The sequence below is a fragment of the Trifolium pratense genome, linkage group LG7, assembly GCF_020283565.1.
Source record: "Trifolium pratense cultivar HEN17-A07 linkage group LG7, ARS_RC_1.1, whole genome shotgun sequence".
Classification (NCBI taxonomy): domain Eukaryota; kingdom Viridiplantae; phylum Streptophyta; class Magnoliopsida; order Fabales; family Fabaceae; genus Trifolium; species Trifolium pratense.
This window is the reverse complement of record NC_060065.1, coordinates 54,143,617-54,398,988: the sequence shown is the minus strand read 5'-3', so window position 1 is coordinate 54,398,988 and position 255,372 is coordinate 54,143,617. Positions and strand designations below refer to the sequence as shown.

The window sequence follows — 255,372 nt, the reverse complement described above, 5'->3', positions numbered from 1 at the left end:
GCTTTGGACTTTACACAGGATAGGTATATAAGTTGTATACCGTTTTTGTTCTTGACAACATCATATTTTATTCTGCTATTGTTTCTTGCTAACGAGTTTAATCTTTTTCTAGTTGTTGATGTTGTGAGGACCGATAGTCATCTTGAATTCTATGAGGACAGGAGAAATTTTAGCTAGAATGTCAGATATTCTTGCTGTCTATGCATGGGTTGATCCTGCAACGGGGTATTGTCAAGGTTATGTTTTTTCCTGTAAATTTCTTGGTTTCTTACCGATGTTGGGTTCTTGTTACACTGATTTTGGACCAAAAACTTACCTTCTTTTACCGGCTATTGAATGTTAGGTATGAGTGATTTGCTGTCTCCCTTTGTTGTAATCTTTGAGGATAACGCAGATGCATTTTGGTGTTTTGAGATGCTTTTGAGGAGAATGGTATTTGCAAATTCGGCTAAGATTCAAGAACATAATTTTGTTTGCAGTGACTGACTAGTTTTCTTTGACACATGTCCAGAGAGAAAATTTTCAAATGGAAGGCCCAACTAGGGTGATGAAGCAGCTGCGAGCATTATGGCATATTCTCGAGCTGTCAGATAGAGAACTTTTTGCCCACATGTCAAAAATTGGTGCTGAAAGCCTTCATTTTGCATTTCGTATGTTGCTAGTTCTCTTTCGGAGAGAGTTATCTTTTAATGAGGCTCTTTCAATGTGGGAGGTTCGTGCTACATGCTTCCAGCTTTAAGATTAATAATTGCCATTGGTTAAAAAACAAACAGATCTAGTTTTGCTGTTTCTTTTTCTTTGAGGTAGAGTTGTGATTTGCTTTATTACAATAAGTCAATTCAAAGGCAGAGATTGGCCTTCCATATCTTGTGAGTGTTGATTTGATCAAGTTTATTGGCATCTCCGCAAAATATGCATATGATTTTTGAATAGTAGTAATAATGAGTTAGTGCTTTTTTGGACATATGGTTTAGAAAGTATTGTTGCAAAGAAAATTATGCCTGTAATTGTGAAATAGATGATATTTTGTGCCCTTTATTAATAACATTTTGATACATCATTGGTTTAGTCCTGTCAATACATGATGCCAGTAATCTTGTGTAATGCAGATGATGTGGGCAGCCGACTTTGATGAATCCTGGGCATTTGATTTAGAGGAGAATTGTCTGGAAGCATTAGATTTACATCTTCCCAGTGACTCAACCAATTATATAAAAGAAGCAATTGCTGATTCTGACGATGATAGTATCAGGAGTGGTTCACAGTCAAGTCATAATGAAAATGACAACACAAAAGCAAGCCTGCAGCCACATCATGGGAACACTGATCACCCTGTATCTGATGTCAAATTGAAGTTGCAAGCATCCCATGCCTTTTGTGGCTTGGCAAGGAATATCTGGTCAAGAAATGGTCAAGTTCAAACGAGAACTATTTCCTCCTTGGCAAGGAAAGGAAACGATGAGTTAGCCACATTCTGTGTTGCAGCAATTCTTGTTTTAAACCGCCAGAAGATCATTCGAGAAACCCGCTCGTTCGATGATATGATAAAGGCAGGTGCATTGATCTTTTGTTTTTACCAAGCAATTAATGCCTTGTTAAATTTATTTGTTCTGTGCATTTTATTCCTTTCGGTCATGCTCAGATTATCTTCTTTTATTCTGTACAGTTTTAAGTCCCTCTATGCTGATTGTCCTGAATTATTACCATTTACTTGATAACCAATACATATACTTAATGATGTCCCGCATATACTTATGAGACATGTTTGCAACTTTGTTTTTACAAAAAAAATTCTTCCATGTGGAGTTCTTTAATTCACTATGCAGAGAAGGAAGAAAGGAAATTAGCCAAGGGATATTGTGTATTTTCTAACTTAGTATTTCAAAATTATATATTACAGATTTTCAATGACAATATGTTGGAGATCAATGTAAAAAGATGCATAAGAACAGCAATCAAAATCCGAAAGAAATATTTTAACAAGGTAATTCCTAAATTAGTTAATTTTCTCTATTTGCTACTCATAAAAGATGATAATAATTGCTTTTACTAACTTTTTGCCTTTTTTGTTTAGCAATGTTCAATATCCTTGTTTTAATCTTTTAATGTTCAAATAACTTCATCTGATTCTGATGAACTGCAACGCTTGCATTGTTTAGCTCCAATGTTTTTATCTTCATGCGAGATAAAACTTAGATTCAAATCAGTTTCTCTCTGCTGTTCTTTATTCATATGTGACAATGCATTTAGAACGGTCTTCCCTCCAAATATACGACTTTTATCTATATTTCTAAGATTTCCCCAATGAAATTGAAGTCTAATCCTGTGACAGGTAACCAAGAAAAAGAACTGTGCTGCAGAGAAAAGAGACTAGGGCAATATCATTGTTATATGTTCTTGAGGAAAAAGCACCAAAAGGCACTGAGGAATACTTATGAGGCTATGCTTTTCCAAACTGGATCATGGTGTTAATTTTTTTTATTACTTGTCCACTTTGGATGGGAGATTTTGTAGCTTAAAGTGTTTTTGCTTTTGGAGTTTCATCCAGCTGTTGTACCTTCATAGTCACCATTACTCTTTTTTATGAGGTAATATCACTTTGTTCTGCTTTACATTTTTGTCTGGTCACTTAACTTTGGATGCTTTTACATTCCTAGATGATCTTTCCCAAGACTTTTCCAAGTATGCTGCTGCGCTCACAATTCAGTTTCTGTTTTTTGGAAATTTGATGCTAGGATTATTAATAGAAAAAAGTGTATTTTACAAGGCTCTTGTACTGAAAGCTTTGGGTAACACTGTAAGGAGTAAACAAAGATGTTAATAGGCACATTTGTGATCAAAGGAACCAAATATGTTGTTGCTTCTATTTGTTTGGTACTCAACCCTGACGCAATTAAATAACCTAATAATGTAGCTTCTTCCCTATGATAAAAATTGTCCAGCACCTTTAACCTGCTTCGCCAAGGCTGGATGTGCCTAACAGAACGAACACTCCAATCCCTGTTGAAGGGATTCTGGGACTTTATGTTTCATACTCGTTCCGTCTCATTATAAGTGTCTCATTTGGAATATTTTTGTCTCAAATTAATTGTCACTTTACAACAATATTCTTATTTAATTAAATAGTCAGCTTAACTATTATATTACTACTACCACCATGTTCAACCACTTAATTAATACGGGTATTTTACAATTTTTAACTAAAAAATTCAACATAGCTAATCATTTTCTTAAGAAGTGCGCATGACCTAAAAAGACATAAATTACAATGAGACAAAGGGCGTACCTTGCAAGGGATTCGTCTATTTTTTTTCTTATTGTAATACGGTGTCTTATTTCACACAGTTAATTGCATTAGATTGTTTTTGTAAATGAAATTTGTGTCTGGTTGATTAGCACTGCACAATATCCATTTGAAAATTCACTAGCTGTAGCAGCATCACTGATGATATTTCAGTAGTGATTTTAAACTTATTGAATGCTGAAGTCTTTCTCTAGAAATTTGATTTTTGGATTGGTTATTGAATGGCTAAGTGTTGCAATTGATTAAAAATCTTGTTGGAAAATTGATTAATTAACATTTGAAGGCAACATATCCTTTTTGAAATTTCCAGTTTATCTTTATTGTCTAATCAAGGAGATTTATTCTGTGAGGGATGATTCCTGTAGATTATGTTAAAGATTTGTTCCCTTTTGTAGTATTTGATCTTTACATTGCTATTTTTATCTTTAACATGATATTTCAGCTGTGATTTTTAATTTATTGAATGCTGGAATCTTTCTCTAGAAATTTGATATTGGATTGTTTATTGAATGGTTACATATTGTAATTGATTAGAAATCTTGTTGGAAATTGATTAAATCAGATATGAAAGCAATATTTAATCTTTTTTGACATTTCCAGTTGATCTTTATTGTTTAACCATGGAGGTTAATTCTGCGAGAGATGTTTCCCAAAGATCATGTTAATGATTTATTTCCCTTTGTAGGCATTTGATTCTTACATTGCTTATGTTTTATTTTTTTCTTCCTCTTGAAGCCAGTTAGAAGATTCACAGGGGGATTTTTTATCACTTGTTGATCCCATGTCTGACAAATTGGCAGTCTTGGATACTTCGACTGGTTATACAGATAATGTTCTTTCAATTTTTGCTCAGCTCATATTTCTGGAGAACATCATACATAAGCTATCACTACTTAAAGCATTTGGAGTTTGGAAAAAGCACATGCATACGAGAAGAAATGGAGGGTAGATACAGGGGAGGGAATTGGTGTAGTATACGCCTATGCGGTAACATAGAGTTAATCTTTGTGGTAGATTTGAGTTGGCAGAAGAAAGGATATATAATATAATATAATTGTTTATACATACTACAACAATATTTTTTTGTAACTTCTTAAATTGTTGGATCTTACAAAGGACATAAGAGAGTACAATTCTTGTCACTTATTCACGTACTATTCTTTACCTTCAGAACACAGAAAATAGTATATTTAAACTGGGCATATCTGAATCCAGACAAAATATTAAATTTCTCTGCTGCTAATTTGGGTTTCACTTATTTGTGAATCGACAATTCCGGCGTATCTCTCCTTGATTTCCTGTTAAAACTTTGATATTTCCCATTTTGAACATTGAATGAGCAAATTCTCTCCTAAAATCTTCAAATCCAGCAGCAAATTCATCGGTGATCTCTTTAGTGTCATCGCCATATAGTAATTGTTGATCTATTCCCAGGACAGCTTCATTGCGCAGGATCCTTTTGTAGTATGATTCTCTGAAGATGTAATTTGATCCAGATTCTGGGTTTAGGAATACCAGCGGGTCATGTTGTCCTTTCTTGGTTTTCGGTGGACAAAGTCCTCTCAGTTTGTCTCGAAAAGTAGCATCCAGGCTTGGGTCTGAGTTTCCAGTACCGTTGAAATTATACAGCCTATCAAGAATGAAGCTGCAATGTGTTTGACCCAGTGTGTGTGCTCCTGTGTTGATATGAAACAGACACTCATTTAGAACATATTATTAGCATGTAATTTCTACTACTGGATTGTAATGTTGCCTTACCTAAGAGTGTTGTCATATCTAGTACATCCAAGCCCCTTGATTTGAAGTATGCTAGAGATTCCTGCCATGAGATGGATGGTGATGGCAAGTCTACTGATGCAGCATCTGATTTCATGCCATCCTTTCTTCCTGTGAAAACTGGATAGCCAGGTGCACCTGCCTGTAGACATTAATTCTCAAATGAGTTACTGTTTGTTAACTCTTACCCTACCTTGAGAGAAGTTTTTCTTGCAATTACGGAAAGGAATTGTAACTTTGTAAGTAGACTAGTTGAAAGAATACCATTTTAGCAGCATCTCTGGTGGCGAGATGGAGTATATCAGCGCAGGAAACAATTCCAGGGCATCGTGATTCCAGGACTGTTTTGATATTGTCAATTAGTGCAAATCCTCCAAGCCCCCGGTTTTGTGGTGCTTTCTTTTCGGGATTTGGTCCTTCGTCAAGCAGTATCGATGCATCACAACCCTATTCAGGAAAAAGAAATAAAAGAACACAACTTATGCATTTGTAGTGTTTTGAAAGGTAAATTCTTTAAACCTCATGAACTCTAAATACTAAGAATGAAACAACTGAATCTAGATTAAACAGCAAGAGTTAGAGTTTCGACTATATATTTCTTAGTGCAGCTTGCATATATATATTCTTTAGCTTCAAGGGTCTGCTGTTTTTGTAATCCATCCTTTAGCTTTTACTACTGCCTAAAAGTTCTTATCAGCCGTTGACCTCACAGAATGTCTGTTTCTTAGCTTAAAAAGTCGAAAATAAAAGACTAACTAGTACCAAAGTATAAAAGGAAAAAAGGTGAGGACATACGGTGACGAAACAGTCGGTGTAAACCAAGCGTAGTAACTTAGCAGTAATGCTTTTGTCATTATCCCATAACAGCTTCACTTGGTGCCGGACATACACCTCTGCTAAGTGGCATGTCTGGTTATAGTAATGCCACCGCAACTTTGGCTGTGGAGTTGGCGCTGCTGCCATTCCATAATCAAAGCTCAACACTGCAAAAACTATTAATATTGGAAAAACCACATACATAAGTTTCCCCATCAGGGAAAAAACAACTCTTGCTATTTGTATAATACTAAGCTTGTTTTGTAGGGATAGCAGTGGCTAGAACATTATTGCATATTGCTGCTTATATAGAAGTGCACACTGTACTAGTGGCAATAAATAACCGACCACACTTTAGAATGGTATAAAAATTAAAAAAACTTGTTAAGTAATAAACTAATACTACTGATTTTAAAATCTATAATAATATAATCCATGCATTACGGCACCGTGTGACGGAAGAGTGAGGCATGGAGCTATTCACATGCACCAAGGAAAAGACCAATCTACGTTAAATGGAATGGGGCAACCTCTTTTCCACGGAAAATGTTACGTAAATACATTTATTTGACAAAAATACAACAAATATACTTTTTTGATTTTTTTAATATTTTTTGCATATCTCGTTTTGCGTGCTTGTGAGTGGAAAGAAAGTTGTGTTAATTTTATGTCACAAAATTTGTGTTTGAATAACACACCTCATTTTCCACAAGGTGATAATTTCAACATTTTTTCCCCCATAAATAAATAGGTGATGCCCCTTACACTTTTCTAAAAAACCAAATGTTGCTAGAAATAATCTTTTCCAGAGATTTTTTAATATCAATCAAGCAATAACTTAACTAAATTTATTCTTGTAAATACAACTCAATTGATATGCAATAGTCTGAATTTAAATTCAAAATTCTATATTTTTTTCACATTTAAAATGTATGAGTCTTAAATCACTAACCTACTAGAGTTAAAAAGAAAAATACTCGGTCTCAAATATCACTTTGGATCTTTTTTTTTACCATATTATACAAAAGTTTCATCGTCACTAGCGATGACTAATCTTCATTGGTAACATGTGAGACACACAAAGTGAATTCTCTTTTCCTAACCGAATTTTTTCAATACGCAAATCAGAAATTAAACCTCTCTAACACACTTATTTAAGAGATCTAAAACTCTTACTACTTGAATCAATTCATTCATAGTATCACTTTGGATCTTTACTTTTATGGAAAACAAATAGTATATTTCATACAAATTTTCAGGATCTGACCCTTGCACCAAGGCACTTTCAACATCCTTCTAAGACGTGGGTGGTAAGCAACGTGCTATCATGTGATCTCTACTTGGATTTGGGGTCTCATTAAATTCTAATGCTTTCTCTAGCCACGAGAATGGTTCTTTTTAAAGATCCAATGTTTACTATAGCATTAATCTACTATGTATGTATGTATGTATGTATGTATGTATGTATGTATGTATGTATGTATGTATGTATGTATGTATGTATGTATGTATGTATGTATGTATGTATGTATGTATGTATGTATGTATGTATGTATGTATGTATGTATGTATGTATGTATGTATGTATGTATGTATGTATGTATGTATGTATGTATGTATGTATGTATGTATGTATGTATGTATGTATGTATGTATGTATGTATGTATGTATGTATGTATGTATGTATGTATGTATGTATGTATGTATGTATGTATGTATGTATGTATGTATGTATGTATGTATGTATGTATGTATGTATGTATGTATGTATGTATGTATGTATGTATGTATGTATGTATGTATGTATGTATGTATGTATGTATGTATGTATAATTTTGGTATTGTGGATAAAGGGTACTCAGTAACCGACTGTATTATATCATCTATATGTCATTCTGTGGTTATTAATAAATCATTCTGAGTGTCTCACTTGTTGATCATAGGTATATATTATAACATCTATATGTCATTCTCTTTTAATGTTTGCTTAAAATTTAGAAGTCAATTAGCTCATTTCAAATCCTAGAAAATCTTGTGAAATAAATCAATTGAGTTGGAAATGTAGTTAAATGGAGAATTATACGGTTAAAAAGTCCCACATATTATATGAGTGGGCATGGATAAAAGTTTACAAGTAAGAGACAATTATCAGTTACACGTCGGTTTTTTAGGGTTGAGTTAAACCTAATTCCCAATTCTAAGATGATACAAGAGTCTCTTCAAGATCAGTTGGATCACCTGCTATCGGACCACCCACTATTTATATTCCTCATCTTACAAGCCGTTGGGTCACCCGCTATGGGAACCCAATTCCCAATATACTACAGGATTAAAGTTTAAACGCGCGCTGCAAAGTATCAAATATCTCAACGGTCTTTTATCATCTATGTTCTACTTGCGGTACAAGGGTTATGTATTGATACTTAGAGCATAATTCTTAAATTATTAAGTAAAAAATATAAGACTTTCATGAATTAAATTGAAAGAAAAATGCAGAGTTGCTTAAATATATTTTTGATGGCTAAATGTTGCTTAAATATTTGACGAAGAATAGTAAAATGATTATAACTTGTTTAAACATACTTTATCATGTCTGCTTTGAAGCTACTTAGTTTTAAAGCTTTTGACTGATTAATATGAAAAATGGTTCCAGTTGGATTACAGAGTGTATCACTCATTTTCGTTCTCTTATTTGGCTTGTAGATTGGAAAAGTGTTGTCTAAACACGTTGTCACAAAAACCAACAAAAAACGTGTAAACAAAGTTAGGCATATGTAATCCTCGTCTATGCAATTAAACTGAGCTAACAAGTTGAAGCTAATTTCTCGGTATGGAAAGGAAAAAGGTGTTTCTCACAAGTAAAGGATCCATAGTTTTTTTTTCCGCGTCTCTCGATCGTTTCTCATGCGCTTCCCGATCAAAATACTCCTTTTATTATCTAGGTAGCGAACTCAGTTCGCACCTTATGTAGCGAATGACAATGTTTTTTTTACTCAACTCCAACGTCTGCAACCTTGACTTCCCCAATGAATGAAAATATTCTAAAAAATACAATTTGTTACTCATAGTACAAACTCAAACACAGTCGCTACTTATAGTGCAAACTCAATTTGTACTTTAACTAGTGAACCTTATAAAAATTAAAATACAACAGAAAGAAAGACTAGGAGTCATGAAATAGAGTTAATCATGTTAATTTTTCATTCTTTTCAATTAGACATTTTATGCATGTACCCTAGGACTCTTTTTCCATCCTCCACAATTCTTAAAAACCATTATGGATTTATCCATCCAAATGCAAGAAAAATATATATTTTTCCCATTTGAATCGACAAATCCATATGATTTTTAAGAAATCAATAAAAGGTAAAAGGAGCTTTCCAACAAAAGTAGTGTATAGTTTTATCAGGTTATAACTGGTTCAAGTTCTTTCTTCAACGAGGAAAGTGGTTTATCAATTGATTTGCCCGCCCTTTTAAATATATTCGATGAAGGATTGTCTTCTTCATCTTCGTTGTAATCATCATTTGGCGACACTTTTGATTTCTTAACAAAAATGTGGCTATTGTTATCTTCAAATAACCTTTTAATTGGATGTGTAGTAGCATCCCCCTTTTTAACAGAAGCATCACATTTACGATTAAATGTTTCCAAACTCAAAATCCGAAAAGACTTTCGTATCAAAGGAACATAATCCTCCTCCTCCTCCTCTTCGTCGTCGTCATCATAACAAAATACAAATCCTAATGTATTTTGTGCATATGAAGCAGTGCATTTAAGATCTACGGGTTTATTATCACCATCACCACAAAATTTTGACTTATTAGAAGCCTCAACATCCATCATTCAACTGTAGAAATTAGAAATTCTCTTCAATTACACTAATATCACATGAAAAAAAATATATTTTTTTCAAATTTTTTGACAATTGATAAAATTTCACCACTTTATCAGGACAATGAAATTTGAAAATAAAAGGAATTCAATTGAATTAATTAAATTGCCTATTATTTAAAATCTCTTGAATTTCTAGAATCCCCATCCAAACACAATCTAAGAAAAAAGTTGTAAGTATTGATCTTTATCTAAAAATTGGTTTTTTGAATGGTGAGTGAATTACATGTAAAGAAAATATTAAAATCATACATTGTTGGTTGGAAATAGCTGTCTAAAGCTATAGTAGACGAAGAGGACTTATGTGTGCTTTAATTGGTATTCTTAAAATCTCTTTGATACCAGCTATTATTTTAATTTATATAAAAAAAATCTGTCTAAAATTATACAGTAATTGATTATGTAAAATCATAATTTTATTCACTGTTTCAAAATAAAGTTGAGTTCATGCATGAAGTTGTGAGTTCATCCATAAAAAAGAAAATAAAATACAATGAACTCTATGTTTAGTGTTATGGTGAATTTGTCAGAATCACGATTTTAATTATCTTAATTCTGACTAACTCACCCTCATATTAAAGATGCACAACTACAAATTAAAGTAGTAAAAATGATCAAAGTAATAGCAGTAACATTGACATATTCTACCACTACAAAAATAAAAAATAGAAATATAGAGAGTAAAAGTAGCATACCAATTAAGTTTATGAATAAAGTGCTCTTTCACAAAAGAAAACTCTTTTATTTCTCACTGTTTCTTCTAAGCAAGGTCTATTTTCTCATCGTCTATTTTTATAGTTAAGGAAAAGGGTTTCTGATTAAAGAAACAAAATAACAAATTAGAGAGAATCAAGTTAGATTTATATCTTTTAAAACTAATTTTCCGTTAAATAAAAAACGAATCTTTACGTTTTTAAAACAACTAATCTTAATGAAGCAATATATACTTTATTAGAACTTTTTAGCATGAAAATGTAGAGTTAAAAATTAAATTTTGAGCTCATATTTTATGAAAAAATGTTTTATAATGAAACAAATTTGAAAATTTAACATGAATTAAAACTACGTGGCTGTTTTTTTTTTTTTTTTTATAAAGACAAATCGGAAAATCTATTTTTTTATAGGAACACAGAACTTATTTAACTTTTTTTTTTGTTAGTTAAGTAGTCTATTATTAGAAATTCACCCCCTTAATTTAGATGAATAAGTGGAGATTCGAACTCCAAACCCTACACATATATATATATATATATATATATATATATATATATATATATATATATATATATATATATATATATAGGGGACACTTCAAGTGAGAGCAAAGTCTTATGATGAGAGATGAAAGGAGTAAATATAAATCATTAGATGTAAAAGAATGGTCTTGATTAAATTCCACTCTTTAAGTGCCCCTTACTCTATGATACACTCTACCCCTTTCTGCGATGCCACTTGCTCTCGGATTCTGCCTTCGTCACTGCTACTTCTCCAATTAAAAAATCTGGAATCTAAGATTTCTAATGACGAGCCCAAAATCAGTTTCCTGACCTAGAAAATTCTAGATTTTTCTTGAAATTGTTAATTGCATAGCTTTCATGTTTTAAGGCCATTAAGCATAAGAGAATCTCGTTGATTGCAACAGATGCATACAGGATCAAGCAAAACAAAATCAATCATGTTTTTAATAATAACAAATTAAAAAACAAAATCAATCCTCCATTGAATTATGATTGGCACAAAATTTTTTAGGGTAAAACTTGGCACAACACCTGAATCACTATGGATATTGAAACAAAACATTTTAGCTAGTTATTCGATTAAAAAAGCTGTGCAAAATAATTGAAAGGTTATGAATGGATACAATGAATTAGGTGTGTGGGAAACTGGGAATTGAAACATGGAAGGCCGTTGGGGAAGACGGAGAGAACTATTATAGCGTGCATTGAATCTTAATTATTAATCAAAGTTTAGATTTAATCAGAATCGTCCTTTTACATCTAATGGTTTATATTTATTCCTCTCATCTCTCACTATAAGACCTTGCTCTCATTTGAAGTGCCGCCTATATATATATATATATATATATATATACTAGTTCTAGTGCCCGTGCTAACGCACGGGAAACACCGCATTTTAGTAATTTCGTACACAATTATCAATTTGCAAATGCTATATAAATTTGTGATAAATAAAATGGCAAAATATTGTTTCTTAGTTTCACCCCTCAATTTAGATAAAATATTTCTTGGTTACCATTAAGAATTACGGGAAGCATATAGTACAAATTACTAACTAAATTCAATCAAATGGCAAAATATTGTGTTTTAGTTTCACCCCTCAATTTAGTTGGCATACTTGTTAGTTACTCTTATCATTTAACAGGAAGTATGAAGTACAAATTACTATATTCAATCAAATCAAATATTAATTATCATAACCCTTCTGGGATGCCCCCCGTGTTTTTTCTAGATATAAAACTTGAAACTTAATTATCATAAAGTTACATAACATCATCCCTCTATAATATTTAACAAAGTTGATATATGCATAAACATAACCCTTTCGGGACGTCGCCCATGTTTTTTCTAAATATAAATTTGGAACTTAATTATACTAAAGTTACATAATACCCCTCTCTTTGCTTACTATGTTAAAGACTCTTACAAAGCAAACTATCAAACCAAAACTCAATAAGAAATAAAATAATGAACAATATGTATTTTGAACTTTTATTCTATCAGGTGAAGTTAACAATAATATTAGAATAATGCTAGCAACACACTCTTTAACAAACACACCACAACACACTCTCTTTTATTGGTTGAAATTCATATGGGTCCCATAAAAAAATGTGGACCCATATAATTTTTATGGGACCCATGTGAATTTCAACCAATAAAAAGAGAGTGTGTTGGAGTGTGTTTGTTAAAGAGTGTGTTGCTAGCACTCCTCATAATATTATCTACTAAGACTACTATAACCAAAGTGGTTTTTTTTGCTTGGTGTTTCAATGCCAAGTATATTCAATTGGCTTATAACAGCCAGCAATCTAATTGCTGATATATGAAGTTAAAAATTCGGTATATCGTTTCTACTTTTGCACCATGGTGATCTTTGCTATCTTAATAAAATTATTTTTATGTTGCATTCTACTCCCTTCGTACCACAATATATGTCGTTTTGACACTTTTACGCATATTAAGAAATGTAATGATTGTTGTATGGAAAAAAGAAATTATGAGTTAGTTTACAAAATTACCCTTCATTAATTGTATGAGGAAGATAAATTGAAGAATTGAAAGAAGAGAAAGTAATAAATAATTAAGAGTATAGGAGGAAAAATAACATTAAAGTTTTGAACAGTCACTTGAAACAAACAAAAAATGAAAAACATAAATAAATAAAGCTGCAGAAAGCTTAAAACTTACTTGAGAACAACTCTATTCATGGCCACTCACAGGTTCCTTTTTTCTAAAACACCAAGAAAAAGAAAAAGAAGATCTATTTTGTAAATCTAAATGAACAAATAAAACTCAAAATCTTTTCAGTAAGTCCTTATCAACCGATCTCATATATACTCGTTCCATTCATTTTTAAATGTCTTTTGACTGTTGATTTAACGTTCTTATTTAACTGTCGTTCTTATTTATTCTGGTAAACAAATAATACTCTTCGATCATTTCTTTACCAGAATTTGTTTTGTAAAATAAAGAGTAGTACTTCACTGTTAAAAAACAATTTCTTTTTGTTGTAAAAAATGTTGTAAGAAAACAAAATCATTATTATTTTAAATAGAAAACATTTTAGAGTAGATATTTGGTAAAAATAAGGCTTAATTATTCTTTTGGTCCCTTAAAGATATTTTAAGTTTCATAATGGTCCCTTAAAGAACATATGGTCTAGATTGGTCCCTTATTAATATTATCATTTGTCACATTGGTCCCAACCGTTAATTTATTAACACCAAATATATTAGGTGTACCAACATTATAGGTGGTCCACCATATACCTCAATACATTTTTTAATCTTAACCATCAGATATTTTTGAAGAAAAATAAACCATTAGATTTTGAATGTCCACCGAATATAACAGTGCACCATCGTGTTCTTCATCCTTCATCATTCCTTCATCTTCTTCCTCCATTCCTTCTTCATGTTCTTCATAACTTTATCATTAATTCAACCCTAAAATTTCAAAACAAACCCAGAAAAAATAAATCTTAAAATCAACACCCAATTTCATATTCTTCAACACTCAATCTCAAAATCAACACTCAATTTCATATTCTTCAATACCCAATCTCAAAATTAATACCCAATTTCATATTCTTCAACACCACCACCACAGATCCCAGATTCGCCATCCCCACAACACAAAAACGCGAAATATTAGTGTTAATTAGCAAAGATTGACAACGAGAACTTGATATGATGAAGAACAAAGAAAAAAGAAAGATGCAAGATCTGGGTTTGAGGAAGAAGATGAATAAAAGGAAAAAATATCATACGTTGGTGGTTCACTATTAGATATAATAGACCAATAAGATTTAATGGTTTTAGTTTTGTCAAAAATATCAAACGGATAAAACTAAAATATTATTAAGGTTTATGGTGTACCACTAAGTATATTGACTCATCATACACAGCAATAGTGCCACCTGTACACAATTTAACGGTTTATGGTAAAAATGGACAGAAATGATCAAAATGTTTAATGGAGAAGTCTTTAAGGGACAAATTCAGACTTTTTTTTCTTTAAGAGAACAATATGAAATCAAAAATATCTTTAAGGGACCATTTTACTAATTAAGCCTAAAAATAAATAAAATAGGTTGAGATTTGTATATATCCGACACAATAAATATGAGATTTTCTTTATGACGGAGAGTTAATGAAATACAGTATTATTTATGAAAAAATATTATAATATTAATTATTACAATAATAAAAAACATATATATTGTTGATTTTCGAATTTCAACAAACACTTGTTTTTTTTTTTTTTTGACGCGTTCAACAAACACTTGTTAGAAGTGATTTTATTTCTATATTATAGGTACAAAAGTCACACAATCCCAATCAAGTTTGTTTCGCACGTAATAAATGCAAACAAAAATTATACCTTTTCTTTTTAAAGTTTATTATTGAATTTGATATTTTTGCTTTCACTGATTAACTGATTTAACTTAAATAGAAAATAATTTTAAAGTTTATTCATTGAATTTGATATTTTTGCCTTGACTGATTAAGTGATTTAGCTTTTTTTGGTTACAATTAAGTGATTTAGCTTAAATAGAAAATAATTTTTAAAAATAAATAATTGTGCAAAAACAGAAAAATAAAATAGTATTAATCAAGAACAAACTTCCATTTTAAAAAATAACAATAAAAGAATTATAAAATGTATGTCAATAAAAAAAATTATCGAAAGAATATAGAAAAAATAAGAAAAAATTGCATAAAAATAAAAATATAGAAATAAAAAAAACAATACTCTATAAAAAAAACATAATTTTTATTTATTTTATAAACGAAACATAAACAATATTACTACAAAGTTTATTAAATTATCCTAAATATTCCTAATAAAATTTCTAATTTTTGTTTAAAAATATACACGGGATCATTATTTATCGCGTAAACATAAAAATCGAATAAATAAGTTTATAAGAAATAATTAACACAATAATTCCACTTTTTTTTACTGCAAAAAAAAATAGAAATATATCTACCATGAGAATCAAACCCAGAAATTCCACCTATATTTTAACAATATTATATAACAATTTTTTAAATATTTAATTTTAAATAAATTTTTTACATTAATATACCGACAAACTCAAATATTGAATAAAATTATAGTATATCATCTTTCTATATTTTGTTCTTATCTATAATTTGTTCTTAACTAGTAAGTAAAAGGTATATATTTTGTTCTTATCTATAATTTTTTTTCCCTATATTTAAGTATATCATCTTTCTATATTTTTTAAAATATCTTTTTAAAAAAAATATAAAAATCTCTTAGTAATAGATTTAAGAAATATAGTGTTTAAAAGTAATACCATGAGTCTTTAAACTAGTAAGTAAAAGGTATATATTTTGTTCTTATCTATAATTTGTTTTGTTCCTATATTTAAGTATATCATATCTTTCTATATTTTTTTTAAAATATATTTTTTAAAAAAATATAAAAATCTCTTAGTAATAGATTTAAGAAATATAGTGGTTATATATTAGTAATAGATTTAAGAAATCTCTTACTATAATTTGAGCATAGAAACAAAAAATTCTCTTCTCTGTTGCTTATCTCTCACGTTTCCCTTTCAACCTCACTCCTTCATCACTCACTCTTTCCGTTTTGCGCCGGCGGGAACTAACCGTCATTCCGGTAACCCTTTTACCTGAATTTCATCATTCAACGATCAATTTCCAATCTTTAATTTTTTTGGGGATAATAACAATTTTCAATAAAATAGGGTTAGGTTAATTCCATGGCGATTTCATCTGGGACTGGTAACCATCAAGAACAACATGCTCATGGCAATTTGGATCCTGCTATATATTGGACCCCCGAAGAACAAGCTACTCTTGAAGATTTACTCACAGAGTATGTTAATTTTCTATTTTCCTATCATATTACATTGAATTATGAATATGTAATTACTATATCTTATCTTTGTGTTTTGAGTTTGATGTTTAGTTTGAGAGTTGAATTTGTTAATTACTTAAACCCTATCAATTTAATTTTGGTGTTTGTCTTCTATTTTTGTAGTTCAAGTCATGAATTAGGGTTTATAGTAATAAATAAGCTATTTGCAAGTAATCATAGGCTCTGTTTGGATAAACAACTTAGCGTTTGTTATGGAATAAAAAAAAGTTAAATGGCTTGTCATATAAGTGCATATGCATTAGCTATTTTTATAACCAAAAGATAAATTACAGCTTAAAAAAGGTATTGTTTTTGTATAAGTGCTTATCATGCATGATAAGTGTGTATATGTATTATTAGCAATTTTTATAACCAAATGATAAAATAATGTTAAATTGTTTTCGTACGACCTATACGATGTTTTTGTAAGCTATCTTGGAGAGTTTATGGAAATAAGCTGAGAAAAGCTTATCAACGTTTGTCATAAGCCGTATTCGTAAATTCTCCCAAACAGTCTCACATGTGAGTTTTATATCGTCTTATGTATTTATTTGTGAATTTTGATTAGTGTATCCTTAGACTGGCTTATTCCTTAAATAAGCCAATCCAAACATGTCCATAGTACTCAATAGCGGTCTCTAAAACTTATACCTGTTTCATCTGTTTTTATTTTTGGACATTTTGGTCATTTCAGTCTAAACTCTAAAGCTTATTTGCTTTATATTGGGTTTGAATATTTTACACATGCGTGCGTGTATTGTACTTTCTGTTCACACTGAGCTTTATGAGAAACCAGGGGATCCGAAAACTAATTATATGCAAATGAGGATAAATGGCAGTTTGAAATGGAATGTAAATGAAATTTCCAGTACTAGTATTTACTTAATTCCTTAAATACAGTACTTTTTGTTCCTGTACTTTGATTGAACAGTAAGTTCATTGTGTTGTCATAATGTTCAACACATGTATTTTGATTAGCAATGCATATATGTGAATTCTATATACGTAGTAACGTAGTCACATAAATTAATGAAAATTTTAAATTTTGCTTTGCAGGTATGCCTCAATATCGAACATAACATTACGTTATGCAGAGATAGTTCCAGCGCTAAATGATAAGAGCGTTAGGGATGTGGCACTGCGAGTCAGGTGGATGAACGTAAACGTAAGCTACATACTCGTTATTTTCTGCATTAAGGCATTTATACCATGCACAAATTTGTTTTCCCCCATTATATCAATAAGTCACATCGCTTCTCATTTGATCCTATGGTGGAAACAAATTTGAGTATGATACAACATTTATCTCACTTGTGCACCATATAACTAGTCTTTATTTCATTGCATTGTTGTTACATTAGAATTTAGATGCAAGTTTACGACCATTGGTTAACGAACTGTTTGGATCATGTATCCGCAAGGCATCAGGGTTTATCTTATTATGATCCTTTTCTAGAAGTTCGTCGTAACAATGCTCAAGGGTTTAATGTATTTTCAAATAGTGGTGCTATAGCTCTACTGCACAACGGATTTTGATGAGTCCACTATGAAAACCGTGATACCATCCCATACCATCCCATTTCCTCTATAAGAGCGATGGCTGATAGTATCCGCCATCGTATTTTTGTTCATAGCAGATGTAGTGGACAACAGACAATTTTAGGAATTTTCTTTCTTTTTAAAAATAAAACTGAAGAGTCTGCATGTTGGTTGCATAGTGGCCCCTTTTTATTTGTTTACAACATTCCTTTTTATTTTATATAATTGATTTATTTCAACTGCAATTCGGCTTCTGCTATTTGTCCACAATGCTATTAGCTATTTCACATAGCAGTTTTTAGTTTTTTTGGCATTCCCACTATCGATAACACTGCATGTCATGGTTGTGACTTATGAGAACTTTTCTTGTTTGTTGGGACATGACTCATGAGAATCTTATCTTTGATATGTCGCTGCATGGTGAATATAGTCACCTAATAATGGAATTATGTATTATAATTATTTTTCGTAAGCTTTCAGCCACTTTTACCCAACTTCTGGTGGATTTGTCATAAAAAAGTTTCGTGTTAGGATTTACTCAATTGCACAAGTTATTAGACATTTAGACAAAGATATTTAAGAGTAACCGTCTTGTTCCTTCATGAGACAAAAGGGTCATTGATGATATATTCATCCATTAAATTGCGCACGACACTTCGGTTCCATTTGCAACCTTCCCCATCCTTAATTTAAACTATGAAATAAAGAAGCTGGGTGTTATTGAGATTGTATAAACTCAGTTTCTGCATGTTATGATGGTGCGTTTGTTTTTCATTTCTTACAGAAGAAAGAAGATATCAGGAGAAGGAAGGATGGTCACAATTTGGCACGAAAAAGTAAAGGCAAAAAGGTAAAGCTTCCATTTATTTCATTTTAAGTAGTAAATGTTACCTGAAACTTTTGTGCAGAATTCAAGTTTTCTGTACATATTATTTCTCAGATGCTTACCAAAAGTCAGGAAAGGGTGTCTGACCCTGCAGCAAAATCATCTCAATTTTCTGCTGCTCGACCCAATGTCCCTCCATATGCGCAACCAATGATTCGAATTGACAATGATAATGCCATCCCATATGCAGGTCAAGCTCTATACCTTGTATTTTTTTTTCTCCGTAGCTTTGGATGTTGTGGTTCGAGAACATTACAATTTAGTCTTATATCTCTAATGGACATTTCTTTCCGCTTTGAAATGTCTCACCTACTTGTCTTTTTATAAATGATGTAACTTCACTTGCCTCTTTGTTATACAACTTCTCTTCTCATATTTGGTTGCTGTTATCATCATCGTTTTGCAGCAATTGGAGGTCCTACTGCTGAGCTATTAGAGCAACATACACGAGCCTTGAGCCAAATCTCTGCAAATCTTTCCTCTCGCCAGGTGTGTTGACAATATCATTAATCTATTTTTCCTTTTGTGTGGACTAGACTGCTGATCGAACTTCTAAGTCAGACTTGTTATATATACATTTGTATTAATTGTCGAATCTTGGTTTTAGCCCTTTCTTCTAAGTTTACTTTTGTTCGATTTTTTATATTTATGGTTTTGTTTGGACGAGTGAAGAGGTTAAACCAATGTTCAGATTATAGAAACTGTCTAGAATGAGATTCCTCTAATATAACCTGTATCAAAGCAACAAATATGTATATGTTTGAAAAAAATTTCCCTTTATGCTTTTGTTGTTCCATCTCTTATAGCAGTTTAGTTCCTGACATCATGATATCGAAACTACTTGACATTCTGAAAATGGTGTTCTACTTTATCAATATGATTTCCATTCATAGGTCATTATCGTCTATTGCTGTAAGACTGACCAATAGTTTTTTGTGCTCTCTATCTTTGTTTCCAGATATATGAGAACCTCTATCTTTTGTGCCGAATTAGAGACAACTTCTTTAGAATAATAATGAATGAGTGAGTTGTTCTTTCGTATATTTACTCTCTTTATTGCTTTAATCTCATTTGACTCAATTGTAACACTTCACTTACCTCTTTATTTTTCGACAGGAGGAAGGATTCATCAGAAGTGATGAAGAAAATGCCATCTCCTCCTTGGAATATGAATGAAGAGCTGGCCAATTACATACTTCCATTATTTCTTTACCAGCCTCAGTAACGATCCTTTTTATTCAGCGATAACAGGCTTACCTCTTCATTGTTTCTTTCTCTGGTGGGAAAACAGAAGAAAGAATGAATAATTGTTCACAATCTTCAAGCTGAATTAGTTTTCATAATTTTTTACTTTTGATGTTAGCTTATCTTGTTCCCTAGTTTTTCTCTAACTTAGTGGTACAATAGGAATTATTTGTATTCATGATATTGATTAATTTAAATTTAAGAAGCAATAAGAGCAATAAGTTGTAGTACATGTTAATTTTGTTAGTACATTTTCTTTTGGTAGGAAAAGAGGGCTAACGCCCAACAAACGAAAAAAAAAAAAAACTATAAAGATATATGAATATTCCTAGGCATGCAAGCCCCGGAAAAGTCATCATAGAGGAGACTCGAGACCTCCATATGAGGAATCTCCATAACATAAGTGTTAAAAGAATCCAAAGAGAAGCTAAAATTAGTCAGCCAATCAGCACTTCTATTTCCCTCCTGACAGGTATGATTGAAAAGAACCTGTCAGTTCAAATTTAAAAGTTCTTGTATACGACACACTAAAGTGGGAGGATTGCCATTGATTTTGACTTTCCCTGTGATCATGTCAACCAGTGTTTTTGAGTCACTTTCCACTTGAAGTTGGTGGAAACCTTGTCTCCAAGCAAGCTACATTCCCAAGTACATTCCCCACATTTTAGCAAAAAAAGTAATTTTGTTAGTACATTTTATTATGCATATTTTATGAAATCAAATGTTAATAAGGAGAAAGTCTTCAATAGGCACGTATACACCACTTCAGTTTTGGGCACAACCAATAAAATAATGACAGCTCATAGAAGTAACAGAGGAGTACAAACTTAACCGTGTCTATCACTTTTTTTTTTTTTTTTTTAAAAGAAGAAACACTGTTTATCGTCTTCTCTCTTCCAAGTTCTTTTACATTGACATTTCTTCTCAAAATTTTCTTTTACGTTGCGACTCTGTCTCCGAGATCCGGCCTCTACCTAAGATGATGAGATTAGCAAACTCAAGATTATAACCATGTATTTTGGGGGGGGTGGGGGGGGGGGGGTTGGGATGGTGATTTGGGTTTTAGCCTTTTAGTGTTCAATTGTTTTCAATTAGTTGAGAATTAAATTGGATCTTAGGAGTTCTTTTGGGCTTTGCAGAGACCCTTTTCATCCTAATTATGTTTGATTTTTGATTGGTGGAAGAATATGAGCATAGAAAATCAAGAAATCACTCACTGCATGTGAGAAGAGGCATGGTGGATTTGGGTATTATGCTTATTGGAAACTTCCATAAAAAATCCTTCTCAAATGTTGGATGCTGACCCCCGTTGTCATTGTTAGGAATTGAAAGATTGAAAATTTTTGTAGTTGTTTTTAAATTTTTTTGTTATTTTCATGAACAGTAAAATTAAAGAAAGAGGAGGACCCAGTTTATATGCAAGGGAGATTGGTGAAATAGGTTGTTGGAGCTTAGGGTGGAAACTGGAAAGTATAATTATAAGAAGAAATTCGAAAAAATGAGAATCATTGATGATGAAGTTAAAACATGGATGAAGAAATGGATGAAAGATGATAACAGAGAAATGGTCGGGTTCTCAAATCCCAAAATTAAAGATTTATATTTTATTAGAAAATGAAAAAAAATTAGAACTTTGGTTGTTATGAGTTGTCACAATTTTATTGGGTGTGCCTAAAATTTAGGTGTTGTATCCGTGCCTATACAAGATTTTCTCGAAGGAGAAGTACTTGTGGTGGATCTCTTTCTGTCGTAGGGCCCTTTTATTTTGACTTTAAACAAAGTGATTATTCTTTGTATTTTTGAAAATAGTTTTTGTGATAATTTAATTAAAAATAGTAAAATGCAGGGGGATTGGTTATTATACATAAGCTATCCTTATGCACCATGCATAAGTTACTTAGTGCACCCCTCAAATTACTTGTGCACCCCCCAAATTACTAGCACACCCCCAAATTTCTCATGCACCCCCCAAATTACTTGTGCACCCCCAAATTTCTCATGCACCCCCAAATTTCTCATGCACCCCCAAAATTTCTCGCACACCCCCAATATGACTTTTGCCCCCCAATTTTATTTTTTTGGTCCCCTCCACATTTCTAGCCTAAACCATTTTGTTGTGGGAATGGTTTCAGAGATATGCACTCCAAAACCATTAAGTGTATAAGATGGTTTTAGAGTACAACCCTATAATTAGAATACAAACAATAATTGTGATTTGAAACCATTTAACCAACATAATGGTTTCCAGAATTTTTAAAACCATATAAACACACATAAAACCATTTTACAATACAAATGGTTTCAGTGTATAACTATCTGAAACCATTTAACCAACATAATGGTTTCCAGAATTTTTAAAACCATAAAAACACACATAAAACCATTTTACAATACAAATGGTTTCAGTGTATAACTATCTGAAACCATTTAACCAGCATAATGGTTTCCAGAATTTTTGAAACCATAAAAACACACATAAAACCATTTTACAATACAAATGGTTTTAGTGTATAACTATCTGAAACTATTTAACTGGTTTTAAATAATGATTATAATTGTACAAAAAAAAAACAATTATGATTCTAATTATAGGTTGTACTTCAAAACCATCTTATGCACTTAATGGTTTTGGAGTGTATATTTTTGAAACCATTCCCACAGCAAAATGGTTTAGGCTTGAAATATGGGGGGTTAAAAAAAAATTGGGCGCACAAGTCATCTGGGGGGTGCGTGAAAAATTTTGGGGGGTGCGCTAGAAATTTGGGGGTGCGCGAGAAATGGGGGGTGCATGAGAAATTTGGGGGGTGCACAAGAAATTTGGGGGGTGCGCGAGTAATTTGGGGGGTATGTGAGAAATTTGGGGGGTGTGAGATTAGGTGTGAGTGTGTGAGTTGAGATTGGCTAGGATTATTACATGTGGATGCTCAATCTAATGGATGTTATTGACTTATGTACCATGCATAAGGATTACACTTATGTATAATAACTTCTCCCAAATGCAGGTACGTAAATAAAGGCAATAGTTAATATGCATAAGTCTTTTCTTATGTATGGTGCATAAGTCATTTATAGCCATCAGATGATTTTATACGTGTAATAATCATAACTGAAGAACTTTCTATTTTTGCTTGCTCAATTTCGGCCACATTTTATATGCGATTCGATCACCGATTTCGAAAACTAATACCGGAAACATTCATAAAATCGAACGACGATCAAAACGGTATAAAGAACGTCGAGTTTCGTTGATTATTGAGGGAGAACGAACCGGGTCGACGAACCGGGTCGTCGCGACCCGTTTCTACAGAAAATGGGTGAGGAAGATGATGAACAGTGACGCGCCTCCACGCCCACTCTCACTGGCGGCGTGTGGGGGCGCGTGCGGTGCCAAGGAGACTCCAATTTTTTTTATTTTTTTACAGAAAAATAGTAAATAATTTTCTGGGAATTTTGGGACCAGATAGGTATTTTTCTGAGACCTGGAACTATTTTTAGTTAATTAAATGAGGTAAATATGCTTTTATAAATATCAGATATTAATAAAAGTTTCCCAAAATTTTATTTAGGGTATTTTGAATTATTTGGAACGGTTGGGGATATCTCACTCTCTCCAGTTTTATATCGTCTTAAAAATTTAAATTTATTTCACAATTTTTATTAAGGGTTAAATATGTTTTTGGAGAACAACTCTTTGAAACCATTCCACAGCACAAATGGTTTCATACCGTTATACACTGAAACCATTATTTTAGTTAAATGGTTTCATATGGGCATTAGTGCCAAGATGTTATACACTGAAACCATTTTACAAAACCATGCTACATAAAGCAAAAAATCATATAAAGCAATTAGGGTTAGTTTAGTTGAAAAAAATTTGGATAGTATGCATGAGATATTGGATTCGATCATTTTTTTATTGTAAAGAAAAATCGATATATATATATATATATATATATATATATATATATATATATATATATATATATATATATATATATATATATATATATATATATATATATATATAATGTATGAGATTTTATTTATATTGTGATTATGATTGATAAAACTTAAAATTAAATTGTATGTTTGACAAGTATGTTTTATATATACATGAACCATTCGTTATTATGTTGGGCTTCGAGGGGGTGTATGACGAAAATTAATTAAAAATTGATTTTTATAATATATATTTCAAAGGAACAAAAGTTATTATTTAATTGGAAACGGGGGGCGCGCTAGAAATTTGGGGGAGGAAAAAAAATTGGGGGCGCGCTAGAAATCTAGAGGAGGAAAATTTTTTTGAGGGGCTCACAAGAAATCTAGGAGAAAAAGGAAAAAAAAATTGGGGGTGCGCTAAGCAAAAGGGGGATGCGCATGTAATGGGTAGTATATGGGGGGTGCGCGAGTAAGGGATTGCCTAATTTTGGGCTTGGGCTGACTTTTGGTGTAGGAAGCAAGTTTATACATGGTGCATAAGTTTGGGTTTATGCACCATAACCACACCCGTAAATAAATTAGAGACAAATTTAAAATAATTTTTTAAGATGTAATTTTTTAAAATGCATAAGCTATTTTGTGACCTTTTGTTTGACAGGGTCCGTTTGGATTGACTTATTTTTGAGCTTATGCAAAACAACTTACGTAAATAAATAAGATTTTATGCATTATTATCAACTTTTCAAGGTATTTTGTGAGAAAACAACTTATAAAAATATAATTTTTGTTGGTAAAAACTTATAAATTAACATTAAACTATATTTATTTGCATAAGTTAGTTTCATAAGCTCAAAAATAAGCCGAAACCCTATGGGGCCCTCAATGCATAAACTATGACACTGTTTGGTAAGTACAATAAGCTGGCTTTATAGCTTATAAGCTTGTTTGATAAAAATGTGAAGTGTTTGGTAACAAGCTTCTCTAACTAGCTTATAACATTTTTTGAGATGCTATTTCAAGTAGCTTATGAACTTATAACTTTTTACATTTTTCCCATTTTTACCCTTATTAATTTTATTTATTATTTCTTTATTTTTTTTTAAAAATATAATAATTACCCACTAACCATATCAATTAACCATGTACTTTTATGTCATTTTGTACTTACAACTGTTAAATTTGTCAAACACTTTAATTTTATTCTACTAGTTTTTTTCAGCTATAAGCTATCAGCTAATTTTTCAATTATAAGTTAACTTTTCAGCTATCAACTAGCTTATAGCTTATTTTTACCTAACAGAGCTATGAATTTTGTGACTTAACAAACTGCATCTTTCGGGGATTGTAAAAGAAGTTCGATTTTTTACTATATGGTTTTTCTTAGTGTATAAGAATAGAACTTGCTTTAAGAAAAAATAGAACTTGCTTTGAGAAAAAACACATAGAACTTAACTTCAACTTGCTTAAGAAAAGAGAATAGAACTTTGATATAAAGCACACACGGCTGAAAAACACTTTGGTTGGTTCTTCGTTTAAACATTGCTTTTAGAATTCCATAAAGAGTAGTTCACTTTTATTTATTTTTCTTAATTTTCCAATTTTTAAGAGAAATCATATTTTGGAATTCAGTAAAATAGATTAAAAAAATTTGACCTAATTAATATTATTTTAGTTAAGTCTCGATAATTCTGATTAATTCAACTTTAGCTGAAATTTCTTAATCACTTGAATCAAACTATTGTTTAAATTTTTAAGAAAAAGATCAAACTACTTGGTTAAATTGTTGTTCATTTTGCTATAATGGTATGAGTTTTACACAATAGTAGCTGAGTTAAACTTAATATAGAAAGTGTATCGTGGTTGGGATGAGATGATAAGTTACGATGTATTGTTATTGTTAGAGCATTTTTAATAGTGTTCTTATTAAGAGTTTGTTTAAGTGAGTCACGTGTATACATCAATTTTTTAATATTAAGTTGAACAAATTTTCAACCGGTCAAATTCACCGACTCTTCATTAATAATTTTACGTTATTACATTTCAACGGTAATTAATTTGTTAAATTATAATTACCTCATCTTCTATAAATAACATTAAACCATAATTTTTTCAAGGGCAAAATTAGAAATTCAGGAGGTATAAAAGAAATACGAGAGATCGGGTGAGAAAACATCTATTGGAAATATCATGTCAGCAGGCAGCATACGGGGAGCTGTATTTAGCAACCGATGTTGAAAACAGATCAGAGCTGTTGTTGCCTTTTTTTGACTAAATGTTTTTTCTTTCATTGGGGGTGCAAAACACAAAAGCAGCCAAACAAAACCATCTCCCTTATTATTAAGGGAAGGAACCCTTTTCTATTTTCTTTCAACACATTAATTTTTTTTTACATATATGCACAAATTTGTATATATATTAAGAAAATTACATTTGAATAAAAAACAAACGAACAACAACCAGGGGCGGAGCCAGAAATTTAAGTTGGGGGACCAAATAATATAGTAAAAGAAATTTAATTTTTAAGTGGATAATAGGCCGTGTGAAATAAAAATTGGTTAAAAGTTAGTTGTGGATAAGATATGTAAATTTACTTACGTGACTTGTTCTTATTAGTTGTTGAGTAAATACCCCAAATTTCATGGATAATATTTTGTCCAGTCTTTTGACCCCCAGTTTGTTCAGTCTCGGAAACAATTTTCAAATCAAATACAGTACAGCTGAAGTTCTCATGTTCAGTCCTTTATTTTTTAACAGATCAAACACACTTATTATATAATTATTTATTGTGGCTAACTTTCTAAAACTTGGATAGGGTAAAAATGTTTTATGCACGTACATGCTAACACTATTTTCTTTTATGTTTCAATGAATTCTGAAAAAATGGTAACCATAATATATCTTAGGGAGCTTCTACGATACATATATTAAATTTCAATGTATCGGTACATTAGATAAAATAATTACTAAATTAATGATTTTTTTTATGTATCAAAATACTATTTGTAGATTATTGTATTTCATAAGAAAAAAACACGATTTCATTGTTTTATAAGCATTATGAAAATACGGTGTTGTGTAGTTGTTTTTTTCTTGTTCTTTTAGCATTTTTCAACGTACTGTATAACTATAAAGCATGTATGAAAAAATGCAATGCAAACACTTGCCTTGACCAGAAAGTCATGCTTTGTCATCTATTTTGACTTTAAGGAAGTTTGAAAAAGAACAGAATTAAGGTACATGTCCAGTGTTTGAAATTTTGGAGTTGTTGTTTATGACTTATGACCTCATTACATGGGTGGATTAGGTTGAAAAATTAAATTCACCCCTTTTTAAAAGTTTAGTAGAGAGTATTTGACACGATTTTTATTTTAAAATAATTTCTTCATAGCCTTCAAATTCAGTAAAGTTGTTTATATTTTACTTTTGATTATTTCATTTGGAGTTTATCACTTTTTTATATAACTTATTTTTCTTATAACCAATGAAAGCACCAAGTTGCTTCAATACACACAATTGATGACTAGGTTGTATGAACGTAGTTACGTAGATATATCATTTTAGATACTCTTAAATTCAAAAGCAGTAAAAGCAATTCATCACACTTTAACTTTTTCTTAAAAATAAGCATTTTCCTTTTTTTTTTTTTTTTTAATAATTAAATTGTTATAAACAGTCATTCAAAAGAAAATTGTTATAATAACACCGTGTATGTTCGTGAATATAACTCGATTGGTAAAATATTATAATAAACATGAGTTGTGAATTGAGATTTGAATTCGAGATTTTTTAGTTTTTCCCTAAAACTCCATTTATTTAGTTTGAAGAATGAAATTCAAAATAAGTTCATCATGAAATGCAAACTTAACATCTATTACAATTCCGTTATCTATACTCAACATCTAGGTAAGACGCTATGATCGGGATATCCGAATCCCGATCCCTCACTTTGTGAGGGTAAGTTTTCAATTGTTGTTAAGTCTATGTACTAAAAAAAAAAGAACAGGACATGGTGACATCGGTTAGGTTAGGAGAAGAGAGTTCACCTTTTATGTCTTACAAGTTTCTCGACTTAGATTAGTCATCACTGAATTTCGGTGGAAACTTGAAACCAATAACATTGTAATCCAAAAAGAGGATAATGTTTTTTTTTTCTTTACACATTTTTGTCATTAGTTAATTAATACATATTTTTTTGGATGTGTATACCTTATGGTTTATGGAGTAAACCAAACCAACCCATAAAGTGTTAGTTATCATAGGATAGGATGGCAGCAACTATATATGAAAGTGTTTCAGTTGAGATGTTGGATTTTGCTTCTTGCACTTTACCATTTGACTAAATTAAAAATTAATCAAATATTTTCTTATGTCTACATATACTTTTTTGCACCCTTTATGGGAGTGGTTTAAAATATGATATATACCACTTTGATATGAGTTTGCAATTCTTTCTGAGGAAAATAGATTTTGATTACCCTTCTCTTTCATTTAAAAGCTTGTTTGTAGGTCCTTGGAAGAATTTTCATCTCTTAATTTATCAAGTAAGCTATTCTGAAAAAACTGCATGCACTTCCACATGGCATAATGTTCTTTTCTTGTAACTCAATTATACCATGAAATATTGTTCCAAATAAAGTTCATTCAAGATTGCTTCTTCTACATATATATGAACATAGCCAATTATATTTTAGTAGGATGAAGATGTTCATAGCCAAAAGCACCAAAGGGTTGTTATCTATAATAGTGATCATAATCTTGATTCTACCACAAATTGCTGCACAAGCTGTCTCACCTGCTGATTCTCCTGCAGGTAATTATTTGGTTTCCTCATAGTCTCTAAAACTTATGAAGCATGGACACTCCTCGGATTAGGCGTGTCTGGCACCGTCACAACACTGACACTATGATTATATTGAATTATGTCATTTTCTCAAGTCGACGTGTTCGTGTCTGTGTGTGTGCTTTATAATGTATCAGAACAGATTATGCAGAAAGATAATACAAAGATTTCACATGATAATATTCAAAATTTAACATGACATATTTATTATATCCCATGTTACATTTTTGAAATTGGCTTTGGTACTGAAAATGAGAAGTACTATGTTTATGTTTTTTGTTGCAGATAATGTGTCAGAACAGATTATACAGAAGGATAATACAATTAGAGTTGATCCTTTAGATAATTTCAAAAAGTATAGAGGAGGATTTAACATCACCAACAAGAATTATTGGAGTGTAAGTTTCTTAATTTCAATTCCCATCTTCATTTGTGAGTCTAACTTCAAATACCAAAGTTATTATTTATTTATTTTTGTGTAAATCATGTATCTTCTGTGCGCAACTGCAGAGACTAATACCATTGTTATTATGTTAATTAACATGTGTTTACTGTTTTTGTAGTCTGTGATATTCACTGGAGTATATGGATATGCAATTGGAATTTTCTTCCTTCTATGTGGAATAGTGTATGGAGTTTTTTTGATAATCAACAAGTTTTATCATCACAAAAATGAAGGAAGAAAAAGAACGAAGGTGTTTCCTTGTAATTACAAGAGTTGTGATGTTTCCCTAATTCATCTGGCTTTATTTCTCATGCTAATAGCCATGTAAGTTATTCAACTTTGTCTCTAGTAACAATGATATTTAAGAATAGGATATGACTTATAGTTTAAGTATAAGTGGTTAGGTCGCTTGAGCGGAGCGAGTATTTAAACACAAAGTTGTGTGCTGTAAGCCCTAAGCTTGAATAATAGAACAGTACTGCAGCCACTTTGCAGTCCGAGACGTAGACACAATTGACCAAACTTTAGTAGTCATGCAAGACAAGAATATAGATATTCTTTCAAATCGCGGTCAAATGAGGCTGATACAGGCTCAATCGCGATTGTGTTGCATATGCATAAAACTTCTCGATGTTGCGGGTCTAGATCGCTGTTATGTACTTCCTCCGGTCTCAAATATAAGCAAATATTCTCTATTAGAATTTGTGAGGCCTATACTCAACCACAAAAGTTAGCTTGAGGGTTGAGGTTTACACTACAATTATAAAGGCTATCTATGCCATATCTCTAGCCAATGTGGGACTTCTAACATTCTCTTTTTAGGTTTACCGAATAACTCATGTATTTGGTCTAAAGAGAATCTTTGCTTATATCTGAGGCCGGAAGGAGTAACTTTTCTTAAACCCTGACCTTCGTACCATGAACAAATCTAAGTTTGAATGTACTAAAATCAAAAGTGAGAGTACATATACTTGATTAATCATTGGAGATTATGCAAAATTGGCACATCGAAATTTGTTTTGCTTTCCTCAAGTAATGTATATGGCTCTTGATTTTGTAGAGTTGCAACAGGACTAGTTCTTATAGGGAGTGCAAGATTCCATTCAGAAGCCAAAACATCAGTTGATATCATAATCAAAACAGCAAACAAAGCATCAGAAACAATACACAAAACAACAGAAGCATTAAAAGGCATGGAGAGTAATTCGATGGAAGCCAATGTCAATGTTACGGCTTCTTCAAATCTCGACTCTGCAGCTGAAAAACTTGATGATGCATCTGCAAATATTGAAACACAAGCTAGAAAGAATAGGCGCCTTATCAACAATGGCTTGAAAATAGTGTAAGACTCATCGACTCTGAGTAAATAAGCATTTTAGTCCTTGAAATTTAAGGGTCGGTCAATTTAGTTCCTCAAAATTTACGAAATAACTATTTAGTCCCTTAAATTAAAAAATATCAATCAATTTTAATGCAGGTTTGTAACTACTACAATGATTATGTGCTTGAACTTGGTTGCTGTAACAGTTTTGTCAGGTATATATTAACATCATATTTTGATTTTATACCGCGTAATAATTCTTCGGTATACACAATAATGATTGATCCATGATTCTCATAAAACAAAATGTTGGAATTTTCTGTTAACAGTTTCTGGAGTACTAAGGTTAAGGAGGACACTTTACCTGTAAGCATGCTAAATTTTCATTTGTTTGAAAATCATGTGTATTTATGTAGGCTAAATTGGGATTTTTGGCCCCTAACTTTCATAAACTTGCGATTTTGGCCCCCTAATTTTCACAAACAACGTATATGATGACAGGTTTGTTGTACTTTGCTGGTTGATGACAGTGTTATGCTGGATATTCTTTGGACTCTATTTCTTCTTACAAAAGTAAACCAAAAATTCCTTTATGATATTCTATAGTAATAATATTTCTATAAAGTTAAGGCTTGTGTTTAATTACTAAAGTGTCCTTAAATATTGTAGATTTTCTAGTGATGCATGCATAGCTCTTGACAACTTTCAAGAAAATCCTTATAACAACAGCCTAAGTTCCATTCTCCCATGTCAAGAATTGCTCAAAGCAAAACCAGTTCTATCTCAATTTAGTGCTGGCATCTATGATCTTGTTAATGAGGTAAATTTGGCATGATCTTAAAAATCACATTCATTATAAATTCTTGATGTTTGAATAATTTTATGGTTTTTTTATGGTTGTCTAGGTGAATGCAAACATATCAATGCAGGCAACAACATATCCAAACCTTGTTCATGTTTGCAATCCTTTCTCAGCACCACCAAATTATTTCTACGAGCCCGAGAATTGTCCCGATAATACTATACGAATAGGAGACATTCCAAAGGTATGCTACAAAATGGTTGAATATATGTTTTTGTCCCCTATAAAATCACGACCGTTTAACTTTGGTCCTTATATAAAGACTAAAGTTAAACAGTCGTGATTTTGTGAGAACTAAAAACATAGTATTTTTTTTAAATTGCATTTTGACCCCTAACTTTCACAAACTTGCAATTTTAGCCCATTAACTTTCAAAATAGGACTTTTGGCCCCATAACTTTCACAAACTTACGATTTTGACCCCTAAATTTAGCCCCTTTTGCAAAACGATGGTCCCCCACTAATTTTGACCAAGTCAACGTACACGTGGCAAGTAGTGACTCACATGTCATGTCAAACATGTCTTGTCATGTGGACAATGACTCACATGCCACATCAACATGGCTTGCCACATGTGCGTTAGCTTGGTCAGAGGGCCAAAACCGCAAGTTTGTGAAAGTTAGGGGGCCAAAAGTGCTATTTTGAAAGTTAAGGGGCCAAAATCGCAAGTTTATCTAAGTTAGGGGGTAAAAAGTGCAATTTGGCCTCTTCTTTTTCCATAAATTATAAGGCCAAGATATATTAATTAACACTTTGGTCCTCCTATGAAGGTATTGAAGCCTTTTACTTGTTTGGATGCAAATGATGGGACATGTGAGAATGGAAATTTCATAACAAATAGTGAATATGCAAAAGTTGAAACTTATACAAATTCAATACAAGACTTATTGAATGTGTATCCAAGTATGGAACATTTGTTAGAATGCCAACTTGTAAAAGATGCATTCTCTCAAGTTCTTGTTAATCACTGCAAGCCTATGAAGAGATATGCTAAGATGGCTTGGGTAGGAATGGTGTTCCTTGGTGTGATTATGGTTTTGTTGATTCTGCTTTGGACTATAAAAGCTAGTCATCAACATTGTTATCATATTTCAGATGGTTCTGTGGAGCCACATTTTGAAGTACCAAATGGCTTGAAATCAAGAGTAGATAAAGAGATTGAGATTTGATAGAAACTTAATTGATTAACAATTAATCAATTATAGTTTATAGTGTTTAATTAGTTCACAAGAACTTAGGAACCGGGTATTGGGAGGCAAAAATGCGCAAGCAGCTTCTCAATAATCATGTGTATAGGAAGTGTAGGCGAGACTTTACTTACCTTGTAGCCGAACTCCGAATTACTAGGCCCTTTTTCCCTAGGAAACTAAGGGTTAACACCAAAAACAAAAAAGTGCAGCACTTGTAAGTACATGACACATATATAGTATATATAGAAAATGTATACACACACACATACATGTTACATTTACATAACACAAAATACAAGTCAAATGATAGACCAAAGTATCCAGAATTTGGCTTTGGTGATGATAAATTGAATTTTGACACAAAATTTGAGTTTTAGTTCATATACTGTATTATTTAAAACCATGATAACTACTGTATACTTCCTGCAGCGAATACGCTCCCATACATGCTCACGAGACTGTTAGATTCATCTCAACGACCATCATCGCCTATTTAACCGTTGTCGACACATACAGTTATAACTTATAACCGCTTCCCCCAATATAAAAGCTCGATAACATGGAGTGTTAACGTGACTTGCAAGTATTTCCTCTGCCGTGAAACACCGTACCTGAAGACTATTACCACTCTAACCGTTTTAGATCTCACCATCAAAATCATCTAATTCTCCATTAAGCAAAACAAATTTCAATTAAAAAAATTGAAATTTGACTAGATTTATTTAATTTATAAAATAAAAAACTTATTTAGATAAAAATTAAAAAAAAAATGAAAATATGAAAATTTTGTGATTTGCAGCAATTGAGTTGAGTGGAAATGGAAAACAAAAATGGTGACGATTCTTTTCCGGTGGTGAAGCTCAGTGATTGTTTGGAAGAGCTTCTCAACTTCACTCTCAATTATCACTCTAATCTTCTCAATCTCCAAACCCAATTTTGCTCTACTCTCCTCAAACAACAAGAAAATGATTCTTTTTCTTATTTTGGTATCTTCAATTAACTCAATTTCCTCAAATTTTTATGGCAGTAGTACAATAATTTTTATTTTTATTTGCAGATTCTTTGGAAGGTGTGCCACCATATCCTTTATACAAGCGTGTTGCTTCAGCTCTGTTGAAGTGTATTGATTCTCAAGTATTTTGTAGTAAAAGCTGCAATTTTGAGATGATGAACAGTAAATTTGAAAATTCTACCATGCAGAAGAAACATAATGAATGGCAAAAATTGATTTTGGAAAAAGGGTCTGAAATAGTTAATGTATAGTGTTACTGTTATGTGAACTGTTGTTTCATTTGTTTGCTCTTATGTATCTATGATTAGGCTGGTTTGGTTTCAATGTGATGTGTGATGTTTTGTTTTTTTGTTGTTTCAACAGATTTTGAAGAGTGTGAAGAGTGTTTCCTTTGAACTCCATGTTCAAGAACCTTTTTTTACACAGCTAAAAGGTATTTTATTCATCACTCCGTTGTCCATTCGAATATTATGATCAAGTTTGATGTAATCACAGCTAAAAAAGTTACATAGTTTGCATAACCGGTGTTGCTAGGTTGAATTTGAATAGTTATATACTGTCCCTAAAAGAGACGGTAAAAAAAAATAACTGAATGCTAGTAGTAAGAATCGATAATAACGTCTGTTGGTTTGACATTGTCCTTCTAACTAGAATTTAATTCTACTATGTCTTATGATGTTATTGCCTGCAGATGGCCTGAAAACAATTGAGGGGAGGTGTGCCAGTGACAAATACAACAGGTTTCAATGTTATTATACTGTCTTATGATGTTAGTGTTATTTTTTTCCATTCACGTGGAGTTAGTAGTAGACCGCCAAATTCAATCTTGTGTGTGTTTATGAATCAATTCTGAGTCCTCTTCCTGTAAAAGAAATATAAAATTAACATTCCGAAATAATCAATTAAAAGCATACTTAGAACCAACTGAACAAACAACTGACTTATTAAAAGTTTGAAACCTTTAATGTCAAGAACAAAATTTCAATGGGCTTGTAGCTACATGGCATGTTCTCAAGTCTTTTAGACTTGATTTTGATGATGTTAGAGTTTTGATTCTCCATTAGGCCACATTTCCCCATCTAGGAAGCCAAATCATGTGATATATTTATGTTTTGAATTTTAACAAAATATGTACTGCACGTTATTATGTCATAGTCTCCTTAGCCGTGTTACCAGCTATATATCAACTTCATTGGATTTTATTATCTCGTTGAGTATTGGTTTATTATGAGCTATATGTTTGTCATTTTACTTCTCTCGTTCATTTTCCTGTTTTGATTTTCTTTTTTTAATTTGGTTTCTAGGATTGAATTAGGAAATCTGATTCTCTTAAATAAGTCTGTGGTGTTTGAAGTTCAGGTGATGCTTTGTTTCATTAAGAATTGGTTTTACTGTCTGTAATGGCTTTGTTCTGTCTCTTACTTCATCGATTATATAGGGAGTAAGGCGGTATCCTTCATTTTTTAACATGTTGGAGACAGAAAACCTTGGAGAAGTTCTTCCAGGAGTTGAAAGTGTTGAAGAAGGTACTGCATTGTATTTGTTAATTCTAGATTTTACACGATGTTTCCGTAGTAACACTTGTGGAGCATTATAGGTGTAAAGATCTATCGGAGATTTTACACAGAAGAGAAGGAACAGACAAATGGCGTTCTTGCAATTACTGTATCAAAACTCCCGGTTCAACCATACACTTCTTTAGCTAGCTTATTTTCTGTGGGTTCACTTTTCTATGAAACCATAATAATTGACTAGTTAGCTTTAAAAAATTTCTACAAACCAACCTAAAGTCTCCGATCAAAATGATTTGTTATTAGTGTGATTTTGTCTTTGATTTACTAATTGCTTTTGCAGAAAAGGCAATGGTTAGCTTAATAATTTTACATTTATGTTTTGCTAATGCAGAATAGAAACAACCAGTTATAGCTAGTAATGCTTATCCACTTACATGTCTTGTTTCATTTGACTGCGTGTGGACTAATGCTCGAGTATTCTCATACAGAATTTCACTGTAGAGTTAAAATAGTTCTTGATCATTCTGATGTCTTGCTTTTATCTAGGGATTAAGCTATGAGGGCATTCAAGGTCTTCTCGGTCTAATGCATACCATTGGCACAGTTCCTAATGCACTTCCGCCACCAAGATCAATTCTGTTAGCATCGTTTAATTTACCATGCAATCCCAACGTAAGAAAATGAATTTATTGCGAGTTTTGGGGGTTAATTTTGCAGAGTGTTAGTCGCTATTACCGCCTCTAGGTTTTTTGTTTTTTTTTTTGGATTTATTTCTGTTATATTTTTTAAGAACCTTAGGAACTAGTATCATTCCACATTAAATTAAGTTTCTAAGAAATTTATCGATACTTAAATACAAATCATAAATGAACACTTTATGATCTAAATATTCAGGAAAATGCCTTGACTGATGGAGCTCGGGCATTGGCCAAGCATGCCTGTAGGAGTAGCAGTGGTTATTGGGGATCTCTGGTTGGGAATGGTAAGAATCCTTTTTTGAAAGAGAAACTTTTAGATATATCTTTGGTAATTGCTTTTCAATTCTACCTTTGATATCTAGGATTTTCTTCATGTCGAAAAAAAAAAGTTCTTATGAATAAGCACTTAGTTTATTAGGTTGTTTACTCAAACGCTCAGTTTGTCAAAGATGTTTCTGGTTTGGATTCAATATGTTTGCTTAAACTTTCTCCGTGCTTACCCGATCAGCTCATTCAGGTGTGAGAGTTGCTGATAGCTTCTCTTCTGGCGCTATCACACTCGTTATACACTAGCAGTGTGTCACTGACAGTGTCTTACTTTAAGAAGTAGTTCACATTGTTTTTACTTATCCTGTCTTTTTCACGTTCTTTCCAGATTCTAATAAAAATAAGCTTGCAATGGATGTTATTAACAACTTAATAGAACATTGTTGTTGGATGAATATACACATAGTCCCGCCACATGGAAATGTCTTTGAAATAAGGGTTGCTGATGGATATGGTGCACGTTGGACAGAAGATGGAAGCAAGGTATGTGGAAATTTTAGTATTGAATGTAGTATTGGATTTTCATTTGAGTCAACATGCTTTCATACTATATATATAATGTCTGGGAATCAAGGTGTTAAGTTAACCTGGAGAAAAGTTATATATTTTCAACTTGCATTATTCATATATATATTCTTTAAACTTGGTAGATAGTTATAGTACTTGTATATTAAACATAAAATATCAACCTACTTCTTTTTGATGTATTTGTTTTTCAGTTTATTGGATTTTTAGAGCCATACATGCAAGATGGTCACTCAAAGGGATGGAAGCATTAGTTCTGCTAGCCAGACCATAGCAGCCAGCTACACCTATGTAATAGAATGCCATTTTCCTTTTAGCTTTTGATGAATTGCTATTATGTGCAGTAATTGTTTTTTTGCCGCTACTTTTCTCGGCAATTGTTATTTAGCTAACAACCAACTCTCATACCCTCATAAATGATATGTTTTATACATACTTTTGTTTACATAGTAGCAGTAGATGATTATAGGGACTACATGTCTTGATCTTATACTTATTGGGTCCTTTACATTGCCATATTATTGGTATGTTATTGTTGTTCCAAATCTATCACCATTACAGTTTATACAAGAAAGGCTTTTAACAGTTTCCTGTGATACCTGCATTGATTTTAACGGTTGCTGTAGCACTAGTTGGGAGGTAACGACCAACCAAGTTGTATGACTGTCTTTCTTTGTTTGCATGCATTTATATGTACCTATGTTTTCGTGAATAACAAGTAGATTTTGTGAAATTTGGTTAAACTGTTTCAACCACCAACCATAACAAACATCTTAATCAAAGGAATCAAAGTCCATGTCTCCTGTTTTAAATTTTGTATAGTTTTCTTGTTTTTTTTATAGAGACAAATATCAATTGTCAGTACATTATATTACACACCATATTGTGAAGTTTCATACAAAAAAAAAAGGGTAAAATAATTTTTTTTGGCTAAATTGTACTTTTGGCACTCTAACTTTCACAAACTTGTGATTTTGACCCCTTAACTTTCAAAATACCACTTTTGCTCCTCTAACGTTCACAAACTTATGATTTTAACCCCCTAACTTTAACCCTTTTGCAAAAGGATGGCCCCCCACTGAATTTGACCAAGTCAAAGCACATGCCACGTCAACATGTCTTGCCATGTGGATAATGACTCACAGGCCATGTTAGCATGGCTTGCTATGTATGCTGACGTGACATGTGAGTCATTGTCTACGTGGCAAGACACGCTGATGTGGCATGTGACTTACTTGTCACGTGTGTGTTGACTTGGTCAGGGGACCAAAATCACAAGTTTGTAAAAGTTAAGGGGCTAAAAATGTAATGTAGTCAATAAACTATCTGCCTCAGTACTGTCTTGCCTTATGGTGTGTAATTTCAATTTCAGTTAGAATTATACTAGTATCTTGAATGTATAGGTAATAATTATCATAAAGGAAATAAGCATCCATAGGAAAATTGAGGGATGTATAAAAAATCTTTGAGGGAAGTTAGTGGAGGAATGTAATGTCAGCATCTTTCAACCATCTTTGTAACAAAGTCAAGTTGCTCTTATTAATTTTCCTTTTCATTCACATATGTAATTATTGCATGCATCTGAAGCTTGCAGATTTTGATAAGACTACATAATCCCTTTATTATGTGGCCAAATTTCAATGGATCTACAGTTTGTTATGATCAATTGGTAGTAGCTGATATGTACTATATCTAGTTCCACAATTGGTTAGAAACTTTTAAAAAGCTAGACAAGATATCTTTACCAGAGATAATGAAATCAGAATCTCCCACTAAATTGTGTTCATGTATTAGTTACACGTTTTTCTCACTTGTATACTTAAAATGTTAAAAAAGAAAATTCATGTAACAATGATTATTGATTAGTAATTGCTGAATACCAAGATTAACTGATTTTCTTTATTGTATTGTTGAGTGAGAAAAACATTACGTGACCCTCCTTGAATCAGCTAATCATTTTGTTTGCATTAAGGTTATTTGAACAATTACAATTTGACAACTTCTGATTTATCAATTAAACATCTATTTGAAATCCATTAACCACTTATTGTTGCGAAAGTTGTCTAAAATTAATTCTCCAAAATTTATTTTTGTTGATAGTGATGGAATTTTATCATGAAAGTTAGTGACGGAGTTCTATCATCAACATTACGTGTATGCTATCATTTTCTCTCTTGTAACAAAAAAAAAAGTGTATACTATCATGAAAATTTGTGGGAAAATCGTATAAAAAAAGTACATAATCCTTTTAAATATTTCATGGCACAATATTTTTTCTTCAATAATCTAATAGTTAGATTCAAACATTTTAAATATGAAGAAATATAAAATCTTATATTCAAAATCTGTAACTACATATCAGTATCTCAGTAACTATCAACTGAATTGTATTTACGGGACATTTCCGGACATAACTTTATATCTTATAGAATTGAATGAATGATCGACACATGTGGACAAAGAAAGTTGCAAAAACAATCATGGACAACCATCAATAGGATCGCCCATAAACCTTTTTTCTAACAAAGTAAAATAATTAAGAAAAATGATGAAACTGTGCATAGACACTTCTCCAATGATTAGATAGTGTGTTGGTAACATGAGCTTTACCCATCTTGTCTTCTTGTCTAATCATTAGCTGGGAATAATTGTTACATTTGATACTATAAAATTTTGAGCTATTACATTGTTAAACTCATATTCATTTAAATATGGATGAATGCCTCCAACATTAATTTGAGTTCTTTTTTATGATTGGAGAAATTAGTTAGTTAGTTATGTTATGTGGCATACGGGTTTGAGCTTGGGCCAATAATTTAATATAGTGTTTTCTCTTCTCATCCCCGCATTTTTCAAAACTCTTTTAATTTATTCGTATTTTAATATTCGAATATGAAAAAAAAAAGTTTTTTACATGTCCATAATTTAAAATTCGAACAAATTAAAGGGTTGAACTTCAAGGGGTTGAAAGAGGAATTGCTATTTACTATTGAACATATATTTTGAAAATCTCTTATTACATATTGTGTAGATTAGGCAGTGGTAACTTATTTGATGTTTTAGGTCATCAAAATTAATGGGATCAAAAGGATGGCATCATAACTGAATTGAAAAGCATTTTCTAGACTAATTTTGGATGCATGCAATTGCAATCAATATTTTTTTTAGACATCTTCTGAAATTTACAAGGTGGTGAGTGGTGACATATACCCTCAAGATGCCAATCCAAAAGCTGGAGGGAAGTCATCGTCAGGCATATATCATCTCTGTCATTATAATCTTATAGCATCATCATCATAATAATTAATTAGTAAACAAGCAACTAACATGTCTATTTTTGTACTTCCATATTATAGATGTCAAATAATCATAGTCATTTATCTAATGTAAGCAAAAAAAAATAAAAATAATCATACAGATGTAACAACGATTAATTTATCAAATAAAAAAAATCTTCATCGACAAATTTATTAAATACGAGAGGTTCTTGGGAAATATTTTGCACACAGTTACTGTGTTAACGCAACAACCGATGCCGATCAATCGATCAAAAAAGAAGGGTTGCGATTCAAATTTTTTTTACGCAAGGTTGAGATTGAAACTGTATGAAATTGATCAAATTGTACTATATAAATCAGAGCCGTTATATATATATCACTTTTCTAAAAGCCAAGATCGCCTACTACATGAAACTTCGTAAAGCAGTTACAACAGGCAACTCCAATTCAGATTCTTCCTTCTTATTCAATTTTTTTTCATATACAAGAGTCAAACATTTAGCTAGCTAGTGATTAAAAAGGTTAGGAATCGTTAAAACGAATCGTTATTGGACTCAAATGGTTATTGAGTTATCCTTAAAACGAATCGTTTAAAAAAATTCAAATTTGATTTCTGATGAAAAACAATTCTTGACTAGGGTTAATAAAAAAAAAGGTTAAATTAATTAGCAATAAGCATGTCAACAAGGTATTAATAATCCGACAACATCAAATCTGGTTACAATATTATGTAGCTATAGAATTTATCTATATCTCTTTGTTTGCATTCCTTAAAGAAATATTTTGTTTGTTATTTTTCTCTTAGAATGATCTGTTTGCCATCCAGTGACGGAGGATTCCTCACCCACATATTTTATTTGTGAGAATTTATGTTATATTCTTTCCTATGGGACTTGTTTGATTAAACAAAACACTACTATGACAAGGAATTGGTGGGTTCCTTTCGCCTCCATAGGGACTTACTTGTTTATTGTGCTGGTATTGTTAATTAATTTAAAATTGACTTTACTAACTATACTAATAATAATAAGTTTTACAAAAATGTGCAATCATATATATCACAATCTATACAAAGTTAGCGGAGGCAAAAATGTGAATCTTCTCTTTTACCTTTGACTTGATCATGCGGTAAGAGAAGTTGCAAAGGTTAAAATAAGCGTTTGATTTATTTTTTAGCTTATGCAAAACAATTTATACAAAATAAATAAGTTTTTATGTATTATTTATAAATTTGTTAAGGTATTTTATGAAATAATAGCTTATGAAGATACAATTTTTACTAGCGAGAACTTATTAATTAACCTAAAAGCTTATTTATTTACATAAGCTATTTTTCATAAGTTCAAAAATAAGCTAATTCAAGCAGACCCTAATAAAATTCAATTTTTTAAAAAAAAATAATAAAAAATAACCACATTAATTAAATTTATGTACGTCAACATACTAATCTAATAATACTATATTAATATACAATAATACACAATCAATTATTAAAATATTATCTACATGACAAGTTTTGAAAATGACCTTGTATATAATTTCCAAAAATAAAATAAAATTAAAGACCATGGCTTTTAAGCACAAAAGAGATTGAAATTTCTTCCTTCACAACACATATGTGTTCCATATTAATTCTCCATAACCCTCCATATTATTATGTATCATAAAGAGAATCAAAACATGGAGATAAGTCCTTACAATACTTCAAAGAAAAAAACACACATGAAGAAGTTGAACCATCAAAACAATAATTTTATTGTTCAAGAAGCTTCAACAATAGACATGATGCATACATCATCAAGCAATAATCATCAAACATCTTCAGATTCAAGTGAGACATGTCATCATGATCAAGATGGTAAATGGTCTTCTAAACTTCTCAAAGAGTGTGCAATAGCAATATCTAATAGAGATTCATCCAAAATTCATCATCTTCTTTGGATGTTAAATGAGTTATCTTCACCTTATGGAGATATTGATCAAAAACTAGCTTCATATTTTCTACAAGCTCTTTTTTCTAAGGCAACACAATCTGGTCAAAAGTGTTACAAAACTCTTTCATCAATTGCTCACAAGAACCATTCTTTTGATTCATCAAGAAAATTAATACTCAAGTTTCAAGAGGTAAGTCCTTGGACAACTTTTGGACATGTAGCATCAAATGGTGCTATTTTAGAAGCTTTAGAAGGAGAGAAAAAACTTCACATAATTGATATTAGTAACACACTTTGTACTCAATGGCCTACTCTTCTAGAAGCTTTAGCTACAAGAAATGATGAAACACCTCACCTTAAACTCACAATTGTTGTCACAAATAATATTTCTAGTGTTATTGTCATGAAAGAAGTTGGTCAAAGAATGGAGAAATTTGCTAGGTTAATGGGAGTACCTTTTGAATTAAATGTTATTAGTGGTTTGAAACATTTAAGGGAGTTAACAAAAGAAAGATTAGGAGTTCAAGAAGATGAAGCAATAGCTTTGAATTGTGTTGGAGCATTAAGAAGAGTTGAAGTTGAAGAAAGAGAAAATTTGATTCAATTTTTCAAATCTCTTAATCCTAGAGTTGTTACATTTGTTGAGGAAGAAGGTGATTTTATTAGTAATGATTTTGTTAAATGTTTTGAAGAGTGTCTTAAATTTTACACAATTTATTTTGATATGTTGGAAGAGAGTTTTGCACCAACAAGTAATGAGAAATTGATGTTAGAAAGAGAGTGTTCAAGAAGCATAGTTAGGGTTTTGGCTTGTGATCACGAATTCGACGATAACGATGATGATGAAGATGGTGGTGATGATTGTGAGAAAAGAGAAAAAGGAACACAATGGTTTGAAAGGCTTAAGAATGAATTTTCACCTAGTGGGTTTAGTGATGATGTTGTGGATGATGTCAAAGCTTTGCTAAAAAGATATCAAAGTGGTTGGTCACTTATTGTGCCTCAAGGAGATGATAATCAAAAAGGAATTTATCTAAAATGGAAGGAGGAAGTAGTTGTTTGGGCATCAACATGGAAACCCTAGATGGCTTAGTTAGCTATATAGCTTTCTTTCTTTGTGAATTGAATTAATATTTATGTAATATTATCATATTTTGTGGTAGCTATATATCAATCTATATGGCTAATAATTATGTTATATATACACAAATAAATTAAGGATGATGATTTGGCCTGCTTTTGTGTGGATATATAGCAAAACATATATATCTGGATTTTTTCTTTTAACTTTCTTTCTTGATTTGTATACTTTGTAATCTTTCTTCTGTCCAAACTTCTTTAATGAAAGACTATGGGAGTTTGTGTTGATACAAGGCTCTTTACTTACATGCACTTCTTATTTTAATTTTGTAATAATATAAAGTTCAATATTTTGAAGGTGTGTTTGCACAGCACATGTGCTCTTTAATTTTATGAATTTCTTCATGGCTAGCTAGCTTCACTTTTTTGAACAAGGATTATATATATATATTTCCTTATAATTAAATTCATTTTCTTTCATTTCATTGGTACCTTTGTCAAATTTCATGCATGGATGATGATATAGTGGAGTACAGTACATGTTTTTGAGGCGACTTTGTACCAAATAATCGAATGATTATGTGCACTTGACATCATCATATCACTATCATCGCATAGTACGTACATTAGCTTAAATTTTCCAAAAAGAACAAAACAGGAAGATAAACTAAAATCTCAATTAAGATGTGAATTGTTCCAAGTCATTAATTTGGTTGGTAAAATATAGTACTCTCTCCGTCCCAAAACTTTAGTCATTTTGGAGTTTTGCACGGAGATTAAGAAATGATAAAAAATGATAAGTAAAGTCATTTTTACCTTTACTTTATTAAGAAAGAGAAAATATATTTAATTAATGTTTTAACTTTAGTAAGGATACAAATGGTAAAATATCATTAAATGTGTATTGATTTCTTAAAAAGACTAAAATTTTGGGACAAAATTAAAAAGATAAAAAAACTGCAGATTTGGAACGAGGGAGTATTGAAAATGTAAAAAATTGAAAATTGTGGGTTCAAAAATTTGCGTCTTATTTTAGCATATTCTATCTAAAATAGTAAGAGTTTTAGTAAAACAAAAAAATAAAAATAAAAAAATGATTAGAGTTTAAATTTAAAAACTCTAACCACAAAAAAAAAATAACATGACCATTTTTCTAGAAAAGTCAAAATAATTTATTAACAATCATGATCCATCAAGATCTGCCTTGAAAAAAAATACTTGTAACCTGCACAAATGTACACTTCTAAGTTTTATTTATTTTTATATACTTCTAAGTTCTAACTACCACCACTAATAAATAATAATACTAATTAATAGAGAAATGAATTTGAACAACTATTTTGTGACAACTTTTAGACAATTTTTTTTTCTATACTCACATGATGTATTTATATATCCTTATTCTCTCTTGTTTTTGACCAATAAAAGTGAAAGAAAAAAAAAACAATTATCACAAAGTTGTCAGTTCAAATATTATTACTCTCTAATAGATAGATGCAAATTGTTGCCATATATGAGTGGTACACATGCAATATGAAAATTTAGCACACGATCGAATTTTTTTTTTAATAGAGTTGAGAATCGAAACTAGAATTTCTAGCATATTACTCAAACTCTTCACCATTAGACCAAACCTAGTGACTTAACACACGATTGATTTTGAAAGAAAAGGGATAAGACACAAAAAGACAGATAGCATAAACGTAAAATATACATGTGTTTGTAATTGCATGTGAATATTTCCGAGAAAGAAGCTCTAAGAATTGCAAATGTACGTATAGTGACTCTTTTTCTTCACTATAAAGCCAACTTTGTGGAAATGTGGGAGAATTAATAGACCTTAGTGGGAAACATGGAAAACGTACATGATGTGCCATATATATAATTTTCAAAAAGTTATATTCTCCATATATATAGAACTAGAATATTTTCTATATATGGGCCATGACTTGGTTTTTCATATCGATCCCTTTTAATTTCCCTTTATTTGCTTTTATAGATGCAATTATATGAGCTAGCTAGTGTGATCAATATTGTACACTAATTTTAAGTGATCAATGATCATCAACTAATTAAAGTTTTAATTTATATTTCAAAGACATTACTTTTAATGTTTGAAGTTTTGAACCCTTTATATAAAAAAGAAAATATAAAGGGTACGTTTTTACCCATTTTCCAAATTGCAGCCGCCACCAAGCATGACCCTTCCAACGAGCATCATCTTCCTTATTCGTTCGATGCACACTGATTTGTTGTGGTTGTGCAATACTTTGTCGGTGTTCCTCCGGTATCCTTCTTCAATTCTTTCATCCCCAATTTTTTATCGGCATGCTGTATTGGTATTAGATTTGGGTGCTATGACTCTATCATATATAGGTGATCTGGCGGTGGCGGTGGTGGTGGTAGAAGGAGAAGAGAATGTGATGATGTTAGGGTTTGATATCTTTTGAGATTTTTGTTTTTTTTATTATTTTCGGAAATCAAAATCAAAATCAAAATCAGCAAAAAATTAAGGAGGGCAATAACCCCGCGTGTTCAATTTTTTGCTAGACCTATACCCACGGATAAGAGACACCTACACCTACGGTTAGAACTACTGTGACTAAAAGTGTCTGTTGGTATATGGAATATTTCTTGTAGTGAACAATAACTAAAATGAATATAAACCCTACCTGCCAGTAAAATAAAACTAGAATATGATATCATAACTCTCTTAAAATTTGGATTTGATTAACACAATCTTAAAAAGTCAACTTGCAAAATAATAACTGCTATTACTTGTAAACATATATTTATGATTTATCTCATAAAATGAAAAACTCTTAACACACATTTTCACGCCCTTTTATGCTTGTGAACATATATGGGCGGTCACATGATAGCAAGTGGTAAAATAGATCTTGAGTAGACTCGTCATTTTAAAATTTAAATTGGGCATAACTTAAATCTACAAGATCGGCTTGTAAAATACGAATTATTCTCACTTATAATCGTAAAACATTTGTTCTGGTTTTATTTTATCTAATGTGAAAATATTAACAATAATCTAAATGGCATTTCTGTTTTAAAATATGATAATGATGTAAGAGAAAACAAAAACTAGACAATAAAAGAAAAGCATTGTTCATTTTCATGAAGAATACAATCTAATAGAAAAATAAATTAAAATTAACATGTGGTATAAGATGAATCCTAAGTTAAAATTAGGTCAATAAAGAGACCAATCAGTCCACAGATCCTAACTCAAATGATAAAAATGTCGAAATTGTTAGTGTCGGATGAGTTTTCAATAGTTTTATTATCATTTCGTCTATCATAAAAATAAAAATAAAAATTACCCTAGCTAGTTAATTAATGGAATATATGTTTACAATTGGGAGCTACAATTGAAAAAAAAAGAAGGGGGCCAATGGCCCATGAATATGATAGACCCTCCCTTGTGGCAAGCAGCATGGTAGCCAACTGAACGTTGTGTGCGGCTTTTGGTTGGATGTTTTCTCTTTCCACCTCCCATGAATCTTTTATACCCCCCAATATTCCAATTTTGCCCTTACAGAAAAATTCGGTTCGCAGAAACCGAATTTTTTGTAGTGCAAATTCAGAGTAAATTTCGGTTTTTAGAAACCGAAATTTATTTTCAAGGCAAAAAAAAACTTCGGTTTCTACGAACCGAAGTTTTTTCAAGGGCAAAATTGGAAACTCAGGGGGGATAAAAGATTCACGGGGCTGGGGAGAGAAAACATCTTTTGGTTGAGTGATTTGATTAGCATATTTTCCCTTTATAACTCTTCCAACTTCTTTAGCTTTTAGAGGCCAACATTATTTAGTGGCAAGCAACTTTTTGGTTTTAGATTGGACTTATGTTGGCATATTAATTAGTACTTTTTTATGAGTTACTTGCTTATCACATACCTTAGTATAACTTATTCTCTTGGTTTCTCTCTTTTGGTTCATATAGATATAGATATCAACATGCATAACAAACAATGTAAACATGTATATGTTGCATACATAACGACGAATATATATTAACATATGCTTCCCGATTACAAGCTACTAATTAACTTTGTTTATAGGCATAATTGATTTAAATGCTTCAAAAGAAAGAACTTTAGGAAATTGGAAGGGGAGCATATATATTTCCATGTGAGTTTAGTGAAAATCTTAATGTTATGTTTGGGAGGAAGATTTTGGAGGTATAGGAGGAGCTTATTTTTCTTTTTAAAATTAAACAAGCTATATAATATTTCTAAAAATGAAAATGAAGTTAATTGAATTGAATTGTTATATATATATATAGACCTAACTCTCCAAAACGCACTCGTTTTCCAAAATCTCCCTCTTCCAAAAAGATCCTACAGACATTGAATTTATAGGTTTTTTTTTTTGGATTGATGCATGAAGATTGATGAAAAAGATAAATAACTCTATAATTTTTTATTTGTGAGTTTTTTATTTTTAATAAAAATTAATTAAAACAATAGTATAATTTTTTGATTTAGCCTTGTCACCTCAACTTCATAACAGCAAATCAACGGTGCAAACATTGTATGACATAAATAACCAATTTGTTACACTTGAGTCTTGAAGTGATCGAGTGGTAAGAGTTTAGCTTCTTAAACACAAGGCACAAAGTTGTAGAAATGACATGAAAATCCAAACTCGATAGATTTACTCAAAGTCAAATTCAAGTCAACAGACGAAATTCGAGTTGACTGAGTTTGAGTTTGGGTTCGGATGGCACCCAGGGACGAACTTGGGCAGGGGCAAGCAGGGGCTTGGACCCCTCCCACCCCTCTTATTCATTGTCTTACAATACTAATAATATATGTGTAGTCATATTGAATAAATAGTGTTTAAGATCATGCTAAATAGTGATTTTAGGGCAATGATTAAGGAAATAAAAATGTAATACACTACTTTTAAAATTATACTATCAATTTTTTGAAGGAAATTTTTTTTGTCAGACTTCACTTAATCATCTTTCTACTGAATTCAGACTTTACTTATTTAACATTTAATATTACTTTTTTCGGCCCCCTGTCTCATCAATTTCTGGATCCGTCCCTGGTGGCACCCGAATATATAACCCACACCCGAAACTCATTCACCCACTCGTTTATATATTAAATTACCTATTTACCCTTATGTATTTTGCTCCCTTTTAAGCTTTTGAATGTTGTACTGGTGCATGTTATAGTGATGATAACACTTGATGAATTATTTAGTAAAAAAAGAAAAAACTATTTCGAAATTTACAAACTATATTACCAAATTATGCTACATTTCGGGTCGGGTTTGATCGAATAATCAATTATGCGTGTCTTGTTACAGGCTTCGGGTTTGGGTGAAAAAATCCGAACCAGCGGGTGCGGGTGTGGGTTTCATTTTCCCACCCGAACAATATTTGGGTTTGGATGGCACCCGAATATATGGGTGTGAGTTTGGATAGTATCAAATCCGCACTCATGGACACTCATTGTCATCCCTACTGAGCTGTTCAAATTTCTAGAGACAGTTGTAAAATGATCATGGTGCCACTTTAATATATAATCAATAAAAAATTCCCAAACAATTTCTTTTTAAAAATAAACCAATTTATCAAAAATAAAACTTTAAAGATTAGCTTATGTGAAACTCCGATACTCTAAAAATGGCGAAGTATCGTGTCCGATACGTACTCGATACCGATACTCGTCCGATACTCCGATACATGTATCGGAGAAGTATCGGCATTTAACATTATTTTTTTAAAAAAAATATAACCGATACGTGTTGGATACTTCTCCGATACACGTATAGGAAAAGTATCGGGTAATTAATGCTCTTTGATGATGGAAACATAGGAAAGAAGACTGATACAATTCGCGTTTCCTCTTAAGTATTGAATATTAGAGTATGATATTACCAACTATGTCTTTTTTGGGTATGTTAGTTTTTCTCTTTGTTAGGACTTGAACCCTGGATCTCCAACTTCTTAACACTTAGCTCAACTAGCTTAACCAGTTGAGCTAGCCTTCCTGTCCCTTTTTGGGTAGTACTTAACTTAAGATATGTAACTGTCACTTGTTTGCTCAATTTGAGTAATTTGAATGTTAATTTTTTTTATCATTATCGATTTTAGTTATGTTTATATATTGTGTATTTATATATATTTAATTTTAAATTTAATTTTTAAATAACGTATCCCGACCGTATCGTATCGGGAATTTTGAAAAATTTTCTGTATCGACGTATCGGTATCGTATCACGTATCAAGGCTTCATAGATTAGCTTTTTCCAAACTCGTAACTTAAAAGGACTCCAAGTAAAAACACAATGGAAGTCATGAAAATATAGTTCAACAAACAAACAAAAAAGTCTTGAAAATATGAGTCCTATATCGGATAATATAAAGACAAACTAATTCTGTAGTGAAATTATCAACAAAAAAAAAAAGTAGTGTGAAAAATAATATACGGTGACAAAATTATATAAGGAAAGGGAGGGTGGTGTATTTAGTAAAATTTCCAAAAATAGCTCCGACACGGATCACTGAGTAAAGAACCGTCTCTTTTGAGATTGGTCCAAATAAATTAAGCCCAAGTTGTAAACATAAATGGGCTGTTTCAGTTGTTGATCCAAAATGAGGGTTAATGAAGGAGTTTTTATCGCCCCACTCCCCTCTCGCGCCCCCTGATTTTTCATAAATATTCCCCTCGAGTTTCTAGAACTCGGAGTATATTTTTGATTGCTCGAGTTCTATAATTTGAATTGAGGAAATGGTTGGCGGTCATGGTGTACTTTGATTGATGCCTTTTCTAATAGTTGGCGGTCATATTGTACATTGATTGATGCCTTTTCTATTTGGTCCTTGCAGAAGCAAATCTCAGTTGTCTTGCACTCGTTTTTATAAATATCGTCATTTATTCTTTGCATCATTTATACTCCTCCACTCTTCTCTTAAATATCTTGTTGTCAAGCTTTTTAAAATTTTGTGGGTAAATGGATGCAAAGGTTGTCGTTAATCAATCATAATATTCTCATTGTTGTCCTTTGATGAAGAGGTATGAGAATGTTATGATTGGTCAAACGAAAATAAAAAATACCTAACAACCCCAAACAATTTTGAGACGAGTGTTCGACTTAAATCTTGACTCACTAATTGTGGAAATAGGAAACTAAACTCCCTAACAAAACAATAGTGGAGTAATTCATTTAATCCATTTTATACAAATAGCAAATATTAAACTCCCACTTCATACATTGGATTATGACAACTAAAAAAGAAAATAGAAAATTGGTATCTCCAAATGATTATACATATAACAAATTGAAATAATTTCCCACTAGAAAATTGGTACTACCAACAACCAAACCACCAATGACCAAATCTGAGATATCAAGAGACATCACACAAACTTTTCACTATAATTTAACGATGATTCATTTCCTTTTAAGAAATATGTTAGACACATAAAATAATATTTCTAAGAAAATTATTACAAAAATTTCAAAATAATTGAATTATAATGAATTTAATTTTTTTGTCAAGTAGCCTAGTGGCTAGACTCTCACACATTTAAATGTAGAGAAATGTGAAATTCGAATTCGAATCTCGACCACTATAATAATATTCCCGGTGGCTATCATTTAAGCTACATTTATGGGACTAATTAATTTAATTCTTTAACAAGTGTCAAAGATATTTAGCATTTTCTTTTTTTTATTAGCACATAGAATAAAGATGCATTTCTTTCTTCCACACGTAACAATATATGGATATGTGAACGTGACTAGCTTTTCCTAGGTAACCGACACACCATTACCTTGATCTTAACACCAACGTTACAACGCACATGCACTTTGCATAAAAATTTCAACAATAATAACCTATAATTCTATTTACACAATAGTACTAATTAATAAATAAAAATGAATTTTTGTATTATATTATAATAAAAACATAATAAAAATAAAACCATATACTGCATGTAATGTACCTCATCTAGAATAATGCTACGGTGGATCACATTCACAGGTGGTTTACCGTAGATAAGGGATCTACCGAATATGAATTTTACGAAATTTACTGTTGGATTGAAAGTTTATATCGTATAAATCATCTATAAATTTTTTAAAATTTTTTTGAATATCATTTGATATGTTATTGAGACCCATCAAGATTTACGTTATTTAATAAACCGTTAATCTTGTTGTGTCTCAATAACATATCAAATGATTTTCAATTTTTCTAAATGTTTCTATGGATGATCTATATGATATAAACTTTCAATCCAACGGTAAATTTTGTAAAATTCATATTTATTATAATGTTATTCATGACCGGTCCACCATGAATCACTTGAAATTATTCATATTAGAATTTACCCCATCTAATAGGAGTAGAATTGAATTTGTCACACATTACTTTGGATGGATTCATTCAATTGAATGGATCTTCTCTTATAAGCCTCCATTGAATTCATCATAGCCCCACAATTATCTCTTTGGTGTGAATCAAACCAAAGCAATAGAGAGAGAGTGGGTCAGGTAAGTTTCATGATGATATTGAATATTGAATGTGTTTATGTACATTTTTTTGTGAGACAATGACAGCTCTTTGCGTATTCATCATGCAAAGAAGGAAGGAAGGACCAATTATAGCCTTTACCCAATTTTTGTGAACTTTTCTAACACCATTCCAAGTCCACGCACAAAAGTAGCACCAATTAAATACTCACTCATTTTTTATTCCTCCTATTCTACAAATTAATAAATTCACTCTTAATTCTTATCCTTCTAATTTACCAGTGGTACTAGTATTTATTTTTCTTAATTCTCAATCAATTGGTCTGAATTAAATTTTTATTTTATTTTATTAAAAGATGTAATTATTAGTAGTTAAAAAAATTGGTCTTCAATTTAAATTATGCATGGAATATACACTTTTTAATTTACTAAAAAGGTAATTATGTGATTCTAGGTTAACTCAAAAAACTCTAATAGTATATGCTATAAAAAAAACTCTAATAATAATTTAGAGTTCGATTATAGTTGACTAAAGTCTAAATAATAGTTATTTCGGTTAGAATTAAAATTCAAATTTTTTCTATATATACCAAAAAAAGAAAAATTCAAAATTTTTAAATTTATTCATCTTCAACTCTAGCACTCTTTGTTTTTAATACTTAAAGTTTGATAAAAATAATTAGAAATCATTAGTACAAAATTACAAATTAGATTAATTTATTTATTTATGTATGTATTTTCTATATAAAAAAATAATTTCTATTATTTTTTATTTAGTTCAAATTATTTTATTGATGTAAAGTACTACAAACCAATACCAATTAATCTTCAAGGGGCTTATTGATCACCCTTTGTTTTTATTCTTAAATATGCATAAAAAATGACATTTGTCTAAAGTTCTATGATTGATTTGTTCATTTTATCTTACATTTTGAGGTTGTTGGTTTTCTCCTTTCCTTCTCAATATGCCCTTAGCTGTGTCACTATCACCCACAGAAAAAAACCATAAAATAAAAAAAAGGAAAATAATGCTATGATTAGAAAATTCATTTTTTAATTTTTAATACTAATTATTTATTATTATATGCTACCTTATTAAGATTAATGTCTTATTTGTTGTTTTTTTCTTCTCTATTTTTAAAAAAATTACATTAAAATTGCTACCTAAGCATTAGAATCCCCTTCTAAAAACCTGAAATTTCTCAAACGGAAAAAAAAAATTAAAAATTTGTCCTTTTTAGCTAACCAATGATTTAGCCCTCATTCAATTCAAGAAAATCCATCTGGGCCATTGAAAAATTGAATTTTTTGAAGAGTTATGTGCAAATTGAAAACTTTGAGAAGAAAAAATGGCGAATCTTGTTCCTGGGGTGCTTTTGAAGCTATTACAACATATGAACACAGATGTTAAGGTTGGTGGTGAACACAGATCATCACTGTTACAAGTTGTAAGCATTGTTCCAGCTCTTGCAGGTGGTGAACTTTTCCCAAATCAAGGTTTTTATCTTAAAGTTTCAGATTCATCTCATGCTACTTATGTTTCTTTACCTGATGAACATGATGATTTGATTTTAAGTGATAAAATTCAATTGGGTCAATTTGTTTTTGTTGATCGGTTTGAAGCTTCTTCACCTGTTCCTTTAATTCGTGGTGTTAAGATTGTTCCTGGTAGACATCCTTGTGTTGGTACACCTGAAGATATTGTTGCTACACATTCACTTTCATTTCTTGAGAATAATAATAATAATGATGATGTTAATAAGAACAACAAAAGTAGAGACAGGAATAATGTTGTTTGTTCTGAGAATCCTAGGAATGTGTTTGGTGTGAGTACTGTGAAGGATAAGGAGAAAAAGGAGAGAATGAGGTTAAGTTTAGGTGGTGGTAGTTGTAAGGAGGAATCATCAGAGAAGAAAAATGGGATTTTTGGAAGAGTTGGTGGTAGTAAAAATGAGTCTCAGAGAACAAAACCTGTGTTGAAGATTGATGTGAAGAAGGAATCGTTGTTACCTCAATCATTTACAAGATTGAGGTCGACGAATTCAAAGTCGATTCCTTCTTCGCCTAGTAGTGTTTATTCATTGCCTAATTCTTTTGAGAAATTTGCTAATGGTGTTAAGCAGCAGAGGGCAAAGGTTAGCGGTAAGGGAGTAGAGAAGGTTGATGTGGGAAAGGCTGGGAAAAAAATTGTTATGGGAAGTCCTATTAGAAATTTGGTGCAAGGGTTTGATTTCGGGGCTAAGGCTCTAAGAAAGAGTTGGGAAGGGAGTATGGAGGTTAAGACTACTAAAGAGTCTTCCAAAATCAAGGGTGCTGCTTCCAAGCCGGAAATTCATAGCTCAGTAAGTTTGATTCGCCATTTATGCTTTTTAGCAGCTATTGATGTCAATTGTTTGGTTTAATTGCATCTTCCTCTGGTTGGTTTTTTATAATCTTTTTCGGTTTCAAATTATATATGTTATGCTTATACTGTGCTATTAGTTTGAGAAATGATATTTTGACACAAATTTGACGATAATTTAGATTGTATTGCAGTTTAAATATGCGATTAATTACGTTTAGTGGATGAATAAAGAGTATAGCAAGGTGTTGCAATTCATTAACCGTCAACTGAATACAATTAACAATGATTTTGAACGTCAATAACATGATTTTCAACTGTATATTTGAACACAGATTGAGGTTAATAATGAATATCATATTTATTTGAAATTTTGAATAGTTAAAAATCTTGTATATTTGAACACAGTTTGGATGGTTAATGAGTATATGTATACTTGAATACCTGAAAGTCGTGGCTTATGAAGTTCAAAATTTTAGTTTATTATGTTTGGTAGATGGTTAATAATATTAACACCTTGTTATATTCATCGACTGTCCACTTTACATAAACTAACCATATATTTAAACTGTGTACCATCGAATTTGTTGTCGAAACTTGATGTCAAATTTGTGTGTTGAAACAACATAACTCATAAGTTTAGAACATCCGTTGGTGTAGGTTTGAATTACCCGATTTCATTCCTTTCTCAAACAATTACCTTCTTATTTTCATTTTATGATCTGCTAGACTCCTAGGAGAAGCAGCATTTCAAACGAAAAGTTGCTGTCTAGAGAGGTTAAAGCACCAATAAAGCCCTCTAAGGAAGAACATAAGGCTCAAGTGTCTATAAAGAAAGTTACTGCTAATGGAACTACAGAGGAACAAGAGAAGTCAAATAGAAGGGCTTCCATTGGAAAGAAATCGGCAGAAGTTTTTAACAACGGGCTACCTGGAAACATGGTCAAAGTTTCTCTAAGTAGTAGAAAAGTGACCGATGCAAGTGTTCAATGGGCTTCACTCCCATCATCTATTTCAAAGCTTGGAAAGGTAATTTTGATTCGAAAATCCTTGGCTTTTACATTTAAGTTATTTGATTCTTGGCAGCAAAATATATATTGCTATTTTCTTGTGAGTTTTTGAAAAAGTGTCATATTTGTTTTATTAAAATCAAGGTTTTAAATATTCACATTTAAGTTATTTGTTTTATTAAAATCAAGGATTTTGCGATTTCAGCCGTTACGGCTGCTGCGTTACGGATGACGGTCGTCTCGGTGTGAAATATTCACAATATCGCACAAATCTTATTCAAATTATTTGTACTATCATATTTGTATAACAACTTAAATTAGAGATAAATGTAAAATTTTGAACTAGGAAAGAGTTAAAAGGAGATAACACTTCATAATTTATGTTCATCTTTGTACTAAAAATGTGATTTTTATTCGTGATTTTTATTGAAACAAATGTAAGTCTCTATCTATTAGCATTTTGTCGCGGCCGTATCGGCGTTTCGGCGTGATTTTTTTCACCCTATGAAAACAACTGTAGCTACCTATACCGTTTTGTCGCGGCCGTTTTCGCGGTAACGGACCGTTTTTTAAAACCTTGATTAAAATAACTCTAACAAGAATAATGTAATATGTAGTATGCTGCATGTATAATGAAGTTGGTTTCATACGATTGGATTGCGCTTGTGCCGGTAGATATTTTGTATCTGTTCTCCACACATTAGCTTCGCTGGAAGTCACCGAATGGATGCGTTATTCAGATAGATTATGTTTTTTTTTGAAGAAGCTCAGATAGATTATGTTATGGCTTGGTGAATTGAGATGATAAATTCTACAGCTGTTTCATTTCATTCTTATTTTGTGTTTATATTTGTGACAGGAAGTAATGAAGCACAGAGATTCTGCACAACTAGCTGCAATTGAGGCTATGCAAGAAGCCGCTGCAGCTGAGAGTTTGTTACAATGTCTGAGGTATGAATGATATATTCAAGATACCCTTAGGAAATTAAGTACGAATTATTCTTCTGGACTGCAGAAATGTTTGGATCAGGTCTTAATTTTTAGTGTTGCATGATCAAGATTGTCCACGTTGCATATATGATTTGAAACCTAGATATGTTGCTGATTTGGTTATCCTAAGTAAATTCTTCGTTGAAATAAAGCACCTCTAAATACTATGGAAAATACCATTTTTTACTCGGTTCACATAAGATGCAAATCTCTATCATGCCAAAAACTTATTCTTGATACTTTACTATCTATTATGTTTTCTATCACTTCTGTGATATTCTATCTAATCATCAAATGATACAGACAAGAATTTTGAAACTGAAGCATCTGGATTGGTGGCATAAATCCTAAACTTTATTGTTAGCGATGTTATGTACAGATTTTCTTCATCATTTTGTCCTATTTTGACTTGCATTTTCATTAATCTACTACTAGTCACGTATCAATTTTAATAGTTATATTTTGTTTTATCATTCCTTATGTACCTCTTAACATGCTCATGTAATTTAATCCATGGTATGACCCTGAGTATAAATAAAAATTTCAGGTTTAACTATAAACACTGTTAACCTATTTGCAGGGCCGTGGATTATGCAAGGCCGTTAAGACCACCGCTTTAGGCCTCCGAAAAAATAAAATTTTTAGTACACATATATTAGCATATAGTATAGAAAAATTAAAAGTTAACTAATTAGTAATTAATTGGTGCACAATCTACATAGTAATTAGGAAGGATTTGGCAAATATAAAAAGTGATATCATGTGTGTTTAACAATTTATTAGCTTGAAAATTTTGAATTTTTATTAGGAATGAATATTTGGTATGATGTTTTTTTGCTGTCAATTTCCTGTTAGTAAGATTCTACAGTCAAAATATATGGATATAGATATTGGCATATTGCTATAAATCATTCAAGAGACCTTATCACTTATTTAATAAAATTATAGGAAAAATGGGTTTGCATTAGCTTTAGTCCACCAAAAAAATGGCCTTTAAAATAGCCATAGAGGAAAATTTTGTGAAAATCCTAAAAAATTAATATAAAAAATTAGTTATTTATATAATATCTAATTTATTTAAAATTTCCGCCTTAGGCCTCAAAATTTCTATACACGGCCCTGCCTATTTGAATAGATTATGTGTGTTTGGTTGCGTGTTTGTCAAACATAATTTTAGGATGAACTAGAATTGAGTTGGTTAAAATGGTATTTGGATGTTTGACTCTGATAGTATGTTTAATATAAAGCTTTGTGTAAAGTTTTCAACCTAATACAGAAGTTACTTTTCTTGTTTCACATTCAATTTTGACATTATGACCGAACATAAAACATGCAATATCATGTTGGAATATGCAATTCAATGCTACATGCTAAGTTGTTGCTGACACTTTTTTGCAATGTTTATGACAGTATGTATTCGGAGCTGACTAATTCTGCGAAGGAACATAACCCACAGCCAGCAGTAGAGCAGTTTTTAACTCTTCATGCTAGTCTGAATAGTACCCGAACAATTGCCGAATCCTTATTTAAACCCATTTCAGATGTTTCGTCTCCGGATCATGAAAAGAGCAAAGTGGAAGAAGCACTAAAACTAAAATCAGATAGACAAAAACATGCGGCTTCTTGGGTCCATGCAGCCCTAGCCACCAACCTGTCATCTTTCGCTGTTTTTACAAAAGAATCTCAACCATCTAAGCTTCCAGCTTCAAGTAATAATTCTCAAAATCAGAAGACTGCCATTGGAAATCAACCAGCGTTAGTCCTACACAATTCAAGCGAAGATTCATCGTCAAAAGCTCGTGCAAAACCTCGTCCCATAGTTAATTCCAAGCTTGTCTCTCAAGGCATCATTCCTCGCAAATCGACTGACGGTTCATCAAATGTGCAAAAGCAACCGGTCCAACCACCCCCAGAATGGATCAAAGGAAATGGTCTTGACGAGGTGGTTGATTTGGCTGAAATGTTGCAATTACAGTCCCGAGACTGGTTTTTGGGATTTGTTGAAAGATTCTTGGACAATGATGGTGACACTACCTTGTCAGATAACGGCCAAATAGCAGGTATGCTCACTCAGCTAAAGAGCGTAAACGATTGGTTAGATGAGATAGGGTTGACCAAGGACGAGGAAGAATCGTTCCAGATATCGGCAGAGACAATTGACCGGTTAAGGAAGAAGATATATGAATATCTTCTTACACATGTTGAATCTGCTGCTGCTGCACTTAGCGGCGGATCACAATCACAAGCATTGCCTCAGATCCAAACAACACAGATTAAAGCCAAAAGGTGAATGAGTGAGTACATAACTTAGCTTAACAATGCATAATTGTAGGGATGAGTGGGATTAACATTAACCTTGGTCAGTAAAAGTTGTCCAAGAAGATAAATTCATTTTTCTTCTTTCTGTCTCTATCTTCTGTTTGTACATAAATCCTACATGGGGTTTGAGGTATAGATAGATGGAGTGCTAATTATTTGTTAGGGGAGATAACAAATATGATCTGTGAGGACATTGTTATTTCTTTCATTTTTCTAGATATTTTTCAGATGAAACTATACAAATTGAAACGGGGAAAGATATCAGCACTAGACATGATCTTTTCTACTTCTTGAATGTTGTTGTTTTTGTATAATTGTGTTGTTTGTGCAGTGTGTTCTGTGAGTGTTGTTGTTGTAAACTCCGAAGTTTTATTGTACTTCCAATTTACCATGCATGATTTCTGAAGCCTGAACTTCACGTGAGCTATTATGTTCGGACAAAATTTAGCCCATAATAACTGACTTGCGAACAAAGTTAAGGATCTTCAATGTGAGACTGAGATGCTCACCGGCCAGTGGCTACACGTTGACAAGACATCAAAGACGATTCTTTGAAAGAAATAGTGGAAAAAAATTGTATAAAATATATTAAAATAAAATAAAAACTAAATTGATATTTCACAAATTTGGGAAATTAATTGTGTATTGTTTTTTTAATTTTTTTGTCAAGTAGCATAATGGCTAGAAATTCTACTTTTAAAGGTGAATAAGTGAGATGTACGAAGTTCGAATCTCGGTCATTGCATATATAATGTGATGTTTCTGCTAACTGAGCTAAGGTCACAAATAAGCAAGTCATCTGTCCCAAAAAGTGTCATTGACAATGTTAAATCCACCCACTAAAACAAAATTGGCCTGAAACTTTTTTGGGACAGCTGACTTGCTTATTTGTGGGACAAATGGATTAATGTTCTGCCCAGGAACTAAAATGATATTTGTGCTTTTAAATTCCTAAATTTCAAATCTGTTTTCTCTATTGTTCTTAATCTTCTTCTCTGATTCCATCACATAATACTCAAATAAATACCATGCCTAGAATCACCATAATCACTTTCACTTGCGGTTTCGGCATCTTCATCACAAACATCTTTTCTTTTGCTAGATGAGACATAAACAACACCAACATACACCACCAGATACATCAAACAAAAACCAATTGCCACGTCTAAGAAGAATTTTAGATTTAGGGATTTAAAAGCACAATTGTCATTTTAGTCCCTCACCAGATCATCAATTCATTTGTTCCACAAATATACCAAATCAGCGAGTTAGTTATTCCAAAAAAGTGTCACGTCAACTTTTTGAAAAGTTAACGCCAGTTTTTAACATCAGGGACTAAAGTGATTTACGGATTGCAGTGTAATGAGTTATTTTGTATTTTTGTTTGAGTTAGGGATCAATTTGACAGCAAGTTACAGATTCAGATACCAAAATGATTGTTTCCCTAAAATTGTATCGTACTTCCATTCCACCCTACCCATAATTTATGAGGCCTGAACTGCACGTCAAGCTATTATGTTCGGACATAATCTGGAATGGGAGTATAAATTAAGTCGCAAATGACTTTTAGGTGTTAATAATTTTGATGAAATTATATTAAGCTTAATTCATTATATTATTATCGTGTCATTGTTTTCCCGTGAAGTGTTTTCCAGACGATGATGAGGATGTCAACTTTATAATCAACATCATTGCCTCTTATGAGATGTACGACACGACTTCTGTGCAAGAAAAGAAGAAAAGCACTTTTGGGGAAAATCTGTCTGATAGAGAGTAAATAGAAAAAGGAGAATATTTTGAAGAAATTCATGTCAATTATAATAGAGGATTTCAACAAAAACACTACTATGGAATGCCACATTGAAAGCATTATTTCATATTGGCTCGTTTGTTCGATCAAAACATCAGCGAGTCTGAGAAAGCTATGAGCTACAGGAGTTTTGTTGTAGACAAAACTATGGAACTGCTGTCTCTCCATGATATTGCTCTGCCATTTTCACTCAAAGTAGAAGCATTATCTGATATAGGCATGAAAAATATGCTAACCATTCTTCAAGGGCTGGAAGGAACTATATTTGCCAATCTCTCCGAGGTCTATGTATGCATATATTTAATAATTTCATTACCCTATCTGTCGTGTTCAAGGCATCATGGAATATGTTATCTCACTTTTAGAAAGTTCTTTAACTTATTTTGTTGCTACCTTCTTTTTATCTTTATTATAGTAGGGTTTTTACTTATTTGAATATTATTTTAACTTTCTGGTATATGTTCATCTAGGTCCGTAGAAATTTGATGTCTTCTGAAATTGCTGTTCAGCTTTTGGAGTGCTATTCTTGGAAGCTAACTTCCATAGTATTCTGATCTTCAAGGCTTATATATTATTTTCACTTTGTTATTCAAAATAATGGATATACTTAAGCTAACTTCCATGATATGATAAGCTTGATATTTTGTATTCAAAATAATGGATACACTTATGGTGCTTTCTGTTTATCAACTGTTCACAATAAAATGCTGTTCACACCTGACAATTTTTTATGTATCTTATATTTTGAATTGAATCTGGGCAGGATCAGGATCCATGAAAATGGAGCTGCAGAAGAGTTTGTGGATCAAGTAATGGAAATGAAATGGTTCTTACTGATTTATGCCTCAGCATCACAAATGATAGATTGCTTCAAACCAATGCCATTTGTGGACTCACATGGATTGGAAAAGGTTTGCTGATGCACGGTCATGAAAAGATTAAAGACATCACTATGTTATTTACTGAGTGCTTAATAATCAGACAGAAAGAGGTCCTTGCCTTTGATTGAAGGTTCACATGAAAATAATGAAGAGCAGAAATGGGATCCTTTGTCAAGGAAATGTGCTGCGGAAGCTTTTCATGTTCTTATGAGTGATGCTGAAGTTTGTTTGAACAAAACATTTCATGCCACAATACGGCCTCTATATAAGCAGAGGTTTTTCTCTTCCATGATGCCCATCTTTCAGCAGTTGATCTCAAGATCTGATTCATCATTGTCCAGGTAGATATACTGTGCTTTCTCAAACTGTTGATAGTGAAGAATTGAAGGATTAGGACAGTTGCTTGTGCAACACGCCAACTGTCAAATTGTGTTAGTTAGTTAGTTTCTCAAGTTGTTAGAGGTAGTTACAAGTTGTTAGAGTTGGTTAGTAGCTTAATAGACTTGTATATAAACATATCCATAGCCATTGTAACATATGAGTTGAGCAATAAATTTTTTTCTCTTTACATTGAGCTCCGCGCACACCTATTGCTTCTCTGCACAGTTAGGCTCACATTGCGCCTAACTCTGCTTCATCTTCTTCCTGTGTTGCATAGCTTGTGCACTCCAATGGCAGAATACACTACTCTTTACACAAACAAAAACTAATTTCCCTCCCAGTGGCTTTTTCTATATATATAACTTTGATCGATACATTTTTTTACTGTAACTAGTCTGTTTTCATTGTTCAGTGTCTTCTTAAGTCCCTGTATACAAAAACAACGCAGTATTACTAAATTGCCAACGAATAACAAATATTTTGACTTGGAGTTGTGCTATATATTTGTCTCCCTTTGCCTCACAAATATCTAAATTGCCATTTCTACGTACAATTTCAGATCGTTACTGTTACGAGCTTTTGGACATGTCATGTCTGACACTCCACTGATTGTTTTACTGAATGAAGCTAAAAAGGTTAGTTTGAGAAATTTTAAACTATCAGCAATTACTTATATTACATTTGTTGGACTATTAGTTTTTTTGTTCCCTTGTAAATTTTGCAGCTCATACCAATTCTTCTGGATTGCTTGTCTATGTTGACAGAAGATATCCAAGATAAAGATATCTTGTATGGTCTGTTGCTAGTTTTAACAATCACTTTCCATTGCATCTGCTGCTAGATTCTGGTGCAATTTTTATTATTTGCAAATACTAGTGTGTTCCTTGCTGATACACTTGATACTTTATGCAGCTTCTACTCATGTTTCCACAAAGTATTAGCATGCTAAAACATGCCATACTAATCATGTGATCTTTGACAAGAAGACAGAATGACCTGTAAATGCTGTCTTACATAAACTATGTTCATGCATGCAGGACAAGAAGCTGTCCTTGAGAATGCACATATTATTATCAATTGTCTAATTAAGCTCGTGGACTACCCTCATAAGACGGTATCATCATAATTTCTTTGTATGATTTATTTACTGCTAAAACATGCTGACTTTAGTTGTTTTATATAGGAACTTCATTGCCTCTCAAACATTTTGCCAGTTTGAATAATCTAGACATATTTGCACTTTTGAGCTACATTAGGGCCTGTGATGTGAGATATGTCTGAACTCCTGATTATTTTTGGCTGTAACTTAAATAGTACAAAAACTTGTCTCTCAAGTCTCAATGTCTTGTGCAGCTTGTTCGGGAGACGGCTATTCAATGTCTTGTTGCATTGTCTGTGCTTCCCCATGCGCGTATATACCCATTGAGAACACATGTTTGTCAAGCTTTTAGTTGCACTCTTTCTCATACTTGATTCACTTTTCAATATGTGCTAATTGCTCAATGCTGTGAATCAACTTTTCATATTATTAACCTTTTTTTGTATTGTCATTTCTGGAAATATCCGAGTGCCTATTTGTTATGCTTCATACTACTACTTTGATTATATTAGGTTCAACGAGCACTACCAAAGTGTCTTGATGATACAAAGAGAGCTGTTCGCTCGCCATGAAGCTGTCCAATGTCGGGGCAAGCATGGTTCGTACTTTAGTATTTTCAGGAACCTTTATGATTCTATCGGTTGAAGTTAACTGTTATGCATGCTTCTTTTACTCATATTTGCACGACAATGTGACAGGGCATCAATTGCATCATCCAGGAGTCTTCATTTCTGAAGTTTAAGATCAGCTTCCTGATTCCAAGCTACTGGAAATGCTTTTGAGCATTCTTTTATTAGAGATTCTTTCACCCAGAGAAAATTATTGATAATATTACTTGTAAATATCTAAGGTTGTATTGTAAGTCTTATTGGTCTTTATTTGTGGCAATTAGTTGAGTCGATAAGAAATTTCAAGAATGAATAGTTCTACTCTTAGGAGAACCAGGTGTCTCTGACGGTGAGGCTCGTAACGTTTACGGTGGAGGTACGTTTCTACTGCACTAGATCACGATGGGAAAGGTACATGCAAAACACATTAACACTCAAACGCTCAAGTCAATATGTGATTAACGAGGAGTGAAAAGTGATTGAATTGCGTATCTTTACGTCAAAATTTGACTTTGTATAGAAGGAGACGATTATAATCGTTTGTGACAGTCGACAACAATTAACATTTAAAACGAAAAGAATCGTTGAGATGAATCTAACAATCTTAAATCTGTGTGGAACGTATTAGCTACACGGAGTGTCCAAGAGCTATTATACTCGTTACTCTTGACTTATACAAGAAGTTTATATAAATAAATGAATTTGAGCTAAAATCGAAACCTGTATTGGATAACATTTGGGTTGGTCCAAAACAAAAACACTTTAGAAATAGATAACCTTTTTGAGGTTTCCCCTTTTTGCATAGTGGAAGAAAATAATAGAGAAAAAGAAAAAACAGCGATCTGTGGTGCAACACGTGTGTCAGTCAGATAGATTATGGCAAAGTAGCTAGCTAGTTCCAATCATTCATCAAACACTGTCACCCATACATTTGGACCCTTTCACACCCCACTGCCACACACCACCAACTTGGCCAACTCAAAACGATGAGATGACCTCAATTAATATTAAATGTACATTCAAATTATTCTGTACCTAACTAAATTTGCGCCCATTCATGCATTCCAATAATTTTTTTGTGTATAATTTCTTGTTTTATTATTTTTTTGACAATGACTTTTTTAAGAAAAATATTAAATAATATTTTTTCAGACACTAATTAAGAAAATCAAATGTAGTAAAAGTATGAAATTTGTATATTCAACTTCTTAAAAATGTAAATTTTTTTTTTTCAAGAGTGTATTCTTAAATTTGTTAAGTAAATATTAGTATGATTCAAAAAATTAGTATAGTTGTCCATTTAAGAGATAATTCAATTTTGGTATTTTTATTGGTGTTTGCTTATATAATAATAAATTAGTATAGTATGATACCTTTGTTTTGTAGTCTCTCTTTTGGAGGATTCTGTTCGTCTTGTGCAGAGACCTATTTATTATTAATAATAAATTTGCTTTTAAAAAAAAATAAAAATATTATATTTAACGTGCCAACTCAAAAATTACTTCCAAAGCGGCCCTAAACTTAGATTGTAGATATACTTCAAGTATCAAAGATCCTAATTATAATGGTTTAGCAAAACTAAACTTGTACAAAACAGTATTGGAGTATAATAAGGTGTCTGTCACTCATGTGTACAAATAACATGACCAATATATTTTATCAATGATTAATCTCTACTAAGAATCAACCCATTTTCCACAAAATTTGAACTCAAGCCCTTGTTTAATGATCAAAATCAAGTTCAAGTCGTATCTCTTTTTTTGTTGGAAGAGAAAGTAGAAATTTACGCACATAACTATGAAATACCAAATTCAATCTCATGCGTAAATATTCAGCCTAACAATAACTGAAACTTAAATCCAAATACATGTACTCCCTCCCGGCCTCATATGTAAGCAAAATTAGCTTTATTAGATTGATTGAAAATGTGATGTATTTACTAAATATATTCATTTTTCAATGAATCTAAAAAAGCTATTTTCGCTTGCATATGAGGCCGAAGCATCCTGCGCTATTTTTTTTTTTTCTTCTTCTAGGTTTTATCTTTTAGTTGTTCTCCCCATATGGTTATAAGGGTTTTAAGGCAGGCTTTGGTGTTGTTGAAAATCTTCCTTTGTGAAGAATTTTTGTATGACTTGATTCTGCGGACTGTGCTCATCTCGTGCTTAGTTCCGTTATTAATAAAATTTAGTCGTTTAAAAAAAAATAATTCATGCTCTACCAATTGAGTACTTATAAGACGAGCATATTTCTCTTTTTATACATATCCTCTATGTTATTTTTGTTCGTAAATGAGGTGGTAAATACCATCGAAATTCACGCACGTTATGAAATCTCAAATTCAAACTCTAATAAAACAACTTAACTTAATAATATTGACATTTACACTCGAAGAACGACTATGACATATTCTCTATTTTTTTTTGTAGATAGATGAAACAACAAATCCACTAAAATCTCACACATTCAAAGATATTTAATCCAGCAATTTCGACATTTTTCGGTAGAATTAGGATTTGTGGACACGTGAATTCTCTTTTTTTAGATGAAATGACAAGTCGTTAGAAAAACATACACACACAAAGCGGAAGAACCGGAATTTGAACCCCGATAATGACGTCCGACATGACAATTTCGATATTTCTGTCCGTAGAGCTATAATTTGTGGATTTTTTTTTTTTTTTTTTTGTATAGAGAAAAAGAGAAAATAGAAATTTGAGTGCTTGATTACAACCTCACATAAAGTAAGAAAATAAGTAAAAATAAAAGTATATAATAAGAAGAGAGAGAAATTAAAAAAGGAGTATTGATGAAGAAGAAGGGGTGGTGGTGGAAGACACGGTGGTAGGAAAGAGAAAAAACAAACAAAGAAAGCAATTTCATTTTCAACCAAACAGTAAAATTAGTGGCAACCCATTCCGTTAATTTCTCTTTCCATTCAATTCAGATGCTTTCAAAGGCTTCAACAATTGCAATGCCCACTTTTTATTCCTCTAGGGTTCGTCTTTTTTCCCCTTTTTTCGATTTTTATTTCCTTTTCACAATTATCAAATTTTCGATTTTTATTTCAGTTTCTCATGGAACAACAACGCAATTTGGATGCTTCTTCTTTAATTTATATACAAAATTAATAAATCCCACTTTTTTTTTGGTTGCATCTTGAAGAGTAATTATGAAGGTATTTTGTTTTTGGGATTTTTTTTTTTTTTTACATCAGCAGCTAAATCATTGAAAAATGTAATTTTTTTTATTGAATTATTGTTCTTCATGTTTTTTGAATTGAGAATTATTGTTATTATATGATAATTATATTTGATTGATCATTATTTGATTTAGTATATCATTTGGAATTGCTTAATTATATGTGATTGATCATTATTTGATTATTGTCTTGTCTTGTCTATCATTTGAAATTGCTTAATTCTGGTTTTTTGTTTTTTAGGTTTACTTTGGTTGCTCTTTTGCATTTTTATATTTTTTTTTTATTGTTTGTTTGTGATTATAATCTATAGGGAAGTGTTGTTTTTGACTGAAGATTTTTGTTTTTTTTGGTCAAGTATAGTAATTCACCATTTGAGGTGAATAAGTGAGGAATTCCGGGTCTGAACCCCGGTCCCTGCATATATAATGCGACGTCCTTACCAAGCTATGCTCATTGGGACAAGATTTTACTATTTGTAATTTGATGATGAATGTTGAATTGATTAATGATGATTATTCTTTGTTACTTAGGTAAGAGCTGGGTTTAGTGTGTGGCCTAATGTGAGGCAACTTTGCTTTAGAAAAGGAGTTTTGTATGGATTTATGCGACTTTTTTCTACTCCATATAAAACACTGCGTGGAGGAGCTAGTCGTTCACTCAAAGTGGCTCGGTTTTGCAGTGTTGCGAATATGTCTTCCTCTTTGCAGATTGAATTGGTGAGAGCAGGTCTCTTACTTCTTTTTATAAATTCTTTATGGTGCAATTTGGTTAACATTAAGTTTTCCAAGGTTTCTGAAGAAGTATGGTGAAAGCCTAATCTGTGCAAATTTCATAGGTACCTTGTCTGAGTGACAATTATGCATACATTTTACACGATGTTGATACGGGCACAGTTGGAGTTGTTGATCCTTCTGAAGCTTCGCCTGTCATAGATGCATTGAGCAAGAAAAATCGGAACTTGAATTACATACTCAACACTCACCATCACCATGATCACACTGGTGGAAATGTAGAACTAAAAGCAAGATATGGGGCAATGGTATGATATTTGTATTTTCTACTAAGTGTTTCTTTTCTTTTATTGATAATTTGATATTCTATATGTATTTTCAGAGAGCATCATCATCATCGGATGATAATAACAACAATAATAATAATGACGATGACGATGATGTAGTTTTATGCTTTTATTTACTACTCTATGTATATGTTAAACCCTTCCCATGTTTCAATTACAGGTGATTGGTTCAGGAACTGACAAGGAAAGGATTCCAGGCATTGATATCCATTTGAAGGATGGTGATAAGTGGATGTTTGCTGGCCATGAGGTGCATGTAATCGACACACCTGGTCACACTCGAGGTCACAAACATGCCCTGTTTGCATTATTATCAAACCCTTGTTTTTATCTGGCTCTTTTTTCTAATTTTATTATTATTTATACTGTAAGCAGGTCACATAAGCTTCTACTTTCCGGGATCTGGAACAATCTTTACAGGGGACACTTTGTTCAGCTTATCATGCGGCAAACTCTTTGAAGGAAGCCCTGAACAGGTTTTTTTCTGCATTAACTTGTCCTTTTTTCTCTATACAGAGATAATCCATCGCATACTGCAATGCCTCTTATTTTATATGCTCCTTTGCCAAAAGTCCTTGAAACTTTGAAATACCGGCACAAGGGACTTGTTATTTAAATAGCACCAAATGGGGATTTTGTGGTGACAAATATCTCTAATAAGCAACTCATAACTTTTAGGGCATGTTTGGTCTCCATAATAATGAGAGTGGATTGAATGAGAGAGTTTGAGTGCAATGCGGTAGAATATTATAATAGACAATTGCCCCCAAGTCTGCAATCTTAGTGTTTGTAAAGGGTTTCTTTTTTTCCCCCTTTGATGAGCACGTTTATGAAAAGTTCAATTGAATTTCATGTTGCTGACCGAGTTCATTCGGTTATTACTTTCGCTCTTTGAATGTGTCTTCTAGAGGATGTTTACAATTTATATTTTTTGGTCAAAAAATGCTTTTATCTATATTTGAATATTGGATGTTCGTGAGTAAAAATGCTGTTGCTGATGCAAAGCGTAAAACATGTTGCATCTTCAATTTATTGAGAATTTCCTCCATTTTACAGATGCAATCTTCTCTTAGAAAGATCACGTCTTTACCAGACGATACAAGTATATACTGTGGACACGAGTACACATTGGTGAGTTATTTTCTATTTTATCCTCGGTGTTCTTCTACCCGAGTGTTGTGACATTGACTCTAGTGCTTTGGAATTTTGCAGAATAATACAAAGTTTGCATTGGCGGTAGAACCTGAAAACAAGGCACTTCAATCCTATGCTGCCCATGTGACAAACCTTCGAAGTAAAGGCTTGCCCACGGTAAGTTTTGGAATTGTGTTTCCTTGTTAATATTTATGACCAGTCATGTGTCACTATAATATGTATTTGTTAGCCTGTTTCAATCCTTTTTGTTTTGCTTTTACCTAAAGAATAAGTATTGTTTGGGCAGATTCCAACCACACTGAAGTTAGAAAAGGCTTGCAATCCATTTCTTCGTACATCCAGTGCCCAAATCCGGAAATCGTTAAACATTCCAGTCACAGCAGATGATGCAGAAGCCCTGGGGATCATCCGGCAAGCAAAGGATGATTTTTAGAATTTTTTTTTTTCCTTTAAAGACTTATTCTGTATAGGGTAGGTTGATGAACTATGAAACATTGACACAGACACGACACTGATACACCAACACTAATAATAATTTGAGAAAACAACATAATTGAATGAAATTACATGTGTCGGTGTCGTGTTGGTGTCAGATACTGTCACATGTCGAACATCAAACATGCCTTCAATTAGAGGTGTCATTGCTCCATAGTTAACGAATCCGTTTGTGGAATAATTTAATGCTTGATGCTATCTTCTCAATCTGATTTCTGAATTTTGTTTTTAATTCATTTGGAAGCTATTGGCATGACGGGTTTAAAAATATGATTCCCTCATGTATGTTTATCATTCTTGGTGCATGAGAAACTTGTATTGCGAATTTGCGATCCCTTGTAGTTGTATATTTCTCACTTGATGGTTATCAATATTTGAAAAAATATTAGTTTGTACATAATAGCATTAATCATGGCTATATATTGGTTATTGTCATTTCTTTTCTTTTTGGCAACTAGCTGTTCAAAGGGGCCAAAGTTCATAGAAAGAAACTACAGAGAATTCAAAGTGAGTTTTTCCAAAACCTCAACCAAGAGTTACTGCCTAATTTAATTTTAAGAGGTTTGTCGAATAAAATTGCACAAGCTTAAGCCCGCTGCTTGCTACGTTGTATGTCACCCTATTCCATCTGACCTGAGCAACCACCCCCTCATTGCCTTGCCAAAGTCACACAACAACCATGAAGTTATAATGTAATTCCACCACTCAAACGCATCTAAACCGAGGCAAAGACAGATCTTCCAAGTAGGGTTACATACCATTAGGTGGCTGGTCCCTATCTCCTCCCAAAGTGGAGGTTCATGTGTCCATCCTGTGGGTCTTCAAGCTCTCTAGCGATCTTTATTGTGAGCTTGTTTTCACAATCAAGTGTTGCCCCATTCCATATGGTTTTCAAGTTTCAACAGCAGACACGAGCTTTTACGGCCCTTCCTCTTCTCCCACCAATGCCACCAGATAAACGTGCAAGTCTCAGCTTCCGATGAAACACATCTCCACATCCTTGCTTGGAGCCATCTCACTTCGCCCCAAATCTTACATATTGGTTTCACACCTTAGACCGGAAAAATTGCATGTGGAAGAAATGGACAACAAATACGTGACACAACTTATCGCCAAATGGACAGGAGATAATGTGACACAGCTTCTTCTAGTCCACCAAAACCAGCAACACTCCATCCATCTAAGCCTCCTTCAATCTTGCTTAATACATGAATATTGTTGTAATTTTCCCCTTCCATTCATTCCATCACTTAGAAATTTGAGGACCTTTTTTGGGTGAATGGATATTTTTTACTAGTTCACGTTCTATTTAAGTGTGAACCTTTGAACTTTGTTACTGGGTATTCAATTGTTTATGTATATGAGCCAACATTAGTGCAAATGTATGTAGATGCAAAAAAAAAAAAAATCGCTTGAGGGAGAAAATACCAGATGAATAAATACTTGTACTAGAAGAAAATTGTTGCAGTGCGAGTAAGAAGTTGCGTATTAAATAAAAATGTGAGTATTGAGTAAGATATGAAAATGGATTTCCTGCTGTTACAATAGGACGATGTAACAGATAAGGTTGTCCGATCAGAATTATGTGGCTGAGATCATTTCTAATAATTTTGTGAATGAGTTAATTTGACCCGTCTGATATGATAATTAACGGCTGAGATGCAAAATAGCATGAGACGGTGTGTTTTTGCACTATAACAAATCCTGATTCGTAAGATATAAGTGAAAAAAACTCAATTTTGTAAGTTTTAAACTCCTCTCATGAACTGAACATGTTCACATGCATTAAGAAATTAATGTGGACAGGACAGAGATTCAAGTAAACAAGCCTCTTCTCATTGTTACACCTTCCCATGAATCAGCAAAGAGATTGGTCTGCAGATTAGAGTTAGAAGTGGTGGACATGATTATGAAGGGCTATCTTACAAATCTTACCTTTGTAAGACACCCTTTATCATGATCGATCTCATCAACCACCGTTCGATCGAAATTAATGTTGCTGATAAAACAGCTTGGATTCAGGCTGGTGCAACATTAGGAGAACTTTACTACAAAATTTCCAAAGCAAGTAAAGTTCATGGATTCCCTGCAGGTAATTAGTTTGACTTATTTGAAATTATTTGCAAGCACAAACATTTATGCAACTGTTTGAGAGAACTAATGAAAATAGCTTATAACTTCGATAAAAATAGTTTTGACTTTTTTTTTTTTTTTTTAAAAAAAATTGTTATAAAAATAGGTTACACATAAACACTTATATAATATATGCTTAATTAAGTTGTTTTTTCCAAACAGGAGTATGTCCAAGCGTTGGCGTAGGTGGTCATTTCAGTGGAGGTAGATTTGGTGCCATGGTTAGGAAACATGGTTTCGCAGCAGACCAAGTTGTTGATGCTTACATAATAGATGTAAATGGGAAAATTCTTGATAAAAAATCAATGGGAGAAGAAGTTTTTTGGGCTATTAGAGGAGGTAGTGCCACTAGTTTTGGAGTCATTCTTCCATGGAAGATAAGGTTGGTTAGAGTTCCACATATTGTTACTGTGTTCAATGTTCAAAGACATTGGAACAAGGAGCAACCAAGCTCATTCATAGATGGAAATACATAGCACATAAGTTGCATGAAGATCTTTTCATTAGAATTGTTGCTCAAAATGCTGGTGCAAATTCAAAAACAATTCAAGGCATATTTAACTCTCTCTTCCTTGGAGAAAAAGATAAGTTAATCTCTACAATGAATGAGAGTTTTCCTGAATTAAGATTGCATTAAAATGAGTTGGATTTAATCAGTTTTGTATTTAGCAGGATACAACAAAGATGACCCTATAGAACTCTTGCTGAACAGAACTACAAGCTACAAAAGTCCATTCAAAGCCAAGTCTGATTTTGACAAGAGCCTATACCAGAAACAGGTGTAGAAGTTGGAGAATGCTTCTAAATGAAGATACAAAAGCAATGCTGATAATGGAGCCTTTTGGTGGAAAAATGAATGAAATTTCAGAAACTGAAATCCCTTTTCCACACAGAAAAGGAAACTTGTACAACATACAATATTTTGTCAAGTGGGATGAGAATAAAATTGAAGAATCCAACAAGCATATAAAGTGGATTAGAATGGTTTATCAATACATGACACCTTATGTTTCAAAATCTCCAAGAGCTTCATATTACAACTTCATTCAACGCTTATTATGTAAGTGCTTATGTATAAGTTATTTCTACAACAAAAGATAAAATAAAGTCAAACAAATTTCATACAAGCTATCTTATAGACATAAGCTGAAAACAGCTTTATGCACATGTCGTAAGTTGCCTAACCGTAGAGCATAGACTTGTAAATAAGGGGCATAAATTGAATGAAAGATCCATGATTTTAGAGAAGAAAAAAAACCACTACAAGATGTTTTGCAAAACCATTCACCATAATTTACACCAGAATTGTCTCTGCTTGACTTTGCCACAGTTTCATGTCTTTGTTTTGTTTTTGACATGCAAAACTGTATTTTGATTCTGTAGTCAGCCTACAAATTTGTTGCTAAACAAATATTATAACTACAGGTTAATCCTTTACAATTATAGCCCTATTAAAATTTTCATACAGAACTAAGAAGCCATTTTGCATAAGTAGAATTAGAAGTGGTTATTTGTCATAAATAACCTCCTGATATTTCTTGACATAGACTATTTCTACACGGGGATACCTTAGAAGCCAAAAGAAAAATAGTTACCTATAGATACACTATAAAGCTTGTGGGAACATTCTCAAGCTATGAAACACTAACACATAAGACACCATGCACGATATTGATACTGGTAATAATTTATAAAATCGGAAGTGATTGAATGTAATACACTAGTAATCGGACCCGTGCAACGCACGGGCACATATAGTTTATATGATTAAATAATGACATAAGAAAATGACACTAACAAATCATCAATCTTGTGTAGTTTAACCGTAATTATATTACAATGTTGTATTATGAAGTTAGAATTTCTAAGTGAAAATAAAAAACCACCTGATAAAAAAAACCCCAAAATAAGATTCAAAAGTCAAAATCGTACAGCCTCGCGTGTATAATAAAGGCTACATAAAATCGTATAGCCCTGCCGAGCCCCCCGTGTATTTTTTAGAGATAGAAAATTTAGAATTTATTGATGCTAAAACTTAAATTATATTACTCTGTTGTATTATGAAGTTAAAATTTCTAAGTGAAAATTAATGTAATTAGATGAGATATCACCTTGAGTTAGAAAATAAAAAACCACCCGATAAAAAAAAACTCAAAATAAGATTCAAAAGTCAAAATCGTACAGCCTCTCGTGTGTTTAATAAAGACTACATAAAATCGTATAGCCCTGCCGAGCCTCCCGCGTATTTTTTAGAGATATAAAATTTGGAATTTATTGATGCTAAAACTTAAATTATATTACTTTGTTGTATTATGAAGTTAAAATTTCTAAGTGAAAATTAATGTAATTAGATGAGATTGAACCATTTTATCATTAAAATTGGAATTCTTAAGTTGCAATCAATCTAATTGGATAAGATTGAATCGATAATACATAGAAGTTAGAATTACTAAATTGTAGTTAATCTAATGATATACTTTGGTTTAGTTTAGGAGTTAAGAACGTACATTTAAACATGTCAACATAATAAATCAGATGAGTAGAGAAAACTGTGAGATACTAATGTAGTAGATATATCATAACAGAGCAAAACTTAATGTTATATTTTAATAATGTCATTTTTATTTTCATTCAAGACATCTTTTAAAATTCTAATAAGAGATAAACTCATGAACTAAACAAAGTTAAGACCATTAAGATCGAATGAAACTATATATAAAATCCTTTTAAACATTGTATTATCATGCATAAATCCTTTAGAAGTTTAGAACCAATTTTGCAGCTATGTCTGTATTTCGGCCCACAAATCTCCCTTAGATGTAAAACCAAATTAATCTGTAAAAAATACAAAAAAAAAAAGATCATTAGTAAACAAAACACAATAAGAAAATACTTATATTTAATAATCAAATTTTTAAACAGTGTTGTAATATAGTGGCTATGGCGTAGTGGAAATTGAACAAAAATTAAGGCCAACCAGGTCATACTAAATTAAATGGTCAAGGAAATATCAAAAGGTAATAAATATGAAGAATTTCTCATTAAGAATTTTTTTTGAATAAGCTAAATTAGCCCACCCAAATTGGCACCAGAGAGAATCGAATCTCAGACCTCAAGAGGAGCACACTCCCAGATCCAATGCCAATATCAATGCACCAACCCAAGTGGGTTTAATTTCTCATTAAGAATTGATATCTATCATGCTATTATTTATTTACATCTAGAGCACTCCCAAGGTTTATGATGCAATGAATTAATTAGAAAATAGAAAATACACTATACTAATATGCAATTTGTTGGGAGAGATAAGAACTACGTTGAGGAAGGGTGAGTGATTGAAGTTGGAGCTTAGTATAATATACCATCTACAACATGTTCATTTGAGTATAACGAAAGGGATTAGTCTGTGCTTAATTCTCCATTTGGTCCTGCTGCAACAGATTTGTCTATGATAAGCTTTGTTACATATACTTACATGTTTGAAAAGACTGGATTTATAAAAATCGTGATAACACTATAATTTTGTTGAACCTCAAAAGTATAGTTTTTACTAAAATTACACTGGTACACCGTGATTCAGTCAATCTTATTGTCATTTCAAAGATATACTCAGCCTGCTTCATTATTATGAAGCTACGCTGCACCCATTAACATTAATGAGGAAACATTGAATCTTATGACTATGAGGAAACATTGAATCTTATGACTAACAATCCAACAGATTACTTATAACTAACATGGTAGATTATGACAGTGAAACACATTATAACAAAATTCATGTCTGTTATAAATTAGAATTAGAATGAATACCTAAAATCTTACAACCAAAACTAACTATTTTAGTGTACAATTGCTCTCATACCAATGGTGACTCGATAACTTTGAGAAATTCCTACTCATATCTTGCTCTAGCATCACAAAATCTAGTGCAAGCTAAACATAGAAATCTATAGCAAGATATCTACTCACACAATGTAAAGGAAGGCCAATGGCACCATGTCATCACTTTAATAAATAAACCATCAATAGAGTGTATGATCCGTGTTCAAAATAAAAAAAAACAGCTTGCATTCAAACTTGAAACAGGGAATTCTCTGAATGCATTTCCACCCCATATTATGAATTACCGATCTAACCTAATGCAACATGTATTACTTCCTACATTATCTTTCTAGTGTATAACAATAGAAACTTACAAAGGCAAGTATTGCATTACCTTCTACATTATCTTTCCAGTGTCAATCCTCGTTAACTAAGCTTGCTAACAGCTTCCCTTCAGATCTTATAAACAGATAAATATTCCACACTTTAGCTATACTTGCATTATGTAATCTTCTTAACCAATAGAAACTGAAAATAAGTTCAGAACATAATACACTTTTTCAGCCATACAGTGTGTAGACCAGATAATACAACAAATCAATATCCAGCACATACAATGAAGAATTAATTTACCAAGAGATTTGCAAAGGTTAAGTGGTGGATGTGAATGCTTATAAAGTCCACTCCAATTGTACTGATATGTAGGTGTCAACGTATGAATCATCTTGTTTCACAGAAAAATAAGATATTAAGAAGTGTAACCTGCACTTCTGAAAATATAACTCAAGGTAAAAGAATGAAATCAATAAACAAAATAGAGAACAATCAATTGAAACAAATTTAAATCAAATTCAATCGCAGCGAACAATCCTATTGTAATTCATGATATAGTGAATTCCTCTAGCAAAGTGAACACTAATCCACGATAACAACAATACTAATGCAAAAATCAATTTGTAGTACAAAGATAAGTAAGCAAAATTCTTAAATGATATGATTTGAAACATGGAAAATTATCATTAGCAAAACAATTAAGATGTAATATTCTAATTTAATCATATAAGATGTAAAGGTAAATGTAAAGTAAAGATTCAACGATATCATATTGATACCTTTGGATTACTCAAATCTTTGAATTTACCGCAAGAGATCAAAATCGTTGGATACCCTTCACACAATTTAACTTGAATCTTGAACAAAAAATTGTGTCCGCCATCATTTTGAGGTTTCACTTGGAATTGATGCAGAATTCTACAGATTTTAAAAATATTCATATCATATATCATATTAGTTATCAAATGGAAATAGAAAAGACAAAACTAAACAAAAACAACAAAGTAATCATTGATTTTAGTTTGATTTTAGTCTGATAATTGAATTATGAAACATATTTTCTGATAAAATTGAATTCTGAAATGAAAACATAACCACTCAAAGAAGCAACATCAAATTGAAGGAAATAAAACAAAATAGAATTGATCTGGAAGCCCTTACTTCTAAGTTTGAGTCTGCCGCTTCCTTCATGGTGAGTGTTATAAAGATGTGTTAACGTCGTGTCAGACACTAGACACACATTTAATCTGTAGTGTCGGTGCTACAGTACATAGATCTCAAGTGCTGAAAAGGCAACATGATAACTATGGCTTTAACAGATAAGGTCGTCCGATCAGAATTATGTGACTGAGATCATTTCTAATAATTTTGTGAATGAGTTAATTTGACCCATCTAATATGATAATTAATGGCTGAGATGCAAAATAGCATGAAACGGTGTGTTTTTGCACTACAACAAATCCCGATTCGTAAGAAATAAGTGAAAAAAACTCAATTTTGTAAGTTTTAAACTCCTCTCCTCTCATGAACTGAACATGTTCACATGCATTAAGAGATTAATGTGGACATGACAGAGATACAATGCAAAAGCATTGTAGCCATAACCAGTTGTTAGGTATACACTTGTATGTAGTATTTATTTATTATTCTTTTCTTTGGACAATATTTATTCTCTTTTTGACCCTCACTTCACTCTTCAAAATTTTACGTTTTCTATCTGTAAAACTAGTAAACAAAAATAAAAATCTACCAACTAGGTTGTGTATGTCTGTCTGTCTCCCACAAGGTGACAAACAGATATTCAAAAACATTACTCCTCCGTCTCACAAAAATATTATATTTGATCATTTCGCACATATTAAAAAAAAGAGAATAATAATTTTATCAAATTAATTACATTAACTATTGATTGATTTTCATTATCATAATGCAAAGTTGAAAAAAATTTAAAATAATAATTGACGATGTATTGAATCATACATTAGCATGAAAGCCTTCACACTTATATAGAAGGAATGGTTGTAACCGTCAATGTGATAATTGGCAAGTAATGCGGAGGACTGCTGAGATCAATTTATTTGTCCTGATAGAGGGGTAAAATTCCGCATATTTCAATAGGGGTAAAATTCCACATTTTTCAAAATATGGGGGTAAAACTGCATTTAAGACAAAATAATTATTTAGGCACACCTTTTCTAGTATAGCCATGGATCCAAACTCTAAGCAACTACTATGTAACACAATAATCGGTTTGAACCGTCTAATCTAAAATAAACTGGAAAATATTTAATACGACTAAGATCAGTATCATACAATCAGAACGATTGAATCTTCATGTACAATTGAGAACTAAAACAATAATTACGATAAAGATTCAAGTCCAATAGTCTTATAGTAGATAAGAAAAATGATATTTAGAGATCAAAAACTTATCGCCAAATATTTTTTGTGTATTTTTTTAAGCAATTTTTTGTGTATATTTAAAATGTGTTATTGTATAAAAAGAAATACTAGATAAAGATAAATATATTCTATAAAAAAAAAAAAAATACATGAATAGATAAAGATGGCATAAAACATGTACCGTAGAAATACGATAGAATAGAAATACAATACATGTGTTTTTGTCTGTCTGGGTTTCATTCGTTGTCGTCGTTGACGAGAATTCATGTCTTGAGTTCGAAGCTTCATTTTTTTTCATTCTCTCTCTCTCTCTCTCTCTCTCTCTCTCTCTCTCTCAGATCTCTCTTCCATTTCATCAAAATCAATTCCCATTTCTAGGGTTTCATTCTATTCTCCGATCTCCCCTTTCTTCGCTGATCTACGCCGCGCAAAGGTACTCCTATTTCCCCATCATTTCAAATTTCAACAATTAAATTGTTAATTTTTTCATTACTTTTTCAATCTTTGCCTTCTATTTTTAATTATTTTGCAATGAACTATATTATAATGAACATGGTTGTTTAAAAATTTGATTTTTTTTTTCCTTCTTTTCAATGTATTGATTTGTCACTAGGGTTTTGAAGTGATTGAACTGGAATTGGAATTGGGTAGAGTTATTTAGGGTTAAGGAATATTGAATGGAAAAGGACAAATCTTTGGGTCTTGGTGGTGGTTTTCCACCTCCATCAGGACGATATTCGGGTTATTCACTTCCTGGAAGTGGTTTCAATGTGAAATCTGAATCCTCAACGGGGGCGTATCCTCTGCCTGTTCCTGGAACCAGCTCAGATTCTAGTGGCTTTAGTCATGATATTAGCAGAATGTCTGATAATCCTCCAAGAAATAGAGGTCATAGGCGTGCTCATTCAGAGATTCTTACCTTGCCTGATGATATTAGTTTCGATAGTGACCTCGGTGTAGTTGGTGGTGCTGATGGACCTTCGTTCTCTGATGATACTGAGGAGGACTTGCTGTCTATGTATCTTGATATGGATAAGTTCAATTCGTCGTCTGCAACGTCCACATTTCAAATGGGTGAGGGGTCTAATGCTGCTGCAGCATCAGGTTCCGCACCAATGTCAGTAGGGAAGGCATCAGGTGCAGGTACCTCTTCTGGGGAAAATATTGCCAGTGTTACTACTAATGAAAGGCCCAGAATTAGACACCAGCACAGCCAATCTATGGATGGGTCGACAACCATCAAACCTGAGATGTTAGTCTCGGGTTCAGATGACATGTCTGCAGCTGATTCCAAAAAGGCAATGTCAGCAGCCAAGCTTGCAGAACTTGCCTTGATTGATCCCAAGCGTGCAAAAAGGTATTATTTCTGGACAAGTCAATTTTTACCCTAATGTTTCTTAATTATTTTACATAATCTTTAGTAAAGAAATCCTACATAGCAGAACACTATGTGTATGTTTGGTTTCAATTCTGGAGCATCCAGAATTGATTCTGGACGTGTAGAATTGATTCTGACTTGTTTGGTTTCTCAAAAGTAGAATTGATTCTGCCTCCAGAATTGATTCTACTTGAAGCTAGAAATCGTAGCTTCTGATTCATTATTGATTTTTACACTCAAATTTTTTGTTCAACTCACTTTTTCATGAATATATCCAAACATAAACCACTTCAGCTTAAAATCAATTTTGGCCGGAATCAATTTTACAGAATCAATTCTGCCAAAATCAATTCTCTCCGCCGCAGAACCAAACACACGCTATATTCTTTTTGCAAATGTTATATTATGTTGTATGATTTATTGGTGTGTAAATTAGCATTCATAGATTAGGTGTTATATAAGCTGCTAAACATGTTGTTTACCAAATTAGCACAAATCCCTAAAATCCATTGCATAGATGTAACATAATTTTCGGCAAATGCAAGCTTCAAGGCAGAATAGGATTTTGGGTTTTAGAAAATTGTATATTAGAAAAAATCTCAAAAATGTAACTGTAGATTGATTCTAGAAGACCTATGTATAATACAAAAGTGCCTTCCTGATCAATTGATAAACACAAAACAAGGCATGACAAAACATGAACCACAAGAAATAACAGTATACTGTATGAGTATGTTTTAACTAAATATTGTTAGGTTTTGGTATACCCTATAATTGATATTTATGCGCATAGATGACATGCGTCTGTTTAGCTGTTTAGTTATATTAGAGATGTAACTAGCTTAGTTCAGTTACAACTTCTATTTTAGAAATATTAGAGACAATAATGGCAGCAATAATTAAACCTTTAGACTCAATATATTGAAGGAAATAGTGAAAAATAAGGAGGCTTGGAAAATTGCAAGATTTTTCTGAAGTCTACTAAAAGAAAATGTTGGAATAGCTGCTGTATGACTAGAAAGGCGCATGTCAAGTTGTTAGGTCATTCTCTTTTGAATGTTTTGTGAATGCTAGGTAAGACTAACTACAATTGACCCATAATGGGTCCAATCCTTCCCTAGATGCTGTCATGGAAGTAGTTCTATAGCACCCGGGTTGCGTTTTATTTACTTGAAGGAAAATGTTGACATCTCGTTGAAAATAACACTAGTTAGAGTTACACACTTAACAGTAACATTGTTTTGGTAGTACTAGAACAGTAATTGCCTTTTAAAACTGTTGTGTGGGTGTGGCTACTCTTCCAAAAAATCCCATCATTAGGCTTTTTGATCTTCTGCCCTCACTCCAGCAGGTATCAATGAAATACTGTTTGGATAAAATGGCACCCCTGTAGAGTGCACAGTCTCTACGTCTTTTTATTGTTATAATTCCAGTTCATCAATATATGACATTATCCCCTGGGAGTATTTTGTTTTATCTACTGCAACTGAAAAGTGGACGGTGTTTGGACTATTTTCTGTTTTTTCTTTCTATCTATCTCCTTTTTGGTTTGGGGAGATGAACTTTCCAACGTCAACAAACACTACTTATAATTGTGTGTAACAGGATCTGGGCAAATAGGCAGTCTGCGGCAAGGTCAAAAGAGAGGAAGATGCGGTATATTGCTGAGCTTGAAAGGAAAGTGCAGACATTGCAAACAGAGGCAACATCTTTGTCTGCACAATTAACTCTCTTGCAGGTATTGATGTGTGTGCTTGTTATTCAGATGTAAATGCTTTGCTACTACCAATTACTATATCACTTTCTGGTTGAAAAGCTAATAGGCGGACTATATATTCAATGTATTTTGGTCGATTTGTGAACAGAGAGATACAAGCGGATTGAATTCTGAGAACAGTGAGCTGAAGCTGCGGTTGCAAACCATGGAGCAACAAGTTCACTTGCAGGATGGTATGCCCATGTCATTATAAATGTTTCTGTAGCTAGTACTCTGCTGCTTTAATTGCTTGTCTTTCTAAATCTATCTCGGAAAAACTATTTATCTAATGCAATATATCCGTGTAAGATATCATTGCAACTTACAGTATGATATATACATTAGTCAGTTTTTCCGGATAGATTAATATATATTTATCCTAGGTGAAGGTGCATGTTCAGTGTGAAGCTGGCTGCAAAATTTTGTTGTTGGGTTGGTTTTTTGTGGTCGAGTAAAGCTGAAATGTGCTATTTTACCTGAAATTTGAGTTTCATGTCTTTTAATATACAAGCAAGAGAATATGCAAGATGAACAGTTAACCTTGGTTTTGGCACTAATATTATGAGAAGTAATTCACTTTTTCTTTTTTCCTTGTAGCTTTAAATGATGCATTAAAAGAAGAAATTCAGCATTTGAAAGTATTGACTGGGCAAGCTATACCACCAAATGGAGGACCTATGATGAACTTTGCTTCTTTTGGAGGGGGACAGCAGTTCTATCCCAATAATAATCATGCCATGCACACTCTTTTAGCTGCACAACAGTTTCAACATCTCCAAATTCATCCTCAGAAGCAGCAGCAGCAGCAGCAGCAGCCGCATCATCAGTTTCAGCAACAAATACAACAGCAACAGCAACAACAAATACAGCAGCAACAAATGCAGCAGCAGCAGCAGGAACAACAGCAACATCAACAATCAGGCGACTTGAAAATGAGAGCAACTACACCTCCATGCCCCAATGATAATCCTTCATCAGATGCAAATCCTTCGGCGGCCAAGGATTGTTGAGAAACTGTGCATTATCGTATAACTTTAGATTTCTCTTTGTCTCGGTGTCCTAGTTGTTGTGGGGTGCAGCCTTGTTCTATTTTTTATTCTTAATCAGTACAAATGTTCGTAGTTACAGATTTAGAATTATGTGTTGGCAGCGTTGCATCTTTGTTTTGTATAATACTAAAATTTGTTGGCACCTTAGTTAATTGTCTATCGATATATAGGGGTTGGGATGATTTTGTCAAATCTCCAATAGGCTTGTTTACTTTGTTGTTTGAGATGATGTACGATCACCTTAGGAATTGTCCCTTCTATAATGTAGCATTTCGCCATTGCACAATCAACCAAAGGGGTAGATGCTTTCTCATTTGGTTGATTTGAAGTTCTTGCATATTACCAATCTTAGTTATTTAATCGAGGTCAGAAAGTTCGCATTTAAATAAATCTTTTCAAATAAATTTTAAATGCATCTTCAATTGTAAGCAGATTGATTTGTGCGGGTGGTCGATAAGATTGCATGAAATCTGTTTTCCTCATTTTTCATGCTTGCCCGATCTTCTCTATTCCAGGTAGCTTTGCAACTCGTGCTTTGAAAGATGGATGTCAACAAATTGGTACATTGCACAAATATTATCAATGGGCAGTGCATTGGTTAGATACTGTCCTTTGTCTCAGGGTCTTAATTAGCCATGGTTTTTTTGGTACATTAATTAGCTATGGTTATACACTAAATCTCCAATTGTCTCAGGGTAGGGATGTTTGTTAAGTTTGCCTCCGGTTGTTTTTCTATACACTAATAGATTTCGCCGCTGTTCTTTTTTTAAAAGGCAAATGCTAAATAGTGTCTTCGGGGCACTCTTTAAGCCCTTAAATAGTAAGTTGTTTATAGAATTTTTATGGAAATGCGTAAAGTCAACGTATTGAAAATTGGAGTGTTTAATTTTTTGAATAAAAAATTTCTTTTAATGAAATGCTTAAAGAGTGCTCAGGGGGCACTCGTTAGCAAGACCCTTTTTAAAATATCAAAGGACCATGTCCAAAAGGAGGAGATTTCTCAAAACTTTCAATAAAAAGTTTAATCTCTTAATAAATTTAAAGAACGGCGTTTATAAGCCCTTTTTTTCTTCTTCTAAGTATCAACTATTACACAATAATAAGTGCCTCAAAGAGAGGTGCTGCTGTCAAACATGTGCCCTCAACACATCAAATATTTCTACAACCTTCTACCATTTGATCTATAATTACGAGACTGAAAACCTATTTTTGAAAAGATGTGAGGTGAAACTAATATTCAGCTGTGTATCCAAAAATAAATGACAATGACTACATTGACATAGAATATTTAAAGGTCGAAAGACACTAGACAACCATAATTTTTATGAAAATGCTAATGAGTGTCGAAAAAACATTCTTTAATTAGTCAAGAAAAGCAAAATTGTACGGGAAGTTGTGTATCCATTACATTAGATAGAGACAAGCTTAGTTTTTTTTAAAAAAATTACCTTGTTCGAAATATTAAACAACGTTATTTATTTATTTTCGACGGAATTAAACAATGTTATTAAGACCTTAATTTACACAGAATAGTCTAACATGCTTGTTGTCTTTAAGATGAGGAACCTTAGCAACTTATTCTGTTTCACAAATAACATTTTACTGCAGTATTACATCTTTTAGAAAGAAAGCGGGGCCATAATGCAATTGTATAATTCAGGAGAATGCGTTAACATTAAGGAAGTCACAATTTTGCGGGGACAACAATGTATGACTACTAACTCCCAGATCTACATAACTGAGTATCCCGGGCCTCCACCCCCTTCAGGCACTGTCCACTTGATGTTTTGCTTTGGATCTTTGATATCACAAGCCTGAATATCAAAGCAATGAATTAAACCATGTAGGATACAAAAGATTTGAAAATATTTGATGAGTAGAGATTAAACATAGAATCCTCCAAATTTAAACAATCGCTCGAATTGGTCTGAAAATTTACCTTGCAATGCAAACAGTTTTGAGCATTAATCTGCAACTTCAGTTTATTTTGCTCAGCAGCAACGTACCTATATTTGAGAAGGATAGATGAAACATATCAGAGAATGATTCAGAAACTAAAAATCCTTTTGAAACCAAGCTTTAGTAAGTGGGCATTACTCGTATACTCGTGCAGGACAATATCGTGATTCAGGAGCAGCATACACCGGTAAATTTGTAAGTTCAGGAATCTTTGGGTCTCTCAATCGAAGGTGCGGAGGTTGATCATGCTCATGATTTGTGTTGCTTCTGTATATAAACTAAATATAAATGTCTATGAAGCAAATGAGCTTTTCACTATGCATGTTGACTAACAAAAAATCAATAATTTCCAACATTATCATCATTTATCAAATTCCTAATGAGAGAAGCCGACACAAGCAATTACTGCATATATAAATCGGTGCACATTTATTCTGCAGGCACTTTTGCCTAAAAATTAGGATATTAAGTGTAACCTGCTGTATAAATGAACTAATTGGGTTTAAATTTGAGTTCTCCCCTCTACGACACCTCAATACGCTCTCTTTGAGAAGTTCTTTAAATTACAAGAATAGAAATACAACCTTGCGACCTTATATAAATCTTAGAGTGCAACTTTGAGAAAACCTGGCACCATCCCTTGTTTCTTTTTTTTGAAAAATGATTGCATTCAATTCTCAACAATAATCAATAGAAGGCAATTAATGTTGCAAAACCTGTGCAGGGAGGTAGGTACATCAAAGGACAAGATGCCATCGGGCTTTGGATAGTGAATTGGAGAATGCAACTGTGCAGCCTGCATTAATGTCAAAAGAAAATACTAGGGTCACACGAACATGGTAAATGATTTGCAGTGTTTTACTAGAACAAGAAACAAACATAATAAAAGCAAAGCTCACTAATATATACATATATTCAATGAAAAAAGAATCTAAAATATCCTTTATGCTGAAATTAAAAGGACCATTTTGTACCAGCTAAAAGGTGGTAAATAGCATGTACGTAAATAACAAAATTCATTCACAAGCTTAGTTTCTTGAACAATGTTTCTTACATTTGTAGCTTCATGATCAGGTTTACCATGCTTCAAAGTAATGGGGTGCCTCCCCTTGAGTATGTAACTGACAAGAATAGCACAAGGGTAAGTGAAGTTCCAAAACAAGAATAAAGGGAGTACAGGAAATTGTACTCTCCAGTGTTGAACTGTAGAAGTTTAAATCTTACTGTTCCAGACCACTTAAAGCCAGTCCTGGAATAAGCCCATACTTGAAGGCCTACAATGAGAGATAACACTAAAAGGTAAATATGGCATATTAATTTGACAAACTAAAACATACCATATATTTAAGTATCACAAGAAATGAATTAGGACAACTGTGAGGAATTAATTATAATTACACATTGATCTTTCTATTATAATTTATAAATATTTTGTAAGTGTTGAGGTCCTACATTAACTGGAGATATGGTCAGATCAGTCCTTATAAGGTTTGGACATTTTTCACCTCTTAAGCTATAGCTTTTGAGGGCTGAGTTAGGCCTAATACTCAAATTCTAAGATCGTATCACAGAATATCCTAGTTCAATTATTGGCCCATTATCTTTGTTATTCCATCTGAGGGACTTGAGATCCATATTATTCCACCCACATTTGTCCACAATTTAAGTGTGTATTTCTGAACGTGAGGGGATGTGTTGAGACACTACATTGACTAGATATATGGCCAAATTAGTCCTTATTGAGCTAGTTTTGGGTTGAGTTAGATCTAAAGCCCGTAATCCATCTGGTTCAAAAAACATAAAGCCCATAATCTATGAGTACGTTACAAGATTTACTTTACTTTCACTTACAAGTAACTTTGATATATATAAGTCCCTAATAAGCTTCGAAATGGTCTAGGATGAAATAACATTCTTCCTACAAGTTATAAATTTATAATTAGTTGCTAGGAATTTCTCATAATCTTGGAGAATTCCAGAGTTACCAGCATAGTAGATTCTTGGTCATATGCAAGACAGATATCTAGCAAGTAATATCATGGTTTTGCATGTAGCCGAAAATCCTACCATGTAATTTGTAATATCCAACTTCCCATATGTTATATGTTAATAAATATGAGTTTAACAGACATACATTGTCAAAGTAGTTTTACACTGACATCCAATATGTGCTCTCTATTTTTCCATGTTATATCACCACTCTTACGATGTGGTTATAATAAGAATGGAGTGATGTCTCAAAAAACAAATTTTCACTGGAAGTCAGTGTAAAATGAAGTTAAACTGACAGTGCATATCCTCTAAATCCATAAAAAATAAGCAAAGGCATAAAAGAATTCATCTGACAAGATAATGGTGATTTATGTTTTAAACAAGCCGTGCCACCTATTGCAACCTTATACTTATAACATTATTATAACTTATTCAAAAGTTACCAAATAGATATATAACTATCTAAGATGAGATGGGCTCTTAGGTCAAGATTTTAAAAATGAAAGCAAAAATAGCCTGAAAAAAAAATGAAGAGAGGGAAAGACAGAAAAGTCAAAGTGACAATGAATAGCTTCACTAACAGGTCGGTAGTTCCGAGCTTTATATAGTTCTTCCCATATCCATGAATTCCTCAAAGCATCCCAATATGTATTCATATCTAGACCTTCATTAACCGCACCAAATGCAGCTTCAGCTGCAAGCATTCCTACAAAGAGAAGTGCTGGTCCATTAGATGTATGCAGCAGAAAATCTGAAACGTTTTTATTTGCATATCACATTGAACCATCAGCAACTGGCCATATCCCAATATGAAGTTGATTAAAGTAAGAAATGATGGGTTGACTTAATAAATATAAGAATAGAGAAGACCTTAAAGAATCGTACATTCCTTAAATTCCCTTGACCAAAACTTAAAAAAACACATCAACATTAGCAAAAAATAGAGCAAATTTCCATCCTCTACCTGATTTCATTGCTGTGTGAGTTCCCTTTATCTTGGGCACATTCAAGAAACCAGCTGAACATCCAATAATTGCTCCACCAGGAAAAACTGGATATGGGATAGACTGAAATTTAACTAGAATCACGTTTGTATTTAAAAAAAATGTTTATTGTAACAAAAAGAAATAATGCATTGGAACCAAAAGCAGGCAATCAAAGATTAATATGATAACGAAGAATTAATCTAGCCACCACTCTTTGAAAACTTGCTCTTCATGAATGTAAGACTCATCTATCAATAGTAAAAATAACAATCAAGCCTTATGTCTTATGGACCACTGTAACCGTTAGCAGGCATGTTGCTCAGACTATTAAGCATAGACATTTCAGAAAAATTATATCAATGTCAGACACAAGGCAACACTTCCAAAGTACATGGACTGTCGGACACGTAAAGTGTTGTGTTGTAATGTCCATGTTTTAGTCCCCATGTTTCTTGCCCCATTTCTAATTTTATGTTCAAACCGGTTAGACCTCACCAAATACAGCTAAATTTTGCATTAGAAATCTTAAAAGTTAGGAGTATCCATTTGGCACCCTTCATCTTAGTACACCTGTAATAAAAGACCTCTTGTGGCTTCCCATCTGTGGGACATAAAGGTAAAATAATACTCTACATTGTTTTTTTTTACGGAAAAATACTCTACATTGTTTTCCGATTGATTGCACGTAAGATAAGGAATGTTATTGATTATTTATGTACCTGAAAACCACCTTCATTTAAAGTGCGAGCTCCATACTGGATAACTGTTCCGCCTTCCAGATATGGTTTGATTGCAGGATGATGCTTAAGTTTCTGGTTAAACAAACAAGACACAGGGGATAAGGAAGGAAGGAGCAAAAAACTTATTAACCGAGAGTAATGATAAGAATAAGTAATGTAAGTTCTAAGATTTTTAAAGTGATAGTGTATCAACAAAACCAACCAGCAAAAGTTTCACAAAAAGATCCAAAACATAATTGGTGAATTTGGCAAGGTAAACGACTCATTACTCATTTCAGTTACACAAGTTGCATAAATATACATGCACATTAGAAAAATGAAGCAACCCAATTTACAAAAAGACGGAAAACCTACTTAGAAGAGGCTAGAAGTGGCTTCGCAGGTTAAACGTACAAACCCTTCTTTAGAAGAAACAGTATGTACCTTAGAAAACACTGACAGACTTCCAAAAATCCCAATAATTTAAATTGCATACATAAAAATGCATCCAAGAAATTTCATTTGTTCTAATCCTAGAAAGATGGAACAATCAACTTAGACAAGACATGGAAGTGGCAAGCCAAGTTAAATACCACAAAAACCACGTTTTGAATATTTTCATTAAAAGGAATAGTACGTCTCTTAAAACACTTAGGCACATGCCATACAAAACAGAAAAAACCAGTTAAAGAGAAATGTTAAAATGGTTTGTCATGTTATAAGAAAATTATTTATGTGCTTTAAACATGCCTAGAAGGGAAAAAAACTTCACCTGGAATTCCTCATAAGGATTCATGAAAGGGTTCTGATAGTTCAAAGCAACCACAAGGCCTAGAGCAATCTGTCATGATGGAAATGGAATTCTTGACATGAAGAATATATTGTCAGCATAAATGAAACTAAAAATTAGCAGGAAAAGCTAAAGTTGTACAGTTCAGTCAGAGTTTGCAAATACAGCTACAGGTGATTTGTTAGCAACTTGGTAAAACAGGTTTCTAGTCAGAATAGAAAACCATGAAATAGTGAGAAAAATGGATTCATCAAATTGAAATATATCATTGTGTTCATAGCGGTTTTCAAATACTTTCTAGGAATGAGCAATCATCAAGCTTTAAGACTCAACTCAAACATAACAATGTACACTCAAATAGTCTAGAAACAAGTTGGATTAAATCAGTGAGGTTAGTATTGTGCTACATATGTATTTTTGTAGTGTTTATTTCAGATATAGATAACAGAATAATACTGACTGTACAACAATAATTACAGTATGGGGTAGTAACTGTCCGTCTTACTTGTCTGTCTTTCATGTGATACAGAAAAGATCCTCCATATGTTTTATGATCCAAGGGCCATCCTAATGTGTGAAGTACTGCACCAGGTTGATGCTTTTCCTCGTCAATTTCCCAAACCTAAAAGTACAAGTTTCAGAATCCAAGGGATGGTGGCAAATAAGATCAATGAGTTTCACCCATGATTTTCAATTATTAGATTTAGAACAGTCAACAATCAAATATTCTTCATGCATATATAATTGAATAGGAAAGCAGAATTGTGACAGATTGCACATGAAAAATAATGAAGATGATCTTTTTTTTTTTAAAAAAAAAAAATCTCTTTAAAAATAAGTGAAGTAGTTATACCTCTTTAATTCCCAAAGCATATGTCTGATGTTCTGCACCTCCCTTCTCTCTCAGGTTGTACTTTTTCATTATTTGCTGTAGGAAATACAGGGATAGGGATAAGAGATTTTACCATCAACATAATAATTGACAGAAAAAGCTAGAATCTATGCCAATCCTAAAATTTAATTTTCAAACCTCTGATAACGATCCTCGACATCCCTCAGACAGAAGTGTCATTCGACCTAAATGTGATTCAATATTTACATAGTTAACAACTACACCTCAGAAAGAACTAAATACTTGTTCAAACCATAGACAAGCTGCTGGAGCAGCTAGACAAGTGTTAATTAGTGAAACCTTTTTGCTCCAAGAACCAAGACAAAGCACATTAACATGTGTATGAGATAAAGAAATGTAAAATGAAACCTTTGATCTCAACACCACGTTGAAAATTCTCCTTCTTCGAACCATCTTTTGAAATTCCCATATCATTAGTTCCAATACCGATAACTTTGTCGTTAGCATCGTACAATATCTGCAAGGAAATACACCTGTAAACAATAACAGATATGGAGAAGCAACATCCAAACAAATGCAGAAATACCTCACTAGCAGCAAATCCTGGGTATATCTCCACGCCTAACTCTTCAGCTTTTTCCCCCATCCATCGTACTAACTGACTTAAACTGTAAGATGGTCCATAATCAGTTTTGAATTTTACATCAATTAAAGAGAAACATAATAGAAGCAAGAATGCAACAAAAAAATTGTTGTTTTTTGTTTCCCACAGGTTCCTTCGACCAGAGATAATCCTATTTGAGGCATGTCGGACACTAAATGTGGGTACCTCTCCCAATCAGGATTCAAATTCAAACCCTGGTCGGCCACGTTGTAGGAGTCTAGCCCCTTTCCACTAGACCCAACCCCCGTTAGTAAATTTTTTTATTTAATAAACACGGAAATTAAAAATATAAGAGCTTAATTTATCTTCCAATTTTGAATTTTACTTACATCAATCAATGAGGAGGGAAAATTGAAGCAAGAATGTGACAGGAAGATTGTTTATTAAAATTATAAAGAGCTTCATTTATTAGGATTTAGGACTTCATGTCATCTCGGACAGATAACAGATTGTATACCAAGTATCAACACAGTCTCTATGTTAAATTTAAAATTCAACTTTATGCACAGTACAATCACCAGCAATATTTATATCTAATCTAATGGCACAGATCAACAGTTTGATAAAAATAAGCTTTTTCCAAAGATTAAAACACCATTACACTTGAAATCAAACACATCAACTTCTAAAGCTTAACCAAAAACAAAAAAGAAAGGAACAATTTCAGCATAGTAGATTCAGCAATCATGTAATAAAATTCAAAACTGCATGCATAATTTAAACTCAAAAAATAGTATGAAATGAATATACATGTCATAAAAAGTAAAAACCTTATTACGTAGTTCCCTTCATTGTTAAAAGGACTGGGAAGCGAAATTGCACGATTCTTAGTCAAAAACCAAAACTTATCAGAGGAAACCGGTGTAGTAATCGGAGCCTGCAAATTCAACAACAAAAAACCTCAATGCAAGTTACAAATCAAACTCACTTCACCAATAACCACCAAATAACAAAAAAAAAATTCACCTCTTGCTGCTTCCACTGAGGAAGAAGCTCATTCAACGCACGAGGTTCAAAAACATTTCCAGAAAGAATATGAGCACCTGAGAAAAACAAAACAATGCAGAAATTGTTGTGAAGATTTCGATGCAGAAATTGCGAAAAGAGAAACGAATTTGACTTACCAACTTCAGCGCCTTTTTCGAGAACGCAAACGGATAAATCGGTGTCGTTTTGGCGGCAAAGTTGTTTTAATCGTATTGCCGCCGATAAACCGGCGGGACCAGCTCCGACGATGACGACGTCATATTCAATTGAGTCTCTGATCGGTGTTGTGCAGAAATTACGAGAGATTGGAACCCTAGAATTGGAAAGTGTGGATTTTAAATTTGATTTTGATTTGAGGAAGTGAGAGATAAATTTGAGCATTGTTAAGATTGATTTCTAGAGAGTGATTAGTAGTAGTAGCAGTAATTAACTAACAACTGAAAAATGATAGTAATTTGGTGAATTTGAACTTGTTTGTTCCAATTTCAATCATAAAGTGTTCATCATCATCATTTTTTATTAGTATCAATTTTTAAAAAAAAATTAATGAAAGCAGATAGATACAAAGTTGCGTCACGGATTAAAATTGCAGTGCGTTGTGTCTGACGTGTTCATTCAGTTTATCTGCAAATTCATTTTCCCTGTGTGTTGGTATCTTACACTTCCAAAATTGTAATTTTAGAGAATTTTAGTTTATTTTTATATTTTTTTTTTTTTTTGCGATTCCAACTCTGAGAAGATTTTGTCTTTTTAATCATCCTTGAATATGTTGACTTATACAGTAACTGTTTGGATTAAATAATATTTTATTTCTATAATTTAGCGAATTTCAGTTTAATCTTTTCACTAAGCATGTCATGCATTTTAAGTCATAAGTCAACGTATTCAACGACGGACTAAAATGACGGAATTTTCACATTACATGATTAAAATGATATATTACTGGAGAAAAAAACGACTATGCTAACAGCGACGTTGACTCGGATTACAGAGACGTTGACTAAGATTAAATGACAATGTATGGACTAATTTGACATAGAAGCCGAACATAGCACAAGAGATTAAAAAAAAAAAATACATGTGATCGAACTAGTAAGCATTGAAATATTTTCGATAGATAGTTTTGCCACCTATATAGTGTTTATTTGATTTGACTGATTAATTTTTTTTTACAATGAGTTGGGAATCGAACTCAGGACTTATAGCGTATTATCCAAACCCTAGATCAAACATAGCGCCTGATTTTCATAGCTCCTTACCAATAATGTGATCTATTGGGAAAATCATAATACAATGATTATTATAGTCTATAGAGTAGAGGCATGGAATATTGGAAAAATAATTATTTGATTAAAACTGAAATGTTGTTACACAGGTACAGATTAAGCAATCTACCATTTAATTTTACCAGAAGGAAAATTCTAATCCAAGATACAAGAGAAATTTAATTTAATGCATAGTACTAAATTAGCCAAAGTTTTTAAGGGTAAGGTAAGGTGGAGATGTGATTATGAGCTACAGTTCCAATCCAAAGCTTCCCATTCATCTCTTTAACTTCACTTACCAACTTCATCACTTTTCCTTCTCTATCTTCAAGAACTTCAAGAATATTTCCATTCTCATCTAAACGTGTAATCACAGTGTACATTTTCATCCCCATTGCTTTAGCCAAATACATCATTCTTATAGGCAAACGAAAGTAAATACTTCTCAACCATGGATTGTTACTCAAAACCTCTTGAGCTCCGGTTCGACAACAATCTATTGCCACCCAAAATTGTCCTTTTTCGTTCATTCTTACGTTGTCCGGAAATCCTGGTAGATCGGCTACATGTTCCACTGTTCCGTTTTTAGGACCCTCCATCCAAAGTTTCATTAGCCTGTCATTCAAAAATTTTAAAAATTAATTATTAGTTGCTCGAACCTAGATTCTCAATAGTTGCAGTATGATGTTGTAGGTGTAGTGACAATTAAATTTAACGGTCCATACAGCTGCAACACTATACTAAATTCATAGACGATTCAATTTCGCGTTTCTCAGAGATTTTTTTTAAAAAATAGGCTGCAACATCAATGTAAAAATTGCGATGCGACCATGTTTGAGTTTGCATTATGTCACATTAAACCTTATTCTATGTAAAATTAAGGAACACTACTAGACCACAACCTTAAACCTTGTAGTGTTCCTTAAATTATTGTCACACACACACTTGAAACCAATTAGGAAGATAATTAGTAGAGACCTGCAATTGGTGGTTTCAGTAAATACAAGGAAGGATTGATCTTTAGAAAGTTGCACTCCATTAGGAAAAGCAAGACCTTCCAAGACAACATGAGTTGTTTTGGTTGGAGGATCATATCTAAGGAGCCGACCCGTTGCTTCTCCTTCCAATAATATAAAAAAGTGCGCACTGCAACAATAGTACACATCATAAGAACTTATAACATTCGATAATACACACATTCATGTACTCAGCATAACAGTGATCGTTGAAATGAGATCAAACAGTTCAAATTTTACATCTAAACTGTTTAATCTCAATCCAACGATCTTGAAAGATAAAAGAAATAAAAGAAATAGAAACAATTACACTCGATTATATCTTTTGCTTGTGTCCGTGAAAAAGATAGATCCATTCTTATGAATATCAAGGTCATTTGCAAAGAGGATAGGTTTTCCTCCAACATGGGTTGACAATGGTGTAGCTAGTCCCCCATTTGGTCCAACCTTAAGAAGGCCATAATATGCATCTGCTATGTATAAATCTCCATTCCCTTTGTCAAATCTCAAACCAAGGGGACGCCCACATTTTTTTTCATGCTTCCATTGCTTATAAGTTGTTGAATCATTTCCCCTCACACAAATCTTCTCAGTCCTTTAAAAATAGCAAGTGTCATTAGCATGAACATACATCTTTGTTAAAATTTATTTTTGTAAATAAAATAAAATAATCATTCTTCAAAGTTTTCATCCGTTTGTTATACATTAAAAAAAAATTAAAAAGAAAATTGAAGATTATTATTTTCTTTCTAAGAAATTGTTTCAGTGACTTCTCCAAATGATCCTTTTTTATAACGTTTTTTCTTAAATAAAAGAAGTGATATATTCGTTATATAAACAAACACAAAGCAATTTCTATTTTGTTTTTTTGAAAAAATCTAAAATAAATTCTAAATTATTGAATATTAAAACTATTTTTTTATAGTCCATAGCAAACGGATCCATAAATATATACAAACATAAAATTTAAGAATTATTGAAATTGGATTCTCTAGTTGTATACTTGTATTTTAAAGCTGATAAAATCAAATTAGATTACTAGTTACTTGATGAGACTCACCAATTGGATGTGACAACTGCAAATGTTTCCCAACCTAATTCTTCCCCCATCCATCGAACAACGCGTCCATCAGCTAAACCGGTGTACGGACCACGGCCCATGTTGTCAAATTCGAGTGACTCAGGTCCAAATACTTCGTTTTCAAATTCTAATTTTCCGTGCATTCCTAGCCTGCTCATGTTGTCTCGAGGCCAATTCTTCATGACTTGTTTATATGGTGCAATGTTGTGTTTCACAGGTCTAAAGTTGTGTCCGGATACTGGACCCAGATGAAAAGGGTCCATCACAAGAAAACTCAAAACAAGAAAAATAGCAACAAGATAAGGGTGTTGGAGAAATGTTTCATCTTTTAGTAGGTTTCTCTTCTCCATGCATAAAAAATTGTTTTGAATATGGGAATTTGATGAGAAGGTAAGGTTGTGTGTTGATTATGCAACTAGCTAGGTAGAACTAAAAGTACTTAGCTTGGAAGAGTCCTTATTTGAAAGGAATTTTGAGAGTTGTAATGTGTGTGTACGTTGCTCATGACAACATATAAGGTAGAAATTAGGTTGTCTATTGTTGAAAGCATGTGTTGCTCATGACAACATGCATTTATGTTTTATTTGGTCTAGTAATAAAAGGGGTGTGAAAGTAAGAGAGAAGAAGGTATGTATAAGGAAAAACAATGATGTAACTCGTTAGTTGTTTGGTACACAAGAAATTGAAATCATGTGAATATATATGGCAAGAATCGTTTTATTTAGGATTCAAATACGTCACTGTATCATGTGAATCATTGCCAACATTTTGACTTGTTGACGTGGTATAAGTCACTGTCCACATGTGTGTTGACTTTATCAAAATCGGTGGAAGTCAGTCTTTTGCAAAAGGAGTTAAAGGTAGGGGGCCAAAAGTGCTATTATAAAAGTTAGGGTGCCAAATTTGGAGGTTTATGAAAATTAGGAGACCAAAAATACAATTTAATTTTTTTTTTTTAGTCCATAATAATAACCTAAATTGCATATGTTGCACCTTAAAAAAATTGTCTCAATACAATATAATTTTGTGTCTTTTTTAATAAAAATGTTAATATTTTTACTCTTTTTGTATTTTAAAACGAGACCTACTTATTATCATTCTTTTTTTTTTTACTCCTTTTGATCATGAGACAATCAAATGGAGGAAATAATTTTTTCCTTATTCCTTTAATTTAACTCAATATTTCTTTTATCTTCTTTTCTACTAATTCAAACAATTTGCGTTGAAGTTGGGGGTTAGGTTGTGCATGGTTATTGCATTCTTTGACTTCAAAACAACATTTGCTTGTAGAAAAATGGTGACGGTATGTGGTTTTATATTTCTAAGAAAATTATTAATTGCAATGTTTCTTCAAAATGAACCACTAAAACCACTAAAGCTAATGATTCATGTCTAGGTACATTATTTCTAACACTAAAATTTTCATTCACAAAATAGATCTTAGATTCGAATTCGGGTAACCACTCAATTATTTATCAAGTCGTGGATCTTAAATTCGGTAAGAATCAATGAATAAATCAGCCATTCAGAAAATAACAAAGTGAAAACATTTTTTGAATAAATAAAAATATAATTTTCAATATAAAACTAGGAATATCCATATATAAAAAAAAAATTGTGAAGATAAACACTTATTTTTGTAGGAAGAATTTACATATAACCTAGCAACTACTAAATGGACATTTTGTACCTTAAAAAAGTTGTCAAAAGATACTTTTATAACTTACTAATAAAGTTGATAGTCTTCTTTCCCTTTTGTGTCCAATGAACACCAATTGCATTTTAAAATAGGAACCCACATATTTATTTCATTATTTCATCTTCATTTTAAACAAAGTGTTAATTAAAGTTAAGATTAGGTTTTCTTTTTGTTGTGCACATGTTAATAGCATTATTATATGACTTCATTTGAAAAACATTTGTTTGTAAAAAACTAATCATGCCACTTTTTATTTCCAAGAAAACCAATTCAATGCAAAGAATCTTCAAAATGAACCACACTATAATACCAAAAAACCAAGCTTAGTAGGTTCAATCTTTAAGATTTTGTACTTATAGGTAGCTCAAATTCTTGGCATGTCTTCAAGACATAAAAGTTACATATACAAAACAATTATTTTTCTAATCATATGCCATAATAAGGATCTTATAAAAAAGCATTTGGAAATAATTCATAACACAAATTAAAACCAAAACAAATTAGTCCTCAAACATAATGGCTAAAAAAACACCTACAAAATTCTCATTCTTTTCATCATCACCTCTTTATTCTCTTTTAACTATAACAATAACTTTATCTCTTATACCTTCTCAAATCCATTCATCAACTCATGAAAATGACATTCATTCTCTTCAAGAAATAAAAAATGCTATTGATCCTAATTCAGTTTCTTCATCTTCTTATATCAATAGTTGGGATTTCACAGTTGACCCTTGTCATAGTACTGGTCCACAATTTCTAGGAATATTATGTGACTTACCCTTAGATAACTCCTCTAGTAGAGTCACAGCTATTGATCTTGATGGTATTGGTTATGAAGGTTTCTTAACACCAGCTATTGGAAATTTAACCGAGTTAACGATACTTAATCTCAGTAGTAATAAGTTTAGAGGACCTATACCAGAAACTATAGGGAAATTAAGGAAACTTACTAGACTTAGCTTATCAGAAAACTTTTTCACTGGTGGAATTCCACAAGAAATTAGTCAACTTAAGAAACTTCAATATCTTGATCTTTCCGCGAATCGGCTTTCAGGCACTATACCTACTGATATGACAGGTTTAAGAAGCTTAACTTATTTAAGCTTATCAAACAATAATTTTTCAGGTAGAATCCAAAATTTAACTGGATTATGGCAATTGAATACATTAGATATTAGTTTCAATGAGTTTTTCGGTAATATACCGAATCTTCCTGTGAGTTTACAAAACATATATTTCAGCCATAATATTTTTTCAGGACATATAACACCTCTTAAGGATCTTATACATTTAAGATGGTTAGATATAAGTGATAATAGATTATCAGGTGTTATAAGATGGGACACTATGTCCTTAAAAGGGGTTATTCATTTTAATGTTTCATTTAACAGATTTACATCAATTGATTTTGTTAACAATGCCGGACAAGGACACCGACTTCACTTGCTTGAGGCACAAGGTAACAATTTGAAGGGTCATTTGCCTGTGAATTTGGTGAGTTTTACAAACTTGACTGTAATAAATTTATCAAACAATCAATATCATGGAACTATTCCAAAGGAATATGGAACAAAACTAAGGACAATATCATGGAGAAGATTGTATTTGGATCATAACTTTCTTACTGGAAATCTTCCATTGGAGTTTACTCATACATCAACTTATGTTAAAGGTAGTGTTGCAAATAATTGTCTCAAGTGTCCTACAAATGCTGTTCTATGTCATGGAGGACAAAGACCATCAACAGAGTGTATGAGGCAACATGAGATATGAAATTTGAAATTTTCTTCATCAGAAAACAATTTATGAAAACTTATCAGACTATACAATAAGAAAAGTTAAGTGTTTGTTTATTTCAATCAATGTTGTGTAATTCCAAAGTATCTCAAAATTATATGTATCTCAGCTTTCATGTAATTTAATGATGTCAATGATTAACCTTTTATTTTTTATACTCATGTGTCAATAATTAACTTTAAAAATTCAATATTAAGCAATATTAAGTTAAAAAACTTATGTTGAATTTTTCTTGTAATTTCAGTTAATAAGTGAATTTTGTATCAATAAATAAACAATTCATGAAAGTACTGTGCATTATTTTCTTAGTATATCCTACCGACTTAAATCATTTTAAGAAAATTGTGTGTGAGAGAGAGTGAGAGAGAAACAAGGAGTCATATATAAGGATCAAGATTTGCTTCTGTAATATATATATATATATATATATATATATATATATATATATATATATATATATATATATATATATATATATATATATATATATATATGAAGTTTTACGCTGTATTTTATTTCGATCGTCAATTTGAGATCGGACAGTTTAAAATGATATTTTCTTTTCAAGTAAAATGATCCCGGCCATTGGTTTACAATCGAATGGCTGAGATCAATTATAATGTCATGTTGTAACTGTAGAGAATCTAATTTTTTTTTCTTCTTTTTTTGTCAGGTAACCTACTGGTTAGAAAATTCATCTTTAAGATGAATAAATGAGATAGCCGGGTTTCGAACTCCAACTCCCTATATATATAATACAATGTCCAACCAACTGAACTAAATTCACGGAATACAGATAATCTAATTCTAATTTTGAGTATTAACTTTAGAGATTGCATGAAATACATGAATCTAACTTATTGTTTAAGTTCGGTCACATGTTGACATAATGTGACATTATGTGACCAAATTGTGAAATTCATTTCCCTAATTAAGTTTGACATTAATTTGATTGATACCATCCAACCGTTTGGAAAGCAGCTGTGGACAGCCGACATGTTGTTAAAGATCAAATGGTATCCAATCCACAAACTAAGTACATTGGCCACACAAACATGTTTATTTTGTCCTAAGACATCATAGCCACACACAAATTCATGGTAAAGTAAACACTATGTCCCCACTAACTCGTGTTCTTTTCATTACCGTTCTCTTCAAACCTTACCACATCCACACACTCTTTTCACACCTTATATTATTAATTTATTATTATATTAATATTATTTTTCTCTTGGTTCTCATTATCTCAATAAATAATACAACTTGCCATAACCATAATACAATACAAATATCACCTTTGTCCATTTTTGGCTTAACACTTTGACTGATAAAAGGTATCAAATATCAATACTCACTACTTAAGTTGAGATATATTGTTCTTAGTGTGAATTTTCCTACAAAAGTTCTTAGAAGAGATTAAGAGAAAGTTAAACAACAAAAATGAAAATTCAGTGTGATGTTTGTGAGAAAGCTCCAGCAACAATGATTTGTTGTGCTGATGAAGCAGCTTTGTGTGCTAAATGTGACATTGAAGTTCATGCTGCTAATAAGCTTGCAAGCAAGCATCAAAGGCTTCATCTTCAATCTCTCTCTAGCAAGCTTCCTAGATGTGACATATGCCAAGTAATTAATTACTACCATAATTTGTCTCTTCTTTTTTATTTTTAACATCTCATAAAATTAATCATGTTTCAATAAAGTTAATTCTAGATTTCTAGTTATAAATATGATATTCTAGATTGACTGCAGTGTAGTTGGCCACATGTAGACCGTCTGATCAATAGGATGTAATTTCAAGTAGTATGTATGTGTTAGTGATAATTTAGACAAATACTTTAATTAAATGTTTATCATATGATATTTGCATGAGCATATGTATGAGGGAGGTTCTCGGAAGTGCTTAAGTTATATTTGGAGCTTATTTTGAAAGTAGCTTATAGGGATGAGATACTATAATGATTTGTGTAAGCTTATGGTATACTTGAATTTACTTATTTGAACTTATCTACTGTCATACGCACTTGTGAGACTATTTGAGAGAATTTATAGAAATAGCTTATGATACTTAAGCTTAAGCTGTTTTTAGCTTATTTTCATAAAGCTATTCAGGATAGCTAATGAAAATATTTTATTAGCATACTATATGAAAACAGTTTGACTTTGTTTTATCTTTTACTATAAAAATAACTTATATATAAGTACTTACCTGTAAGTGCTTATGCTAGAAACACTTCCTATAATTGTTACTTATTTTGTTCTTTCCTCCTTTTGTTTCAAATAGGATAAGGCAGCTTTCATATTTTGTGTTGAAGACAGAGCACTCTTCTGTGAGGATTGTGATGATTCTATTCATTTAGCCGGTAGTCTTTCCGCAAACCATCAGCGCTTCCTTGCGACCGGTATCCGAGTTGCCATGAGTTCTAGTTGCGCCAAAGACGACGACAAAACTCACATGGAGCCACCTAATAGGAAGAACACAGAACAAGTTTCTCTTGAAACACCTTCTCAGCAAGTACCTGACTTTACACCCTCTTGGGGTGTTGATGACTTATTGGAGTTAGCAGATTTTGATTCCCATGACAAAGTAAGATATACATATAGTTGATTTCGTATGATCGATCTCAAATTTTGTTTTTAGTTTTTAGTTTTTATATTCACTTTTCGATCCCTATAAATTATAAAACTTCGTGTGATTTTTCAGTAGTTTTATAATTTATAAAATTAAAAAATGCATATAGAGTACAGCGACCAAAAACAAAAAATTTATAGGACTAAAAATATATTTAACTTTATTTATTTATAACACGTTTTTCTGAACGTTTTCAGAAGGGATCCATGCAATTTGGAGAGATGGAATGGTTCACTGAGGATGGTCTTTTTGGTGAAGAATTTACTCAAGAAGCCATGGCTGCAGCTGAAGTGCCTCAACTTCCAATGACTTATGCTAGCAACAATTTTTCATCACATAGAAATTCAAAGTCAAACATGTCTAACAAAAAGCCTAGAATTGAACTCATACATGATTATAATTATGATGATGAAGATGAGTTGTTCACTGTGCCTGATCTTGGATGAAGCATATAGTTATGTGGGAATAATATTTTGGAAATGTAATTATTTTTCTCAAATTCTTTTTAAAGAAATTGTAAAGAAAAAGTTATTGTTCCAAATTAAGATTTTGAAAAATTGTATATTCCTACTTCTCTCTTGAGTACAATAATTTAAGAGTTGAAGTATGTTTATAAGTTGTGTGGAGATTTATCATATGTATACTTCACTTGTTTAGTTTTTTTTTATTATTATTGGAAGTGTTTCGGTGTTTTGTTGGTAGACACTCCCTCCGTTCTTTTTGTACTTGTCGCTTTTATTGAAACTCCGAAGATACTTCTTTTGATGACACACAGCAACATTCGTCCCCTAATCGTAGTGTACCTAATACTCCTAAGGATGCTCCTAATGTCATAATCATACCTAGTGAGGTTAGTGCAGTTTTGAGTGAGAAGGTTCAACAAGATATTAACATAGTTAAGTAACTTTGGGGGGATGAAAAGGAAGATGGCATTGAAGACAATGAAAGAGGTTACACTCTTGTGACTCATAGAAAAGGTAGAAAACCCAAGCTTCAAGTAGCCAAGTCAGTTGATCATAACACTCATGATAAGGGTGTCCATAAATCTAGTTCTCAATGAAGATTTTCTAGTGGAATGTTAGAGGTCTTGGCAATCTTGATACAAAACTCTACCTCAAAAAGTTGTGTTTCACACAAACCAGATTTTGTTTTAACCTCGGAGTCTAAGACTCAATTTGAGAAGGTTCATTCTTCTTTTTCGAATAATTTAAATTTAAAAGCTATATGTTGGTTTCCTTCAATGCAGTTTAGTTTGGTTTGATAGAATTAAACCTATTAAATATAACATACTCCCTCCGTCCCAAAATATAAGTAAAAGTGAGTCAACAAAAGTTAATGTATTTGGACTAAATTTTAAACTAGATACATCAACTTTTGTTGACTAGTTTTTGCTTATATTTTGAGACGGAGAGAGTATAATATAAAGTCACGGTAAAATGCCGCTTTTGAAGTAAAATATAACATATAATATAATAAAATTATCATTATAGAATATCAATAATCGATCATGTTTAAAATATATAAAATAAATTAGTGCAACGAATCATCACTGATTTTTATTTGCAAAATTGTCAAGAATGATACCTTTTCATCAATGCAGGACGCTTGTTTCAAGAATCTTTTTCTTCTTGTTAACAAATAAAACTAACACAAAATTTAGAAAGAAAAAAAAAATTCCACAAAATACATATTATACTATTAAAGTTGGTCGTTTCTTTTGAAAAACATAGAAGATTAATACTCAATAAGAAAATGTTTCTACCTTATAAATTTAAGCATCGATTAAAATTAGCAACTTCTCACTCCAACTATGCAACTCTTTAAGAACTTTAAATAGGACCCACAAGTTCACATCTTTATACTATTTCTTTACACTATTTCTTTAAAACAAAGTCCTATAAGTTACCTCAATTAATTTTTGAATAGTTAAGAACCGATTCTTATATACTAGGAAATGCCACGTGACCTAATAAGACAATCTAATAACACCTAAATTTTTAAAATATCATATAACCTCAAGTTATAGTGTCTGTTTGTTTCAGCGTTTGCACACCCAAAAGCACGTTTGTTTCCCCCAAACGCAGTTTTTCAATTTGCAGTGATGTTTGGATGGAACCTAAAAGCGATTCTGCAAAGGTGCAAACGCGAGTTGGGCTGAAGCTACAAATCCGAGCTTCTGCGTCAAACCAAACGCGAATCAAAGTTTTAACTTTTCAGTGATATCTGTACTTACCAAATTACCCATGTCTTCTTCTCCAATTGTCTACCCATAAGCATCTTTCTTCTTAATTAGTAACATAGTTTCTCAGATTTACAGATGAAACAGAGAGAAGAGGGTGAAAAACACAATAAATTAAACACAATAAATTAACGTTTTCCATTTTTGTGAAGAAGAATTTCTTTGCTACAGCGACACCGTCTCAAGGTTAGAGAAGAAGAATTTGGGCTTCTGACCCGTGTAGTTATCCAATTGTTTTTAACATTAAGGCCCATTCTTAATTTCTTTTATTTAATTAGTATAAAGTAAAACAACATTTATTCTTTTACTAAAAAATATTTTATTTGTTAATTAAAGCTTTTACTTAATAATTATTAATTAATAAATATAAGATATCCATAATATAATATGCATTTTACTGTATATTATTTTTCAATTATTTCTTTATAATTTTTTAAATGTAATTTTTTTTACTGTTGTGATTGTTAGTTAAATTAAAAACTCATTTTGGTAATTAGCCATCCCAAAAGCAATTTTGATCTAAACTATCCAAACAACATAAATTGATGAAAATCACTTTTATCATATCTATCCAAACATAAATCAATTCTGCTCAACTCACTTTTACCAAAAATCAATTCTCTTAAACTCAATTCTGTCAAACTCAATTCTCTTTACCGCCAAACCAAACACACACATAGTATACTAGTAAATCCTTCAACCATTTATGTTTAAACAATGTTTAAACAAAGTAAATATCATCCAGCTTCATATTTGCCCCATTTAATCTAAAGGGCAGGAAATTGTAAGTTTGAAACAAATTTGGTTTTTAGTTTTTAATTCACTATTTTCATTCGCAGATGAGACTCAAATCAGATTTCATGCTGAATTTGAGAATTGGTCGGTCCAGTTACCTATGACACAGCTTAATATAATGAAGAAAGATCCGATTTATTATGGCACTGCAATTCATTAGGCAGTCCAACTCATTGCAGCTTATTACAGTTGTGAGCATAGTGGTGGCTTTAGCCTACCGAGCGGCGAAATATTTTATTTTTGGTCTTGATTTAATGAGCAACAGACCCGGTAAAGACATTGAAATGGCGACACATTTCGCTGTTGCAATGGTGATGAGGCTGGGGTTCACCCCAAGCAACAGACCCGATAATATGAAGTGCATGTTCGCCACCCATGGGCTACCCACTTCTTTGAAAAGTTTGGTTGGGACAGAGGTTTGTGTGGCAAATAACATTATTTCACCGTAAGATGGTAAAGGACATCCTCAATACAATAAAATATTAATTTTATATTTTTATGTTTTAGGGTGTTTATAAGGGGTTTTCTACAAAGGTGGTTAGCGATAAAGAGACAATATCTCATGGAATGGTGATAGTAGGCTATGGTCAATCTTTATATAGGGTGTCCTATTTTTTTTTACGACGATGTTTCCCGCTTAATAGAAGATGTCGTGCATAAGATGGATAAGTTAATGGTGGCCAACGTCAATTCGTTGTTGACGATAACCTCCGCACTTCTACTAAAAACTAAACTTGATATGCTAGCAATCAACGACCTGTTGAATAGGGTCTCAATAGAGAGAGCGTCACTCGATGCAAAAACAATCAATTCCATAATAAAAAGAAAAAAATAGGTGCAGCAAAGGAAGATGTTTCTGAAGTGTTGAAGGATCCGGAGTACAATGAATTTCTTGCTACTCAACTTAAAAACAAAAATTTGGTGAGTGTATTTCATTTGTCATTCGCAGTATATCTTTCTAAGATTTCAAGTTTTAAAGTAATTTTTATGTTAGTTTCAAGTTTTAAAGTAATTTTTATCGGTTTGCTAATTCATGCTTTTCAAATTTTCATCAAGTTATATTTTCATTTGAATTGGAATAATCCAACCAAACTTTGTTATGTTTTCAAAATTTATGTTTTATGTTTAAACAATATGAATTTTAAAGTATGCATGATACATAACCCATTGTAACATTTGTATATTATTATAAACCATGCTGGAAATAAAGCACCGGAGCCTGACAAGAACGAAAAGGAAGTTGTCAAGAGGGAAAAGGAAGCAGAAATGAAGGGGAAGGAAATGATAAGTTTGAAACAATTTTGGTTTTTAGTTTTGTAAAATTGATCCAATCAAGTTTTTTAGTTTCTAATTTTTAAAAACTAAAAACAGTTTTTAATTTTTAGTTTTAGTTTTAATTGAACTCATTAAGCATGTTATTAATTCATTATTTTCATTCGCAGCTAGATGAGGCTCAAATCAGATTTAATGCTGAATTTGTGAAGGTCGGTCTAGTTACATGCGACACAATTCTTAAGATAATGAAGAAAGATCTGATTTATTATGACACTGCAATTCATGAGGCAGGCCACCTCATTGTGGAATGACCAGACGACATCAGCGATTTCAATCAGTTCTGCCACAATCATTTATGAATATACTAGAATTATTTTATGGCCTCCCTTTTTAAGATGCCGCATAACTTCAGCGTAAAATTCATTATCATTAATGAATATATAGTTTGCAATAGAGAGGTCACCAACTGACAATAAGCCAACATCATGGAGTATCTTTGAGCTGACTGCATTTTGCCTTCCTAGAAATTTAACAAAAAAATAAAGGTAAGGTCTTACTCTTAAGTATACAATTTAATCTAATATAAAATGATTTCAAAAAAAGTTATTGCAAATATATCAATGTACCCTTCTTAAATTTGATGTATGTTCAAGAATTTCATCCAAAGACAAAGACGTTCCCTGCTTCAGTTTATTTAAAACACTTTCTTCCTTTGCGGTGCGTAGTCTTTAAACTCATATTAAAACTTGTTTTCTCATGATAAAATAAGTTCTAAAATTAAACCTTTGAAATTTTGAAGAGGTGGGTGTGTTATATAAAAAAGGGGGTGCAATGTTTCCCCTGGATTATTATTCAACCTGGAACTTGGGCTATATCCTGGCCCAGCCCAAACCAAAGTAGTTATCATTTTCAAAAAACAAAAAAGAGAACAGAGGAGAAGAAGAAGAAGAAGAAGAAGAAGAAGAAGAAGAAGAAGAAAATGGAAGCGATAGAATTGGATGAAGCAATGAAAGTATTGGATTCATCTTTATCACAAATCAATTGGCGTCTAAAATCTTCTTCAAAACGTCGATTACAATTAGGTTTCACTTTTTCTCTCAAATTTTTCATTTTCAAATTTCATCAATCAATTATTCACATTCAATTTATTCATTACAGATATTATTGCCCTAATTACAAGAATGAGACCAGTAGTAATGATTGATTATGGTGGAATTTTGCCTCAACTTCAACACCAACTCTCTTCACTTCTTCAACATGTTCAAAAAGAATCTCAAATTTTTGAACATTTAAGATTGATGGTTATACAAGAAATGATTTACTTGATTAATGTAACTGAAATAACTGATTTTGTTAATTCATCTTTGAGTTCTCAATTACTCTTTGTAGACCTTGAAGATGAATCCCCAAAGGTATTATACTGTGTTTGGATGAACTTATTTATTGATATAAATAGTGTAGATTGTTTGGAAGAGCTTATAGAAATGGCCTGTGACATGTCCATGAATTGTTTTTAGCTTCTTTCAGAATAGCTTATGGACCCGTTTGGATTGACTTATTTTTAAGCTAATGCAAAACATGTTTATGCAAATAAATAAGCTTGTATGTATTATTCATAAGTTTGTCAAGGTATTTTACGGAAAAAAACATCTTATGTCAAGGTATTAATATAAATGCTTATTAGTAACTAAAAAAATATAAATGCTTATTTATTTGCGTAAGCTCAAAAATAAGCTAATCCAAATGGACCCTATGAAAACAACTTATAACTTATATAAAAACAGTTTGATTGTATTTTATCTTTTGTAATAGAAGTAGGTGATTCTTAGCAGTTATATGATAAGTGTTATGCTACTAGCGCTTAATTAAGTTGTTCATCCATGACTTAATTTTTGTCTCTCTCGATTTCATGTGCTTATTCCTAATGGATGGTTTGTTGATTTGGTGTTTAGTTGATAACGGAAATAGAGAAAAGCAAATTAGCGATGCAGTTTGTGTCAATTCAGAAGATTTTTTCGACTGTTTTTTCGTCTAATGGGGAGGAAAAGTTGGTGGATGATGCTGACTCTTCTGCGCCCTGTTCTCTCTCATCTTCTACTGAGTGCATTGATCTTAGTTATTGTATGGAAAACACTGACATCTTAGTGCCAACATTGAATGGGTAATTCTTCTTCAGTAATGCATATATGTTCGTTTAAATGTGCTTTTTTTCCTTTTATGTCTTTCACATCTTAGTTGCTCTATATATAGAGAGCTCATTCTATCAATTTCACCATATTTGTTAATATGACTACTTATGAGAAATCTTTACTCTCAAACATACTCTTATTTCCCTCAACCACTGATTTCTAAGATGGTATTAGAGTATATCCAAGATCTGTTGGGCTATCCGCTATTGAGTCACTCAGATCATGCTCCAGATGTTTAGTACTGGGAGTGGAGGGGTGTGTTGAGACTTGAGAGTCCTGCATTGAATGAGATATGACTTTAAAATGTGCTTATAAGTGGGAGACATCCCTCAACTTATTAGTCAGTTTTGTAAGGTTGAGCTTTAGGTCAAACCCAATTTTTAAAATGGCCAATGTCTTTTGTTGTTGTAATGAATAGACCTTCCTTGCTTCCCCCAAAAAAACTCATTCATCTACATTGATTTGAAAATATTATAATGCCAATATGCTTATGGAAAATTTGGTTCCACTAAATTGAACTCTCACTTTTGAGGGAAAAACAAGATACGCCAAGCAACGATGAGAAAATCAAATTATGATATTTTATACTATTGATGATTTGTTATGCATGTACGAGTAGTGCAACAATTTTGTTTTTGGTCAATGACTAGAGATTGTTTGCTTTAATATTTATTTAAAATTGAATTGTTCACATTAGAGGAGTTAGATACGCATCATCTTATCTTTTAGTTTACTATATTAACCAAATTGTTTTCACTAAATGATATAGTTGCAGATTTATAGGGTGAGAGAGTTTGTCAGCTTTGTCCCCATTTACTGCATAAGACACTCATATACTTGAATACTAATACACACACAGCTCCACTGATAATCCATTTTATGTATCTTTATAGAGTGTTCCATGTAAATCAGAGTTTGTGGAAATTAACAAGTAATGTTACATATCTAGTAGTATGTTATAGCTTATACTTTTTATCCTGCTGGGTGGGTAGTTCATCTTTGCCAAATTGCTAACTCTTTGGGGACACAATGATTTCGGTCCTCCGTTCGTACCAACCTTGTCTTGTTCTTGTAAGGAGATGGATGTTTCGATTATATTTACCCTGAAAGCCACTAAAAGTAGTTAGTAGTACTTAGTACTGTTCCCTGTTGTGGATGTTAGTATGTCATGGTCCAATCGTTAGACTTGTAAGTGCAAAGAAATTTGTATTTTAACCTAACATTTAAATCTCGCATAGGGGATCCGTATCAACTTATGCCTCCTTTATGGTTGTTCCATAGAATAGCACAGCTAATCTTCTTTGTTCCTTATTAAACATGTAACTTGTGGTGGCCTATCTCATTTTAGTGTATTTATTTGTTTCAGATGGCTTCTAGGCTATCCAGTAGTGTATCTGTTTGGCAAGGATCATATTGCTGATGCCATTTATAATCTTTCAAACAAATACCTTCATATTTTCCAAGTGTTTGTCTGCAGGTTTGTTTTCCTTAGCCTTTTGTCCATGGTTTATTTTGTGAAAATGCCATTATAGCTCTGATGCAGACAATGTATTCAATTCTCCAGCATGTAGTTTGTTCCAAAAAATAAGTATTCTCATACGTAAGAAAAACGGATAAATAAGACCAAAAAAGGGTTAAAAAGAGATAACAGGATACTGTGATATCTGCATTTAGTGTTTATGTCAATAGTAAAAGAGTTGCGATCATGCTTGATAGTTTATTCAACCAAATTCTGGATTTGAGATGATATCATTGAAATCACTAAATGTGGCATGGTCTTTAATATTATTTTCCTTGTTAAGCACTATAACACAAATTGTCTATATTATAATTTGAGCTCTTGCAGGAATAGTAATCTCAAGAAAGGAAGTCAAGTTGAAGAACTATTAAGGTGAATACTTATACTGAGTAGACTGTTTGACAATTGAAACACGAGATGTAGCTTAGTTGATATTGAGTTCCATACAGGTGGACTTTAGTTGTATTGTACGGCTTTGAAACCCCACTTGAAAAGCCCTATGACCTATCCTTATGGGTGGACTTTAGTTGATATTGAGTTCCATATGGGTGACTTGGAGATTTCATCCCCCCTCCTCCTCCCCCAAAGGAAAACTTTGGTAATTGATATTTCTGAAATATTGGTATAATTTATCAATGATATGATTAAGCTGCCTACAAAAAGTGGGCTATAATAGTTTTACTGTCAACAAACTTACAATTAAAATGTTGAGGGATATATAAGAAAAACTAACTACTTATACAAAGGTTATTCAGTCAATGAGCATATTGATGATATTCTAAACATGTTTGAACAGTTTTTCAGTGCCTTATGATTTAAGCACAAGAGGGAGTAAAGAACAATGGGCAGAAGCTTTTGCAGCTCAAATGCAGGCAAAATGGGAAAGATGTCCAAATGTTTGGAAGTCTTTAAAGATGGAGGTTAGTGAATGTCATCCTCAAGCTATCGTGTTATAGTTGTCCCCGGCATCTATAGGCATAACAGAATTTGATTCCCAAAAGTATATTAGGTGCTTCAAAAAATAGTATGTACTTAGATAAACGGAAACGTTTATCGCAGAATAACTTCCATTTGTTGTAAAATATCAAATGTTGCTACTTCCCGCATTGGACCATTTATAAAGGGTAACCATTATATGGAGTTTTGAACCAAAAGAATTTGTCTTGTCTGCTATGTTGTTTAAGAAAGTGCATTCGATGATTACATAAAGCAATTTGGTAAACTTGATAAAAATAGCTACTCCAAGCAAACGTTGGGTAAAAGATAGATTGATTTCAAATTTCAATACATTCATAAAAACTTCATCAAACACTACATGCCTTGATAATTGGCACCAATAACATCCAGATGTTCAATCAAGTAAAGCGTCACAGGCTTTTCTTCTATCGTAAGTAATGCGGCAAGTTTTTTCTTTCTTTTTTCGACTAGTTCCTTCTATCATAAGTAGTGGAAATGACCGACTTAACGAGTTCATTGCAAATGGTGAGTCATTACTCATATCGTTTATTTCTTGTGCTAATGTTTTTGAATAGGTAAAATCAACTTGTTGGGAACCTAATTTATTTTCTTTTTCATTAGGAAGCATCAACATGAATTAAAGGAATAATAAACCATACAGGTACTCGAAGCATGGAAAAAATTAAAGGAATAATTAGACATGCTCAAACTAACATAGATATATTACGAATTAAGAAGCATCAACACTCCTTAATCAAATTTTCATTCAATCTCATCAAAATTCAAGAAACATTATTTCGCCAAACTCAGCATATGTTTTTGCTGTCAATTCAGAAAATAAAGGGAAGAAACAAAGAAAATTAGAGACAAATTCCCTCTTAGATTGAGTAAAAGCAACACCAACGAAAAGGTGAAACAAAGAAAACAAAATATGTTAAAGAAATCTATGCATTGAGCAGGTTGAGTACATCCTCCTCCTTAGGAAGAGCAGGAATTGCTCCCTTTTTAGTAGTTGTGATTGCTCCACATGCATTTGCAAACTTAAGTACTGCTCTTAACCTTGGTTCATCCTGCAATTAGTTTGTGAAAATAAATCAATTATAAATTAAGATAACATTAAAAAAATATACAAACAAAATCAGTTAAACTTGTATTTCCATTGGAGTAGGCTAAGCACTCACTTCTAGTATGGACTGATCATCAACAATCTTGGCCAATAGAGCACCAACAAAGGAATCACCGGCACCGGTTGTATCAACTGTATTGACATGGAATGCTTCTACTGTTCCATGGAAATTCTGGCAAAAGTGGAGAAAAAATCGTTAGTTCTAACTAATCAACCCTCTATAACAACACTACAGCATCAGGAGTAGGATATAGATTTTACCTTGGTGTAGTATCTTGCGCCATGTTCACCAAGAGTGACAAGGAGCAACTTCAAATTGGGGTGCCACAATGTCAAAGCAGTCTCATCATCAATTTTGTCACTTCCAGTCAAGAACTCCAGCTCATTATCACTAACCTTGATCAAATCAGCCTTTTCCCATATACTCAGTATTTGCTTGCGAGCTTCATCGGCTGAGGGCCACAATGGTAGACGGAGGTTTGGATCATAGGATAAAAGGCAACCAGCCTCTTTGGCCACTTCCAGTGCCTTCAAGTGTGCTGATCTGCATGGCTCAACGATCAAGCTTATTGATCCATAATGGAAAACTTTTGCCTAACAAATTAAGTTTCAATTAGTCACCTGCCCCATTGATAATAAGTCGAAAATAGTAAATGACACAATTCAACTACAACGAGGCAATCATTTTAACAATGCTTGAATTTTTAGACAAATTATGGTCAAATAGTGTAGGCTGCCAAATTGTGTTAAAAAAAAATGTAGGCCACCAAACAATGTATTTAGTGAAAACAGTACATTATTTATTAACTGTGCATGCACCGTGTCCACAAGTTCTAGCTTAACCGACAAAAAATGTTCTAGCTTAACCGGCAAAAAATGCTGAAATTATTAATTTTAGATGTCATGACCGGGGTTCGAACCCATGCTCCTCCACTTATGTGTCTGAATTTATAATGAATTTATAATATACAGCATGGGGTGGACACTGATTATTTAATTTAGTGGTAACCCAAAAAAGATACTTTGTATTTAATGTACATTAATAATGTTAAAGGAGTATATTTCAATTTCTTAGAAATCATCGATCACTCAGAGTCAATAATTTAAAAAGGATTCGTATAATAAAATAGTTTAACTATTATAACTTGTGAAAAAAGAAAAGAGATTATTATGTATGATTGCACTAAAGCATTAGTCAATTATTATAACGCGGCGTGAAACACCACGCAAATTTGTTTGTAATTGAAATTGTATAAAAAAATATAATAAGAACAAGTAGCTGTATTTAAATTGTTGAAAAAGAATTGTACCAAAAATAAAATAAAAAATTGTTGAAAAAGGAAAAGGATTAGACGGCACACAATGAAATATAATTACTCTCTTTGGCGCGTGGAAAAGCAGCGATAAAACCTACCAAAGCTGTCGTAGTATGTATCCTATTGTTGGATCCTAAGGAAACAAACCATAGGTAAATAAAAACCGGGTAGATCAAATCAAACAAAGAGGATTCATCATCGTAGGCCAATTTACTCTCATGTGTAATGGTTGGTAGTTATCAAGTATCAAGGGACACGTGAAGCAAAAATTCACACTCAACTTAACTCATCATCGGTGTGTCAGAATCACGGTGATTTATTATCATTTTTAAAATGCATGAGTACTCCATTTGAGTGAGAGTACCAAGATCGGGTACACACTGGTACCAATATCGGGATATACACCCGTATACCAATTTATGCTCGTACACATACATTAGTTTTCTAAAATACGCCGATAAGTGTATATCATCAAACATACATTTGAAAGGTGATAGAAACTACTACTATTAACACCAAACAACAACCGCACCCACCCACCAACCAAAACAAAATGAAGAACATCGGATTTGAAAAATTTTAAAGTCTCCTCTCCTAGTCCTAGATCTATCTAACAAAGGACCCACACCGACGCTGACGTGTCAATGTCCTTTCCCTCAATCTCAAACCCCACGTGTTCTTTCTCGCGCGTGCAACTCAAAACACACAAACACCAAAATCACAGCACTCATTAGAACTCGTCACAAACAAGACACAAAAACAAAACATCTAAAAATTTCCATAAAAAAACAAAACAAAAGAGAGAAAACAAAAAAGTGAAAACAACAACTTACAGATCTGATGAGTTCAAGGTTAAGTTCTTCAGGTTTAAGAAGCATGTCAGCACTAGGATTTCTATAAAACATAAACTCACGCTCTCCATCAGCGCGTAGAGTAACAAAAGCCAAAGCAGTTCTTGCACCTTCATCAAAAGTTATCCCTTCATCTTTAACACCGTTTTCTTTCAAGATCCCAGCGAGCATGTGACCGAATTCATCGTCTCCAAGTTTACCGACGAAAGCTGAATTACCACCGAGTCTCGTGATGGCGATTGCAACGTTTGCCGGTGCACCTCCGGGAGCTTTCAGAAAGCCTGGTGCTTCGGCGAGTGATACGCCGGAAGCTGTTGGAACGAAGTCGATTAGCATCTCACCGAAGCTTACGATTAGACCTTTGCCTGTTGTTGGGATGTCATTGCTTGATGCCATTGTTGAATGTGTTGAAGTTTGAAAAGTGAATGGGGATTGGTGAGAAAAACAGAGAGAAAGAGAGTGTGTGTTTTGGGAGAGAGATATAAGAATGGGGTTGGTGGTAATTTATTTACTAGTATTTATATAGAAAAGGGTTGGGAGAGAGAGAGACTATAATTAAGGGATTAATTCAATAATAAAATGGATTATTTTGTTGATAACCATATAAAAATGGATTCTTTTCAAAAATAAATATATAAAATGGATTTGCTTCTTTGTAACCCAAAAAAAAAAAATGGATTTGATTCTGGCAAAATAAGGAAAGAATTCATTTTGGCCTTATCAAAAAAATATTCATATTCATCTTGGATTTTGGATAATAATATTTGGTCTTGTGATGACTTGATAAATAAGTTTTTTGTTTTTATAAACCTTGTGGTTGCCAGGGAAAAGAGGTTCTAGTAGTCCAAAGTTCGGTCGCGAGGTAAGTAAAGTCTGACTAAGAAATTGTTCCACCCAGAAATCGAACCCGAGTTCTCCCGAAATTCGTCATTTTTTGTGAAGCTCATTAACCATTTGAGCTCAATGACTTGGTTACTCAATAAATCAGTTTTTATTTATGTACAAAAAATTTTTTTTTTTTACCAAATTGATAAAGGAGTTATTGTAATTACCATAAGAAATTATAATTTATAATTGTGATATATAAAAACTAGTATACAATAACAAAGGGATTTTATTTTTTACATAAACAAACAAGGTAATCTTAAAAAAAAAAAATTGTTAAATAATTTAGCAGTTATAAATTTCACTTTTAAAATAAATAAATTGAGTATTCAAAATTCTTAACACGGCTCCGGCATATACTAGTATAGCGCAATGTCATATATTTTGATATGTTTTTGTGTGTTAGTCAGATATATTTTGTGTGTTAGCGCACCTTTTTTATGTAAAAAATAAAAAAATAAATAAATAAATAAAAGAGCTATATTTTTTAGAAACATATTTAGTTTTTTTTTTTTGTCAAATTGTCTGCTGAATATAACCACAAAGAAGAAAAAAATTGGACTTTTTATGTGACGGAGTTACCTTTCTTAGAAAACAATTTTGATTTGTGTCTTTGTTTAATGGGTAGACTTAGGGAGGTGTATTGAATTGTGATTTCATGGGATTTTAAAAGACTTTTTTATGACAAAAAAATTTTGAGGTATTCAATCAAGACTTTTAAAAAAGTTAAATAAATCTTGTGGTATTCAATCAAGACAAATAAGATTTTTTTTTTCAGGGCAACAAAATCTGTTGGTATTCAATTGAGATTTGTTCCTACTTTTAAAATGTCCATTGGTATTCAAAAGTCTACCGATTTTGATGGATTATTGTTTGGAATGGATTTTGAGAGACTTTTTAGTTGAAAATACACTTGACAGACTTTTTCAACAATCTCACCAAAAACCTTGAGACTTTTTTGAACTCTCCAAGACTTTTTACTTTCATCTGTATAAAATTTCTTCTTCTTCTTCTTTATTATTTTCACAGTTCATCATCACTGCACCCGGTTTTTTCTTCTTTTCTTTGTTCACTTTTTCAACAATCTCCCCAAAAGCCTTGAGAATTTTTCAAACTCTTCAAGACTTTTTACTTTCATTATATTATACCGGTTTTCTTCTTCTTTACCTATCAAATATGTTTTATTGCAAAAAAATATTTTAACAAATTCTACATCTTTTTTACAAAGTTTTGATTAATTACAACAGCAAACAAATTTTTTCCGTCATCCATTCATCTGCTTCTATTTTCCATCAATGGTGGTGGTGGTGGTAATAACCTTTTTATTGGTGATTGGAAACATATACGTAAAAATGTACAAAAAAAAGAAGAAACATATACGTAAAAAAATGTAAGTTTTTTTTTTAAAATCTTTGGATTCCCAAAAAAATATAATTTCTTTTATTAAAATTTATTGATTCTTTTAAAATTTTCTTAATATACAAAAGTTTCCTAATATATAAAGTGTTATGAAATCTTGATTGTAAAAAAGTCTTTTGAAAAAATCTCTCAAAATTCATTCAAATCATGTGTTAAAAATCTTGATTGTAAAAAAGTCTTTGTAAAAAAGTCTTTAAAATCTCACAAAATCAATATAGTCCAACAAAATCTCATAAAATCATCAAGACTTTTTTTGCCAAAATTGTCTCACAAAATCTCAATCGAATACACCCTCCTTAAAGAGAATGGAAATTTTAGACTTTTTCGGTGACTTGATAAAGAAGCTATTTGCAACCTTTCTAAAAATATTTTTTTAAAAAAAAACTTAATAATGTGAATAGATTCACAAAAAAATGACTTTGTTTTGTATTTTTTTTATTTGGTAAAGGAGATATTTTCATTTTATTTTTTATCATGAGTCATGACTAATGAATTGATCGAATATCTCTCTAAATAATTTTTTAAAGATAGTCTTAAGGTAGAAAATTGTGTGATACAATTTCGCCCTTAACAACACTCTTTCTCTCTTTTAAAAATAAAGGCTTAACTATACATTTGGTCCCTTACGTTTATTTTAGGTTTCAATTTGGTCCCTTACGTTTAAAAAGTATCAATTTGGTCCCTTACGTTTATTTTAGGTTTCAAGTTAGTCCTTTCCGTCAATTTTGTCACATGTGGCAGTCAATTTGCATATGTGGACTGACACGTGGCACTTGGACACGCTGACACGTGTATTGTTCAAACGGTGTTAGTGAAAAAACTAACGGAAAGGACTAACTTGAAACCTAAAATAAACGTAAGGGACCAATACTTTTTAAACGTAAGGGACCAAATTGAAACCTAAAATAAACGTAAGGGACCAAATGTATAGTTAAGCCAAAAATAAAACACAATTTCTCACTTTTTTTTTTGGTACATAATTTCTCACATTTTTAATGGAGGGTTAAGATCACACATGAAAAATATAATGAGCGACCATTCCTTAAAAAAAATTCTCACATTTGAGAAAAAATAATGAGCGGCCTAAGTCAGACCCTTTAAATGTTTGGGCCCCACGGACTGGGCTAGGTCAGACCAGGCCGATCCCTTTGACAGCTCAAACGACCATCGCCTCAGAAAAAGCTAAGTTTTAAGATGATACTCACTTTGTTTTATGATTGGACAAAGGAGTAATTTTTATTTTATTTTTTATTCCTGAATTTGTATTTATAGGATTTTTTTTACGGATATTTATAGGACTTTTAAATACTGATTTTATGTCTTGTAGAAAAAAAATACTGATTTTTTATTATTATTGAAGAGTCAAATTGTCATATAATAAGTTGTTGAAATTTGGAATTTTGGCTAATTGCCGTCGGTTTTGCTAGGGGTATGGACCATGGATTTGAACTGTTTTTATATTTAAATATTTAAACTCACTTTTATATACTTTTTAGGATGAGAGTGATTGGTTCCATTTGGATTTGTACTAAATCAAATATAAATTAGTTGTCCACTAGCATGATTGCTGACTAGGCATGATTTAGAAGGAATGAAAAAATAATATGGGGTTTTCTTCTCTTTATTCTTTTTATTATTGAAATTTAACAAGAAAAATTCAAATTAAATCGGAGATGGAGCCTAATTTTTCTAGATTTCGTTTTGAAATGAATTCCAAAACTCAATTTGGAAAATTGGAATGGACAATTTTTTTTATAAACAAAATGACAATTAACACTAGAAATTACACACACTATAAATTATACAAAGTATGAAAATTATAGATTTGAATTCAAGTACAAATGTTCAATCTAATAATATGGATATTTATCGGTTAGAGTTGGATCTTATATATAAATGAATAGGTTTGTTTTGTTAAAGAATAGTGTTGGGTAGGTTTGTTTATGTTTGGATAAGTTTATTGATTGGATTAAAAATATTTAATAAATTCTTGTTTTTGTAAAAAAAAATTAAAAAATTCTTGATTAAGTTATTCGATGAAACTATGTTTGGTTAATAATCACAAGGAACCACATTTGGTTTCTTTAAAGCATCCACAAAGTCATATCTCAACTGACAAAAATTGTTGAAATTAATAGGTCGAACATTATGATTAGGATTCGAACTCCGGCTCATTCACTTGTGTGTGAGTTTATAATGAATTTGTAGTTTCGTCTATTTACCAAAAAAAAAATGCTGAGATTTAATTCGTGGAACTAATGACAATTGGTTATTGGATTTCTCGGGTAGTTTTGGTATTACTAACAATATGAACACAAAGATGCAAGCTATATTTCACGATCTTGAGAAGGCTTGAAGTCATGATTACCGACATGTCAAGTGTGAATCCAATTGTCAATCGACATTAAAATTGATTAAAGAAGGAGTACATACAACCGACCCTTATGCGCCTATTGTTGATCATATCTTATTAAGAGGTTTATTAATTATCTTTAACTTTTGTCTTTTAATCATTCATTGAAAGATGATAATAGTTGTGCAGATTAGTTAACAAAATACAAAGCAGATTTTAATAGTAACTCGATCTTTTAGAGTTATTGTCTAGCCCATCTTTCAACTTCGATCGCTTAGAGTTAGTGTTCGGCCCCTCTTTCAACTTCTCCTTTCAGACTCCATGAAAACTATCTTTTGTAAAGTGTAGTTTGTCTCTTTTTCTTCTTTCTCTTGTTTAATTTTTTTTATGCATAAAAAAATATCTTATATAAAAGAAAGTTAATATAAAGAAAATATTTATTTTATTCTTATATTTTTTTTATGAGTGTTATTACTAACATACTTTTATGAGTAATGTACTTCAATTTCAGTGTACTGGTTCGATTTTTATGAAAGACAAAAACTTTAACAGTCCGGACCCCTTTTCTACGTATTTAGTAGGCAATCCCGACTGTCACCTCACGATCTTCTCCACCCCCTCTCTAGTGGAGTTTTTGCCTTCCGTGGGAATCGAACCACGTACCCTAGGGTTCAAAAACGTGTTCAATCCATTCCTACTACCAATTGGGCTACGTAGCTCTCCAAATCTATCCAAATCTATCAAGACACGTCTTACGACAAACAGGGCATACCTCATCAGCATGAAATAGAGGAATCATCAGGCGACATTTGAGGACAGTGCGATATTCTACCGGGAATCTTTAGATAATGGCTCATTTAGAAATTCTCTTCTTTTTGTCCCCGTGAGATTAACTCAGTTGATAGGGATATCACATATATTATGTAGGAGCTATGATTCGAACTTCAAACACTCCACTTATTCATTTTAAGGTGGAATTTATAGCTACTAGACTACTAGACAAAAAAAAAGAAATTCTCCTTTTTTTTTTATTTTTTCTACTCTTTTAATGGTGTAATAATTCCAAAGAGGTTAGAAAAGTGGAAAGGAAAAAGCAAAGTGTTTATGTCAAACAAATATTTGAAAACGATCGACTATCTTTCTGAAGGTGAAAGTACATTTCAGGTCTGGAGTATCCAAAACAGAAAGGAAATGTGATGAAATGTTGTCGTGTTTTTGTCATCTGGTAGTGTCCATTAATATGCAGTACGTAGTTTTTAGGCACACAAAGCATATGTCAACGAAAAAGGATGCTCGTGTGTGTGATGCCATATATTTCAATTTTGCACGTCATTGTCCTTTTGGTTTGGTTAGTTAGGCTCTCAATTTGGTGACGGATGATAGTGACCAATAACCATTTCATTTTCTAACTTAAATGTCTCCATGGTTTACTTAAAATGTTAAGAAAAATAAAAAAACTTCAAATCTATTTACTGGATTTAACAGTCCATTCAAAAAAATAAAAAAAATAGATAGTTGGTATGTTATTAACTTATAGTCGGTGCATTTAATCATTTATAACGAATAATTCATAGTTTAGTAATCAATAAATTAGTTAATTGTCCCGTAAATTTAGTTTAGTTAATAGGAGGATCGTATTATATATGTAGGAGTTGAGTTTGAACTATGATAGAGCTTCTCAGTGTTTTTGTCTATGTTAGACATCTTCGGAACATATGTTCCAAAATAAGGCATTTTCGGAAGATATGTTGTAAATTAGGTGTTTTTGAATTATATCTTCCAAACCTATTTTAATTTCGGATTATATCTTCCAAAACATCGTAGGTCCAAAATCAGAGGTATTTTTGGGGGCATGTAAGCAATTCAGACAGCCTAAAGAGCAATTTTCAATAAAAAAAAATGGAGATTTACTTTTACCACACTACCCCATTTTTCGCACGCCCTACAAAATTACCAAAACACCCCCGCCCGGTACTTAAGTAATGGATTCAACGTTTTAAATCTTGAAAATTTTACGGTAGGAGGATTTTTTTTTTTCTCAAAAATCTCATTTTTACATGTTCTCTACTTAAGTAGAAAGTGAAAATATTTTATGTTAGGGGGTGTTTTTTTTCCATCTCAAATTTCACATTTTTATAACGTCCGCTAACTGGTAAAAATCTTGAATTTCGTGTAGGGTGATTTTTTCTCAAATTTTTTCATTTTTATAACTTCCGCTACTTAAGTAGTGGAAGGGTATAACTGGAAACTCGTAGGGCGCGTGAGAAACTGATGGGTGGCAAAAGTAAATTTCGAAAAAATGATGCAGGCCCATATTGATATTCAGTGTTGAAAGCCCATGTTTAGAGTGTTGACATAAGGCACACAGAAAGCTTCATACGGCTCTCCATACCTGAATCCTCTCTCCTCTCTCCTCTCTGTTCTGTTTTCACAAACACAACACAACTGAATCTTCTCTGAACCAACGAAACACAAAAACAAAGAAAAATAAATTTATTTATTTTCAAAATCACCAAATCTTCCAATTTGCGTCACTCTCATTTTTCTCAGTAAGTTTTTTCTTTTTCACACTTTTCTCTCTCTCCCTCTCTTTTTTTTTTTTTTTGTACAATTTCAATTTCGATTTTCAATTTTAGGGTTTTCACTTTCTTTTCAATTACTGTATTTTCAGTCTTGTATCGATGCTATTCAATCTCTTTTCTTTCTATTTGTTTATACAATCTCAAACGGAATTAGCTAAGTAACTCAAAATTGAAGCTTTTTTCTTTCTTTCTTTTAATGTATTCTGATTTTATCACAATTGGAGCCTCATTAAACCCATGAATTAATCTCATTTTGCTTGGATTAGAGATACAGATATAATACATTACGCACTTTTCTGATGTACCTTATTTTTTTGAGGTTATTACTGTTTAATTTTAGGGGTGTAGCTTCTTATGATATCATGAGTGTTGTTAAAAGGGCTAATCAAATCAATATAAAGATTTTTTCTTCCTGTTTTATAATTGGTATGCTTGTTAACACATGGATGGGTTAGTGGTTTCATAACCCTTTGATTCCCGGGGGAAGGAGCCCCCGGTAATCTAGAATTCGGCCACGAGGTAAGTAAAGTATGGCTAAGAATTGTTCCCACCAGGAGTCAGACTCGGGTTCTCCCGAACAATTCGTCCTAAGGGGGGTGCTTATTAACTACCTGAGCCCAATGTCTTGGTTAATTTCTGGCATGTTTTGTTTGACTGTGTAGCGTAATTCGTATTTGATTCACAATAAGTATTTTGGTTAGAAGTAAAATGGTATTTTGTGTCATAATGTTGTAGTTGTTGGTTGCACTATCTTTCTTCTTTGTTTGAGCTGGAAGAAATCATGATTTAGGCATATTTATCATCACTGAAAGAGTATTTCAATGATTTTATGTACTACTATGCTGAGTATCACCTTACAATGAAAATCTTATAGAAAATCTTTTTGTTGCTGCAGTGGAGTTTGAGATTGATGATAACACCAATGGTGAGCCAGTAGGAAATGCTACTATGGGAGAGGTTAGTAGCAGCATAGCTGACAAAGACATAGTCGACTGTAGTTCTTTGGATCCAACTGATGAACAGGATCAAGATGATAATATGACTCAAGATTCTTCTGGAGCCGACCAAATACCATCACCAGCTCCATTATCGGTTGTGAGAATCGAGGAACCCTATTTGGGTCAGGAGTTTGTATCGGAAGCCGAAGCCCATGCATTTTATAATGCATATGCTACGCGTGTTGGATTTGTCATACGTGTAAGTAAGCTCTCGAGGTCAAGGCGTGATGGATCTGTTATTGGACGGGCTCTTGTTTGTAACAAAGAAGGTTTCAGAATGCCTGACAAGCGGGAAAAGATTGTAAGGCAAAGGGCAGAAACAAGGGTTGGTTGCAGGGCAATGATAATGGTGAGGAAATTAAATTCTGGTTTGTGGTCTATAACAAAGTTTGTAAAGGAGCACACACATCCTCTGACACCTGGAAGAGGCAGACGTGACTTCGTTTATGAGCAATATCCGGTTAGTTCATGTTCTTTCAATATTGATAGGTGGTATTTAAGTATATATTGTTATATTTATTATGTTCATTCATACTTTATGCTTAATGGATTAGATTGTTACTCACACCGAGCCATTAACCGTCTTTCTGGCCCTTAAATGGCTGTACTTTTATTTTTTACAAAAAAATAAATCTAAGTAGCTATTACAATTTAAAGGATCTCATTCCTTAATTTTATTAAGATGTTCATCAATTATATCTAAGCAGGACTTTCAACGTTTTATATCTATGCCTATTGATTTCAATTTAAATTGATGGTTGAGTGTCTATATATCAATCAATATACATAGAAAATAGGCAAAAATATTCCAGAAATCCCGACCAGGTCCAGCCAAGCCACTATGGGTTGCGCTGTCCAACAGTCCATATCTACTAATTCTTGAGTTTGGTTTCCTCTTCATTCCCCTCACTTGTATTTTCTGATTCTCCACCTTCCTCCAAAAAATAAAATAATTGAATTTCAATTTTCTTCTCTTACCTTGCCTGTCACCCAATGTACCTCCGGTACAAAGCATACCCCACGAACGATGATAACCCTTCCAAGTACTGTGTTATCACCATTCAAAATCACCACAACAACAAAAATCAGAGAGGAAGAAAATGTAAAATATGCAGAGAAACAAAGCAGACATTTTTGACAACACAACACTCCCATTTATTTGGTTTCAGTTTCCCCCTCTCCTTCTTTACATCTCAACTTTCCCTTCCTCTCAAACCCCCTTCAGATATGATTTCCTTATCCCTCTTCCCCCTTTATTCTCTTCCTCATCTCACCTCAATCCCGGTTCTTCTTTCTCTAGGGTTGACAAAAAGGAGAACTTGGAAGAGGTATATCGAAACACAAGGAGACATAATATGGTCATTTAATCTCATAATCCCCTCACTGATTTGTAATGCCCACATCAGCCCTTTTTTATACAGCGTAAATATTTTGAAACTTAACGAACCAATCCGGTGAAAAAAAGTTAAAGGACTAATTTCAAACTTTAAATTAAGTTCAGGGATTACTTGAGTAATTTTGCCTGAAAAATATTTTGACAACATATCCCTGATTGAGCGTATATCCATGTATTTGTCTCTTTGAGACCATTATGTACGGTAACTTGAGCAATTCATGTATCATGTATTTGGCACCACTTTTCGGTTTTCTCCTTTTCTCATGTCTTTGTTTTTATGCAATTTCCAGAGTGGACATGACAGAGTTCGAGAACTAACTCAGCAGTTGGACCTAGAGAAAAAGCGAACTGAAACCTATAAAAGGAATCTTGAATTGTTATATGAGTACATCGAAGAGCATAATGAAACTGTTTCAAAGCAGATACAGCAAATAGTAGAGAGTGTGAAGGAGGTGGAAGCCAAAGAACAAGAGAATCCTAGATAGTTTCAATTCTCTTTTATCATCTTGACTTGTAATTCTTTCTCACTGGATGAATGGTGGTAGATAAATTGTGCAATAGCCAAATATATAATTGCTGACTTAGATATCTGGTTCAGTCCAGCTTTAGGTGTCAAGGTGAGTTTCTGTAGTACAATTTGTTAAGTTCAATGGAGTTCAATAATTCATTGGATTGCTTTATATGCTTTGATACTTTAGTTGTTAGAAGAGACTAGTTCAGTCAATGTACAGGTCATTTGAGTACATAAATGGCATTCTAATGCCTTGATAGAATTTTCTTATTCCATTGTTAATTTGATTTGTGGCTGCCTTTATTTTCTTTTTTGTTTACAATAAAGCCCATAATCAAAGACAGGACCTCTAACATGCTATCCAAATCCCTCACCATTAGACCAATTTTTCTTTTTCTATCAAGGTTAAAACTTAAAACATCTTCATTGAAATACTAACTAGAAGTAGACAAAAACTATAGAAGTAGGTTTACCAAGTCAAAATTAATATTATGCACAAATTGTTATAGAAAATTTCTTTTGATATCCTGGCAACCAATCAAAGGATAGAGAGGATCCATATCCCTTCTTTCATGATCAATAGACAATTCACAATAGCATAGGAGAGTTGAGAATGCACAATCATCATTCCTTTTATTCAATTATACTCCCTCCAATCCTTTTTATATGATAGACAATTTAATAAAAGTTGATGTATTTAATTTATATTATAAATCAAATGCATCTTTTGTTGACCAATATCTCTTATAAAAAAGATCAAAGATAGTATTATGAATCATTTCTGACTTTTACGAGCACAATTTTGACTATATAATATAGGTCTCAGTTTGTATAATTTGACCTATAGTTCATAGGTCAAACAATTGATAATTGATAAGTAGAGATGATACTCAAATTGGAGTTAGCATCATTGCGAGTTGGTTTTTAGAGGATTTTGGAGGATTGCGTTCATATTTTGAGATATGGTTAATATTTTAAAATAATTGAAAGAATAAATAATATAAGTGATCATATAATATTTCAATCACACTTAGACTATTTTTTAAAAACCAACATTTTATAGTATTCTTAATTAAAAAGAAAAATAAGTCATTCTCTCACCTTCCCTCAAAAAACTCACTCGTAAACATTGACTCAATTGGGAGTTTTTACTAGCACGTGCTGTGTCCCATTTTATTTAAATTTGAGTGTAAAAACCATATTTGAAGACAAAGGTTATAAATTTTAACTCCAGATTAGAATCAATTCTAATGAAGAATCTCCCCACAAAATATAACAAAATTACTTATAGCTCCTTCAAAATGAACCCAATCATTCATTTTTTATTTTTAAACTCAAAGGACATTTTGGTAAAAAATTTTACTAAATTCTAATTCTATGCGGGGTATCAAACTCCATAACATCATGCAGTAGCAAGTAGCAAGTAGCAACAGAACTCCCTTTGAAGGGAGGGATGCACAAATTGAATTCCAATAGGGTAAGAATTAATGAGCAGCATTAGCCATCCAATTTGCTACCATGTTAGCCTCCCTATAAATATGAACTATGCGCACTTACCAAAGACGTAAATTTATTAGACCATTCTATAATATAGATTATGATCGCCACATTGTTCAGACATAAACTGAAACAATAATTATTGAATCACACTTCACCATAATCTAACAAAAGTCATATTCTCAAACAACTACCCCACATTCCCTAGAGTTTTAAACGGTCCTAGATTAGGAACAAAGTAAGGAATGTAATCTCAACTATGTGACTAGGTGATAATAAGAAGACGTAATTGGCTCTTATTCTAGGTTTATTATACATTGAAGTAAAAATATAACAAGTTGCCCTTATAGCTCAGTGGTAGAGCGTCAGTCTTGTAAACTGAAGGTCCGCAGTTCGATCCTGCGTGAGGGCATTTCTTTTTTCAATTTTTTTGCCTTAATAAACGTGGAAGAAAACGCTTTAAAATCAACAAAATTTAATTTCAACTTATTATTTGTCACTTAGTGCATAATAATAAGAAAAAACCAATGTTGTCATAGAAATTGACAAAGATACTACGTTTTACAATCAATAAAATGAGATGATAGTTACATTACATAAAATACATGATTACATCCTAAGCTAGTTGCATCAAAGAATCTAAAACATAGCTCTCAAAAGATACAAAACTAAATAATGTCACAGTTGGATTCATAATCAAACAAAAAATTACATGCAACACTAAATTAACGTAGCCACTAACATCATCATCATTTTTGTAACAAAAACTAAACCATGATGTTTTGTTTTTTACTACATGATACAAATCTTTGCTTGATAAAAAAAAATTAGAAATTGTGTTGCAAGAAGAGTCTCTCTTGTGGAGAAGCAGGACCAATCTCTTCTTCAAGACTTCTCAAAACATCACCACCTCCACCAACAACATTACCATAATTTCTTCCTTCAATAATCTTCACTTCAACATCACATTCTGATCCTGAAGATTTTCTCCTTTGAGATGAAGTAACACTTGGAAAAGTTATCCAAGAAGGTGCTCTAAACTCAAATCTTTGATCTTCACCTTCAACTCCATCGGTTTCCGAAGCCGACCTATTCGAAGACCTTTGAGATGTTTTCTTATGCATTCTATTACTTCCTAAAACAACTTCAGTTGGTAAAATTGGTTGATCAATACAAGGACTTCCCATTAACATTGCTAATGCTCTTTCCAAACTTGTTGTTACTTTGTCCATTGAAGGCCTATCTTTACCTCTCATTCTCACACATTTACAAGCAACATTTGCTATTCTTTTCAATGCTTCAATATCAGAAGGTTGTTTCAAACAAGGGTCTAAAATCGAAGCTATATCGCCCGATTTTATTAATGGAACTGACCATTGAACAATGTTACCTTCTTCATATTGCATGTCAATAGCTTTTCTACCACTTAGAATTTCTAATAGTAGAACACCAAAGCTATAAACATCTGATTTTGTTGTGAGGTAGTGAAGTCTATAGTATTCGGGATCAAGATAACCGAGTGTTCCGGCCGGTAACTCGGCAAGTGGCGAGCTACTATCTGTCGGACCGAGTAATGATAGACCGAAATCGGAAACTCTAGCATTGTGTTCTTCATCAATGAGTATGTTTGAAGATTTGATATCTCTGTGAATCACGGGCGGACATGCGTAGCCGTGCAAGTACTCGATTCCTCGAGCCGCTTGGACTGCAATTGTTACTCTTCTGATCCAATCCAATTGTTCTTTCAACTCTTTACTTTTGCCATGGAGGTGTTGATGCAATGATCCATGAGCCATGTACTCATAAACAAGCAGTCTTTCACCACCTTCTTCACAATAACCTAATAGGTTGAGCAAATGAGCATGGTTCAATCTAGAGAGCAAATCAAGTTCAGTGTGAAATTCTTTAGAATTTTTCTGCATGTTTGGAGACATGATAGCCCTTTTAACAGCAACAACTGTTCCATCTTTGAGAACACCTTTGAACACACATGAAAAACTTCCTTTTCCAACTATGGATTCTTCTTTGAAGCCACTAGTTGCATTTTCAAGTTCCTCATAGGTGAACTTCTGAGCCCTCCTTATCCTTAACTCCTCTGCATCCGGTCGAATCTTACCGGTCTCCTTTTGAACCGAAGAACCAACATTGAGTCTCTTCACCGAGTTCAACGCTGTTGTTGAACACTCACAACCTCTTAGCTTGTAGCGAACGTACATAACTGCGGTTATAGACACAACACTAACTATAAAAATAGCAAATACTATCTCAGCAACAACAACTATCAATTGCATTGACCAAAATCTTTCATTTTTCTTCCCATTAGCAGCATTGGATGAAGAGGTAGAACAATTTGAGAAGCATTCAGGTGAAGAACAAACCGAACAATTATATTCACACAATATATCAGATTTCAAATTGCAACCACTTTTCTGATACATTTCATCAGGACAAACAGTACTGCAAGGAACACAAAGGTGAGAATTTGGATCCTTACAGATTAGATCACCCTTTTGTTGATCCTTTTCAATTTCATAGTAACCAGGAGAACAAGGTGTAGACAAACACTTTCTTGGTGAAACAGCCAAAGGAACAGAAGTTGGAAATCCAACACCCCAACAAATAGGCTCAAGAGATTTTGCAGCAAGAATTCCACAGGTAAAATAGTTACCAGCTGCAATTTCAAACACTTTAATCCCTTTAGGAACCTTTGTACTTGTTTTCAAACTTAACCCCCAACAAATCACACCATGATCATAGCTCTTAATGCCACAGGCATGAAACTTACCTCCAACAACAGAAAGCATAGGATCATTTGGTGCCAACTCAACCCTACCACCTTGTCCTTGATTAGGAATCAATGAAATTTCTTCCTCCATATCCAAGCTTCTTCCCCAACAAACAGTTCTAGAATTCACACCTTCCAAAATTCCACATACATGATACCCTCCACAGGACACCTTCTGAAACCTCATACCCTGTGGAATCAACCTAATAACTTGACTACTAACCTCATCACCCCAACAAAAAACCGTCCTATTCTGCGAAAAAAGTCCACAATTGAACTCCGAACCTGCCGAAATCGATTGAATCTGTCCATCAAAAACATAGTTCTTTGTCATGTTATAGCCCCAACAATCAACATAAGAAATGTTTCTGAATCTTCCTGTCAAAGGCTTCCTCAATCCACAAACATGATAATCGCCGGCACTGATTTCTAAGTACTGAGCATCTTTAACCATAGGTTGTGGCACACCCATTTCTATATGGCTACTACTGCCCCAACAATATGGTTGATTTGAACTCATTAAAAGTCCACAAACAAAACCATCACCAGAAGTTAAACCTATGAATGGAAAATGAGATGGTGTTCCATAAACTATAGCTGAGTTGAATCCATAACATGTAACTGTGTGAGATCCATCTGATTTCAAACCACAGAAAGCAGAACCTTTATCTCCATAAGAGACAGCAATTGATGACATGGAACCAAGACTTGTAACTTGTAACCATAACCATGAAAAAACAACAACCTTAAATAGTATAGTATTCAAAAGGTAGGTTAAGAATTGTTTTTTTGAGAACCCCATGATACCTAGAGACTCAAAAACTATTTTTTTATAGCTAAAGGTTAAATCTTTACCAAAAATGTTGGTTGGATTTGAGACAACATAGACTCTTGTTTGTTTCCAACTTTCATTTCATGAATAAAAAATACAATACCTATTGATTACTCAACAAGAAACATGACTCATAATATTAAATACATCTACAAAGATGTGATTTTTTCTCACAATTTTTCATTGAGATAGCAATGTAGAAGAAAAGGACTTAAAAAAATCAGAATCTTCATTATGGGTTTCTAGGCAAAAAGCAAGGATTTTTATTGGATCTTTTGTACATTTTGGATGATGAAAAGAGAAAGTTCCACACTTTTTGATGATTTGTCTAGAGAGGTGTAAAGTAACTAAACTTACCAAGAAGAAAAAAGCAATTAAGCTCCAAGTTCCAATTCCAATTCAAGTGAAGCTATTGTCTTTTAGTTTGTAATGAGAACGAAACTCACATTTTGTAAAAGTTGGTAAAATAAACTCTTGTTGCACCATTTTTTTTTTTGAAGTAGCTAATAGATTTGATTTGGTAGTGAAGATAGAAAGTATAGTAGAAATGGATTGTTGAAGGGTGGTGGTGTTGAGTTACCGGCAAGGACAAGAGAGAAAGAGAAAGAGTGTGCAATAAATGAGTTAAAACTACTAGTTATGAAAATGGGGTAAGTGTAGGTGGAAGCATTAAATGTGAAAGTTAATGCTTGTTGATGTTTTCATGCTTGGAATACTGCACTCAACAAATTTTTACTTTCATCAAAAAAGAAAATAGAGGTGTATATATCTAGATTCAGCTACTATGAACATATGGGAACAATTACAACCTTTGCACTAAAAAATATTTGAGTCCCTACTTCATTTCAATCCTTTATGTTCCTTAGTTGGTTTGTAGTTAATGATGTTTGTTTTTTCACACTGATTTACATAAACTTTATCACTTTTTTACTTGCATTTTATACTACTACTAGATTTGTTATGTTTGTAATGTCCTTGTAAGCTTAATTTGTTGGTAGTAACATCGTATTTTTATTTTATTTTCGGAATCTGGTCCACTAGACCGTCTAATCTGGTTCGGGTTAGTTCTGAGATTAAGTGGTTTCAGCCCCTCCCGATCGCAGTTGCGGGAGATTGAACCGTGATCCTCCCTACTAAGTCCAGCGTCAATCACAGCTAAACAAAGTAACAATTGGTTTAGACATCACATTTTATATGCAGAAGTCGAGTTCGTTTATTCACTTTAAAGGTTTGACCAAAAAAAATATTGTTACTCCCTCCGTCCCAAAAAGAATGACCCATTTTGAATATATGCACTATTCATATATATTGTTTTGACCATATTTTTCTACTAATAAATAAAAATAAATATTAACATATAAGATGTTGTTAGATTCGTCTCGATGAGTATTTTCAAAATATCAATTTTTTATAATTTTTACTATTATACAATTAAAGATATTAGTCGCCAAAGTTATGCATTGACATGCGTGTTTCGGTCAACTGGGTCATTCTTTTTGGGACGGAGGGAGTATGTTTTAAAAATATTTATGTCAAATTATTGAATTTGATAATTATCATTCTAGACTATTCAGGTTTGATGAAGTTGACAACTTCTCTTCATCTGTCATCATATGTCAATGTTACATTTAATTGTTTTTATTAGATTTTGTACAAACATGTAATTATATTTATCATATAGTTAATGCATGATAATATTATTTCTTAAAGTTTATTTAATCTCTTTTTTTTCTTCAAAGAGATATCGGCAAATGTTCAGATGCAAAAAAAAGTTATATATTTATATTCGTACTACAATATATCAAATGCCCGTGCAATTTTTTATCATCTTCTTTGATGTACTTACTTAACATTTTATTTACTCTTTCTCTTTCCTTTTACTTTTTTTTTTGTAAGTTTCTCTGACTAACCCAAAAAGTCAATAAACTTTATTGTTTTATTTAATGAAATTTTTACTCATATTTCTGTTATGCCTTTGATATTTTATTTTTACACATAACATGTTTCTCAATAATTTTTTTGAACAAGAATGTTTCTCAATAATATCATTGAAAGTGCAAGTAGGTGCGCAAAAAATGCCCGTGTTGCTAACAAAAAATATTTTGGTGGGCTAACATTTTATACAAGTTTGAACTTTGAAAATAACAAATACTAATAAATATTAAAAACATCTAAATATTCGATAATTAGAAAACAATAATAATTAATAAATGATATAATATCCAGGTTTTTATTTCTTACTATTATACTATTCTTTTTCACATTTTTTGATAGTATGATTTTTGGATTCTCATATTAGCAAGAGTTGAAGTTATGTAAACTTAACAACCCCTTCCCCAAATAAATAATATTTATACATATGGAAAGAAAACACTCTTATTAAGCATGAGCTCTTTGACAATGAGTTGGTTGAGGTTGACATGAATAGTGTGCTAACATAACTTACAAAGTTTATTGAATTGAAGTAATTAACCTTACTTAAAAGGGGAAGAGGAAATTAACAAGTAGTAATCAGAACTAATTACAGGTTTTACATGCCAAACATATTGGCAGTTAATTTTGCATATTACGTGTCTGTACTTAGAGAGAGTGATAGAAACACTTTTGCCTAATTAATTAAGATTTCCTAACTCAAGTTGAAATGTTAATTGTAGAAATTCACTATTTATTACAACAATTCAGGACATAGATATAATGCACATTGATAATGACTTTAAGAATTGTGGACCCTTGTTTAAGTAAGAAATTAATCTTGCAAATTGGACTAACCAAACAAAATTTATATGTACTATTAAGATGTCAATTTTATTTCAGATGTAAGGGTGTAGCTGTTCAAATGTAGGGTGTTACTAACAACATACTAAGGGGTCTAGTTGGAGAGGAACCCAAACTAAAGTGAAGTTCATGTATGAGGATTAAATTAAAATCAAATAAAAATGATTTATACTTTTTTAGGACATCAAATTTGTATTTAAAAAATATTTTAAAGACACTGATAATAAAACACATTTCTCTCTTTACAGATTGACAAATAAGAAACATTTATCTCATGTATCTATGATTTATAAAATAAATTATAACTAGTGTATAAATACCTTTCAAAATCATCAAAACACAAAGCAGCACATATATAGTTCAAATGTTCGCAGAAACTAAAGTATTCAACAACTCCTAGGGTTGGATAGCAAAATTTGTCATATAGTAACAAAAATAGACTCAAAAAGTATCACTTCTTAGACTTTAACTGAGGAAATGTAAGAGGGACAGGACTTGCACACTAGGGCGTTTGGTTACATGTCTTGTCCTCAGCTTAATTACTTTCCTTCCTAGTGCATTCCTTAGCCTGGTTGCATGCACAAATATCTCTTCAGGATCCATATTCTGAGTAATGGAACTCCTTTGTACTTGAATGATATCCTGCATGTTTGGATACGCATTGCAGGAATTTCAAAATTGATTTTACATTTATCAAATGTGGATTAACTACAAATTCAGACTAGTGTTGTTGAATAGAGGTTATTGCAGTGCTATTACATAGTGGAATTTGAACAAATCACTATTTACGACATGCTATTTACTAATTCGTACAAAATATTGTGAAATATCGGCTCTATACCACTATTTCATACGATCAAAACAATGCTAGCTAGCATCACTCTACTTGAACTTGCCACAATAAAGCTTGGCCCTCAGAGTAATCTAACACATAATCAACATGGTTTGATGATATCACTGATCAAACAATGCAGAACCTACCTTGTTTTGTTAAAAATAACATAAAAGAATGAAGGGAAAAATGTCTCATGCTTACAGTGGCACAGCCATAATAAAAGGTTGACATTATTTTGGCAAGTATAAAATATTCCTTCAATTCATCACAATGTTTCTTTTCATAAATTAACAAAACCATAGTTCAACCCTTGTTTTATAGGGCTATTTTTTCCTAATTTCATCAACTTTGAGTTAATAAAAGTAGAAATCCACGGTTTTCTCGGTGCATGTTATTTGTCCATATCCTTTCATCCTCATGCAGATTCTTCATGTCTTGATGTTATTGAAACAAGTCGCCATAAAAAACACTTACTGTACAATTGGAGTGCGCATGAACAGGAACTGCAACCAAGATAAAAAGAAAGTCATGTCGACAAACAATATTAAAGCAAAATACACAAATCTTCAGTGAGTACCACGGTGTATACCTCAAATGATTTCCCTGATCTTTCAAATTCTAGCATGCTTAGAGCAACTTGACAACTTTGTGAGACAAGAGGTTCTGGGTCTGCTGTAAACTCCTCAAGAAGGGCTACACTTTGGTTATCTAAGGGCATATAACAAAAGAACTGTGTAAACAAGTAGATTAAACAACTGCACTTAGTAATAAATGAATGATTAATTAATCAGCTGCTATCTGTCATGTGACTCTACAGGACGCAAAATTAAATTGAAGCCAAACTTGGTAAGAGATTAAATAAAGTTATGCAAAATTAAATTGAAGTAAAATTAAGAGATTAAATAAAGTTTCTCAAAATTAAATTGAAGTCAAACTTGGGAAGCATTTGGTAAACAGCTTGTCACAAAACAGAAGTACAAAACATAACATTTGTGTTATATGGTTTAGTAGGGTAAAAAGAGTAACATGTGCCTTATCCAACACCTCTATACAGCTTGTCACAGAACATTTGTGTACATAGAACTTCAAAATATCTTCTGATTAGTAACATGTGCCTTATCCAACACCTCTATACATGTGAACAAAGTCAACACAAATACTAAACGTTGCAACTACGGTAAGTTGGACTGCTCATTACCAAAAAGAAAACTAACTTAGATTGCTACTATACTATCTTTTCATGAATTCCATACACTACGCAATATGCTTGCATTTTCTCTTTTTAGTTTGTATACACACTATACATAGTTGACACCACAAAGCAAGGTTACCGTATATTATTGATTGCAACAGAGGTCGCATGATTCCATAATATTTGGTTTTAGATGCAATACCTGCAATTGAACCAAGAGCTTCAGCAGCCTCGTGTCTGACCATTGGGTGCTCATTCACATCTCTAAGTATATCGGATAGAGCATCTGAAGCAGCTTTGTTTTGCAATTGGCCCAAAACATATGCAACCTAAATTACAACAAATACTGACATTCAGAAATTAAGAGATTCAAACAGGTGTACTCAAAATTTAAGTCGCATTATTAAGGCATTCATCTAATAGTATTACTCCTTCCTTTAGGTTTTTTTTAAACTACTGAAGAACAACCGACTACTTTTGACAGACAATTCCATGTTTATTCTTCTGCAAGGAATATAATGTAATGGTTCAATATTTAAAAGGTACCATATGTAAAGTATTTAATTTAAAAAAATAAAGGCTAGAACTAGCATATCACCATGTAAAGTATTTAATTCATAGAAACCGTACTAAATGCAGATAAAATTTACATATAGAAGATTAGAAGTAAAAGTGTACTTATCAAACCTCGTGTTTCAGTAAAGCACTCTTGGAACCCAAGGAATCAATAATAGCAGCAACAGCTTCATTTCCACCATCATTTCGAAGTGCAAAGAGAGCTGCATAGCGCTCATACATCCCTTTTTCCTCGTCAAGAAGTAACTCTCTAATATTAATTAAAACTAAGTTAGCAACCAGCAAATTACTCTCTCTCATTAACAAGAATTTCTATCTAACAGTATGAACCAAACAAACCTTAGTTGATTAACTGAAGAACAAGATGTGGCCGGTGCTGCAGGATCAACAGACTTAAATGGAGAAATACCAGGTGCAGTCAAATCATGATTAGTATCATCATCATGTTTTAAATTCAGAATACGCTGAAGAGCCAATTCACACGTTTCTCGAACCTCTTGAGCCGGATCAGAATTCAAACTATGCTTCAACAAAGAAACGTTACTATCCAAACCAATAGCACCAAGTGCTTCAGCTGCCTAAGCAAGATAATAACAAACACAATCATCTTAAAACTTAAAAAAACCAAATACATCGAAAACAGTAAGAAATAGAAATAGAAGGCAACTCTACTACCTCATGTCGAACAATGGGATGCAAAGAAAGATCATTAAGAACTGCGGTCAATGCAGGGATGGATTCCTGTTCTTGCATTTGACCTAATGCAAATGCAGCTTCATGTGCCAACAAATTCGATGAATCTCTCGTTGCTGCCAAAGAAAGTAAAAAAAAATAAAAAAATTAAAAAAACTAGTTCGAAATCAATGCAATAAAACCAATGCAAGTAAATTCTCTGGAACAGACTCAGAAGTGATTATACCAATGCAAGTAGACTGATAAGTTGTTTCCGTAAATTCTGTTGAAAACATGGATAATATGGTAATTGAATTGAAGAGAAAAGGAAAAGTGAGTAACCTTGAATTAAGGCGGTGCGAGGAGTGGGACCTTTGAGGTTACGAAGAGAGAAGAGAGCTCTGAAGCGTTCAGAGATAGGTTGGGTTGAGTCCAACAGCAAGTTGCAGAGGAACTTCTCCATCTCAGAGGAGGAGCACCAAGCGACGTCGTTTAGCGAATCCGTAGGCATAGCGATTAACAAAATTGTGCGTGTTGTTGGATGAGAATTGTTTTGAGGAACAAGAAAAGGGGTTAGGGTTTTTTATACAGAGCGGGAAATCAATAATTGCGAGGGAAATTAGATTGGGGCTTTTAAATACACTGAATTTAGATTGGTCGAGTGGTTAAGGCGTGTGCCCGTTAAATACATGGGGTTTCTCCACGAGAGTTCGAATCTCTCAGGCAATCAATCGAAAACTGGAAAACGCAAAAAAAAAAATTATAATAATGAGCTAGACCATGCAAGTTCTCAAAATTAAAACTAGTTCAACGGTTCTTCCGGTTATATCCGGTTCTAAACAATTTTTCCCCCGGTTCATAGGGCTAATAGTTATTCGGTTTGTACAAACCAGAACCCGACTCGGTTCCAATTAACAGACTGGTTTGGTAAGTTTTAAAAACATGACAAGTTTCATAAATGGTCAATCCTAGACCAATGCTTAAAATTATCATAAATCCTAACGAATATATTATCGATAATACTTATTCTTCTCATTTTTTCGGCTAAAAAAAATGAAATTATTAGCGTAAATTCATTACAAGTTACATTTTTTTATATATTGTTTTAATCAAATCGGTATCAATTTTAAATATTTTTTATATACTTATTTACCATGGACCATTTTTTTTTTTAAGCAACCATGAACCAAGCGGTTCATATTAAAATTTTCCTGCATGTATATAATGGCATGAAATACAACGTGGATACAAATATATGATTAATTTAATAAAAAGTGCCATTTCTTTTTGACAACATCATTAGTACTTGTATTATCATGGAGGTTGGGGGGAGTAGATGTTACAATATAGAATAAAATCCTCAATAAAGATGTTACAACATAAAAACAATGGTTAAATTGAGAATGTTAATACAAGTAATAAAATATCTGCCTGGCTTTGGTTACATGCCATTCTAATTCACAAGTCAAATTACTGATTCTATAATGTTTGCCTCAGAATTTCTCATTCAGAATGAGGTGTCTCTATGGTAAGTAGAATGAAAAGGAAATGGAACAATGGTCATGGTTGGACACTAGTGTTAGGAATATAGAGGCTATGATACAAGAAATATTGTGCAGGGTGGATTAGATTCTTGGGAACTCAATTGACAACATAAGGAGAGGCAAAACATGGGTGCAAGACACAACAGTAACAGAGAAGAATCAGCCTTGATTGATAAGCCAAGAAAATAATCAAAACATTAGGAGGTTGAATAATTGATGTCTTGGAGATGAGATACAAGAATCAGAACTGTTGATGCAGCTACTGAGATAAAAAAGACAAAGCAACTGCTAGATATCAGAGGCCATATTATCTTTCATATGTATGTTGGTGGACCCTAATTTCTATGTTTTCGGAGTTATCTTGTCCTTGGCACTAATTAAACTTTTCTCCTCTATAATATAATTTGGACTTTTATTTACACACACAAAATACAATAAGGTAGTATGTATCCAACAGAGATGATTGTACCTTTCAAGGTTGAAAATACAAGATATAATATGTGAAAATGATCTTGCATTTACATTGTAAACTGACATATGTTCTCTTTTGAAACTAAAGTTTTACGTGCAAAGCTATGCTTAATGTTTGCAAATCTGCATCCAAAACGATGCATCAGGCATGTAACATGCTGACCAAGCAGTGTTCACATATAACATGAGATGAAATCATGCTAGACTTAAGAATGAAGGAGTTGTCAGTTACTGATCACTATCCAATTCAGACATGGAGAGGGTCAAGACTCAAGACCTCGCATTATTTAATATCCTGTCAAAGTATATTATTAAATCCAGACGAAAGAAAGATTCACTAGCAAGGCGAACACATGAATCTATACTAAACAGGGTAGAGTAACCTTGGATAGGATTGTGTATCAGTACTCAACAGAGTGCTAAATATAAAATCAAGTGCAGCATGATATATATGGTGATCCTCGTCTATAAACTGACAGCCTTGTTCACCGAGAACTGCTTGTTTTCTGCTTGGCCTTCTCAATGAGGGGATTCAACTGCTTCTTCTCAGCAAGAATCTTTAGAAAGTTAAACAAAAAGGGTATGTGATTGTGTTTCCTACGAATATTCTCTGTCCTCCATTTTTTGAATTTTTCTTCCTCCATTAAGATCTTCTAAGTAGCAGCTTCAATCCCAGCATTCACCTCAGAGAGAGAATTGTTCAGTACATCGAAACTACAATTGTCCACCAGTCTCTCTGACTTTGATGCGGCCAGCTGCTGCAAAATTCGCTCCCGTCTCTTCTGAAGTTCCTTCAGCTCGGAAGTATACACCTCTTTTCTGTTCTTGACAATTGCAAGGAGATTAAACCTTATCTCATTTTGTGAATACCTTTCGATGCGTTCCTGGATCACAGGTTGCACCATCTTAAGCCATTCCATATCACCTTGCCCACCAGCACACTGACCAAGGCTGATAGGACCCTCCTTCAATCCATCAAGCTCGTACAATACTCCATCAACAGGTAGATAGCTTATAAAGTGGTAAACACCGTCATCTTAAAATTGAGCTGAATAAATTGGTGCCTAATCATTTAAAATTATCAAATTCAGTACAGGTAAGATGATTTCTATGAAATAATTTTTGATTAAGAGAGCACATGATCAATGTCAAATAAATTGGCTCCAAAAAAGGAAAATCAATTAGATTAAAGTAACAGTCATTCACTATGTTTCAACAACACTTATTTGTAGGATTTCAAAACAAACATGTTCACCAAATCCTAATTCAGAATTGTTGAATGTCACAAGTAATCCTAGAACTTAACAATGAAGGACCGAAAAATCATCCTTGGATGGTGGTACCTAAAAATACTCACTTTTGCCATCTATATTTTCAAATAAAAGAACATCATTGATTACATGAAGAAAACCCTAGTAGCACTAAAAAAACACATTTTCTGAACTATCTCTTTAATCGGTAACCATAAATGGATCAACATCCCCATGATCAGCAACCAAAGGTTTCATATTATCTGTATCTTCATCTTCTGGCACAAAGTAAGTTGGGAAAGGAAGTATAGATGTGTCAGGTTTTTTATAGACTGCATCTTTTATAAAAACAAAGTTCCCTGTAGCTCCTGGGACCTGTGTTGTGCACATCATACACAGATAAATAAGCAGTCCGAGATGAAGCCGAGCTTCTAAATGTTTCAGCCAGTTAATGAATAATTGAGCTACTAAATTAGATACATATCAGTTACTGATCCACCATGTATATTTTATAATGATATAATTACTAACAAAAACTTGACACAATTTCTTAGCTCATACAAATATACAAGCTTCTATACTATCAATACCGCAAATGTGAATTAAGCGACATTCAAATTTAATAAAAATTTAAAATCATTCAAGGGCCAAGTGTCTGAGGCGATTTTTCTTTGTCTTAACGTTCCTGTTCCCAAAGGAAAGGAACATTGATAATCCAAGGTTTGGCTAGAGGCAAGTAAAATCTGGTGAAAAATTGTTCCAGCCATGGTATGAACTCGGGTACTAATCATTGATTTGTACTTAGCTAAAGCTCATTAACCATTTCAGTTTAAACACTAGGTTTTTGTATGTGGTGATATAAGATAGTAACTTCCCCATAGCTCCAATTTCATAAACTAATGTGAATAATAAATAAATATATATAAACAACTACCTGGCCTTTCACCCACATCAAATTTCTAGCTGGATCGACTTTGTAGACCCATACATTTTTTACTGTTCTTTGGTCCGCACCCATTCTCCCCGGCATCCTTTTACCTTTAAAAACCTGAACAGTGAGGAAAAAAATATTATCATAACAACTATCAGTGAGAAACATATATGTAACGAAAATAAACTTATACAGACAGTCAATCTAACATATTTTCAACACAAATACAGAAAGCTTTATTAATTAAGAATATTAATCTAGATGAGTCTATCCAACCCTTCCAAGACCAAGAATTCCTGTAGAACCCAAGGTTCTATGTGCTTTTGAGTTCCCATGGGATGCTGGACCTCCTCCCATCTTATGCTTCTTCATTACACCCTGGAAACAGAAAGGATAATTAAAATTAACACTCATGTATCTGAAAAGACATAGATATGTAAGAATGGTAATATCATGTAGTTGCTTCATTTACTCAAATGGAAGGATTCAACATGAAACAGAGAAATATCAGCAGTCATACATGAAATATAAATAAAATAAAAAACATAAAATATAAACAATAAACCACCCCCTAGAAAAAACATGCAAATCAACATTTTGCCTTTCAAATTTCCATAGAGGCCAAGTAAAATGGGAAGTGAGAAAAGAATATAGCTGCACTGTTACCTAAACTTGTACATGCAAGATGAAAGTTGAAACTATTAAACACCAATGGTTGTCTAGAAGTAAATGGCATATAATACATGTTTGAATCTCTCTACTAATTATTGTATTATCAAGACTCTGGAGAGTGGCAAATTAGTATTGTTGTTGACCAATTGGGCGTGGATGGAAACCCTTAAGACCCTAATATAACTTATGTAACCAACTGGCCCTTGCAAAAAATTCTTTGACAAAATAATAATTAATCATGTCAACAAACAATCAAAGAACAACTCAACAAAATGAAGTACTTATGCAGAAAAAAAAATACAAGCATAAACATCTACACATATTACATACTCAGTGTAAGAGAGATATTGTTATTTAAAAGAAAAAAGCGATTAGAAGTATGTGGTATGTGGGAAAGAGAAAAACACCTGAAAACCTTTTCCTCTAGTGATTCCTGTGATGTCGACATACTGGCCGGGCACAAAATGGCGAACATTGAGCGATGTACCAACAGGAAGAAGTGCATCCTCTGTCACTGGAAACTCATGAAGCTTCCTTTTGATGGGAACTCCTTGAGCCCTAAAATGACCTACTTCAGGCTTTGTCAAGTGTTTCTCCTTCTTGTGTCCACAACCAATCTAAATAAAACAAAGTATCGAACATGTCTATAATTAGATAGTAGATATACATTGAACTTTATATACATCTATATAGAAGAGACCGATCAAGTTACTCCATGAGTAACTCTGAATTACTACACTTTATAACTCATAACTCATTTTATAAATTGAATTTCACCAATCTAACTCAATATTATCATCTTGTGTTAATGATCAAGTACAAATAGTTTCATAATTCCCAAAATTTGTAGCTATGTAATCTACCAGTTGATGTTTACTTATATTCCTTAAAAAATTATTATACGATCATTTGGAGTTCTTTAATGAATTATCAACTGTTTAAATATCTATCGAAAACTTGTGTAGTTGATTGGAATGTTGGAATTCAGAGTAACTCAAGTTAATCCATGAACAACTTTGAACAGAGTTAATCTGCTTATTAACTCATTATAAACATTGAATTTGGTCCTGAGAATGAAGTCTAACGCACCTGGAGAGCACAAAAGCCTTCCTTCTCGGGTATTTTGACCTGAGAAACAATGTTGTCATCAACCCAAAGGATAGAAATCGGAACTCTAGCACCCCATTTATCCCAAAGTGCAGTCATTCCACATTTTACAGCTATAACACCAGTTCGCCGTGAATTTGGTGTCATTACACTAGGTTTTGCTTCAATCGTCCGTATAATCTTACTCTCCATATCGGTACAAAAAAATCGCGGTGAAGGCGGCACCACAGCTATATGTCGAAGGCGAGAAACCACGCCTCTCGAAAATGCCAGCATGGCGAAGCAAACCTATGTACAGTTCATTAAACAAATCTATCAATCAAAAACAGCTCAAAATATCTCCAAGGCATAATAAGTACATATTGCAAAATTTCATTTTTCATATGAAATTAAACGTTCTCTCTCTCTCCCTCCCTCTCTCTCTCTCTCTCTCTCTCTCTCTCTCTCAGTACACATTCAGAACTATATGGTGCGTTGCCTTTTGGAAGGGCGCAAATAGCGATGGAATCGCATCCTCTGGCGATCCGAGAAATGAAAATTGGAATAAGGAAAAGATGGAATTTCTCACCGTTACTTTCTACGACGACGAACTCCGACTAGTTTTCCGGCAAGGTTTTGATTTTTCCGGCGAGTTGAGATCAGAGCTATCGACAACTAGTTTCAGAAAGCGGCTGTGTTTTGGTGAATAAGGAGAGTAATACTTTTTTAAAAAAATTTAAGTCGGACAGGTGTCAATTTTTTAGATAAGGGTATTTTAGGATTTTAAAGCATGAAATACTGTTATATGTGTATAAGATAAGGGTATTTTAGGTATTTTAGGTATTTTATGTGATTATTCTATTTGTAGATGCAGTTGTATGACATTGGCATAGTACTAATGATCGCATATTTTCATCTAAATCAGCTTACTATCATATTTGATTTTGAGGGTTGGGGTTCAAGCTTGTCCTAAGAAATTTTTTAAGTGCCTTTGGAGGTGGTAGGGTCTTTGAGTGCATTCGCTGTTTTTTTTTTTATGGAAAGTCGCTATTGTGTGTTTGATGATGACCAATTCTCATAGAACGTAAAGAGCAGGGACGGATGCACTAAGGGACATGGTGTGGCTTTAGCCACACCAGATTTTTTGATTTTTTTTTATAAACATATATATAGATATATATTGTGTTAAATATTGTCTTCGGATACTAGTTAAATATATTAATAAGGAAATTTTATCTTGTATTTTGTGTGTTTAATACTTTAAAAATAAACTACTACAAAGTTATCTTTTCAATATTAATTTTATCTTTGATTTCCTCTTTTAATATATGTTTAACAAGTGCTCCCAAGTACTATTTAACATGACTCATAAAAAAAAAGTTAAATTGGACAATTGGTCCCTTAACTATTTATGGGTTTCATATTGGGGCATTAACTAATTAACGTTACAAATCGTCTCTTAACACGCCTACCAATATTAATTATAAATAACTCATTGTCATTTGGAGCTTTAGATGTGAAAAATTATCATTGTATTTCTTAACATCGCCCACCCTCCCCATAGCCACCACTCACCAAATTTGAGTCTCTCATTGTCATTTGAATCTTTAGATGTAAAAAATTATCGAGAATAGTTGAGCTTAATTTATCCAAGTGATTTTGTAGATGAGCCAAAAATAATGGTGCGACATCAACTTCAAAATTATATTAGAGATGTTTAATTTTAGCCACACCAGTTTTTTATGTCTGGATCCGTCCCTGGTAAAGAGGAATCATGTTTGTTCATACTTATTGTTTAATTTGTGTTCGGCTACAGTGGAAACTCGTTTACATATTTTTTGGGATTGTGAGCTTGTAAAGGAGGTGCGTTGAAGATCATTTATGAAATTACCTTGACTACGGATTTTTGGGTTTCAAATTTTCCGGAGTGGTTGATTAGTAAAATGAGATAGCCATTTTGGCGAAGACAATATTTGTCTTGTATTTTTTATTTCGTGTTTGAGGAACAATTTTTTTTTCTTCTCATGTTACTCAGTGCACAATTAGTAATGATCTTGGTAAGGAAGCAACATATTTTGTGAGATAGAGTTTAAAGATATATTTTGTTGATTGTTCGGTTAATCTTTAAAAAAAATTAAAGCTATTTTCTGTTTATTTACAAAAATAAAAAAATATTTATTTTTTTAAAATTTAAGGTTCCTACACTCAAGTTTCTTGTTCTTTAAGAAAATAAATTTTAGAAAATCTGTTAGGATTAATTAGTTCTTCATTTTAAAGTTAAAAATAATTTTTTTAACAAAATAATCTTCTATAAAAATTATAACAAACACAATTAAAAATTTAAAATGATAAAAGTGATTTTTTAATCATAAGAAACACACCCATGATACTTGGCACATGTGCAATTGAATACTAAACCAACATCGTCACATACATAATACATTCCATTTATGGTATGACTGATCAAAATACAAAATCATAGTTTAAAACAATAAAAAGATTTTTAGCAGTAACATATTAACGACTAGTTATAAGAACTTATTAAAAAACAAAGATCAAGTTATAAGCAAACTAATAAAAATATCAAGATAAAAGAAAATAAGTTGCAATTCACATCAAGTTGCATCAACTTTACAAAAGTTTGTGACTAGTTTAATACGCTCTTCTTATACTGGATTGCAACAAAAAATAAAGAAGGACTCTTAAAACTAACTAATGATTCATCTAATTCTCATACTTTTTAAGTTTGCACTCTTCTCACACTAAGAGAAAAACACAAATTATCGGTTTCAGAATGACGAAACATCCACACTGTAATATGATCTTGATTTGCTAAGAAAGAATGTGACAGGAAGAAAGTCTTCCATCCTCCATTGAGGACATAAAATTTTCCGCTCCAAAACTTGAACTTCATGTTGAATGTTTGGCCTTGCATGTCGTATACAACGACATCTATTCCTTCTTCAAGATCTTCGCCTTCTTTCAACAAGGGCAAGAAATATTTTTCCACATGGCCCTTCTCCAAAAACAGTCTATTTAGAGCCACATTCAAATCACTCGTTGATAGTATCTTCTCAAAGGGTTTGCAACATCTAAGAATATTATGGTTCGACACACCAGGAATCGTTGGAGGATTGTATTCATTTCCCATAACAACATTAGGAACATTCATCTGTGGTGCCGAATGAACATTGTTGTTACCACTTCTTTTACAAAGCCTTTTGCCTCCAAAGGTGATTTTCAAATTTCTAACAATCTTCTTCTTTTGAAACAGTGTTTGCAATAAAACAAGACCATCAGCGGCTTCATATTCATCACTACTGAAGTCCATTGAGTGAAGAGCACACACTCTTCTTTTCATCTTGGGAGTATTAGACCTCTTTCGTTTCATAATGTTGTAATTCTTGAAAATTTCCATGTTCTTGATTTCTTTTAGCTTTAATTTTTTGTTTCGGCTAACTTATGAAATTATGATCAATGTAGGTTGCTATTTAATGATGTGTGAGGTATCTTGAGATGCAAGATTTGGTTTGAGTTAAAAGATTTGTGCCTTAAAAATAAAAGATCAAAGATATTGAAAGAAACCTTAATTAACCGTAGGTGATATTTAATATTTATTGATGTAAACAAAATAACAAATAGAGTCCTTGTTTAAAAAAAAAAGATATATATACACGTATCAAAAAAAAGATATACGTATCAAATAGAGTCCGTAATAATTAGCTGTAAAAAAAAGGCAAGACATTTAAGAGTATCTTTAACATATTAAGAATCTTACGCGTATCAAAAAATTTAAAAGAAAAAGATTTAATAAATATTTATGTTAATTCATAAATTTTGCCTAACAAAAAATGTATCTTCATAATCTATCCAAAAAAAAAATTTGTATCTTAAGCCACTAGGTTTGTTCTAGTGGTGAGGGGTTTAAGTAGTACGTTATAGGTCCTAGGTTCGATCCACAGCTCATTGTAAAAAAAAAAAAAATTATATCTTTATAAGCTATTTTCGCATAAACTACCTTGAAAAACTTATAATAATAGATGAAAGTTTATTAATTTGCATAAATTATTTCGTATAACCTCAAAATAAGCAATCTAAACGTACCCACAATCTATGTAATTCATTTTGGGCGGCTTATCTCTTATTTAGTGAGCTCTAATGTGCCACATTATATATATATATATCTATATAACACAATAATTTTACTCTAATGGTGTATATTTAAACAACATTATTTAAACAACTTATAAGGTACTACAACTTAATTAATTTAGGCACCGTTTGGCCGAGCTTATTTCAGACTTTTTATTTAATATAAGGAGAAGTCGGGCCAAACAATATTTTTTAAAAGTACTTAATTAAAAAAGTAGCTTAATTTATATGGGTAAAATTAACAAATAATGAGCTTTCAACAAAGTTGATATATGGAGCTTTTTTTTCCTAAAGCAGCTTCTCGGCATATGCTCTCTCTTCGATTCTCACTCACTCTGTTTAATTTATTTTATTTTATTTCTTCTAACTCTTTGGCACACAATCATCCATGTACCCACCAATTTAAAAAATTCTACCCGAACCAATGAAAGTCTCACACGTCCTACTACTACCTCTCAAATGTTGACCAAATTTCTACCCCAACCAACCAAAAGCTCACACGTCACACTAATACCACAAATGTAGACCAAAACAGTTTGATCAAATTTCTACCCCAACCAACCAAAGGCTCTTTCACAAAGGGTGTCTATCCTATAAGATAATTTGTATTTTGCACCAATTTTTTTTCCACCACCAGTTTAATGTGGTTCGGGCGGTTGACATCAAGTGGTTTCAGCCCCATCCTGATCGCAGTTGCTGGCATCAAACCGAAATCCTCCCTACTAAGTTCAACGTCAATCACCACTGAATCAACTAACGATTGGTAGCACCAATTCTTTTTTACATTCATATTTTGAAAATTCATAATATATATTGATACAGTTTAAATTTTATATTTCGAAATATTTCGGATTCTATATTAACACAATAAAATAATTTATTTTTCTTATCTACATTTCTTTTTATGTTTCTTAAATATTAAAGTAAATCCAATTTTACATAAAAAGAATAATGCAAAAAAATATATTATAATTTTTTATTTTGTATACAAAATTAATTTCTTCAGTTGACATACTTCTTAAAAATATTTCACATAATACACCAAAAAAATAATCTCACATGTGTTAAATAATTTAGAAGATATTTTAAATAAAATAATAATATTTTTAGAAATATTTTATCAAATTCAAAAATTGTTTTGAAAGCAGCTTTTATATTAAAAAAATTGAAAATCCAAACAACTTTTACTTTAGCTTTAAAGTTATACTTTTTAACTTTAAGCTAAAAGTAACTTATAGGTTGAAAAAAAGCCCGGCCAAACGCAACCTTATTTGTTAGTTGATTACAAACATAATTAATTATTTATTCATATGGAACGGTACCTTTAATAAGATACTCTACAATTTTTTATGAAACTCGTATTGTCACGTAGATGTGCATGAAATCTGCATAAAAAGATACCGCATGAAATCTGTTTCGGTATTTTCACTGGTCTACTGTAATTGCAGGCTCTTGTCACAATATTACTTTTTTTGTCATTAAAAAAAAAAAAACAATCTACATATTTCCCTTCAGAAAATATCAATCTTCATATTTTAGGAATTAAGTTAATGTTATTTATATTTTAAAGGCTAATTTTTTATTTTATGGAAATTTAAAGACTAAATTGTCTATAAATCCTAACTCAGCCGATGAAAATGTCGAAATTGATAAATCGAACATTATAACTGGAGTTCGAACTATGATCCTCTACTTTGTGTATATGAGTTATTAAATACAAAATTAATCCAACATACCAAGTTTAACCAGTCTTTTCATCATCTACCTTAATTTTCAAGTAAAGTACTAGCTGGTCAACCAGTGAGCTCCTCCATTAAGCCCTGTAGAGAGAAAATAAAATGGTTAGGCAACATTTATAGACTAGTATTTTGGAAAACTAAATTATAAGCTACAAGAAAATTACCCTTGAGATATATTTCTCAGCATCAGTTCGTTTCAGAAAGTGCATGGAATGTCGGGCAAAGTTGGGATTTTTATCATCACTAAGTACAATGCCTTCTCTTATGTCTTCAAGGACCCTTACTTGTATGTATGGATCTTTTGGTGGTACCATATCCTAGCAAAATACAGTAGTTTATTGTTAGTTTACAAATTCATTTTGCAACCAGAAGCTGCAAAAAAATAGTGAAATATAAGCAGCATGAAAAATCACGGTCAATACTATGTTTTGTTCAATAGTTAATTATGACTTTGCATGTCAAGCAACTTATTACTGCACTATAGTAAACGAGCGGGTCTTAAACAATTGGCATGCCTCCTCAATGAAAGAATTGCTTCTAAGAAATTGACACGTGCCCTTAGCAAAATGCAATCAGATAGTATATAGATGATGCAACGAGTAGAGGAACATGGGGAGAATAATGATGATACGGAAGGAAATGTACATTTTGTTGTACCAATGGCGTTTGATTTTATTTTTTATTTTTTAAAAAAAGACTGATGTGAGTTCAATCTGTTTAGAAACAGAAGTTAAGGTGCATCAGCACAAAAGTTCACATGATTGTCCTATCAGTATAACTAGATTCTTAAAGTTTCCACCACAGATGCTTAACATTCCTTAGTGGCAGCAACATCACAAGGTCTGCATCCACATGGTTTCTTTAAAAAATATAAGCAGCCAAAGCTAAATTTACCAAGCAAGGTTTGATTACAGATAAAAGATCATGAAAACATAAATTGATAGATACATTTGTAACATAAGTCAGTACCTTTCTCATATGTGAAGGTATAAATGTGTATGTCTGTGAGAGAAAAGGGAAGGAGATGAAGGAGGGAGGGAGAGTTTACCACAGTCAGATCAACCAGCACTTTTGACATATAAGATTTCAATGCTGCAGAATGCTTCTTGAAATACTCTTCCTCCCAATGATTAAGCTTCTCTTCAATTTCTTTAGGAATCACAGGCCCTATCTTCCATAACAAGTTCCGTATAGTTTCTGCTCGGTTATACCTGTATGGAGAAATGTTCAGAATCAAAGAACAAAAATATGGGAACTACAAGTGATGGTAAATTGCATTTGAAAGTGATACTTACACATAGGCCGTTAGACAACGTTTATTTCGGACAATAGAAAATAGGTGGATCAGGGCTCCGTAGTGGTCAGCATTTCTTGCCGTCTGGACATCCAAACCTTCTTCCTGCATCTTCCTGTTTATGCAACACAAAATTCATGCCCATATGGAAAAACATACAACAAAGAAAGGGAGGAAAAGGGACACATATTCAATAAAACTCGTACCCGTGTTAGATATCATACTCCAACAATAAGAAAAGGGATACACTAGGAAAAAGGAAATCAGGACATATCTTAACCTTTACCTTATCAAGGACTGAAGCTCACCGTGATGTTGGCTGCATTCTGCAACTACTTGGTCAAACAAGTCATTCTACAAGATCATTTGAAAAAGTATCAAGCCAAAGCAAGAACATCATCATAACAATATAAAGATTGGTTAATGAGTTTCTTTATCAAAGTATGGCAAAACAGTCCGCGGTAGATAAATATTAAGAGTAAAAAGACACGAGATAACATATAGCAATATCATAAATAATTAGCGATCCCAGGATACTGATGGTATAGTGTGGTAACATCTTAAAGGAGTTTTACACAAGAGTACCAAGTTTTCCTAAAACTGCAAAAAATAAAATCACCAAAGGTTACGTGCCAAAATAGGGTTTACAATCAAATCAATCATGCATATTATTTTCCACAACACAAGCAGGTTCCAACATAAACCAACAATTTAAAAAACCATTGAATGTCTAACTGAAAAATGAAGAAATGGGCTTACATTAAACGGTGTAAGCTGACCCTTTTCTCCACTTGCAAATTCTTTCACAAGTTGGCAAGCTTTTCTCCCATACATGTTGAGTATTTTCACTAGTCTACACACTGGATTAAAAATTTCCCGTCAGATTACGAAAATGGATTCAGAACTAAACATAGCAATAGCTCAAAAAACTAAAATGTAAAATTGGATGGCTCTTAAATTGGAAAAATGAGAGCAAATGCAAGAAAGGCCTGACAATTAACATAGGAAGGTTTCAAATTTGCGACTCTTGCTTAGAAATTCAAATCAACTCTCAAAATGGAATTTAATAAGCATTTAGGCTTTAATAAACTACAATAGTGAGACACGATGAAACTCCTCGACAAAGTGTTGGATTTATACATTTAGAGTTTTGGGGAAAATGTATTCCAAATAATATATGTTGAGATTTGAAGGGGCGGAAGTAGAAGCCCACAAGGATAATAGATTATCAACAACTTTATCAGTCAGGTAAGAAGTACGGATTAAAAATTAGCAGAGTTTCCATAAGCCTTCACTAAATAGACTGTCGATTTTAAAACTAGCATCTATCTTCTTATTCGGTCAAAATTCTGCTGATGCTTTCTTTTCCACAACAGCTTACACGTGGGCATGAGAAAAGCATAATAGAATGTACAAAAAGGGCAGGCATCCGAGTTTAAGAATGTGAATTTCAACTGTTTCAATAGCCAAAACACACAAATGATAAACATCCACTCGCTCATTCAAGTTCAACACACAAACCTATGTTTATAAACCAAGAAAGGGAACAGAATAATACTTTAAGGGCTTCTTGATAAAACAGAAGCATCCTTATCTCATTATTAGTAGTCATGGAACACAAAGACAAAAGCTAAACACCTGTAAACAAATCCCTTTATCATAAACTCACAAGGTTTTGTGGTTTGGACCTGGCATCATGTTATGAGCAGTTAACAAGTATCACCCCAACCAGTAACCCATTATGGCAGAAAAAAAATACCTCGAGCACAAGAATAACACATCAACCAAATGCTAAGATTGCTTTAGGTATTTGCAACAAATCTTATTCATGGTTAGCTTATACATGTTAATCATGAAACTGCACATAAACTGATTGCAGAGAAAATAATATAGACGAGTCAGATGAACCCCTCTAAAATGATTATGAGACAAATCAACTGTTAATTGCAAGCTTGATAGATTTCCCATGTCACTAGGAAGTAAGAATTCAACCATTAAATCGAGTGACAAACCAATACTACATCCATCAGGAAAAGAGCCGGTGAAATTGTTTCTACTGATGAATAACAAGAGTTTTGAGTATCTGGCATTGATGAAACTTTGGGACAAATCTAGATTTTGAATGTACCTGAGCTTGTGAATCTCATTTGGTACAGACTCAAATAATGGTTAAGTAGTGACTAATAAAAAATCACAAAGGTAAACCAATAATTTTCACTATTAATTAATAGGAAAAAAAATGTAGTATTTTCCATCTATCTTAATCTTAACACTACCTAAATAACTATTTGCCACAAATACAATTATAATTTATAACAAACAAAACCCCAATCCATCAAAACACACAAATACATAGGCAGAATTCAAACAAGCAAATAAGCTTTAATTTAGAATGCAAAATCTATAAACGAAATGAATAAATGATATCACAGGTTAGTCAGATTAAAGACTGATTTGAAAAAATAAGATATTACTTTTCATACACATTCGGTGTAAGTTTTACATGGTCAAAAAATCACAGTCACTCATATGTGGGACTAGATATGGTTAAAGACTTAAAGTCAAATGTTTTCAATTAACTAAAAGTGTTAAAAACATTTACACTAACAATGGATATAAATTATATCCATAGCATAATATAAAACACAACAAATGTTATGCTCCTTTGCCACATTAAGATTCACATGAAACTGCACAGAATTTTGATAATTATGTACATTGTCCTATTTATAGAACTCAATTAAACTAACTATTTGAATAAAAAACCAAAAAATGGGGCTCAAGTGGTTAATGAGCTCCTCCTAGAACGAATCGTTCGGGAGATCCCGAACTCAATTCCTGTGGTTGGAACAACTCTTGGTCAGACTTTACTTATCTCGTGAACTCTGGATTATCAGAGCCCCCTTTCCTTGGGAATCTCCAAGGTTAATACAAAAAAAAAACTAATAGAGTAAAAAAAACTTCACTAATTCCTAACTTACTAACCCTAACTGAACTAATTGAGCAAAAAATTTATTCTACAAACATCATTCACAGTTTATATTGTCAATTTTTCCGATTCGGCGTGAAATCACAAAAACAAGGTATGAAGTGGAGTTCTCTTGTAAAAACGAAAACAGAAAAGAAAAGCATGAACTTAATGAATTTAATCACCGTTTCCGGCGACCGAGGATAATTCCGGATACTTTTCCGGCGAGTTACGACTTCAATTTGAAAATGTGGAACTAAAACCACAAAATTATTAAGATGATGAAATTGAAGACATTAATTAATCGTCTGAATGAAGAAAATTAGAAGTACGGAAATACCTTAATACTATACGAATAGAGAATCGCGAACTGTTGAAAGTGACGAAAAGAATCTGAGCTGTGAACAAACAGAATGGCGCGAAAGAAATGAAAAATGAGTAATAAAGGAGGGAAATCAAGGCTAATGCTATAGTGGACCACCTTCGCACGTGGTCCACGTGGTCCACCGTGGACAAGTGATCCACCGAATATGAATTTTATAAGATTCATTATTGGATTGAAAGTTTATATCGTATAGATTATCCATAAATTTTTTAAATTTTTTTGAAAATCATTTGATGTGTTATTGAGATCCATCAAGATTTATGTTATTTAATAAACCGTTAATCTTAATGTGTCTCAATAACATATCAAATGATTTTCAATTTTTCTAAATTTTTTTATGGATGATCTATATGATCTAAAATTTCAATTCAACGGTGAATTTTGTAAAATTCGTATTCATTATAATGTTATTCGTGGTTGTTCCGATCACTGTCGTTGACATTGACACAGAGTAAAAGAAAAATGTTGAATAGCTTTCTTCTTCATTTCATATAAACATGCTAGGAGTTATGCATATTTTTTTCGGAGTTATGCATCCTTCTTTGACTCTTTGGCTCAAATCGGAAGGTATGCTACCAGCGCGATGATGATGGAAGGACCAAGGTGCTATCGGAAATTGAAGGTTGAAGGAGGGTGCGACGGCGGTGGAAGGTGGAAGGGGGTGTGGAGACGGTGGAAAAGTTCTGACATCGGTCTCTTTAATTTGGGTTTACTTTTAACAAAGTAAATAGAAGGACAGGTGGCATCATTTTGTTCACATGATTAATCGTACGGGCGATATTGATTCAAAGTCAGGGTGACTTTCCCGGGTTAAAGTCACCCAATCGCGATCCCACATATGCATAGTCTTCAAGCACCGCAACAGCACAAGAGTTTCATCAAATTCAAGGCATTTACATCATAAGGTTTGTGAAGTTTACAATCATTGATCCAAACAAGGATAAAATTGGGAAACATCACCTCATCCTGCACCGAACTCAATTCATGCATACTTATGTATAATGTATTGACCTAGACCGTGCAAGTTCTCAAAATCGAAACCAGTTCAACGATTCTTCCAGTTATATCCAGTTCTAACCAATTTTTTCCCCGGTTCATAGGACTAATATTATTGTTTACAATAATACAATATTATCACATTAAAATGCAATAAGCAACTCATCTATATATCCAAAAATACATAATCATGTGGCAGTGATAGCTCATATTTCTCAAGAGGAACACAAACAGGGACAAATTCTTTAGCATACCTATAAAAATTCTACAGATATATCAAAAAAATAGGGGCAACAATAATCTAATTACTCAACCGTTACATCAAACACTCTTACACAATTATCAGCTCCACAAGAAGCAAGTTGCAGACTCTTGTGATCTTCCTCATTTTTCCTCCATGCCAGACGGTTTACCGTAGAGGCATGGCATATGAAAGGATCTACACGAACAAGAAGAGTAGCGGCAAAATCAGGTACGACAATGCTTCCATTGTCTTGTCTATTATAAGACAGACTCCACAATTCTATTTGGCCGTTTTCCATTCCTACAGCTAGAATTCCATCGTTTCTTCGATTAGGGAGACCAACCCATGACAATGCTGTCACACTACTCGTAAGTGGAGGTAAAGTCATAAGCTGCCTTACTGATGAGGATTCCTTATCTACGGCCCAGATTTTTACTGTCTTGTCACGTGAACCTGTTGCAAATTCATGGCCGTGTGGGTTCCATGAACATGACCAGATAATCCGTTTGTGTCCCTCTTGCCTCGCAAGCAGACTATAACTAATTTCACCAGTTCCTACAATCCACAATTGAATGATTAGAATTTCTATTGAGTTGCAGAAATTAATAAGAAAAATACAACATTGCAATTTGTATATAGTGCGTTTTGTGAACAATGATCATCAGTCTACCTGTTCTAGTGATAGTAAAAACTGAGAACTGGCGATCCCTTGAGACAGTCAAAAGAAAGTTGTCATCGTGTGAGAATTCCATCTGTGTCACTGTTAAGCTATGAGATTGCAAGCGGCCGACTGCTTTCCATAAACCAACCTGCCAAAGCCATACCTCTGCTACAGCTGTAGATTGAGCCTGCAATGCATAAACCACGTGCAACAATTAGAAAAATCTCATAGAAATATCAGTGATGGAGGTGTACAAGGGAGTGAAACTGGGAACCAGAACTAAGTCAACTTGATTGAAGTAAATGTATATCCAATGTTGGAAAGAAAGAAAAAAAGCATTAAAAATTGGAATGAAGAATATAAGCAAGCACCTAATCTTCTGTCAACTTATAAGTTAGACAAATAGTCCATACCTTACATGAAGAAGCAACAAGCTCACCCCTATGATCACAGCATAGTGAAAATAGTTCGTTTCCATGGCCATAGAGTTTGTGTGATTCAGGCCAGAGTGTGTGCCACCCCAGTTGATCTTCAATTGGAGGTTCAGTAAACACAGTTGGAACTGCGTCGGGAACAGTTTCAAAAGTGTCGAGACCATCAGCCCCATTTGTATCAGGGGTCTCATGTACAGCTGCAATGTACAATAATAATCCTCAAAATTACAAACTTTTAAGAGACCAATACACCAGAACAGATATATAATTGTTTAAAAAGTTATATTTTAACATAGGAAAATAAATCACAGGATTTATTTTACAACCCTTCCATGACTATGATATTGATATCACTATCAGCCATCATTAGGATAGACCCATATCAATATGAGAGACAGGCGTCCAAGTACAAAGACATGTCCTAACTCCGTAACCGTAACCATAACTCTAGATAGTTTTTATTAACAGCTGTTAGAAACCAAAGAAATTGAATTGAAAAGAACTCTTTTTACTAATAGTGGCTATCAATAGCAGATTGCAGAAACCAACGGAACGGCAAAAATCTGCTAATGTATTATGGTGAATATATGAGTAATACTCACCGGCTCTTCAGTTTTCTATTATGAAAATAGGTTATGCTTGGCACACATGCAGATTCTTCAGTATTAATTAAAAAATCCTAAAATTCTCTTTATTTATGCTATTGCCGCTACATCAACTAGTAGAAACTAAAATAGTAGCTGCTATTGCCCTAATAGCGAATCTAGGATAGGGTTGTGGTTTTCATAGCGAATTCATCAAAATCAATTATTATGGTGTTGTAGTGCCGCTATTTGAGAACACTACCTCCGAGGCTTCCCTTATACAAAGAGCCAATGCTCTATTCACCAAGAACTTACATGTCAGCATGAATCCCCGCTATCCTTGTATCCTATTAATACACAATATTCCTAATTTCCTATAACTAGCCAACTGATGTAACTAATCTTAAATATTAGTTCACCTTTATTCTTTATCCCAACAACAGCTTACTAACTATTTACTAATTTCATCTAGATTTCAACCAATAGCTTTATCTATTCAGGCATTTCTTTCCATAACAATCAACTACAAGTCTACAACCAAATGCCATTGCAGTAACAACACCAGCAGGTAAAAATGAGAAAGAATACCAACATTATATAATCACATCACCAAAAAATAACAATTTCAACAAAATAACTGACCTTGAGCATAAATAGGTTTTTGTGATAGCCCAAGAGCTGACATATTTGCACCCAAAATCTGAACGTTTGTCAAGTCATCATCAGAATAACAAGATTTCTGCAAAGTGGCATTACTTAACGTTTTCAAAAATGATAACGGGGCTTCAAACACTCTAGCAACTTTCTCATCAGCTCCACCAACAAAACGATGATTCCCCTTACTATTAACAACTGTCATACAATTTATATCATGACCATGAACCTGAGGGCGGGCAATCTCATACCAAAATTCTCCATCTTGAAGAGAAGCATCAACTTTCCACGGAGCATAAATTCTAGTTGTCTGCAATTTTCACACAGCAAAATCAATTATAGAGCCAAGACAAATTCATAATAACAAGTGGCTCGAATTTCATTGTTTTTCTCTTCAAAAAGGCAAAATTTATAAAACCAATGTTCTTATAAGTTATACTAATTAAACAACATATAGGAAGACATCATCAAATTATCTAAGGTATTTTCATATAAAAACATTAGAGATAAATTTACAGACACGACCAATAGTAAAGCTTTAAAATACCTGGTCATGACTGGCTGATATAATGTAATCACCAGATCTACCCCATGCTATATCAGTCACCGATGCAAAATGACCAGAGGGAACCTTTTGTGTCAGCCAGTTGTCATCGCCAACATTTTTCCAAAGATGGAAAGATCCACCATATCCATGTGCTAAAATCGAATCTCCATTTGGGCTCCAATGACCACCATAGAACCCTAGAGCACAGTGGCTTAGTTCGCCAACAGTAACCACATTCATCCACACACCAGAAGTCTTTTCAGGCTGCCATATCATCATAGTCTTGTCCATGGATGCAGATAAAATGCTTTGTGGTTGATAATAAGCATCCCCTTTTGTGGATGCAACCAAAGGGGGTTGCCACGCTACTGAATATACCCAATCCTCATGTCCAATTAGAAGAGATTCTAAGGATATTTGAAAAGAGGAAGAACCAGCCACAAGTACAGGACCTTCTATATAGGATGCTAAGCTTGATTCTTCCTTCCTGTAAATGCCATTCCCATTTGGCATAGAACTACGTAATGCCATCTTCCAAATTCGTATGCATTTATCTTGGGACGAACTTACCAGAAAAATATTGTTTACTTCTCCATTGACGGATACAGGTAATGAGAAATCCAAACTCCGGATCCAATCTGTATGCCCTTTTAGCTCACATGAATGTACAAACTGGGTTCATAGGTAAAAAAAAAAAGTATTATATAACTTACACACACTCCTAAAAAGAAAACTATAAGGAACTGAGAGTTCGTGTTAGTTGTCTATAATTATGGCGAGAAAGATACCTTTCCTGTCCTTCCACCACAGTAAAGGTGAATCTTGTTATCCAATCCTCCCATTGCAAGGACAATTTGACCACTGCATCCAGGCAGTTCCGCCATCGATAGGGCTACCATAGATTTAGAACCAACAGTGAAAGAGTCCAGGCATGATAATTTACAGTCACCTAGAATGATAGAGCAAGTCTCGATTAACATAGATAGTAGATATACAAACATAACAGTAAACGTTGATCTTTAGAAATTAGGGCTTACCATTGCTTGTCAGTGGAAATACAAGTTCCCATACACAAACAGTACCATCTGAAGAAGTGGATGCAAACATTGCCTCCGTTTGAGAAACCATAATTCCATTGATGCATGTAACCCCTTTTTTGTGTGATTGTGGTACTTGTGACACTTGCCTCCACTATGAACATAAAAAATAGAAATTTGCAATGAACATTAAATAAAAACTAGTATGAATGAACAAGCATCTCTTATACACTTTATGTGTACAAAATTGATTAAGAAAGTGAAAAGAACAATGAAACATGATGTACCTTCCCATCAACCAGCGACAGTTCCCATAGAATAATAACACCGTCTGCATCTCCAGATAGCAAATAATGCAACTCCAATTCTTTTGCTGTGTATAAAAGGAAAGGGGGTGTATATTAGTCTTTAATAACATTCTTAAGGTTTGTTTGAATTGACTTATTCGAGATTATCTATGGCATAAAAAGCTTATAGAAACAACTTAAACATGTACATAACCTCTCTACAATTAGAATGAAAAAAACATCAAATTAATTATAGAAAAAATAGAGTGCACAGAAAAGATAGAGTGTTCCCCCCCCCCCCCCCCCCCCCCCCCCGAGAAGGTTGTCAAGTCATGGTAAGGATGACTTTACAAGATGGAGGGAAGTGGGTTGTCACCAAATTTGTGAAGGAGCATACACATAAACCAGTGAGCCCTAGTGAAGTTCCATGGCGTAGATCTGGGAAGCACTTGATGTCTCTCCAGATTTATATGTTAGTGTCTCAATGTTTCTTGGCTTTGTTGGCAACTTTTGTTGCTTATACAATATATATGTTGTTGATAACTCTTTTTTAACTTTGTTATACTTTTTTTATACTCTAAAGGAAGAGTTATTAAGGGGAAGGCCGGACTATGAGCACCTGAATGATGCACTTCACATCTTAATTGAAGCTGAATTACCTGCTAATATTGTTGATCTAAATATATATATTATATACTCACTGGATGATTATTTTTTTTCTTCTTTTACTTTCTGCTAAGACAAATGGTCTATTCTATGAGTCAATTTGGATAAAATTTTAAATCAGTAATTACTCGCGAATAATTATAGCGTCATTTTCAAAATCAAAATTGTAACTTCACTTTTATGGCACGTCACGTAATCTGCTGACACGCTCATGCAGAGTGGCTCACATTGATTATGAAGCTCTCACGCAAATATTGCATGATACTGACACGTAAACGCCAGAAAATGAAAGTAATTGTAATTTTTAACCACATATGTATTAGTGTCACATCTCCAATCTAAACTATTGGTACTACCCTAGGTTAAGTATCAATCCCACCCGATCCATATGTATAAAGCACAGCAAATGAATATGCAATGTGATGATGGACTGATAAAAAAAAAACAATTTAAGATTGGCCTATATGGTAACTAATGGCAAAAACTGACCATAGTTCAATGTGTAATAAAGAAGAAAAGTGGAAAGCATTCATAATAACTGAGTATTTTAACTTCAAGCTTCTCACTTAAGTTGAAATCAAATTCTACATTTAAGTTTTTCAGAATTTCTCTCATTTAGCTTCCCTATAAACACATATATAAAGCACTCTATTTTTTACCAAATAGAATCAGTATTAGAATCCTCAGTGATGAAATTGATTAAAAATTGAAAAAGTGTGTACCTTTAAAAAGGAACTTGCTAGTTGGGAGCCAATGAGTGCAATTGACAACAGCTTTGTGACCAGGAAGAGTGGTCAAAATTTGAGCTTTCTGTGAAAACACAAATAGAATAAAACATCAAACGAAAATTAAACACAAAGGGTCATTGAAAATAGTAAAAGAAAGTGGAAAGAGACCTTAGGGCAGAAAATTGCAACTGCGTTTGAAGCTCCAAAAGAGAGAAAACCAGAAGCACCCCAAGAAACGTTGTTAACTATTCTGTTGCATCCTGCTCCAATGAATACTCTTTTCACTTCACTATGCATTGTTATCGGAGAGATGGCGGCGAGAAGTTTTGTGTCGCGGCGATGACGACGGTTACTGGTTTTGCGGCTAAGGTTGAAGAAGACAAAAATGAAACAAGTTGGGCTCTATTACTTTTGGAAAACAATTTCGTTAAAAATTTAATTTTTTTTTAAAAAATTCATTAAAAAAAAAAAATTATTTCTGTCAATTTTTTTTTTAAATTTCTGTCAAAAAATATTAAGATTTTTTTTAAAAAAATAATTATTTTCCAGTTGACATTAAAAAATAAATATAAATTAATTTTTTTTTCATGTGTACATACCACATCACCAAATTTGCATAGTTAGATATCCGGTTGTCCATCCAATTTCAAATGGCAAAATGAGAGAATCTTCATATTGCAGGGGATAAACAGAAAAAAATTATATTGAAAACAAAATTGCACCGAAGGATAAATGAAAATTCGCTAATTTTACAAGAGTAAAAAGTCATTTACCCATAAATTTATACAATCATACACTCAGGGCATTGACAACCGTATGTATGATCAAGATCGAACAATATGATTTTAAGTGCATATAATAAGAGTTTAATTAATATGTACCGACGGTGTAAAATAGTTTTGCACAATCGTCCAATAAACAACCATTATTTTATCATGTCATATCAAGAAAGTGGGAACCGTCGGTGCATATCAATTAAATCCATATAATAATGAGTTAAATTGTGGTGGTTAAAGAGTGCAAACCACTTTGCACAGTCATCAAATAGTATTATGCCACGTCATTTACTCTTAAAAATAAACTTTGATCAAAGAAACCACAAATAATGGAATAGAGTTTTTTTTTTTTTTGAAGGAGGAACAATGGAAGAGAGTTGCTTGCAGAGTCGGTTGTCGTGAAACTCCTAGAATGAAGGGGATGTGATTATGTTGGTCAGTTACATGACTTCTAACAAAATCATAATTAATTTTAGATTTTTCTAAATTAAAACATTATTCCAACAATCTCACTCCAATTCTCGAGACTTTTTATAATTTTTCAAGACTTTTTTCTTACAACTATCAGGTTCTTTTGTACAATTTTTCTTTTACGCAATTCTTTCTTATGACCTGAATCAATTTTTTTTATCGCAACCTGTCTCAAAACATCCATGACCCATCAACAAAAGTACCACATGCAATGCAACAACAACACGATTTCATATAGGATTGAAATCGTAAACCACCCGTAAAAACAAGGCTTAATTAGTAAAATGGTCCCTTAAAGACATTTTTGGTTTCAGATTGGTCCCTTAAAGAAAAAAAAGTTCAAATAGGTCCCTTAAAGAAAAAAAAGTCTGAATAGGTCCCTTAAAGACATCTCCGTTAATCAGTTTGGTCCCTAAAAAGAGGTCTAAATAGGACCAAACTGATTAACGGAGATGTCTTTAAGGGACTTATTCGGACTTTTTTTTCTTTAAGGGACTTATTTGGACCTTTTTTTCTTTAAGGGACCAATCTGAAACCAAAAATGTCTTTAAGGGACCATTTTATTAATTAAGCCTAAAAACAATTATGTATATTTAATTATTTATGTCACATATCATTCTGATATTTGAATTGAGGTAATGGGAATAATTTCTTTTTTGTATATTTTTTTGTTTGTGTTATATCACCAGATGATTATACCTAATAAAATTTCTTCGATATATAAAGGGTGCTCATAGATAATTCGTCGTCCAGGATCAATAATCAAGGCAACGTTCTGTAAATTCTGTGTAAATTTCAATCTTTTGAAAATCTAGAAGTTGATAAAGTACTTTGAAATCCAAAGAAATCCATTAAAATCCCGTGTCAAGAATTCTGATGGTAAAAAGTCTTTGAAAATTTTTCTCAAAAAAAAAAAGTCTTTGAAAACAAATCTTTTAAAATCTCACAAAATTAATATAATTTCATAATTTTTTTTAAAATTTTCATGATTTTTTTACTCAAAATAGTCTTTCAAAATCTCAATTCAATACACCCTAATATTTGCCTACATGTTTCCATAGTTAGACTTGAGGTTATATTTGACGCATGTTTCTTAATTTTGTACGTCCTTTTTTTATTTTATTTTTTGGAAAATTCCCTTTTCCTTTTCTTATTTTTCTTCTATTAAACTATCTTTATTCCTTCCTTATTATCTACCAATTATATTTCATCTTCTATTTTTGGTAATTCATTGCTTTGAAATGTCGATGGAGGTTGGAAAAAAAGAGTTGATTAAATTATGCAGTCATGTACATGTGCCATCGTAAGTTGATCATTTCAAATGCCGAAAACATTTACTGATTAAGAAACTCAAAAACTTCTGTAAAAAAAAAAAAAAAACTCAAAAACTATAAACACAAAGTGAGTTAGGATCCTCTCCATTTTCAATTCTTTCCATTTCCTCCATTATTATATAGTTTTGGGAATATAAATGCAAAAATGTGACATCAAGTGGGTCCAAATGTTATTTATACACCCCAAAATAATTAAAAACTTTGGTAATGGAAGAAATGGAAAACATAAGAAATGGAGAGGATCTCAACTCACACAAAGTGACACTTTATTTATTTATTTGGTACAATCATGACACTTTATTTTATTTTTTTTGGCTTTCACCACCAGTTGAATCTGGTTCGGGGGTCAGTTCTGGCATCAAGTGGTTCCAGCCCCCTTCCGATCACAGTTGCGGGGGATCGAACCGCGGTCCTCCCTACCAAGTTCAGCACCAATCACCACTGAACCAACTAACGATTGGTAACACTTTATTTCATTAAGCAGACATGACACTAATGATAATTATAAAAAGGATATGTTAAGGTCACATGTTAAGATATCCCAATATAGAAACAACATTTAATGATACCAGAAATTAAATGCTTCAAAAGTTAAATTGCACAAATTAGCATTTAATAATGAGCAATGCTATATGTCGCGAAATAAATTTCACGAACATATCACGAAGGAATAACCGCTTCACATTTTTTTGCTCATTCTGCCGTTAATTTCTAAGAATAAACCAAAATAAACACTCCATGATGCTTAAAGCCATCTTCCCACCCCATATCTAGTCTACGAATTTTATCATCAGGAAGACAGAAACATATGACCATGAATGTGTAAGATCACGCGGGTATTCAAAATGAAAATAACAAGATTAAGGAAGGGTTGTATATCTTCAATCTCAACATACACCCATTAGCAAATTTTGACAAAAGCTTTGAGAAATCCAATAAGTATATTAAACTGGAAACAAAATGATTGGGATTGGGGAACAGAATATCACCAAGTCTCAACGAGGGAGAGAAGAGAGAGAGAGAGAGTCTTCATTCTCTTCCAATAATTTTAAGTGAAGAAATCTTGAAATCTTAAAGCCATGGAACTGTGAAAAGTGTGAAGGGGTTGTTGAAAAAGAAACAAAGTGATAAACAATTGAAAAGAAAAAAGTTGGATAGAGAAACATGTATTAAACAGGCGCGTGGCATAAAAAACAAGTAAATTGGGGTGCCACGTGTTTCGTGAAGCTCTCGTGAAAGTACTTTTCGCGACCTTCAGCATTTCCCTTTAATAATTTCTATTTTTCTTCCTTAACCTGTGTCAAGGCACATCTTAACATTCTCCTTATAAAAATATTCAAATTGTAGGCAATGACTACCCACCATTTATAACACATGTTCATGTCATATCTCAATGTGAGATTCTTAACATACCCACACCCTTCATGTCTAGGCTTGAGTATCTTAAGCGTGATCTCATATATGCTCTAATATCATATTAGAAATTGGGTTGGACTGAACTCAAATATTGACCTTCACGTCCGGGAATTGGAGCAGAACATAAGTGGTCAAATAATGAAAACCCGATAGCAGATGATTTTAGAAATTTGGTTGGGTCTAACTCAAAAATTGGGTTGGTGCATGAAGATAAATGCTAGGTGGCCCTAAAAATGGATACACCCTAAATTTGATTGGCTCTAGCTCAACAAAACCAGATTATAAGGTGGAGACTATCCACTATTTATAATTACATGTTCGGGTCATATGTGTAGCACGAACACAGAAACGGACATTAACACGTCAACATCGATAATAATTTAAAGAAATAACATAATTAAGTGTACTCATAAGTGTCGGTGTCGGACACGGCTAATCTGATGAGTGTCTGTGCTTCATTCTCATATCTTGAGTCTCAATCGACAACCATATTGTATAATACCAACTGCTAATGGCTGTATGTGACTTGTGACAGAAGGAATAGTCAATGACTAAATGATATTAATTCACTCATTCAATTATGGTGGATGATGGAACTGGAACATACATAAAATCAAAAAGATTATACTAATATACATAGAACATAATTGGATGATTGAGAAATAAAATAGAGTAGCCTTAGCTTTAACATTCTACATTAGACACACCTTTATACCATTGTATCTGTGGTGTTTAAGCTATCTCTATGCCATTCTTCTATCACCTCAGTAATCATCACACCAAAGTAAACAAAGACAAGTAAACATCATAGAATTTCAAAACATAAGGCATCTGCATACTATAACCAATAATTTTTGGAGTTTTGTCTTGTCTTTCTTTTGTTTTTTGAATTCAGATTCCATAAACAAAACACATACTCTTGTGTTACAGATTTTCAGGATGGAATTTGCAACCATCTATATTTTGTGAAAGATTCTACTTTTTTCTCAAGGAATCAAAAATATTTTCTCAGAAAATTGTAGATATCTCTTGCAAAAGCATTCTCCCTTTAAAATATATCCTTACTTTCCCAATCATTATCTCTTGCTAATTTGCTATTGTTTTTCGCTATAACAAAATTAAATATTATTTAGTTATGCTCTCATATCTAGCTGTGAGATGTTCTTTTGAGATCATAATAAAACCTTATGTCTTGTTTAATCTTTATACTCCAAATTTCAAAAGTTTGGTCCAGATATATATATTTATCAGATATTTTAGTTCTAAAAAGTTCATATAGGTCTAGCTTATTGTATTATTCATATAGTATAAAGAGTTACAGCTGAGCTGCCAATACTTATAATTAGTAAGGGAATAAACAAAGAAAGAAGGAGAATTTGATTGCTTGAACTAAATTAGTTAAGAATCAAATCTGTTATAGGTATATGTCTAGTTTAATTTAAAATGCACTCAAATTCTCTCTCACATAATATTGAGATAAAGTCTAAAATGAATTTAAGAGTAACACCCCTAGACACTGTGGACTTACAGACCGGTTACCGGTTTTGTAAGGTTGATTTAGACATTCAGTCAACACACAAAGCTCAATATATAGTACTAGGCATGAGGGTGTATTGGAAAAACTCAAATTCACATATCTTATAGGACAAGAAAGACATCAGAAAACCATATCACATGACTAATCAAGTTAATGGACAACAAAAAATGTACCTTTTGCAAAAGTTGAATCAAAATTTACTATTCCATGTGACCTTGTTTGAACTTTGAAGTTTTGTGAGAATTATTCATAATTTACTACTAATAAGTAAGCACACTTTTGAGAGGCAATCTTGTAAACTGGACTGTATAATTTAATTTTAAAATAAGTTGTATTTTGTAAACCATAACCTTGATTAATAGAAAGGTACTACAGCCGTTATGTAGTCAGAGACGTAGGTACAATTGGTGGAAAAAGAAAAATGCCGCATAGGAGGGAAGATCAAGCCAAACTTTGCCACGTTCCCACATCAAAGGGAGGAATCAGCACTACCCGTGTAATTAGCCGACCAAGGCTAAATTTTATAGGCCGCGTTGTTTTGGCCAGTAGGACACTATTGTTTACCTATCAAATATAACACTTGTAGATTTTTTAACCCTCACAATAAATCAAACAAGCTATATACTCATTTTATTCTTTTATATTTCTGCTTTACATTATATTTATATACATTTGTTAGTTAAGCAGCTTAAAAAACACCCAACACTCTTTAGAAGAGTTAAATAATCCATACCTGATGTACATAGTTCCTTCATCAGCGTAATAGCTTGAAGCAAAGTGAATCGCAATTGAGAGCTATTAGCCGATAACTCGGCTAAATTTCAAGTTCAACAAAAAAATTGGCATGCCAGGTGAGACACAACTGCCAAAACCACTGAAAAATTCAGTTCATCAGGTCACAATTATGTTTGGCTTATGCACTTTGTGTTCTGATAAAAACCTCAGCAGCATGGATCAACCATCATCATCAACATCCAAGAGGTCTCCCAACGTAGACCTAACTAGATGGGCGCAACGTGTCCTATTTAGGGAAAGTGTGTGATTATCGGAGACGTTCAAACTTTGTTACCAAACATCGTATGTTTTTGTTGTTTCTTTACTCTTTTCAAACAGGGTTGCCAATATATAGGCAGTAGCACATGACCCTCTTTTACTAGCAGTATCCAATAATCACCCGTTATTCGTAGAATTAAAGGTTCTAACTTCTAAGTACGAAACTAGCGGACCACAGAAAAAGTGCCTTGACAAAGTTGCATCAACACTGCCACTCAACATGATTTGAACCATTTATGTTGCTCCTTACCCCTCCTTTATCAGATTCTTTATTTTAAACTGTTTAAGCCAAGACATTTGTTGTATATAAATATGAGATATTACAAGATCATTTGAAAACCAAGACATTAATCACTACACTACTAGTTCTTGCTAAAAAACTTAGCCAACAAAATTCATTAATCATCATGGGAGGTGATAAGAAAAAATCTTCTTCAGGTTGCTTCTCAATTTTCAATATCTTCTCATCTAAGAATAAGTCTAGACGAGGGTACTACGATTATGAATATGGGCGCAAGACATGGCCTAGCGATGAAGACAAAGGTAACTGGGGTGTTGCTGAGCCTAACATTAACAGGAGAGCAGAAGATTTCATCCGCAAATACAAGAATCGCATTTCAGAATCGGAAAGTTATCAACTTGATCCGGCTGCCTAGCTAGAAGGCATAATATCAGTTACTCTACCATATGTATATATTTCATTGTTTATTTCTCTAGATTATCATTTATAATATGCTATTTTTAATGAATGCTTCTACTAATCATTTATTATATGTTGAATTGTTGACTTATATATAGTTGCACTTTGTTGTTCCTTATTAATATATAATATTCTACTAAGCATTTTTTTACATATAAGTTTGCTTACAATTTAAAAGTAAATCGATGGACAAAGTTTAATTTGTGTGAAGTTGGTTTGTTTCTCTACTTGTTCTAATTCCGAGATAATCTTGGATTGGTTACATACTTAATATACTGTTTGTTAAGATATATTGATGATTAGGTTTGTTGTTCTTATCCCTATGATCAAGGAATTCAGTTCCCATATAATTTAAGGTTGAGTTGTGACTTTCACCAGAGAGAATCGAACCTCAGACCTCAAGAGTAGCACATTCTCAGGTCCCAAGCCAATACCAATGCACCAACTCAAGTGAGTTAGGTTGAGTTGTGACTTGAAATATAAGTAAAATATAATTAAGGATTATTCCAATTAAAAGAGTACATTTAATCGAATAAAAGTCAATTGTACCGTACGAATGGGCGGATCTCTAAACTAGTTTATAGTTGAAGTTTGGATTGAAATATGACATTAAAAGATAGTAAAGCAGTAACAAATAACTTAAGCAATTTTAAGAATTAGATTTAAAAAGATAAGATAAACAAGTACCAAATAAAAAGAGATACATAATTTTTTATTTTTTTGGTTTACAGTGAAAAAGATAAGATATACATAATTTTTTTTTTTGGTCTAAAAATATACATAAATTTAGTTTGTTGAAAAGATAATGCATATAAGTTATAATAAAAAGATAAGATATATGGAGTTTGTTGGTTTATCTCTATATGAAGTTTGTTGGTTTATCTCTATAAAGAAGGGATTATTAAGTTACAGTTTAAACAACCTACTTACTTGCTTATAAATATGAAGTAAGTATCTCTGTTAAGTCATTATCAATAAGTAGTACTGTATTCTCTAATCTTTCATCTAAAATCCCAACAAACTCAACAAGAAAAATGGCTAACAACAACGAAACAGTGGTGATGGTTAAGGAGGAAGAAAAGCTGGAGGAGGAGGAGGCTTCAATTGAAAAGGGGTTTGAAGGAAAATCAGTGCCAACATGGCAGAGACAGATTACGGTTAGGGCTATAATCGTCAGTTTCATGTTATCGGTGCTTTTCACCTTCATCGTGATGAAGCTTAATCTTACAACCGGTATTATTCCTTCTCTCAATGTTTCGGCTGGATTGTTAGGTTTCTTCTTTGTCAAGACATTGAGAAATCGTGTTTGCTTAATCAACCGTTTACAAGACAGGAGAATACTGTTATTCAGACTTGTGTTGTTGCTGCAAGTGGCATTGCATTTAGCGGCGGCTTTGGTAGTTACTTGTTTGCAATGAGTCCAACTGTTGCAAAACAAAGCGGTGGCAATGTGATGATGGATGTTAAGATTCCTGGTTTAGGATGGATGATTGCGTTTCTATTTGTTGTTAGCTTTCTTGGTATATTTTCGGTGGTTCCACTCCGAAAGATTATGATCGTTGACTTCAGATTGACATATCCAAGTGGTACTGCAACAGCTACTCTCATCAACAGTTTCCATACAACAGAAGGTGCCAAACTAGCAAAGAAGCAAGTACAAGCACTTGGAAAGTTCTTCTCCTTTAGTTTCTTGTGGGGTTTCTTCCAATGGTTTTTCACTTCTGGTGATTCTTGTGGATTTTCAAGCTTCCCAACATTTGGTCTAGAAGCCTATCAAAGAAAGTTCTACTTTGACTTTTCAGCTACCTATGTCGGGGTTGGGATGATATGTCCATATATAATCAATATATCACTACTCATTGGTGGAATTCTTTCTTGGGGTGTCATGTGGCCTCTCATCGAAGATAAAAAAGGAGATTGGTACCCTTCCGATCTCAAACAAAGCAGTTTACATGGTCTTCAAGGCTACAAAGTTTTCATAGCCATAGCAATGATTCTTGGTGATGGTCTATACAATTTTGTCAAAGTTCTTGGCCGCACTCTTTACAGTTTGTATAACCAATTTAAACACAGCAGTGTAGCACTCTCCCAAGATCTCTCACCTACACTTTCGTTCAATGACAAGCGCAGAACCGAGATGTTTCTCAAAGATCAAATCCCCTCCTGGTTTGCTATCTCCGGCTATGTCATTATTGCAATAATCTCAACCATCATTATTCCCTACATTTTCCACCAGCTAAAGTGGTATCACATACTTTGCATTTACATCTTTGGACCGGCGCTAGCCTTTTGCAATGCCTACGGTTGTGGACTGACAGATTGGTCCCTTGCATCCACCTACGGAAAATTAGCCATCTTCATTATCTGTGCTTGGGCAGGTGCAGCTAACGGCGGTGTCATAGCTGGTTTAGCAGCATGTGGTGTCATGATGAACATTGTTTCTACCGCTTCAGACCTTATGCAGGACTTCAAAACAGGTTACATGACATTGGCTTCCCCGAAATCCATGTTTCTCAGCCAAATTATTGGAACTGCTATGGGATGTATCATATCACCGTGTGTTTTCTGGCTATTCTACCACGCTTTCGGTACTCTTGGTCAACCCGGTTCAGAGTACCCTGCACCTTATGCACTTGTTTATCGTAACATAGCTATACTAGGTGTGGACGGTATCTCCGCTCTACCGAAAAACTGTCTTGTACTTTGCTGCGTGTTTTTTGCTGGAGCAATAATTATTAACCTTGTTCGTGATTTGGTCGGAGAGAAATATGCCAAGTTTATTCCAGTTCCTATGGCTATGGCTATACCTTTCTACATTGGAAGCTATTTTGCTATTGATATGTGTGTTGGAAGCTTGATATTGTTTGTTTGGCAGAAGGTTGATAAGGCTAAGGCTGATGCATTTGCATCGGCTGTTGCTTCTGGTTTGATTTGTGGAGATGGCATTTGGTCGCTTCCTAGCTCGTTTCTTGCTCTTGGTGGTGTGCAGCCACCTATTTGCATGAAATTCATGTCTAGAGCAGTAAATGTAAAGGTTGATACCTTCTTAGGATCTTGAATTATTATGTTGCTCATTTTTATTTGTTTATTCAAATACTTTGTACCGTTATTTTATTTTTTTCATCAGTTATTATTGGATAATCATTACTCTCCATTTGTGAGTTATATATATGCATATGTTAATTTTGATTTTCTTAGCCAAATACCATGTTATTCACCTCAAGTTTCTAGATTAAGATTCATCAACAGCCTATTGCAATTTCAACTAATTTATCAGATATTTTAGTTAGTTAAAGTAAGAAAGACCATATAAGTTCTATCTTATTAGATTATTGATATGGTATTAAAAGTAACAGCTGCTAATACTTAATCAGTAAAGGAATCAACAAAGAAAGAAGAGAATTTGATTGCATCGACTCAATTAGTTAGGAATCAAATCTAGCAGGTATCTGTCTAGTTTAAAATGCACTCAAATTCGTACTTGAACAAACTGAAGTTCACATATCTTATAGAACCAGAAAGACAATCGGCATCACATAACTAATCAAGTCAAGCAAAAAACCATTGGACAACAGAAAATGTACTGTTAGTATGTTACACGTGACCGTGTTTACGCCTATGCCTTCCATGTTATCTGCACAGCTCACTTGCTGATATCTCTTAAAACCATGTTTACGCCTAAAAATAAATAACTTGTTAGCCAAGATTTCCATATAGTTGAATTTAGAGTTAGCCAAATTCTCCTTTTCCAAGTGAAGGTTAATTAGGAGAATATAAAAATATTCGAATGCGAGTTAGTCGATTCTTTCTGAAGTCTGCTACTAAGGTCCGTCAAGGTCGTGAGAATGATAGAACTCATCAAAGCTTAGTAAAACTTGACAATTTGGTATTTTAGTTGTGTTCCATGTTTATAAACCACTAAAAGCAACAACTATTGACATGGAGGCAATGCAAGCGTGGATGAAGAAAACGAAAAAATGCTGCAAAGGAGGGAAGATCAAGCCAAACTTGGGGCGCCATGCACCCATGTCAAAGGGAGGAATCAACACTACCTGTGTAATTAGCTAAGCAAAGCTAAATTTTGTAAGCCACGTTGTTTTGGCCAATAGGACTATTTTTCACCTATAAATATAACACTTGTAAAATTTTCAACCAATAAATCAAACAAGCAATATACTAATTTTTATTTCTGCTTTACATTATATATATGCATTTCTTAAGAAACACCCAACTTTAGAGGAGTTAAATTACAATACAACTGATGGACATAGTTCCTTCCTCAGCGTAATCGCTTGACGAAAAGCAAATCACAATTGGGAGCTATTAACCGATACCTTAGCTAACTTTCAAGTTTGACAAAAAAAATTGGCATGCCAGGTGGGACAACTGCCAAAACCACTGAGAAATTCAGTTCATCAGGTCACAATTACGTTTGGCTTATGCACTTGCGTTTTGGTATACAGAAGTTATGGCCATGATCATGGCAATGGAGATAGCAACCAGTAAAGGTTGGTGCAATGTTTGGTTAGAGAGTGATTCAAAATCCGCTTTGGAGGCATTTACTAATCATCATATGGTGCCGTGGGATTTAAGGAATCGTTGGAACAATTGTTTTCAGCTAGGCCTCAATATTTAATCCTCTCATATTTTCAGGGAAGGTAACTGTTGTGCGGATAAATTGGCCATATTGTATACATACTGTTGTGACTTGTATTGCACAACCATCTATATTTGTTAAAGATTCTACTTTTTCTCAAGGAATCAAAAAATTTTCCTTTAATTTGTTGGTTTTATAACCAATTAGCAGGAAACAATGCAGAATTTCTCAGCAAATTGTAGATAAAATTAATTCACGATTAACTCGCTTTTTTAAACAATACAGAATTTCTCAGCAAAATGTAGATAATGTACTATTTTATTACTAAAATAGTACATTATTTTTTGGACGAAAAATAATAGTACATTATTTGTTTTCTTTAACAAGTGTCTTTGAACATTAGTTGACATTTTTCTTTTTATACTACTATAGCACATGAATATCCACAATGCAAGGTGAGGATATTCTGTAAAGTTCTTTTTTTTGTACAAACTACAAACTATTTTTTTTGTTAGTATAAGCTCTTTTTATATTACAAGCTCTTTAAGTATATATATAATTATGGAATTAAATTTTCACGTTGGTTGACTTGACCCTATATGTATGGAACTATGCACAAATGAAAAAATTTATATGCTCAAGAGGAAGAAATTAAATTGAATAATGAAAAGGAACAATAAAAAAATAGAATAGAAAATTAGTAATATTTAAACACTTTTCTTTTTTTTTCCAAGTAATTTAGTGGCTAGAATTTCAGTTTAATAACACTTATAATCATGTATAAAGATAATATTTGTACACACTTTTGCGACAACATATACACATGAAAGTTTTGTAACAACACAATATTTATAGGATAAATTTTGTAAATGTGTGGGACATTGTACACTTTCAAATGAGATCCTCTCATTCTTCAATTCTTTACATATCTCTCATTCTTCTTTATCTCTCTCTTAAAATCACTTTCTTTCTCTCTCTCTTTCATTTACATATTCTCATGTTCCTCGTTCATATCGTTCTTTTTAGGGGAAACAACCATTTTCGTCATTCAATAAACTTGTTGTCATTATGGTCTCTCACTGAGGAAAAACTACTATATAATCCATTAATCTATTTTTCTTTAGTCATTTAGCCCATGGCGTTAAATTTGTCCGTTGAGTCAACAAAGAGTTGATCTGACACTTTTTTTTTGACACACATCAGTTTACTGAGTTGACACGAGAGACCAAAGAGAAACTATCATTTTAGTCGCTGAATGTGCATCGTTGTTATAGTAGTCACCAACTCACATAAAAATATGAAATAATCCTTGACTCTTCAATCAGTTAGTCATATTAGTCTTTAACTTAATTTATACCATTAACTTTATAAAAAAAGTTGACGTGTATGTTGTTTTTAATATTTTTATTTTAAAAGCTCATAAAAATACTTTTTTTTTTAAAACTGAGCTTTTTAAATAAAAATACATCTTCATCATTTTATTCATCTTCATTTCATTGTATTTATTTCCGTTCCGCTCCATTATATTCCAACAATTCAACCATAGTTTTTTTTTTTTAATAAATTCAAACATAGTTTTAGTGGCCGAAAAGAACATGTCAATATTTTTCATTTCTTTCTTTTGTATCAAAATGTCAATGATTTCAGTGTGTGTTTCTTTTTTATTTTATAATTTTGAAATTATAATTTGGGCAAAAGCTTGAGACATATTTTCACAAACACACATTGCTAATGCCTAATGGGCAATAAAAAAAACTACGAGAAAAAAAATGTTTTTAACTTTTAAGATACATAAGAAGTCCCAAAACAAATTTATGTTGTGTGTGATAATGGAAAATAAATCAAATCAAATACAATAATCTTGTTCTAACAAAATAGAAATGAAACACAATGTGTTTTTGGTAAAAATAAGTCATAAGCTAGCTGATAGCTGAAAAGCTAGCTTATAGCTGGTAACTAAAAAATTAACTAATTGAAATTAAAGTGTTTGGTAAAATTAGCTTTTGAAGTAGTTAATAAATATTAAATGACATATTTGATAGTGGGTAGTTTATTTTTTTAGAGTGTGTAATTATTAAATTAAAGGATAAAAATGGAATAAAGTGTAAAAAGCTATAAGCTCAAACGCTACTTGAAATAGCATCCGACAAAAAGTTATAAGCTATTAAAAAAACTTGTTACCAGACACCTCTAATTTTTTGAAACAAACATATAAGTTCATATAATAAGCTATAATGTAGCTTATTTGTACCAAACACCTCAAAAAAAAATGATTTGAAGAGGCATGCCACGTGTTAGCAGGAGGAGTAGAGACGCGCAAAGAGCCGTTGAGGAAATGGAGTGAGTGTGAGTGAACTGAATAATAATGCCGGCCTATGTCACTTTCTTTTGCGGGTCCCACTCTCCAACGTTTATTAGATCCGTCATCAACGGTCACAAACAACAATGTTCCCCAAAAAAGACGGTTACCTACAAAGCCAGCAATGTTTTCTGTATGGGTCATCTTTTCCTAACTCTTGTGTCTTTTTCGTAAAATTAACTTATACTCTTTCCGGTCTTTTTTATTTTTTAGATATATCGAAAGTTTTCTTATACTAAGGATTTTATATTAAGGACTGAAGGGAGTAGTTGATAGTTGAAAAGTTAATAGAATAAAATTAAAATGTTTAGTTGATTTAACTTTTGCTATCATAAAATGACATAAAAGTATAAAATTATTTTATGTGAGTCGCTAGTTTTTCTATTAAAAAAAATAAAGAAATTAAAATAATAATGTTAAAATTGAGATAAAAGGTAAAAAAATTATAAGTTATAAGCTCAAACACTACTTAAAATAACATATGAAAAAAAGGTATAAGCTAATAAAAAAAAGTTTGTTATCAAACACCTTTAATTTTATGAAACAAGCTTAAAAGCTAGTATAATAAGCTATGAACTAACTTATTTGTGTTACCAAACACACCCTAATATAGTAGTAGTATTACTTACTACTTGATTGGAAAAAAAAATAGTAGTATTACTAATTTACTACACACTATTAAGAAAACAAAAAAAAAATGATATATACATTATATTAAATATATAATTTGTTATATTTTCATTTTGTTTTAAAAGCCAACAAAATATTACTATTAAATAAACTTGTCTAACGAAAAGATATATACACAAAGCTTACAAAATAAAATAAACAATCAAATATCTTTCGCCCAAAACTTAATCTCAAGCAAGACAAATGATTACACCACCACAATTTTAAATTAAATAGGAAACCTATTTTCTTACTCTTTAACCACCACCATTAATTTCATCTTGTCAAACATCACCTCAATTGATGTTTCTTTGAGTGCAAAAATCATATTATTTCTTTCTTCCCATATACTCTAACAACAAGTCAATCAAACGACTTGGAGACTTGTCCTAACTTCTTTACTGAACACATAAATAAACATTACAAAATTGTAAAACATGATCGACGACTAAATTTGATAACGGACCATGAACACCTAACCAATTAATAATTTGCACTAATTTAGTAACCATCGTCAACATATATTTATTTTGCGCTTGTTTAATCCCACCATCAAGAATTAGTCTTACTAAAACCAGAAAATAATTTCAGCATTTAGTAACATCATCAACAAATATCTTGTCAAAGAAAAAAAAAAGAATTAGTCTTACTAGTTTCTTTTTGACAATAACTAGCAGGACACCCGTGCGTCCGCACGGGAGTCGCGGCGTTGCCGCTCCTCACTTGGTAAGATGAAAGGATATAATATTTGGTAAAAAAAAATAGAAAAAGAACAATGGTAAATCCATCACAAAAAAACTTCAGGTCTCCGTATTAATTTAGGAATATAAATATAGATAATGTAGAAATTATGAAGAAAAAAAATAGGCTACCTTATTAATATATTAGTAAAAACATAGGTGTTGAAAAATCACAAAAAAAAAACTTATGTCCATGTATTAATATATGAGTATAAATATAGTCCCGTAAATATTATTAAAAAATAGGCAATCATATTAAAATGTTAGTGAAAATATAGGATATGTCTCGCAACAGTCATCAAAATAATTAGGTCATCGTATTAAATATGAGTATAACCAGAAAAATTGTAAAAAAAAATAGACAACTTAATTTTTATTTTATTTTTGTTTCAAACAACTTAATTAATATATAATTAAAAGTATAAATCCCGTAGAAACCACACAAACAAAAAAGTTTCCATATTAATATATGAGTTTAAATATAGGTCCCGCAGATGTTATAAAAGAATGGGCAAACTTATTAATATGAGTAAAACACATAGGTTCCCATGTACCAAAAAAAAAACACATAGGTCCCCAGAAATCACACAAAAGATTAAGATCTCGTATTAATATATAATTATAAATATAGGTCTAAAAAAATAGTAAAAAATTGAAAACTTCACTTAATAACATAAAATAGTAATTTATTGGGAAGTAGATTAAAAGATTAAAAAAATAGAAAGATATAATATTTGGTAAAAAAAATAGAAAAAGAACAATGGTAAAACTATCACAAAAAAACCTTATGTCTCCGTATTAATATTTGAATATAAATGATAATGTAGAAATTATGGAAAAATAGGTTACCTTATTAATATATTAGTAAAAACATAGGCCTTGTAAAAACCACAAAAAAATTAGGTCCCTGTATTAAATATATGAGTATAAATATATCCTTTTAAAATTATTAAAAAATAGGTAACCTTGTTAATATGTTAGTGAAAATATAGGTCTCACAAAAATCATCAAAATAATTAGGTCACCGTATTAAATATGAGTATAACCCGTAAAATTGTAGAACAAAATAGGCAACTTAATTAATATATAAATAAAAGTATAAGCTCCGTAGAAATCACAAAAAAAAAGTTTCCATATTAATATATGAGTATTTTATAGGTTCCGTATATGTTATAAAAGAACGGACAAACGTATTAATCGTATTAATATGAGTAAAAAACATAGGTCCCGCATAAACCACACAGAAGATCAGGTTATCGTATATTAATATATGAGTATAAATATAAGTTCACAAAAAATAGTTAAAAACTGTAAATTTTATTAATAAGAGTAAAAACATAGGCCATGCGTACGTGTATGATATAAACTGTTGTTGTTTTGTTTGGCACACCTTGTGTCAATCAGGACTCATTATTAATAATAATATTCATTTTAGTTTGTTAAAAAAAAAACACAGGCACCGCAGAAATCACACAAAAGATTATATCCTTCTGTTAATGCATGAGTATAAATATATGTCAAGAATGAGCAACCTTATTAATATATTAATAAAAAAAATATATGGCTCGTAAAAATGAACAAAATAATTAGGTCCTTGTATTAATATTTGATCTTGTATAACCCGTAAAATTATAAAAAAAAATAAACAACTTTATTAATATATGATTAAAATTATAAGTCTCGTACAAATAAAAAAAAAAAAAGGTTATCTTATTAATTGATGAGTATAAATATATATAATCCTACATAAATTATTAAAGAATATGAAATCTTATTAATAAGAGGAAAAACATATATGCCACTTTTTGCTTTTTCATAGCCGCCCCACAACAACAACATAGTAAACCCTACTTTTTGCTTTTTATTCTTGTTCATCTTTCAAAGAGGGGTGATTTTGGATCAATTTTGATCTAAAATCACCCCTTTTTGATTGTTTTATATTTTTTTTTATTTAAAGACTTTAATGCAGTTTTGGTCCCCCTATTTTCAATTTCTTGAAGTTTTGATCCCCCTATTTTAAAAACCAACTTTTTGGTCCCCCTATTTTAATTTTTCTTGAGTTTTGATCCCCACTCCATTTTAGGGTCAATTTTGATGACATGTCAAGGTCATTAATGACATGACATTGCACACTTGGCAAAAACATTATCCATGTCATCAATTTGGTATTTATCTTGTTTTATGGATTAATGTTTGTTCTTCATTTATTTTCTGCAACTCAATATTAAAAATATGATCTACCACTCTTTGGGTTTTAGGGTTTGTTGTTGTGGATGAAACTTATTTTGAAAGAAGGGTTAATAGTAATGGAGTGAATGATGGTGTTGATAGAAACATATGACGAAGGATGACGATGGCATTGAAGATATGATTAAGAGAGGGATAAAAAATATCAATCACTAATTAATATATTTAACTTTTTTTTATAGATTCTTTTAATTTTCTTAATATTTAAAATATATTTATTGAAATGGAAGAAAAAGTTTAATGACATGAATATTGTTTTGGCCAAGTATGTCATGTCATTAATAATCTTGACATGTCATCAAAATTGACCATAAAATGGAGTGGGGGACCAAAACTCAAGAAAAATTAAAATAGGGGGACAAAAAAGTTGGTTTTTAAAATAGGGGGATCAAAACTTCAAAAAATTGAAAATATGGGGACCAAAACTCCATTTAAGCCTTATTTAAATAAGTGATTTTTCACACATTCTTATGTTTCATTTGAGTTTTCTTTTGTTGTTCTTGTCTGATGTTGTTTTAATCCCGTCTTAGTGCAGAGTTTTTTTGTCTTGAGTTCGCGTCTTGGTACGGTGTCCGGTTTAATTCCGTTGTAGTACAATGTTTGTTTTGTTCAGATTTGCTCCGATTCAGATTCAGTGCAGATTCACACGTACTCTACTTACTTGAATAAATGAATATTGTTTGTTGTTAGTCTAAAAAAAAGAAAAACATAGGTCCCGTAGAATTAACACGAAAGATTATGTCCCCATATTAATATATGACTATAACTCGTAAAATTATAAAAAAAAATAAACAACTTTACTAATATATGAGTAAAAATATAAGACCCGTAGATATATTCATAAAAATTAGGTTCCCGTATTAATTTGAATATAACCCGCAAAATTATTTAAAAAAAATAGGCAACATAATATTTTAGTCCTTTTTTTTCTCCAATAATTTTCTTCCGCATAGAAAAATCTCATAAGAACGAAAGTCATATCTTTCTTATTATATCTTTCTTGTGTGATTTGTTTCTCTGACTCTTTGTAAACTTTTGTAGTCTACCTCGGTACGTCTTGTGTTGGGGAGGTTTTCTATGTTACTATATCTCATTTTGGTTTGTTAAAAAAAATATTAGTCCTTATATCAAAAACAAAAAATCTTTAAAAAAAAAAAAAACTTCTAAAAAATGTCATTAATTTTTCAACTATATTCAACTTTGTATTTAATTTTTACTGTTTTTTTTTAAACTAAATGTATCATTCACGCGCAACTGTAGAGAATAATCCTCTTGAATTTGGGTTACATACAAAAAATTGGAGTTTTAGATAAAAAAAAAAAAATAAAATCGTGGGAGAAGTAACAAATAAAGTGGAGTTTTATGGTTATAATTGGGTATTTAACTCATATTGGTTCCAAAAATATAACAAATTAATTCATATGGCTTAGTAGTAAATATAATAAGAAGTGTAACTAAAAGGTTAAGGGCTCAAATCCTGCTGAGAAATGTTAGAAATGTTTTAGCATTTTTCTACTAACTTTTTTTAATAAAGACACAAAATACCCTTGAAAATGATTATGTGTCAAAAAATGAAATAGGGGAAAATTGGTGATTTCATATGTATCTTCTTTTAATATATTGTAGATGGTTCCAAAAATATAACAAATTAATTCATATGGCTTAGTGGTAAATATAATAAGGAGTGTAACTAAAATGTTAAGGGCTCAAATCCTGCTGAGAAATGTTAGAAATTTTTTAGCATTTTTCTACTAACTTTTTTTAATAAAGACACAAAATACTCTTGAAAATGATTATGTGTCAAAAAATGAAATAGGGGCAAATTGGTGATTTCATATGTATCTTCTTTTAATATATTGTAGATTAGGTCATCGTATTAAATATGAGTATAACCAGAAAAATTGTAAAAAAAAATAGACAACTTAATTTTTATTTTATTTTTGTTTCAAACAACTTAATTAATATATAATTAAAAGTATAAGTCCCGTAGAAACCACACAAACAAAAAAGTTTTCATATTAATATAGGTCCCCATATGTTATAAAAGAATGGGCAGACTTATTAATATGAGTAAAACACATAGGTCCCCATGTACCAAAAAAAACACATAGGTCCCCAGAAATCACACAAAAGATTAGGATCTCGTATTAATATATAATTATAAATATAGGTCTAAAAAAAATAGTAAAAAATTGAAAACTTCACTTGATAACATAAAATAGTAATTTATTGGGAAGTAGATTAAAAGATTAAAAAAATAGAAAGATATAATATTTGGTAAAAAAATAGAAAAAGAACAATGGTAAAACTATCACAAAAAAACCTTATGTCTCTGTATTAATATTTGAATATAAATGATAACGTAGAAATTATAGAAAAATAGGTTACCTTATTAATATATTAGTAAAAATATAGGCCTTGTAAAAACCACCAAAAAATTAGGTCCCTGTATTAAATATATGAGTATAAATATATCCTTTTAAAATTATTAAAAAATAGGTAACCTTGTTAATATGTTAGTGAAAATATAGGTCTCACAAAAATCAACAAAATAATTAGGTCACCGTATTAAATATGAGTATAACCCGTAAAATTGTAAAACAAAATAGGCAACTTAATTAATATATAAATAAAAGTATAAGCTCCGTAGAAATCACAAAAAAAAAATTCATATTAATATATGAGTATTTTATAGGTTCCGTATATGTTATAAACGAACGGACAAACGTATTAATCGTATTAATATGAGTAAAAATATAAGACCCGTAGATATATCCATAAAAATTAGGTTCTCGTATTAATTTGAATATAACCCGTAAAATTATTTAAAAAAATAGGCAACATAATATTTTAGTCCTTTTTTTTCTCCAATAATTTTCTTCCGCATAGAAAAATCTCATAAGAACGAAAGTCATATCTTTCTTATTATATCTTTCTTGTGTGATTTTTTTATGGTTTTGTTTCTCTGACTCTTTGTAAACTTGTGTAGTCTACCTCGGTACGTCTTGTGTTGGGGAGGTTTTCTATGTTAATATATCTCATTTTGGTTTGTTAAAAAAAATATTAATCCTTATATCAAAAACAAAAAATCTTTTAAAAAAAACTTCTAAAAAATGTCATTTATTTTTCAACTATTTTCAACTTTGTATTTAATTTTTACTGCTTTTTTTTAAACTAAATGTATCATTCACGCGCAACTGTAGAGAATAATCCTGTTGAGGTAACTGACAATTTTTATTGTTTTTGTCTCACCATTTTTTTACGGGAGTTTTTCAGTTTTTCTCCCACCATATTCTTGTATTAAATTAATTAAATTTATTGAGTTGAACTACAAATTGAAAATTAACTTAATTAAATATTGGATTGAAGTCCATAAATCAAGTTGAGTGAATCTAAAATAACGAAACATAAACAATAAATGATAAAATTACACTAAAGAAAGGGTTGGACTCAAATAAAATATCATAAATAAATGGAAACAACACCATGTACCTCTATATTGTAAAAAAAAAAACCATACATTTGTTGTCTTATTTGATATAATGCACTTATGACGTTGAAATAAAGAATTTCATTGAATCTCTCCTTTTATTTGTACATGAATTTTACTCTCTTATTATAAAAAAGAAAAAATAAATAAACACTTCCCCTTTCTTCTTTTAACTTAACTCATGTTGAGTATATGTTGGTTCCAAAAATATGATAAATTAATTCATATGGCTTACTGGTAAATCTAATAAGAAGTTTAACTAAAAAGTTAAGGGTTCGATTCCTACTAAGAAATTTTTTAGCATTTTTCTACTAACTTTTTTTAATAAAGACACAAAATAACCCTGAATTGATTATGTGTCAAAAAATGAAAAAGGGGCAAATTAGGATTTTCATATGTACGTTCTTTTCTTATATAGTAGATATAATGCACTTATGACGTTGAAATAAAGAATTTCATTGAATCTCTCCTTTTATTTGTACATGAATTTTACTCTCTTATTATAAAAAAGAAAAAATAAATAAACACTTCCTCTTTCTTCTTTTAACTTAACTCATGTTAATTATATGTTGGTTCCAAAAATATAACAAATTAATTCATATGGCTTAGTGGTAAATCTAATAAGAATTGTAACTAAAAGGTTAAGGGTTCGATTCCTACTAAGAAATTTTTTAGCATTTTTCTACTAACTTTTTTTGATAAAGACACAAAATAACCCTGAATTGATTATGTGTCAAAAAATGAAAAAGGGGCAAATTAGGAATTTCATAAGTACGTTCTTTTCTTATATAGTAGATATTCGTGGAAGAAATAATCAAAACAGAAAATACTAAAAATCAACAGTAGACCCCTTCTTCATACAGGGGAGAGTCAGGGGAGAGTCAGGGTAGATACTGGTTGGGAGAAATTCTTTTAATTGTCTTCTACTCTAGTACAACTGTACAACATAATATACTTATTTCTGGACAAGTATACATTACTACTCATTAATTAAACATCAATACTACACCAACTAATATCATGTGCTACTAGGGGTGTGCAAAAAATCCAAGTAACCTTAACCAAATCATTAACCAAACCATATTCAAAATTAATAACCAAATCCATTTTAAAAAAAAACCAAACCAATCCAATACAAAAAAACCAATTCTAAACCCTATCCAATTTTTTATAATTGGTTTAAAATTGGTTTTTAAATTGAGGCCCAATAAGGAAAAAGCCCAATAGTTTTTTTTAAAAAAAAAAAAAATTTCCAAATTCAATTAATTATATAATTTAATAAATAAATAATTAATAAGGTGGTGGAGGAATTGGTCAAAGCGGCGGTCAACGCCGGACCACCGGCGGCCGGCACGGCGGAGCTCCGGCGGCGGACGGTGGCGGACGGCGATTTTCCGGCGGCGGCCGGCGGCCGGCGCGGTGGTTGACGGTGGCGCTCCGGCGGCCGGCGCGGTGGTTGACGGCGGCGCTCCGGCGGCCGGCCACCGTCAACCACCCTTTAATATTTAATTATTTTTTATTTAACAAAATTTATTTATTTTAAAAATAATTATAAAAAACAGATTTTTGATGATTTTTTTTTAAAAAAAAATCTATATTTTAATTATTTTGGGCTTAAAAAAATCTGTTTTTTTGGGCTTAGTTTGAAATATGTTGGGCTTAGAAAAAAAACTCTTATGAATTCATTATAAACCAATAATTCATAAAATTAAAGAAAAATTATGTTTTTTCTATAAACAATAATTATTAAATATGTTCTTTTAATCAATTAAACAAAAAAAAATATTGGCTTAATTATTGTAAAAAAAAAGTTTAAATATATAGGAATTAAAAGTTATAATAATGCATTTTTAAAAAAAAATAAAAAATAAAATAAAATTTAAGATGAATCGGTTATAAATAAGTAACCTATTTTTTATTATAAACCGGTTATAAATTGGTTCCGAACCAATTATAAACCATATCCAAATTAGTTTTGCAAAATAACCAATTTTTCATTAAAATGGTTTTGGATATAAACCAAAACCATAAATATGGTTTGGTGTGGTGTGGTTTTTAAACCATGCACACCCCTATGTGCTACCACCTACAAGTAGTAAATATTTTAGTTATTTTTTCATAAAAAAATAAAATGGTTTTTTATTTATTTATTTAAAGTAAAAAATTTAATCTCTTATCGATGCTACAGGAAAAAAAAAAACTCATATTACCAGAGATTAGTTTTTAAAGAACCAGGGTCTATTCTTATAATCAGAAGTTAAAAGATTAGTTTAATAGCCGTCTTTTTATCACGAGCTTATAGTTTTAATGACCGATATATAATGACTGATAGCTTTTAAGTCACTAAAATACTTCTTCCGTCCCAAAATATAAGGGAAAATTGATGAAAGAAACTTGATGTATTTGGTTAAGAATTTGGACTAAATACATCAACTTTGATTGACCAATTTTCCCTTATATTTTGGGACGGAGGGAGTAAACTATAAGCTTGTGATGAAAAGATTGTTACCAAACAAAACTTTAAATTTTTTGCGTAATTTTAGTTGGGCTTAGTCCCCTTCTAGGAAAAAAACTTATACTTATAAATTATAAGACATACATTAAGCTATAAGTGAGTTTTTAAATCTTGTCAACTATACAATTAATCTCTACATTCATGTGAGATGCTAGCAAGTTGGTTTACCTGAAAAATAACATAAACAATGATGTAGTAGTAACATGTAGGCAAACAAATGCAACCAACCCAATTGAAGAAGTAACACACACGGGCCACATAAAATAAACACTTGTGACTGAATAATTTAATCCAAACGCGCTTTTGTACAACCAAGTCTTAATGATCAATAATTGTTCTCACTTAATTAGTCTTAAAATAAGCTAACAAACCAAACACAAATACGCGTGAAAACTTTAAAGAACCCCACCACCTCAAATCATAGACACAATAAAGACCCTTCACTACCTCAAAGAAAAAGAACCCTATGCTTTCTTGCTTCTTAGTATACGTTAGTACTACTTTAATTTCTCCAAACTTTCTTTGCCTTTATATATACTATTAAACAAAAAACCAACACAACCAACAAAAAACAACATCATCATAAGTAGGTTAGTTTCTTTGTTTGAAATGCCAACTATTTTACTTAGAATTTTCCTTCTATACAACGTTGTCAATTCATTTCTCATAAGTCTTGTTCCTAAGAAACTCAGAACTTTCTTCCCACATTCTTGGTTTACTCATCAAACCTTAACCAATCTCATCCAAACCACTACTATAACAAACACTTCTTCATCATCAAAAACAAGTCTTGTTATTACCAAGACAAAAACAATGGATCCAAATGAACTCAAACGTGTTTTTCAAATGTTTGATCGTAACGACGATGGCCGAATAACAAAAAAGGAGCTGAATGATTCCTTGGAGAATTTAGGAATCTTCATTCCTGACAAAGAGTTAAGTCAAATGATCGAGAAAATCGATGTTAACCAAGACGGATGTGTTGATATTGAGGAATTTAAAGAGTTGTATGAGTCTATTATGGATGAACGTGTTGAAGATGAGGAAGAAGATATGAGGGAAGCATTCAATGTGTTTGATCAAAATGGTGATGGGTTTATTAGTGTTGATGAATTGAGATCTGTTTTAGTGTCTTTGGGATTGAAACAAGGAAGAACTGTTGAAGATTGTAAGAAAATGATTGGAAATGTTGATGTTGATGGAAATGGTTTGGTTGATTATAAAGAGTTTAAGCAAATGATGAAGGGTGGTGGTTTATCTGCTCTCAGTTAGTTTAACTCTTGTTGACTTTTTGTGTGTGTTGGGTTTTGGTTTTTTTAACATTGATTTCTATTGCCATTGTTGTAAATAAGTAAGTGTATTAGGATTCTTAAGATGCATTTCATGATCTATGTATTGGTTTTTGTTTTTGTTTTTTTCCAATCCCAGTTGTTTGGGTGGTTATAGTATGGAAATGCATTTGATGTTGTGGGCTAGCTGTTATTGCAGTCAATGATCTCAACCGTTGATAAAAATTGGACACTTTCAGATTTCAAGTTATGATTTGTCAAAGTCACGATACGATGCAAATGGTCGGATCTCTAACCAACAACTTAGATCGGCTCAACGTTGAATCTGAGTCGAATCTAAGTCGGGTTAGGTTAGCACTTGGCTTGACATAAATCAGTTCTACCTAGGTATTCCTAATGGGTTTTTTTTTTTTGGAGGGGTAGGAAGGCTGTTGGAATGGGTGGATACACTACCATTGTGACAGTAATTGTTTGTGTTTTCTTCTATTTTTCCTTAGTTTTAGGACTATAAGGGTTGATTCTGTTTTCAGTATGTAATGCAAACTTCTGTTAGAAGATATTTTTCTTTTAATTTTTATGTTCCCTTTATATTGGATTTTATTATTTTGTTACAATATCATGTTATTGAATTCCACCTTGAAATATATGAGCAGTATTGTTTTCAGTAAGAAATGAAAAATAGAGTCAATGCACCAAAGTGTCTATCTCTCCCGAAAATAGATTAGAGAAATACATAGAATCTTAACTTCTCAAAATATTTTTTTTTTGGCATAAATCAGGTATCCTCTATGCACAACTGCATAGACTAATCTCTTGAGTCTTGTGGGACCCAAATGGGCAACAAACTCTCCCAAAAAGTTTTAACACTAGCCAAAGATATACACCATAATACCTCAACCCTCACGTTCATTCATTGTCTGTTAAGTTATACTACTATATCATTGTCGGTCTTTTTACGGTTTGCACTTGGTTGCCTCTATTATGTGAGGTGAGTACCCCTCGTACTTCATCCCGATATGTGGACATAGTACTCTTTGTACGCATTTGCCGTTAAAAAAAAACTACAAACTACTGGAATCTCGTATCATGGGTTGGGCGGTTTTTCCCAATGTTTATGGTAAAAAAAATAAAATAAAATTGGCCTTTAGTTGAAATTGAAAAATGACACAATAGTTTATCTAGAAAGCAGTTATTTCTTACACTATCAAGTTATCAACCATAGTTCCATTCCAATCAACTTGAAAAAGATAAATACAGGTATCAAGTTATCAACCATAGTTCCATTCCAATCAACTTGCAAAAAGGTAAATACTTGCGGTAATGTTTGATAATAAATCAGAATGCGCAGTAGGAAAAATCCGATTCCAATTAAAGTAAGAATACAATGGCTATGGTAAGTGCTCACAAGGGAATCACTTTTCAACAAGAACATGTTAAGTTTAATGTGACCACTACTGCACAACTTAAAGCCGAATGTTGATAGAATTATATCCAAAAGCTTCAAATTGCGAATAGAGACTGTCTCACCAGCATATCTGGCATTACTTAAATGTGCTATAATGGCGTCAATTACCTTCCATTTGACTCTGATTTGTCTTCCTCAATCTCTCTTATATTTCGAACTACATCAGCAACTTTTTTAGAGATGTGTTCTGTGTGCCTTTCCACATCATTCAGAATCATATTTATTTGTTCTTCATATGCTGCACAACGTCGTTTGTACTTTTGCCTTTCGTTGTACAACTCAAGTGATAGCGCACGGATTCTCCTATCTTTCTCATCCTGTGACATAAATTAACAACACAGGTTTAAGGTAGGAAAAAACAACAAACAGAACATGGACTTTAGATCCTAACAACGAACGTAATTATACATGAATCAAAATATCATGATCAAACATCTTCTGGTAGTCGATTGATACAAGACTTTTGATGCCCTAAAAGAGTTTATAGTCTCAACTGCCTGGATAGACATACATACCTCACTAATCAAGTGCTTCTCAGATCTTCGCCATGGAACTTCACTAGGACTCATCAGTTTATGTGTATGCTCCTTCACAAATTTGGCGACAACCCACTTCCCTCCATCTGTTAAAGTCATCCTTACCATGGCTTGACAACCTTCTCGGGTGGGTGGTGGAGGAGGGAGCACTCTATCTTTTCTGTGCACATACTTCTTTGCTCGAAAGCCTTCTTTTGAGCAAACAAAATCTTGACCGATAACCTCTTTATTAATTCGTGAACGGCGGTTATGGTGTACTCGTACTGTAAATCCAATCCGTCTACCATAGGCATTGTAGAACTCTCTGGCTTCCTCCCTTGAGTTGAACTCCATACCTATGAATGGTTCTATAGTGTCTGAATCTGCCACAGGTTGTTCAACAAACCTTTCATCTTCACCTGCACATAATTCTAAGTTGTTTGAAATGTGGACGTCTACTTTGTCATGTTTCTCACTGGTTTCTGCTATCACGTTAGGGTCACTGCCATATGAATCAAATCCCTGGCCAGATTGGTGATCCATCATCCTATTATAGAAGAATTACACAACACATATAAGTAGATTATCCTTCACAGTTCAGCAGAAAATGTAAGTCAAATTGGATCATTGATAAAACCTGTAACTATTAACAACGGAGAAAAGTTTCATGTATCAAATTTAAACAGTTTCATGTAAGGAAAATTGGATCATTGATAAAACCTGTAACTACCTGTAACTATTTTCTAATTTGTTTTGTTAATCTGCATGTTTGGAATATAAATATTTCTGATAGGTGATGTCCAAGACAATACAACAAAAACATCAAATGTTTTTTGGTCAGGACGGAGGAGGTTAAGGGTCGAATTGATGGACTAGTGCGGCACAACACCAATTCTTTCTTATTCAACAAGAAATACAATCACTGGCATGCTTTTCCACTTTAAGTCCCTTATATTGGTACCACATGGAGAAGACCATTGTTGGAGAGTGCATGCCTTAAGTGCGGAGCTGTCGAAAACACTGCCATGAATGTGAATCTGTCTTATCTAGAAGCTGCAGTGAAGGAGTTAATTGACGGATAGGTGAGAAATTAGAGGCTTACTTTGAGGTGTAGGATAATCTCACCCAGATATCAAGAAAAAGTGGAGTAAGATATGTATGGAGGGTAGAGAATGTGGGTAGAGAATGAGTCAAATCTCACACTGCTGTAGCTTTTTGGCCTAATTATACCTCTAACTATTGCCAAATTCTCCATCTGATCTACTGATTCTACTCTCCATATTGAAGCTTCTACATATATTCTCCACGCGTGTACAAATCACTCAAGGTGATATTCTACCATATTTCCACATTAAATGCTATGCTAACTTTCTCTCTAGTATGCATGTTCCTAATCCTATCCTATCATGTCTTGTGCTTTCAATCATTCATTGTAATATTCTCAATTTTGCAACAACGAATTTACTTCCGTATTAACTCTTAGCAGTGACATTCACTTCCATATAAAGAAAGGGAAAGAGAGGATATCCCCTATCTTGCACGCGGGTCTATTTATTTGGGGGGAATCTTTGGATGATTTTGAAAGAAATTCCAAATCCTTCTCCTCTTTTTATAATAATCATAAGCCTCCGCTTCCCCTCTCCTCCAAAAAACACTCCCCCAAATAGGGTCGGCCATTCGGATTTCGCCTTCTTCCCCTCCAAACTCCAAACAAAGCCAAGCATAACTTAGGCTATGATATGCTCTCTAATTTCCACGGCATCGACAATTATTACACCTACTACTAGATTTAGTCTCCAAGATGCTAATACAAAAATATCATCCCCAATTGGAAAAAAACATAAATTCAAATCAGTAATTCATATAATGGATATGAATGTCTTCAGCTAACCTAGCCATTCAAAATTCAATGATAAATATCCGATACTAATAGCATTTATTTATAGTACATAAAAATGAGACACTAACAAATATCACAATCTTCATTTCAACAATGAATGTTCCATGCTTCATCTGAATTCATTTCAATAGCAGATATTATTTTGTAATGTAGTGTTTGATTGAAGAAATTGAAAAAATGAGAGGGGAAAGAGAAAGATGATGAAACCTTTAAATTGAATTATACTTACCGATATACGATGAGGTGTAGAAATTCCGGCGAGGAATTAGTAGAAAAAAAGGGGTTTTAGGGTTTTGGGTTGTTGAAATTACAGAGTTGAAGGAAGAATAAGGGTTGGTCGGAATCAGTACACTAACCAATCTATGGAAGAACACAACACAACCAAAGCAACAACACTAGTATACTTGGTTAAGAATTTTGTCTTTTTTGTTTTCAAGATTTACGTGTCATTTTGTTTTGAAAAATGTTAAAAATGCACATTTTGTTTTCAACAGTGAAGATGAAGGCGGCTTGTAAGAAATTAAATAATTTTTAGAGACTATAAAAAAAAGGGTAAGAAATTAAATAATTTTTTTTAAAAAAAAACTGTATATTCAACCCATTATTAAAATAATAAAATCTTAAATTTTGATTTTTTTAATAATTTTCTTAACAAATGTTTCGGTGACGAAGTCTCATATTAAGAAAACTAAAATCTAATAATTTGAATTATGACTTTTTGTGTTTAATTTGAAATAAGTTCTATGTAAAAATGGGAAAAAAAATTATTGGTTATTAATTATTGAAATTACGATGACTCTTTTGAATTGTGATAATAAATAATTATCTTGAAACCATTCCAACATTCAATGAGGCGTATGTTCATTCTTTTTTCAAGGAATGAATGGTTTAAAAAAAAAAACTACTTAACCAGCAATGAGATGATTAAACAGAGAGAAAAATTCTTCTTGAAGATTTCTCTCCATTTAATCATCTCATTGCTGATTGAGTAGTAATTTTTCCATGTTTAACCATTCATTCCTTAAAAAAATAATTAACATACATTTCACTGAATGTCAGAGTTATTTCATGGTAAAAGAAGATTCACCGAATGCAAATATGCATCAAGAAGGACAATAGTACTAAGAACTACATAAAAGGTATAAAACATAAAGAAGGGTGTAATCTTATGTTTTGTGAAAATGTTTTATCTTATGTTTGTGAAAAATGTTTTCTGAAAAAATGACAACTATAACAACTCTTTTATAGACCAAAAACCATAAAATAAATAAAGGATGGTAGTATTCAACAATAAATATATTTATCAACAACTTCAAATATTTTGAATAAAAAGAATGTCATCATGAAAAATGTAGTGATCATTGATCAACAACTTCATTTAGAGCATCTAGTTTTATAAATCTATAAATAGTGGATTCAATCATATTAATAGTTAAAAAAACAAATTAAAAATAATAACATATTAATACAACTTGGTAAATGACCTGCTTAAAAAAAAAAGGTAAATGACCCTGCTAATAAAACAGTACGAAGTGATCGGACCGAGCTAGATCTTGATGAATCCGAATCGTGAGTGGTTTCCAACAAAATAGTACCCAAAGATGAACTACCAAACCAAATTTAATGGAACAAACCATTAAAACAAAGCATATGGCTTTGTCTTTTCAGATAAAACAATTGCAACAAAGCAATTCCTTAGCTCGGTCAAACCAGTTCCTTGGCTCGGTCCAAGGAAACAAACCACCAAGATGTGATTGATCCTAAAGATAGGTTCCTATATTTCCTTGGCTCGATCAATGAAAAAACCCAGCAAACATGAAATTAAATCATGAAATCATGGTTTTGCACTATTTTGCAATTTTGATGAATTCATTATGTTGGTCCAAACCTGAAAGCGTGAATCAAGGCTGCATGTTTTTGAAATCGACCAACAGATTTGTACGTTTCTAAAATCGATCACCGCTTGGAAATCGATCAACAGTCGTGATCAGCGTCTTAATGCTTGCCTAAGAATAAAAGTTAAAAATAAGGAGAGTCAAAACAATATGCACATTTTAAATTCCTAGATTAATTTTACTTTCCTTTATTGAGTAATTTGAAAAACATATAAAAGAAAGAAATAAAAGAAAAGACATAAAAGTAAAAACCAATTAGATATCATATAAAAGATAGTAAAAATAAAAATCTAAACTTTACTACAATATAAACTTATTTTTTTAGAAAAAAACTTTAAAAATATAAAACTATCAAAATTTATTTACATATATCATTACATAAATTAGCGTCATACGAATTCAATAATTTTTAATTTAATTGATGCACATATATAGATAAGGATTAAAGACAAATACTTGCATGAACTACTATTTTTCATAGGTTTTCAAGTAGCAAAGATGCACTTAGAGAAAAAACAAAAGTCTTCCTTACATGAGAATATATATATATATATATATAGGAGTGCTAGCAACACACTCTTTAACAAACACACTCTAACACACTCTTTTCTATTGGTTAAAATTTATATGGGTCTCATATAAGTTATATGGGTCCACATTTTTTTATGGGACTCATGTGAATTTCAACCAATAAAAGAGAGTGTGTTGGAGTGTGTTTGTTAAAGAGTGTGTTGCTAGCATTATTCATATATATATATTGTTATATGGGTCCACATTTTTTTATGGGACTCATGTAAATTTCAACCAATAAAAGAGAGTGTGTTGGAGTGTGTTTGTTAAAGAGTGTGTTGCTAGCATTATTCATATATATATTGTTATATGGGTCCACATTTTTTTATGGGACTCGTGTGAATTTCAACCAATAAAAGAGAGTGTGTTGGAGTGTGTTTGTTAAAGAGTGTGTTGCTAGCATTATTCATATATATATATATATATATTGTTGGAAAAATATCTGACATAGAATTATTATATTAATATAAATCAAAAAAATATTAGAACAAATAATTATTATACATAACAAAATAAAATTATAGAGCAAGATGAACTTATCAATTTGATGACTGAGGCGTGCAATGCACTGGGCTTAAGAGTATTTCGCCACCATAGGTAAGTTACCCGGTGCAGTTGGTCTCATAGCTAATACCCTCCAGGATACAACAGTCACTTCTTGCTAGCACTGCACGTGAATTAACAAGGTTTCATAGAATTACTTTTTGGATGCTCATGGAAATTAGTTTATATATAATTCACTCGTCATTTTTCTCTATTGTTCACCTTTTTCTCTAACTCACGTCGCACTATTTATTTTCTCACATTCTCAAACCCATATATATCTCTTTCTTCTTCTTGGTACATTTCTTATAACCACAAAGTCCTTGGATCCTCTTGAAAATTATTAACCATAAAAGTCTAGTTATTAGGATTATGATTGTAATTAACATAAAACGTTACAAAGTTAAACCCTTTTAAATAGGAATGGACCAACATTATTTGATGAATAATTCAATGATAAATTAATAATATAATAATTAACTTTAAAATCAATTATATATGAAAATATCCAATATATATATATATATATATATATATATATATATATATATATATATATATATATATATATATATATATATATATATACCATGTTTGGTTGTTAATTTTGATTGTCACAAATTGAAAATGAAGACAAAATGTGAAAGATGTTTGGTTTCCTCATTTTATACGGCAGGCTATAGTGGGAGAGATGCATAAATTGGTGAATTTGTTCTCTTTTTAAATAGCATAATTAATCTATATATATAAATCCTAGATAGTTATCCTATTAGTTCTCTAAACCCTAATCCACTTAAACCAATGAAATTTCTTCATTTAGCCATGTCATTCACTTACAATGTCACATCATTTCTCCTTACATTATTGTAATATTGATCAACTTTTCATATACCTATATTTATATGTGTAATGATGCATTAATATATATATAAAAAAACTGCCCAATTATATTTATAAAAAAAAAACTGCCCGATTATGTGTTTATATAAGAAAAAAAACGTATGGACTAATGAAAGCAAATAGTCACTATAATGATTGAATATATCTAATCAAAAAGAAATAAAATAGTCATTAAATCATCGTATTTTGCTAAACAATTGTTTAAACAATTATCACTAAATAATCATATTTTATTTAAATTCTATAATCTATTGTTTCTTTATTATGTATTGAGAATTTTATTGTCATGATGTCATACTGAATGTGAATGATAATGAAAAAAAAGGTTTTTCGTTGAAGGATCTGAGGATGTGACTTCTTGATCAATATTAGGTGATCAACTAGCTATTGGTCTGTTCATTTTTCATTTGGGGCGTCGAAGACGGTAAATCATTTACACACTATCTGTTAAAAACTTGAAACTCTCTCTTGATTATATACTCTTAAAAACTTGAAAATCTGTCTTGATTATATACACACTTTTTGTTAATTCTAATAATTATTTTTACACAATTATTGGTTTGATTATTATTATTATTATTATTATTTTAATAATATTTATTGTTTCAATTTTTCCACGTTATAATATAAAATAACGCATCACACCCGTGCATCGCACGGGTAGGGTTGGGAACAGGCCAGGCCAGGCCAGGCCTTGACAGGCCTGAGCCTGGCCTACGATTTTTTTTCAGGCCTAAGCCTGGCATGTGGCCTATCAAATGATATTTTTTTTGGCCTGGCCTGAGCCTTTTAAAAGCCTGGCCTGGCCTTGTAGCCTGTTTAAAAGCATGTGTTACATTAAAACTTCTCTATATAGTTTTTTTAAATAGGCTAAACAAGCCTTAAAAAGTTCACATTTAAATTTTTATAATTTCTACAACATTAAGAAAAAGCTAATAATATAATTAACACAATAATTAAAAACTAATCAAATAACAAATACGATTACGAAAAGTCGCAATAATTAAAAGCTAATAATATTTATATAAATAATATTTTTTTTATAAGATATAAATAATAATTATTATAAACAGGCCGGCCTATCAGGCTTCGTAGGCCTTTTTAGAAGCCTAAGCCTGGCCTATTTATGTAAACAGGCCGTTTTCAAAGCCTAAGCCTGACATTTTTAATAACCAGGCCAGGCCAGGCCAGGCCAGACTTATATAGGCCAGGGCGAAGGCCCCTGTAGGCCGCCTGGCCTATTCCCAACCCTACGCACGGGTAAGGGTCTAGTTAATAAATTAGTAACAAATAGTTACAAATATGAATCAACTTTTATTGAACGTAGATAGAGTAGTTAACAAGACCTTAAATTTTATTGATTCTTTAAAACACAACTTCTTTTTTTTTTCAAAATTAGAGTAGTGATTGCATGAAACTCACAATAATCCAAACATAGATTATGACTTCTTTAACTACACCAAACATGGATTTATTCACTTAAATTTATTTTTTTCATAAAAAAGTGAAAAGTGAAAGAAATTAGTACTTAAGCCACCATGTTTAGTTTAGTGGTGAATAAAAATAAAAAATCAGGACTTTGCTTCATTTGCAATATACCTTTCCATAGATAAGAAAAATCCACTAAATATTCCAATCAACGCATAATTGACGTTGCAGCGTTGTTTTTTACACCATCCATCCCCCATTGATATCATCCAAAAAAACAACTGGACAAGGACAACCCATACTTTAATTTAATATATTTTTTTGATAATATAATTTAATGAATTTAATTTAAAATCGATGATACTTAAATAACAATCAATTAACAATTAGTCAAAGAAATTAAAAAAATCAATAAGATTCTAAACTCATGAGGCATTTGAAGGTATATATCCCGCAACAGTTTAATCGCCCACGTTCATTTTAATTTTCTAATAATTAATATTAATATATTTTCTTAACAAATTACAGTATTATTTTTAATTAATATTTTCTTTTTGTTTAGTAATTGAGCTATACATGACAAATTATTTTATTTTTTTCAAGTAGTTTAGTGAATAAAAATTTTAACGTGCATAAATGAAATGTTCAATGTTCCAACCAACTAGTGGGTTCCGCGCCTGCCCTGTGTCTAACTTATGTCTAAAAAAATATGTCTTATGTTATGATGAGTTTGTTAATAAAAATATTTTGCTGCTAAAAAAATGTTGTTATGTTATGGTGAGTTTGTTAATAAATTTTTTTTATTGCTATTAAAAAAAATCAGGTGTATTGTTGGTATTATGAAAAGTTGACACAAAAACTAATGTATCATCGTTATATATGTATATATTATTATTTTGGTGAAGACAAGTATATATTGATTGATAATCTATATATATAAAAAAAATACATGCTTTCCTTAAAAAAAAATATATATAAAAAAAAATACATGAATTTTGATGTGAATTTTTCATAATACCAATAATATCTTTATTTTTTTACAAAATGAGAATGGTTTAATATTGTTGTTTTTTTGGTAGAGATTTAATATTGTTGCTTAATTTGGTAATGAAATAAAAACTTACCTTTTTCAACGTATATTCAATTCATCATCATATCATATTAGATGATGGCTGGGGAAGAAGAGTTGTGCCTTCTTAGTTCTTAGACTCTCACCCCTTCGCCATTTTTCCACGGTATTTTTTTTTTCAATTTCATCTTCACTTATTATTACCATTATCAATAACACTTTCTCTTTATTTAACCATAATAATTACTATTATTTTCGTTTTTTTTTCAGTCTAATACTATAGTTTACAATTTAGATCGCGATCGAAGACGCTTCATTTTCTCGAATTATTTCAATTATTCATATTTTGGTATGTTTCACATATTCCTCTGTTTCTATTAATTTAATTGAATTGTTCATAATCACTTAATAATAATATATATATATATATATTCCACTCTTAATTTAACTGAATTTGATTCTGTTTGTTGGTAAATATTGATTATTACTGTGTGTGATGTGAATCGTGAACTGTGGAAACTGAATTTTGTTATTTCAGTTGAGGAGGAGGAGGAGGAGAGTTGTGAATTCATTCATTTATTTATAGCAAAAAATGGGGGTTATGTCCAGGCGGGTTGTGCCCGCCTGCGGTAACCTCTGTGTTTTTTGTCCTTCTTTGCGAGCAAGATCAAGACAACCTGTCAAACGTTACAAGAAGTTGATTGCCGATATTTTACCCCGTAATCAGGTCTATTTTTAACCTCATTGAAATATTATATTTACTACAGAGCTAATAATTATAAGTCGACTTTGAAATTATTCGCAAATGTATGCATTGAAAGTTTAGTACTAGTACTAGTAGTAATGCTATTTTGTGGTTTATTTCTATTGCTATTAGTGGCCGGTGTTTTGTTATGTTATTTTTTTTTGTTGAAGAAGTTAAATTAGCCCACCCAAATTGGCACAAGAGAGAATCGAACCTGAGACCTTAAGAAGGAGTACACTCCCAGGTCCCAAACCAATACTATGTTTTGTTATGTTATTGAATAATAAGACAGTTTTCCAAATAGAAGTACGGGGACTAGAGGGTGTTTTATGATCAAATAATAAGAAACATTACTATTTTTTATTCACCCGAAGATTACGTGTTTTGCAGGCTGCTGAACTCAATGATAGGAAAATCGGAAAGTTATGCGAGTATTCTTCTAAGAATCCATTGAGAATTCCCAAGGTGATATATTGTTTGTTGTTACAAGTCTACTCTTTGTCACTTGTGACTTGTAGTCTAGTTGTTTCACTTAATAAATAAAATTATGACATGCTTGAGGAAATATACATACGATAATCATTCTCGTAAAAAACTACTAGCTGCTTTAATTAATGTCATTGTAGTATACTACCATCGAATCACATGTTTGATTGAACTGAAATATTAAGCACTGAGATTTTCAGTGACAGTCCGAAGCACTAATTTGTAATATTTGGCAACAATTTCATTCAACTGCTGAATATATGTGAAAGGAAACTTGGTCATTTAGTATTTTCAATGAGGCTATGCCTAAAGGGAATAATTGTGATATACTGTAATACTTTAAATAGTGAAAGAGTTGCAACTGAGTGTATTTAGTGAACTCTCATTCGCTGAATGTGTAAAGTTGGCATAGAACGCGGGGAATGCATGAGCAGTTAGTTATATAGTGGGGAACGGAGAGTGAGTGAGGAATCTAAGAATTTCTGTAAAGGTGAGATCATCAAGATATTCTTGGTGAGAGGAGCCTTTGGCTTTTTGGGGTTGATAGAATACTTCTTCTATCAGATTCTTCTTGTCTAATATGTAATTGTTCTCATTATTGAATACAATTCACAGATTTTGTCCATTCTTTTGAGTTACTGTTCTATTTGTTTTCAGTATTTCTTCACCTAATTTCAGTTTTGCCATGTATAAAGTTTAAGTAATCACCATGATCAATTTAACTCTGAATTATTTTTCATTTTTAGTATTGAATTCAATATCTTACATACACTGAGTTTATGTGGTGTTTTACATCGGCAGATTACAGAGAACTTGGAGCAAAGATGTTACAAGGATTTGCGTAATGAAAACTTTGGTTCTGTGAAAGTTATCTTGTGCATATACAGAAAATTGCTGTCGTCATGTAAGGAGCAGATGTAAGTGTTTTTTCCTTTTAAGTTATAATTGCAGACATGTTCCTTGAACTGAATTGTTATTTTATTCCAATTGAGTTGGTTGAAACAAAAAGGTATGGTGAGGGAAAGATTTATTATCTTCCAGATCTTAAGATTCAGGCATCGTAATCCTAAGAGTATTACATTGCGGAAGGTTTTCTGAAATTTATGAGCATTTATGAGTTTATGGGACTATGCATACATACTTATACGATAAACTTACTCTGGACGAGTAATCTTAGTATACAATGCAATGAGAAACCCTTTTTATAACACGATTTTGTATGGATATATAGAACTTCTTATTTTCAATATAATGTTTATATTCAAACATTATCAATTAGTTCTTCTACTTGGTAGTGAATTGAGCTTTAGACAATAAAGTTTTGGTCCATTTGATTTCCAGTTGTTAGATGCTACATTTCATTGTACTGAGTAATATTTGAAATAAATGCTTCTTAATCTGCAGACCACTATTTGCCAGTAGTTTATTAGGGATCATTCGGACTCTTCTTGAGCAAACTCGAGCAGATGAAGTGCGGATCTTAGGTTGCAATACTCTTGTAGATTTTATTTATTTCCAGGTATATGGTCATTCGGTTTTTCTGATTTTTGTGTTAAAAACTTACAGCACTGTTTGTGAGTGGTCAGCACCACTTTGAAAGTAGATATAATGATTTCAGTTTAACATTATAGTCGACATTAAGGTCCTCTGCTACATGATATATTGCAATTTATAGATCTTTGTAGTTTGTTTTTTTTTTGTCACATTTTTTGAATACCCTAAGTTTAGTGATATTGACCCTTTGAACTAAAAATAGACAGATGGTACATACATGTTCAACTTAGAGGGTTTTATCCCGAAACTATGTCAACTGGCTCAAGAAGTGGGAGATGATGAACGAGCTCTGCTTCTACGCTCAGCTGGATTACAAGCTCTATCTTCTATGGTAATACTCCTTTCCTTGTTCATTTTTCACTTCTTTCTTACTGAATTTGCTCTTGCATTTTCATAAGTTTATAAATGCAAGAATATATCTTTCTATATTGATCAAAACAAACATGAATCAACACACCTTGATTATTTTTATGAAAAGGTTCCATCTGCCCAGAATATAAAATAAAGGAACAACAAAGATTGTCATTAGCAGTTTTAGTTTTTTTAATCAATAATTTTTAAGTATTAAACTTTTTCATACTTATAGTGATACAATTACATCATTTTAACTAGTTAGCAGTTTCCTTTTGCGTTATTTGTACCTTCCCTTGATGCCTTTTTTATTTTCTCCTTTGTTGTTTTTTTTTTGACCAGGTAAAGTTCATGGGTGAGCACTCACATCTTTCCATGGATTTTGACAAAGTGAGTATTGTAGTCCTATTTTTATTCCTTTAGTCTATTTATTGTTTCCAGCAGTGACATCAAGCAAAGGGTTGGCATAAAACCTTGAAGCATAGTTTCCATGTATTTATTCCAAATTTTGAACCACAGTTTGGGTCTTGAATTTTGATGTTAGTTTATACTTTAAGCTACACGTTTTGTTTTCAATCTAATTTATTTATTTTCTTATTTGTTGGGTGGGTGGGTTTTGGGAATAGATTATATCAGCAGTTTTGGATAATTATATGGACCTTCAATCCAAATCCAACCTTGTCAACGTAGAGAAACTGAATTCACAATCTCAGAACCAATTGGTTCAAGAATTTCCTAAAGAAGAAGCCCATATATCTTCCGCATTGACTGTTGCGACAGGATTTGATACAGAGTCCAAGTTGTATGTCTTCTCTTATTCTTCTCCCAACTGCCTTTATTATGTATGAATTCAACATCCATGATGCCAACAGCCTTTGTTCACCACTTTCACAGGGATAATGATAAGAATCCTGCTTATTGGTCAAAGGTTTGCTTGTATAATATAGCCAAGTTGGCAAAGGAAGCTACGACGGTGCGGCGTGTCCTGGAACCACTTTTTCATTATTTTGATACTGAGAATCACTGGTCTTCTGAAAAGGGGGTTGCTTATTGTGTTTTGATGTATTTGCAATCCCTTTTAGCTGAATCAGGTAATCTTGTTACATCCCGTGTTATTGTTTTGCTTGGATATAAAATTCTCCCAAATTTTCTCAATAACTGATCATCGCTTTTTGAACACCAGGAAATAACTCCCATCTTCTCTTGTCCATATTGGTCAAGCACTTGGATCATAAAAATGTTGCCAAGAAACCTATCCTTCAGATTGATATTATTAACATCACAACACAGGTTGCACACAATGTGAAGCAGCAAGCCTCAGTTGCACTCATTGGTGCAATATATGATCTCATTAAACATTTAAGGAAATGCCTACAAAATTCAGCTGAGGCTTCCGGCATTGGAAATGATGCATATAACTTAAATACTAAACTTCAATCTGCCATTGAAATGTGCATATTACAACTTTCAAACAAGGTATATATATGCTAACATTATGTTTCAATTTATTGGTTTCTCTTTCAATATTTATGTTTTATTATAAGACACGTGATATTGTTATGGGTATTCTCTGAGAAAAGTGTCTTCATTTCTATATGTCTATTTGAATTTGTTATCCGTTCTCTCTACCAAAGAGGTTTTCTTTGGGGTCTTTGGTTGTCAATCTCTCGAAAAGACTGTTAAAATGTCACCTCTGAATTCCGATTTTTATAGAAGAGTAATTAAGTTTCTACACTGTTCTCCTCTCTTTTGTTGAGTAGAAACTGACTTGATTTTATAAACAACTAAATTGCTATAGTGCTAGAGAATTGGGTATGTTGCAGCAGTCTTGTCACACTGCTTTTACTGTATCAGGTTGGAGATGCAGGACCCATTCTTGATTTGATGGCTGTAGTGCTAGAGAATATTTCGAGTTCTACTATCATAGCAAGAACAACAATCTCTTCTGTCTATCAAACTGCAAAGATAATCACTTCCGTCCCTAATGTGTCGTATCACAAGAAGGCAAGTAATTTTACTTAGACTGAGAAATGGTGTTTCTGCATGATCGGCTCTATTTAATTGTCTAATTTTTGGGGTTGTTTTTTGACTTTTGCAGGCTTTCCCTGATGGGTTGTTTCATCAATTACTCCTGACCATGACTCATCTTGACCGTGAAACACAAATTGGAGCGCACAGTGTCTTCTCTGTGGTGCTTGTGCCATCCATGGTTTCTCCTTGGTTAGACCAAAAAATGATTGCTAAGAGGGTAGAGAGTGAAAGCCTCTCCATTCAGCGTGGAAGTTTTTCTAGAGCTGAGCACTTAAACGGGAAACTGGTAGAAGAAAAGGTAATAGCAGGTGTGAGTGGAAATAAAATTTTCACTCGTGCTCGAAGTGATGGAAAAGATGTGAGAAATATTTTATCATTATTTACTTTATGCTTTTAATTGTGTTCATATTGGTCGTATGGGTTGAAGGTATTTGGTTCCTATTCATCACAGTGTAATCTTGATGATTCTTGTTGTACTCAGTTATGTTGATGGGCGTTCAGTAATCAGTTAGCTTGTATGGTTCATCCTTGCTATAACATTTCCTAACCAAATGTTTTATCTCTGCAAATTTCAGGATCCAAGATCTCTTAGGTTGAGCAGTCACCAAGTGAGTCTCTTGCTTTCTTCAATCTGGGTTCAGGCAACATCTGCTGAAAATGGCCCTGCAAACTATGAGGCAATGGCGCACACTTATAGCATTGCTTTATTATTTACTCGTTCTAAGGTGAGGTTGGTGCATACAAAGTGCCATGATTACTTTCAAAGATTTTTAATCAATAAAAGTACCAAAATCACTTTGCTTATTTTGTTTACTTTGTTGCTCATTTATAATTATACATATCTTAGTAAAATTAAAATAAATAATTATTCATATAATTAGCTATCATTATAGAATTTGCGAGTAGATTTTACTATCATGGGTTATGAACGTGCAATTAATTATAAGAGCAACTTATAAAAGAGTATTTCTACTTCGCTTGATATCATTACCAGCATTTAGTGTCGGTGGCGAATACACAGACAGGAGTTTTCATCTTTTCAAAAACTAATAAACAATAATGTATACCACATTTTTGTCCCAAAATATTAATCTGGATAGCATTTAGAACCTAACGAGTTACATGATTAATTTGTCCAAGCTCATGATGATGTTTATTGCTTTCCACAGACATCCAGTTACATGGGTTTAGTAAGATGCTTCCAACTGGCATTTTCCCTCAGGAGCATATCTTTGGACCAAGAAGGTAAGTGGGATACATGTGATTTTTACTTCGTAAGACGAAATGACATAGAGACTTCCTATCTCTATGCAATCGAGGTTGGGAATGGAATCATCATTCCCTGGCTTTTTACATGCCGAACAAAGGAATGTTCTTCCCCATTGAATGGTGGCAAAAATGAAATTACAATTTTTTAAATGTCCAATGGCTAGACCTTCTTAACTGAGAATTATATTTTCTGACAAGTTTCTTTACATGCCTGTTAAAGGAGGCTTACCACCATCTCGCAGGAGGTCCCTTTTATCCTTGGCTTCGCACATGCTTGTATTCTCTGCCAGGGCAGGCAATTTCCCTGATCTGATTCCCAAAGTCAAAGCATCCCTGACAGTTAGTTTCTACCCTTAACCTCTTGATTTGATCCCCTATTCCACGTCCTTGTTTTCCTTTTCTAATTATGCTTATAACTAATTAAAATCATAAACTCACAGGTAGATCCTTTTCTTGAATTGGTGGATGATACCCTGCTGCGGGCTGTTTGTCTAAAACCAGACAGGATAATTTATGGATCTGAGGCAGATGAAGTTGCTGCTATGAAGTCACTATCAGCTGTACAATTGGATGACAGACAGTTGAAAGAGACTGTAACATCATACTTTATGACTAAATTTTCAAAGTTGCCGGAGGTAATATAAATTTGCTTGGGCGAACAAAGAACACTCTGATATGCTTTGAGAAGTTATAATGATATTCTTTTTGTCTAAATTAATATACAGTAAGGTGATTTTCTAAGGTGTGTAAAAATAAGATGATTTTCTATTGAAATGTTGCTTTGTTATTCTTTCTATTATAAACCCACATAAAACCCCTCCATGTGCAATATTAAAAAGAAGTTAAGAAAATCGCAGGGGGTATGCTCATGTGAGTAGAAGGGTAGTGATAGTAGCAACAAGAAAGAGAAAATAAATAGTTGCGATGTTACGAGTTACGATCTTGATACACCATCTTGATGGACAACCTTGCTGATAAGTGTTAAATAATGATTGAATATAACACGTTAAATGGTTGCTTTTGGTTCAATATTTAATTATGTATTTGTTCTGTGTATATGTTCCAGTGTTGCACACAGACACACACACACACACACACACACACACACACTCATTTGTTATGGAAATTATCTAAAAATTAATATTTTCTTATGTAAATGTGGAAATAACATGATGTAAAAGTGGAGTGGGTTGGAGGGGAATATGTTGGTTATGTATAATGTATATGTATTGTGGAAATAACATGATGTTTTTGATATTTACCAGGATGATTTGTCCAGCATAAAAAATCAACTTCTACAGGGTTTTTCTCCTGATGATGCTTATCCATCGGGACCTCCATTGTTTATGGAGACACCAAGGCTAGGTTCTCCACTTGCTCAGATAGAGTTCCCTGATTTTGATGAGGTAAAATTATCTAAAATTACATCTCCATTTAGTTTATCTTGAAAAGCTTGTGACAAATACTGTGATTGGTTTTCCAGATAATGGCTCCAGGTGATTTGATGGATGAAGAACCTGAACAAAGTGGAAGCCAGTCAGATCGCAGAACATCACTTTCAACCAACTGTCCAGATGTTCTAGGTGTTAATCAACTCTTGGAATCGGTAAAAATGATATGCATTTCTTTTTAATCTAAAACATTTTGATTGTACTTTGAATCAAATTTTATATGCTTCTGCTGGAGAATGAATGTGTTTTTACTCTCTTCTCTTAATGACATATGGGAACTATCATATGGATAGGTTTTGGAAACTGCTCGGCAAGTTGCAAGCGTATCCACTTCCTCAACTCCTTTACCTTATGACCAAATGAAGAACCAGTGTGAGGCCCTTGTAACAGGGAAACAACAGAAGATGTCAACCATTTACAGTTATAAGCACCAAGAGGAGACCAAGGCCATAGTTCTTTCAAGTGAAGATGAAGTAGAAGTTTCCCGTCAACCTGTTAAGGTTAGTATTTTCTTACAATAGTTTAGTTTTTCAGTACAAGAGAAGTGTATGTTATAATAGAGTTTTTCTCCAGGATCTATTTAGAATTCAATTGGTTATAATGGTTTGCATGTTTAGTATTATTGACTGATGGATTGCTATGCTGGGTCAAAATAGTTATTGACCAAAATTAAATTATTAAAAGCAACATCTGCTCAATTGTCATAGTATACTCCTATTTTTGAACCGATGTTCCGAGTATCATATCTTCTGCAATATCAGAATTCCCATCAAATGATAAAATTTGTTTCATAGCCTCTTGATTTCTATTGAATTTTTTCAACCAGTTTGTTATAAATAACTAGCGACTGTGTAATGGTATATTTGGAAAGAATATGAACATGCAATGCTGTATGCTTAAATTTTGTGTATTTATTTAGGACAAATATTACCAGTACACTTTTCAACTCTAGTATTAGATGAAACCCCATTTTGCAACTATTCAAGAGTGTGCCTAGGACCTTAGGTTATGTATTTAGGTCAAAATTAGATTTCCCTCAATAGTAGTGTTGAAAAAATAACGTGAAACAATGTCGTGTTCCTCTTTCCTACATTTGATGGAGAGGAGGATCATTCTGTCAGTCAATCAGGATTTGAACCCATGAATACTGCTTTCTCATCTCTTGTGTCATGCATATATATAGACTGACGACTGCGCCTGTATGTATTGATCTCTTGTGCCACATTTTGTGTTATTAGTGGACTGATGAAATTACTCGCAAGTCCCAAATTACATCATAATTTTTTTTCATGAGATAGGACCTCATGCCATAGGAGGGCATAATACATGTCAATGAGTCACAAAGTTGAGTCTCTGATTAGAATTCAGTGTTTTTGTTTTCTGAAAATGATAACAATTTGTCAATACTGTGCCGTTGTGCAGGCACTAGAGTATTCAAAAGGCGATTTGAAGTTAGTAGCTCAGGAGCAATTTCAAGCACAGGATCACGTCCGCTTCCTTTCACACGACACTAGGCAGCATCATTCTTTGAGACTTCCACCTTCGAGCCCCTATGATAAATTTTTGAAAGCTGCAGGATGCTAATGAAGCTATTTTGCAATATACGCCATTTTTTCATTCTTTGTGGTGGTGATGATAGACTAAATGTGTTTGCACTCATGCCCGCGCAACTTCTTTTGTTGGAGGTGTTTTGTTTGAGTCCAGTAGATGTATGATTTTGTCTATAGGCTTTAGCTATATTTGTTAATATTTATAGTTTTTGTTTTTTTTAGAGGATAAATGGTTTTGTTGATAATTGTTTTGTCAATGTATCATTCCTCTATCCCTCACGAGGATCAAATAGTTAAAGCTCCCAATTTGTCATAAATGACTGAATTCCTATGCTGCTCTGCCTCCCAAATTATAACTAATAAAGCAAATTATGGGTGAATTATCATTTGTATATTTTATTTCAAAAGTTTAGGAAACCATATTATGTTTGTGTTGGTTAAAAAAAGGAATATGTTAGACTCTTGTAAGGAAACAAAACAGGTATAGATAAGTGCCTAAAATAGGAAGTATAGATTGTTATGTCTTTCCCAATTAGCAGATGTTAAGTGGCCTAAAATTTCCGTTTATTTCAATATTAAGAATTTAATTTTGATGCATTATTTGAAGGAAGTTTTACACTTTTACGTTTGTATGTACAGATAGTATTAAGGGTTAAATAAATTCTGTCTCTATAAAATATCTCAAATTTTGTTTAATCCATATAAAAAGTATCTTGAGGAGTAACAATTCTTGTTTAATCCATGTATATTTTTAAAAATATATATAATAATAAATACAATATCATATAGTATTTAGAAAGATTTTATTATTATTAACAATTTTTGACACGTACTTTTTATAATAATATACTTCTTCTGTTTTTTATCTATTCAATGAATGACCACTAATGTATATGGCCTATATTATAGATCAATACATCAATTATTCTAAAAGTGAAATTTTGCCTTATAGTAAGGAATGGAGGGAGTAAGTTAGAAAAATAAGAATTTTTAGTACTTGTACGTTTCCAACAATATCTCTTGTAAAAAAATACAAAAGAATATCTCTTGTCAAAAAAACAACATCTCTTATTTTTATGCATGTGTGCCAAAATAAGAAATTGAAAAAAATACAAAAGAATATATGAAAATATGTAAGAGATGAAACGTATAAGTAATTATATTTTGATAAAATAATACTCTATAGAATTTTCCAAAATTTTATGCAATCTAAATATAATAAGTTATTTAATAAATAATAGATACATAAATATAATAGGGGTTCCGTAAAAATAAAATAAAGGGTCTTAAAATTTACAATACAATCACTTTATATTTATATCATATATAATAGTCATTCTTACATGCATGATTTAAAGAGTCATATTTAATACATGAAAATAAAAAAAGATACTATTCTTTAAAAGATATATTGCGGGTATATAGTTGTTGATGCAAGACAACAATATTTAATATTGAAATGCATGACTATAGTCATAATTAATTCGTTAGAATGAGAGAAAATCAATTGAATGTGAATTATTTAATATTAAAATTGATTTTTTTAATTTAAAATAAATAATATATTAATTTTTTATATTTTATTTAATTAATATTCATCACACTTAAATTTCTAGACTAAAAATAAAATTCTTCATATAAGAGATATATATGACATAAACTCTACGAGTTTATGAGTTGAGTTTACGTTTCGATTTCATCTAAACTAAATGAGTTGATGTTAAAACTCGATTCTGACAACCTTGGTCTATGCTTTTAAATAATGAATTGTTAAAAAAAAAATAAACTTTTCCAAGAGAGATTTTTATAATGTATTAAATATGACCTTGAAAAAATTAAAATTTCAAATTATATATTTAAATTAGGATTTAATTGATATACACCGATGATATAAAATAATTTTACACTGTCAACCAATACCAACCATGTTTTCCGCCACTTTACCCCACTTTCTTGACATGACATGGCAAACTAATGGTTATTTATTGAACGATTGTGTAAAACTATTTTACACCGTCGGTGCATATCAATTAAACTCTTTAAATTAACTGAAAAGCAATATTAAAAAGTATGACGGACAAATATTTGAAGACAAAAAGTTGTTAGAAATTTTTTATGAATTTAATTTATATGATAGTCGGTGTAAAGTTATTTTGCACATGCGTCCAATAATAAATATACCGACACATCATGTATGGTAATTAAAAACACATGATGTGTCACATTCATTAAATGATGTGGCAACGCGTCATTGGATGTATGTGTAAAATTTTTTTATATCAACAGTTCATATCATTTAAACTCATTTTTTATATGAATTAAAAATGAAATTTGAAATATTCATAGGACACTTTTATCAACAAGCAAACATGTCATTAATCTAACTCACTAAAATCAATGTCCAAATATGTTGGTGCGAATCAGTGTCTCCTCCTTCTTCTTCTTCTCCAAAACCAATCCATACCAAGGTACTACTAACTTCTTCTTCACAGTGCTGCATTCTTTTATGTGCTTCCTTTTCCTTCAATTTTCTTCATATTTTCAGTGTCCCAATTTCATGTCTCTACGAGGAACAACGCACCCAAAAACATTTCACAACTTCAACTAAACAAGCACATAGACCAGTTTCAAGACAAAAAAGTGAGACTTTCATTGTTGTTTTGTCTCTTACCTATGCAATTTCAATTATCAAACAAAAATTTTTGAATAAAATTTCACTTGCAATATAATTTATGTTAATAATTTTACTACACAGAAGTTTGGTTTGAGTTTGACTAAGATTGAAGGATCTGCATACACAAGAACAGTTGAATTGGGTCAATTTAGTATGTGCTTGAAAAATTAATAAATACTATTTGTAAACCAATCAAAATCATCCACCTTAACAAATATACCGGTACATATCCACATAATATGTATACCAAAGAATTCACCTTTATAGTTTTGGCCTTTTGGGTTGATTCTATTTTATTGAAACATCTTTAATTAGGGAGCTTATAGTATGTTTGTTGTTCATTTATGTAGATGAATGTCCTGCCAATTGGGAAAATGTGCTTGAAGGGATTCGCAAAATGAGTTATTTCGATGATGACACCACGCGAGAGATGATGATGATGATGATATTTAATCTCCTAAGGTCTAAATCTGTCCTACTTATGTTGATTTCGCGCATGGTGAAATAAATTAAACACTAATCTTTTGGTTTGTTTCCTTAATGTGATTATAAAATGTACTTTGAACAGCATTAGCTATTGGTTTTTGGACCATTATTTCATTTTGATTTCAAAAACGATATGAACCTCGATGTGGATAACTTTATTGTCAGTGTAAACTAAATTCTTATGTACATACATAATTAGGATAGACGATTTGCGGTCCCTCTTTTATCGAGCCAAACTAAGGAGCGTGTTACTCGTGGTAAGTACATATACCTTCTCATGTTTATTGTCATGAAAAACATGTTGAGATTTGTTTTCTTTTGATCGTAGTTTGAGAAGCTTCATTCTAAGATTATGAAAAACGTGACTGTATGAAGTAGTTTTGGTCCATGTAATGTTTGGCAGTTGCTCATACAAGTGTAGTCATATATATTTAATAGTGTTTTCCTTCAAGAATAGGAGCAACTCAACGTCTTCGTTACAACGGTCTTCTTACTGCTCATGCAATCAACAAAGCTGATGAAGAAATCATCAAAAAGTTGATAGTTGATTTACCCTGTATGTATGTATGTATGTATGTATGTATGTATGTATGTATGTATGTATGTATGTATGTATGTATGTATGTATGTATGTATGTTCTTTGGTAGCTTTTGAGTAAGACCACTTTTACGCTCATTGCTTAGCGTGGGATCAAGATTCACTGCTGTTACAAATTTCTGCAGTTTCACAAAGTCATGTGCAATTATGATAAAATCAATTTATTTATTTATTTTTTAAAGTTTTTACCTTCTCTCTCTTACCCAAATAAACACTCCTTTTCTCAAATGCACCAAAATGCACCAAAATTCAACTTTAGGAAATCCATTTCCCTTAGCGTGTCGGAGTCTATCAACTCTTGTGGGGATAATTGTTTCAGGTCACCTTCACCACCACTATTTATATAGATCAGACTTTCAATTGCACCCGTTGCGGCAAATGCCTAACAAGAACCTAAAAAATATAGGATTAAAAAAATAAATTAGAATAAGAGTAAATCATCATTTACTCCCGGCAAAATAAGAAAATTTTCGTTTATCCACTGCACAGTTTTTTTTTTTGTTTACCCCTCTGCACAAAATAGATTCCCTCATTTTGCCCCCTAGGTGTACAGCAGGACAAGTGACTGTGCAAACCTGTTGACATGCCTTGTACATGTGGAAAAAATCATTTATATTTATTTTTTAAATTCCACGTCAGATAATATATTTTTTAAAAAATAAAAAATAATTTTTTTCCTACAAAATAAAAAAATAATAATAATTTTCTTGTTTATTTTCCACAATATTTTTTAAAAAAATTCCTACAAAAAAAAATTAATTTTTTTTTTCATACAAATGAATTTAAAAAAATTTCCAACAAAAAAAACAAATTTCCTCCGAAACTAAAAAAAATGAATTTTCTTATTTTGCTCCCAAAATAACGATTTACTCCTAAATAAAGTTTATTTCCGAAATAAAAAATTTAAATATTTATTTTCAAATCTTTTTGAAATAAAAAAAATAATCTTTATTTTTTAAAAACAAAACTTTATTTTTTGTTATTCTCTTTGAATTAAAAAAAATAGACAAAGATTTTCAAAAACAATATAAAATAGACAAAAGAAGTTATTTATAGAAAAAAAATAGAAAAAGATTTTCAAAAAAAAATCTATAATAAAAAAATTTGTTTTTTTTTTTATATTTTAGGAAAAAAAATACTCAATAATTTTGTACGAAAAAAATAGTTATTTGTAGGATTTTTTTTTTTTTGAAAAAAAAAAAAGAAAATTTGTTTTTTTAATTTTGTAGGAAAAAAAATTTTAATTTATTTTTTGAAAAAAATATTTTCTAACGTGGAATTTAAAAATAAATATAAATTATTTTTTCCACGTGTACAAGCCACATCAGCAAATTTGCAAAGTTACTTGTCCTGCTGTACACCCAGAGGGCAAAATGAGGGAATCTATTTTTTCCAGGGGGTAAACAGAAAAAAAAATCTGTGCAGGGGGATAAACGAAAATTTCCTTATTTTGCAGAGAGTAAATAATCATTTACCCTTAGAATAATACGTCTAAAAATAATCTAAATTATGCGACGGTTGTTTTTCCTCTAAAAAAAATATTTGAATACTTTTTACCATTCAAATTATGGACGTCTTCTTCACTATTTTACTTTTGAATGTAGAGAAGATTCTTCTTGACGATTTCTCTTTGTTTAATCATCCCCAATAGAATTCTAGAGGATGTTCGAGAGGAGCGATCACATAGGTCATAAAATTTTTTGGGCACCAATATTTTTACTTAGTGTGTGTATGTGCGTGCGTGTGTGCGTGCGTCTGTGTGTATTAAAATAAATAAATTTATTAATTATTATAACTAAATTTTAAAATAAATTTAGACTCTTATTATCTTGACAGAGAAATCAATTTGAAGAATGAAAATATCAAAGAGGTATAATCTTTAACTTTTCTTTCACATATATATTTAAAATATGACTTATAAAAAAATGAAGCACCAAAATTATAACTTATATAGAGCACTCAAAATCTCAAAAATGACCCTCATCATCTCATTGCTGGTTGATTAGTTTCGTCCATGTTTAACCCTCAATTCCTTGAAAACATGATGAACATACGTTTCACTGAATGTTGGAATTGTTTCGAAAGCTTCACTGAATTCACATAGTGTATGTGTCACCTTGTTTGAGTAGTTTTTATCGTGGATCAACATCCACTCACCAAAAGTGCCATCCACATATTTTTCTGATGGTGGTGAAATTGCTTCAAGAGAGGAAACACAAATGGGGAAAACAACAAAGGTACAAAGCATAGAGAAGGATGTTATCTTGATGTTGTTGATACGTAGAGATGAGAAGGATGTTATGTTTTGTGAAAAAATGAAAACTATGACACCTTTTTTATAGACCTAAACCATGCCCAAATTAGTTCACTCTTCATATTTTTTGGGGAAAATTACATTAACCTCCCTTAAAGTCTCTTTAAATGACACGCACACCCTTCAGTTTTGTAGTAGACACTTACCTCCCTCCCCTAAGTTCTCTTAAAAAATAGATATAAACATCCGTTACAAGTTAACACCGTTTGTTGGTACGTTAACTTCTTTTTTTAAACTTAGGCAAGAAAAACGATTTTTTTTCCTTCTCTTGATGACCATGATTTCCATTATTTATCGTGTGGAACTTGGCTCTAGAGTTGCAATCAACGTAGGGATGGCAACGGACGCCCATGGGTGCGGATTTGACACTTACCAAACCCACACCCGAAATCATCACCCAAACTCAAACCCAAAGACTGTTCGGGTGGCAAAACAACACCCACGCCCACACCCATTAGGTTCGGGTTTTTTCCACCCAAACCCAAACCCGTAGCACATTTGAAAATAATTTGCAAATTTAAGAAATTAAATTTCAACATACACTTTGAAGTAAATTATAACTAAAATTAAGGTCTTCCAAGGAAATTCAAACATAGACTTTCAAGAAATTACATCATAGACTTTCAAGAAATTAAATTACAACTAAAAATAAGGTCTTCCAAGAAAATTGTGGGAGACTATGGGGGTAATTAGGTAATTATAAAACATTTCGGGTGGGTGTATGGATTTCGGGTGTGGGTTTGACTGATACCAAACCCATACCCATATTATCGGGTGTCACCCGAACCCAAACCCAGTCAAATCGGGTTTCGCCCGTTGACTTGGGTTTGGGTTCGGGTGGGTCTCTCGGGTTTGAGTTTTTTTGCCATCCCTAAATCAACGCAGTAGTATTATTATTAATAATAAAAGCCATAACAATAACTAGTCAATTTGAAAGAATGAATCTTAACTTCTTGAATTCTGAATTCTATCCACTATACGGAACAACAATGTAAACCAAATTGATAGTAACGGCGGAACAAAGGCATACAACTTCACACTAAATTAATGGTAACGGCGGAACTAAATTGAGTGAAAACTAAATGTAGCTTGACTTATTTCAAATCCTTATTATCAAACTAAATTGATAGTAACGGCAGAACAAAAGCGTACAACTTCACAAATCACAATTATAAGAGTACTCCCCAACAATATATCATAGCAAAACAACTATGCTGTTAAATGTAGAAATACAGCCTGAAATCATATAACAAAACAATCACCCTGTTTTCACCCAACAATGTACAATTGTTAAGGATAGGGGATTCATGGCATCCAATTTCAATAGACAGTACAAATTACACAGATGACATAAAATTGTCCTCTAATTAATTTGATATTACGCTACCTGAGGAAGTCTACTCTTGCGCCAGATCCAATAGTTGACTCTAATGGGGTCAACTTTTTCTAAAATAGAACAAATAGTTCTTGCTATATCTGAATCTTGTTCACCAAAATCCGAAGTCCTTAAAGCCTCAACGGCATCTTTGAAATCTTCATTTGGATGATAACCGAGGCAAATAAGATCCAACAGAGTACTTAGAGCAAACAAATAGTTGCTCTTAGTTTTCAAAATCTTTAAACATACTGAAGAAACTCGAGTGTCATTTACATATAATGTGCTTTCATCTTTGAAAAGTCCTCGAAGATATCTCCATGAGCTTTCATTTTCCGGGTAGGAAATAATGGCTTCAACGGTGTAAAGCACTTCAGAATCTCTCATAGCTTTCAGTCCCCCCAAGAAAGGAGACCTTGTTATGACAAAATATCTCTGTACAAAATATTACGTGTTAATTTTATCGAAATTGGAAAGATGAAGAAAATGCTTTAAAAGTAAAATGAATTGTTAAATTATTATTCCATACGATGCAAACACACAACATATAATAAGTAAATAGGATTAGAAAGTAATTATAGATTGCTATGTTATTCCATATACAAAGCAAAATCACCCCATTTAATAAGCAAATAGGATTAGAAAACATTTCTAAGCACTCCCTTTGTTCTCTTTTTTCATAATTGGCTATTTGTGTACGGGTAATTAAATATGTAGAACATGTTGGCAATCCTTACAGCAGAATTCAGGTCATTAAAGTATTCAAGAAATTGAACCTTAGATTGATTAAATCATAACAGCTAAAATTAAAGACTAGAATAAATGAAACTTTGCCAAAGTACTGTGAGATTGAGATAGTTGTTTCTCGATTGTAATTATTGGGAAATGTAACATTTTGGACGGTGAGATAAATATAAAGGATACTACATGCATTTGATCTCTCAATTAGTTAGTCAACAATCATAAAATTCCATGTTGAATATTTAGTTATGTCATGTCGTACCAAAACTAAACATAACATGCACAACAGTTGGATACCTGATTCCAAGCAGAATTGTTAAACATGTCTTCTGCAAGCAGTTCATTACAATAATTGAGTTCATCTTCCCATCCTCCTAGTGTTTGAAGAACCCACTGTCCGTACAAGAAAAGTAAAATGAGTGACAATAATAATATGAACAGGCAAAACTGGGAGAAACTTAGATTCACGGAGACGATGGAAGAAACAAACCTGCCTATGAGACCATGCATGATAATGTTTGGCGTCAATAGACAGTATCTCCTTGGTGAACTCGAGTTCACTATTTCTAGCTTCAAGTCCTAATTTCTCAGCAACCCATCGTCTATGATGCCTATAAACATCTGGCATCAAGATCAATGTGATGATGTGTATGCAAAATAATCTAAAGAAAGCACTTCAAAGCAGGACATCTTGAATGTATATGGTTTACATAAGAAACCACTACCAAATATAAACTATAAAAGATAACAGTTATATACTTCCTCAAAATTCTTTCATGCAACTAAATGCCATGAAAGTATGAACAAAGAAACATGTTCTTTACAATTCAATGAAGGGATGATATGCAAATAAGAATAACTTTGAGTCACAGGCCAGCAACATCTACAGGTGAATAACCATCTCTGTTGGATATCATATTACCACCATGGTTTAATTTGTAAAACCGCAGGTGAATAAACTTGTGTGGTGCTTAGCCCATTGAACTTATTTTTTATGTTATGCATTCAACAAAGTCTAGAGTTTGCGACACCCACTATGGTTGATGAAGGTGGGAGAACATAAATGTCAAGAGAAGGAAGGGGAGTAGTAGTAACTATTGGAGGAAGGTTGAATTTTGAATGTGGTAATGAAAGAAGAATGGTGGATGGGATTGATCCATGGAGGTGGGTCAGTTGCAGGTCGGTTGCCAACTTGATGAATAACAAACAAACAAAAAAATAATCACATAGAAGTATAGAACCGGTCAACAGGTAAGTGGTAACAAAAAATAGGTAATGTGGCATGCAATAAGAGGTTGTGTCCAAACGCGAGTGTCTAAACGTTTGTTACTAGCATTACTCTTCCACTATTAATGATAAATATAAGTACCCAAACACAATACAAGTGACGTTTGGAGTTGCACAAGTGTTCCTTGGATACAGATCTACAACTTTCAGCAAGAAAAAAGAAGACACAAATCTGGTACAATAACTAGTTTTAGTAAAGGAAGCCTAATGCTATAACTCTGATACATGGACACACTTCAAAAATAGTAATATAGATGGAAAGGCCACGTAATTAGCTGTGTCCGATAATTTATCAAGTTTGCTGCATTCCACTATGAGGAGTGCTAGCAACACACTCTTTAACAAACACACTCTAAAACACTCTCTTCTATTGGTTAAAATTTATATGGGTCCCATAAAAGTTATATGGGTCCACATTTTTTTATGGGACCCATGTGAATTTCAACCAATAAAAGAGTGTGTTGGAGTGTGTTTGTTAAAGAGTGTGTTGCTAGCATTATTCTTCCAGTATTAATGATATAATAAGTTCCCAATTACAACTTAGCCTAATGCAGTATCAATGGAGAACTCAAGTACACCTCAGACAGAAATCTATAACTTTCAAAAAGGTAAAAGAAACAGATATACACAGATACTATTAACTAGTTTAGGAAAGAAAATAAAAGCTAGTGCTGTAAAGCTCCTACAGGGAAGTATGGATACTCCATAATAGTAGTTATACCAAGTCAAACACCTTATAGATACCACTCTGCAGTTTCAGTTTCAATAATTTGTGTACTAGTATATTGTAATATAGTATATGGAAAATGGAAATGCCACAATAATTAGCCTAGTCAAATAAATTTATAATCTTGTGATATTCCCACGATATAATTCTATGATTGGAACCTATGAGCACCAACTCTTAATTCTATAATCTTGTTAATATTTGCATCTACTTCAAACTAACAAGGGATAAATTTCCATTAAGTTAACATTTCAGACGATTCGTTGCAAGAACACCACAGTCCACAAACCACCATTCCATTTCTACACAGAAGCCATTCACTAAAAAAAACCTATAACAAATCGCTACGAATCACTATCACTACGAACGAAGAAAGAGATCTCACCAAATCTGATAATTTTTGGAATTTCCACTGGCAACTTTCCCCACAAATTCCCTTTCAACATGTAGGTCAACTTTTAGTGACTCAAGTAATAACCTTCGAAAATGCCACACCTATAACAGAAAACAGAACACGAATTCCATTAAATCATCACAAGATTACAAAAGCTAATTATCATATTGATTAAATCAATGAATAAATCTATTTTAATTTGCATTGAATCTGAATTTGAAAAAGGAAAATTATAGTTAAGGTTGTTTCATACAGTGTAATTTCCGGCATTTAAACCGATAGCTTCTGCGGTAAGAGAAAGAGCGCGAGATGAATGTTCATTGGCGAAGTAAACAGCTCGAAAGTAATCCATAACTTCGGAAAACTCTTCGGAGTAGTTGATCGGAACAATCGGATTAGGACCGTCGTCTTGTGGAATCGGAGTAACGTCGGACCACTCCGGTCGCAAACTTATCGGAACACGATCGTCGTTCTCGTCTTCGATTCTTCCGGCCATCGTTCTCGATTCTTCTTTGATTCAGTTATGTTCACTCTCACTCACTTCTTCTTGTTATTCCTTTGCTAGTTAGTTACAACTTCCTAGAACTGGAAACTGGAAAGAACTAGATAGGTAGTGTTTACTTTTTATTGGGCTTAATATTTTGCATTAGTTCGGCCTGTTTCGGAGCACTTGTTAATCATATTAAAAAAGGAAGTAAAAGATAAAATTAACGTCGGTAAAAGAACTTTTTACATTTTTAAGGTGTTGAATGCACAAATTTCAAAACAAAATTTTCATATTAATAAGCTTAAATAGTGTTCGTAGCACCGTTTACCATTTTTCGACAAATAATTCTCGTTCTATAATGCAAACCATACGACAAAGATGTGAGAACATGTTCTTTATTTTTCTCTCAATATAGTACCAATATATCGATCGAGTTAGACATGACTCGGGTGAGATTTGCTCAAGCTATATGTTCAAGCTTGATTCATTAGAGGACTTTTTATTCGAAACAAGCCCGTCTGAGGACTTTGTTTAATATGCACATAAATCTTTCACCATCCACAAACTTAGTTTGTCCATTTAATCAATAAATTTCACCATTGAATCAATTCACCATCCACAAACTTAGTTTGTCCATTTAATCAATAAATTTCACCATTGAATCAATATGTCACATCACATCTCATTCGATCTAATGGTGAGACGTATTGATCCAACGGTAAAAACAAGTTTGTGCATAATAAAATATTTGTCCCATATATGTACCATTGACTTGGCCTACTCTTTTTTTTTTTTTGACTAAATAAAAGATATTCATTCATTCAAATTGATAAGAGTACATCGATGCAATACAAATCAAAATCGCTAAAAACAAAAAGGATGAATCTGCGAACAAACTCACAGCATCCGTGTTAATAGCATCAAACGGCATATTGCAAAAGCCTACATATTTGACTATATTGAAGTTTCCGGAACATTCATGTCGCCGGATCTGTAGCGTTGATGGTACAAAAGTCATTGATTGGATCTGCACTGGATCAACCTTAATCTTCAAACCTGAAACAAATGAACACCGCACAAAGACGGGACAACAATACTCCGCACTAAGACGGGACAACAATACTCCGCACTAAGACGGACAACAATACTGAAAATCAAAACAAAGGATAAAATCGCAAAGATGAAAACAAAACTATAAGACTTAAACTATGTGAAAATCACTTATTTGTATTAAAAAGCAAGAAGGAAAAAATGTAAAGGGGTGATTTTAGGCCAAAAATTGACCTAAAACCACCCCTCTATGGGTGAGAGAAGAAGAAGAAAATCAAAAAGAGTTTTAGGGCCGGCGGTGGTTCTTAGATGAGTATATGAGAAAGTACTGGCCTACTCTTATTGTGTCTATTTTTCCTCATCTGCAGCTATAATTATTGTATTGCAACAACTGTTCTTAACTTAATCTCATTATTGTGATTCTTATTTTTCTCATCTGCAACAATCATTATTCTCATCTGTCATCTGATATAGATGAGCTCGACTTTGAAATTTCAATGAAAAATGTCGAAATTCTCAACTGTTCTCAAAATAACAGCTTTGCACAGAAAATGATGCAATTAACTAAGAAAATACACGTTTCTTCAAAAAAAAAAAAAACACTAAAATAAAAAAAGAACATGCTAGTATTTATTTCAATATAGCTTTTTATTATTTTTTTTCAACCAATATGTGAGTTTCTTTCCAACAATATAAGTGTACAAAAAAATCGAATGAGACAGTTTTGCACAGAATACTCATGTCAACTAATTCTACAAATTCAGAGCTTCCTTACTACTAAGCTATACGAAAAATGGAGAAAATTTGTACCAAAAAAGATATGGAGAGATTTTAAATGTAAAAAACAAAAGAATGCTAGAGATTCAGAGTATAGAAGTATGAATTTTGTCTAGATGTTTTTTCACTTAATGTTTTCTATGGTAGTCCATCTGATCTTTGAATTCTTGTTCACTTGTGAAAGAACTTCCAGATATCTCTGTCAGCCAAATCCTTAACCAAATGAACTCCAAAAACGCCCTCCTCGTCTACCAGATTTCTCAGCTGTCGTACTCCATTACTAAAGCCAACATAGTGCTTCTTAGTTGGAGCTAGATATACCACACCGTATGGAGGCCTTATACACTGTTATGAAAGGGAAACCAGATAAGAGGGAATAGAATGTTCTTTTAATTTAATTTAAAACTCAATTTAACAATTCAATTAACATCGACTAGGCAAAACTTATGCAATCGGGACAATGGCAAATAAGATCAAAATAATTAGGCGCATATAAGATTCTCATTGCGCAGAGACAATCAAGTACAAAGAAACAAACCTTCTTGATGAGAGCATACAACTTCTTCAAAGAGGTAACTGAGTATGGAATCTCTGTCATTAAAATAATATCATAGCCGCGATCCCCCTGATCTGCTTCATTAGCTCTTTCCCATGCTCGACTCCCAGAGAGTTTTTGAGACCTTCTCGAACTAGATTCGCGCCCAATGATGCTACCATCTTGGCTACTACATCCATCCATAAAATCTTCCTCGGAGAAGCTCAAACTCATTCCAGGCGTCACTTCATATCCATCATTTTTCACAGTAGACAACACACCAGGTAATTCTTCCCAGTCCCCAGCATAAAATTTAACTGTTGGTGCTAAAGTCTGTCTTGAAGGAGTAAGGGGAAGGGGAGACTCTGGTTGTCGACTCTGCCTATCTCGAGCTTGCTTGAGATTAGCAAGGACATTCGGTACAGTTGTGCATCTTACAGTTTCTGCATTTTGATCTTGAAAATGCACCACGGAAGCTCCCTGTGAAATAAAGAATCATTTAGAGGGCAAAGCATATTATTCCAATGAATGAATGCTTCTTTGAACGCATGGGAAAAAAGTATAACTAATGTTTGTTATTCTCCCAAAATATGATTAAATTTTCTCTTCTTGCCACGAAACTTGTTTATCAGTTTGCAATATTACCGAAAAAGAATCCTAAATCTTAAGGTTGGTGGAACCAGGAAGATATTGGTCTGTTTGTTATATACATTTGGCAACACAAACATGTGTTGGATGGAAGGTAACATGTGTTGGATGGAAGGTATGGAACAAAGGTGCAAGCAAAGTGCACGGCAAAGCCCAATTTTGACATTGTTACATTGAGAATAATTTAAGCCAAACATGCTGATTGTGTAATTTGTATGTTCAAGTATTCGAGCTACATTAAACCAACACCTACACAAACTAGATAAATGTTGAAGTTCTTTACAGCTATGAAATATAAACAAGCTAGTGACAAATGACCCAGAAAAAGAGAAAGTAAGCACTGAAACCACAAGTGCAACTAATATACCTTCAAGCAAGCAAAGATTCCAGGAAGTCCATAGTTGCAATTGAGCTGCAAGAACCGTGAGGCAAAGAGTTATTAAATTATGAATAATAATTACCACTGAAATGACTGAAAAATATGGAGCAAGGGAGAAGAAAAGAGAGAAATCTCATGACAATGATATAGCGAACATTGAAAGCATTTTAAAAAAATTGAGAGAAACAGTGAAGCACAAGAATTAAAGACACCGCCAAATTAAGGCATAATACCAAGCAATAATCTATTTCAACAAGTTACCTCAAGAACTCTTTTTCCTCTGAAGGTCAGTTGCCCATCACGAATCTCATTCTTAAGAACATTGACAAGATCAATGGAACTGGCCCAGGATTTTAGATAGCCTGCAAAGTAACAGATAGATCAATCTGATACTACCCCTCCTTTGTAATTGATGAGGAAATAAATTACATTACATGTATATTATATATCAAAGCATAATTGTTAAATATTTTGAACCTATACAGCATTAAACCTTAGGGACTTTCCTTTTCCTTTCATGCCAAAATTTTTTTGCCCTTAAGTATCATATTCATAGCATAGCATACCACTAGGGGTGTTCATGGTTTGGATATTTTAGTATCCAGACCATATCCATATAATAACCAATAAAATGGATGGGATTTTACAACCATTTCCAAAAACCGGTTTGAGAAAACAGAACCATCTCCACAAGCACAAATCAAGAGGTCTATAATCACCGTCATAATTACAATAAATTTATTTTGAAAATTCTCATTTTGAAATTAAATAAGTTGTTGCATGATCTTATCTTTGATAGCTTCAGTGAGAGTCGGTTAAGCAAACGACATGGAAATTAATTTGTAGTAATAGCTGTAAATAAATTAATAATAGAAGGCATGAAATTGATGAATGAATCAATTGTAAAATTGCTATCAACAACTTGCTTCGTGATCGTGGAATTAGAAAATTGATTCAACGAAGGTTCACGTATATAGAGATTCATGATTGTGGAATTAAAAAAATCGAAACTAATCTAGGTCGTTAAAAGTGTGATCTCTTAAATACTCTTTTGACATGAAATTAACCAACATGAAAAGTACAGCACCAGATGTGAAAACTGAAAGGAAAAAGAAAATGAAATAATGGAAAAATATAAAGAAAGTTGCACCTATAGATCTGAATATGATGTTCTTTGCAAATATACTGGAGAGAGAGTGGGTTTAGCAAATATGACTATATTTTTTGTTATGGGTATCCAACAGCTTGGAATTGGATATGGTTATCCAACAAAACCAAGATATGGACCGGTTACTAACTTAAATAAAATTATCCGGTTTTTTGGCAACCGGATATGTATATGGTTATCGATATCTCACTTATCCGGTTAAAATGAACATCCCTACATTCAGCGATTCTCTATTATAATAATTGGTTGACTGTGTTATTTTTACATAGTAATGCACTAGGAAAAAAATACTGGTTCACAGAAAAATAATCACACATCCAACACCAGCAGACCGAAATAACATGTACATACCGTCTGGTCTTGAGGATGTCTCTGAACCACTGAACCCTATGATATCAGCAACACTCACTATTCCCTGGAGAAGGTTTAAGATAGCATCAGTTTCAGCCCAACTATCTAACTAACTGATACACAAACATAAGCTCTAAAATTACGTCAATATCATTGAAGACAAAATTTATTGTGATAAATTTTTCAAGAAAATGAGGGCATAAAAGAGTTCTCATTAAGCGATATTGCAAATTCGTCATTCAAAAGTGCATGCGATACCACATAAATGTTAACTAAAGGATCTTATTGGGCACGTTTGCCAACTGCACGACACGGCATCCCAACCAAGAAAATTATTTTATCTTATTATAACATATTATTAAAAAAACCAAAAGATAAACAATGGATTATTAAACTTCTGTACACGCAGTTAATTAATAATTTTTGATAATTGTCTTTCCACTAATACCAACCAAATGAAAGAATGGAAACCAGCCTAAAATCGTTCCACTTTCATTGATTCAACAATAACACTAATTTCCCATAAAGAATTTAAATTAGGAAAGGGGCAAAAAAGAGGAGCTCCTATCAACTTGTTCAGGAAAATTTGTAATATGGAAAAAAGAAATAGCTTTCGAGATTATATTCTTCCAAGCCATTTGATCATGCTACCCTTCAGAAAACAATTACTGTGGAATGAACAATGCTTAGATTTACCTTAAAATGGTCAATATTTTCCCCAGTGTCCTTGTCCGAGTGAAATGCCTGCAGAGCATGACATATTTAAATCTGTTATACTTTAATCTACATTCACCTCAAAAGTAGGCAAGAAATTTCATCTAAATGGCTTAATTTCGAGGAAATTTTTTTCCCCTGTTGTCGGTTGGTTCGGGGGTGATTGGTTGGATGAAATAAAAAAATGGGAGCTGTACCTTCGAAGGAATAATCTCCACTGCTGGTGACACAAAATGAATATCTTTCTCAGGAATGGAGGATATACTGAGACTTCCACGATCATGAGTTACTAGGCCAGGCAAGCATTGTGCAAGTATTGCCGGTGCACGCATCGCGATAGGTACAAAAAATCAATCGCCCAAAGAACTGATAATATAAGCTACAAATACAATCATATATTAGAATTAGGAATACAACACAAACACCACCTATCAATCTTTTACACTTACACCACTTAATTACTTTCAATAGAATGTGATATTAACCGGTCAAACCATTAACTCGTGTAATATTATCTTCATGATCACATATTCAAATAATTTGTATATATGTTTCCTAATTTCCTAATAGTGTCATTTACTTATATTTTTAGTAACACTTTATATACATTCAAATAAGGTGTCTAATGAAGTATTATAAATTTTCATAAACTTTCAATTAAACAATTTGACCGAGCAATTTCACATTCTAACAAACATTATTAAGTAGAACTATTAATTGATCATATCACTTAGAATTAAGTTAAATAAAAATATTAGACAATAATCACAAAAATCAAATTGCAGTGTATTTTAACAACAAGAAACAAAATCATACACATAATATTAAAAACATCTTAATCACAAACAGTAATTAATTTTCATAAAAAAAAAATAAACAGAATCTGAGATCATGAATTGCATGATTAAGCGAGAATCAAACAATATATAAAATCGGAAGCAAAATTGATACGAGAGAAAGCGTAATTATACATGATCACAAAAAATAATAATAAAAAATTGAAAATAAATAATTGAGGAATTGGAAAAGCGAAGAGATATACCTGAAGGAAGAAGAAGAAAAGAGAATATGAGAGAGATTTGAGAGATAGATTTTGTGAAGAGATGAAAAAATGAGATTGAAACAAAAATTTCAAAGTCTAAACTGTAAACAAAGAAAAGAAAGTAAAAGGAGGAAGAAACAGAGAAGAAGCTTCTTCGGCGTCAGAGAGGTGTATGCAACAGTAAATGATGTAATTACTAAAATATCCTTTTTGGTGTGTTTGTAGTTTTGTACAGTTGTATTGTGGGGTCTATTTAGATCGAATGCTTTTTGGTCCTTTTGTTCTTTTTGGAACCAACCCCGTTTTGATTAGAGCATTATTAGCTAGTGCTCTGTATGTACGGATATTCTTTTTAGGTATACTAACCCCACACTATAAACGTTCGTTTTTTAAATCTTAAAAAGTTATCTCAATTAATCTATTTCATTGGGGAAAAAATCAGCTATTAGTTAGCTTATTACATGCTTAGGGTGGTTTTTTGTGTTTGTATATTTTGTTTTGAGCATTTTTGCGCGCTTAAATATTAATCATGACATGTGTTAAAGAATATTTTCTCTAACGATTTTGTTGGATATGAGTACGTCAGAAACTCATTTGAACATTAGGTTACATAAGTGATATGTTTGTCGTCTAGGCAAAAAGAAAGCATTTGTCATATGGGTGTTTAAGTCTGAAAGTTCACTATTATTGATATATGTATAAATAAGATATTTTGATACATACATAAAGTAATATTGAGATATGATTGACCACATCGACAATTAATCGGTTTACCTAATCATATCATAGACATAACTAACGATACATGAATAGACACTTTAAATGCTTTCGATTCAGGTTACATGTTTAGATTTGTTATGTGTATTTGTATATTTTGTGCATATTTTGAGTTTCTATATGCACTAAGAGCGCCTTAACCCGCCTATATATTCATCATGACATGTGTCAAAGAATATTTTGTCTGACAATCTTGTTAGATATGAGCATGTTAATTAGAAACTCATTCGAAGATTAGGTCACACAAACGATACACTTATTGTCTAGGCAAAATAAAATCATTTGTCTTATTGAGTGCCTAAGTCTAGAAAGTCACTATTATCATATATGTATGAATAAGATATCTCATCACACAAACACAAAGAGCATCGTCACACACCTAAATATTCATTGTGACACAAACACTATTCTTTTAGGAGTCAGGATATGTATAATTTGCTTATGCTTATTGTTATTGGATAAAAATCCAATTTTAATTTTAGTGATGTTTTGTTTTTACCCTAAATAGATTAGAGTATATAAAACAGTCTATATGAGTATAATTCAATTGATAAGAAAATTATAATATACAAGAGTCAAAGTTTAAACATGGTATTCACTATTTATTCATTTAACAGGATTAATTATCAGCGACTAAATTATTTGAAAAAAGGTCGTCACATGGTATAAAGTTTTTTTTTTTTTTGAACCACACATGGTATAAAGTTTAACACATGTGTTAATTGTTATTTTAGTTTTGTCTCCTTAAGCCACTCATTCCATCCTTATTTTTCATCATTTATTTGACAATATATACTATATAGCATCAAGCAATATCTTTCTATGATAAAACCAAAATATCTCATAGGAAACCGGTAGAAGAATTGATCTTTTTTCCAGTTAGGCCGATTAAATCTGTGCACAGATTTATTTTAGTACATTTTTAGAAAAACACAAGACTTATTATAAAAATAAATTAAAAAGATTAAATAATGTATGTAGAGTCCATAAATTGAATCTTGGTCAAAGAAGATTATGAGGCCCATTTGAACTATGCAAATATATAAGTATTCTATTATATTATATTTATAGCTAAAATGATTATTTTTGTTAAACTTTTGACTCAAAATTTTAGTTATAAAACTTGTTTGAATTGCTTAGTCTTTATGCCGAACCGGCAATCTTCTAACATATATTTTTCTGTTTAGATGAGATGTCAAACTCTGAACCAAATGGTTAAAAGAACCAAACATCTATAATTTTTGTCGTAACTTATTTAATGTTGCTGGATACATAAACCTTGTTTGATGCTATTACAAAAAATTGATTTACTTTAATTTTCTGATGAATATAGAGTTATTGAGTTCTCTCTATTTTGTTCATCCCCTTGAAATTCATTCAACAATTGAATTCAACTCAAATTTTGTTTTCATCTTTGCAGAACATGACAATGAGTTGACATGAGGAGGGGAAGGAACGTTCCATTCAATTTCCGACCACCAGCTAGTTCACCTATGTATCAGGTCAGATATTGTCTATTCTATTTTCTGCTTATAAAATTAAAATTCATTACAGTAAGTACTCATAGTCATTGACCATTTTTTATATAAAAATATAGCAATATTGCAGGACTAGACCTATTAAATTAATTAACTTTGAAAAGTAAACGCATTTTTGTTTTATTCATATGTTGTCTTGTCACAAAATGAACAAGAAAATTCAAAACAGAATATATGATCACAAAATGTGATAGCTGGTTTAGATTAATTCCAAATGACTTAATTGACCAAATGCTTTGAAAAAGTGCACAGTTTGAACAAATTAATTCAATATGGCTAATTAACTGCTACTGGTCATGTATTAGGTAAAAGGGATTATACAGAAAATAAATGGAAGAAACAATGAAAATCTATGAAACACTCCTTAAATTAGGTGTGTCCCGGTGTCGGATACGCGTCGATGTCTGATAGTTATAAATATTGAATTATTTCATTTTCTCAAATTATTATCGGTGTTGACGTATCAGTGTTTGTAGCCATGGGCGGAGCCAAGGCCCGACAAGCCTAGGCAGTTGCCCGAGCTCTGACCAAAATTTTTGGTATTTTTAGGGCTTTTTATTATAAGTTTTTAGTGGTTAGTTTAGGACAAAACTAAGATTTTAAAGGATTAGTTTACGGCAAAATTGAGAATTTTTGTTGGACAATTTATATATTATGTCACATGTAAAAATTATCCAAACTCTCTATAATATTTATGGCTCCGCCATTGTCTATAGTATATCCAGTATATTGTGTGTCTATGCTTCATAGGTGAAAACACATGCACTAGCAAGAACTTTTTCTAGTAAGCTAACTACTTATGCAGGTACAACATGTGAACTATAATAATTTTTTAGACACAATCAATACAATATGCAGGATAATGTTAAAATAATTTCAACATAAAGTTTGATAATTATTTTAATTTTTCTAAAATTATTGCTTATATACATGATGTCATTATTCACCAACATTACGTTAGTACGAGTGAAACTAGACTCAAATCCCATAAAAAACGTGTTAGGTTCGAACCTTGTAGATCGATAATAAAAACTTGGTTAGGAGGAGGAGAGATCCCACTATAGGTGGTCAGACAGATTCTTCAACAGAAATTAGAAATTGACAAAAAGTCGGCGGTATGTTCGCACCGATAACACTATTACAAAAGTCACTGTATTCAAACAAAATTTTGTCTCATGATAAACAAAAACTCTATTAAACCCTATGTATACCACCATGTCCTAACACACATGTTCTTCAATTACATGTGAAGTGAGTTAAAGGCCTAATTAAGTTCTAAGTTATGACATAATTCATAAGTTACAGTCATAGTCATGTTTCCTCTACATTTAGTTTGGAAGATACCTATGCATGTGCTTGTGAATTATTGAAGAGATTCCTCCAGCATAAAATCATCACCAATAAATTCAGAATCAAGTCCCTCATGTCCATCAAATTCATTGAGCCCTACCAATGTCTCAATTGCAAATTCTTGGTCTAAATCAAAATATTCCAAAGGAATGTCTATGTCTGAATCAAAATCCTCGTCGCCTTTTTGTTTGCGGCCCTTTATCCTAGATGTTTTTGATCCGGAGTCAAAAACAAGTAGTTTTCTAGGTGAGCTACAAAATGAACTTTCATCAGAATCCCAATTGAATTCCCCTTCAAATGGCCAAAAAAGTGGTTCGTCGCCATTGAACTCTTCTATGTCAGGAGTTTTCAATAGATTCTCTGCTGAAAAAACATCTTCTGACTCGCTGCAGTGTGGTGTAGTGAATGAAGAAATGGTAGAGACTGAAGGAAGAATCTCATTACCCCAATTTATCTTAAAAGATGAGATTGGAGAACCAACATGGACACACTCGAGTGCATGTTTTGAGTCTGGAGTCCACTCGCTGTCTTGCTCGTCAAGTTTGAGTAAGGAGTCCCAGTAACTTGGCGTACCTATGTCTGAGATCTCGGTTTCAGAATCACCGTTGTAGCTTAGAGGACTAGAAGAGTCCTCAGATATCATTGAATCCGAGAGCCATTTAGAGTCTTCCTCTTCAAGACTTAGTAAAGAACGCCGATAACTTGCTTTGTCCGAAATCCATTCATTGTCTTCCTCTTCAAGTTTCAGCAATGAGTCCCAGTAACTTGGCGTGCCTACGTCTGAGATATCGGTGAAAGAATCACCAATGGAGCTTAGAGGACTAGAAGGGTCCTCAGATATCATTGAATCCGAGAGCCATGCAGAATCTTCCTCTTCAAGACTCAATAAAGAATCCCAATAACTTGCTTTGTCCAAATTCAACTCACCGTCTTCCTTTTCAAGTTTGAGCAAGGAGTCCCAATAACTAGGTGTGCCTGTGTCTAAAATCTCGGTGAAAGAATCAGAATTGTGGCTTAGAGGTGTTGACGAGTTCTGAGATATCATCGAATTTGAGAGCAATTCAGAGTCTTCCTCTTCAAGACTTAGCAAAGAATGCCAGTAACTTGTTCTGTCAAAATACGAAAACTCTGATAAAACATCATAATAGGTGGATGAGGAAATACTGTGGGGAGACCCTAAGCTCTCATAGTAGCAAAGTCCATCATTGACATTGTTTGATCGTTCATTTGGAATGATGCTTCTGTTGGATAAAGGAACCTTCTCTTCATGTTTTACATTGCAACCGCCGAAAAAATTGACCTTTTTGCTCAATAGAAAGTATGAGCTTGTCACTAAATACAACCAGAAAGCCAACCAGTTGTGATTCTCTTCAACAAACAAAGAAGAACTTCTCCGGTTACCGCAGCATTGATGAAAATCGTTATTTTTCTCTGATGATGATACTTGAGGGCAAATAGCAGTTACTTGATTTCTCATATTACAAAGCTGAACAGTTTGTTTTTGTTCTTCTATCATGCAACCAGTGACACTTCCTGTTAAACTCATTCCAGTAGCTACCATCTTCAATAAGGATTTGTGACACACTGTTACATTGGTATAACCATAGAAACATGAAGATAATTGACAATTTGCTAGCACATTACAAAAATGTACTGTTAATCATACAAACAAATTAACTGTGAAGTACTGTATATGATAAGTTGGACTACGTTATGAAGCACGGACACGATTAGACGTGTTCGGTGTCCGACACCAACACGACACTGACACTTATGTCTTTTTAAATAAGACCGACACTTATGATTTCATTGAATTATGTCATTTTCTCAAATTATCAGTGTCGATGTGCCAGTGTATATGTGTCGTGCCCGATGTCCGTGTCTGTGCTTCAGAAGATTCACGACTAGAAAAAAAGGAATCAGTTTAAAGGTGTAAATAAATCTATGAAATGTTAATCATACAAGCAAATTACAAGAATTGCAGAGCAAAATGTGTAGCATTATGTTACAAAGTCACCTATGATTTTATTTTATGATCTATTTATTCACACATACTTCTAATTGATCATATCCTATCCTATTTGTGACAATTTTTGTGCTTAAAACTTTGTACCAAATAGAATTCCTAGTATAATCTTAACAAAACAAAATAATTCACAAATTGATGGTCGATACTCGGTAGATCTAGAATAAGTTCATTTAAAATCACCGTTTATCATCGTAACTTTGTTCTAAATGATCGATACGCAACAATTACAGATTCACCTATGATTTTATTTTATTATCTATTCATTCACACATACTTCTAATTGATCATATTCTATCCTATTTGTGACAATTTTTGTACTTAAAACTTTGCCTAACAAAACAAAATAATTCACAAATTGATGGTCGATACTCATAGATCTACAAAAAGTTCAATTAGAATCACAGTTTATCATCGTAATTTTGTTCTAAATGGTCGATACGCAACAATTTTTAGAATTTCGACAAAACTATAATCATTTCCAACAACAATTAATATAATCTTCAGTTACATGTTCACATTTTTCAATAAATTCGTCAGAATCACGTATCATCGCGATCAACACTCTCGAACTTCCACAGAATCACGTTACCATTGCCATTTGAAAACATATATAATTAAAGCTGCTCTAATAACAACATATTGAAATTGCATTGATCAATAGTAAAGAAAAAATATAGATAAAGGATGGAGAAAAGAATGTTACCTTCCGATCGTACGCACGGGTATTTTGCTAGTAATAAGGTAAGAGTTGAAAAAAGTGAAAAGTGATGAGCTTATAGAGAATGAGAGAGAAACCCTAGAAAAGTAGAAAGAAATTACACACGTTGCAAAAAAGTGAGTGAAGGTGAAATGGAAATGAAATGAGTGTGACTCGTGTGAGGATATCTTATTAAAGCAATAATCTCAAAAATGGTAGTTTCGCGCTAATACCGGTTGGCGCTTTGAGTGCAATACAAAACGTGGCATTCCTTTTTTAACTTTGTAGTAAATTAGATTAGATATTTTTAAGCTCTACTTCAATTTAGATAATAGCTACTTAAAAGTTGTATTGGACTATATATAGATTATCATATTATAATAATAATAATAATAATAATAATAATAATAATAATAATAATAATATATTTAACCAAAAAAATGATAATAATATAATAATGTTTTGTGTTATTAATCCATAAAAAATTATAATAATGTTGTGTGTTATTTATTTTTTGGATAATTATATTAAAAAAATTACGAAGTTTATACCGTATTAATCCCTGTCAAAAAAATTGTGAGTAATATAAAGTAGGTTTTTTCTTCCGTTGAATTTTCTATATAAACATAAATCATGAATTAAACTTGTGATAATTTGTTTAAGAGGTTTAAGTCTCTTACTTGATTTTATATAAAATAGAAACATGTAGAGCGTATAAGATAGACTCTCTCCTCTTCTAATTAAGTTTTGTGAAATTATCCTAATACTCTAGAGTTCGACCTATCTAATATTTGATTTACTTAAGTGATTTAAATTTGTTAGCACTTATATTATTTGTGTAAATTACATGTGTATTGGTAAACCTTAATTAATTGTACTTATTTTTTTGGTTTTCACTGTCTGGGAGTTTTAGAAGAAAAGAGTGGGGGTAAATTCTTTTTCTTTATATAATAGAGATAAAGATGGGGTAACTTTTTGATGATAAAGGAAAAAGCAAGTAAAAGGGAAAGACTTATTACTAACAAAAACATATGCATTTGGAAGAGTTTTAAAGGATTCCAAAAAAATTCAAATTCATTATTTTTTATTTTTTTTGGGTACATAATTCATTATTTTTCTTTATAATGCGTTCAAAATAAATTTGTTATGATTTATTATTTCCATTTCATCCACTTCAAATACTTTATATCAATGTAATATTAGTTATTTAATTCCTTTATAATACTTTTATCCATGTAATACTAATTATTTTATTTCAATTTTATTACATGATTAAAAGCAAAAATAATTTGATTCTGAATATTCTAGATGAACATACTGAGTGTAGCAAAATATGTCTAATAGTAATTCTTTTCTTTTCTTTTCTTTTTTTTTTGTAGCGTATTCATTCCCCTAATTGGCTAAATCTCCTTCCGTTTGATTTCTTTCCTTTTATTTTATGATTCCTTTCCTTTTATTTTATTAATCATAAAAATTATAAATAAAGTCCTTATATAAAAATCACTAATTACTATTCTTCAATTTTTCCTATTTTTTGCGTAAAAAATCCTAAATATATTAGGTAAATATTTGATTTCATTAAAATTGAATAGAAATTGTCAAAATATATATTTATCCTTTTCATTCCTCCTGTGCTTTATCATTTTCACATCACTCTCATTCTCTTCGATCTGATATATAAGTGTTTTTGGAAAGAAAAAAAAAATATGTAAATGGTTTTTTCTTTACCAAACGGTTTTCTAATACCGGCGCCGTTGTTCGATCTTTTTTTGGTTTTATCCAATTTCAGCTGTTTTTTAGTAGTTTTTACCGACTATCAATTTTTAATGCTAGTGTCAAAAAAAAAAAAATTTAATGCTAGTTCGGACCGGATTCAGTGACGATTTTCAGTTCGACTGACCGATTCAATCCGATTTTTAAAACATTGTCCACGACCATTAATTTATCTTTTTCATACAATACACGACCATTGATTTAATTAGATTGTGTCTGTTTGGTAAACAAAATAACTTATGACTTATTTTTACCAAACAGCTCGTTGTGACAACTCCGAAATAGCTAGACCTATAATTATGTCTCAAATCATTGCTCATGATATGTCGCTCGTAGTAGTGGGTGTCACTTTGATTAAGGAATCAAAAGAAATAACTTTGTATAGAAAAATGGTATTTATTACTTCAACAAAGTATTAATTTGACTTGTATTTTTAAGACAATTTTTTATAATTTTTTTATCCAATAACTTTAAAATAAAATTTTAAAATAAATAAAAACACAGGGTTGATTAATTTGCCAACTTTGTGTATTGATACTTGAAAATTGTCTCTAATTCACGTTTTTGTGTATTGATATTTTTAGGGATGGCAATGAGTAGAGTATTATAGTACTCATCCTCATACTCGCGGTTTGAAAAAATACACGTACTCATCCCCATATCCGTGTGGATAACAACTTTTGTACGCATTTCCATACTCTATGGGTACCTAGGTATCCATACCCGTACCCGTTACCCGCAATTTTACTAAAAATAAATCGATTAATTATAAAATATCATATCGTTTTAATATAATTAATTTTTTAATGATTTTAATGTTGACTCATGAAAATTATAAATAAAAATTTTATTAACCTCATGTTAAAGTTCATTTCTTTGTTGACATATTCACATTATATTTGTGTTATATGTTATAAAAGTTATGTGACACCAGGTGTCAAACTTTAATTTGTCACCAAATCTCAACCGTCTATGTTTTTTAATCAAAGGCTAATAATAGTTTCCTATATTAACTCATGTGCATATCTATTTAGGATATTCCTTATTTTTAGGTTGCATAACAATTTGATTTATTGTTCTACCAAAAAAAAATTGATTTTTTTTTAAACATGAGAGCCTAAGCCCGATTTTTTTTTATTATTTGTTGTTATTCTCCCCAACATTACCTTTTCGCTTTCATTCTCATGGTGTCTGAATTGGGTTTAGGAATCACATATAGGTTATAAATCATCGAAAGCAGGTGCATATATGAATCATCAATCATGGTATATATGAGTGTAAAAATTCAATTTCTGGTTTTAGTATAGAAAACCCTTATAATTAAATTGAGTTGGTAGTCGGTTATTTACCTGCATAGTTTGCAATTGACATTGATTTTGGCATTTAACCAAAGGGGAATGAAAACGCAAGGAGCATGGTAACGATGGGGATAACAACAATTTTTTTTTTTTAGAACAACAAATCAATTTTTTTTAGAACAATAAATCAATTTATTTTTTTTACTAAATAAATCAATTTTTTATGCAACCTAAAAATAAGGAATCTCCTAAATAGATACACACTCCAAATAATATAGGAAATTTTTATTAACCTTTGATTAAAAAAAATAGACGGTTAAAATTTGGTGTCAAATTAAAGTTTGACATCTGGTGTCAACAGATCCTAACTCGTATATATATATATAGTAGATTTGAATTTCTAAAGGATCGATCTTATCCAGCAGTTGCTTGGTTATATATATATATAATATAAGATACAAAAAAAAAATATAGAAAGATATAAGATAAATATAATAAAAATATTATATGCTTAAAAATATGAATAAAATATATTATAGATATGTTCAACAAAAAAAGGTTATAAGATACAAAAAAAATAAATATTGAAAGGATATAAGATAAATATAATAAAAAGATTATATACTTCAAAATACGAATAAAATATATTATAGATATGTTCAACAAAAAAAGGTTATAAGATAAAAACAAAAAAAAAAATATGAATATATACATAAAAATAGGAACATCTACTACTAAGCAGGAATGAATTGTCTCTGGTGGAGATTTCACACGACAAAAATGTCACATGAGAGAATCCCCTTCCACTACTAAGCTACTAATTATATCCCTTCAAAAAAAAAACTACTAACTATATATATTAAAACTATATATATTAAAATTTAAAATTAATTATAAGATTTTAATATTAATTTTTTATGAAATATATGATTTTAACATCTACTAGTAATTACTTTCAAAAAACAACATCTACTAGTAATTGCGTCAAAAAAAAATCTAATAGTAATAATCCACCAAATATCATAACATCAAATAAATTTTAAGGAAACAAATATTTAGGAATGGTCAATTAATAACATTAGAGCTGGTCATACTAATGGGGACAAAGATTAGTCCATATGCGTAAATTATCATTGATCGATATGTTTTATATGAATGTTCAATTCATATCAAGGTTTTCAAAGTATTTCGATTCTAGAAGATAATTTTTCGGTTAACATATTTGCATCCGGTTTACATAAAAATGGCGGGGGTGAATCGAATTTAAAGTTTAGTGTGATATTCCTTGGCCCCCCATTTGTCATGTCCAGTCTTTTATTTTTTAGCAGATCAAATGCACCCTTAATAGTTTATGGACTAAATTGGTAAGAGATCGAGTGATATTTAGGGATTAAACTGACTACTTAATCTTTACTGGAGCGACAAATATTTTATAGGTCATGTTAAACTGTCCCTCCGGGACAATAGTTAAGAAAGAAAAATATGAAATTAATAGCAAAAGTTTTAAATATAATTTTTTTAAAAAAAATTTAAAAGACATTAAATACACTACTTTCAAGATTATATTATTGTTTTTATTTCTTTAATTAACTATTTCCCAAATCACTGTTTAACATTTTTCATATTTTATATCCTAATGCAATTGTTATCATATTCAACGATACTGAGATTTGATGGCAACGTATTTTTCAAATTTCAACCCAATGTAATCAAAGCAAGAAATTTTACTAAAATCTATTTTCTACTACCCTTGATAATGTCTATGATAATTACAACAAAGTTACATTACTAAAAACAAATAAAATATTTATAAAGATCAAAACATATTTAACCTTTTCAAAAATATAAAAATTGCATGTTTAAATATGAAAGTGATTAGAGAAAGAAAAGACCAACTAGGAAGTAAATCAAAGAATATCCAAACATATAAATCGTCAGTTGGTTCTGTGGTGATTAACACTAAACTTGGTGATCCAAACATACCAACCATCAATATCATTGATAAATAACAAGAGATAAACTTAAAATAAATATATATATATATATGTGTTGCTTGAATATAGCACGTACATAATAAATATATGAAGCAAAAGATAAATGCAAAAGTAAAATTTGGAAGATTCCTCAAATGTTGTAGTTTACCATCGCGGAGATACCAAACTTTCAAGTTGAATATGGAGATAAAGTAGATTGTTTTTGTAGAAAGGGAAATAAGGTATCTGTTCACAACTTAAAGAGGGATAAACCAACTCACTAGTATTTAAGTTATATAGAACAAATTTGGAAGACCGTATGTTCCTTAGAAGAACAACACCATTTTCCGAAATGAACAAGGGCTCAACACTATTAGAAGGTAGAGAACTCGACATAAACTTTTCATAGGGGATGATCTTCAATTTAGTCCACGACTCAACAACTGATCCAACCTGTTTCATCAACCACACAACCCAATCCGATTTTTCAAAGACAATAGTACAAAGACTATTACCAAAAACACACAGCTTACTAATTATGTGCATTTTGCCACCAAGCCCACCATCTTTTGGAGGCAGCAAAATTTCCCTATGAGTCTCCTTGTTCAAATCAAAGGAAAGAATCGAACTTTGATAAATACCAATATCACCACCACCATTTTTATCAACGATCCAATTCAGAGTGCCACTCACATATTCCCCTAAGGAAGTGCCCAAATTAAAAGGCAAATTCTGAATAGTTTTGCTAGAATCTTCACCAAAGGTATAAATTTTGGTTAAAGATTCCCCTGTGTCGAAATCACTCAAAACAACAAGGAACTTGTACTTGTCATTAATTTGATCATATCCGAAGCCAATATGCCTCACCTTCCAATTAAACAACGGAAAAACTTGTGGAGATTTTTTGGATTTGACCCCGGTAGAAGGGTTCAACAATTTGAGACGACGTTGAGAGCGATCAAGTAGACACAACAACCCATTGCATGAACCTACTTTAACATACTTGTTGTTCATATTTAAGAAGCTGGAGATAACAAGTTCAGCACTTGTTGATGGGTTTTCAAATAATTGTTTCAGATTGTAAGTTAAGATCACGTAGGGTTCCATGTTAGTATAAAAGATCAATTGTTTGTTGGCGGTGCTTGTATCTTCCGCGGCGGTGGAGAATCGAAGATGAATGTTTGCGAATTTGGGATCGTTGATTAGGGTTTTCCATGATTTACACACAGACTTAAATCGAAGGAGAGACCTTACCGGAAGCCTCACGAGGATATCGTCGATGATCTCATCTGGCAATATAGTATTGGTGGTGGTGGGTTGGAGCATCCGCATCCGTTGATTGCAACAATATTGTGCAGCCATAGATGAGCGAGTGTTACTGTTTAGGGGTGAATGAAAGTTGTTTTGTGAATGGATCCATCATATACCCATATATATATATATATATATATATATATATATATATATATATATATATATATATATATATATATATATATATATATATATGGGTCAAACTTTAATTTGATATTAAATCTTAATCTTTTATTTTTTTTTTAATATAAAAGTTTTCTATATTATTTGGAGTGTGTATCTATTTAGGAGATTTCTTATTTTTAGATTGCATAAAAATTTGATTTATTTAGTAAAAAAAAAAAATTTGATTTATTGTTCTAAAAATATTTGATTTGATATTCTAAAAAAAAAATTGTTGTTATCCTCATCGTTACTATGCTCTCATGTTTAAAAAAAAAATATTATTTTTTTGGTAGAACAATAAATCAAATTTTTATGCAACCTAAAAATAAGGAATATTCTAAATAGATACACACTCCAAATAATATAGAAAACTTATGTGTATATCTATTTAGAATCGGCTACAGTGGCTGAGATGTTTTCGCGTGGGTGGGAGGTTGGAGGGGAGGCGTGGCAGTGGCGACGTCAGTTGAGGGCGTGGGAGGAGGAGTTGTTGGGGGAGTGTCAGGCTTTTCTACTTACCATCTCTCTGCAGGATCATGTTTCAGACAGGTGGCTTTGGCGAACTGACCTGGATGATGGTTACACGGTTCGTGATGCTTATCAGCTCTTGACGAGTCAGGATGACGTTACTCTGGATGCTGCGTCAGGTCTTATATGGCACCGTCAGGTTCCTTTGAAGGTTTCCATTTGTGCTTGGCGACTCTTGCGGGATAGGTTACCTACCAAAGCAAACCTGGTCACTCGAGGGATTTTATCTACGGAGGCGCATTTTTGTGTTTTTGGTTGCGGGGAGGTTGAGTCGGCTCAGCACTTGTTCCTCTATTGCAGCTCTCTTGGTCCTCTTTGGTCACTGGTCAGTTCATGGATTGGTTCTTCTTCGGTGACTGCTCAGACTCTTCCAGAACACTTTGTTCAGTTTACGGATTCAGCAGGTGGTTCTAGAGGTCGACGTTCTTTCATGCAGCTCGTATGGCTTGTTTGTGTTTGGGTTGTGTGGACCGAAAGAAATCATCGATTGTTTACAGGCTCAGCAAATTCAGTGCATCATACGGTGGATAAGATCAAGACGTTTTCATTTAGGTGGTTGAAAGCGACGAGTATCACTTTAGCTTTGAACTGCCATAGTTGGTGGTCTAATCCTTTGCTTTGCTTGGGCCTTGTATAGTTTCTTTTGGTTCTTGTATTTGTGACTCTTTTTGTAACTTTGTTTTAGTCTTCTTGGCACGTCTTGTGCTAAAAGACTATTATATCTTTATATATATATATATCTCATTTTGGCTTGTTCAAAAAAAAAAATATAGAAAAACTATTATTAATCTTTGATTAAAAAATATAAACGATTTATTTCTTCAACTTTAATGTGAAATTCCTGACCGCTAGTGTAGTGGACAAAAATAAAATCTATTAATCTAATAAAATAAGGCTTATACTAGTGGGTATTTAGATACATGAATATAAGATTTACAAAGGGATGTGGAATTCGAAGAGTGTGGGTCATAATTCCCACAGCACATGCACTGTTCTAGTATTTCTCAAGTGCCAAGTTGTGCAACATATGCATGCATGCACCTACACACTACACTAATAATGGCTACTTGCATTGCATGCATCACCTCAACATGTTTGAATTTGTTTTTTTGCCTTTTATGCAAGTTGAGGTCAAGTAGCTGCACGTAGTCAACTAGAGTCAACAATACATCATCCACTTTATCTATCATTTTTATCAATTAATATTAAGTGGGGCTCATACTACCTCCATCTTTAAATATATTTAATTTTAAAAAAAATTATTTATTCCTTACCCAAAAATAGTTAGATGAGTTGATGCTGATCTCTTTTAGTTTAACCAAGATACTATGTTTGATCCTTGGTTTGAGCATACAACAGCGTTAAAACTTTTAGAAAAAAAATTTCATCCATTTAAATCACACAAGATTCAAATTATTAATCTTTGCAGTTGTACCTAAAGAATGTCCAATTTACATAAGAAAAATATAAAAGAATCTCTTTAATCATAATTTTTTTATTATTCTTGTAATTTAGTATAGTAAAAAAAGGTTGCTTCTTCACATCTCTCTTTCCTTTATTCCCTACATATAGTTGAAGACTTGTAGTAGTACCTCACAATCACATCATTAATTTCTTTCTAACTCTTTTGCTTGCTTCTAACTTCCAAGACATATCCATGACTCAAACAAATTTCACAGAACAAATATATCTATGTCTTGCAATTTCAGTTCTTGTAATTTTGTATGTTTTTCTTTTAGTCCTAGATTCTCCATGGACCAACCATGGAATTTCTTGGTTGCAACAAGATTGTAGCTTTTCATTTTTTACAGAGACCATGTTAGTCAATAACCCACAAGAAAGAGGGATTCATCAATCCATGAAGGAAAATGAAGAAACTTTAAAGTTGGGTCACTTACATCATGTATCTTATTTATGAGATTATTTATATGAATATATATATTGTATTGTTTTGTTTGATCTAATTGATTTTTTAATTAGTATTTTATGGTTCATGTTTACACAAATCATGGTTTGTTCTCATCACTTTCTCTCCAAAATTAATCATGTAAATCACCCCTATTCAACTGTTATGTTAAGAGAATTTTAACTCAATTTTTCAACTTGGATTTTCAATCTCCATTTTAAGTAATATTTATCACTTAACAAAAAAGACTACAAAAGACTACTTCAATGTTGAGAAGTACTTGTCTGATTCAATTTTTGGGCAGAAGTAAAAATTACCACACATTCTAGTCTCATATTAAAAATTAAAATGTTTAACTTTTTGAATTAACAAATGAAATTCTTTGAATCGGTCTAAAAACTGACACACCGCTATATAATCTATGAGTTGCATCTACTACATTCTTCGAATAGGTCTCAAAAATGACGTTTGTGAAGCCTCGACGTTCCACTTCTTTCATAGCTAGCTTCTAACAAAGCAATGGACTCTCCCTCTATGATGGATCATTTTCCTTGTAGCCATGAAGTTCCAGCAAGCACAAACTGACCCCTATGATCGCGAATACACCAACTTGCGCTTGTTAAACCAATACTCTCATGGAACCCGGCATCAACATTACATTTGTACCACCCTTCTGTCGGTTTCTGCCACTTATCTGTCTGCTGCTAAAGCTGTTAATGCGTTCCTGTCCAGATGCTGACAGCTTTCGCGCCTAAACTCTGCCTCGTTTCCTTCATGTTATTCCAGACACTATTATTTATGTTGTTACACAGCACCCATAACAACACTGCAGCAAACTGTCCTGCAATGTTTCTGTCCTCGTATCGACAAATGTTCGTGAGTATATCCTTCACTGTGCTGAGCTGCTGACAGCGCTGGATTATTATATCTCCAAGGCCAGCTGATTGTTGCGCTAGGATACTGTCATTACAGTTAAAAAATACATGTCAATCATCCTCACTACTCACTACAATGCTCACAAAGTGGACAAATCAAAGGACATGTTACACACCTTTCCTTTAGTCGAATTCGGGTTGCAAGGCACCCTCCGCAAATCCGCCACAACAAATGTTTTGCTTTGGAGGAGCATGCACTTTCCAAATCCATTTCCAATCTTCTTGTGTTGGCCTAGTTGCAACACTGCCTGTCAAATTTTGCATCAATTTTTATATCCACTTTTTACACTATAATGACCATGCACATCATCATTCCATACCATTCTCAGCCCCATCTAGCAAAGGGATGTCAAGAATACATTTAGCAATATCAATAGAGAGCAGTCATTCTAGTTTATCTTTATTCCACATTTTCACATTTGGAAGCAAAAGATCATTAACACGGATATTATGCGCACCTTGCATTTGTGGTGATTTCATCCATAAGCCATCCTCTACTCTCAACCAAGGTTCACTCGTGACTTTTATGATGGTAAGTTCCTATCCTCCACCTACATCCATTCATTAGAACTTGACGCAATTTAATGGTGATTAAATCTCTATTAAAAAAATTTAAGCACACAATGTAAGTTCATAACCACTTGTTTAAGGAAAATCTAGGCCAACATTAACATGATGTAACTAATAAGCAATAACTCTTTGATTGTGTAAATGCTGACCTTGATTTAGATTTATGTGGAATTAAGGACTTGGCTCCCACTTGAGCTAATTTCCCATCCAACTCAATTTTTTTTGTTGATATATTTCTCCCATCAAATTTTGGTTGTTAATGATCATGAACAATGATTTTTCCTTGGCATGCTACTTTTAATCGCATCTAAACAAGGGCAGTAGCCAAGAATTCACATGGGATACTTAAATCCCTTTTGTTCCCATACAAACTCATTCCAAAATTTTGTTGATTAGACACACCCCCTCATCCCCAGCACCCTCCTATTAGTCCACAAACAACCTTCACTGTGGTCAAGTATCATCAAAAACATGTTTGGTTATTTGTCTGTTATAGGGCCAGTTTGCTTGAGATTTAAAAAAAAAAAAATCATTTTCAAGAAAATCATTTTTGTAGAGATTTTGAAAAAAATCTAAAGCTATTTGTCATTTGTTTACAATCATTAAAATCTATTTTTTTAAGATGGTGAGGGATGATGAATGATAAAAAAAATGAATTTTGAAAATAGATTCTCATTTTGATGAAAAATATGATTTTTTTACTATAATAATTTTTGAAAAAAAATTGAAACAAACACAAGATAAAAAAATAGATTTTTTTTTGAAAAATCTGAAACAAACAAGCTCATAATATGCTTATGCACCTTCCAAAAGATCACCACCTAAGGATGACCAAGTTCAATTAAGCTTAAAGTTCATAAGCTTAGTTTTAGAATCACAAATCAGCATCCTAGCCATATTCTCATGCCAAAGCTTTGAAATCACACTCAAATGGTAATGGAATTTCATGTTATATAGTTCATTATTCGTCATAGTTTCTTAAATAGCAGCTAACCCCGAGCTTATACACAATTTATTCGAGGTTAACTTAGAGAAACTGCAGATAAATTTACTAGAAGAAATCAAGACACAAACAAGCATATTTGTGTTCATCTACAGCATTTTCTATATAAGATGTTCGGTTACAGAAGCCTGTAGCAAAAAACCAACATGTAAATTTAAAGATAAAATAAAATAATATATACATCAAATTAGGATTGTACTCGATAGGAGTGCAAGGAGGATAACATTTCTTGCGTGACTTGCCCCCTTCATCCCGTTTATAAGAAATAGCCTTACAAAGAAACCAACACATAATTATGATTACCGACCCCATTTCAGCTTTTGGTGTGTTGCTGGCCCCTTTAAGCAGAAAACATGTTTCTAATTGATTTTCATCGACGCTGTCGATTGCACATATGGCATGTGGTGGCCGATCTGGCATTTGCATAGGTACATTGCTCACAAGCCCAAAGATCATCAGTTATTCTGCTGGACAAAGCTTTAGGTGTCCCCTTTCCTTTTCCGCCTTTTCCCTTACCGCTCCATGCAGCAGTTTTTGAACTTGTTGCTTTGCTGGAAGTAGCTCCATTGCTATCCACGTCACATAAACCATTCTCCAATGCCCTAACCAAATTCTCAAAGTAGTTTCTAGTCACACTGCAAAAACAAATGAATTAGAAAATCAAACCATATAATTCGGGCACGATCATTAGTGATGTCATTGATATACTATTCAGTATAAAACTGCACACTGAAACCAAATTAACACACCAGCAGAACCAATATATCGGAAATACTACAAAACATGCAAAGAAAAGGCAAAAAAAAACAGCACACCAAGCATATCAATTTCATTGAAGTGTATCAGATAAGTTTAATGTATAAAATGCATCTATTTTCGTTTTACATTACCAGATTCCAACTTGAGACAGGATAGCAGATTTACCATATCTAATTCAAAACATGATGTACAAAGTATGTCTCTTTTCAGGAAACTCGAGGAAAATGTATCAAATTTGAAGTCAAACTCCAATCACAACCAAAAACCATAAATAAACAAAGAAAGGCTAATTCAGAACAAAACAGTAATAAGTAATAACACCTACGCAGTCAATCCAGTTAGTTTTGTACGAAAATCATTGAAGTCTTTAGATGGGCCCTCATCACTACTGAGGAATGCTTGGAGTTCCTTTTCGGCACATTGATGAAGTCTCTCCAAACCTGATTCTGCCTCACCTGAAGATATTAAAAAAAAAATAGTAATTTAGTCGCAAGGGAATCACAGTAAATGCAAGACATTTTTAATAAAATTGAAATCGACAAAAACAAACCTTGTAAGTACTCAAAGAACTGCTTTTTAGCATGTTCATTATCGGGTAAATAGTATCCATATGCATATGTCCACTTCAATACCCGCCTGCACTCAACTATCTGCAGACATCAAACAGAGTTTAGGGAGACATAAGAAATCTATTGTACAACAGTCAAATACATTCTCGCATCACATCACCCAGCTTCAGAAAATAGTTCAACAAACAACTTCATTTAAGTCATGAGTCCAGAAGTTAATTTTATTGTTAATCACAAATCATAAAATCTGGAGACCCGGAAAATTGGGAGAAATAGATTAATGTGGGTTTTCTTTCACACACTAAGGCAGAACAATGCATTTTGCCTATCTGTACTATTAAAAATCAATGTTTTTTTACTCCACCCGACAGTGCAAATTGCAAACCACATGTTCCAGTAAAAAAACCATAGGACCTTTAATCGCAGAACACCGCAATTCACGTTTTATATACTGTTTTACATTATTCTGGCAATTTATATTGCGATTCCAGCCACCATGCTATAAACTCTTTAATTTTTACATTTGCATTGCAAAGCATTAGATATCAATCCTGAATAACACAATGTTTTACAGCTATGACCAAAGGTAAAACTAATATAATATAATCATCTACCTGTAACCAGGCATCAGTTATGAACTTAAGCTGCGTCTCAGGTTGGCACTGTATGTCACTAAGCTTCCCAAGCTGCCAAAGAGAAAAAAATGACAACATACGAACAAAGGTTAAGCTCTACCGTATTCTTTGATCTGAAAGAATAATCAAAGGATTATGAAAGAAACAAAAAAGTTAAAATGAAAAAGCAGATTTGCCGCTGTAACCAATGATGGAAAGGCCAAGACTTCATCTGGACATTTTAGTTATATAACCAAAAATGTTTCCAAGATTCAATTTAAATAATTGTACAACAAATCATTTAAAATAAGGAATTTAAATTTGCAATTTCATAATTCCTGAAAGTTGTCAAACATACTCTAAAACAATAAAAGTTGAGTAGCACCGAAAATGTTCTATCAGTTGCCAAAGTCACATAGTGACACATACAAGACATAACATAGAACTTTGGTACGTGGTACCGGGGGGGGGGGGGGGGGGGGGCACAGAAAAAATGCATGTGTAGCTTACATGAACAGTTTGCATCTGTTGTAGATCAGCAAGAGCTTTTTGCCTTGACTGCAAGAGAAAGAAAATAAATTATATAGCCTTACACCATAAGAATTCTAGTAAAATATGAGATCAAATACAGAAGATACTAAACAGGAAAAAATTAAGGGGTGGTACATACAGATTGGTTGCTAGCCCATCGCTCGTAATAATGTGTGTACCTCTCCAATGAATTCTTTGCCATTTCTCTTCTTTTTTCAGTTTCATCATACTACATAGAACAAGAATTCTTTCACAATCTGATACTGTTACCAAAATATGTCTGGGGAATGTAGGCTAATAGTATACTGAGAACTGAATAGAGAAGAGATTAGTATATCTATGTCTCTTACCACCCCCTCTTGTTTAGCTGCTTCATAACGATTGCAAGCATAGAAACCCCCGGTCCTTTCACCATGTTCTGTCCATGCCCCAAGGCATAGCCTGTGTATATAAAAGAAGATTAAATGCAGTTAACGGCCATATAAGCTCAAATTATTTGAAAATAAGCCAATCCATAAGCCATGTTATGGTACCAAAATATAAAAAAAAAAAAAACTTTAGTAATCCCCCAGGAGGAAGAGACCCATAATTTTCATGATACCAACAATATACAACAATTATATTGGTAACGGAGAAAGAGGACGCATGAAAAGAATAAAAATAATCATGTTAAAAAATTACAAGTATAAGAAAGCATACCAGCAAAATTCAAATTTACAAGGTGGAGTACATGTCATATGCATGCACCCTTGGTTTTTTTCGATCGGTCTCTTGCACTTGGGACATGGCTTTGAGTTAGCAAGTATCCTGAAAGTCCATTAATTTAAGAGTTAGCTCAGGGTCTCAACTCAAGTCTTGAGTATCCAAAAAAGAGTCAATGTAGTAGTAACAACACAAGACACAGTATCACTGTCTAGAGCAGCATAATACCCTGAAGGATTTCGCTGAGCATTAAGGAGAGCAGAATTATAATATTCCACGCATTAAAAACCGATCAAGTAAAATTGTAAAAAAAAAATTAAGTTAAAATATAGACTACACTGTTCTGTGTATATTATATTTACTTCTATTTTTTCATTCTTTCAAATGAAATGGGGGAACCACTCAGCTTCGGCTATCATTTGAACTTTTCAAGTATAAACTGTGAAAATCTAATAAACTTTCAATCCTAAAGATTCTTTGTTTGAAGTGTTTAATTTAATCATTAGCTCCTTTCACTTTTGAAAAGAAAGCAAAACACTCACAGAACATTCTCCAAGGAATGATTAGAGTCAAAAATAACAAATTTAACATGGGTTTCTCATGTTGTCAATTATCCAAACTATGTTTAGGGCCATGCAATATGCTGCTTTCTTAAGCAAAATTTAATAACAACAAACCAATGTTTTTCCTATTAGGTAAGATCAGGGTGATGAGCTACATGGATAAATAGTTGCCAAAAGACGCCATCATGAATACTAATTACAACTAATGATAGGCCAGTCAGTTCCAAATCCTTCCCAATGGTTTGGCCTAGAGTCTTTCTCTTGCCTAATGATTTTGCCTAGAGTCTTTCTTGGTCTCTCTACAACTCTATTTGACCATCCTTTGTATGATTCACCCTCCTGTATGGATATACTCCACACATACCCAGAATACTTAAAATGAATTTCTAACATCTTATTCACAATTGGTGCTACTCTAACTTTCTCTTCAATGTTTTCAGTCTTAGTCACATCATGTCTATTATAACTGCTCACTGAAGTCAAACACCCCCTACAACAAAACTGCAATTCTTGATATCCCCCGTACCAAAGGGAGACCTCCAAACCACCAACTCCATCAGCTTCAACGGAGAAGATGGCAAATACATGAATGCATACCAGAAGGCAAAAACAGAGCTAGAGCCACTTAAAACTAGTTATAGAAACACAAGATACACACAAGAATTGACATGTCCCGTACAAGCATAAAAGTAAATATTAAGAGATGCAAAAAGAAAATCAGTACCAGTTCATGTTTTCGGATTCTGCACTGTTTTTTAGAATCCACTTTGACACGGTGTCACAATCCACTGGACGGTGAGCCTCTTCAGTGCACTTTAGATAAAAAAAAATACATCAGTTGAGCTGAACAAAAATATTTTAAATCACAACGCCAAGACAATTTGAACCAATCCAAATGCAACTTACATTCCAACAAAAGCTATATGAACAGAGGCAAGATACATCATAATTTTCAGTTCCAGCATCAAAATTAACAGCATGCTCACAACCAGGAGCAGGACACCACTTGGTCTAAACAAAACAAAGGGAGCAAATCAAAAAAGATAGTAATAGGTGAGCTGTGAGAGACAATGAGATGGAAAAAGAGGTCAAATATACAAATTAACTTATGAAGTTATAAGTTATAGCCATGAAAAGTAACAGTGAGTAAAATAAAAAGGGTTGGACAACATCAGGTGTGGTAATAATGAACCACACATAACACAATTTTGGAATTCACGAGTGTAGCTAGGTGATTATTTGGGGCTAATGTCTACCCACCAACATGTAAAAAAGAATTGTTGCGGATGCATTAATTGGGGGAAAAAAGAGCAAACAAGATGATACACAGATTGCACACTACTACTATCATTAATATCAATATCTAAGTTGAATCTCTACAACATACCTTCTTATTGTCTTCAATGTAAGATCTAAGAAGGTAACGATCATACTTCTCTTTATCTTCATCAGATGCTAAAAGATTAATCATATCTTGATCAACAGCAGCACCACAAGCAGGATCAGGACATCTCAGCATCAAGCATCCCGGACCATCGTTAATTGAAGTCGTAATATATCCTGGCATATAGAAAAAGGATAGACAGAGGAGCATGACTCAACAGACAATAAAAAGAAACCATATCATCAGTAGAAATCATATCATCCGTAAAAGAATATTAAATTATACAATGTATTAGGAGTTTAGGACCATATCATCCGTAAAAATCATACACCTGATGCAAAATAAGTGAAATATATAACACAATTAATACCTCCCCAGCATGAAAAACAGAATGGATGACCGCAAGAAGCCGTTAGAATCTTAGAAAGAGGATAATCTTCAAAACAGATGCCGCAAGTAAGCTGGCCACAAAAAGGGGGAAATTGTTAATCAGTGAAATAAAAATGGCACCCGGGAAGCAGAAGACAAGAAAATCCAATTACATTATTGACCTGTTTTAAAACCCAAACAACTATTTCTTACCTCTTCGGCATCAAGATTCACGTAAACTGGCTTCTCCAACAATCCAACTGTTCTTCGAACTTCACCTTCGTCAGCAAACCATTCATCATTAACCTTACTGACGCTCCTGCATCACAAACCCATATCTCCATTAGTAAATAAACATACAGTAAAGAACTTAAAAAAACCTTACATAACACACAAGGCAGCATCAAAATATATATACACACACAAGATAAAATGGCAAGTAACCCAAAAAATATAATGCATATACCAATGATAATGACGAAGTAGGATGCTTGCAGCAACCTGCGGTAAGGAAAGAACTGCTGCTAATCTACTGATATCATCTTCCTGCCGTTGTCGAATATCTGATTCTTTCAATATGGTAAAACTTTGCTAAAATCCAAACAACAAACAACGGTCCAAAAATAAGTAACAGTCACAAATTCATAATAGATCAAAATTCATTAGGTCTTCTCATTTTCAATTAATAAATTAATTAAAAAAACCCATCTTTGCCATCAATACCAATCACACCCCTCTCAATACAAATCAACAAATTCACACTATGATCGTTAGGTATTATATATTCCAAAGAATAAAAAAATCATCTTTTCCATATCATGATCAGTAAAGTATATTTTTTTTTTCCTACCAACACAACACTCACACACTAATACAGTTTATAAGTTCATTATAAAAAATAAAAACACAAACTTGATAAGCAACATTATGAGCTGAACAATAAATTGAATAGAAAATGAATATAGCAAAAAAAAGGGTAAAAGAAAAACCTCTGTTCGACGAGACTCAGCAGGGTCAGAATCATCACCACCATCATCATAGTAATCATTATCAGAATCATCGCTGTAGTAATCCATAGGAACATCTTCGGTTTCACCACTGTAGAAATCGTCATCGAGAGACTCAATATCGTTGGCATCATGCATATCATCTTCGGAATCCATGGAAGAACCCTAGAGGATGAGAGGATCGAATTGATTGAAAAAGCGGTGGAGAAAATCTAGGGCACGGAATTAGGATTGGGAATCGGAAGAAGAAAGAAAGAAAGAAAAAAGTGTTTTTTTTTTCTTTCTCCTAAACTAATGAGAGGCTTGAAAAAGGGAACCATAAAGAAATTGATCAAATCAAATTAAATACTGTCAAAGAAAAAAAAAATTGAATCAAATTCTCTATTAAAAAAAAATTGAATCAAATAAAATCGATAATAAATATTTCCTACATAATTTTAATTACGAATATCTTTAATTATTTATTAGCAAATATTATAAAAATTTGATATTTTGAACATATTCATCGAAACAAATCAAACAATATCTTATAGGATAATATTTACATTTATAGGATAACAATATCTTATGGGTCTTGCTAACATGTGCCCTAAGGACACATGTTAAGAATCCAAAAGTAGAAACATTCTCTTAAATTTTGTATAATTAATTTGTGATCAAGTTTAAAAAGTAAAGTAAATGCATTAATTATGATAAAATATTTTCTTTTTTAAATCACAAACATGTGCCCTTAGGGCACATTTTAACTTTTCCCTATATATTTTTAGAAAAATACGACCAAAACAAAACATATAAATAGTACATTTAGTTAAAATAAGTCTTATAAAATTGGACGAGAAAGTATATAAAAATAATAAATGATATTAATATACTATTTTCTTGGCAAGCACTCCATATGTTGTAGCAAAAGTACCATGAAGATAAGAAAGAGGGTCAGACCAAGATCGTCATTCCGAATATTGAAGAATGAAACTATACTTAGTCATTGCTGTAAAAATTTCAATAATTTTTATTTTACTTATAAGTAATAGAGTATTATTCATGGAATGTTGATCTATAGTTTCATGATATATGCTTGGCCTATTAGTCTTTTGAAAGATGTGGACAGGTGGATTAGAAATTTCATTTGGAGTGGTAATGTCGATCAGCGTAAATTAGTTACTGTTGCTTGGGATAAAGTTTGCACTCCCACCAGTGAAGGAGGGCTTGGTCTTCGTTCTTTAAGACATATTAACGAAGCTGCAAATCTTAAATTGTGCTGGGAGCTATTTACCTCTTCTAATCATTGGGCGTCCCTTCTTAGAGCTAGGGTGATGCGTAGTTATGGTATTATTGATTATCATATTTCTTCTTCAATTTGGTCAGGTATCAAGCGTCATATATCTAATGTTACTAATAATACTTGTTGGCAACTCGGTAAGGGTGATCAGATTAATTTCTGGACTGATTCTTGGGTGGGTGACCCTTTGGTGGACCTTTTGAATATTCCTCGACATTCCCATGCTCTTTTACAGGCTAAGGCGACTCACTTTATTGTTAATGACCATTGGCTTATTCCTCACTCTATTACTTCGATCTATCCTAATTTGGTGCCGTTATTAAATTCTGTCACTATTCCCATTACTAAAGCTAACGATGAGTTAAGATGGATTCATTCTGATAGTGGGGTCCTTTCTTTTAAAGATGCTTACTTGTTTCACAGGCCTATATGGCAACATATTCCTTGGGCTAAAATTATTTGGTGTGAGGATATTCCTCCTTCTAAATCTTGTTTGATGTGGAGAATTATGCATAATAGATTACCTACGGATGATCTTCTCTGTCATAGAGGTTGTTATATTGTCTCAAAATGCGATCTTTGTGGGAAGGAGGCTGAAACCATACATCATATTTTTTGTGATTGTTCTTTTTCTAAGGCTATTTGGCATTGGTTTGCCTCTGTTATTTCCTTGCGAATTGACACGAGTACTGTTAGTTCTATTTTTGATATTTGTAACAAAAATTGGAACTCTCAATGTAAAATTGTTGTTATTGCTGCAGTTATTAATATTTTTACTATTATATGGTGGTGCAGGAACCAATACAGGTTTGAGGGGAAATCTATCCATTGGAGATCTGCAATCAACACAATTATCTCCAATGTTTCTTTATCTGGCAATTTATCTAAAAAATCTTCTTTCGTTTCTATGCAGGAATTCGTCATTTTGAAAGCTTTTAATGTCAATGTCCATCATCCCAATGCACCTGTCATCAAAGAAGTATGGTGGCATCCTCCGCTTTATAATTGGGTTAAATGCAACACAGATGGTTCAGCGCTGGGTAACCCCGGTATTGCTTCTTGTGGGGGTCTTTTTAGAGACTATACTGCTACTTTTCTTGGAGGTTTTTCTATTAATATTGGAAATTCTTACGCCCTCCATGCTGAGCTTATAGGTGTTATGAATGCTATTGAGGTCGCTCATTCAAAAGGGTGGAATTATCTTTGGCTCGAATCCGATTCACAATTGGTTAATTTAGCTTTTAAGTCCTCCCTCATTGTCCCTTGGAAGCTCCGTAATAGATGGTTCAATTGCTTGGAGTTGACTAAAACCATGCATTTTAGAGTGACACACATTTATCGTGAAGGGAACTGTTGTGCAGATAAAATGGCTGCTTTAGGCATCAATGTTGATGGTTTTTATTGGTGGGATAATGTTCCGCCTATTGTTCAAGGAGATTATATTAGCAATTTAATGGGTCTTCCGTCTTTTAGATTTCATTAAATCCATTGCACTCTTTTTCCCTTATCCTTGGTTTTATCCCTTGGGGTTTTCCAGGAAAGGTTTTTAATGAGGCAGTGGCAGGTTCCTTGTATTTTTGTTTCCTTGGGTTTTGGTCTAGTCCCCCCAAGTTTGTTTCTTTTTTCTTTCTTTTTAATAAATTTTTTAGGGTGCTGCAAATGATAAAATACTTATAAATTAATTTATTTGACTAATTTTCATTGGTAGTTGGGTAAACTGCTTGCAATTTTTTAAGGGTAATTTTTTATAAAAAAAAATAAATAAATTAACATTTAGATTTATGGGTTTAAGACATGTCAATTTTGTTTTCATGATGAAGAACTTGAGTGCCAATAAAGATAACTCTTCGAATTGGGTACTTTGTTCAAAATATAAAGCTAAATTATACCTTTTGCTCCCAAATTTTTATAAATTACGATTTGTTCTCTTAATTTTTATATAGTATTATTGATATCGTAATTTTAGTCCATTTTACAAAAAAATGGCACTCATTAATTATAACCAAATCAACATACATGTCACGTGTCGTCAGCTTATAATGTGAGTCATTATATATATATATATATACATACACACACATTGTCGCTCGATTGAATATAGTTGCAATGCATGCTTCATGTTAACCTACCTTATGAGTAATAATTAAAAAATATGAAACTTAAAGCATCTTCAATGGTGATACCATTTTGGGTATCATACATTACTAACAAGTAGTCCCTACAATGCCATGTAATATTTATGCAACTCATACATATTTTACTCCGATGATAATAATATCACTTTTTGAGTATCATGCATTAATGACAAACAGTAATGTTTTGACATATATATAGAAGCTATTGAATAATATTTATATACCAAAATAAAAATAATAACATTAAATTGATGATACGGTACCTTATTTAAGGTGTCAGTATCATCAATTTTGATACCCTCCGTGTCACGTCATGGAACTCCAATGATAAAAAAAGTTAAGGTATCATTAGTCTATGAAACTCTCTTAGATATCCTTATTGGAGATGCTCTTAAATCGTGGGAAAAACTAAGAGCATCTCCAATAAGAGTATTTTAAAGAGTTTCATAGGTTAATGATTCCTACTTTATTTAAAGTACAATATCATCAATTTTCAGTTAAAAAAAATAAATATAAAAGGGATCACTTGTTAATAATATATGACACATAAAGTAGTATTTCAGTCAAAGATGCTCTAAAAAAACATTATTTTGGTATTTGAGTTAATGTAGTTATTTGCTTACTTATGGTAAGTTTTAAGAGTAACTCTAAATTGGAGGGAACTAACAAATATTATTTTGTCATTTGATTAAGGCTCTGTTTGGTAATTAATCTATAAGCTAGCTTATAGCTGATAGTTGAAAAGTTAGTTGATTGAAATTAAAGTGTTTAGTAAAATTAGTTTTTTAAATGATTGATAAATATAAAAAAACATTTATATGTAGTGGGTAGTTTTTTTTAGTGGGTAGTTTTTTATTTTATAAAAAATAATAAAATTAAATTAAAGGTTAAAAATGAAAAAAATCATAAAAGCTATAAGCTATAAGCTCAAACGCTACTTGAAATAACATATCAAAAAAAGTTATAAGCTCGTGAGAAAAGCTTTTTACCAAACACTTTTATTTTTTTCAAACAAGCTTATGAGTTAGTCCAATAAGCTAGAAACAGACCCTTATAATTATAATTATTTGTACTGCATAATATTTTTTATAAAAAAAAAAAAAAGCAAATAAAAATGAAATATATTAAGGTATCATCTCTGCAATCTCTCTCTCTCTCTCTCTAAGTAAGATCCCATCATCATAACCCAGTCCCCACCTACACACACCAACTTACAAACACACAAAAACAAAACCCAAACACTTAACCGTTCAGCGTACAAGTAGCCGTTCACAGTTTCCACCAACAATAGCATAATGAGCATATTTGGATTGAGTTACTTTCAATAAATAAGATTTTATATTGTGTAAAAAAAATTATATTAATTTATAAGTGTTTACTAACATTTAAAAAATAAATAAAAATTTACTAACGAAAATAGTTTTTTTTGTCAAGTAGTCTAGTGACTAGAAAATCTACCTTAAAATACATAAGTGAAGTGACCGGGGTTCGAACTTCATCTCATACACATATAGGCTCTGTTTGGTAACACAAATAAGTTAGCTTATAGCTTATTATATGAGCTTATAAGCTTGTTTCAAAAAATTAGAGGTGTTTGGTAACAAGCTTTTTGTACTAGCTTATAGCTTTTTTTCAGATGCTATTTCAAGTAGCATTTGAGCTTATAGCTTATAGCTTTTTACACTTTATTCCATTTTTACCCTTTAATTTAATAACTACACACTCTAAAAAATAAACTACCCACTATCAATTATGTAATTTTATATTTAATAACCACTTTAAAAGCTAATTTTACCAAACACTTTAATTTCAATAAGCTAGCTTTTCAGCTATCAGCTATAAGCTAGCTTTTCAGCTATCAGCTAGCTTATCAGCTATCAGCTAGCTTATAGCTTATTTTTACCAAACAGACCCGTACAATGTCCTAGCCAACTGAGTTAAGGTCACGGAAAACAAAAATGGTATTTTATAAACTATATTTTTATAAACTATTTTGATAACCTTATAATAATATGTATAAAATCTTATTTATTTACATGAATTGTATTGTATAAACTCAAAAATAAATTATTTCAAACGGCCCAAATATCAATTTACTTTCAAAATTACCAAACTACCTCTCCAAATTAAATTTTCTTCACACTTTTACACATACATATTTTTAATTTAACCAAAGTTCTGAATTCTATTGCTCACTTGAAGATGCAACAACATTTGTTTGGTTTGAATTCTAGAGGAGCCTCCAGAATTGATTATAGACGTGTAGAATTGATTCTGGCTTGTTTGGTTTCTCAAAAGTAGGATTGATTCTGCTTTCATAATTGATTCTACTTGATGTTAGAAATCGTAGCTTCTGATTCTAGAATTGGTTTTTACACTCAAATTATCGTTCAACTCACTTTTATATGAATATATCCAAACATAAATCAATTCTGTCAAACTCAATTTTATCAAACTCAATTCTGTCGAAATCAATTCTGTCCATCGCAGAACCAAACACATAACTAAACTTTTGAATAAAGTTTGTTAATTTCACAACACTCGAAAGATTAATCTTCACGTACACGGATAAGAGATATGTTTACAAATAAAAAATAAAAATATATTCTCTCCTATCTTTTTTTTATAAGAAACAATTTAAAAAACTTATTCAAGGAAGCATATTTAAAGTAATTATTTTATTTAATACTCTTATAAAAAGACAAGAGGGATTATTACTACATAGAGTCACAGTGTGAAGAGCCAATAGACAAATATCTATTCACGCTTTCTTTCTCTCATTGTATCCCTACTTCGCCTCTGTTTCATTTTCGCCTATTGTTTCTTACAAACAACACACACACTTTCACAAAAAAAAAAAAAAAAAACAACCTTAATCTCTTTATCTCAATCTTAATGTTTCATCATCTAGGTATTGTGTTACCTTTTTATCTTTTCTTCAGATCATAGTATCTTGTTTTTTTTTATTTTATGAAATTTATGTTTGTGAGTTATTTTTTTCCTTTCACTATTTAAATCTTGATAAATAACAAACTCTATTGATGTTGCTTATTATAGAGTTCTTTTGAGTGCTTTAGCAGATTCCATTTTCTGATATATCACAACAAGTTATCTTCTTTTCTGGTTAGTATTTATTTCTCTATTTTTCTTCTTATTATTTTAGTTTATTTTCTAGATTTTTTTATTATAATATATGGGTTTCTTCTATTGTTTGATTTTGTTTTCAATGTTTTGGATTTATAGGGTTTTTAATGTTTAAGGTTTTTGATTATTATCATTTCTTTTTTATTTCGTTATATGGTTTCATCATGGATCTTTCATTGAAGCTTCTTTTGTTCAGATTTCTCATTTTCTTTGCTTTTTTCATAGAATTGCTAATAACTATAACTATGTGCTTTTATTCCCATAAGTTTTGGATATTTGTTTACCCTTTTTAAAGTTTAAGCTAAAGTTTAATTCTTTTTTATATCCGGATGCTTGCTTTATTCAATGAACCTAAAAAAATTGTTTTTTTTGTTTATATTCAGAACCGGAGTATATTCAGATACATGTTTAATTCTTAGTCCGTGTCCCGGTGTCGGACACCGACACGACACTTATGACTACACTAAATTATGTCACTTTCTCACGTTATTATCGGTGTTCGTGTTCCGGGCTTCATAGTTGAGCATGTTATGTTTTGGTTCTCTCAATGAAAAACCAAAACTTGAATGTATTTTTTTTAGAGAGTTTATTGGTTTATTCTAGGTGGATAGTAATTTTTCTCAATTAGGTTTCTTATGTCTATAAACAAGTACAATCATAGTTATGGGGTTACTTCAGATCATGTTTTCATTTTGTAATGTTGAAATATCAGTTTGTTGAAATGCCTTTATAGTAGAATGCTACAGTGGCATTATAACCGCTATTTGCACTTATTAGCGTATCACATAGCGGTAGTGGTTTGTTCAAATTCTGCTACGCTATATCTGCTACTACCTCCGGTCTTTTTTTATAAGAAACAATTGATTTTTAGGTTCTTTGAATAATTGATGTATCTTGTCTAACTTATAGACTAGATACATCATTTATTGAATGAATCTAAAAGGTCGTTGTTTCTTATACAAAGGACCGGAGGGAGTATTTGACAACACTGACAAGTTTATGTTTGTGCTAGATTTTTTAATCAATACGGCTGGATCAAACATTTGTTTGTGGCAGCGTTGTCTAATAGAGAATTTGAACCAATCACTACTGTTCTGAGATACGTTATTTAGTACATAGTGTTGTCAAATAGCCGCAATTGCGCGGCGTTGTAGCCTGTAGCTTAACAGAATCTGATTTCTGCACAAATTGCCATTTTGCACGATTAACAACACTACTTGATAGGATTCTTGGCTTTACTTATATGTATGCTAATTTAGAATATTTGTTTGCATGGTTTATTATGCATCATTTTTCTAATTTTGGATGGTTTATTATGTGACTTTCTTGCAGAGATCCTTGTTTGCATGAACGTGGATTTTCCGACGATTTTAAGATATCATGGGTAGAGGTAAAGGAAAGGGTAAAAAGCTAACTGTTACTAACCAAGACGATGCTGTAAGCGGTGAAGATGAAAAGGTTCCAGTACAGAAGAAAAGAGGGAGGCCACAGAAACAGATAAAGGATCACTTTGACGAAGAAGTCGAGAAAATAGAAGATGACAGTGAGAATGTTAAGAATGGAGTATCTCATAAAGAGATGAAAAGTCCTACAGCAACAGAACTTGCAAGGAAAAGGAAAAAAAACTCGCAGGCAAAAGAGCAATTAGATTCAGTCGAGGAAGAAAACGGCGTTGGAAGCAAATCAAGCACGGAGGAATTGACAAAATCCAATGGATTTAGGCACAATGGAAGCAGACGCAAAAGCACACCTCGTAGAGCTGCTGAAGCTGTTGTGCAGTGCAATTAAGAAGAACAATGAAGGTTGTGCAACAATTTCTTCCTTTTTCGTATTACCGGCTAAAATATGATTATAGGAAGTGAGGCCTAGAAATTTTTTATGTCTCTATTTTATTTACCTGTTTTTGCTTCTTTGTGCTAATTTTTATTTTCCTTTTTTATTTGGTGGGACTGGTTTGAGGGTGGTGATTCCCTAACATTAAATCTCATTTTTTAATGTCAATCATGAATTTTGGAACTTAGTTGTAGTTTTATAATATTCCCTAACATTATGAGTCTGTGATTATGAAGTCATTTTTTAAGGATGGAGGAAATGTACCTCAAATGGAACTTCATGAGAAGGATTTAAAATTTGGATCATTTGCAACAGCTACACAGCCGATGGATCATGATCCAAATGGTTGCAATTGGATTTGGATCTGTATCCAACGGCTCTGTAGCTGCTGCAGGGTACTCAAACTCAAGGATTTAGCCCTCTACTTAAATATTTCTTATGTTTTGATTTTGACCATTGTTCCATATTTTAGAATTAGAATGATAGTATTATGCTAACACTCTTTCAGAAGAAAAGCAACTTAGCATCGATGCATGTGAAATGAGCATGACTACTCTCTAGATGTTCTTATGCATTAGATTGGATGGCCATGCTTCTGAAAACTATGTTCATGTTATCTATTATCATTCATTGGACACAAAGAGAAGCAAAGTCACAAGTTTGCAAGCCACTGAGAAACAAAAACTATTATTGTGTTATGAAAAGATCTCCATGCCAATGTAAGAAAAGGTTACAAAAAGCCAAATGAATTTGGTAAAAAGTTTAGACTTGTTCCTGGCAAGGTTATGTGAGTGGTATATTGCTCCACGGTATACCGATATTAAGGCTTGAGCCCCGTTGATTGAATCCCGTATCTCTTTATTTACAGAGGTTGGAGGAGAAGTTACTGGAAGTAGTGGAGGAATTTTGTCTGTCATCACGAGACAATGTGGGAGAGCGGACTGAGATAGTGAACCGAATTAGTAGACCGAGCAAGTGAGCTGAACTAGTGGGGCATGATAGAAATATTTACTACGGTATTTTGATCGATCTTTTTTGTGTTTCTTAAATTAACTATGATTTTCTCAAATTTATAATTTTCTCAATTTTTTTTACGTGCATTTTCTAAACACGCCAATTTCTACCTTCTCATTTTCGGCATTTAAGAGTCTCTTGACGTACAACTACGGCAACATACTGTGATACCAAACACGCAATAAGTAAATACATTTTTTTTTCTCTCAAATAATAATTATAAGTATAAGTATAATAAAGCTTAGGTAAAGTTTGGAGCACGGCAATGGCATTAGCCATGATGAACAAGACTGGTCTCAAAATATAAGTTATAGTCTCATATTAAATAAAATATTTGAAGTTAAACAACATATAAGTAAAATAATATATGAATTTATTGTCTTAAAATTTTAAATAAAAATATAATATCTAATTTCATTTATCGGATTGTTCTAAATTCAACGTGTCTATCCAACTTAATGAGAGTTTCCCATATACTATAATAAAATAAAATAAATAAGTGTGGTTTAAATATGATCAATGACAAATTCAGATTTCCTATTTTTCAAAATTATATGGCATCTCATTCAACCCATATGCATGATGGACAAATTCATGTGGGTAGTGACTTTGCAGTGTAGCTAGATAAGTATCCATTTTTTAATTATTTAATATTAAATCAAACAAATATATCCTAAGGCATAGTTCAAGTGATTGAATTGAAGTGTGTACTAAAGAAATTTGAGAATGAAATTCAATATTAAGACATTGACTTTATATAAAAAAAAAATATTAAACATTAACTATTAATATGATATACAAACAACTATTGTTTAATCAATAAAAAAAATATATTGTCATTGAAACTTAATTACTTAAAATCTATTATTTCTACAAAAAAAAATCTCATAATTGAGTAAACCTATTCCAAAAATTGTATTTCATTTATAAAGAAAAGAAAACTTGAAGCAAGTGAGTGTCATCAAGTGCTTAATAAACTTCAAATTTTATCAATCTCTTAGTCAAATTCTATATCATTAGACTAACAATTGTTGGGTTAACATCAAAACATAAAATTGTAATGGAAAACTAGTAATAGACCGGTGCTATCGCACGGATCATAACGTTACATTGATATTTTTTAAGTTATACTTTGCTAATTAAAATTAAGAAAGTAAAATATTGCATTAAGACAGTCATTTGAAAAAGCAGGAGACTTTCGTTAATATTTCATGATTTATTTAGTATATATAATAGCAATTTTGATATTTTTATAAGTTATAATTTATCCCGTATGTGAAATCATTTTTTTTTTTTTACCAATGTATATATTTTGTACTTATAAATAATTTTTTTCGAATTTGAATCAGTATCGTATTTTGTCCCGCGCGCGTATGATTTTTTTTTTACCAATGTATATATTTTGTACTTATAAATAAATTTTTTCGTATTTGAATTAGTATCGTATTTTGTCCCGCGTATGATTTAATTAGTATGTATGATAATTATTTTGAATTTTTTATAAGTTATAATTTATCGCTATCTAATAGCATAATTTATCCAGTTTTTGAATTATTTTTTTTTGGTACAACAGTATTTTATTTATTTAGTACATTATAAATGTTTAAGGATAGATTAATGTAAATTTTGATATTAGTTATCCCGTCTATTGTAATTAAAATTTATGTCAGTTATAACTTATAACTTATCCCGTGTAAAAAAGTTTTTTTGAAAAAAAAAATAGTTAAAATTTGTCTCACATGTGTTAATTTTTTTGAAATTTTTATGAGTGAT

The 255,372-nt window shown here is 32.2% G+C and overlaps 31 protein-coding genes, 1 long non-coding RNA gene, 1 other non-coding gene and 4 pseudogenes across 42 annotated transcripts; 21 read left to right on the top strand and 16 right to left on the bottom strand.

Moving 5' to 3' along the window:
• Positions 1-174: 174 nt before the first annotated feature.
• On the top strand, positions 175-2,412 carry LOC123899412. 2 transcript variants are annotated; one of them, XR_006805583.1, is made up of 6 exons: positions 175-236; positions 344-432; positions 512-712; positions 1,110-1,554; positions 1,901-1,984; positions 2,333-2,412. XR_006805583.1 is itself a non-coding variant. In XM_045950525.1 (6 exons), the coding sequence occupies exons 1-6, from the start codon at positions 179-181 to the stop codon at positions 2,372-2,374; spliced, it is 915 nt and encodes a 304-aa protein (XP_045806481.1). In that variant the 5' UTR covers positions 175-178; the 3' UTR covers positions 2,375-2,412. The 2 variants fall into 2 exon arrangements, 1 of the variants encoding a protein (XP_045806481.1); XM_045950525.1 differs by having other exon boundaries at positions 1,110-1,550.
• Positions 2,413-4,235: 1,823 nt separating this feature from the next.
• LOC123899411 (probable peroxidase 26) lies at positions 4,236-6,189 on the bottom strand. Its single transcript, XM_045950523.1, has 4 exons — positions 5,876-6,189; positions 5,345-5,527; positions 5,063-5,222; positions 4,236-4,980 (listed from the first exon to the last, which is right to left on the bottom strand). The coding sequence occupies exons 1-4, from the start codon at positions 6,110-6,112 to the stop codon at positions 4,556-4,558; spliced, it is 1,005 nt and encodes a 334-aa protein (XP_045806479.1). The 5' UTR covers positions 6,113-6,189; the 3' UTR covers positions 4,236-4,555.
• A 9,855-nt stretch (positions 6,190-16,044) lies between these two features.
• LOC123897696 lies at positions 16,045-20,344 on the top strand. Of its 2 annotated transcripts, XM_045948433.1 has the most exons (8): positions 16,045-16,183; positions 16,272-16,402; positions 17,501-17,609; positions 18,768-18,833; positions 18,924-19,059; positions 19,276-19,358; positions 19,828-19,892; positions 19,986-20,344. In XM_045948433.1, exons 2-8 carry the CDS (start codon positions 16,287-16,289, stop codon positions 20,092-20,094), a joined length of 684 nt encoding a protein of 227 aa, XP_045804389.1. In that variant the 5' UTR covers positions 16,045-16,183; positions 16,272-16,286; the 3' UTR covers positions 20,095-20,344. The 2 variants fall into 2 exon arrangements, with proteins under 2 accessions (XP_045804389.1, XP_045804388.1); XM_045948432.1 differs by having other exon boundaries at positions 16,063-16,402.
• Positions 20,345-28,456: 8,112 nt separating this feature from the next.
• Positions 28,457-33,058, top strand: LOC123898962. Of its 2 annotated transcripts, none has more exons than XM_045950011.1 (11): positions 28,457-28,594; positions 28,745-28,863; positions 29,179-29,291; positions 29,457-29,662; positions 30,399-30,680; positions 30,816-30,874; positions 30,989-31,025; positions 31,161-31,232; positions 31,329-31,479; positions 31,565-31,705; positions 32,292-33,058. In XM_045950011.1, exons 2-11 carry the CDS (start codon positions 28,749-28,751, stop codon positions 32,688-32,690), a joined length of 1,575 nt encoding a protein of 524 aa, XP_045805967.1. In that variant the 5' UTR covers positions 28,457-28,594; positions 28,745-28,748; the 3' UTR covers positions 32,691-33,058. The 2 variants fall into 2 exon arrangements, with proteins under 2 accessions (XP_045805967.1, XP_045805966.1); XM_045950010.1 differs by having other exon boundaries at positions 28,468-28,594; positions 28,748-28,863; positions 32,292-33,030.
• A 431-nt stretch (positions 33,059-33,489) lies between these two features.
• LOC123898961 lies at positions 33,490-37,372 on the top strand. The gene is made up of 11 exons (XM_045950009.1): positions 33,490-33,697; positions 33,769-33,968; positions 34,087-34,156; positions 34,415-34,463; positions 35,028-35,082; positions 35,162-35,249; positions 35,321-35,439; positions 35,784-35,909; positions 36,132-36,219; positions 36,591-36,745; positions 36,982-37,372. Exons 1-11 carry the CDS (start codon positions 33,529-33,531, stop codon positions 37,039-37,041), a joined length of 1,179 nt encoding a protein of 392 aa, XP_045805965.1. The 5' UTR covers positions 33,490-33,528; the 3' UTR covers positions 37,042-37,372.
• A 4,259-nt stretch (positions 37,373-41,631) lies between these two features.
• LOC123898034 (protein SHORT-ROOT-like) lies at positions 41,632-43,381 on the top strand. Its single transcript, XM_045948880.1, has one exon. It carries the CDS (start codon positions 41,722-41,724, stop codon positions 43,081-43,083), a length of 1,362 nt encoding a protein of 453 aa, XP_045804836.1. The 5' UTR covers positions 41,632-41,721; the 3' UTR covers positions 43,084-43,381.
• A 9,110-nt stretch (positions 43,382-52,491) lies between these two features.
• Positions 52,492-58,545, top strand: LOC123898481. Its single transcript, XM_045949449.1, has 4 exons — positions 52,492-53,932; positions 54,661-54,960; positions 55,801-55,892; positions 57,342-58,545. The coding sequence occupies exons 1-4, from the start codon at positions 52,940-52,942 to the stop codon at positions 58,219-58,221; spliced, it is 2,265 nt and encodes a 754-aa protein (XP_045805405.1). The 5' UTR covers positions 52,492-52,939; the 3' UTR covers positions 58,222-58,545.
• Positions 58,369-63,040, top strand: LOC123896649 (annotated as a pseudogene).
• A 2,764-nt stretch (positions 63,041-65,804) lies between these two features.
• On the top strand, positions 65,805-69,253 carry LOC123898701 (probable hydroxyacylglutathione hydrolase 2, chloroplastic). Of its 2 annotated transcripts, XM_045949715.1 has the most exons (9): positions 65,869-66,027; positions 66,101-66,207; positions 66,762-66,947; positions 67,067-67,270; positions 67,470-67,593; positions 67,685-67,785; positions 68,366-68,440; positions 68,522-68,620; positions 68,751-69,253. In XM_045949715.1, the coding sequence occupies exons 2-9, from the start codon at positions 66,202-66,204 to the stop codon at positions 68,895-68,897; spliced, it is 942 nt and encodes a 313-aa protein (XP_045805671.1). In that variant the 5' UTR covers positions 65,869-66,027; positions 66,101-66,201; the 3' UTR covers positions 68,898-69,253. The 2 variants fall into 2 exon arrangements, with proteins under 2 accessions (XP_045805670.1, XP_045805671.1); XM_045949714.1 differs by lacking the exon at positions 66,101-66,207 and having other exon boundaries at positions 65,805-66,027.
• Positions 69,254-70,630: 1,377 nt separating this feature from the next.
• Positions 70,631-72,665, top strand: LOC123896648 (annotated as a pseudogene).
• A 1,104-nt stretch (positions 72,666-73,769) lies between these two features.
• On the bottom strand, positions 73,770-76,448 carry LOC123898188. 2 transcript variants are annotated; one of them, XR_006805279.1, is made up of 5 exons: positions 76,409-76,448; positions 76,027-76,165; positions 75,548-75,676; positions 75,309-75,442; positions 73,770-73,927 (listed from the first exon to the last, which is right to left on the bottom strand). It is a non-coding gene; the product is annotated as an uncharacterized LOC123898188 (long non-coding RNA). The 2 variants fall into 2 exon arrangements; XR_006805280.1 differs by having other exon boundaries at positions 75,548-75,638.
• A 1,379-nt stretch (positions 76,449-77,827) lies between these two features.
• On the top strand, positions 77,828-82,161 carry LOC123899192 (probable transcription factor PosF21). The gene is made up of 5 exons (XM_045950265.1): positions 77,828-78,083; positions 78,264-79,007; positions 80,634-80,766; positions 80,894-80,978; positions 81,382-82,161. The coding sequence occupies exons 2-5, from the start codon at positions 78,328-78,330 to the stop codon at positions 81,792-81,794; spliced, it is 1,311 nt and encodes a 436-aa protein (XP_045806221.1). The 5' UTR covers positions 77,828-78,083; positions 78,264-78,327; the 3' UTR covers positions 81,795-82,161.
• A 1,191-nt stretch (positions 82,162-83,352) lies between these two features.
• On the bottom strand, positions 83,353-91,416 carry LOC123898315 (electron transfer flavoprotein-ubiquinone oxidoreductase, mitochondrial-like). 2 transcript variants are annotated; one of them, XM_045949235.1, is made up of 18 exons: positions 90,921-91,416; positions 90,763-90,839; positions 90,567-90,673; positions 89,719-89,800; positions 89,541-89,649; positions 89,310-89,356; positions 89,133-89,207; positions 88,785-88,901; positions 88,262-88,330; positions 87,490-87,582; positions 86,749-86,851; positions 86,366-86,490; positions 85,017-85,066; positions 84,847-84,913; positions 84,509-84,588; positions 83,931-84,059; positions 83,773-83,839; positions 83,353-83,647 (listed from the first exon to the last, which is right to left on the bottom strand). In XM_045949235.1, the coding sequence occupies exons 1-18, from the start codon at positions 91,162-91,164 to the stop codon at positions 83,564-83,566; spliced, it is 1,725 nt and encodes a 574-aa protein (XP_045805191.1). In that variant the 5' UTR covers positions 91,165-91,416; the 3' UTR covers positions 83,353-83,563. The 2 variants fall into 2 exon arrangements, with proteins under 2 accessions (XP_045805191.1, XP_045805190.1); XM_045949234.1 differs by having other exon boundaries at positions 89,541-89,800; positions 90,921-91,364.
• A 695-nt stretch (positions 91,417-92,111) lies between these two features.
• LOC123898532 (protein STRICTOSIDINE SYNTHASE-LIKE 13-like) lies at positions 92,112-94,713 on the bottom strand. Its single transcript, XM_045949516.1, has 4 exons — positions 94,125-94,713; positions 93,375-93,659; positions 93,027-93,194; positions 92,112-92,663 (listed from the first exon to the last, which is right to left on the bottom strand). Exons 1-4 carry the CDS (start codon positions 94,493-94,495, stop codon positions 92,264-92,266), a joined length of 1,224 nt encoding a protein of 407 aa, XP_045805472.1. The 5' UTR covers positions 94,496-94,713; the 3' UTR covers positions 92,112-92,263.
• Positions 94,714-96,360: 1,647 nt separating this feature from the next.
• Positions 96,361-97,743, top strand: LOC123899024 (LRR receptor-like serine/threonine-protein kinase FLS2). The gene has a single exon (XM_045950080.1). The coding sequence runs from the start codon at positions 96,361-96,363 to the stop codon at positions 97,618-97,620; it is 1,260 nt and encodes a 419-aa protein (XP_045806036.1). The 3' UTR covers positions 97,621-97,743.
• A 1,176-nt stretch (positions 97,744-98,919) lies between these two features.
• Positions 98,920-101,041, top strand: LOC123899409 (B-box zinc finger protein 25-like). The gene is made up of 3 exons (XM_045950521.1): positions 98,920-99,267; positions 99,926-100,228; positions 100,471-101,041. Exons 1-3 carry the CDS (start codon positions 99,085-99,087, stop codon positions 100,717-100,719), a joined length of 735 nt encoding a protein of 244 aa, XP_045806477.1. The 5' UTR covers positions 98,920-99,084; the 3' UTR covers positions 100,720-101,041.
• A 4,462-nt stretch (positions 101,042-105,503) lies between these two features.
• Positions 105,504-109,444, top strand: LOC123898130. Its single transcript, XM_045949019.1, has 6 exons — positions 105,504-105,664; positions 105,741-105,994; positions 106,535-106,743; positions 108,138-108,248; positions 108,618-108,662; positions 109,087-109,444. The coding sequence occupies exons 1-6, from the start codon at positions 105,562-105,564 to the stop codon at positions 109,244-109,246; spliced, it is 882 nt and encodes a 293-aa protein (XP_045804975.1). The 5' UTR covers positions 105,504-105,561; the 3' UTR covers positions 109,247-109,444.
• A 578-nt stretch (positions 109,445-110,022) lies between these two features.
• LOC123898129 (probable fructokinase-1) lies at positions 110,023-113,041 on the bottom strand. The gene is made up of 4 exons (XM_045949018.1): positions 112,523-113,041; positions 110,635-110,967; positions 110,429-110,545; positions 110,023-110,317 (listed from the first exon to the last, which is right to left on the bottom strand). The coding sequence occupies exons 1-4, from the start codon at positions 112,934-112,936 to the stop codon at positions 110,192-110,194; spliced, it is 990 nt and encodes a 329-aa protein (XP_045804974.1). The 5' UTR covers positions 112,937-113,041; the 3' UTR covers positions 110,023-110,191.
• A 6,566-nt stretch (positions 113,042-119,607) lies between these two features.
• LOC123899921 (protein FAR1-RELATED SEQUENCE 3-like) lies at positions 119,608-123,104 on the top strand. Its single transcript, XM_045951186.1, has 3 exons — positions 119,608-119,746; positions 120,675-121,237; positions 122,464-123,104. Coding segments are annotated over exons 1-3 (759 nt in total). The 5' UTR covers positions 119,608-119,745; the 3' UTR covers positions 122,659-123,104.
• Positions 123,105-124,521: 1,417 nt separating this feature from the next.
• On the top strand, positions 124,522-124,593 carry TRNAT-UGU. The gene has a single exon. It is a non-coding gene; the product is annotated as a tRNA-Thr (tRNA).
• A 6-nt stretch (positions 124,594-124,599) lies between these two features.
• On the bottom strand, positions 124,600-128,528 carry LOC123899730 (serine/threonine-protein kinase-like protein ACR4). Its single transcript, XM_045950937.1, has one exon. It carries the CDS (start codon positions 127,766-127,768, stop codon positions 125,009-125,011), a length of 2,760 nt encoding a protein of 919 aa, XP_045806893.1. The 5' UTR covers positions 127,769-128,528; the 3' UTR covers positions 124,600-125,008.
• A 3,074-nt stretch (positions 128,529-131,602) lies between these two features.
• LOC123898921 (deoxyhypusine hydroxylase-like) lies at positions 131,603-134,587 on the bottom strand. The gene is made up of 7 exons (XM_045949962.1): positions 134,191-134,587; positions 133,852-133,985; positions 133,516-133,754; positions 133,288-133,426; positions 132,803-132,929; positions 131,998-132,116; positions 131,603-131,911 (listed from the first exon to the last, which is right to left on the bottom strand). Exons 1-7 carry the CDS (start codon positions 134,357-134,359, stop codon positions 131,879-131,881), a joined length of 960 nt encoding a protein of 319 aa, XP_045805918.1. The 5' UTR covers positions 134,360-134,587; the 3' UTR covers positions 131,603-131,878.
• Positions 134,588-135,791: 1,204 nt separating this feature from the next.
• On the bottom strand, positions 135,792-136,900 carry LOC123898923 (annotated as a pseudogene).
• A 116-nt stretch (positions 136,901-137,016) lies between these two features.
• On the bottom strand, positions 137,017-140,531 carry LOC123898922 (50S ribosomal protein L3-2, mitochondrial-like). The gene is made up of 6 exons (XM_045949964.1): positions 140,392-140,531; positions 139,806-140,111; positions 139,124-139,333; positions 138,321-138,422; positions 138,048-138,161; positions 137,017-137,488 (listed from the first exon to the last, which is right to left on the bottom strand). The coding sequence occupies exons 2-6, from the start codon at positions 140,097-140,099 to the stop codon at positions 137,315-137,317; spliced, it is 894 nt and encodes a 297-aa protein (XP_045805920.1). The 5' UTR covers positions 140,100-140,111; positions 140,392-140,531; the 3' UTR covers positions 137,017-137,314.
• A 5,093-nt stretch (positions 140,532-145,624) lies between these two features.
• LOC123898111 (DNA replication complex GINS protein PSF1-like) lies at positions 145,625-150,406 on the bottom strand. Of its 2 annotated transcripts, none has more exons than XM_045948990.1 (7): positions 150,296-150,406; positions 147,747-147,847; positions 147,274-147,341; positions 146,989-147,102; positions 146,742-146,904; positions 145,858-146,010; positions 145,625-145,774 (listed from the first exon to the last, which is right to left on the bottom strand). In XM_045948990.1, the coding sequence occupies exons 2-7, from the start codon at positions 147,819-147,821 to the stop codon at positions 145,748-145,750; spliced, it is 600 nt and encodes a 199-aa protein (XP_045804946.1). In that variant the 5' UTR covers positions 147,822-147,847; positions 150,296-150,406; the 3' UTR covers positions 145,625-145,747. The 2 variants fall into 2 exon arrangements, with proteins under 2 accessions (XP_045804946.1, XP_045804948.1); XM_045948992.1 differs by lacking the exon at positions 150,296-150,406 and adding an exon at positions 150,141-150,266.
• A 989-nt stretch (positions 150,407-151,395) lies between these two features.
• Positions 151,396-157,594, bottom strand: LOC123897642 (elongator complex protein 2-like). The gene is made up of 10 exons (XM_045948357.1): positions 157,347-157,594; positions 157,173-157,260; positions 155,785-155,870; positions 155,498-155,651; positions 155,249-155,409; positions 154,461-155,132; positions 153,902-154,223; positions 152,655-152,872; positions 152,251-152,428; positions 151,396-152,135 (listed from the first exon to the last, which is right to left on the bottom strand). The coding sequence occupies exons 1-10, from the start codon at positions 157,473-157,475 to the stop codon at positions 151,642-151,644; spliced, it is 2,502 nt and encodes an 833-aa protein (XP_045804313.1). The 5' UTR covers positions 157,476-157,594; the 3' UTR covers positions 151,396-151,641.
• An 8,037-nt stretch (positions 157,595-165,631) lies between these two features.
• On the top strand, positions 165,632-167,523 carry LOC123898784 (annotated as a pseudogene).
• A 13,974-nt stretch (positions 167,524-181,497) lies between these two features.
• On the top strand, positions 181,498-182,948 carry LOC123897732 (calmodulin-like protein 3). The gene has a single exon (XM_045948476.1). It carries the CDS (start codon positions 181,692-181,694, stop codon positions 182,352-182,354), a length of 663 nt encoding a protein of 220 aa, XP_045804432.1. The 5' UTR covers positions 181,498-181,691; the 3' UTR covers positions 182,355-182,948.
• A 632-nt stretch (positions 182,949-183,580) lies between these two features.
• On the bottom strand, positions 183,581-186,734 carry LOC123897731 (protein FAR1-RELATED SEQUENCE 5-like). The gene is made up of 3 exons (XM_045948475.1): positions 186,481-186,734; positions 184,352-184,898; positions 183,581-184,153 (listed from the first exon to the last, which is right to left on the bottom strand). The coding sequence occupies exons 2-3, from the start codon at positions 184,895-184,897 to the stop codon at positions 183,941-183,943; spliced, it is 759 nt and encodes a 252-aa protein (XP_045804431.1). The 5' UTR covers position 184,898; positions 186,481-186,734; the 3' UTR covers positions 183,581-183,940.
• Positions 186,735-192,661: 5,927 nt separating this feature from the next.
• Positions 192,662-202,473, top strand: LOC123895285 (protein SEMI-ROLLED LEAF 2-like). 2 transcript variants are annotated; one of them, XM_045945540.1, is made up of 21 exons: positions 192,662-192,822; positions 192,927-193,005; positions 193,195-193,383; positions 193,792-193,866; positions 194,689-194,804; positions 195,292-195,406; positions 195,644-195,772; positions 196,135-196,182; positions 196,419-196,594; positions 196,687-196,883; positions 196,976-197,268; positions 197,647-197,796; positions 197,891-198,121; positions 198,399-198,548; positions 198,993-199,068; positions 199,313-199,431; positions 199,533-199,727; positions 200,358-200,498; positions 200,576-200,698; positions 200,837-201,043; positions 201,966-202,473. In XM_045945540.1, the coding sequence occupies exons 3-21, from the start codon at positions 193,249-193,251 to the stop codon at positions 202,125-202,127; spliced, it is 2,838 nt and encodes a 945-aa protein (XP_045801496.1). In that variant the 5' UTR covers positions 192,662-192,822; positions 192,927-193,005; positions 193,195-193,248; the 3' UTR covers positions 202,128-202,473. The 2 variants fall into 2 exon arrangements, with proteins under 2 accessions (XP_045801496.1, XP_045801497.1); XM_045945541.1 differs by lacking the exons at positions 192,662-192,822; positions 192,927-193,005; positions 193,195-193,383; positions 193,792-193,866; positions 194,689-194,804 and having other exon boundaries at positions 195,648-195,772.
• A 1,968-nt stretch (positions 202,474-204,441) lies between these two features.
• LOC123899160 lies at positions 204,442-205,466 on the top strand. 2 transcript variants are annotated; one of them, XR_006805525.1, is made up of 3 exons: positions 204,442-204,561; positions 204,639-204,733; positions 204,849-204,916. XR_006805525.1 is itself a non-coding variant. In XM_045950226.1 (3 exons), the coding sequence occupies exons 1-3, from the start codon at positions 204,491-204,493 to the stop codon at positions 205,273-205,275; spliced, it is 324 nt and encodes a 107-aa protein (XP_045806182.1). In that variant the 5' UTR covers positions 204,442-204,490; the 3' UTR covers positions 205,276-205,466. The 2 variants fall into 2 exon arrangements, 1 of the variants encoding a protein (XP_045806182.1); XM_045950226.1 differs by lacking the exon at positions 204,849-204,916 and adding an exon at positions 205,118-205,466.
• A 3,793-nt stretch (positions 205,467-209,259) lies between these two features.
• On the bottom strand, positions 209,260-213,299 carry LOC123899587 (protein farnesyltransferase/geranylgeranyltransferase type-1 subunit alpha). Its single transcript, XM_045950756.1, has 5 exons — positions 212,943-213,299; positions 212,681-212,790; positions 210,772-210,892; positions 210,579-210,674; positions 209,260-209,975 (listed from the first exon to the last, which is right to left on the bottom strand). The coding sequence occupies exons 1-5, from the start codon at positions 213,183-213,185 to the stop codon at positions 209,544-209,546; spliced, it is 1,002 nt and encodes a 333-aa protein (XP_045806712.1). The 5' UTR covers positions 213,186-213,299; the 3' UTR covers positions 209,260-209,543.
• A 1,556-nt stretch (positions 213,300-214,855) lies between these two features.
• LOC123898669 lies at positions 214,856-220,019 on the bottom strand. Its single transcript, XM_045949682.1, has 8 exons — positions 219,841-220,019; positions 218,996-219,177; positions 218,781-218,828; positions 218,085-218,148; positions 216,827-216,927; positions 216,554-216,598; positions 215,542-216,018; positions 214,856-215,348 (listed from the first exon to the last, which is right to left on the bottom strand). The coding sequence occupies exons 2-8, from the start codon at positions 219,128-219,130 to the stop codon at positions 215,175-215,177; spliced, it is 1,044 nt and encodes a 347-aa protein (XP_045805638.1). The 5' UTR covers positions 219,131-219,177; positions 219,841-220,019; the 3' UTR covers positions 214,856-215,174.
• Positions 220,020-231,440: 11,421 nt separating this feature from the next.
• On the bottom strand, positions 231,441-232,668 carry LOC123896647 (F-box/kelch-repeat protein At3g23880-like). Its single transcript, XM_045947013.1, has one exon. It carries the CDS (start codon positions 232,635-232,637, stop codon positions 231,441-231,443), a length of 1,197 nt encoding a protein of 398 aa, XP_045802969.1. The 5' UTR covers positions 232,638-232,668.
• Positions 232,669-233,166: 498 nt separating this feature from the next.
• On the top strand, positions 233,167-235,927 carry LOC123896645. Its single transcript, XM_045947012.1, has 2 exons — positions 233,167-233,686; positions 235,746-235,927. Exons 1-2 carry the CDS (start codon positions 233,167-233,169, stop codon positions 235,925-235,927), a joined length of 702 nt encoding a protein of 233 aa, XP_045802968.1.
• A 1,695-nt stretch (positions 235,928-237,622) lies between these two features.
• On the bottom strand, positions 237,623-244,547 carry LOC123897641 (probable E3 ubiquitin-protein ligase ARI7). Its single transcript, XM_045948356.1, has 15 exons — positions 244,177-244,547; positions 243,654-243,778; positions 243,401-243,506; positions 243,189-243,279; positions 242,822-242,994; positions 242,341-242,445; positions 242,159-242,247; positions 240,869-240,976; positions 240,520-240,610; positions 240,309-240,398; positions 240,149-240,196; positions 239,639-239,710; positions 239,006-239,105; positions 238,781-238,910; positions 237,623-238,331 (listed from the first exon to the last, which is right to left on the bottom strand). Exons 1-15 carry the CDS (start codon positions 244,348-244,350, stop codon positions 238,067-238,069), a joined length of 1,767 nt encoding a protein of 588 aa, XP_045804312.1. The 5' UTR covers positions 244,351-244,547; the 3' UTR covers positions 237,623-238,066.
• Positions 244,548-250,329: 5,782 nt separating this feature from the next.
• Positions 250,330-252,797, top strand: LOC123899741. Its single transcript, XM_045950952.1, has 3 exons — positions 250,330-250,519; positions 250,666-250,731; positions 252,085-252,797. Exon 3 carries the CDS (start codon positions 252,133-252,135, stop codon positions 252,538-252,540), a length of 408 nt encoding a protein of 135 aa, XP_045806908.1. The 5' UTR covers positions 250,330-250,519; positions 250,666-250,731; positions 252,085-252,132; the 3' UTR covers positions 252,541-252,797.
• The last annotated feature ends 2,575 nt before the right edge of the window (positions 252,798-255,372 follow it).

Bases quoted from the DNA above. Each gene is read 5' to 3' on its own strand.
- LOC123899412 (XM_045950525.1), top strand. From the start codon at position 179: ATGTCAGATATTCTTGCTGTCTATGCATGGGTTGATCCTGCAACGGGG. The intron at 237-343 runs GTTATGTTTTTT...ATTGAATGTTAG, and splicing joins TGCAACGGGGTATTGTCAAG to GTATGAGTGATTTGCTGTCT. The intron at 433-511 runs GTATTTGCAAAT...ACACATGTCCAG, and splicing joins AGATGCTTTTGAGGAGAATG to AGAGAAAATTTTCAAATGGA.
- LOC123899411 (XM_045950523.1), bottom strand. From the start codon at position 6,112: ATGGGGAAACTTATGTATGTGGTTTTTCCAATATTAATAGTTTTTGCA. The intron at 5,528-5,875 runs GTATGTCCTCAC...TTTCCTGAATAG, and splicing joins ACACCGACTGTTTCGTCACC to GGTTGTGATGCATCGATACT. The intron at 5,223-5,344 runs GTATTCTTTCAA...TAATGTCTACAG, and splicing joins CCAGAGATGCTGCTAAAATG to GCAGGTGCACCTGGCTATCC.
- LOC123897696 (XM_045948433.1), top strand. From the start codon at position 16,287: ATGGCGATTTCATCTGGGACTGGTAACCATCAAGAACAACATGCTCAT. The intron at 16,403-17,500 runs GTATGTTAATTT...TTTGCTTTGCAG, and splicing joins CTTGAAGATTTACTCACAGA to GTATGCCTCAATATCGAACA. The intron at 19,359-19,827 runs GTGTGTTGACAA...CTTTGTTTCCAG, and splicing joins CAAATCTTTCCTCTCGCCAG to ATATATGAGAACCTCTATCT.
- LOC123898962 (XM_045950011.1), top strand. From the start codon at position 28,749: ATGAAGATGTTCATAGCCAAAAGCACCAAAGGGTTGTTATCTATAATA. The intron at 28,864-29,178 runs GTAATTATTTGG...TTTTTGTTGCAG, and splicing joins ACCTGCTGATTCTCCTGCAG to ATAATGTGTCAGAACAGATT. The intron at 30,875-30,988 runs GTATATATTAAC...TTCTGTTAACAG, and splicing joins TGCTGTAACAGTTTTGTCAG to TTTCTGGAGTACTAAGGTTA.
- LOC123898961 (XM_045950009.1), top strand. From the start codon at position 33,529: ATGGAAAACAAAAATGGTGACGATTCTTTTCCGGTGGTGAAGCTCAGT. The intron at 35,083-35,161 runs GTGATGCTTTGT...TCGATTATATAG, and splicing joins CTGTGGTGTTTGAAGTTCAG to GGAGTAAGGCGGTATCCTTC. The intron at 35,910-36,131 runs GTAAGAAAATGA...CTAAATATTCAG, and splicing joins ATTTACCATGCAATCCCAAC to GAAAATGCCTTGACTGATGG.
- LOC123898034 (XM_045948880.1), top strand. From the start codon at position 41,722: ATGTATCATAAAGAGAATCAAAACATGGAGATAAGTCCTTACAATACT.
- LOC123898481 (XM_045949449.1), top strand. From the start codon at position 52,940: ATGGCGAATCTTGTTCCTGGGGTGCTTTTGAAGCTATTACAACATATG. The intron at 53,933-54,660 runs GTAAGTTTGATT...ATGATCTGCTAG, and splicing joins AGCCGGAAATTCATAGCTCA to ACTCCTAGGAGAAGCAGCAT. The intron at 54,961-55,800 runs GTAATTTTGATT...TATTTGTGACAG, and splicing joins CTATTTCAAAGCTTGGAAAG to GAAGTAATGAAGCACAGAGA.
- LOC123898701 (XM_045949714.1), top strand. From the start codon at position 65,977: ATGCTTTCAAAGGCTTCAACAATTGCAATGCCCACTTTTTATTCCTCT. The intron at 67,271-67,469 runs GTATGATATTTG...TTTCAATTACAG, and splicing joins AAGCAAGATATGGGGCAATG to GTGATTGGTTCAGGAACTGA. The intron at 67,786-68,365 runs GTTTTTTTCTGC...TCCATTTTACAG, and splicing joins TTGAAGGAAGCCCTGAACAG to ATGCAATCTTCTCTTAGAAA.
- LOC123899192 (XM_045950265.1), top strand. From the start codon at position 78,328: ATGGAAAAGGACAAATCTTTGGGTCTTGGTGGTGGTTTTCCACCTCCA. The intron at 80,767-80,893 runs GTATTGATGTGT...ATTTGTGAACAG, and splicing joins CACAATTAACTCTCTTGCAG to AGAGATACAAGCGGATTGAA. The intron at 80,979-81,381 runs GTATGCCCATGT...TTTTCCTTGTAG, and splicing joins ACAAGTTCACTTGCAGGATG to CTTTAAATGATGCATTAAAA.
- LOC123898315 (XM_045949234.1), bottom strand. From the start codon at position 91,164: ATGCTCAAATTTATCTCTCACTTCCTCAAATCAAAATCAAATTTAAAA. The intron at 90,840-90,920 runs GTAAGTCAAATT...TGTTTTTCTCAG, and splicing joins CGAAAAAGGCGCTGAAGTTG to GTGCTCATATTCTTTCTGGA. The intron at 83,840-83,930 runs GTAATGCCCACT...TCTCAAATATAG, and splicing joins TGTCCTGCACGAGTATACGA to GTACGTTGCTGCTGAGCAAA.
- LOC123898532 (XM_045949516.1), bottom strand. From the start codon at position 94,495: ATGGAGAAGAGAAACCTACTAAAAGATGAAACATTTCTCCAACACCCT. The intron at 93,660-94,124 runs GTGAGTCTCATC...CTATTTTTAAAG, and splicing joins GCAGTTGTCACATCCAATTG to GACTGAGAAGATTTGTGTGA. The intron at 92,664-93,026 runs GTCTCTACTAAT...TTTGAATGACAG, and splicing joins ACTGAAACCACCAATTGCAG to GCTAATGAAACTTTGGATGG.
- LOC123899024 (XM_045950080.1), top strand. From the start codon at position 96,361: ATGGCTAAAAAAACACCTACAAAATTCTCATTCTTTTCATCATCACCT.
- LOC123899409 (XM_045950521.1), top strand. From the start codon at position 99,085: ATGAAAATTCAGTGTGATGTTTGTGAGAAAGCTCCAGCAACAATGATT. The intron at 99,268-99,925 runs GTAATTAATTAC...TGTTTCAAATAG, and splicing joins CTAGATGTGACATATGCCAA to GATAAGGCAGCTTTCATATT. The intron at 100,229-100,470 runs GTAAGATATACA...GAACGTTTTCAG, and splicing joins ATTTTGATTCCCATGACAAA to AAGGGATCCATGCAATTTGG.
- LOC123898130 (XM_045949019.1), top strand. From the start codon at position 105,562: ATGGAAGCGATAGAATTGGATGAAGCAATGAAAGTATTGGATTCATCT. The intron at 105,665-105,740 runs GTTTCACTTTTT...TATTCATTACAG, and splicing joins AAAACGTCGATTACAATTAG to ATATTATTGCCCTAATTACA. The intron at 108,663-109,086 runs GTGAATACTTAT...ATGTTTGAACAG, and splicing joins CAAGTTGAAGAACTATTAAG to TTTTTCAGTGCCTTATGATT.
- LOC123898129 (XM_045949018.1), bottom strand. From the start codon at position 112,936: ATGGCATCAAGCAATGACATCCCAACAACAGGCAAAGGTCTAATCGTA. The intron at 110,968-112,522 runs GTAAGTTGTTGT...TTAATTTGTTAG, and splicing joins ACCTTGAACTCATCAGATCT to GCAAAAGTTTTCCATTATGG. The intron at 110,546-110,634 runs GTAAAATCTATA...CACTTTTGCCAG, and splicing joins GCGCAAGATACTACACCAAG to AATTTCCATGGAACAGTAGA.
- LOC123899921 (XM_045951186.1), top strand. The intron at 121,238-122,463 runs GTTAGTTCATGT...TGCAATTTCCAG, and splicing joins TCGTTTATGAGCAATATCCG to AGTGGACATGACAGAGTTCG.
- LOC123899730 (XM_045950937.1), bottom strand. From the start codon at position 127,768: ATGGGGTTCTCAAAAAAACAATTCTTAACCTACCTTTTGAATACTATA.
- LOC123898921 (XM_045949962.1), bottom strand. From the start codon at position 134,359: ATGCCTACGGATTCGCTAAACGACGTCGCTTGGTGCTCCTCCTCTGAG. The intron at 133,986-134,190 runs GTTACTCACTTT...TTTCTTTGGCAG, and splicing joins TCGCACCGCCTTAATTCAAG to CAACGAGAGATTCATCGAAT. The intron at 132,117-132,802 runs GTATTGCATCTA...ATATGCCCTTAG, and splicing joins AGCTCTTGGTTCAATTGCAG to ATAACCAAAGTGTAGCCCTT.
- LOC123898922 (XM_045949964.1), bottom strand. From the start codon at position 140,099: ATGCTGGCATTTTCGAGAGGCGTGGTTTCTCGCCTTCGACATATAGCT. The intron at 139,334-139,805 runs GTGCGTTAGACT...TGTTTTATTTAG, and splicing joins AAGGCTTTTGTGCTCTCCAG to ATTGGTTGTGGACACAAGAA. The intron at 138,423-139,123 runs GTGTTTTTCTCT...TTCTGTTTCCAG, and splicing joins CTAGAGGAAAAGGTTTTCAG to GGTGTAATGAAGAAGCATAA.
- LOC123898111 (XM_045948990.1), bottom strand. From the start codon at position 147,821: ATGTATGGGAGAAAAGCTTGCCAACTTGTGAAAGAATTTGCAAGTGGA. The intron at 147,342-147,746 runs GTAAGCCCATTT...ATGATCTTGTAG, and splicing joins GTCAGCTTACACCGTTTAAT to AATGACTTGTTTGACCAAGT. The intron at 146,905-146,988 runs GTAAGTATCACT...TTCTCCATACAG, and splicing joins CGTTGTCTAACGGCCTATGT to GTATAACCGAGCAGAAACTA.
- LOC123897642 (XM_045948357.1), bottom strand. From the start codon at position 157,475: ATGCATAGTGAAGTGAAAAGAGTATTCATTGGAGCAGGATGCAACAGA. The intron at 157,261-157,346 runs GTCTCTTTCCAC...GTGTTTTCACAG, and splicing joins TTGCAATTTTCTGCCCTAAG to AAAGCTCAAATTTTGACCAC. The intron at 152,136-152,250 runs GTAGACTGATGA...TGTGGATTGTAG, and splicing joins TTTTACTATCACTAGAACAG to GAACTGGTGAAATTAGTTAT.
- LOC123897732 (XM_045948476.1), top strand. From the start codon at position 181,692: ATGCCAACTATTTTACTTAGAATTTTCCTTCTATACAACGTTGTCAAT.
- LOC123897731 (XM_045948475.1), bottom strand. From the start codon at position 184,897: ATGATGGATCACCAATCTGGCCAGGGATTTGATTCATATGGCAGTGAC. The intron at 184,154-184,351 runs GTATGTATGTCT...TTTATGTCACAG, and splicing joins AGAAGCACTTGATTAGTGAG to GATGAGAAAGATAGGAGAAT.
- LOC123895285 (XM_045945540.1), top strand. From the start codon at position 193,249: ATGGGGGTTATGTCCAGGCGGGTTGTGCCCGCCTGCGGTAACCTCTGT. The intron at 196,595-196,686 runs GTATGTCTTCTC...CCACTTTCACAG, and splicing joins TTTGATACAGAGTCCAAGTT to GGATAATGATAAGAATCCTG. The intron at 197,269-197,646 runs GTATATATATGC...TTACTGTATCAG, and splicing joins TATTACAACTTTCAAACAAG to GTTGGAGATGCAGGACCCAT.
- LOC123899160 (XM_045950226.1), top strand. From the start codon at position 204,491: ATGTCCAAATATGTTGGTGCGAATCAGTGTCTCCTCCTTCTTCTTCTT. The intron at 204,562-204,638 runs GTACTACTAACT...TCATATTTTCAG, and splicing joins CAAAACCAATCCATACCAAG to TGTCCCAATTTCATGTCTCT. The intron at 204,734-205,117 runs GTGAGACTTTCA...TCATTTATGTAG, and splicing joins ACCAGTTTCAAGACAAAAAA to ATGAATGTCCTGCCAATTGG.
- LOC123899587 (XM_045950756.1), bottom strand. From the start codon at position 213,185: ATGGCCGGAAGAATCGAAGACGAGAACGACGATCGTGTTCCGATAAGT. The intron at 212,791-212,942 runs GTATGAAACAAC...TTTCTGTTATAG, and splicing joins TAAATGCCGGAAATTACACT to GTGTGGCATTTTCGAAGGTT. The intron at 210,893-212,680 runs GTGAGATCTCTT...AGATGTTTATAG, and splicing joins TCCAAAAATTATCAGATTTG to GCATCATAGACGATGGGTTG.
- LOC123898669 (XM_045949682.1), bottom strand. From the start codon at position 219,130: ATGCGTGCACCGGCAATACTTGCACAATGCTTGCCTGGCCTAGTAACT. The intron at 216,019-216,553 runs GTATATTAGTTG...TTTATTTCACAG, and splicing joins GAATCTTTGCTTGCTTGAAG to GGAGCTTCCGTGGTGCATTT. The intron at 215,349-215,541 runs GTTTGTTTCTTT...CTTTCATAACAG, and splicing joins TGTATGCTCTCATCAAGAAG to TGTATAAGGCCTCCATACGG.
- LOC123896647 (XM_045947013.1), bottom strand. From the start codon at position 232,637: ATGGCTGCACAATATTGTTGCAATCAACGGATGCGGATGCTCCAACCC.
- LOC123896645 (XM_045947012.1), top strand. From the start codon at position 233,167: ATGTTTTCGCGTGGGTGGGAGGTTGGAGGGGAGGCGTGGCAGTGGCGA. The intron at 233,687-235,745 runs GTGGTTCTAGAG...TTTTCCTTGTAG, and splicing joins TCAGTTTACGGATTCAGCAG to CCATGAAGTTCCAGCAAGCA.
- LOC123897641 (XM_045948356.1), bottom strand. From the start codon at position 244,350: ATGGATTCCGAAGATGATATGCATGATGCCAACGATATTGAGTCTCTC. The intron at 242,995-243,188 runs GTATTAATTGTG...TCTATATGCCAG, and splicing joins CTGTTTTTCATGCTGGGGAG to GATATATTACGACTTCAATT. The intron at 242,446-242,821 runs GTATGTTGTAGA...TGTTTTGTTTAG, and splicing joins ACATTGAAGACAATAAGAAG to ACCAAGTGGTGTCCTGCTCC.
- LOC123899741 (XM_045950952.1), top strand. From the start codon at position 252,133: ATGGGTAGAGGTAAAGGAAAGGGTAAAAAGCTAACTGTTACTAACCAA.